Source organism: Toxorhynchites rutilus, chromosome 1 (assembly GCF_029784135.1).
Source record: "Toxorhynchites rutilus septentrionalis strain SRP chromosome 1, ASM2978413v1, whole genome shotgun sequence".
NCBI lineage: Eukaryota > Metazoa > Arthropoda > Insecta > Diptera > Culicidae > Toxorhynchites > Toxorhynchites rutilus.
Genome location: NC_073744.1, coordinates 150,708,903 through 150,997,260, shown reverse-complemented (window position 1 = coordinate 150,997,260; position 288,358 = coordinate 150,708,903). Strand labels below are relative to the sequence as shown.

At 38.2% G+C, this 288,358-nt stretch overlaps 5 protein-coding genes, 1 long non-coding RNA gene, 1 other non-coding gene and 1 pseudogene across 20 annotated transcripts; 4 read left to right on the top strand and 4 right to left on the bottom strand.

The window, feature by feature from the left end:
* Nucleotides 1–45,509: 45,509 nt before the first annotated feature.
* LOC129761514 (uncharacterized) lies at nt 45,510–51,173 on the bottom strand. The gene is made up of 3 exons (XM_055759239.1): nt 50,981–51,173; nt 45,957–46,481; nt 45,510–45,895 (listed from the first exon to the last, which is right to left on the bottom strand). Exons 1-3 carry the CDS (start codon nt 51,171–51,173, stop codon nt 45,510–45,512), a joined length of 1,104 nt encoding a protein of 367 aa, XP_055615214.1.
* An 11,408-nt stretch (nt 51,174–62,581) lies between these two features.
* Nucleotides 62,582–62,700, top strand: LOC129763698 (U4 spliceosomal RNA; annotated as a pseudogene).
* Nucleotides 62,701–62,959: 259 nt separating this feature from the next.
* Nucleotides 62,960–123,983, bottom strand: LOC129777635 (uncharacterized). Of its 5 annotated transcripts, none has more exons than XM_055784024.1 (6): nt 122,923–123,983; nt 70,560–70,731; nt 70,090–70,360; nt 64,504–65,141; nt 63,923–64,388; nt 62,960–63,865 (listed from the first exon to the last, which is right to left on the bottom strand). In XM_055784024.1, the coding sequence occupies exons 2-6, from the start codon at nt 70,641–70,643 to the stop codon at nt 63,519–63,521; spliced, it is 1,806 nt and encodes a 601-aa protein (XP_055639999.1). In that variant the 5' UTR covers nt 70,644–70,731; nt 122,923–123,983; the 3' UTR covers nt 62,960–63,518. The 5 variants fall into 5 exon arrangements, with proteins under 5 accessions (XP_055639999.1, XP_055640008.1, XP_055639991.1 ...); XM_055784033.1 differs by lacking the exon at nt 122,923–123,983 and adding an exon at nt 89,814–90,615; XM_055784016.1 differs by lacking the exon at nt 122,923–123,983 and adding an exon at nt 89,832–90,615.
* Nucleotides 112,863–136,315, top strand: LOC129777621 (uncharacterized). Of its 2 annotated transcripts, none has more exons than XM_055784007.1 (7): nt 112,863–113,056; nt 113,373–113,713; nt 113,773–113,899; nt 113,959–114,102; nt 114,168–115,262; nt 115,351–115,542; nt 135,719–136,315. In XM_055784007.1, exons 2-7 carry the CDS (start codon nt 113,546–113,548, stop codon nt 135,898–135,900), a joined length of 1,908 nt encoding a protein of 635 aa, XP_055639982.1. In that variant the 5' UTR covers nt 112,863–113,056; nt 113,373–113,545; the 3' UTR covers nt 135,901–136,315. The 2 variants fall into 2 exon arrangements, with proteins under 2 accessions (XP_055639982.1, XP_055639974.1); XM_055783999.1 differs by having other exon boundaries at nt 113,361–113,713.
* On the top strand, nt 135,569–135,640 carry Trnap-agg (transfer RNA proline (anticodon AGG)). Its single transcript has one exon. It is a non-coding gene; the product is annotated as a tRNA-Pro (tRNA).
* Nucleotides 135,922–137,904, bottom strand: LOC129777656 (adenosylhomocysteinase). Its single transcript, XM_055784061.1, has 4 exons — nt 137,651–137,904; nt 137,372–137,562; nt 136,369–137,124; nt 135,922–136,315 (listed from the first exon to the last, which is right to left on the bottom strand). Exons 1-4 carry the CDS (start codon nt 137,673–137,675, stop codon nt 135,989–135,991), a joined length of 1,299 nt encoding a protein of 432 aa, XP_055640036.1. The 5' UTR covers nt 137,676–137,904; the 3' UTR covers nt 135,922–135,988.
* A 5,589-nt stretch (nt 137,905–143,493) lies between these two features.
* Nucleotides 143,494–282,209, top strand: LOC129762577 (neuroglian). 8 transcript variants are annotated; one of them, XR_008740667.1, is made up of 11 exons: nt 143,494–143,644; nt 144,209–144,496; nt 204,790–205,088; nt 211,810–211,936; nt 257,737–258,746; nt 258,821–260,621; nt 260,695–261,026; nt 261,087–261,297; nt 275,785–275,885; nt 276,332–277,047; nt 280,353–280,490. XR_008740667.1 is itself a non-coding variant. In XM_055761005.1 (10 exons), exons 3-10 carry the CDS (start codon nt 205,010–205,012, stop codon nt 280,481–280,483), a joined length of 3,792 nt encoding a protein of 1,263 aa, XP_055616980.1. In that variant the 5' UTR covers nt 143,494–143,644; nt 144,209–144,496; nt 204,790–205,009; the 3' UTR covers nt 280,484–282,209. The 8 variants fall into 8 exon arrangements, 5 of the variants coding, with proteins under 5 accessions (XP_055616980.1, XP_055616976.1, XP_055616978.1 ...); XR_008740666.1 differs by having other exon boundaries at nt 275,767–275,885; XR_008740668.1 differs by lacking the exon at nt 275,785–275,885.
* Nucleotides 169,449–176,579, bottom strand: LOC129762579 (uncharacterized). Of its 2 annotated transcripts, none has more exons than XR_008740670.1 (3): nt 170,372–176,579; nt 170,150–170,320; nt 169,449–170,095 (listed from the first exon to the last, which is right to left on the bottom strand). It is a non-coding gene; the product is annotated as an uncharacterized LOC129762579 (long non-coding RNA). The 2 variants fall into 2 exon arrangements; XR_008740669.1 differs by having other exon boundaries at nt 170,150–170,317.
* Nucleotides 282,210–288,358: the final 6,149 nt, after the last annotated feature.

Here is a 288,358-nt window from a genome sequence, read left to right as displayed (position 1 = left end):
AAAGAAAGTGCACATACAAATGCACGCGTAAACATCACCGATCAACGATCAATGGTCAAAGTCAACTTCAAAGTCAAAGTCATCTTCAACACGCAAACATAAATGCCCTTGCACTGGTATGTGCACGGATGCATACAAAGAGTTTATCAAAAGTTTCTGATAGCAAAATCAAATGCGTTTCCCCTGTAGTGAGCGCCACTCGATGAACCAGGATTGTGCTAGCCATTGATGGCGAGCGCCAGAGTGGTCGGTTTAAGACCACCCCGACTTTTCCCAAATAAAAAAGTACCGTGTATTACAGGTAACAGGTAGAATCAATTTATATAGCTTATTTTGATGAACATACCATAAACAATTAAAATTGCCTTGTTTCGCAATGTTTCACAATCTAAAAGAACATAGAACTCATTTTGCACACAGGTCGAATATATTTCTTCTCTATTTTTGAAGGAATGAAAACGTAAAATGGTGCTAAAACGATAGAATGAATGACACCTTTCATTTGACACTTTTGAAAATTCAGTAGGAAGCACCGTTCCTGAGATACAAAGGATGGTAGGTTCAGGACCCCCGTTTTCGTTAGGACCACTTTCCCCTATAGGATGGACTTTTGGAAGGGGAAGGGGAGATCTCAGATGAAAGTAAGAAGTATTCAGAATAATAAAAAAAACATAAAAAATAGTATATCGCTTGCTACAATACGGTGAAATTCTTATCTAATACAACTTATTGATTGTGTGACGTGACAACGCTTCGTGGAGACTGTTTATTCGCACAGAGCGCGTTGTCACGTCACAAAATGCATGCCGTCAAAATGCATGTTCTTGCGAGTATTTTGAAAAACTGAGTATACAGGAATCTACGTTTATCTTTCAAATCATAGAACAAAGTTTATTTGTATGTTTTGGAACGGGACTGAAAATACAACAATAATGTTCAAAAGTCGGAACCCGCAAAAAGACAGATGTTGTCACGTCACAAATATATTCAATTGGCAACAAGCGAATTCAACTGCAAAATATTCTACAACTGAAGATTATTGTAGGAAATTTTTCTCAATTTCACCTTAAAATCGTTTACCATTTGGAAATCGTGTGATTTATACATAAAAACGAGAAAAAAAACTGTTTTTAGTGAGTCAAACCGTTGTCACGTCACGCTGGAATGGGTCAATAGTAATACGACTCAATAAGTACTACGTCTAAAAATAAAAGTTTCCCTATTAACATTTTATCTGTCAAGAAAATGAAAAAAACTATCTTGAAATTCAAATTAATTCGAAATAATTCTGGGAATATGGTAATTATATCCTGAGTATCTCCCGAAAAAATGAAAAAAAACCAATGTGTACCTTGAAGCATGCACAAGCGCACTTGACACCACAGATTTCCGCCCATTGAACCGAGCGAATGGAATAAAAATCATTACACGCTCAATAAATTCCCATGTCCCGTGAATTCCATTCTGCTCCGGGAGGGGACGTTCCAACGCCCAGCTGCGTATGATCGATGAACGGCCAGTCAGTCAGTCAGTCATTCGGGTTAGAGAAGGAGGCGCCAAATAGTTGCACGTTCGAATCGAACAGGTACCGATGACCCATTTCCAGAAGGGTGCGAACGTAAAACAAACACTCGAATCGATCAGCGCCGGAATCGGCCGCAGTCCGCTGAAATGCACCTATAAATGATGTTTTCTCGTGTTCATCTCGGGTTTTAGAAAACAAAAAAGAATATGATAGGGACTCTCGGCTTAGGTGGTGACTTCTCTGAAGTGCTGAAAAAAGGCGATCCTTTATTTTATTGCTCGCCTATAGCCTGGAAGGGCTATAAATTACGCGAATCCCAACGGGATTCCAATCCGCTCCGGAGCGTTTCGGACCGTACGACCCGCTGGGATCCCATACTGCGGTTCGCCGGAAGACAAATTGATTTCTAATGGGATTCACTTAATTACGCTCAATATTTGATCAGACAACACTGATAACAGGTGAATACGGGATTTCTCAGCGGTAAACCCGATGGCAATAACTGAAAAATGACGATCTGGTGAAATTAATTAATTTGATTTTCGTTTTTATCTCTTTCTTGGCTTCGTTTGCTTACGGCGTAACAAATCTCACAAGCCTGTTCTGTTTTTTTTTCTTGTTTTTTGATCAGCCGAAAATCTCAAGCGGCAGAAGTGATGACGGAGAATTTTGCCAATTCATTACAACCTTGTTCAAAAGCCGGAAAAAAGCGCTGGAATGTGATGACGAATTTACCTGTTTGATCTTTACCGCTTTTTGCTACTATCTCTCTGTGGTGCACAGTAGTTACCGGACGAACAAAGAGACACTTTGCGAATTGGGAAGAATGTTCTGATTTATTTCCAGCGCTTGCGATTTGTCCATGTTCCACCTACTTATCTGCATCCTTTCATTTGCCCATTCGGCGAATGCTGAACTCAAAGCGGACTCTGCAAAGGATCTGAAGTTGCCGAAATTTTCACACTGCATTCATAATATTGACTTACTGACCAGACCCTCCACCCACGGGTCACCCAGCAGTGGTCATTGTGCGGATGCTTCAGTGCGCAGGGTGAGCTTTTGGTGCAGCAAAAAAAAGAGCAAACCAAAATTAATTGAATAATGAAGGCATCTTTCGCCACTACCTTATCCGCCGTAACCAATCCGAGCCGCATTTTGCGGTCGTTCATTCATAAAAATGAGGTAGAGAAACTCGGTGTGAGTACCCACACAATATCTCAAGTCGACATGAGATATTCCAAGAGGTGAGCTTACTACTAGCTGGACATAATTTATCGTTTGCATAATTGTTTTGCAGCGTTGGTTAATCGCCACCAGAGTCCGAAAATCTGCATCTCGTTCCATTCAGTGTAATTTATCAAATCGTAACAACGATTATTAATCTTCTTCTCGATCGCAATGCGCTCTGAGGAAGTTCGTTGTGGAGTGTGGATTTGAATGTACGATGTACGAGGCTTCTCATTACTCGTATTTAATAAAGTACAGTATTTGATGATTGTCCGGACTATTTCTGCTCAAATAACACACCATCTATATATATATATAAATCTCATGTCACGGTGTTTGTTACCGAACTCCTCCGAAACGGCTCGACCGATTTTGATGAAATTATACTCAAAATACTTGGTAGGTATGAGAATAGGTTGTAAACTATATATGATACCGGTAGGATACCGATAACCATACATTTAATACCGAATAGGGTGGCTCTATGCAGAAAAAAAGATCTGGATATTTTTTTTTCAAAAATTTGACTTCATACCATACATATAACCTTAAATTTTGACCCCAATTCCCTATTTTTAATTGCGATTTTATTGATTTTGTGTCAAAAATATTCTAATAACTTAACCGTTGTTCGTTTTTTCAACAGAACGAATTTATTTAAGTTGTTCAATGACTGATGGCGTAACGCCCGCTTCATTGAACATCCATCTACAAATACACAAGTAACATCAATTCATCTAAAGCAGCGAGCATCTCCGACGAGCTGGAAGCCTTTTTGAATGAGCACAATGAGTCATCGAAATTCTTCAATTCACATTCGCTCGAATTACAAAATGACAATCACGCTATTGCCATCAACCCTGATAAAACATCAGCTGGAGAGCACGTGTGTAGATCCAAAGCACAAGCGCTGCTGGAATCATGATAGCACGGTGACACGAGAAATTTAATGCGAAGAAAAAGCAATAATCTGGAATTCATCGTTGACAGACACCGTTCATACGACCCTCGCTATGTTCTTCTTCAATGGCACTAACATTCCCAAGGTTTGCCTTCTCAACGTAGTACTACTTGCGTCATTTTTATCAGTAAATAGTTGAGATTTCTATGACGAACAATACGCTTTGAATGTATTCTGGAGTGGCAAGCTCAAGAATACGCGTGACTACAGTGCAAGTCAGAAAGGTTTCTTTAACGAAAAATCTCTTGCATAAACATTAGAACAACGAGACCCAATCACAGATACTTAATTCATTATGAACATCATTTCTCATTTTGCTTTAATATTTATGAACATGCGACGAAACAAACAGAGGGCGCGCTCGAAGGATTTTTATGTTTATCATATGGTGATTTGACATGGTCAAGAAACGCCAATTCAAGATATCGTAAGCTGTGCCAACAATTTATGGTCGACATATACGCGAAGGTAGAGATTGAACGACTGCAATTCTTACTACACAATCAACAAAAGCGGTGCGAGGAATAATACATTCACTTGCGAGACACTATCATGAGCAACGCCGACACAACTTTAGTTATAACCTGGCCAAAGCGCAATGCATTGTCATGACATTGCGCGTTTGTTCAAACACAAAATGTAGTTCGATCGTATTCGTCCCCACATATTGTTGGTTGTATTCTGTTGAATGGAAAAAGCGCAATTTTGCATTCTGTTCAAGCTCAAGTCCAATCGAATTGAGCAAACCTTGCCACGCAATTCGACGTAAACAACATTGGTCTCCATGTTCCATTTCTATGAAGCAAGAATAGTAATGGTTTTTCGGGTGGAATAAACACGCAAAATTTAGCATTCAAACACATTCAAAACAAATTTAGCATCCAAACGAAATCGAATAATAATTTTCATTCAAATTTCAACAACTTAGAATTATTTCCGGAATTATGCCGATCAGATAGAGAGTAAATTGAACCACAAATACGGATGACTTATTTTGACCATTGTTTCGCGACAAGGCAAACGAATTTAAGAGTGTAAAAGTCGATTTCGATCAAATTGTAAAATCCGATCACTCATATGCATAATGAATATTGAGTTCTACAAATCGGTGAAGAGTAATAAAAACATCCATGAATAAAGGAAGCAATATGGCTGTGTTTCAAACTTAGATTACCGATGTGAATACTCCTTGATTGAATGACAACGATAAAATAACGCGATTCCAAACAGGCCGATTAATCAGCTCCATTGAAGTTAGCTGGCGTATCGCTGTTTTCAAATTTATGAACGAGACCAAGCTGTTATAAACTAAGCCATGTTGAAAATCACATGCACGTATTTTCTAACAAGGAGACAGCAATAAATATTGATTTTATATATTTCATTTTTTCTACTTTACGACAAATTGATATTACTTTTTTCAGTTGACGTTTAACTTTTAAGAGATCAAACATGTCAGTTACGTTAATAAAATACACCAAGAAACATCATATAACCTTTCGTTCAAATCATTTAATTCGTTTTTTTATCGGTCACATTCGATTTATTTATTTTTTTATTAATCCGTTTATTTTTACAGGCTCAGTTACATAAGTTTAATGGAGCCAAACTCTTAACTATATTTCAACTAGCATATATCAACGTGTTGTTTCCTTAATTCTATGGCTAATGAAATAGGAAACCGATTACTCGCGGTCGACTCGAGTTTAGAAGGGTGACACATTTTCATTAGGAAAAGGATGGGATGTAAGGAGATGTGTGTTTACACTCGCACTCACATTCACATTCACATTCTCATTCTCATTCACACTGACACTTCACACTCAATTCTTAAAACTATCCTTACATCTAATATGTATTTACAATTTAACTTATTCTAATGTTAGTAGGAAGGGAACCGATAGCTCGCGAAGGACGAAAAGGAGGGGAAAAGGATGTATGAACAATCACACTCGAAGATCGATAGCTTTAAGGAAAACATATATTTGGGACATGTAATCAAGGTCTAACCGAGCCAACACATCTCTCACTGGCACATTGGACTGCTTTCCTCCAGCCCGAAGGGAGTTTTCTAAATTCGATCTGGCGACAAGATACAACTCGCACGACCAAACAACGTGTTCGATGTCGTGGTAACCATGGCCACAACCGCAGAGATTGCTGTCGACAAGATTAAAACGAAAAAGCAGCGCGTCTAACGAACAGTGATTGGACATAAGTCGGGAGAAGGTGCGAATAAAGTCCCGACTCAAGTCCAGACTTTTGAACCACGGATTGAGGCTAACCTTAGGGATAATTGAGTGGAGCCACCGGCCCAATTCATCTTCGTTCCATTTGCGTTGCCAGTTAACGATGGTATTTTTACGAACTAAAGAATAAAATTCATTGAAGGCGATTTGACGCTGATAATTTTCGCCTTCAATTGCACCTACCTTTGCTAATGAGTCAGCCCTCTCATTACCCGAAATTGAGCAATGTAAAGGGACCCAGACAAAGGTAATGACATTACAGCGTCTGGATAAAGCACTCAAAATTTCTCGTATTCTCTCAAGGAAGTACGGCGAGTGCTTTTCCGGCCTCACTGAACGGATAGCTTCGACAGAGCTAAGACTATCCATTACAATGTAATAGTGTTCAACAGGTCGTGAGGCGACGCTGTCCAGCGCCCAGCGTATCGCTGCCAATTCAGCAATATACACTGAGCAAGGATTCTTTACACGACCACGCTATCCATATAGCTGCCAGCGCTATTACAAGGATTCTGAAGACTGTGTGAGGTGCTAAAAAATTCGTTGAACACTCCGAATCCTGTGGACTCATTCATAGAGGACCCATCAGTAAAGTACATATTATCACAATTGACACGCCCATACTTTGCTTCGAAAATCGTAGGAACGATCCCCGATCGATGATAATCTGGAATTCCATGGATACCCTGCTTCATGGACAGATCAAAATGTACAGAGGAATTGATGTAGTCAGGAAAACAAACACGGTTGGGAATATACGAAGAAGGATCAACCTGCATGGAGACGAATTCATGATATGAGCTCATGAATCCAGAATGAAAATTTAGCTCGATCAGCTGCTCAAAATTTCCGATCACCAATGGGTTCATAACCTTACACCGGATGAGGAACCGAAGAGATAATAAATTGAAGCGATCTTTTAGTGGGAGTAGGCCTGCCAAAACCTCGAGACTCATGATATGCGTTGAGGGCATACATCCCAACGCGATACGGAGACAAAGATACTGAATTCGCTCGAGTTTAATGAGGTGTGTTTTGGCAGCTGAATGAAAACAGAAACTGCCATACTCCATCACTGAGAGAATAGTTGTTCGATACAACATTATAAGATCTTCGGGATGGGCTCCCCACCAGGTGCCGGTAATTGTACGGAGAAAGTTTATTGTTTGTTGACATTTTTTACTCAGATACCTAATATGGGCCCCCCAAGTACATTTGGAGTCGAACCAAACCCCAAGATACTTGAATGACATAGCATGAGTGATCGGTTTACCCAAAAGTTGAAGCTTTGGTTTTTGCTGGTCTATGCTTCCTAGAAAAAACCACCATCTCTGTTTTCTCCGTGGAGAATTCGATCCCTAACCCAATGGCCCAGGTTGAAAAAAGACGGGTCGTTTTGTCGTTATGTCGTTATGTCGGGGACATAACCGGAGTGAAGTAGGACTATACAAAGGGGACAGCTTTTGTTAAATATATATTTTAAATATATTGTTTTATTTTCTTCTCTACGTGAATACCTACCTATCTACCTGAAAATGGATTAGTTTACTGTTTACTCTTTATGAATATGTTGATGGTTCTGAAAAGAACCTTTGGTGTTGTGTTTTTGTTATCACTCGATATTTCCATCTTATGTTCGATATGTTCGGTTAAACCTTCCTGTTTAGCTATTGTGTTTGCCACTCGCCACAGCTTTCACAATTGGAAAATTTCTTCCCATCCAGCTTGTGACATGTTGTTCAGTAAATTACATTTAATGCGACGTGCCGGAGAAACACTTTGCCACTCACTGAAACTAATTGTTGCCTTGATGAGCGCCGAACCGAAGCTGCTCTGTTCTTGATGCGGGTTTTCTGATTGTCGTGAGCAGCTATGCAAACCAACTCGAGCACTCTGACGGCCGAAACTCTATAATCGCTGTTAGGTATACTGGTGCTCCGGCACCAATCCGTTCGGCCTAGTTACCCTTGCGGAGCAATCAGTGAATGCGACCAACAGGGAACTGGAGACCTGCACGGTTCGAGTGAGACTTTGCCTTTTCCTTAACTTGTCCTCCTTTGTTACGTCCACGATGCCGATACCGTACAACCACACGGGTTTACGGTTTGAAAGAAAATAAGATATTTTTTTGGGGTCCGCGTGTTTTATACTCTAGCGGTACACACTCACAGGATAGAGACAAATCGGCAGACTCAGCCAAAGGGGCGAGTCTAACGAGACGAACGAATGAGCGTTAAAAGGCAGCGATGGCAAAAATATACATTATGAAAATTAGAGGCGAATGAACTGCAAAGTTTAAAGCCTCTTAAAAACTAAGAAAGAAAGAAGAAATATACATCCATTACGATTTGTTCGCTCGTTGGATTCACATGCAGGCTAAAAAGTGTCCTTTCAGGATCACAAAATTATCTTCAACCTAAAGAGAGAAACACTGTTTTGTTATCACTCGATATCCCCATCTTGTTCGGCTAAACCTTCCTGTTTAGCGATTGCGTTTGCCACTCGCCACAGCTTTCACAGTTAGAAAATTTCTTCCCATCCAGCTTTGTGACATGTTGTACAGTAAATTACATTCAATGCGACGTGCCGAAGCGCCACTCAGTGTCGCATTGGAGGCGATTTTAACCTGTAATTGAACATTTGCGATGACAGTGGTACAGTGTCGACTTTCAATGTGGGGTCATAATTTGGATCTCTATGTTTATAAAAATGTCCAACTAAATAAGTCGCATTACATGTCCGTCCAATTAGCTAAATGTCGAACTAATTGTAAATTACTGTACTTTCAATCTGGAAACAATTTAAGAATTGGTGAAAATTGAATAATCAGGAAAGTCCCTAACTATCAATAAGCTCAGAACAACTGCCAAATTCACATACTCATCATATCCTGGCAAACAAATTATGAAAAAATCAATTTGTGTTTTATTATTATTTTGGATAATGTTTTAGAAAACATTGAACTGTATTTCCTAAACTCTTTTTTGGAAGGTTTAATGGCCCTGAACAGCGCCTTGTTTTATGGAATGGTTCCAATTTAGAAAACTTAGTACTCGTGGTTTTGAAAAAAACCATTTCGATAAATTTGTATAAAGAACAAACTTTTTTCTTCTGCTACCTGATGCCGTTTTGCGATTGCCTTTGCCACTCGCCACTCGCTGCAACTGCCTGTTGTCTTGATGTCCAACGAACCGAATGTGTTCTGTTCCGAATGCGGGTTTTCTTATCGTCGCGAGCAGCTTTGCCAGCTAACTCGATCACTTCGGCGGCCGAAACTATATAACGCCGGCTAGGTGGACTGGTGCACTGGTACTAACGCGCTCGGCCTAGCTACCCTTGCGGGGAACTCCAGATCAACACGGTTCGAGCGGGATTTTGCCTTTCCCTTCACTTTTCCTCCTTTACCATGTCCAGACATGGCTGCTTGGGTTGGTTTGTTGAAGTGTTGTGATGCGAACCGATGTGGTGTACGGTTTGAATGAGAATGATCGTTACGGAAGGAAGGAAGGTATTGTATTATAGAGACTTTAAACTTTTGCAGTTCATTCGTCTCTAGCCTTGAGAAAGACCCTTTGAAAACTCTACTCTACTCTACTCCAGCGCTACCATCTCCGCCCTCTTGCCTTGAGAAAGGCACTCGATCCCTCGCCGTCCAGCTCGTCCAGCAACGATGTTGTCCAGTCGGTGTCCACACAAAGAATGATCGTTACGGCAGCGGAGCGGGGATTTTTAAGCTGACTGGCTGGCTCGAGAATTACGCATGTGTGAGACTGCGACCAATGTTTCGTTCATTTTTTTCTTTTTCCTTTCCAATCGTGCTTCATTCTATTTCGCTGCTGCTCTGGTTGCCCGTTTTGGTCGGTACGATTTGAGGAGCACAAAATGGACCAATCAAAAATGGGCACATAGTGCATTTTGACAATGCTTGATATTTCACAATTATTCAATTATTTATCTCAAGAAAAATGAAATGTTATTCGTTATGATAGATGCGTAGATATATTTCCTATCAATTGATGCAAAAACCTTTGCGATCTATTGAGAAATACTCTAGTTATAAGTGTTTCAAATCTTGCATTTTTTCCTACTTGTTCAGTGCCTAGATTTCCATTTCACCCCCTATATCTTCCGGTTAGACGTAGTCCTACGTCAAAATAACCAGCTACTTCTATTAAACCAGGCAAACCATAGGCCCTTTCAAGTCATAAAGGTTTGGGTAATTATAAAAAATCGATGTGACTCGATCATTGACAGTAACGGCGGATCGTTTGGCTGAAGGAAGCCTCAATATTGATAGCTCAAGAATTGGGACAATTTAGTTCTTTAGTCTTGAAAAAGACCTTTGGATATACAACATTTGGAAAAATAAATATACATTGGAGCACTACTAAACGCTACTGGATTTAGCCGCGATGTTAAACAGTTATTGGTGGGAAATGGAATGATAATACGGTATTGATACAGTATGCTTTTACATCTTTGTTCGTATGCTAGTAAACTAGTTTATGGAACTGCTGCCCATCTTCCGAGCTGCCGATCGCGAACTGAAATGATGAACGAGCTCATTGAACGCGAGCCGAAGTGATGAATGAGTTAAGGGGGTATGTAGAGACACGAATTTCGGACGTTTTTTCGAACTCCGTAAAAATAAAACAAAGAATATTTTTACTATCCATTATAACATTATTCGTTTATCTATCTTTCAACAATAAAACAAAAATAGGACGGAAAAAAAATATTCATAATTAGAATAGTTACATGCTGGTGAAGTGAGGGTGTTCAAAAAAAAGTTGTGCCATGGCGTACACGATTCCAGTCCTTCTGGTTATCTGAAACAAAAAAATCGAACAGATTCTGAATCAGTAAAGATGTCGCTATGGCATGAACCTCGGACAAGTCAAAAACATGGGTTTTAACAAAATGGCGGCCGTTTGAAAACAAAAATGCTGTTTAAAACGTTTTTTTTTGCGTTTACCGATTTTTTAAAAATAGTAAAATTAAAAAGTTATAATTTTTTATTGATTCATGCGATAGAGAGATGTATGCAGATTATTTTCATATAAATTTGACATAAATCGGTTCAGTAGAACTTGAGATATCGTGTACGCCAGTTAGAAAAAAAACTAGTTCCGAGAGAAACGCGTTTAAAGTTCATTGTGATGGCCGTAACAGGTTAGATACCACATCACTAAGATGGCTCTAACTAGGTAAATAATAGGATTTTCGATAAGTCCTTTCTAGAGTATATTCTTGAATGCCTAAACTACAGAAATATGGTAAAAAAAAAATTTCGATTTTTTCAGATTTCTAGACTAGAATACCCCCTTAATCGAATGAAAAAATATTGTTTTTATCTCATTATTTGAAGTAGCTGAAATGCAAACTCAGAGTGTCGTCTTGAATTGGGTTTTTAATAGAAATCATTCTTTCCAAAAAGGAATACAAATCGTTGTGAACGTCTGTGACCGAATAACAAAAATCGCTTAATGGCCAGCTAATATCTCGAATTAAAGACACAACGTCGTCAGAGTCGTCCGACGTCTTCGCATTCGACCACCCAAGTTCTAAGCAAATAAATTTAGCTCGAGAAGGGACTTGACCCACGACGACGAAAACAAAAAATATAATTACACGATTAAATTGTTGAGTCAGATGATATAGTTGAGACATGCTTCGGAAATGTTGGATCCCCTGTGAATCAAATCATCTCAAATTAATATATTGAACTAAATTGTGAGTGCCGCTTCTTTTTTCAGTTTCCTTCTTGCTCTGATTCCATGTTCAAAAGCACTTGTTCTTACATATTTCAAATAAAGCACTGCAATTTTTCACCTTGTCTGAGACTTTCAAAACACCCCCAGAAGTGAGTTCTTCCGTCCGAGGGTAGTAAAAATGATTGAACCATACAGGAAATAACCCCATCTACTTGCTTTCCCCTCCCCAGCAACGACAGCGAGAGCAATGCATTCGCATGGAGGTAAAACACAAATAAAGCTAACCATTCTGTTTTCCGCGGGGGCTGCTGCGGTGGACCACTTTTCATTTAAACTCTGTAATTATATCGTACCACTCGCACCACCGATACCGACTGCCAGCCTGCCAGCCCCAGCCAACCAACCAGTCCCGGCCTGACGCTTCGGACCCGTTTTCTCACGGTGTACATCTTCTCCAGGGCCTGGTTCATTTTTTGCCCTTTTTAGGCAGCCACGCGAAAGGACCACTCCGCGATATCGGTAAGTCACGATCTCGGTGGATCCGAAGGCACCACCGAAACGGAGCCGAAGAAGATCAGAATCGCAGGGCACATAAATTACGAACGAATAACCAAACAAATTAAGATGGTGGTGCGAAGGGAGGTTCTCCCGCTGGAACGAGGGTTATGAGAGGTGCCGTGGATGGACTGAAGAAATGAGATGAGACGGAGCACACATATATATCTCGATCCGGAGGCGACAGGTTGGTATACACGCATATATCACCCCAATGGTCGGAACAGAACCGGTGGTGGCGCGGGCGGAACACCCGCAAGGTGTCTGAGCGCGTTCCATCACACGCGAATCGAATTACTTTTCCCGATTTGGAGCTGACGGACGCGACCAGTGCTTCGGGTTCTCAGCTATCCGTTGAGTGTCAGTTGGTGAAAAATGTCCCAAGTCATGGTCATATAAGGCAATCGGAGGCGCAAACGAAGACATAATTGAGACGATGGACACTTTAAATGTAGAACTGTTTACGATATATCAATCTGTCAGCAGAAAAGGAGACGAAGCGCCAGCACTGTTTCTTATCAAATAGATCACTTCCCGAGTCTCTGGAACAAGCTGATCTTCTTGGGTCCAAACGATGCCGCCGTTGTGATACCTCCCCTCGGGGCTAGAGGATAGCTTTTGGTTATGTTCGGCTGCTCTGTTTTGCATACAGCTTCTCCCGCCACTCGCACAGATCTGGTAGGTGGGAAATGAGGATTCATCATCGCCTTGTTTGGTGTTTAGATGTGCCACGGAGCCGCCAAGGGAACGCCCCGTTTTGATGCCGCCGTGTCTTGCTAAGGCGCGCGAGGAATCTGTGCGGATCGGCTCAAATTTGACGGTTCGGAAGATGATGGCTGAGGCAATATCGAAACATGCGAGAGATCCGGGGGGAAACCGCCGGATTGAGTCACCGGATACGTATATCATTTTTCGATCTCCACTTTTGAATCGTACTCACTCCCGGAGCCAGAGGTATATTTTACATGGAAGTGAATTGAAATTAATTCAGATTTATTTCACTTGCGTCGGTTACGATTGCTGGAGGCGAGCTCGTATCATACGAGCATCATTCTTTCGCTAAACTAACACAAGCACACTTGTAGGAGGATTCGTGGGATCGACAATCTTCGGAAGACGAGACGAGGTACCGCATAACCACTGCAGGGATATTTTTTGTGCGTCGAACAATAATGCTTCTCTCGTATTCTCGCAGCTTCTTCTGCTCCAATGGTCACTTCCTTTCTGCAATCTCGTTTTTTTTCGAATTTGTGCGCAAGCAGACCAGACTCCCCCAACATTGGCATTGACCGTGGTGGAAAGCTTTTCAAGTTTATGATGTGAAGCTGCCGGGAGAGCAATAATACCCGAGACTATTACGAAGGTGAAGTACTTCTAATGAAGTGTTCTTCGCAATTGTTTATGCTTCCTTTTGCGGTCCCGTGTTGCAAGTGGCGTGCACTGTTTTTGTTATGGGGATTCGAGCGAAACGTTTTGGAGGAAGCTGTTTGAACAACGGAATACTTGTCTTATTTCGGATTGCGAATACAAAAATATTGTTATTTCTGTGCCGGTTGTTGATCTCCGTGATTGATCTTACCAACGAAATTTCACAAAAAAAACTCAACTGAATGGCAATTGAGAATAGCAATCCGTTCTAATTCAACCAGTTTCGGTGATTCGATCATTAAATAGTCAATATCGATGCCGGTAATGTTCTTACACCAGAATTTACTATTTAGTATATTTTTGACATCCTTATATTGTGAATTTACTTGCCTGTTGGATTCTGATGTCATTTCAGCTACCTGTTTAAATCGTCGCCTTTTTCGTGGTTAAATTCATGGAAAACCCATACGGATCACCCCTTCAACTTTGTTCAAATGTCAAAAAGCAAGTTAAAAACAAGCCATAAATAAATTAACTGGTTAATTATGGTGTTCTGAAAAAAAGGTTCGATATATAATTTTACGGTTGGACTACATTTTTTTTCCAAAATATATATTTTTATAAAGGCTCATATGGCGTTAACCTCACGGGGCCGGGAGTTCAATATAATTTTTCTTATTATCTATGTTAGTAATATGTAACCGATTACTCGCGGTTGGCTCGAGGTTAGTATTACAAGTGTTTTCGTAATTGGGATGTTGCTGTCTCCAATGTTCTGTACGTGTGCCCGACACGGGATACTTCCTATTGGGATGCAGCTGACCATTAATCAGCAACGCCCCCCTAGTCTGTACCTCATATCTAGCGTGGTGCGTGAAAAATTTCTCTATTGAAAGAAAAATTTTAACGCTTTCGCGTGAGTTCTGTTACAATACTAAAAAATTTATTCAAAAGTTTCACAATATATACATGGTTCCTTAAACTAAGATTGACGAGGAACATCTCCTCTCTCTCTCTTGAAAACCGATAACATATCGGTTTCGTTTAGATCATCTACCTTCCTTGTCCCTTCTTCTAGCGTATGGTAACGTGCAGTCTGAGACGGCTGCACTACCCTAAGAAAATACCTTAAGTTTATAGCACCTCGTCGGTGCGCCTATCTTATTCTTGGATTTCCCCTTTCCATCCTTCGCTCTAAATAACATCCTTTTATTTTATTACACCCTGCTGGTGTATCTGGCTGAGCGCAGCTAGGGATGGAAAAGGGTAATAAAAATGCATCCTAAATGATGCATGCATTAAATTGTTTACCGGACGCTATTTAAATATTCGTCCATTCTGAATTTATGACCGGCAATAATTTCGAACTACAAGCGTTTTCTAGCCTAACAAAACACTTGAGCTCTTACATCTTTTAATTGCCTTACATTGGTCCTTTCTAAACGTTTCTATACCTCGCTTGGAGGTCTTTTCTAAATATAATCTCAAATATTGCTTATCTTATGGATCTGTAACTCGATCCGCGATAAGCCTCAGCTGTCCGTAACATTCCGGACTCCGTAAATCTACTACATAGATTTACCAAATTCTTCAGTATTATCATTCTTTTCTACATTTTAATTTAAATTTTTGATAGTCGTTCTACATGTTCTAAATCATATACATTTGCTTGAACATATTTCCATCTGTAGCTGTATCGCTTTATTCTGTGTTTTATTGTGTGATTTGATTTCACTCACATTATTATCTTTTCCTTACACTTACACTTACAAGTTTATACTAGAAAACATAACTTATTATTTGTTTTATTAATAATAGTATTTTTTGTTTCATTTTTATTCTGCATACAGTTATGCAAACTAATCGTAAACATTCGTAAATTTCGAATAATTGCTCTCACTAGTAATTTGATATAACCGTTAATTATATAAACTAACTTCAAGTTTCTTTTTGGAAAATTATTCATTGAGGTTCAGTGTTATATAATATTTTCCATTAAAGGAAATGCAAATTACATTTTCTTTTCTCTTATAAGATTTTCTTTCATCAAACACAACGTTCCATTTTAATGCTAAGTTATCTCGTTGCCAAGAAAGGAATCTTGAATCCAACATCCCTTTGCTAGTTGTCTTGTTACATTGCTGATATTGTTTTTCTCAAAACATCCTTTTGAAATAATTAGTCAATGTGCTAATCTTTTGGTAGTACAATTACCGTTCCTTCAGCAAGTATTAACATTAAAGTTTGTCTCTGAATACTAAATCCAATTTTAAAGCCTCAGTTCTCATGTAACTGTTCCGACTAATCATATAATACGACTGATCGTAGCTCACATAAACTTTTTCAAGTCGTTTTCTTTATGCATGCAACTCATGCTCTCATAGTGTGATATACTTTGAAATACATTTAAAAATTTCATTCAATTTTTTTTCCTGTTACTTGTATTCAAATAACTCATAATGTCATCTACATTGTATAGTTAACCATCTCCAATCTTTCCCTCAGTTAAGACTGGAAGCTATGCTTTTAATATTCATTTGAATAATGCATTGATCATATTCTCAGCAACTCACATGCTGAGCTTCGCAAACCACTTGTTTAAAAAATCTTTCTTCAGCATCTCACATGCTGTATTTCATCAACCGACTTACTGGTGATGTTGTTACTCTCAGCAATCCACTTGCTGAGTTTTAAGCAATTCACTTGCTTAAAAAAGAAACTTTTGGTTTTGACCCCTTCAGCAAATCACTTGCTGAAGGTTAAGCAATCCTCTTGCTAACAAATCAGTCTTCCAAATTCTTCATAGCTGTATTTTTAATTTTTTCTACCATCAACTAATTTACAGTTGATATCGCTCCTTTCAGCAATTCACTTACTGAGCTTTGAGCCAATCATTCGTATAGAAACTGGCTTCAGCATATCACTTGCTGCGCCATAATTTTTTCTTTAGTGGTCAATGTATATTTTTCAGCAGAATACTTGCTATACTTTTAACCCATCAGAGTAATGTTTTGAGCATTCCAAATGCTTGACGCTTGACCAGACAGTCTCTTCTTTTTTGCTCTAATTGATATTTTGGACCTTACAAGTTATCATTTTATTGGGTCCATTTTATAACGAAACAATTGTATCTTAAATTGTATTAAAGTCTTTCAGCAGCTCACTTGCTGAACTTCAAGCAAATCATTTGCCTAAAAATATTTTCTAATTAATTCAGTTAACAGTTTTGTTAAATTTCCATTTTAAGATTTTCGTCTTTATATTTTATCAAGCTTAAGATTTTCTATACTTTATATAGATATAAAGAATATCAACATATTACAAACGTTGAAAAACAAACTTTCCAACCTCTATATTAGAGAGTTTATAGTTTTGATCTACGGTAATAATTTCCCTATCTGGGCCATAATTTTGCAAATTGCGGAAACATATAATGAAAGAATCCGAACTCATATCTTGCGCTAACTCAAGATGTATTGCTCTCGTTGTCATACAGGTAAATAGACGCCCCTAATACTTAGGAAACAGTCTTCTAAAGATTTGAAAGTTATTCAGAGCCATAATTTTTCAATTATAAGTAGTCCTATTTTATACGAATCTATGGCTTTTAACTATAACGATCGCATTATTTTATATGTGTTGCCCTATGACTAAATATTGTCAACATGTCACAAATTTTGCAAAATAGAATATTCATCATATTTCGTTAATGATGGTACAATAGTGTAACTCGCGGTTACAGAGTGGAAGTCGTTTTTGATACGACGTCGAGGATACTGGTAATCTGGGGTACAGTATTTATCGAGATTTCCAATACTATAATTATCGACTGAATATGATTTTCTATTGTGGGAATTATTTCTCCTTGGAAGAAATGAAGATTCATTTATAAACAATTCCTTTGGTGTTATTTCTGGCGCTACCTTCCTCGGAGGCTCAATAACACAAATCTCTATATTTGTTGAGTTTTCAAATTGTATGTTAGCATCTTGTGATGAATCATCCATCTTGATGATAACACTTTTGGTTTTACATTGGCTCCCAATTTTTGGGATGAACTTTGCACTTCTAAGGAATTTTTTAAAACCTTCACGCCAGGCTTTCGTCTTCAAATAAAATTTTGCTAATATTTTTGTTCTATTTCTGAGGACTACTTCCTCTACTGCTACAGGTGGTTCTATTTCTTCAAACCGTTTTTCAGTTGGGTATTTTATTTTCTGTTCAACAATCAGTGTTGCAACAGAATTCTTAATTAATCCAGTAGCTGGCCTTTCCCATTCTGGATCTTGAAGGTTGATAGATAGTTTTTCTATCTTAAAATTTTTAGCGTTTCCATTATTGGAATCCGCTATTTCTTTATTTGCAGATATCTCATCCGCCCTGACTTCATGCATCACGCATGGTTTTTTCTTTTCCGCCATAATTCCTCTTTCTGTGGAGGTTTTCGTATTTTCTTCTATCACAGCCCATACATCTGTGATGATACCCGTTTTGCCTATTGCGGGCAAACTATTCTCATAATCAGATTCGCGTTTTGCGACTGATATGGTTTTAAATGGCTCTTTCCTCACTGGGAATGAGCAGCCATCTTCACCGCTCTGAGGACTAACATCTCCTAGTTTTTCATTCATTTCAACTTGTATCACTTCAAGTTTGTCTTCATCATCTGAATCTTCTGACTCAGATGAATTGTCATTTTTCCTCCTCATATACCTAGCCAACTTAGGGTTCCACGGAGGAGGTGCAATTAATCTGGTTACTTTAGATGATTCAAATACTTTGTCATCTGAATCATTACCTTTCCTCCTGCAATCAACTAGATCAGGATTCCAAGGAGGAGGCATTTTTAATTGATGGCATTCCTCTGAGTTTCTAAACTCAGATTCAGAATTGCCATTTACTCGCCTATGCAATTCACTAATTACCCTAAATGGAGGCGGCTTGGTTGGCATATCCTCCTTATAATAATTTCCCCACCCACTAGGATATATGCTAGTAGCGAGTATTCCTATTAAGTCACTTATTCGCACTTTCTTCGAATAATTATATTCTAGATCTGTGCATTTGACACAGATCCACCGATCACCCGTTAGAGGGGCTTGCTTTAGATTAGTGCAACTCAAGTGGAACCATCGCTCACACTCGCAACAATAAATCATCTGTTCCTCATCAGACTCGTGACATAGGTGACAGTGACCCTTCACATTACGTGTGAAGTATTTAGTGGTAATCATCTTGTATGTGTTTTCCATATTCCTACTAATTTTATTGTTTATATTTTAATGTTGGCTCACTTGACCGTACGAATTTATTCCTTTATCATTTCTTTGCTCTCTTGGCCCCTATTTTAAAAACTCCCATGGTTGCTATCGCAACCCCTATAATTCTTAATATAGATTAATTCTATACCTGTTTTTCGATTAACTCATCTGGTGCTGGGATACTACTGCTGCTGCTGGTGCCGACTGGTTCTTGAGTGGTCCAAACCTTCTGGCTCGGATTGTTCTTGTCACTTCTGATAGTGCCAATGCTGGTGCTGCTGCATCTAATGCCACCGCTTGCTTCTGGTTCCGCTGGTTGACAGTTCCTGGTATCTCTAGCGATGGTCTCTCCGATTGTGCCGAGGATACTGCTGCTACCTCTTGCTTCTAACTCCACGACCACGTGCTGCTGCGGCAGTTGGTCATATTTATAATAACTGCCTTCTGGTACTTGAATTAACATATATTTATGTGTGTATATAGCATCCACTGCTTTAGTAAAGTTCGCGAAACGAATACACTCTTTAGGCATCCACTGCCTTAGGAAAGTTCGCGAAAAGAATACACTCTTTAGGCATCCACTGCCTTAGGAAAGTTCGCGAAAATAATACACTCTTTAGGCATCCACTGCCTTAGGAAAGTTCGCGAAAATAATACACTCTTTAGGCATCCACTGCCTTTAGGAAAGTTCGCGAAAATAATACACTCTTTAGGCATCCACTGCCTTAGGAAAGTTCGTGAAAATAATACACTCTTTAGGCATCCACTGCCTTAGGAAAATTCGCGAAAATAATAAACTCTTTAGGCATCCACTGCCTTAGGAAAATTCGCGAAACGAATACACTTTTTAGGCATCCACTGCCTTTTGATAAAATTCACGAAAGAAATGCACTTTTTAGGCATCCACTGCCTTTGAGAATTCACAAATTCACACTTCTCGCATTCACTGCTGAGAAGATTTCACGAACATCACCTCTGGCATCCACTGCCGAGAAGAGTTCGCAAATTAACACATTTTGTACTTAAATAAAAGGAAAAACTTGCTCCTCTCTGGAGCCACCATGAAAAATTTCTCTATTGAAAGAAAAATTTTAACGCTTTCGCGTGAGTTCTGTTACAATACTAAAAAATTTATTCAAAAGTTTCACAATATATACATGGTTCCTTAAACTAAGATTGACGAGGAACATCTCCTCTCTCTCTCTTGAAAACCGATAACATATCGGTTTCGTTTAGATCATCTACCTTCCTTGTCCCTTCTTCTAGCGTATGGTAACGTGCAGTCTGAGACGGCTGCACTACCCTAAGAAAATACCTTAAGTTTATAGCACCTCGTCGGTGCGCCTATCTTATTCTTGGATTTCCCCTTTCCATCCTTCGCTCTAAATAACATCCTTTTATTTTATTACACCCTGCTGGTGTATCTGGCTGAGCGCAGCTAGGGATGGAAAAGGGTAATAAAAATGCATCCTAAATGATGCATGCATTAAATTGTTTACCGGACGCTATTTAAATATTCGTCCATTCTGAATTTATGACCGGCAATAATTTCGAACTACAAGCGTTTTCTAGCCTAACAAAACACTTGAGCTCTTACATCTTTTAATTGCCTTACATTGGTCCTTTCTAAACGTTTCTATACCTCGCTTGGAGGTCTTTTCTAAATATAATCTCAAATATTGCTTATCTTATGGATCTGTAACTCGATCCGCGATAAGCCTCAGCTGTCCGTAACAGTGCGTCTTTCTCGACTCGAGGAATCCAGGATAGAATGGTCAATGGCGCAATAATCAGTTCGTGTAGAGTTGTCATGAGCGGTACAACCTTTGGCTCTTGTTGAATGATCAGTGGACTGCACAACCTTTGGCCCATGTGTCTGTAAAGAGTGTGTGTATGTATTGCCGCGACTAAAGGGTGTGTCACATCAAATTGCATCACGGAAAAAACGCTGTAGAAATTTAATTTTTAGGAATTATATCTTCAGCTTTCGCTTATAATCAGATAAGAGTGTATAGATCACGTTGACCATGCTTCACTGTCAATTTTTCGTAAATTTGGAAAAATGTCGTCGAACGAAAAAGAGCGTCGTGAATTAATCCTGTGCACTCATTTCGAAAATCCGGTGTTGTCACATCGGGACATCGGTAAGATGCTGGGAATCGTCCAATCCACGGTCAGCAGAGTACTAAAACGATACTTCGAGAACCTAACCATCGTCCGGAAGGTGAAGAACGGCAAAAATGGATGCTCCGTCAGTGAAAAAGATCACAAGCGCGTAGTTAAGCAGTTTAGACCCGAGAAGTTCGGTCCGGGATGTCGCCAATAAGCTGAATTTGTCAAGTTCATTCGTCCAGCGGACCAAGCAGCGGGAGAGCCTGCGTACATACAAGGTTCAGAAGGCTCCTAACCGCGACGAAAGGCAAAACATGGTGGGGAAGACGCGAGCCCGGAAGCTGTACACCAAAATGCTGACGAAGCCGCATTGCCTGGTAATGGACGACGAAACCTACGTCAAAACATACTTTCGTCAGTTGCCGGGCCTGTTGTTCTTCTCCGCAGAGGACAAATTCTGCGTTCCGGAGGAGATTCGCAAGCAGAAACTATCCAAGTTTGCCAAAAAGTACATGGTGTGGCAAGCGATCTGCTCTTGCGGAAAGCGGAGCGCCCCCTTCGTGATGACCGGCACGGTAAACGGGCAGGTTTACCTTAAGGAGTGCCTACAGAAGCGCTTACTACCACTATTGAAGCAGCACGAGGGCCCGACCATCTTCTGGCCGGATTTCGCTTCGTGCCACTATTCAAAGGACGTGTTGGAGTGGTACGAAGCCAACGGGGTCACCTTCGTGCCAAAGGAAATGAACCCGCCCAACGCGCCGGAGCTTCGCCCAATAGAGAAATATTGGGCGATTATGAAGCAGGCTCTCCGGAAGAACCCAAAAGTTGTCAAATCGGAGGCGGACTTCAAGAGAAAATGGATTTCTGTTCAAAAAAAACTACAACCTGACGTTGTACAGAACCTTATGGACGGGGTAAAGAGGAAGGTGCGAGCATACGGGCTTGGGCTCGAAGTATGAATAAAAAGAAAATCGATCGGTCTACTGGGCGAATTTCTACAGCGTTTTTTCCGTGATGCAATTTGATGTGACACACCCTTTAAGTAAAAGTTTATCGATCGGATAGGAGGGATATGAAACGGGGACACAACGAAGGAAACATCATTAAACGTTGACATCGGCGTTTCTGAGGAACAGGTATAGATGAAGCAGAAGATCAGGATCACGGCTACCTAAGATATCCCGGACGGGGATATCCGATTGTCTGCCTTGTGCTCTTAGTTGGACTACAATAGTTTTCCTGTATTTTTTTGTAATAATAAATATTTATAGCTTTCCAGAAGGCGGATGACATTCCGAACAAATTTTTTGGTGAGGGTGCTGGTTTTCGTAATTTGAAGCTCCTGGAATCAGGTCATGATAGTGACGGCTATGAAAATACAGAGAGAAACAATATAGTAAGAAAATATAACAAATCACTACCATCTAACTTTCATTCTAAGGAAACCAGTGATACAAAGACTCTATCGTTTTTTCAGGATTTGAGTGAAGATCCAGCTGCAAATTGTGGATCCAAAGAAGATTTTACATTCGTTCATTTCGTACACAACATTTATCGAACCCGATGTACAAAAGAGATGGGATGTGAGATGGACAATGGAGCAGACTGCGGATATGACCGATATCATACATCCAAAAGAATGAACACAGAAAGACTAAGAAGCTATACACATTAAACGATTTGAGAATAAATACCAAGTTGTTATCAAAATGGCGTGAAAGTTAACATTCCGTTGAGCGTACATCACATACATTGTGGAAAATAGTGAGCAAAAAAAACTGTATTCCGAACAAAAAGCAAAAGCAGGAGTGCCAGCCACTCAGGAAATTTCCAATTGCATCAAACAGTTGAGAGCAATATACTCGCACTGCATTGCGTTATACGCTTCGTGGGAAAAGTGGACGAATTACATCCTTGTGCAACCGGGAGATATCTATTCAAAGTTAATGATGGAAGCTCCGCCGGATCAATACTTTCTCCTGTTCCGAGCTGTGTCACGCTCGGAAGAAAACTCACTTCAAGCGACATATCATAGTCTACAATTGGTTTATTATATTACCGAGAGTATTTTGTCATCTAACGATATTTTGTATGAACGGACTGACTCCCTCGTTATGAAAGCTTCGTTTGTTTATGCACAGATACAAGAACTCAAAGTGAGAAATTTCGGTTCATTGTTGGATCCAATGAATTCTTTGGTGCCGCAAAAAAAAAGAATTCAGAATTTAAGATCGAAATTACTGATGCCAACGATAATAACCCCTAATTTTAGTACTAATTTTCTTGCACGGATTTATTCGATGAATAAAATAAAGAGAACATTTATCGATTCTTGATTTCCGGCCAAATTCTCCTTTAAACATTAACTTCTGTCCTATAATTCATATATTGGGTATCCTCGGTTTCACATGATTTCTCTATTTGCAATGGCAACTTCGCCAAGAAGCAAGAGCTGATGAAGATCCCATTGAAAACAGCTCAACTCATAATTTTTATTTTGATGTCAACTCGACGTATCTGCATAGTTTCTATCCAAGAGTTTCGAAGTCATTCCATATGCGTGTAGTATAGAACCAGGTTCATCAGTCAGGTTCGTTTGTCTACATCATGCTTTCGGAAAGTCGTTTGCTACGTCTTATTATTCCTCCTTATTCATGACCTGTTCCAGTAACTAATTGTTGATTTGTACTTCGCGTAAATCGTGATAATCCCAGGAAGTAGTAGCCTTACGAACAATGATATTATGTGTTTATATTAGCCCGACGATGCTGAACGTTTTAAGAATTGAATTTTGCATGCTGTTATCATTCATTTAAATCTCACGAAAACACGATAGTATGATTTGTCACATATGACATATTTATCTGTCAAAAGCAAACGCGACTATTTTTACGACCGTTCCAAACGCGACTATTTCGAACCGTCGTGTCCAGTGAGGGTATAGACGCACAATACATTACATCAAATGAGCTTGAAAGTTTTATATAATTTGTTTAAACCCATACTGGTAAAGAATTTACTCACTTTGCAATAAGACACCCAAAAAAGTTGCAGTTCCAAATGAAATCGTCCAAAAAATACAGATTTTAAAAACATGTATTTTTGATTCGAATGATAGTTTGTATTCCGTTTGGGTTGTAGGAAATATGGATTTTCCACAGCAATTGGGAATTTTTTGACTAAAGTGTAACTTTTGAAAAGGGCGTATCGATTTTAGTAGGAGAAATCTTTGATAATTGATATCTAAAAAACTATGAGTCGTACCGAAATAGTGTCTTTGAAAGAGTTATAGCGTATTGATGTCTAAACACGAAAATACGCTGAGAAAAAAAATTATTACTCTTTTTTTTATTTACAAAAAAATACTTTCATTTGCAATATCCAAAATACATATTTTTTAATTTTTTTTCTATTTTTTCATATAAAATAGAAGTCATGCAGAAAATTTAAAAAATTGATCCAAGATGGTAAAACTATTTTTGACGAACTTTGTGGATCATCGTTTTTTTATGAATTTCCGAAACTTCGAATTTTCGTATGTTAACAATCATATTTAGCCACAAATTATGATTTCTGATGTGAGTTAAAACAAAAAACCTCATTATAAATCTCCTTCTAAATGTAGCCATTCTCGAGGTATTTTAAGAAATATTTTTAATTTGTTGTATTTCCTATAGTAAATATTCCCTTTTAATATGTTTGTCGTGTTATACCATCACGTTCATGAAATTGTATGAATTTGCTTATAATTTCCTGAAGTCAGGTATCTCTAAGCTACCTCTGTACAGGTATATAAAGTCAGGAACCTTTAAGGTACCTCTATAATGTATATAAAGTTACTCATATTCAAACATCCTTCATCAATCGAACAATCTTCCTTATAGAGTGAATAACAGTATACCACAATGGACTACAAAAATTTGTTTTCGTGTTGTAGACCGTTTCCGAAAAACGGCAAGAAATGTTCATCTGAAAAACGTTTCTTAACCGTGTCAATGATTGAGAAACTTAAGTCAATGGGATGCAATATCCTTTTAGATACATCTTTAAAAATTTGCGGATCATGTCGTTTATCTGTATACTCTTCCAAACCAAAGCAGTGTAATACTGAGGAGCAGATCAGTACAGCAGTAGGAAATACTTTAGAAGAAGTACCATCAATAGTTTCAGTCGTTTCTGCATCTTCGCAAGATTCCCAAAACAGCAATATACCAGAGTATTCCCGAGCGTACAACATTGAGCTATTCAACAAGGGAATCGCCGGTATTACCGTTTCACCAATAATGACGAAAAGACTTGGACAGGCTAGTTACCCCGAACAAAAATTCAAAGAAATTTCTAAAGGTATTAAAAGAAATCTATTTTCCTTTTCACATGAAGAAGACGAAGAGTCGAACTTTAAACAAAAGGCAAAAGAGTTCGATGAGATTATCAATCAGCTCAAAGAGAAATTTGGCCACACAGAGACAACAAGATCAGAAAAAGTTAGAATTTTAACAGTTTTGCCTAAGTTTTGGTCCGTGCAAAAAATGGAAGAAGAATTTGGCGTTAATTAATATATGGCAATTCAAGCCAAAAAACTGACAAATGAAAAAGGTGTATTGTCGACACCACATAGCAAATATGGATCAAGTTTAAGTGAAGATGTTAAAAATCATGTTTCGGAATTTAATAATGACGACGATATCAGTCGATCATTACCTGGAGAAAGAGACTATGTTTCTGTACCCAAAGCTGGGAAGCGTCAACACATCCAAAAAAGGTTATTAATAACATCATTACGGGAAACTTTCAACAGATTTAAGGAACTTAATCCAAATTGCAAAATTGAATTTAGCTCTTTTGCATCAATGCGTCCGCATTGATTGCATTGCAAATTGCTGAGTAGTCCAGGAAATCATAACGTTTGTGTTTGTACATTCCATGAAAATGTAAATCTTATGCTTCATAGTCTCAAAAAATATTCCTTTAACATTGAATGCAAAGAATATATGGAAAAAATACTATGTAACATATCAAATAGATCAAAATACTGTTACCTTCGTGAATGTATAAAATGCCCAACAATGGACGAGTTTGGAAACTGGTATCTAGATTAGCTTCAGGAACGCAATTTAATTGAAATCACTTATGCACAATGGATTTCTACTGATCGAAGCGACATAGAAACTCTTGTAAAACCGGTGGAAGAATTTGTATCGTATTTTGGCGCAAAAATAGAAAAATTACTTACTCATGATTACATTAAAACACAACAGACTTAACGATATAAAAGCTAATTTGCAAGAAAATGAGGTTGTTGTGATTTGCTATTTTTCCGAAAATTATTCATTTGTGCTTCAAGATGAAGTTCAAAGTCATCACTGGAACAATGATCAAGCAACAATCCATCCATTCGATGTTTATTATAGAGATGAAAAAGGTTCTCTGGCAAATTTAAGCTTTGAAGTTATGTCTGAAGTTTTAAGTCATGACACAATAGCTGTGCATGTATTTATTTCTAAATTGGTAACATTTTTGAAACAACAAATGCAGGTAAAAAGAATAAAATTCATGTCGGATAGTGCTGCATCCCAGTATAAAAATAGGAAAAATTTTGCGAGTTTATGTCAGTTCAAATCGAAATACGACATTGACGCTGAATGGCATTTTGTTGCAACTTCACACGGCAAAGGACCTTGTGATGCAATTGGTGATACATTAAAACGGATGGCAACAAGAGCTAGTTTGGCTAGGCAGCATGAACATCCGATTACGGGTGCAAAAACGTTATTTGACTGGGCTAGCAAGCGAAAAGAAGACTATCATACAAAATTGTCATTTTCATATATGTCACAAGCAGAATATAATCAGGGTGTGGAAGAGTTGAGTAGCATGTATGATAACACCAAACAAATTCCAGGTACCCAAAAGTATAATTCTTTTGTACCTGTATACGAGAATGAAACAGCAGCAAAGTTGTACTCTAACGACAATGCAGCAAGTTATCATAATGTGTATAGAAATATAAGAAAATAATGAAAAAATTAAATTATATACAACAAAATTGTTAGTTGATAAAAATAAATGTTGATAAAAAATAAATGCTAAGAATTCTAGTATTATTATTAATATCTCTTAAACTCCGATAAATATAGGAATTATTTGACCAAATTGTAGAGAATTATATTTTTTTTCTTTTTATAAATGTTGTGTTCTGTTGGCGCAACATGTATAACATGTTAGAAGTTTGTATTAAGATAAAACAAAAACATTTTGACGTAGAACTACGTCTTTCAGGAAGGGTGCATAATCAGAAAACAGGTCACGTTTTTATGAAATAAAGTTAACGATAATAACTACTTTCACTGTGAACGAATTCTCATGATTTACATACCAATCGAATCGGAAATTCTTTAAGATTTGTTTGATATGCTATACATTACAATTCGCTAATCTCCAAACGGTTTCAATTCAGAAAAACTGTAAGAACCTTTTTCCCATACATTTATTCTGCGGATTGGTGTGCTAATCCTACCCATATTTCGAATGCTTATAACTCTAACATTTCTTAACCGATCGGAAAAATGTTTGCATCAATTGATAGGAAATACGCGTCTATCGCAATTAATTAAATATTATTTTCCATGAGATGAACAATTGAATAACTGTAAAATGTCAAGCGTTATTTCAACGCCTTAACTGTCAAGTTTTGATTGGCCCGATTTACGGTTTCCCCAACACAGACTTCAAAATCGATATACCTGAGGAAATACGCTCTGCGAATATACATGCAAGTCGGGGGTATTTTTGTTTCCACCAAGCTGTGTTTCCCTAACACAGACTTCTAAATCAATGTGCCTGGGGGAATCCGCTTTGTAAAAAGATGTAAGTCGGGGGTATTTTTTGCCCACTGAATTGTGTTTCCCTAACACGAACTTCAAAATTAATGTACCTGCAAATATACATGCAAGTCGGTGTATAATTGCAGGAAGGGGTAATTGCCCCTTCATCTTTGATGATTGATAATTAATAAATAATCATTGCACCGCAAATCGAAGTTCAGTTTTGTTAACTCCAGTAAATTATGTACAAGGATGTGATGAAGTACCGTATTCTATAGTCAAATCAATTTATTCGATACCGATATTGAGGGGATTACAAAAAAACACATACACCTTTTTGAATTTATATTGTTCATAATGTAGTGTGTTCTCCAAGTCAAGCCATTCAGCCATTTTTTTACCGGCGGCCAAATTGGATTTTTCAAGATGATGGAATACACAGTATTATAATGACAGCAGAGATAAAGGTTTGTTCCAAATTTCAGATCAATAAATCAAAAGGAACGGGGTCAAATTTATACAAACATACATACAAACAGGTCAAGTTGAATGAAACCGTTTGAAAAAGTAATTGGCTATTTTGTTACAGCGGCCATCTTGGATTTGAATTTTCCATAAATAGTTGTGATCTACTGGTCAAGCCCCTTCACTTGATACCTATTTTTGACGTAGGACTACGTCTAACCGGAAGATATAGGGGGTGAAATGGAAATCTAGGCACTGAACAAGTAGGAAAAAATGCAAGATTTGGAACGCTTATAACTCGAGCATTTCTCAATAGATCGCAATGGTTTTGGCATCAATTGATAGGAAATATATCTACGCATCTATCATAATGAATAACATTTCATTTTTCTTGAGATAAATAATTGAATAATTGTGAAATATCAAGCATTGTCCAAATGCACTATGTGCCCATTTTTGATTGGTCCATTTTGAGCTCCTCAAATCGTACCGACCAAAACGGGCAACCAGAGCAGCAGCGAAATAGAATGAAGCACGATTGGAAAGGAAAAAGAAAAAAATGAACGAAACATTGGTCGCAGTCTCACACATGCGTAATTCTCGAGCCAGCCAGTCAGCTTAAAAATCCCCGCTCCGCTGCCGTAACGATCATTCTCATTCAAACCGTACACCACATCGGTTCGCATCAAAACACTTCAACAAACCAACCCAAGCAGCCATGTCTGGCAAAGGAGGAAAAGTGAAGGGAAAGGCAAAATCCCGCCCGAACCGTGTTGATCTGGAGTTCCCCGCAAGGGTAGCTAGGCCGAGCGCGTTAGTACCAGTGCACCAGTCCACCTAGCCGGCGTTATATAGTTTCGGCCGTCGAAGTGATCGAGTTGGCTGGTAAAGCTGCTCGTGACGATAAGAAAACCCGCATTCAGAACAGAACACATTCGGTTCGGTGGACATCAAGACAACAACAGGCAGTTGCAGCGAGTGGCAAACGCAATCGCAAAACTGCAGCTGGTAGCAGAAGAAAAAAGTTTGTTCTTTGGTGGCAAATCCAGAATAAGGCGGCATCGAGGGCGTTCGAAATGGTTTTTTTTTCAAAACCACGAGTATTAAGTTTTCTAAAATTCCGTAAAACACGGCGCTTATCAGGGCCATTAAACCTTTCAAAAAAGAGTTTACGAAATACAGTTCAATGCTTTCTAAAATAATATCCAAAATAATAATAAAACACAAATTGATTTTTTCATAATTTGTTTGCCAGTATATGATGAGTATATGAATTTGGCAGTTGTTCTGAGCTTATTTATGGTTGGGGACTTTCCCGATTATTCAATATTCATTAATTTTTAAATTGCTTCTAGATTGAAAGTACAGTAATTTACATTTAGCTCGACATTCAGCTAATTGGACGGACCTGTAATGCGACATATTTAGTTGGACATTTTTGTAAACATAAAGTTCGAGGTCCAAATTATGACCCCACATCGAAAGTCGACACTGTACCACTGTCATCGCAAATGTTCAATTACAGGTTAAAATCGCCTCCAATGCGACACTGAGTGGTGTTTCGGCACGTCGAATTAAATGTAATTTACTGTACAACATGTCACAAGGTTTAGCCGAACAAGATGGGGATATCGAGTGATAACAAAACAATAAACTCTTTAGATTAAAGATAATTTTGTGATCCTGAAAAGGACCCTTTTTAGCCTGCATGTGAATCCAACGAGCGAACAAATCGTAATGAATGTATTTTTTTGCCATCGCTGCCTTTTCTTCTTCTTCTTTTTGGCTTTAAGAGGGTTTAAACTTTTCAGTTCATTCGCCTCTATCGCTGCCTTTTAACGCTCTTTCGTTCGTCTCGTTGGACTCGCCCCTTTGGCTTAGTCTGCTGATTTGTCTCTATCCTGTGAGTGTGTACCGCTAGAGTACAAAAGGCGCGGATCCGCTGAAAAATATATCATTCTCTTTCAAACCGTAAATCAGTGTGGTTGTGTGGCATCGTTTCACATCACATAGCATCAACGGATTGGTGCCGGAGCACCAGTATACCTAATAGCGGTTATAGAATTTCGGCCGCCGGAGTGCTCGAGTTGGCTTGCAAAGCTGCTCACAACAATAAAAAAAACCCGCAAAACCGAACAGAACAGAGCACATTCGGTTCGGTGGCAACAACTAGTTTCAGCGAGTGGCAAACGCAATCGCAAAACGGAAGCAGGTAGAAGAAGGAAAAAGTTTTTTTATACTTTGGTGGCAAAACCAGCCACCGTAAAACATGGCGCTTTTCAGGGCCATTAAACCTTTCAAAGAAGAGTTATTGAAAGTTTTTCACAATACCAATGCATTCTAAAGAGACATAATATGACATATAATATAAACTGATTTATTTTGTTTATCTTGTTCTTGAAGTTATTGGTGGTTGGGGTCTTTTAAATTGATCATTCAGTTTTCACAAACCCATGCATGGTTTCCGAATTAAAAATGGCTTCAAATTGCAACACATTGTATGCAGGATGGCATTAACGAATTTTCTCGGTAGCAAGAACTGCTTTCTTTGGTTGATAACTGATGTTGAAAAATGAATGACGTTACATCTGCATTGTATAGAAAAATAACTAAGGAGCAACATGATGAGCTATGTATTTCCTTATTCTTCTTTCTTTGTTTCTAAGAGGCTTTGAACTTTGCAGTTCATTCGCCTCTATGTATTTCCTGCTGCTCTGTTCTTATTTTAAAGGGCTTTAATCCGAAGGTCATTCGTCCATGTATTTACTGTTGGTTTTTCAGAACGCTTATAGCTCGTTTATTTCTCGACAGATCGTAGAGTTCGTCTCCAAAACCTCAGTTCTTTTTCATTTTTATTTACTTTGTTTGCGGAAACTACAAATCTTACAATTCATTCGTCTCCGAAACACGGAAACAGTTTAAGGTACGGTAATGTGCTCAATAGTGAAATATATGATAGTGAATGAGCTGATGACCACCTATGCATCCCCTATCACAGCCATCATTTTGATTGTACGATATGTGCATACGTCGAAAGATGCCCGGCGTTGAACATTTAATAAGTACAAAGCCTTCGGAAAAAAATCAAGAATTAACTATAAGACAGCGAGAAAAAATTGAGAAAGTTTGTAAAAGAAAAACGCAAAAACACAACACCAAAGGTTCTTTTCAGAATCCCCAACATGTTCATGAAGAGTAAACAGTAAACTAATCCATTTTTCAGGTAGATAGGTAGGTATTCACGTAGCAGAAGAAAATAAAACAATATATGTAAAATATATATTTAGCAAAAGCTGTCCCCTTTGTATAGTCCTACGTCACTCCGGTTATGTCCCCGACATTACCCACCCGTCTTTTTATCTCCCATCTGTTTTTATTTTTATTAGGCTCATTTAGCAATTCAGCTGTAACAGAGCCGAATTTATCGTGTACATTTTTTCTTATGTTGTATATTGCACAGCAGCCATTTTAGACGTAAGAGTATTCCTATCTTATCGATACACATTTTTATATATTACACAATAGCCATTTAGGCCAAAGAGTATTCCTATTCTATCGATACACACCACATGTCGCTTTTTTCGGTGTAAGAATATTCCTATTGTTCGAATGTTCACAGTTTGACTATATACACAGCGGGACTGTTGATCTGAGACTTTCATTGTTGTGTTACAAATAGCATCAGTTGAGGGCCCCGAGTTATTAGCTCATGATTGTTCGCTTAGTAGCGGACACGCAACCAATTAGGCTACGAAGACTACCCATTTTGATGGGGTTTATTTTGAGAAAATATGTAATCCTCCATTTTGTGGTGGCAGCCAGTTTTGATTTGCTTTTTTTTTAAATAACTGTGTTCTACTAGTCAATCCCTTTCAATTGATACCCATATTGATGGTGTTTTCAGAAAACATGTATTCCACCATTTTGTGGTGGCGGCCATTTTGGATTTGCATTCCTCATGAATAATTATGTTCTACTAGTCAAGCCCTTTCATTTGATATTGATTGGGTTTTGAGAAAATGTGTAATCCACCATTTTGTGTTTTCTAAAATCATGAAATACGCAGTTTTATAATGACTGTAGAAATGAAGGTGTGTTCCAGATTTCAGATCAATCGGTCAACAGGGAGGGGTTCAAATAGGGTATCGAGTCCGGTACGAACAAGAAAAAGAGGAGTCTAGCGAACGGGTGGTTGGACCCGGTGGAGCAAGACTTGGCAACAACCGGTGCGGCCGGGAGTTGGAGAACTGCAGCCATGGATCGTGTTTATTGGCGAAAAGTTGTGAATTTAATCTAATCTCTCAATGAGATGTTGAATCATTGTAAATAAATAAAAATGTTGATTTTATCGGTTCATTTAAATGGAAGTCGGAGTCGGAGTCGGTAGAATTTTTCCGACTCTTACTCCGACTCCTAATACAATGAAATTCCTTCCGACTCCGACTCCTCGACTCGTACTCCGACTCCATAGCCCTGGTTTGAACGTCTGTTCACGTATTCTAGGGTAGTTGAAAAGTTTTTTTTAATCTAAGCGATTAATTCGCATAGAAATTACATTGAGTTTTTGGGGCAAAGCGGTCAGTGGTGGATAACGACATAGAATGTTCTGTTTACTAAAGCTGAGATACCTTACCACATTCTGCTCTTGAAGGGGCTCTTTTGGTGCCTTTGACCCTGGAAAAATATGCCACACCAGCTAAATCAAGCCTCATTTTTACTGCGCTTTCGCATGCATGAGAAAATTTGAATTACATCCCTAGGTGAATGGACCATGTTTATTTTATACAGTTCAATTAGGGTAAATGATCTTGGTTTGTCCAATTTGGGGTGTTTTTACGCAACTAGTAAATGCAAATCGATTTTTCTTCATGAAAATCACACATAATCGATACGAGTTTGGGTTTGTTGAAAAGCCCCAAGTCTCTAGTTGCTAATACTACCATAAGGTGTTGAAATTATTCAAATTTTTATGTTTTTTAACGATTTTCCTTAAAGAAGAATTACGATCATGGTTTGCCCAAAAAAAATGATCATGGTTTGTCCGGTTTTTGAAAACTCCATTTTTGAATGAAAACATTTGAAATCACAATTAGATGTTGCATTTATCATTGCTTGAGTTTACTGTCATCATATTGATTCATTCATAATTTAGGCTTTCTTCAGAATATTGCCTTTTCTTGGGCATTTTAGAAGTGTTCACCTCAACACAATCAACACAGAAAAACCATACTTCTGCTATGCGCGAAGCACACCATAAACAAACATAAACAAACTGCAGCGCGCCAAGCGGTTGCCATAGAAATCATGTGGACAAAACAACATTATTGAATTGGACAACTTATGATCAGAATTGAGTTCATCAAAATGCGTTAATTTAATGGTTTAGCTATGTAAATCCGATACAAATGGTGAGCAAGCATGATGTTTACAATATTTATAAGTGTTGTAATCCAGAAAAGGTCTGAATACGTGCCAAATAATCATCTGGTGATCGATTAAAAGTTAGCTCGAATGAGGGGCGCATTGACACAAATAGAAGGTGTATTTTATAATCCTTTAAGACATGTGATTTCGTAAAAATATACTATCAAACTACTATAAATCATGTAAAAGGCAATTTCATTTATATGTTTCGAAACATTCGAAGGCCTTATTTGACACAGGAGCGCTGAATTAGAGCATTCAAAAAAGTGGGCAAACCATGATCATATTTTCGACTGGACAAACCAAGATCATTTACCCTATGATTAGAATAAGTTTGGACAAAAAAATTAATCGCAGAAGATCTTTAAGAAACTAAACGCCTCGCACAAAGGCTTTGTGTCGCGTTTCAGAATGTGCCGGAACAAGAAAGGAGGAGCATCTTGAAGAACGAACGCAAAGTTAAGGAGACCATTAATCAGCTGAAACACCACAAAACCTGGTGGTAAGGATGGCTTCGCAGCGAGGCACTTCAAGGGAGGCCCAGCGAAATTTATACAGTGTATGCAACGGTTGATAGTCAGGATCTGGCACACAGAACAGCTACCGGAGAAGCGGAAAGAAGGGCCGAACACGGTAATCGACGGCGACTAGCTCGAGATAGCCGAGGAATTGATCCACCTTGGCTCGTTGATAACGACAGACGACAACAGCAGCCGTGAAATTCGAAGACATATCTCTAAGATAAGATCCAACAAACTCCGATACCGTACGAAGTGTAGCATACACAAATTCCTGATTCGCTCGGTTGTCCTCTATGGGCACGAAGCATGGACTACTCATGAAGGACTCAAAAGCACTTGGTGTTTAAGAACGCTCGCGAACCCAGCATCCAGAAAGTCGCCAAGGTCGAACAAGTGCGATGGGCAGCGCATGTTGTAAGATTGCCGGATAGCAGCCGTACAAAGATGCTGTTCGCATAAAAAAAGAAAAAGCAAGAAAAAGAATAGTCCAGCGAGCGAGATGGTTGGACCTGGTGGAGCAGGACTTGCCAAGAATCGGTGCGGCCCGGAGTTGGAGAAATGCAGTTATGGACTGGGTTTATTAGGGAAACAATGTTGTGAATTCGATCCAATCTCTTCATGGGATTAGCATCATTATAAAAAAAAAAAGATTTAGAGGTTCGAGGGGTACACTCACGTACACTGGACTCTATCTTTACGCGGCTTTGTTTCAGCTGATTTTATTTTACGCGATTCTTTTGAAATTACGCGATTTTTTATACGAGATTTTCTTGAAAATACGCGTCATTTTTATTTGTGCGCACGCATCAGTCACGTAAAAAAAATCGAGGGGTTGTATCCGAGACACGACCGCTTAGAACGTAGGACTACGCAATCGTTTTTTTTTTAATTTGTTGATTTATTATTTCGGATATCATTTGCGAATACGTCGAAATTTCATAAATAACTTTTTAGCTAAAAGTTTCGGGACCCTGAAAAGGTTTAATGGCTCGCGTGGTTTTGTAGAATCATTTCGAGAAGCAACGAACTAATGGGTCATATGTCGCAATTTGTTTCTTTATATAAATGCACGCATTGTACTGAGCCGTGCATCGCTATTCAACAAGCATCAAACACGCATCTAATAGATGCACACAGTAGCAGCGATAAAAATGAAACATCGCGAGAATGACCGTTCCTGAAAAATCGTTTCTCGACTCTCGGTCAAAACCGTCAACAAAGCTTGTTGCAGGGGGAGGGGGAACATAAAATACAAAACGAGCAGAATAAGCGACCTTTGTTGTCTTGGGCACAGAAAGATTCCGAGAATTTTCCTCAGAGGAGATGCAATACTTATACGCTAGCGACAGCTTACTTACTATGCAAGGGTGGAGTTTATTTCGCAAATATTCTCTTCTCGCTATCCCCCTTCGTTGTTTCTATTCTAGCGGCTGCATAAGTTGCCCGTTATTAACAGCTCTGTTCGGGAAAGTACACAAATGGACAGAACAAATGTATGGGGAATTGGGAGTGTTTCCCATTTTCATCAATTTAAACCATATACAGACTGTGGGATTGTAATGTATCTTAGAAAATTTCTCATTCGATTGGTATGCAAATCGTTGAAATCCGTTCGCAGCAAAAATAGTTATTAACTTTAACTTTATTTCATAGAAACGTGACCTGTTTCCTGATTTGGCACCCTTAATGTAAGACGTAGTCCTACGTCAAAAAAAATTCAGTCTATACTAATTTGTGATGTCTTAGCTAATCGCGATCCTAAGCTATTGTTTCCCATATATGTCTTCCTTAGAGGTACTAACCTTATAATTTAGCCTGATGCACTTCCTCTATAAAGAGCAGAACTAGGTACCCGTTGGTTCCGTGTTCTTCAAGCAACTTCAACACTTACAACTTCTTCGAAGGACACCAATTCATATACCAAACGGCAATTCTTTGTCGTAGCACACCTCGATACAGAGGGTTTCCTCTCCTTGTATCGAGCTGTGTGTTTATGTGTTTGAAATCAGCATTAGGCATGAACGATATCCGTTCGTTGTGTTATGCTAGCTCACTCGCATCTGTGTTTTCATTCTATTCTATTTTTGGTTTCCGCCTCTAGCCCTGAGAAGGGCCCTTGTGGATAGAAACTCTATTCCCTACTTCTCCTTCACCCGACAAGAAAACAATCCTCTCCCGCTCGACGCTCTGCGGCAACCATGTTGCTTCGATGACCAACAAACGAGAAGTGGTGTGGCTTCAGGTCAGGTCAGGTTTTGTATTATAGAGACTTAAAACTTCTTCAGTTCATTCGTCTCTAGCCTTGAGAGAGGCCCTTGGAAAACTTTACCCTACTCCTGCACTACACCTCCACCCTCATTGCATTGAGAAAGGCACTCGATCCCTCGTCGTCCAGCTCGTCCAGCAACGATGTTGTCCAGTCGGTGTCCACACAAAGAATGATTTGTCTGGCTTCAAATCGCGGATGGCTTATTTAAACCAAATATGTTGAAAACGGACATAAACGTATGTATCTGTTGCTCGTTATTGATAGCTCTGTTCGGGAATGCACACAAATCGACAGAACAAATGTATGGATAAATGAGAATGCTTCCAGTTTCCATTAATTTAAACTGTTTAGGCATTAGTGGATTGTACTGTATAGTATATCAAACGAATCTTAGAAAATTTCCGATTCCATTGGTATTCAAAGTATCAGAATTTGTTCGCTATGAAAATAGTTATTAACGTTAACTTTATTTCGCAAAAACGTGACCTGTTTTCTGATTTGACACCCTTCCTGGAAGACGTAGTTCTACGTCAAAAAAAGTTCCGAATAGAGTCAAAAAGTTCGGGATAGAGTGAGGACGGCGGATGAACAATGCTGTGTGGAATTTCTCTCATCCAATGTGCTCGCAAAACACAATATTAATATATTGAAAACGTTTCATTACGACCCATGGAATCGAGGGCTGTCTGTTTACTTATTGACTAAAAATAAGCGTCCTAACTAAAGATAACACAAGAAAATGCATTTTCTGGCTCCAACAGACCTAACATCGTACGTTACTTATTATGAATGGGCGGGATCGGTTTGCAGTTTGCAGGACCGAAAACGAATTACAAACAATAATACATTTTAATCAGGACGAAATGGGAATGGTTCAAATGTTGCCTGGCTTGGGCTTCTGGCCAAGTTGCCACTCGCACGGGAAGAGTATCTGGGTCCTCCATTTATCATACTCGCGGTAAGTGCTCTTACTCGGCACCACGAGCAAGTGCAGAACGTGTGCTCCGTGGTGTGTGCCACAGAGTGAGTGGTCCACCATCACCATCACCACGGGTGGGCAGGCAGGATCCAATTTTCGCGTGATCACGGCTGATGGAATTTTCGTTCCACTCCGGAACGGGGGGCGTGCGCGTATGAAATGGCGCCTGATTGCAGGTTAAGAGTGGGGTTAATAGCACAAGAATGGAATCATTTTTGATATATTTGTTCGCGGGTTCAAAAGTGGGGCCTAATTGTTTTGTTTTTGTTGAACTAACGAACGCTGGGGTTGGTATGCGGCAATAATTGTTTTACATCGGTAGGTTAATTGAATAATGAATCTTACCGTGTTAAATTTCAATCGGGTGTTGGAATCTTTCATGGTAATTCGATAGGCTTGCTTCTATCTACTCCAATTAAGAGCCGGAAATTACCGACTCGTTCAATTGGTCTTCCAAGAAAAAAAAAGAGTTACATTTAACCAATTTGGGTTGAGCTCGTTTAACACCTTTGAAAGAATGAATGTCTCGCGGAAGGATAATAACAGTGCTTTGGGTTATAATTTATTACGTTAAATGACATAGTCAAGCATTGGTAAACAATAATCTCCTCTCATCTAAGCGTCTGAGGGTTTTTTTTTGGTTCGCTTCGGTATCATTATACGCTATTTGCGGTGAATTTGGGCGGGAAGAGTGGTCACGCTCTTATAAAACAATCGGAACATGAACATTTCGCTACATAGGTTGGACATCAGCGTATGATTAAATATCATTTTTGTAGTAGTTCTTCTCAACAAAAAATGAATCCTTGGCAAAGTTGGCAAAATTGAAAACGATTGTCAGATTCTATACAACACAGATAGCCACCAAGTATTTAACCATTGCAGTAAATCGTAAATTTGCATTTCAGCTGCTTATTGCATTAAATTAGCATTTTGCATGTCTATTCTCAACAGAAAATATTCTTTCTAATTTAAAAATCATAATCTTCGTTTTGGCCAACAAGAAAATTCTCCGAAAAGGCGAGGTTTGGAACAGATCAATCCATTTTTTTTAAGATTCTTCATTGTAATATTTGGACTGTCTTAAAAAGCAATTTTTGTCACCGAGTCTTCAATTGTACAATCCACTTAAAATGACGACAGTCACATAAATTAAATCCCATTCATCTCAGCTCCGAAGTGTAATTGATTTCAGCACAAAGTGGCTGATGAGACAATCTCCTGAATTTCAAGAACAAAAACAATCTATAAACAATGGCCCTGAAGCATTGTCATAATATGCGGGTATTTGTGTTGCTATTGACAGCTTTTAGGATCACATTTGCTTGATTGATGCCATTTTTCTGCGCAAACAATCATGCGATCGACAGACAACTCATAAATTCTAACCTCAAAATCTTTGTCTTTTTTGCACTGTTTGTTTTTTATCCTGGCGGAAGGAACCGGCAGATGATCGCTTTTATTATCATCCTTAAAAGAGATCGCTTCTCGCCCAAATACCCAACCAAAACAAACACGGCAAAAATCCAATTTATGGAAATGAAATGTGTTCGTTTATGCTCTACTACATATTAAAAACAATTACGGATCAATAATCCGCATAAATAATACATAACCTACATTTTCCTTTCGGGGCCCATTCTTTTTGTTCTGCCACTTTTGCTTAGACCTTCCCTTTGAGCCGCCCGTCTTTTCCGAAGCCCTTCCTTCCTTCCTGCGACCACAAAACCAACCAACGAAGAAAATCGGTATATCTGGACGAGGGCTACGCCTAGAGAAACAAAGAAGCAAATCATCAAAACACCTGGCCCCAGCTGGACACAACGCTGGCATTCAGAAAAAAAACCTCAAAAATATATGGGTATGTATAAATTGGCCCAATCGTTCGATGATGGGTCGGTCGGCTGTTCGTTACCGATTGGGATCCGATCTGCTGGCTCATTACCCGCATCTCGAGATGAGACGAGGTGTTTTGGGACACGCGTCCGCAGATCGATCGAGGTCAAGGCTGGACGCCACATTTGTGGTTTGGACAGATCACCTGTGGTGACACTTTTTTCCACCTTTCCCCGCATTGGTAATCCGTAAGGTGCGTTTATGCGTATTTATGTGAAAATGGTAAAACAATTCGTGTCTGCCGCTTGCTGGTCGCCAGATTAATTTGCGATTCCTGCTCGAGGTCTGCTCGCCTGCGGTTGTCTATCAAATCGATCATTGTGTTTTCGTTCTCTTGTAAGTATATAATCCCTTTAGCTGCTCAACATGGAGCATAGCAAGTGGCAGAAAGCTATATGCTGAAGCGGACTTCCCCACTGTAAAAAGCATTATGTGGCCTAATGCGATCGCTTTTACCCCACCATTTAGGTAATACTACTGGCCACGAGCCAAACAGGCAGGTGTGGTTTAAATATTTCGGAACCCTTTCTTTGTGTTTTTGTGTTTTCTCTTCGTCGGAAGTGAATGAGGACGTAGGGGAGAACTGTACAAAATGCACCAGCGGGGTAAGATGGTCCATGCCAATAATTTCCTAAAATACTCGCACCTGTGGCTTTAAATGATGAATTTCTTTATTTTTATTTCATAAAACCAGTTTTTCTACAGTTCTTTTTTGAAAAAATGCATCATAATAACTAAAATACATAAAAAATGAAGAATTACCTGTGGCACTGTCTAGCATGTAATTATTCATTATTTTTATATAAGCTTATATAGTAAACTGACTTGCAAATTATGATGAAAGATTGGTTTCTCTATTTCTCACACTTATGGACTTTCTAGTAACTATGAGTAGGGGAGAACTGTACAGAACGCACCAGTTAAGCATAAAAACAATTTGTAGCGCTATTCACCTTTGTTTAAAGAAGCTAAACGTTTACCATGCTTGTGGGATCTATTTGATGTACGTTTATGACGAAGTTTGTCCTTAAATACTCGATTTAAATGATATTTTTGAAAAAAAATAAAACTCCTCCAAAACATACCGTGGGGTAAAACGCCCAAGTTCGTTGCCAAAATGCACCATAACGAAGGTGTAAAACGAATCAAAACAAAAGGGTACAATGCATCCAATACTCTGGACAGCACACATCAAATAAAATTTTTTCAAGGTTTGCTCGTTTGTTCGAGTGAACCATTCTAGATCAAATTTTATTTTTTCAAGAATGACAAAACAATCAACGAACTTCAACCAAAATTCCCTGAATATCATTGTTTTTTGGAGCCCAACGATGATAGTAGGATCAAATTTTAATCCCTAGCTAATTTTCTCGGGTGCCAGTAGAACAAGAACCAGAATACAATTTCATCTCCTCTCATTTTCAAGGTCATAAATCTGGTGATCTATATTGGACTGTTATTTCCAGCGGAATTGAAAGGACAAGTTTAAACTAATCACGACAAACAAATAATCTTTATTCGAACGATGTTCACACTTTGAATAATTAAACACGAATGAAAAATGGTGTTGTCCACCGTTTTGCTTCCTCTTCACACAGGGCTGCCACCCGTTCAACCAACAATACCAACATGACAGCACGAAGAGCCAAGGTGTATCGAGAAATAGGTGGCACAGTAGTTGCAATCACAACACTCCTCCTCAACGTTTAGTGCCACCATTTGATGACAGGCCCAACATACTTGAGAACCTACGTTGCTTCGTTGTTCCCAAAGGCTTGGTAAGCACGTCCGCTACCATGTGCTCAGTTGGACAGTACTCCAACTTGAGGAGACCCTGCTCACACAGCTGCTTAACGAAACGCTCTCTTGTCTCAATGTGTTTAGACCGACGGTTGATCTTTTCGGAGTTCACGAAACTTATACAGCTCTGGTTGTCTTCCATGACCGTTATGGGATCATCAACGGGTGCCCCCATCTCCTTCATTAACCCTTGCAGCCAGATCAACTCTTGCATAGCCTCGCTGAGAGCTACATACTCTGACTCCATGGAAGACAAAGTAACACACGTCTGTTTACGACTGGCCCATGAAACAACCGCACCAGCATAGAAGAACGCATATCCGGTTGTTGATTTCCTCGTCATCGCGTCGCTTGCCCAATCAGCGTCAACAAAGCCCATCAGTCCACCTCCAGTTCCATTGTAAACTAATTTCCAATGCTTTGTTGCTTTCAAATAGCGAACCACTCGCTTTGCCGCAACCCAACAAGCCTCTGTCGGAGCACTCACTTTACGGCCAAGTATCGCTGTACTAACAGCTATGTCCGGTCTCGCACACACCGCGGCATACAGAAGACCACCAACGAGACTTCTGTATTTGGTTTCGTCATTGAAAACAGCGCTTCTATCTTCCACTTTCAAAAAACCTTCGTCCATTGGCGTCTTAGCAACTTTTGCGTCCTTCAAACCAAACTTGTCTATCAGTTTATCAATATAGCCTTCGAGGCTCACACTGTAGTCACCGTTCTGTCGTTCAATTTCTAGACCAAGAAAATAACTCAAATGTCCCAGATCAGTGACCTCAAAATGCTTCTTCAACGATTGGTACACTGCGTTGATTTTGTTCTCATCTTCACAAGCAACAGCTATATCGTCCACGTACACCAACAGGAAAACTCTCTTACCATCTTCCAACTTCTGGTACAGACACGGATCAGCACTACTCTGCTGGAAACCCATATTCACCAAAACACTTTGCAGTTTTTGATTCCAGCAACGCGCGGACTGTTTGAGCCCGTAGATGCTCTTTTTCAAGCGACAAACCAAGTGCTCCTTGCCTTTTACCTCGTATCCAGGTGGTTGCCGCATAAACAAATCTTGCTCGAGCTCTCCATATAAGTAGGCCGTTTTTATGTCGAAGTGCTTGAGTGTCATTTTATTCTTGGCAGCCACAGAAAGCAACACGCGAAGAGTTGTGTGGCTTGTAACGGGAGCGAAAACTTGGTCATAATCTTCACCAAATCTCTGCGAATAACCTTGAGCCACCAGACGCGCCTTATGTTTGATCACCAGACCAGCTGAGTTCCGCTTCAATTTGAAGACCCAGCGGCAACCAACTACTTTCCGTCCGGCAGGTAATTCCACCAACTCCCAGGTTCCATTTTCCGCGTGAGATCTCAACTCACTCGACATTGCTGCTCTCCATTTAGCATTTTCTTCACAGCTTAACGCTTCCTTCAGATTCCCGGGTTCAACTTCCCTTTGCATAGTACCCGTTGCGTATGCCTCCTCAATCAATCGGACAGGCGCAATTCCCTTGCTCGGACGTGACGATCTACGAGCTGTTTCATTCATGGGAAAACCTCGAAACGACGGCTCATCATCGGTCGCACTATCGTAATTCGACTCATCAAGATCGGGTTCACTTCCATTAGAATTATTAGTACCGGCATCGCTTACATCTGCGTTTGCTTCATCTGGATATGGAGTAGGCTCAAGTGACACCACTACTACTCCTCCTGTCTTCGAAAGCTCCTTCTCGGAAATATCATCATCACGTTGTTCCAAAAACTTTGCGTCTCTGCTTATAGTTATTCCTTTCGTTTCCAGGTTCACGAAGCGATAGGCCTTCTGCCCCTCGGCGTAACCAACGAACACTAGTTTATCGGCCTTTTTATCAAGCTTCCGACGCTTCTCTTTTGGAACATGCACATAGGCTTCCGATCCAAACACACGAAGATATCCGTACGAAGGTTTCTTCCTATACCACAGCTCGTACGGTGTAGATTCCACTGAAGATGTAGGCAAGCGATTCTGCAGATAGTTCGCAGTCGAAATCGCCTCCCCCCAGAACAGCTTATCCATTTGCGAATCTGCCAACAAACACCGCATCATCTCAACAAGGTACCGATTTTTGCGCTCAGCTACCCCATTTTGCTGTGGGGAATACGGTGCAGTTCGTTGGTGCACGATTCCACGATCCGTCAAATATTGTAGGAGAGACTGACTGCCAAACTCTCCACCGCCATCCGATCGTATTACTTTCGGATAACGTCCAAACTGGGTATGCATCAGTGCACAATATTCTCGAATCTTATCTTCAGCCTCCGACTTCTTTTGAAGCAGGTAGATGACTGTATAGCGACTGTAATCATCCACCATAGTCATGAAGAATCGACTACCACGCACTGTGGACACCTCCATCGGACCTCCCAAATCGGTGTGCACCAAATCCCCAACGGCGGTAGCCCTCGACGATGACACTTTCGGAAACGATTCACGGCTCAACTTGCCTTCACAACAGGGACCGCAAACAGATTTCACGTCGCATCGATCCACTTTCAAACCGTGTCCCAAATCGTTCCGAACAATCTTTAACAATGCCTCCGTATCACGGTGCCCAAGACGACGATGCCACAGATGTATACACGAAGCTCTGTGATTAAAATCTGCTAACTTGGCTTGCTCTTGAAACTGCGTCAGATGATATAGGCCGCCCTTACGTTGGCCTACCAGAAGCACATTTTCGCCTTTCAGGACTCTGCACTCGTTCTTCTCAAACAAAACCTGAAACCCCAAATCGGTAATTCTACTTACAGAAAGCAGGTTTGTTGCTAGCGATGGTACGTGGTACACGTTGTCCAGCGAAACGTTCATCCGGCCACCCTTTCCGTTCACGGACACAAGTTTGCTGCTACCTACGCCAAGTGACTTAATGCACTGACCGTCAGCCAGCGAGATTCCTGTCTGTTTCGATTTGTCCAGGTTCTTCAGGAGAGACGCGTCGTTTGTCATGTGGGAAGTAGCACCTGAGTCGAAATACCACAACCCAGCGTCTTCAGCTTTCCCAACAAACAAACACAGATCCACTGTTTCTTCAGCCTCTACGGCCACGTTCGCCTTTTCACCAGGCCTTTCTTTCCTGTCCGCTATCAATTTTCTGCAGTCCCGCCGAAAATGGCCTTCTTTCCCACAGTAATGACAAACTTTTTCTTTCTTGCCATTTTTCTTGTCACTTTTAAATCGATTGTCACTAGCACCACTGGACACCAATGCTTTCTCCGATTTCACACTATCTTGTGCTCGACGTCGACCTTCATCCAAAAGTTTCCCTTTAACGAAGTCAACCGTAAGGTCCACATCAGGCCTACTCTCCAGTGCCACTATCAAACCGTCATACGATTTAGGCAAGCTGGATAGCATCAAGGCCACAAACGATGGATCCTTCATCTCTTCACCAAGTGCAATCAAACGAAGCCGCAATGACGTGAGCTGTTTCAGGTGTTCTCCAATGTCACCAGCCTCCGGCAACCGGGTAGCAAACATCTGGCGCATGATGTGGATTTTGCTCGAAAGAGATGACCGCTCATGGTAACCTTTGAGGGCATCCCACATCTCCTTCGACGTATGTGTCTGCATCACGTGAATTAACTGGCTATCGTCCAGTGCCAGACCAATCAGCGCCCTCGCCTTCTCGTCGTTCGCAAACCACGTAGCATCAGCGTTCTCGGGTTTTGGATCGGACACAACTTTGAGCACTTTCTCACGTGATAACAGAAGCTGCATCTTAAACTTCCAAATGGTGTAGTTCTGGTCACTCAGCTTCTCAATTGAAACGTGTGTTTCCGCCATCTTGCTTTCGACCCGCACGGACACGTTCACTCTTGACACGCAATCTCACGATAAACACTTTTTCGCGACGAAGAACTGCAAAACTTGAACCTTTCCACAATCAACTGGGCCCATAACCTATTGGACTGTTATTTCCAGCGGAATTGAAAGGACAAGTTTAAACTAATCACGACAAACAAATAATCTTTATTCGAACGATGTTCACACTTTGAATAATTAAACACGAATGAAAAATGGTGTTGTCCACCGTTTTGCTTCCTCTTCACACAGGGCTGCCACCCGTTCAACCAACAATACCAACATGACAGCACGAAGAGCCAAGGTGTATCGAGAAATAGGTGGCACAGTAGTTGCAATCACAACAATCTACAAAGCGCCAAAAACTCTTACTTTCAAAGCAAAATAAGTATCGAGAGTTACGCCATATCAAATAGTTTATTTAATGTAATAATCAGTTTTTATCTTTTGGTGACGTCAAATTCAAATTCTTCTTTCTAATTCATGTATGCATGTATTTCAGGGTAAAATTAAACACAGGTGCTGCAAGTTACGATGTTTGATCCAGTGCAAGTCTCATGGAACCAAATATCACAACGAAGACACTTCTCCCATCCATTTCCATTTCCGGTTGATCTGAACAAATCTCCACAAGAGAAGCACAAAATATCACTCACAACATCAGCTGTTGGTTTCTTACGACTTCTCTTTTTAATGTTCTTGATGGTCTGTGTAGCGCTTGCTGTTTTCAAATGCTTCCGATATTTAATCGACGTTAGCTCTTCTGCACAGACCTTCCGTTTTGGAGCTCGTTTACCAGGATTCTTCGATTTGTTCAATCTGACCTTCGGTACTGCTGAAGCTGGATCTTTGGCAATGCTAACTACTTCGTTTGACTGGGAATTGTTGGTCGTTTCTACAAAGACAGCATATTAAAGTCAAATTCAGTAGATAAATATTTTTAAGAGATGCTATACCTGGTTTGGTTGGCAGCGTTGGTTGATCACCTACGATCATCTCAATGACTTCTCCATTTTCACCAACTTGAAAATAAAGATTGGGGTCCAGTTCAAACACTCCTTCGAGAGATAAATGACCTGTTGTATCGCATCCAACAACCTCTGGGATAATGGATATTTCTCCTTCCGCGGGATTCATTGACTGGATAAGAGAGCAGTCGATGGTGGCTAATTCAGACTGCAGAGGTTCACTGTAATTAACAGTAGCTGCATTAACCTGAAGTGGTTGATCATAGTTTACGACAACCACTGTGACCTGCAGTGGCTCATCGTAGGTGGTAGTGACTGTTTCAGCTTGCAGTGACTCGTAGGCTGACCTAGCAACTCCACTTGGTTCCGTTCTCGTTTGATCGTCTTCGCAGGATATATTCAGCTGAGGGCTTTCAGTATCAGTACATTCATAGGATATCAAATTGGTCGAATCAGTCTCGTCCTGTGATCTAATTCCATCTTGCACACCATTAGCAGCGACAAAATCATCTTCTGAGAATTTTTTATCATCATATGGACAAATGCCGGTAGCACGAAATCCGCTTACAGCATTTTAATTGTAGCGGCTCCAACAAAAGCTTCCTTCACCAAACCTGACACATTCTTGTCTTGTTGTCTATTGCCCGAGAATAATATTTCTTCAAGGGACCCATCACAGCTCCATCTAATGGTTGTAGCTTATGAGGCTGATTCTGATGCGCGAATGAGAAGTGACAGCTCGCAAAAACTGTCTCACTCAATTTCCGAAGGCGACTGTGGTGAGATTTTTAGCTTGAATGAACTCTCATGAACACTCACTCAATTCTCGTGGGCGATTGCAATGGAAAAACATGCCATTTTGTGACTTTTGAAGTCGTATCCTCATTTGTTATCGACTAGTACCAGTAATGGTAGCCAAAAATAGGATTAAGCGTTTCCAATGGACTTGAACGATCTCTAATCATTCGCCGTTCCAAACGGGCAATCACTACTTCAGATTCAAAGATGTAGTCATCTACATTGTGAGAATTTTCGGACAAAAATAGGCAATTTCGAATGCAATCCATTTAAACTGTGCATTTTGAAATAATTTATATTTATTATTAACATGTAGTCAGTTTAAGTATTTGGTATGCTATTACTAATGACAAGAATATACATCTTCTGCAGCCGTTATAACGCGGTACAACATTAAATTGAAAGTTTACAATAGTTGACCCTAACTGATACGAGAAACTCAATTCAGCATACCGTTTCCTTTCTCCAAAAACACAAATCAGACTTTCAAAAATTACGAAAAGCTACATAAGTAGTTAAAAACCGTATATGTTTAATCAACTTCTTCCATGTGTGAGGCATCCTCGGTGTCATCCATTAGTGGAGGAGCATCTCCATCAGTAGTTGCGGATGGAGTATCATCTGTGCTTATCCATTTCAAGACCCAGCTTGACCATAAGGTAGATGCGAGATGCGTGCTCACTGGGCTCATCCAGTGAGAATCCAAACGATAACAGCGCAGTTTCGGACAGTGGAATTACAAGATCCTTGACAGCTTTGTCATTTTTATCGGCTCATTGTCTGTGAACAAAATTTAGCTTTTAAATTTATTTGAATGAGATAATAAATATATCTTACCTTGATGACTTTTATGTGAGGCGACAATAAAATTAATGTTCACTGTAATGTTATAAAGAATATTCAATCTTCCGATAAACTTTTAGCAATAATTACGCTAAAATCAGCACCGGACACTAAGTCAAAAAACAAATGAGGAATCAAAACACGGATACGAAATCAAAACAATTGAAATAACATACACTCATATTAATGCAAAGGGACTATGCAAAAACAGATTTGAAAATATATTTTTATTTGTTTTCTTATCCCAGTGATATTATTTTTCATCAATTATAATAAGAGGAAAACATTTATAAAGATGAACGAAATTATTTCCTGTACATATTTGTAACAAGGAATGAAAATTTTTAAAATAAAAGAAATATATATTCATGAAACACATTGAATACATAGAGCCTTTGCAAAAAACACAAGCTTTGACATATATTTCAATGAACACTGCACCATTTGTAATTCATTGAGTATTTTACTCCAAAATGAACCTCTCACGTCAGGGCAATCGCCTTCGGCGATACGGTGACCTAAGTCATGTGACTTTGAGGAGTTCATTGCAGTCACATTCCATTCGCGCAGGAGAATCAGCCCCTATGTGAAGAGTGTGGTGGTATTGAGATGACTTTAACGTGAGACTCACTTTCTCGTTCAAGGAAACTTATGTTTTTAGTATGACTAGTGTGTCCGTCTAGGATCAATAATACAGGGCATTTAGCTGTTGGTTTTACAAATTTCAGAAAGTGTTCTAACCATAAACAGCAGGTGCAAGAGTTGCTCCATCCGCTGGGATGACACATAAACAAGAAGTTTTCGGGAGCTCCAATTTTCAGGTATTCATTCATTCTGGCTCGGGGAAACACAAAAGCTGGAGGTACAAAGGTGCCGGATGCGGACATAGCCATAATTACCGTAGTGTTTGTACCCTTTTCACCAGATGAAACGCCTGCTACTTGACGCTGTCCTTTTTTAGTGAATACTCTCCATGATTTGTTCTGAACTTAGAAATACAAGTTACAAGTTGATTTTTTTTTGCAATTTCCTTGTAAAAAATAATCATACTGTACTGAAACCGGTTTCGTCGACATTCCATATCTGCTCCGGGGAGTAATTACACTCAGTATACATTTTCCGTAGAAGTTGGAAGAAAGAGTCGACCGCTTCCGTATTGAAGCCTTTTATACGAGCTAGCGATGTGTTTTCCGCCTTTCGTAGTCTGAGTTCCGGATGCCTTCCAAGAAATGATCGCAGCCAATCTAGTCCAGCTGATTTTTCCTCCCGATTGAAAGGAGTTTTTCAGCCTTTTGGTACGCTACTTTTCGGATGTCTCGAAGTGTGAGCCCAAATCCATAGTTAGACATTTGTACGATATGATTCACAAGATCCTCTTCCTGTTTTTCGGTGACAATTGTCTTGAACCGGTCCATCCGACAAAGTTCCAGTCTTCCAGTTTCGGTTTGTTTGTCCAAATATCGGAGTAATGTTCTTTTAGGTACGGCATGCAGCTTGGCTGCAGCAGATATCGACACGCCTAATTTGACTGCATTAATAGCCGCTCTCAAGCCTGATTTCGTCCACGACTGCCGCGTAGTCTTCCGCATGTAATTTCTTCCCATTTTCTAATTTCAATTGATTTCGTAAACGAAAATAAATGAATCACTGGCAATAACAACTTGACGGCACCTCAACACGAAACCACAGTGGGATAGAATAATAATACATGGCTATTATTTTATTCAGATCTAACAAAACAAGATGAACAAAATCGTAATTGTATTTTTGCAGAAGCATTTATACTCTTAACTTTAGAATTTAGAAAGGGAAACAATAATGTTTCTTCTTTTATTCGGTTACGAAATTCCTTGAAATGATTGATAAAAAATTTGTCCTACTTAAACATTACTGAAACCCACTACACAAGCAATGAAAACAAACCAACAGCTGGAAGCAATGACTATATATGAGGTGGAGTAGTAGATAGAGTATATTTGTGTTGGTGAACAAAATATGGTGTCGTCATTATTTGCATACAATATAGATTGTATATGCATTTTCAATGAAATGTTGCTCAATTGTAAACTGTTTTCACAAATCACATACAACCACATTATGAGCTTTGAAAATATCGTCATGCTATTGCAAAAATCATTAAAATTTGTTGGTTTTATATGAAGGTGAGAGAGTGAAAAAGACACAAAAAATATCACCTTTATTCTTTTTCTCCGACATGATTCTTCAAATATCCACTGCACACTGCCACATTATACTCATATTTAGCCGGAACTCCAAAAAATATTTGTTTTTATTTGATTAAAAAACTTACTGAAAATATAAAAAAATTGTCGTCACGATGTGTCACACGTCACACTACGCTCGCAAACTCTACCATCTGCTCCACCTATAAATCTTGCTCATGGAACTAGAAGCTTCCTTGTTTTTGATATCTCGATGGGTTTCGTGTCTTGACTAAATTGTGAAAAAGGCAAAAGCAGAAACAATTAATGCTTCATGTCGAATTTTATTATATTTTATATCAGTTTATGTTTTTATTTGACTTGTATTTTATGTTGACTTGAAAAATACGCGCAATAAAGGTTTAATATATCAAATGAGCTGATTTACAAATACGCCGTTTTAAGATAGCTTTCCAGTAATCTTTTACTATGCTTCATAGTGCATTCTACCCCAATTTCAATGCTGATCACTTTTAGGTAAAATGTATAGAAAATTAGTGAAATAAATTTAAGTACCTATTTATCATGGGTTGTTTGTATTGGAAGCTCTTTTTCTCTTGAGTTGGTTCAATTGAAGCTATTCGGATGACAAATAACAAATCGAAACAACGTTCTGATCCACTGAAGTAATCAAACTTGCTATAAATTTATCAAAAAGATCATCCGAAGAAGGGATAGATAATTTTTCAATCTATTTTATTTATTTATTTATTTATGTTAACACCGTCTTCTATTAGTACAGACTGAATTATTTACTTATAGACTAGATGTAATTGTTAATTCTATTTTCAAAGGCATTTTTCGTCAAGTTGAAGTTTGTCCTATGGAGTGGAACCGATAGTAGAGATGAATTCCTCAAGCGTCGATTAGGAATATTTAGAAAAACCTGAGCTAGAAGCTCAGGGCAGTCGATATTTCCTTGCAGTACATAAAAAATGAACAATCTTTGTATTGTTGTACGCCTGGCAGATAGTGTATCCAGTCCTATGAGCTTGCATCGGTCGACATAAGGGGGGAGATTCAGTGGGTCGTTCCATGGTAGCTGTCTCAGTGCAAAACGGATAAACCTTTTCTGCACTCATTCAATCCTCAGGATGTGAACTACGTAGAAGGGAGACCAGACAGGAGCAGCGTACTCAAGAATACTACGGATCAACGAACAGTACATGATTTTCAGAACATGGATATCGCTGAACTCGTACGCGTGGCGGCGTATGAAACCCAGTACTGAAAAAGCTTTGGCAGTCATCATGCCGACGTGGTCATTGAATCTCAGTTTTGAGTCTATCGTGACTCCAAGATCGTAGATGGCCGTTGTGCGATCCAACATCGACAATTCCATTTTATATTGGAAGACTATGGGGCTATTAGAGCGACCGAATGATATAGTCTTACATTTTCCTTCATTGACTCGCATTCCATTATCACAGCACCACTCTAGCATTGAATTAATGTCTTCTCGAAGAACTACGCAGTCCAACGAAGATGAAATCATCCGGTATATTTTAAGATCATCGGCAAAAGAGAGCTTGAGCGATGAAAGCAGTGAATACAAATCGTTCATGAATATGTTGAACAGCAGTGGACCCAGAACGCTTCCTTGCGGCACTCCGGACGTGATATAAAAGCTGCGGGATTTAGCTGCATTGACGACGACATGTGCTGTGCGACCACAAAGGTATGATGAAATCCACTCCGTTATCCAGTCAGGGAAGCCCATACATTTCATTTTCTCCGTTACTAGGAAGTGTGGGACTGTGTCAAAAGCTTTCGCGAAGTCGACATACACCGCATTAGCTTGCCGTCTCTCTTCTATCTCACGTGATACTGACGTAGGTGACGTAGCACATTAAATTCGACGTGGTTGAACGGTGCCTCATAAACCCATGTTGCCCATTGAAAATTATTGGAGATGCCACATTGTATAAAACATTGTGCATTGGCCGTTCAAATACCTTGCTTAGGCAGCACAGCATAGATATACCACGATAATTTGTCACCTGATTGCAGTTTCCCGATTTGTGTATAGGAACAACGAAAGCAGTTTTCCAAGCCATTGGAAATGTTTTCTCCTGAAGCGATTTGTTGAAGAGGCGAGCAATAGGGTTCGCTGTGGAGCATTTTTGTAGTAACAGGGATGGTATGCCATCTGTACCACATCCTTTTTTGATGTCAAGATCGTCCATGGCGTTTGCAACATCATCAACGGGTAGATAGACATCTTCGAAGATAACATTGCGTGGAATGCGAGTTGAATTTTTCCGACTCTTCACTATGGGTTTTGCTTAACACTGGCCTGGATCTTGGACAGATAGTTATCGTAGGTTGGATTTTAGTACTGACTTGTAATGAGTTTCAATATCACGGAGATTTACGCGGTTGCTCTCGGTTTTTGATCGGAAGAAACGACGACGGGCCTTTCTTAAGACGTTACGTAGATGCCGAAATTCTGAGGTCTACCAGGGTTTGTTGGAGTTGTGAATTGCTCGTCTTTTGCGTTGACATTGTCTTCAAGCACTGAAAAAGGCTTGTCAGAAAAATTTAGAAACTAATCTGTCCAGAGATCCGGTTTGCAATAAGATGTCCCAGTCAATGTCATCCAATACCACTTAGAGCCGCCCCAAATCGCAAGAGTGAAAGTCAAAACGAAGTTCGTTATCTACCGTTCTTTGTTCCACAAGAACATCCCTTCTCTCATCGAAAAGCACGACAACAGGTGCATGATGATTGTCGACGGGCAGTATTTGGTGCAGTCGGCTCTATAATATCGAGCTGCCCTGGGTGACTTACGAATATGAGGCCAAGAAGTCTACCGTTCACATTCGAATAGCGATGCAACTGCTGTAATCCGATGGTAAACATAGTTTCAATAAGAACCTGCTCGTGCTCAGTAGAAACATTCGAGGGAATAAGTCCGTTTATATATTCATCCAATTGTCACCGTGAATGTGGGAGGTTGAAGTCACTTAAGAGACAATGATGTCCACTGCAGAAGCACGGTCAGCAATTTGTTGAACTGCTTGCTCAAAATTTTCACAATTTGACAATAAAACTACTCCACTATTGAGGTGAGATTTGACTGCAATGAATACACCTCCGCCACAAGAGTGTTGACTGGATTGGGCGCTACGATCACGATAAATTTTATATTCGGGTGATATTTCGGCATTATCGATATCTGCACGCAGCCATGTTTCTGTGAAGACAAGCACTTCATAATCACAACTAGAAAGCAGCAATCGCAGCTGCTACATTTCATTCTCTGACCATCTTTTTGTAGATGTTATAGTTTTTAAATTAAGATTTTTGGAAAAAAAAGTTGAAAAAACTCAAAATTTAAAAACACCTATTTAGAAACATGTCAAACGTGAGTTTACACACAAAAATGTAACGACCAAAACTTTTTTTTTCATGAGTCAAAAATGGAATATATGTCTTCGAAAAAAGTTAATATTTTAACATGATCTAGAATTTTTGATTGTGGATTACACTATATTGCTATCTTGAATTTAAACAAAATTAGGATAAGTTGTATTTTTTTCAAACAAAACATGAAAAAGTTGTTTTTCGGAAAACTTTATCCCTGTAAAAGTGCCCATCTTCCGATGTATGGACGACTTATTGGAAATTGTAAGGGCAATTCATATATTTTTATATATATATTTAGATGAGGTAGAATTCGTAAACACATTCGAATATGGACACGAAGAACTCAACAGTATTTGTTTTTTTTTCATATCGATGTTCAAAAAAGTGCACAAAATACATTAAAGCCATTCCCACGCTTTTTGACGTAGAACTACGTCTTTCATTAAGGGTGCCAAATGAAAAATCAAGTCACGTTTTTATGAAATAAAGTTAACGTTAATAACTATTTTTGCCGCGAACGAATTTTGACGATTTACATACCAAATGAATCGGAAATTCCCTAAGATTTGTTTTATATGCTATACATTATAATCCCATGGTGTATAAATGGTTGAAATTCATGAAAACTGTAAATGTTTCCATTTTCCCATACATTTGTTCTGTCCATTTGTGTTCTTACCCGAACAGAGCTGTCAATAACAAGCAACGAAGGGGAAATCGTAAGACTTAAATTCTCCGTGAACAAAGGAAAAGAAGAAGAAGGAAAGGGAATTTTTGCATAGAGTATAAACAGTGGATCTCGCTGAGGCAAACTTTCATTCTTCGTGAGGACAACGACTGAACAACATCGTGAGAGACGAATGAACTAAAGAAGTTTAAAGTCTCACGTGTCCTAGTTTCGGATTGATCTGTGGACGCGACCAAATTACTGACTCGCTGATGTCTCTGGCATTGCAATAATTGCATCAAGTTGACGCCATTATATTAAGGTTCTAAGCTACACAATTGTGTGGGGAATCATCAAACTAGGCTATCGTTAGCTCACCAAGAAAGTAAATGTTCTTGAATTTTGTCTGTGATTTAGTTTCGCATGACGGTAGCAAAACTCTCTCCACAAAAGATGAAAGCTAAGCTGATCCAGACCAAAAAGCTTCTGTTGAGAAGAGCGCAAAACGGAGATAAGTGTGTGCATATTTAATTGCTTCAAGCCATCGATATATGGATAATTTTGTGTGTGTGTACGTGCGTGCGTTTTAATGTATTGCGCTGTTGCGGGTGAACATGCCAATCCGAACGTGGCGATAAGGAGGGGAGATAGCGGGAGGGAAATATTTGCGCTAGGGTATTAGGTATGAATCACTGCTGAGGCAAATATTCAGCCTTTTTCCAAGCAGTTGACATTGTTTGTTTTCTGCCATCATAAAGGTTTCGTTGTTTCCTTTAACATTGTATCAATGCATTGAACTGACGCTATGGTAAAGCAGGTGTTAAGGTTTTGCATCAAAAAATTATTTGGGAATACCAAGTTATTCAATAAGTTATAATAAGTTATAAATTTATTTGGGTTCGCGTGTCAGTTGCAAAACTCCCTTCAACTAGCATTGCATTTGCGCTAATCTTGATCATAATGAAGCAGTGCTACTCTTTTCGAAGCTGTTGAGATTAACAGGAATATTTTTTTAACGTGTGACTACGTCTAACCGGAAGATATGGGGGAGAAAATTAAAACCTAAACACAGAACATGCTGGAAAAAATTAAAGATTCCGAATGCTTATAACTCGAACATTTCTTACTGGATCGGAAAAATGTTTGCATCAATTGATAGGGAATACTTTTACGCTCCTATCGCAATTAATAAAATGTTGTTTTTCATTAGATAAACAATTGAATAACTGTAAAATGTTCTTCTTCTTCTTGGATGGCACTAACGTTCCCAGTGGAACTTTTGCCGTCTCAACGTAGGTATTACATGCGTCATTTTAGTTAGTAGTACTCAGTTGAGATTTCTATGCCAAAAACACGCCTTGAATGTATTCTAGAGTGGCAAGTTCTAGAATACGCGTGACCACAGTGCAAGTCGGAAGAAAATTCTTTGACGAAAAATCTCCCGGCCAGAACGGGAATCGAACCCGAACCCCCGGCATGATAATGTGTGACGCTAACCACTCGGCCACGGGAGCACGCACTGTAAAATGTTAAGCGTTATCTAAATGCCCTAACTGCCTCGTTTTGATTGGCCCGATTTACGGTTTCCCCAACACAGTCATCATAACCATGCAGCCTTGAGGAAATCGGCATCGCAAATACAAATGTGTTCCCTAACACATTTCGGTGTTAGGTTCCCTAACACAGACTTCAAAACCAAGCAGCGTTGGAGAAATCGTCATTGCAATACATGTAAGTCGGGGGCATTTTTGTTCCGACTGAAATATGTTTCCATGAAGCGTGGAGATATTTGCATTGCAAATTCATTCAAGTCGGGGGCATTTTTGTTCTGACTGACATGCGTTTACCTAATACAGACTTTTAACAAAGGTGTCATCATACCAAACGTATCTATCACAATTCATGAATTGACCTTACATGGCATTATACAATCTTTTTACTCACAAAGCAAATATATTGGATTCAATTGAATTCGGAAATTATTTCATTCAATCAAAAATTTAATCAATACAAACAAATGATTGCTAAGCTAAGGTGGTCCCACGTCAAACTTGCGGTTATATAACCCACCCATTTTTCGTTTAGATAGTCACCAGGAAAGTACATGTCGTTCTGGAATTTTGTATGTGATTTGGTTTCGCTTACCAGTAGCAAAACTTTCTCCACTAAGGATGATAATTGCGCTTATCTCGAGCATTGTTCTGAGAGAATGAATCATCAAACAATAATCGTCAAATTCTACAAGAAAAAAAAATCAGGGAGACCAAATTGGTAGAATGGTTATATCTAAAATTTCGTAGCATTATAAAATAATATTCGCAGTTATAAACAAGCGACTTGAATTGAACTACAGCGTAGTTCTACGTCAACAATGCGGTCGTGTCTTGTACAAAACCTTCTATATTTTTTTCTATTTATTTAATTATGCATTTTTGACCACAAGTCTGAATAGCTTGGGTCACCATAGATATAAACCTAAATCTACTAAATCTACAACTACAACTCTACAACTAAATATATTATGAATAAGAATATTATTTTGTCCAACGTTGCCATGATGTCCGGAACTTTGTTTGCAGAGGGTTGTAATAACTTTATAGCCAGGTGATTTATATTAATTATCCTATGGTACTAAGTACTAATTACACCCAAACTAGCGTTGGCAGTAAACATTACATCTTTGGCAGAAAAGATGCCATTTCCTGTGCCTGAGAGTCAAATGCGCAAATAATGAGCTATTTGAAAAGCTTAAAAATGGTTTGTATGTATGCGAGCAGACATCTCTTTCTGTTTTCTTTTCTCTTTTCATTCGGGATTGTGCAAAAAAAAGTCCATACGACGTCAATGGGGATCGAGATCGAACCAAGGCCGGCTGGAATGCAAAGTTACTTTACACGACCACGCTATCCATATAGTGCTATTATAAAGGAGCGTGACAATGTTACACCTCATCATAAAATGAAGTTGGAAGGTGTTTTCTAAGACGATAAAGAAGAACATGAACGAGAATATATCTTTCTCTGTCTGGGCCGTGTATTTGGCAAACTATACGAAAAGCTTTAATATGCTTTCATTTAAATGTGTCTCCTGTTTCGCTCCCTCATATTGGCTCTAGCATATATATTATACAAATGATATACATGTATTGGGGAGTGGAACATTTTATGTTATCTTTCAGCTCATTTAATGTAACAAATCGGGATGCCCGAACATGGGCTAAAAATTAACTTTGGGTGTAATCGCCTGGGAAGTTCGTGTAGTTGCTGTAGAAAATTGATCTCATCTGGTGCTAAGCTCTGCTTATTTATAGGGAAGGGAATGGAGAACAGACAAATGGATTCAATGGTTTGAAGCGGGCAAAATAAAAACATAATTATTTCTAAGAAACATATATATGGGTAACATAATAATAAGATCGCGACTACTTAAGCTATCATGATCTGTTTTGTGTGAGTATATCCTTTCAAAACTCAAATTCAAATAAGCACCAGTTAAATTCTTTAATTGCATTTTTGCACATTACCAAACATGCTCATGATACCCTGGCCCTCAAATAACATACATTGTTAGTAGCAAGAGCGACACGATAAAAAATGGAATTGAGCACGAATTGATTGGACAACAACCTAAACATCAATCTTATAAAATCTCTATCAACGTTTAACCTTTTGAGTCAGGCTCTCACCAAATCTTTGTTGAGAATAGAGTAAAACCCTCTAAGATCATCTCCAAGATCATTCTAAGATCATATTTCCATTGAGCAACTGATAGTTGCCTATTCTCGGCAAATGAAGAATAGTTCATAATACGCATCGACTAACATTGTGAGCTAACGCCCGAATTGTAGGCAAAAGAATTGCTTGTTGCCAGTTCAGACCAAAAGATCACATCCTCTTTCCCTTGTACTTCTTGATAAAGGCGATAATTTTTGGCCGAAAATCGACTTTCTGGGACATAGCCTGGGTGGTCAAAAAAACAAAACTTTGAGTGCCTTGGGGAACCCCTAAATCACGTCCGATTGAGCTGAAATTTTGCACAGGTCATTTTTTGGGCCAATACACAAAATGCACATGGTCGGTTGGAGGCAATTTGGAGTGGTGGTAACATCAATTGCTCTCACGCAGAGATCACAAGTTCAATTCTCACTCCCGACATTCTTCCAAAAATGGAAGTCAAAGTGACGAACCAGCCGAAATGTGTTGAAAGTCACTATAATAGAGAAAAAAAAATACATGGTCGGTTTATTAAATTCGATAATTTTTTTCCATACCTTCCCAAAAGGTCAATTTTCGGCCAAAAAAATTTTTGACGTAGGACTACGTCTTTCATTTCTATGATAAACACTTCATTCGAAAGATAAAATGTCTACGCGTTATATATTTGTTACTTTTTGATCCAAAAACTTGTTTCAATAGTCTTAAAATTGCTTTCAAAACAGGCTGTTGAAATCACCAATCGGTATATAAGCGAGCGCCGCTCGGAAATCCACTCAGTTATAATTGAACAGCGATTGGGGCATGTTGTCGCTGTTGTGGTGAAGCTCTTCGTATACCATGAAAGCGCGGATGAACGGTGTCACCAAGAGCCTGTGCACCTTAGGCCAGAAGGGAATCTATCAGGAGGAGAGTGATGCCACAAACGGTTCCCCAGGAAGAGATCGGAGCAGCCGCCACACACACAAACGCGCGCGGAACTCTTCGTTTGGATGCCATTCAGCATCAAGAAAATTCCGGAAAGACTCAATCGTTGCTGAAAAATAATCTGCTAGTTCCCCTGGGAACTGAAAAATACATTCATGCGAAAGAGTTCATTTTAATGTTTTCTATCCATGTAACACTGCGACCAAATATTGTTCAATTAAGTGCTATTAACAGGTGGTTATTGAGTTAACATTAACCACTGGTGGGCTTCGAGTATCAAGGAAAATCTGGAAAAATCTAATCGTTGCTGAAAATAATCTGCCAATTCCCTGGGCATTGAAAAATGCATTCATGCGAAAGAGTTTATTTTAATGTTTTCTATCCACATAGTACTCCTGCGATCGAATACAATTGGTTTTGTGATTAATCAATCAAATGTAATTAATTAGCAGGAAAGCTTCTGAAGATTATTCTCCCCCCTCGGTAGGATATTTTCGTATCGAATACAGTTTGCGCGCGCAATGGAAAATGTTTCGCATCGCGAAAATCATAGAATTTTCAATCAATAATTGCTCAGTCGCCGAAAGTTTCAAACTAAGAGTTCATTCGTCTCTAGTTTGCCTTCCAAATTGCCATCGTAAACCACACCTTCTTTCGATTCAATCACGGACAGAAAGCATACTTAAGCGATATTCTGGTGGTGATCGCATTCATTTTTCGTGAGGACATCGACAAGACAACATCGTTACTGAACGAGCTGACCGAACTGAACGAACTGAACGGGCTGGATGAGCTGGACGGCGAGGGATCAAGGGATTTATTATATCGCCTGACCTGATCTAAATGCGTTTGTTTGGGACTGTGACGGAGCGCAGAAAAGCCGATCCATCAGAAAGAGAAGACGACCGAGAGAATACCAGCATCGAAAATTGGTTCCGCTTGAGACATCGAAGCAACCGCCATACACACATACACGCGCGCAACTCTGATGGTTATCGAGAAGAATCTAGAAAGAAGTGATCGTTGCTGCAAAATAATATGCCAGTTCCCCTTGGAATTGCAAATTACATTCAAGCGAAAGAGTGTATTTTAACGTTTTCTATCCATATAATACTGCGACCAAATACAATTGGTTTTGTGATTTTTCAATCAAGTGCAATTAACGCTGCTGCAAAATAATCCGCCAGTTCCCCTTGGCATTGAAAATAACATGCAAGCTAAAGAGTTTATTTTAATGTTTTCTAACCAGATAACACTGCGACCAAATACATTTAGTTCTGTGATTTTTCAATCAAGTGTAATTAGCAGGAAAGCTTCTGAAGATTATTATTTCGTGTCCAATATTAGATGCATAAAACCTTGTACCTCCAACGTAACGCTCTCGTATTCGAAGTCCCCCAAATATTCAGTTATTCATTCATACAAAATGGATTCAGATTCAACTTCAAACAAATGATCACTAAATCAACTATAGTCCTACGTCACCATTGCGGTTATATCATAGATATAACCCACTTCCTGTTTTTTTCCATATGGCACCAGATCTCGACGTTTCATGCATTTTAAAGTCATTTAGCATCGAAAAAAAACAAGATTCTACAAATTTCCTTTACTCCCCCCTTGGAAGATTTTCGAGGATCGAAAAATCAAAACTTTGAGTGCTTCGAGGCACCCCTAAATCATGTCCGATTGAGCTGAAACTTTGCACAGGTCGTTTTTTTGGGCCAAGAAACAAAATGGACATGGTCGGTTTTTGAAATTCGATGATGAAATTTTTTCCATACATATCCATTGCCACCCTTTTGGCCACTCCCAAGCGCCATCTAGTTTGATCTTTGTGCAATTTCGTTTGATTCAGGTCAATCACGGAGAGCAACTACGAAGTGTACAGTCTACCCAAGCTCAAGCTTACTCATATTAATACAATGTGAGCATAGATCATACTCCAGTTACCATGACTATCTAGCACTTATTGATTTACATTCGATCGACATTGTTGGCAGTGAAAAAAATAATACTAAAACTAATGCTAAAACATCCTGAATTAGCCATTAATAAATCGTATTTTTTTGTAATTTGAAACCGCGCGTACATATGCTTTTAACAACAATTACCTCATAACATGCAAAGGTCGAAAATGCGTTGCATTTCGATCCGTCCACTGGAAAGAATTCCCAAGTCGATTAGCTTAAATTTGACGTATTTATTTCTAATGTGCATTTGAAGCTCCTGAACACCTCTCATTTTGTTGGGGTATGCATATGCAATGGATCCTTTATTTTGATTTTGACGTTTACTCAGTTCTCAAAATGGCGTCCAAGCAAGGGGAACAACTTGAAAATTCAGGTTTGCCCAGAAATTCTCGATGGGACACAGCTGGGGGCCGTTCAGAGGGTTAGCGAACTTCGAAACAACATCTATCTTCCAGCTGCCCATCTCCTCCAGCGACTTCATCACGTAATGGACAGAGGCCAGGTCCGATCAAAACAGCTCGCCCGGATAATATTTTTGGATGAAGAAGGCAACTGCCGAAAATTTTCCCGTTCACCGCGTCTCCCGAACAGAAGAAGAGCGGCTTTGACTTTCCCTTTCGCTGATGATTAACCACAGAAGCACCTTCTTTGGGAACCTGGTGTGGGAGATGTACTTCACGTCGGAACTTACCTTCTTGGTGGGTAACGCAAAGTAGCTGGTTCCCTGCCAGTCGTTGCCATCCAGACGGCCAGGACCAGTCTTCCTTCAATGATGTCATTCTTTTCAAGGAGTGTAAGAATATTAAATATACCGGATCGGGGTATCCGACGAGACTCAAAATACATGACAATGTGCACTATTTTCGCAATGGGATGGAACTCCCAGTACGCAAAAGCCATGGAGCGCAGTTCTTCTACTGTTTTTGCCATAACTTCCGCAGTTCACTTATAGGGCTGTCAAATTTTGTTTGAACACTCATAACATACTATGATTGACGTTGCACAAATGTTGTTAAATGTTGTTAAATGTTGTTGTCACCAGGTGTTAAGATGAACGCAAGAAGATTGGTAAAATTTGCTAATTTTTTTCATGTATAACGTAAAATCCATTTAAAGATAGGATTGAGACTCTAGAATAAGATAGTCCTTAAAATTATTCCCTTGAAATATACGATAAGTGGCAAATAAATGAATTATGAGTGAACGAAACTGTTTACCAATAACTAAAAAGATTTTTGTTTTAACGTAGAACTACGTCTTTCCTTAAGGGTGCCAAATCAGAAAACAGGTCACGTTTTTATGAAATAAAGTTAACGTTAATAACTATTTTTGCCGCGATCGGATTTAAACGATTTACACACCAAATGAATCGGAAATTCCCTAAGATTAGTTTCTTATGCTACATATTTCAATCCCTGGTGTGTAAATGGTTTAAATTGATGAAAACTAGAAGCATTTCCATTTTTCCATACATTTCGTTCTGCTCATTTGTGAGCTTCCCTACCCATGCCGTCAATATCGAGCAATTTATCGGCGATCAACGAAGGGGAATGATTTACAGTCACCGTGAACAAAGAAAAGAAGAACAAGAAGAACGAAGCGGAATATTTGTCTAGAACATAAATATTGGATCTCAATGAGGCTAATTTTCCGTACCGTTCTAGATACGAAGCAATAACCATCGCTTGTTCTTCCTTTGCGTTTTGCGTCATCACATGTCTTCGTTACGGATTGAGTTGTGGACGCGACCAAATTACTCACCCGCTGATGACTCTGACATTGCAATCGTTACATCAAACTGACGCCATTCCATAAAGGTTCTGAACTACACAATTGTGTGGGGAATCATCAAACTAAGCTATCATCGGCTCACCAAGAAAATAATTGTTCATGAATTTGGTGTGTCATTTGGTTTCGCATGACAGTAGCTCCACCAAGGATGACAGCTAAGCTAATCGAGACCGGAAGTATTAATAGAAAGGGCTTCTGTTGAGAAAAGCGCAAAGCGCAGATAAGTGTGTGCGTGTAAAATAATATCCGAAGTTATTAACATCGACTTGAACAAAATAACAGCGTAGTTCTACCTTAACAAAGTGGTCGTAGCTTTGCGCAGTGGCGATATCGTAACCAATGAGGTACATCCGAGGTGCGACTATTGCTAGTTGAAAAAAAGTGGTCGTGTCCTGGACACAACCTCCTATATTTTTTTTTCAATCTGAATCTCCTTCCGAACAGACAGAAACTCGAACAATGTTGAGATCAAAGAAATCTAAACAATAGGTCGTAACCGATCATCTAAAGAAGCGCAAATCACATAATAATGAATTATTTGATGCTCGTTTTGTAGTTCAAGCATTCATTCAAATCCAATCTCTTTTTCCATCAAGATAAGTCCAAAACTATGTATAAAATATTGAACATTAAAAAAAAGCTTTTACCGAAGCTGTCATCACTTTACAATAAGAATGTGAATTGATCATCTAGATCACGGCAAGTTTATTCACCTATCAAGTATTGTCTTATAATGGTACGAACTGTTTTCGTACAAGAACTTTCGAGATTACGAATGAATCTCTTGAATTGAACTTCGTTACGAGTCGTTAGTGTCAGCATTGCTACGTTATGCCATTAAAGATAATCACTCTCACATTTAATGGATGCTTACAAACAAATGACATGTTCGTGGCATCTAACTGTTCACTACCCGGTTGAAATCGCGTTGCGTTGGACTCTAGCTTCACTAATACTGTAAATACTCGCGTAATCGTCTAAAATCTTAGAGTATAAGTACTTCAGATGAACTCACACTCATGCGTCAATACTTATTGTCGATTCATTCGTTTAAAATATAGATATCGCAGTCTCATGCTTACACGACCAGATTTACTACCTACAAGAATTTGTTACTACTTATCCACTCTTTTCGTCACCTTACACAAGTTAGCAAGAATCGCTAAAACGATCGACTCCTTGTCACATACTGTGAAAATACTTCTAAAAAATGACCCTACTTTTGGTCGTTCAACCCGAACAAGTCTCTACGCCGCAACGCTCGGATTCGCTTCGACCACTTTCTTAGTCTGCAGACGTTTCACAAGGAACTCAATCAACCAGGCGAAGACACACAGAAAAATACAAACCGACTGCGTGTGGATACATATCGGGAAACTGTCGGTCCAGTCCCGGATCGCCCCAATTAGTGGTCCAAACGCGATCACGAACACACCCTTCCCCACCATGTGCCACCCGAAAGCGGCCGGCAGTTTCTCCAGCGATGAGTACTCCGAGACGCACAACGTGAAGTTGGCCAGTGCGACCCCACGGAAGAAGCCCGTGATGGACAGCCACACCATCAGTTCCGTGTAACCTGTTTGCTCGGCGACAACTGGAAAATAAGAGTTATACTCAATGACAAAAGGCAGTACTCGACAGGATAACTCACTTGATCTTGTAATCGCCACGAACACCAGCGATGTCATAAAGATGAACCGCTTCCTGATTTTTAGTTTATCTCCTATCGGTGGTATAATAATACGAGCCGCAATATCGGTCAGCGCCGAAACGGACAGGAAAAACGCAACCTCACGTTTGTTGAATCCCAAACTTGACAGAAAAAATGGAGTAACCATTTTAAAGTTCATTTCGGCCACATAGAAGATGGACAGCCCGAATAGGATATTCAGATATATCATATCCTTCAACAGTCCAACGTCCATCAGAGCGGTAAACCGATGCAGGAAGCTAACCTTCGGTTTAATCATCTCCAAACCGAGCTCCGATTTCACCGTTTCGATTCGTTTTGGTACACGCGGCACGCGTGCAAATGAATTCATCGTTGAAACACCCACGTGAGTGTTCACTCGTCGTATAATCTGATAATCGACTTCCTCTGCGTCGGCATCACCCGTCTGGAAAGAAAAGAAAAGATTGTAAAAGCTGGTTATCGGAACTTTCAAGCTCACAGCGACCTCTAGCTGTGAAACAGGCAAGCTCTACAAGCTTTCCAATTTTCAACACACTTACATCGACGTGAATATGCATACAACTCCCACTGCCGGTGAAATCCATGGTCGACAACTGTGAAACCACCGACTCGCGTCTCTTCCTCAGCGCCAGTCCCATACTGGCGGTGGATGTGATTCTGGGAAAGGATGGCCTCGTTCTCATCCCCATTCCTCCTGGCCCGTACTGTATACTCGCGCTGGAGGTAATCCGCGGAAAAACTGGCCGCCCGGTGGGCAATCCGTTCGGTTGTGGTGAGGGAGCATTTTCGGACAGTTTACGATCCCTTCGAGGAAACAGCAGTGTTTTAATCTCCGGCAGGCTATCGTTGTCCCCATCATCCTCCTGCTCCAGTATGATTCCCATCTGGGGTCCACCAACCTCCACCATTTCGATGTCCACCTCTTCCTCCTTCAGGTGCCACTTGATGGGTTGCAGGAGGGTCGCACCAACGGCTGCGTGCAACGCCAGTCCACTGAGTAAGAGGACAGCTCCCCGGAAGTCGTACGTTTCCAACAGAAAACGCACCAACTGGGGCATTATGAGCATCCCGAGAGCCGTTCCGGCCATCGAGAGGCCAACCGCTTGGCCGCGCTTTCGCGAAAAGTAGTGATTGAGTGCTACGAAGGCGGCTGACGTCGCCAAGCCGACACCGATGCCTGTGGGGTGGATGGTCAATACATGAATCGTTGTGATTGATTAATTTTCAACATTTATTCAATGTTGCTAACTAGAAGAGCTCGAATATAAATAGTGTTTGAGCTGAATAGACTATACTTAAAACATTACGCATCACATCAGACGAGAAAGATGAATATAAAAGAAAATGCTATTTTCTAAAACAAAATTGACGCACGTTTATATGACAGTTAAACGTAAACCTGTTTTGTTTATTTGCAAAAATGAGTACAGGCAACCCTTTTTTTTTTGTGCGGTAGATAGGGACCGCATAAAAAAAGTTTCCCCTAGAAAATAACTCAAATCCACGCCGTTCACCGTTCAATTCCCTTTTGTTCCCCTGCTTTGCGACGGGACAGTTTGCCTTTTCGGTTGCGCCTGGCTGTTTTGTGCTTTTAGTTACATGTCGAAACGTGTTGCTGTTAGAAATCATGTCATGCAAACACTTAAAACAACTTAGAGAATTTTATGGGAGGAAGGGAATGATTTCAGAAGTGGATAATTGAGACGCAAATATGCTTTTTTCGCACTGAAATGCATATAAACCATAGAAAAAAAACTAAATGGACGATAACTTCGTCAAATATGCTTCTTTTCATATGCCGCACAAAAAAAATGCACAAAAAAAACGCACAAACAACGTACAAAAAAAATTCGCACAAAAAAAAACCGCACAAGAACTTTTTATTTTTACTGTTTTACTTTTTTTTTGTTTTACTGTAATGAAAAAATATTAAAAAATTTCAGTTCAGATACATTAGGGCCATCAGAAACCGAAAGGATAGTCTTCCAATGAGATGATCCTACTAAATATCCCACTCGAACTATATGGAAAACTGTTGAATCTCAGCCTGATTGCCAGATTGCTCTTCTTTCGAGGCAAATTTTGACAAGTCCCATATTGTCTAGTGGTTAGGATATCCAGCTCTCTCCCGGAAGGCCCGGGTTCGATTCCCGATATGCGAATATTTTTAGAGCATCTTCGTAGTTAAATAGTTGCAAGTCCACACTGACTAGAACAAATTAATGCGATTTTTTTCATCTCAGGAGCAGGCCCTCCATGAATTGATCTTCAAATTAGACTCCAAAAAATCTGGAAATTCCGAACACAAAAAACATTTATTTTATGAGAAAAGATTTTCAAAATTTCACTGAATTTTGTGTATAGAGGAGGCATTCGTTGTCAGATTGAGTTCATTTCCTTACATCATAATGTCAACTTCGTGTCAGTTGATATCTTGGAAATCTTTTGGAGAACGTCTGATCACCGACAAAAAAAAAACCTGAAAGAATCAGGAAAACGACAGGAACTGATCTTACAACTTCTTTCGAATCAGTTTTAAAATCAGCTGCCATCGTTTTCTTCACTCTTGGCTCGTTTTTTATTGGAACACCAAGGTGTCATCATGGACGAAACAAAAATAACAGAAGCCAATGAAACCCGACCAATACATCAGAGCTAAGGACAATTGAGGAATGCTGATCGATTTTGAACGGCAAATCGAAGAAGAGAGGCTGGAGGAGACGGGAACGAGAAAGAGGAAGATTTTTTCGTGGCCATTCTTTATATTAAAACGACTTTTTAATTTGAACTATTTTTTGATTTGAAATTTTAATCTTTTGATTTGATTTGAGTATTAAAAATACGCGTTACAATTGATTTATTGGAGAAAAGGTTTGGCGTACGAACAATTTCGCGTATTGGATCCGTGAATTGATCTCCAAAACCATGCTTTTCCACAGCTTTGCACTATTATGTCTTTCGAGTGGTATAATTTTAAAAGTTGATTCAATGGTGGTTGTATTTTGGTAAGTAAGTCACCACCGAAATGATGTTAGAAACGAACGAAACAGAAGAATTCGTTTGTGGAAAATTGTGAATAATTCAAGTAATGGTAATACGGATATTTTGAGAAGAACTTTGGTTATAAGGTTTGATTCAGTTAGAATCCAGAATCACTTTTCATTCTATAGCAGAGGTCGCAGTAGGCGTATTAGAAATCTTTTGATAGCAAATTATTTGGAAAACTTTACGTTGATCCGTTTTGTTTTGAAAATGTTTTGCAGCATGGAAGCCGAGAGAAGAAATTGATTTTGGGGCATTCACACTAAATCTGGCGTGGTCTGATACTGAAATCGCGAAATCGCTGAAAGTGGCTAAATCGAAACTATCTTAATGTCCGTGCCTACAAGCAAACAAACAGGACACTGAAATAAAATCTAACAGCCTGAAGAAAAAATTGTACAAGGTTTTGACGGTGTACGAACGATACGGGCTGGAGCATCCAGGTCTGAAATTCTACAAGACCACTGCCAGAGGGAACGTCTTCAACAAATTTCAGTTTACGCTGATAAATTTACAAGGAAGTTTTTTTGGCAAGGAATTTGCAGCTGTGTGCAGAAAACCAAGGTTCCCTTCACAAACAAGAAAATGTTCTCGAAAATATGTAGGGGAGAGTATCTGCAGAAACGTCTCCTTCCGTTTGTTAAGATTCACAAAGATCCGGTGAAGTTTTAACTAGATTTGGCAAACTGTCACTACAGTCGAGAGTTGCTCCAGTGGTACCTTGACAATGGGGTCGATTACGTTGAAAATGACCTAAATCCTCCCAATAACTAACAATTCCGCCCAATCGAACAAATATTGGACAATTGTGAAGCTGAAATTTTGAAACAGTTCCTAGAGGCGAATGAACTGCAAAGTTTAAAGCCTCTTAAAAACAAAGAAAGAAGAAGAAACAGTGCTGGAGTGACTTGGAATGCTGCTGACATGAAGAGATCATGGAATAAAATTACCGTTGAGGTTGACCAACAGAGAGTTCAAACATTGATGGAGGGTATCCGAAAGGCACGAAAATTTATCAAAACTGTAACAGATTTATGTTTCCTAAATGTAAAAATAACAAGCAATTATCTGCATTTTGATATAAATACATGTTTTGTACCCCGAGATACAAATGGTTTTGTGATTCCGGATCTATACTGATCAAGCTATATATTTGGAAACTCATATTTTCCCAAAATTTTAATGCAGCTTCTTGCAGTTCGATGTACTGTTTTACGAATTATTCGGTCAAATGTTTCCCAAACAGTTTCAAATGTTCCACAAAAAGTGTTTTCCATTTTTTTACTGAAATTAAAACAGACCGAAAAGTAGAACAGTGAGTTGTAGTGATGCGGATAAAACGATCGTATAGTGAAGGTGAAACGGACAGGTTATTAATATTAGGCTGTCAAAAAAGTCCTGCGGTATTTTTTTTGAATTTACATTTGTTCATAAAATTAGTTGAAATCATCTGTTTTAAGTCAAATATGCGCCGTTTTGTTCGATGACTTGTTCCCAACGAGATGCCAACTTCATAATACCCCTGTTATAGAAGCTCGCTTCCTTATTGGCAAAAAAACTCGGATAGCCATTTTTCACAGGCCTCTTTTGTGGCTAACTTCTGACTACCTAGCTCGTTCGCCATGGACAAAAACAGGTGGTAGTCACTTGGTGAAAGGTCCGGACTATACGGCGGATGCAAAAGAACCTCCCATCCGAGCTCCCGGAGCTTCTGGCGCGTCACCAAAGAAGTGTGTGGCCTGCCGTTGTCCTGATGGAAGACAATGCGGCCTCTGTTTATCAAAGATGGCCACTTCTTCATGAGTGCTACCTTCAAGCGGTCCAGTTGTTGGCAGTACAGGTCCGAATTGAGCGTTTGGCCTTAGGGAAGCAGCTCATTATAGATTATTCCTTGACAATCCCACCAAACACACAGCAGAACCTTCCTGGCCGTTAATGAGGGCTTGGCCACCGTCTGATCCGCTTCAGCGAGCTTCGACCACGACCGTTTGCGCTTCACGTTGTCGTAAGTGACCCACTTTTCATCGCCAGTCACCATCCGCTTCAGAAACGGGTCGATTTTGTTGCGATTCAGCAGCGATTCACATGCGTCGATACGGTCAAAGATGTTTTTTGCGTCAACGTGTGTGGCACCTGTACATCGAGCTTCTTTGTGAATCCAAGCTTCTTCAAATGGTTAATAACGGTTTGATGACTTATCCCCAGCTCTTGGCCGATGCTACGGCTGCTACTATGCCGGTCTTTCTCGGCTAATTCAGCGATTTTGTCGCAATTTTCGACGACAGGCCTTCCGGGGCGTGGCGCATCTTCGACGACCTCTACACCAGAACGAAAACGTTGAAACCATCGTTGTGCGGTGGAAATGGAAACTGTATCGGGTCCATAAACTGCACAAATTTTATTGGCAGCTTGAGATGCATTTTTGCCTTTGTCATAGTAGTACTGTAAAATATGTCGGATTTTCTCTTTATTTTGCTCCATATTTGCGACACTATAACTCACGACTTAACCAAACAAAACACTGTCAAGGACTATATTATAGCGCGCAAAAATACCTTTCCAACAAGCTATAGTATGACTCGATACAATGAATACAACTAGAACTACGCGCTTACAACGACACCTCGCGGAAATACCGCAGGACTTTTTTGACAGCCTAATATATGAATTTCATTACCTGTCCGACTTAATCCCAATGTTTGATCTTGTCGGAAACACTTTTTTGGGAAACGTTTGACGAATTTGGAAAGCAATACATGGAATAGCAATAAACTTGAATACTATTTGAAAACATAAATTTCCAACGATACAATTGAAGATCCTCTTAAAATGTTTGTTTCACCCTCAGTTTCTCTATGTCCCTGCGTCTGAATGAGAGAAACCTGAATCGAAACCACACTCTGCTGTATTCTTTGTAAAATAATCTCTCCCTAAGAGATCGTTATTTGATAGTACTGTTGAATTTAACAAAAGTTCCAGACATGCTAATCTCTACATCTCGAAACTATAATTTCATAATCACAGGAATTCATTCATAGAAAGATAAGATAAAAACTGGCAACTATCTTAAAAAGCACACCTACCGTTGATCACGCTGTAAGTAACCAGGATGTGGGTCATGCTGGTGGCGGGTGAGGTAAGCGCGAGCCCTATCCAGCAAAGCAGTGCGCCAGCGATAGCCACCTTCCGGTAGGAGAACTCCTTCAGCAGCGGTCCAACGAACAGCCCGGAGAAGTTCATCATCACATCCAGCGCGCTGATGATGATGGCGGCCCCCGTAGTTCCCACTTGCAAATCGCTCAGCAGATCACCGAACAGCAACCCAAACGAAGGCTCAATAGAACGCGTGGCCAACTGCGCGCGATAGCGAAGTGAAGAAAGGGGAAAAACAAAATCGAAAGAAAAAAAAACAATAGGAAAATTGTGAAGCGTGTATAGAGCCACAAGCAAATTGAGTGAGTGTAGTAAACAAACGAAATTAAACACAGTGGAAACAAGTTCTCAATCAGAAGAATAGAAATAGGAAAACGGATAGAATCACAGCCATACTTACGTTCACCACGCTGACTCCGAAGGTGGCCACCCATCCCCAGCCACCATCCGGGGCGACTTTTTTTGCCGCCCTCAGCTTCTCCATCGCTAGCTGAAGTGGGAAATGGTGAACGGCTTGGAGAGAGACCGGTCCTCAAACGAACGTTGTCACTACTAGTGTCCCCTTGAATGGTCTGAAAAACAATGAGAAGAAAGAGAACAGGATTATTAGAAATGTTAGCAATTGCATTGAATCAGATATTCCTCCTGAGCATTGACAGTGGGGACGGCATTCGATAGTACCTTGGATGGACATCTATAATTCTATGTTCGTCATCAAACCACCACCAGGCATACTCTCTGACAGAGTCGATAATCAAATGGCCAATTTAGAAAATTTCAGTTCACTGATCCAGCGCACAAATAACACCCGATCCAATTAGCACTTCCATGTGTTGTGTCCTATTTTGATACACAACTTCCAACGCGCTTGTTGTCAAGCCCCGAACAACGGGTCACTTAACAAATCCAAATCAAGCGCGCAAACAATTTGCCCGACAACAATCGAATGCATAAACAACTCGACTTCTAAATTTTGTGTTAATTTGCGGTTCACCGCGACATAAGCCGCCATCGAGCGCACTTGTTCTGATCAAATTTCGCCAAGTTGACAATTTTTGACGTGCGGTTTTCCACTCCTCGGGAAGACATCTTCGGCGCTGAGATACCCAAGGTGTCACCCGAGCATTCGTTGACGTAGCTCATAAGACCGATAAACAACAAACACTTTGTTGAGTCATGGCGTCACGGCTATCCGGCTATCGGCTAATTCATCGCCGCAAATGGCAATTGAGTTCGATATCGGTCTATCTCTCACGCGCTATTCAAGTGTCAACCCGAAGGTTTTGTTTCAATAAACAAACCGTTGCGGGAGCAGTAATTCGAAACAAGATTGGTCCCACGATGACTATCATAACAAGGCTGGTATGCGAAAATTACTGCACTGATAACACATTAAGATTGTGAATGAGAATGTGAATGTGAATGTGAGTGCGAGTGTAAACACACATCTCCTTACATCCCATCCTTTTCCTAATGAAAATGTGTCACCCTTCTAAACTCGAGTCGACCGCGAGTAATCGGTTTCCTATTTCATTAACCATAGAATTAAGGAAACAACATGTTGATATATGCTAGTTGAAATATAGTTAAGAGTTTGGCTCCTTTAAGCTTATGTAACTGAGCCTGTAAAAATAATCGGATTAATAAAAATAAAAAAAAAACACACTAAGAGTTTGAAGCACGAGATGACCCTCACGACGAAGATGGGTGGTGGATGATAATCGCACAGTAAAATCTTATGATTATAGGTTAAAAATTGCATCGGCACTTGTCGGCAGTAGTGGAAAAGTTTATCGTCTCGTCAAGGCGTTACGGGATAATTAAATCGTCCACTTTAGATGCGGTCAAGCCGAACGTGATGAACGTGCCACTATCTGGGTGCAGTTTCGATCGTGATATCTTGCATTTCGAACGGAGTTGTGTTATCGTTTGAATTAAGGCGACTGTCGGATGATGCTTGGGGAATAAATTGTGCCGAAGACATGTTAAGTTAGGCTTACTTTAAAAAAATACAAACGTACACCCAAAATTAATTTTTAGCACATCCTGATGTATTACATTGAATGAACTTAAAAATAACAGAAAATGTGCAACTTTCCCATACTGGTACAGCAGTTGTATAATATATTTATATGCCATAGCAATATAAGAGCAATATAAGAGAGTTAAACAAGAGACACATTGCAAATAAGCACTCATTAAACCTATTCACATACTTTACCACATACACGGCCCAGACCGAAATGGATATAGGTTCACGCTTATGCTCTCCTTTTTACTCTTATAGAACACTTTCCAACATCATTTCAAAATGTGGTGTAATATTCTTACGCAATCATCTAACAGCACCAGTAGTTATGTGGATAGCGTAGTCGTGTAAAACAACTTTGCATTCTAACCTGACTTGGTTCGATCCCTGCTTGGCATCGTTTGGCTTTTTTTTTTGGGAACAATCCCAAGCAGACGTTCAATCTGAGAGAAAGAGAGGTCTGCTCCTATACATACAAACATTTTAAAACTTTTAGTAAAAAGTGCTTTTATTTGTTCATTTACCCTCCAGCACAGGAAAAAGCATTTTTTCTGTCGAAGATGATATGTTTTTGTCAACGCTAGTGTGGATATGTTTACAAACAAACAGCTAGAGTGTGTATGACATGAGACATTGCATCATTCGCCACTACGCAACAAAAAACAAAAACCAATATCAAAGTGAGTTAGGCGGTTTTAAAAAATTATACGGTTCATCGTTTAAGCGACACTGGCGACCTGATGTTGTATAAGATTTTCTAGTACAATAAAAAAAAAATTAATATTCGTGCGAAAAATATCATGCTGAACTGTCGGAAGTTTTGTATGATTCGGCTAAATGGAATGAAGTGGCAGCTTATCCACTTTATCAAGGATAAGAACACATCAATGGCTGTACAGGACACTTTAACCCATCCATGGGTGATGTAACGCTGGTGTAAATAAGCGAGCTGAAACGTCACTAGAGCCATGGCACCGTGACTTGCAATCATACTGTCAAAAACGAACCACATGTCAATTCCAACTAATTGATTTAAGCAGTGCAAGCGTCGAAAAACATTTCATCGTAAAAAATATTATTTTTGCTGCAAACCTGGACTAGAGATTTAAATATTATTTCAGATTTTTGACGTAGGACTACTACATAATACAAATTTCGGCAAAGAAACCGAAATGTTCTACAATTTTTTCCATCCTCCATTTTTCGGGAAAAGACCATTCGAAAAATTGCCCAAAACCTGCATTTTTTCGCATTTGAAAACGCACCGCGAATTAAAAGTCACTTTAATTAGTTAAAATACGGTTTTCTTTAACGCATTAATTTTACATTCCGCGGCGAAAAAACACAAGAAAATGAAAGTCTCTAAGGAAAAACCTGAATACATCTACCTATGGTGAGATGTTATCTTCCTTGGTTTTATATAATTTTGCGTGCCCGGAAAATATTTCCTCAGAAAATAACTGCAATAGAGACAACTGCTCTGAAAAATTGTCCGCCTTGCGCCCATGATGTTTTACCCGCGCAACAATATTTCTAGACTACAAAACTTTATCTGAGTGATTGTTTCTGCTGCAGTTTTTTTTTGTGGCGATTTATTCCTTACCCATACCAATACGAGCAATCAATGTTGATGCGAGCCACAATGTCTATATACCTATCACTGCGAATCAGACTCGATGAGATGATACAGCGCGTCGATTTTCATGCCGTCTGGTGAAAAGTTTTTAGGAATTATATCTTCAGCTTTCGCTTATAATCAGATAAGAGTGTATAGATCACGTTGGCCATGCTTCACTGTCAATTTTTCGTAAATTTGGAAAAATGTCGTCGAACGAAAAAGAGCGTCGTGAATTAATCCTGCGCACTCATTTCGAGAATCCGGAGTTGTCACATCGGGACATCGGTAAGATGCTGGGAATCGTCCAATCCACGGTCAGCAGAGTACTAAAACGATACTTCGAGAACTTAACCATCGACCGGAAGGTGAAGAACGGCAAAAATGGATGCTCCGTCAGTGAAAAAGATCACAAGCGCGTAGTTAAGCAGTTTAGACGTGATCCGAGAAGTTCGGTCCGGGATGTCGCCAATAAGCTGAATTTGTCAAGTTCATTCGTCCAGCGGACCAAGCAGCGGGAGGGCCTGCGTACATACAAGGTTCAGAAGGCTCCTAACCGCGACGAAAGGCAAAACATGGTAGGGAAGACGCGAGCCCGGAAGCTGTACACCGAAATGCTGACGAAGCCGCATTGCCTGGTAATGGACGACGAAACCTACGTCAAAGCGGACTTTCGTCAGCTGCCGGGCCTGTTGTTCTTCTCCGCAGAGGACTAATTCAGCGTTCCGGAGGAGATTCGCAAGCAGAAACTATCCAGGTTTGCCAAAAAGTACATGGTGTGGCAAGCGATCTGCTCTTGCGGAAAGCGGAGCGCCCCCTTCGTGATGACCGGCACGGTAAACGGGCAGGTTTACCTTAAGGAGTGCCTACAGAAGCGCTTACTACCACTATTGAAGCAGCACGAGAGCCCGACCATCTTCTGGCCGGATCTCGCTTCGTGCCACTATTCAAAGGGCGTATTGGAGTGGTACGAAGCCAACGGGGTCACCTTCGTGCCAAAGGAAATGAACCCGCCCAACGCGCCGGAGCTTCGCCCAATAGGGAAATATTGGGCGATTATGAAGCAGGCCCTCCGGAAGAACCAAAAAGTTGTCAAATCGGAGGCGGACTTCAAGAGAAAATGGATTTCTGTTTAAAAAAAACTATAACCTGACGTTGTACAGAACCTTATGGACGGGGTAAAGAGGAAGGTGCGAGCATACGGGCTTGGGCTCGAAGTATGAATAAAAAGAAAATGCCAAAAGTTGTTTAATAGTTTTTATTTTACTGTCTAAAATTTTCAAAAGGATCGGTCTACTGGGCGAATTTTTACAGCGTTTTTTCCGTGATGCAATTTGATGTGACACACCCTTTAGTTCAGTGGCGTCGAGTGAAGATTTCGCACCCGGGGTGCATGAGTTGACTTGCAATAGCAAATCCATTTTACCATGTCAACCAGCTTTCATTTGATTCCTATGAGGAACGTAGGACCTTTCAATACAAAGGTATTTTTCATGAGTTTGTGTGTGTATGCAAATGTGAGAAAACTATGGTTACGAATCGTTCATTCCGAGGGTACGCATAGCTTTTCATACTTCTGGTACATGTATGATCAGCGAATCTATTATTCTCGTAAGAGCAAAAATGAATTATTAAACAACCATCTTCAACTGCTCCTACAAAAACCACACAAACCATCGGCCCATCAGAGCCAGCAGAATATTCTACTAAAGTGTTATTTTCAAAATGTTCATGCGCTCCAAAAAATATACGAATTGATTAACGAACAAATTGAATAAAAGAATTTCGAATTTCTACGCCAACAATGTCATGTCCTGGACACAATCCCCTATGTATGTTATACTTTTACAGCCATTCCATGCCAAACCGATATAGTGTTTCTCAGATTGTCGTCAAAAGTGGTAGTATTTTTTTTATTTTTTGTTAGGGTGACCATTTCCATTTTATGGTGGTCCGAAAAATCAATTTTTTCGCATTTTTGCCAAAAATGACTTTTTAAAAATTTTTATAACTTTTGAACCACCATACCAATTCAGATGTACAATATATTAAATTAAAGCCTATTAGCTGGTCTTTTTTGAAAAAAATACTACAGTTGCAGAAAATTTGAATTGTTTTCGTTATTATTGATTGTATTTGTTTTTTAAAGTTTTCATGGTCTCGAGACCAAAGGCGCTATATTTTTTTATATTTTTTCTGGAAATGAGAATTTTTCACATAGCACATCTCGAAACCAGGGAGGCGATTTTTTCATTTTTGAGTTATTATTTTCCAAAGTTAACCGATGGTCCGAAAAATCAGTTTTTCCCATTTGTTCCACCACAAAAAATCATAACTTTTGATCTACTGGACCGATTCAGATGATCGACATATCAAATTGAAGCCAATAAGCTAGTCTTGTTTGAAAAAATATTACACCCTGAATAGAAATGGATTTTGTTTTCGTGATTATTGATTATATTTGTTTTCTATAGCTTAATCGTTTGGAGACCAAGAGCGCCGTATTTTTTTATATTATTTCCTGAAAGCTGAGGTTTTTTCACATAATACAGGGTTTTCCATTTCGGGCTTCCAAAAGTATACAGCCCTGCGCTGACAACCGTTTGACATAGCTGTCAACCAAAGCGTCATATCGTTAGTTGAATGTCTGCCATTTTACAATATGGATCGTTTCAGCATCGCACAGCGTGTTAATTTTGTTAAATTATACTATAAAAATGATGAAAAACTGACAAATGTTTTTCGAGCATTACGGACGAATTTTGGTCGTCATGGACGGCCTACAGAACACACAATCGCTAATGTAGTGCGTAAATTCGAACAAACTGGATCCGTAGCGGATATTGTGAAACCTGTGCATCATCATAATGTGCGTTCGGTCGAAAATATTGTTGCTGTTGCTGCCAGTGTGGAGGATGACCCGAATGTTTCGATTCCACGACGTGCTCAGCAATTGAGCTTGTCAAACACATCATTGTGGCGAATTTTGCATTTGGACTTGCACCTACATCCATATAAAGTCCAACTGGTACAAAAATTAAAGCGTGGTGACCATGGAATGCGTCGGGCATACGTCGATTGGGTGAACGAACAACAGCAGCAAAATGCTGAATTTTCGCATCAAATTTTCTTCAGCGATGAGGCACATTTCGAGCTGGGTGGCTATGTGAACACCCAAAATTTCCGTATATGGGATTCAGAAAATCCACACGTGATTGTTGAGAGGCCATTGCATCCGCCAAAAGTCACTGTTTGGTGCGCATTATGGTCTGGTGGAGTCATCGGGCCGTATTTCTTTGAAAATGAGGACGGCGAGACGGTAACTGTGAATGGTGAGCGCTATGGCCGCATGTTAACCGATTTTTTTTTGCCACAAATTGAAGATATGGATACGGATGACATGTGGTTTCAGCAGGACGGCGCCACGTGCCACACAACACGGCCGAACATGGCCATATTGCGAACGAAATTTGAGGGACGCATAATTTCGCGTTTTGGTGATGCCAATTGGCCGTCCAGATCATGCGATTTGAACCCGCTGGACTTTTTTTGTGGGGTTATGCGAAAGACCGTGTCTATGCCAACTCTCCGCAAACTCTTGAACATTTGAAAGACAACATTCGTGAAGCTATGACCGAGATACCGCCCCATATGTGCCGAAAAGTCACCGAAAATTACCTGTTCCGGATCAAGGTGTGCGAGGAAGCCCTAGGTGGACATTTGAATGATGTTGTATTTCACACATAATGGCATAAACCAAACTTTAATTTGAAATAAAAGTTTAATCGATATTCGAATTCTAAGTGTGTTTTATTTCAATTTACTTTCGGAATTTAAAGTTGGAAAACCCTGTACATCCGAATACCAGCGAGGTGTCATTTTTCGTTTTTAAGTTATGATTTTTCAAAGTTAACATGTTTTCAGTTTTCCTTCAATATTTCTATGCGACTAGACTGGATGTATGTGACTATAATCCAATTAGTTGGCAAGTGTGTTATTTTTTCAAAAAGATAGTAGGCTTTAATTTGACATATCGATCATCTGAATCGGTCCAGTAGTTCAAAAGTAATAATTTTTTGAAAAAAGTCATTTTTGGGAAAAAAGGGAAAAATGATTTTTTAAATCATCGGGTAACTTTGAAAAATCATAACTCAAAAACGAATAAAACGCCTCCTTGGTTTCGAGATATGTTATGTGAAAAATCATTTCCATAAAAAAATATAAAAAAATATAGCGCCCTTGGTCCCGAGACCATGAAAACTATAAAAAACAAATACAATCAATAAAAACAAAGCCAAAACCTAAAATAGTATTTTCCCACGAATGACTAAGAATGACTAGCTTATAAGCTTTAATTTGATATGTCGATCGGTTCAGTAGTTCACAAGTTATCAATTTTTGAAAAATGACATTTTTGGAAAAAAGTGGAAAAGTCGATATTCCGGATCACCCTAAAATGAAAATGGGCACCCTAACAAAAAAAATAAAAAAATACGGGTCTAATATTTTGCGATAAAGAACGAAACTACCACTTTTAACGAAAATCTGAGAACGACTATATATGTTTGACATGGAATGGCTGTATAACAATAAAATTTCTATTTCAATAATCATAAATCATTGATTACTATATTATGAGCGTTCGGAAACAACTAATGTGAACCAATCCTAACAGCACGAAAAAAATCATTTCATTAGCAAAAAGCACGCTTCCCATTATGACAACCGCAAATAAAAATTGGCAAATAAATTAACAAGGCTATGAATAGCAGTCAGAACGGACAGAAGGAATACACCACAGGCTGTCATAAATATTGGCGACTCGCAATCTTGTACATGTTCTCAAACACTTTAGCCATGAATGATGACTGGCAGAGTCCATAAAACGTCACGTCTGGTGTAGTCCAGTGACGATAATTATGATTATGATGAAATCCTCGCAATATTTCAAACTGGGCAATTTGAAGGAAAATCAAGGAACCAATTAAAAAAAAGCAAATAAAAAATATTGAATCTTGAGTAAAACATTGAATTTCGGAACTGCTTAATCTATTAAAAGGGGTTCAACAAGAGACGGTTTTCCCGAAAAAAGAAGAGAAAAAATGTGAAAATTCTAATATATTGGTTAGGGAAAACCAATCTATTATTTTTTCGGTAGCTGGCTGTAGTGATCGATATCTTCCGTAATATCGATCATATAATTTCAAGTTTAGGCTCGTTGTAATGGTGACATTTCACACTGAGAAAAAATCTTTTGCTGTTTTTTTGTTTGTTCCATTCAGTTGTGAGTAACAGGGTGTTAACAATGGGGAAGTCAACAAAGAGAAAATTCGGTACATTTTATACTTTTTTCTTTCATAAAAGCGAAAATGCAAGCCAGGTCGCTGAAATTGTGAATAGTGTTTATGGTGTCGATGCAGTAACAGAAAAATACATGCAAATACGGGGGCTATAACCCATAGAAGGCAGACCTTCACTGCCTCTTAATCGAATGGTATGCCCTATAAAAGGTTTACCTAACCTCTTCACGTTCCAGTAGCGTTACACTCCTGCTTGATCAAATATCTATTGGAATTGATACAAGCACTGCGATCTCGTGTTATCGATCACTCAAGTTCAGTCCTTGATAGAGTAAAACAATTTTGTAACATTTACCCGAAGGATAGTTACCCAAACGACGGCAACCGAAAAACATTCACTCGAATTCCAATCACCGGAATGTAACAAATACCCAAATGCGACAGGTACCCAAATAGGCAGCGTTTACCCAAATGTAATATTTACAGCTATATTCTATAAGAAGGTATTTTTTATTTTCATATTTGATTCTGATGAGCGCTATTAAAATGATCACAGTCAGTATGCAAAAACTCGTATAGTGCGTGGGTAGAGTACACCCATACTAGCGTTGCTAGAAAGCATTTCATTTTCGGAAGAAACCATGTCTTTTCATGCCTTGTAGCGTCAAATGCGCAAATAAGTCATCTGTCCCCCAACGCTTTCAAATGTTTGTATGTATGGAAGCAGACATCCCTTTCTTTTTTCTTTTTTCATCTTTTTTTGGAATTGCGCAAAAAAAAGTCCAAACGATGTCAACGGGGATCGAACCAAGGCCGACTGGAATCCAAGACTGTTTTACACGACCACGCTATCCACATAGCTAACGATGCTGTTGCGGAGAAGCGTGATAATATTACATCTCATTACAAATTGAAGTTGGAAAGTGTTTTCTAATTTTATTCGTATTAATCTTATATTGCCGTACCATATCTATCTATCTATCTATATATATAATAAGTGATGTCTGTCTGTCTGTCTGATTCTTATAGACTCGGAAACTACTGAACCGATCGACATGAAAATTGGTATGTAGGGGTTTTTGGGGCCGGGGAAGGTTTTCGTGATATTTTGAGACCTCTCCCCCCTCTCTTAGGGGGGGGCTGCCATACAAATGAAACACAAATTTCTGCATTACTCGGAAATTAACCAAGCAAACAAAACCAAAGTTGGCATGTGAAAGTTTTAGGGTGCAATAAATGTTTCTATGATGGTTAGACAGTCCTTCCCCCACTCAAAGGGGGGGCTGCCATACAAATGAAACACAAATTTCTGCATTACTCGAGAATTAATCAAGCAAATGAAACCAAATTTGGCATGTGGAGGTTTTAGGATGCAATAAATGTTTCTATGGTGATAAGATACTCCTTCCCCCTCTCTTAGAGGAGGCTGCCATACAAATGAAACACAATTTTTTGCATTACTCGGAAATTAATCAATCAAACGAAACCAAAGTTGGCATGTGAAAGTTTTAGGGTGCAATAAATGTTTCTATGATGGTTAGACAGTCCTTCCCCCACTCAAAGGGGAGGCTGCCATACAAATGAAACACAAATTTCTGCATTACTCGAGAATTAATCAAGCAAATGAAACCAAATTTGGCATGTGGAGGTTTTAGGATGCAATAAATGTTTCTATGGTGTTAAGATACTCCTTCCCCCTCTCTTAGAGGGGGCTGCCGTACAAATGAAACACAAATTTTTGCATTACCCGAGAATTAACCAAGCAAATTAAACCAAATTAGGCATATGGAAACTTTAGGGTGCAATGAATGTTTCTATGGTGGTTAGATACCCCTCCCCCCTCTCTTAGGGGTGGCTGCCATACAAATAAAACACAAATGTCTCCATTACTCGAGAATTAATCAAGTAAATGGGCGGGACGAAGTTTGCCGGGTTAGCTAGTATATTATACAAATGCTTACCAGTATTTGTGAGTCATTGCATTTTCTGTTATTTTTACGCTCATTCAATGTAATAAATCGGGATGGCAAAAAATGAGATAAAAATCTATTTTTGGTGTAGAAACGATGAAAAGCGGCGTTGCGTACTATATTTTTCAATGTTATGAAAAAGTGGTATAGTTTCACTTTCATATTTAATTTTTATAATAAAGAGGGACTTATAAATTCGATCATTAAAATTATCCAGTCATTTGGATGTGGGTGGGCCAAGTACATACGCAGAATAAAGCTGTCAATTTCAAGCAGTCGCCCTAAAATTCAAAGAAAGAGATATTGAAATGTGTTAAAAAAGAAAAAAAGAGAAATACAGATAATGCGTTGGAAGGAGAAAAACCAACAGTATTATAAAACAATGGGATTCTAGAGAATTTACGAAAAACAAGGTCAGTTGAATACGAATTATCTGGATAGAAAATTTATCCGAATGAGAAAGGAAGAAATATTCGGAAAAAGATTTCAATTTTGTTAATAATCCTGATAACAAATTAAAATCCCTAGCAGACAGAGAAGTTCATTTGTCAAAGAAGGAATAATTTCTTGTAATTATTGAATCAAGAAAATTACGTTTGATAAATCCAAATCAAATGTTTAGAACAAATAAAACGCGAAAGGACAGCGCATGTATATAAAGGAAAAAATTCTATAAAATGTCGGGGATAGGGTACCGAGGCAACCCTAAACCTTCAAGGTGACGCAAGTCGACTCGGCAGCCGGAAGCGATGACTTCACACACGCAAACATGTGTTCCATCGATTGCCCGATTGATTTGAAACATGCGAGACGATTATTCTGTCAGGTTCGACTGAGCGTTTTCCTACGGAAAAATAAACTTGATAATAAAAATTGCACTGCGGTGGTATCAATACGTATATACCATTTTTTCTTACCAATTCTTTTCACATTTTCAAGACATTTTTGCTTTATATTTTTATGTTAAAATTATCTGCTGAATTTTTGAAAAAAAATATTCTACAGCCCGTGTTCATTTTCGAATGATCTCCTAGCCTTAAAGAGCAATACGAGAAATAAAAAAGATAACATGTTAATTGATCGGTGTTAAGTGAGATCAGACTACGTGACATTTTTATGATTTAAAGAAAAATGAACTTGAAGATTAGTGCTATAAGGGGTTTTTAAGGGGCGATTTTTAAAATTGTGCGACCTGGTCCCCTCTGACTTAACACCCACCAATTGTGTCTACACTAATTTCGAAAAATTAATCAGCGAAGTCTCACGCATCCTTTTTAAGTTTTCTCATTACAGTTTTACTTCATATTTTCGTTGCTCTCTCATGATGTTTTGATTTAATCTTATTTATCATCAGGAGATTCGACCAAACATATAACCTAGTTTGTCTGATTTTTTCCTCCTTCATTCGGATAAACGTTACATTCGGTTAAATGTTGCATTCGGGTGAATGTCATTTGGGTATATGTGTTTCGGGTAAACGTGTTTTAGGTGAATATTACACAACCATAATGACTTCTGCATATACAAGGATTCTTATATTTTCGGGAATTATTGCAAAAATACAGTGATTATTATCACGAACAGAATCGGTGAGATAACCGAGCGTTGAGGAATATAATTTTCCTTGATTTCAACTGATGTTTTGATTTCATCTAGTGTTGTTTTGTAGGCCCTTATTTTGCTTTTAATTAATCTAATGAAAAGCGAATTATCTGAGATGAAGCATCTTTTTGGACTCTAAGAAGGTTGTTACCCAATGTCATGGAAAAAAGGTAATGAAGATGGTCGAGTTTCGAGCGACATAGCATACGCTGCATAACTATTTCGCAAAAAGTGACGTCAGTCGTTGTGTCCACTGGATATGAGGCTAATGTGATAGCGTGAAGTGAATATTTGTGAAATCACGTCGAAAAAGACGGATAAAAGTGATATTTCCATGTGCCTTTTTCACTCCCCCACGTTCATAGAAACAAACGAAGTTTCATTATTTTACCATTATGAAGTTGATGTTTCGAAGGCTCTCAGTATCGGTGTGTATGTTGTGAACTAAGCAAACGACTGCTCTCTGGACCTTTTTACCACATGAATAATCGAAATAAGCCACGATATAATTGTCATCTGTTAAAAAACAACCAGTTGAAAGATTTAATGATAATTTTGGCTCAAATTATCATGCAACCGTAAGTACTTTCAATATTGTTCTGTTTCTTCCATATACATTCCAAATTGAATGCAAATAATTACGACACGATATTTGGCTTGCCAATACAGATACACTTCGCCTACTGCTCCACCTCTATATATTACCTCATACCCATCGATAAACGGCCTTTTCCAGGAGCACCCCTACGCAGCTTAGAAGAGTGATGGGTTGTGAGTTATCTAGAAGATGCTGATTCCTGTTAGGTTTCTGGAGTGAAACAAGATCGTTCAAATGGCAGTCGGAAGGGCACGATCTGGGTTATAAGGTAGTTGAACCAAAATTTCCCATCCGCTATTTTTCAAATAGTTTTTTACTCAATCAGCAACACGAGGCCGAGCGTTGTTGTGATCGAATATTATCGGCACTTGTCTGGTCGCATAATTTGGACGTTTTCCAGCAATAACTCGCTTTGAACGGATCAATTGTTGCCTGTAGAAATCCCCATTGGTCGTTTGACCTGGTTTTGGCAGCAGTGGATCACATTCTTTTTGATCCCACCAAATACAGAGCATTTCGCACCGTTTTCGATCCATTTTTTCGTTCCCGGTATCCTGCGGCTTTGAGTCGTTTAGAAATAGCTTATCGATTAATTTCCTATGATTCTGAATGCTGCGTTTGGCTCTAATTTTGATCGAGTAATGTCTCTAACTATTCTTTTTCAAACTTTTTCGGTTAACACCTTCGTCACCCAGAGCGGGGCCCAAATTCAACTGTCGGTGCGCTAGAGAAATAAGTGGGCGACGATAATAATGAATTCGAGTTCGATTCAGGACTACTTCCTGTCGAATCCGAATGAAATCAACCGACTGCTGATTAGAAAACCTATAAAAATAAGTTTTCAGTCAATTATACAGTGTTGGAAATGATAATAAAAATTGAAATTCAACCGAACGTACTTGCTTTATATAGTATATTCAATGGCGATGAATAATTACAATTTTATTGGATAATAGGGAATATTCTGTTCAATCGATTGCGAAGGTTCTGTGAATATATCATACTGAGAACATATGTCACATTTGTAGGAAAATAATCGTCATAAACTATATCACATTTGGCAACTCCGATTTTTCACGTAATTCATTTTCATCGCTTTGCGTTTGCTAGTTGAAAAGCTAAAAGAAGAAGCAAGTTGCAAGTTTTTTTTCCTGAGAATGAGAATAATAATTGCGCAACGCGGATAAGCGCCTATTTATTCCAAAAAAACAATATGTCTATTATGTTACATTTTTCATAAATAACTCTGTTCTACTAGTCAAGCCCTTTCATTTGATACCCATATTGATGGGGTTTTGATAAAATATGTAGTCCGCCATATTGTAGCGGCCGCCATCTTGGATTTTCAAGATCATAGAATACGCAGTTTTATAACGACAGGAGAAATAAAGGCGTGCTCCAAATTTCAGATCAATCGGTCAACAGGAAGGAGGTTAAATTTCTATTGATGTGGGACAACCCTGCAGATAAACATACAAACATATTTACAGCAGGTAATGCTAAATAAACCGTTTAAAAGTATAGTATAAAAACTATATTTTTATGTTTTTGATTTTTTTTATTGTTCTTCATAACCCATATTTACATTTAAGTGCCCGTTCTATCAAATTCCGTTTAAAAATCCAATTCAAATTGAACGAGAAAAGTGTCACTCACATCTGGGTGACGGGGCGATCAAGGTGTTAACCCGGACGTTTATTACCTCTGGCACTAAAATCATCCCTTTTAAATCGTCCAAACCATTCCCTACAAAATCTATCCGATGGTGCAGAGTCACCATAAACTTTCACAAGTATACGGAGCACTTTAGCTGCACTTGTCTTCCAATGGAAACAGCAAAATCAAAACATCCCGCAAATGGTGCTTACTTGCAACGAAACTCGACATTTTCAACACAGTAAAAATTGAACATCTGCAAATACAAGTCTTTGTCAATATTTGGTTGCATACCCAATAATTTGGTGAAATGAAACTTTCAATTGAAAGCAGCGAGTATTCTTCCGTATGCCAATTAAAACTCTCTAGCCATGACAATGAATATAACCCATTCGAGTAGTTTCAATCGTCAATAAAAGCTTATGCTTCCCAAAGTGAAAGGAAACGACTGTGTAAATTACCAAAACAAAAGAATCGATGTTTCAGTATGCGTAGTGAATGTATTCAGTATATCACTTCACCCCGATAGATTACAATGAAGCAATCGAAAATGTATCCAACTGAAGTGAGAGAAGCAAGTTAAAAAAACTATCTTCATCTCATAGCTTCGAAATAACAAGCTCTGCTAGTATCTATGACCTACTGAGGCTAAATTCTAGGTTCTCAATGATTTTTGTTGTAGGGGAGAGGTGGGCACATTCGGACACTTTTTTTCTCCTTGATTTTTCATATTTTTGTAAACTTAAAAAAATCCTGAATTTATCCTGGTTGTCATTGGGACATCAATGTATCACATGAGCGTGTTAGAGGTGTGCGTTGATGCGATTACGAATGGTTTATTCGAATTTTTGAAAATTGCCTTTTTATCCGAATGTGCCCCATGTGTGGGGCAGTTTCGGACAGTCCCGGGGCACTTTCGGACAACGAAAAAAAAATTATAATTTAATTTTTATCAACAATTACTTCCGTTTCCTCTTATTCCCAGCCTTATTTCCAGTCTGAAAGCTATGCTATGAGAGTCAGTAAAAATTCGTGATTTTGCTCTCTTCCGTTTCCGAGTGGTGATTTTCCGCGGTGAAGTTTTTGGAAAAGGTCCAACCTTTTCCGGAGACAAAGTTGCCAAAGTTAAATCTATCTGTGCTGTAGACGCAATGTTTTGCAGCATTGTTGTATTACCCGATGAGTCAGTTGCTACCTCCGCTCCAGTAGGTGAAATCATTTGAGCATTCAAAATCGTTGTCCGAAAAAACCTTTCTTGAGCATGGATAGCAACCTGTCATTTTGAATCTAGCTAGGATATTACTCAGATTGAAAGAAGCATTATAAGCCGATGCAACTATACCTGAAAGGTCGTGTATAGAAATAGTTTTTCCAGGATGGTTGAGTAGCCAATCGTTCCGGGAAACTGAGAGCTTTTGCTTGAAAAGGCCCATAACTGAAACATCCAGCGGTTGTGAGCGATTTGTGACATAAGGTGGAAAAGATACATGAATTGTGCAATTTTCTTGGCAATATTTAATTGTTTCCAAAGTGCAATGACTTTTTGATTGATTTTTGATTTTTTGAAATTGATTTGTTTACGTTGCTTCTTGCTACTTTTTTAAAATGTTCCAGAAAATTGAGAAACAGTTTTCCCGTTATGCAACCGTTAGTTGGGAAATTATCAAAAACAATGGACCCATTTGGACCACCTGTCAGCTAGAATCATGAAAACGTTCTATTCGAATCTAGTTCGATAGCTCTTTCCATCTTATCTTCGTGAGGCGAACCAGCCCAGGAGGCTGAAAGCCTCTCAAATAAAGAATGAAAAAAAAATCTTATCTTCGTTGATGCTGGTTCTATCGGTTTTTTTTGTAGTTTCTAACCATCATTAAGTCTGAGAATCAGACTAAATTGATGTTTGTTAGTAAACAACAATCAGACACAAATTTTATGAGGTATTAAACAGTGTCCGAATGTGCCCCACCACCATCCGAAAACAAAACATAATTTTATCTAATAAATAGACCTTTATTTCCCCGTTGTTTGCACGTTTTTTTTCATTTCTGAGGTGGTGTACTTAAATTTCTAAATCGTTCACAAAGAAATTACAGAGATACTTACAACTTCAAGCTCAAAAGTTTCGAAACGTGTATGAAAAAGGGCACTGTGTTGTTTTCGTAAGTAATAAACGACCAGGAGATGTCAAACCATATGACAGCTGTTGGTGGAAGAGCTGTTAACTTAATTATATTTTTAATTTCGTTGAAAATTGTACCACCTAATTTTTACAAGCGTTGTCCGAAGCTGCCCCCGTCCGAAACTGCCCCCCTTTCCCCTACTTATGACAGCACACATCTATTTACGATAAAAACAATGACAAAACAATGAACCATGAACTCCATTACAAGCGTTCGAAAGCAAAAGAATAATAAATTAGCAAAGCTATTAAAAGCGGTCGGACGGACAGAAGGAAACTGCAGTCATAAATGTCGACGATTCGAGAGTTTCCACTTGTTCTTAAACACATAATTCGACACTGTGACAGACGGATCTTTTGGAAGGTCTTGTCTAGTTAGGTTCGATGAGAATATTTATGATCATGATGACGATTTGTAGCACTGCATGAGATTGAATTGGTCAATTATAATATTGTGAAAAGCCACATTTAAATTTAAATTGGTTTGATTCCAGATATACACTATATATCATAATTATAAAATCAAGAAACTTTTGGAGATACAGGTCGGACTCGATTATATACAGACTCGATTATATGTGATTCGATTGTATACAATTTTGGACTCGATTATATATAGTTTGGAAAAACATATTTTTTTATATTTCAAATATGGCTTATTTCATGAAGAAATGTAACCTTTCAACGTTAAGGTGAAGTTTAGGTGGCTATTACATGTACAGTGGGGTAAAAATCGTGATTTTTGAAAATTTTGCTTGAATTTTCACCAGGAATTGTTTATATCGATATTGCAGCCAAATTAAGAAAGATAGAAGTTCTGCTTCAAAGATCAAATTGTAGAGCGGTTGAAGAACTTCAATTTAAATGTTAGAAACAATCTAGTTTAATATAAATTTTTATGATAAAATTAATAATAACACATTAAAAATTATTAACTTTTAAGTATTTCACTTCCAAAATGTTATTAAAATCCACTAATTTAGTTGTTCCACTACTATATCCTGTACTGAATTTTCTCATCTTTCAAATGAAAGCATCAGATTCGTCTTCCGTAGCTTACTTTTTAATGTAGAGCCAGTTTGAGGCAACAGAGTCCGAAACAAAAAAAAAAGTTCTATAAGTCTTCGAAAATGTCCATGTTACATAACTACGTGCCTGGTGCTGTTCAATATCCATAATGGAAGCATCGATTATGCTTTCCAATGAATAAAGAAAAACAGTCGGAAAACACCCACGATAGCCTACACTCACGAACATGCTGTCATGAATGTCACCAATTCCAACATTTGACTTTGACTTTGAAAAACCGAGTTGCAATGAAAGTTGATCATGGCCGGCAGCAAAAAAAAAGCCAATAACGATACGTTGAACAAACACATTTCACTCCGTTCATTCATATCGTTGGTCTCACTTTTTGGACAAAAGCTATTTCGAATGTCAATGACCAATTCACGAATTCTTTATGACGCAATTTCCCATCGGCCGTCACTTCCTACGCGCGTACATATGTTCGTGCGTTCCTTGGTTGGGGGGGAGGCTATGCACGCAAATGTTTTTTTATGAGTTCCGCTCCGCGCGCTGCAGCAACAGGCAGCCGGACGATGCTTTTGTGTACCTACAAAGACTTTATGGCCGCTAAAATGAACGCGCCAAATAGGAAATCAGCGGCAGCGAATTTTCCTTCGCTATGATTCAAGCCGCACGAAAGCGTGACGAGAGACGTTTTGGCAGGCGACCAAAGAAAACTTTTTGAGGTGTGCCACTGCCAGTTGGCTTTAATAATTTGTTGACGACGCGGATCGTGGCTCGAGCCAAAACATCTTGGCCCGGGGAATAGACACAACATAGCCTGGGTTGAACAGGGTGTATTTCTGGCTACTGATTACGTTTTCTTTATGTCCACCGGCAGAACGGGATTATGTTTCAGCCGGTTCAAAGTGTTGACAGGAAAAAATCACTTTCATTTGATAGGCAAACAAAAATTCAGTGTTCTGTTTGGATTGTATACGGTTCTAGGTACTGGGGAATATTTGATCTGATCGGTTTTGTCGTTCGAATCACTTTTATGTCGCTGGTAGACTCGTTGTTTACCATGTTGCTCATGGAACGACAAAAGTTAATTAATAACAACATATAATATATCCACTTCAAATTTTAATATATGTCGAACTGCAAAGGACATCAGGTTCGGACCAGGTTCTAGCCGGATGATCCTTTGTGGAAGAAATTTCATTCGACTTGCACTGATAAGCGCGTATTCTCGAACTTTTTTACCAATAAAAATGACGCAAATTATACTGCATTGAGAAGGAGAGTTTTCTTCTATGAACGTTATGCAATACGGAAATTCATACAAACCGAAGAATACACATGCTTAAATTGATGATAACCGACAAAATAAACGAATAGTTTGCTCCAAATTTCGAATCTGTTTTGGTTTGTGAAATCAATCACGGATAAATGTGACGATGGATTGTCACAAGGATGAGAAACAATGAAATGCAATCAACCTTGAACATTTTTTCTACCCAAATAGAAAAGAAAATATAACACCAAACGACGCAATTAAATGGAAATAAGACCTTGGCCGTAATTGGCTTCCAGTGACAGATAAGACACCTAAATAGGCACTTGAAATTATCTTGAAATTTGTATCGCTTAGAAATTCTTCTATTCAAATGACATGTGGCATTTGCGTGACTTACTGGTTGTGTGCAACGTACCTTTCGACTCAGAAAACCGTTACACCATGTGTTGAGAACAGCTCCTACTAAGATCTTGTAAACGGTCAGCAAAACTTCTAAATTTTTCACTTAGTTGCTGCCACTAAATTCTACTCCAAATACAACTTCTTGATGCAGTTTACAACGCACACAATCTATCCGGTCTGATTCTTCGGAACATCCTCTTCGCAATCGCACTCCACACGAAATAACCGATTCTCGTGAAGTTCATAATCAGATCACAAACAATTCAACATCCGGCTCGGTGTCCAACATTTCATCACTATCACAAACAGCCCACCGGTCGCCACAAACCGTATCCAAATGATGAGCGTGATCAGTAATCGAAAAAATACGCGCCACTGTCCATAATGCCACTTCGTAGTATTGATTTTCCACCTCCGAATGTGTGTTTCGGTAATGTTTGTCAATCAAGATTTGTGTGCCACAAGCTCGCCTTATCGGGAACCTCCTCCTCACTCACGGGAAGCAACGCAGAACAACAAACACCACCCAATTCGAGCGCAAATGGCGCAAACAGAGCAAATCCAAGGCCGCCAACTGGGTCAATTCCTGTTCGTCAATTCACTGCAATCCACCACTATCTAGATCGCACGCATTTATGAATGAAACCCGGAACGGAAGGTGGAAGTAAACTCGGTTCGCACTTTTAGCGCCATCCCCACAAAAGCGTTATCCTCCGTGAGCGAACGAACGAACGAGCGAGCAAAAACACTTCCATCCATTGTAGGCGTTACGAGCCGACTGAGGATGACACGATCCACCGAGCGGCACAAACTAATTCACGGAAGGCTGCTGCTCCCGACGGGGAGCGCACACCCGAAAGGGAGCGCACGCCGCCGCCACCCGACGGGAAGCATTTGCCTTTTGCCAAAAAATAATGATTGAACACGCTAGGGTAGGTGTGAACGGGGGAAGATGTGTTTACATAATCTAATTCCAACGTTACAGAGATAGATTGGTTACTAGCGCAAATTTTTGGCAAACGTTCGTCAATGAGAATATCAAACGAATGAAAATATTTTAAATGTGAATTTCAACGTGGATGTTCCACATTTTTGGTCAAATAGACTGTTTCGTTGCATGCAGGATATTTGATTGAGACTGAGTTTAACAAGAAAAATGCATCGAATTTTATCTTAACAGTCATTTGAATGTCTCAAAAATATCATTTTCTGTTCAGACCCGAGCAGTTATTGAACTATCTCGATATGAAAATTGTGTACCGAAACAATGAAAATTGGCAGGATGTAATTGGGTTGCACCAAAAAGTAATTGCCGATTTTTTCATTAAAAATTAAATACAATTTGTTGTACATAGAATAAACGCTTAAAGATGGGATGTGTATCATTTTAAAGCTGATTCTCTCAAGTTTTGGAATATTTTTCAAGCAAATTTTTATTCTGATGTGTGTAGAAATGTAGTGGAAAACAATATCTGAATGAAATAAAAAAAAACGATTTCTTTCTGTTTTTTCAAAGATTTCGTGAACTAACATAATTTTTTGCCAACTAATTCAAAAGTGAGTCCAATTAACCTTATCAATCAGCTTTTATTTGATGCCTATAACGTTCCTATAGGACCATTCAAAACAGAGGTATTGTTGTTTGAATGAATCAATAAATCAATCATCGCAAATCGACAGGCAGTCTTGAAAACTCCAATAAATTCTGTGTAAGGATGATTTGTTACATTGACGAAAAAATCATTTTTTGCATCGATTTCAAAAAAGTTTGCTATCGAATTAGTTGGTAAAAAAATGTGTTAGTGTTGTTGAAATAGCTTTAAAATTGCTTTCAAAACAGGTTATTAGAATCACACGAATCTGTATATAAGCGGGTACCCGCTCGGAAATCCACTCAGTTATGATGTACGATCACTGGAATATATGTATTTCCCTAACACAGACCTCAAAACCAATGAGCCGGAGGAAATCGGCATTACAAAATAGATGCAAATAATATAAAAAAATAAAATAAGTAAAAAAAACTTTTTAAGTTAAACGGTTCCTTTGTGATTAAACAGAATAATACTACAGATAATGTACTAAAAGCTAGAAAATAATTAGGCAAGTAGCAGTTAGCAGTTTCTTCATTAGTCAAGGACATTGATAAGACTAAAATAAAATTGCGGGGCATATGATGAAACCATTGAATGCGGATAATGGAAATCCAACGTGCCCCACGATTTTATTTTAGTCTCATCAATGTCCTTGGGGTTCTGAGAAAACACGTAATCCGCCATTTTGGATTTGCATTTTTCACAAATAACTGTATTCTACTAGTCAAACCCTTTCATTTGATACCCAAGTTGATATGATTTCGAAAAAAACATATATGGCGCCATTTTGTGGTGGCGGCCATTTTGGATTTGCATTTTTCATAAACAACTGTATTCTAATAATCAAGCCCTTCCATTTGATACCCATATTGATGGGATTTTGGAAAACCCCATATTCACCCCCGTTTTCCAGAAAATATGTAATCCGTCATTTTGTAGAGGCCGCCATCTTAAATTTTCAAGTTTATGAAATACACAGTTTTATAGTGACTGCAGAGATCAATCGGTCAACATGAAGGGGGTCAAATTTGTAGTAATGTGGGATAGCGCTACAGACATGTTACAAACACACAAACAGGACAAGCTAAATAAAACCGTTTAAAAATGTGCAAATTTTCATATTTTATGTTAGAACTAAACATTCCATGAAAAATCAGGTTTCATAATGGTTTTATCAAAGAAAACATCCAGTAACGACTTTTTCAACTTTCACAAACAATCAATCATATAATCACGATAAGACGTATAGGCAATAGGCCAAACGATGAATTGAAAGCAACGCAAAAACAGGTTTTCTATTTCAAGATCTTATGTTTACCTAGTTCATGAATCGCCTCAACCTCCTCCAGATTTTGACGTAGGACTACGTCCAACCTTTCAATATAGGGGCCCATTTCAATATTTCGGTGTGAAAAAGTGTTCAGTTTTTGAACGCTAATACCACCTTAATTGAATGGATTTTGGTTCCAAATACACACATTGATAGGAAATATCCTCAGCCATTTTTCATATGCTACACATTACGGTTTTTCAGCTCATATAAAGTTCAAATTGATGAAAAAGAAAGAATTCCCTACTTTCCCATACATTTTGTCTGCGCTCCCGCAGCAAACAGCTATTCATTACAAGCAACCACGGGTACGAGCGAAACGTATGGACAAAGTGAAGGAGGGAGACAAAAAAAAAGAGATTATAAATAAATATAGGCGGTCGCTACAACGTTAACTATATGGCTATAAAAAGTGAGAGACAGGAGTTTCATTGGGATGTGGAGCAGGAGAGCGAATCGAAGTGTGTTAAAAGCGGTGGAAGCGTCGCGCCGGGTGAATGAGTGGCTAATAGCGCTCGATTTGATAGAATGCCGGAGTTTTTAAACGGTTTTATTTAGCTGTGACATATTTGTATGTTTGTATGTAACATCTTTGTCTATGGCGCGGTACCACATTAATTGAAATATGACCCCTTTCCTGTTGAGCGGTTGATCTGAAATTTGGAACACACCTTTATCTCTGCAGTCATTATAAAACTGCGTATTTCATGATCTTGAAAATCCTATATGGCGACCGCTACAAAATGGCGGATTACATATTTTCTCAAAGCCCCATCAATATGGGTATCCAATGAAAGGGATTGATTAGTAGAACACAGTTATTTATGAAAAATGCAAATCCAAAATGGCCGCCACCACAAAATGGCGGATTACATATCTTCTCTAAGCCCCATCAATATGGGTATCAAATGAAGGACTTGACTAGTAGAACACAGTTATTCATGAGGAGTTCAAAGCCCAATTATATCACGATACCAGACGGTAAATTCCTATTACGATATGCTTGCCATCAACTGTGTGTTCGTTGCCGGCTGAACAATAACTCCTACAACATTTGCACCGCACGACATTTGCACGACAAATTTCGATTTTTTCGTATTTGAATCTAAACGTTTGAGTGTTTGCTGAGTGCTGAGGTTTTACTTTATCCTTTGATTTTTTTTTCTGTAATTTTGTACATGAAAAACTGCTCATTCTGGGATCTGTGCTCCATGATATTCGAATAATGGACACCCCTTGGTGTAGTACTACGTCTCTCCGGTTATGTCCCCGACATTACCCACCCGTCTTTTTTGTGATAAACATGAAGTACAGTAACGTCTTGATTATATCACGCTCAAAAAAATTTTCGCGTTCTATAATGGAAACGTGATATACTCGAAACAGGTTGTTCCGTCCCAACGGAAGAAAAAAACCCCGATCATATGCCACGCCTACGAACGTCGTATGCCACGCCACCAACGGAGTAAATTGATAACAACGCAATTTGCGCTCGCTATAAAAGCGAGGTACGCTGCCCGAAAACCATCACTTTTACATCGAACACCGCGACGACAACATCACAGAAAACCAGCAACACCAAACGAAGAAGAAGCAGCCTAACACCGATGAAACAAGAGTTGTAGAGATAGAAAGAAATATACGTATTAGAGTAGAAGTTTTCTGCCATTCTCAAGGCTTCCGATCCAGTAAATCAACCCACATCCGATAACGATCCCCGACGAGAGCTCCACTCGTTCAGCCAATTGGTCCCGAGCTCAGAAGTTCCCGAATATACAGTCCACCGCAACCTAGTCTTTGTTTCCAGACCGAACACAGGTTTTTCGCAATAAAAAATCTGTGTTTTCTTATCCAATATGTATAATTTAAACACTTTTTTCCCTGTGACATGCAAAATATGTAGAAAAACATTTATTACATTATTTATCGCATGAGCTGTAATACAATATATTATTACACAATGCAACATAACATATCGAGATTATTGTTACAAAGCTTTTCTCATAGCAATTTCTCGTATACCCAATTTTCATTCCTTTTTTCGATAACGCGTTTTAAACGGTTAACAAAATTCTTCATGCACAACTCTAACACTACGACTTCGATGCTGTTGAAAATCAGAGTTTCATTGAGGCTTCGGTTGCTCAAGTAATACGATTTCACTAAAAATACACGTTCTTGTAAATTGTACATCTTGACACGAAAAACCATCCGATCAGACTGAACGAGTGGCCGAATATTATCGTCCCGAAGTGGGAAATGCAGTGTTACCATCGACGGAGCGAAAAAAAAACGAAGGGTTCTATCCGAGACACGACCGGTTAAGACGTAGGACTACGCAATCTTTTTTTTTTTTTAATTTGTTGGTTTATCATTTCGGATACTATTTGCGAGTACGTCGAAATTTCATAAATAACTCTTTAGTAAAAAGTTCCGGGATCCCCGAAAAAGTTCAATGGCTTGCGTGGTTTTGTAGAATCATTTCAATAAGTGACAATTTTTTCTTGCCTTTGCGAGAACAATACACTAATTGGTCATATGTCACAATTTGTTTCTTTATGTCTGCATTGCACTGAGTATTTAACGAGAAGCATCTTCCGGGCATCGCCATTCAACAAGCATCATCACACCTCTAACAGATGCACACAGTTGCAGTGATAAAAATGAAACATCGCGAGAATGACCGTTTATTAAAAATCGTTTCTCAGCTCTCGGTCAAAACCGTCAACAAAGCTTGGAGCTTGTTGCATCAGAACAGAGCCGATGCGCACGAGAGCAAATACGAATGGCAACTAAAAGTATCGAAGGTTTGCTATTCAAATGTACAGGAAATGAACATGTTCTAAGTTCCGCGCAACGAAAACAAGCAACACACACAAAGCCAAACACTGATGGCTAGAAGCGACCTATAATCATTTGCACTCTTCTCTTTTTTTGCCTGCTTTACCATGGCTCGGATGGTTGTGTTAGTTGCAAATGCCAGATGCACTTCAAGTGAAATATTCGCTAGCGTTCACAGCTCTAGGGGAAACATAAAACACAAAACGAGCAGAATAAGCGACCTTTGTTATTGCGGGCACAGAAAGAGAATTTTCCTCAGAGGAGATGCAATACTTAAAGTCTGCTTCATTTAATATTGGAACAAATTCTTTTGCTCATTGTGGCGCTCCTAGTGGACGGATTTGGAAACTTTTTTCACCCACGTGTCGGGAAATTCATTACCTTTCACCATGTATTTATGTCATAACACCAAACGATAGCATTTTGTAAACAACCGCCATGAAAGCCGAACGGAGAGATAAAATTGTGCACAGTTTTCTTGAAAATCCATTGTTGTCGGCATCTAAGCTAGCTAAACAGCTTAAAATGCCCAGAAATACCGTATGGCGTGTTATCAAGCAGTACAAGGAAACATTGACGACGGCTTCGAAGCGTCGGAGTGGAACTGTCGACCGGAAACTGCGTGGGAAAGTCATCAAGGCCGTCAAGAGGAATCCCAATCTTTCAGACCGCGATTTGGCCAATAAGTTCCAGGCCGCTCACAGTACGGTGCGACGAATTCGTCTCCGGGAAGGAATAAGGTCATTCCGAGCCAGCAAACAGCCAAATCGGACGCTGAAGCAGAACAATGTGGCCAGAATCCGTGCTCGAAAGCTGTACGACCAAGTGCTGACCAAGTTGGACGGATGTATTCTGATGGACGATGAGACCTACGTGAAGGCGGACTTTGGGCAAATCCCAGGTCAAAAATTTTATTTGGCGACGGCTCGGGGTATGTACCTGCAAAATTTAAGTTCGTGTTTGCGGATAAATTCGCCCGCAAGTACATGATTTGGCAGGGGATATGCAGTTGTGAACAGAAAACCAAAGTCTTTCTCACTGACAAGACAATGACATCAGAAGTCTACAAAAAAGAGTGCCTACAGAAACGGATTCTGCCGTTTATTCGTGCCCACGACCGTCCAGTAATGTTTTTGCCGGACCTCGCAAGCTGCCATTACAGCAAAACGGTTATGGAATGGTACGCAACGAACGGGGTCAGCGTAATACCGAAGGACCTCAACCCCCCAAACTGCCCCCAGTTCCGGCCGATAGAGAAATACTGGGCAATCACGAAGCGGAGGCTTAAGGCAAAGGGAAAACTTGTTAGGAACATGACTCAAATGAAGAACTGGTGGAATCAAATCGCCAAAACGGTGGACGAAAAGGGTGTGCGCCGCCTAATGTGCCGTATTACGGGAAAAGTACGAGAATTTCTTCGAAACAGCAATGAATAATTTTTTTAATTTTTTTTATGAAAGAGTAAAGAAAATGCTACATTTGTATGAAAAACAAATTATGAATTCGTTAATAAATGACTGAACTACACGCAATTGTTTGTGTTCCAATATTAAATGAAGCAGACTATATACGCTAGCGACAGCTTACTTACTATGCAAGGGTGGAGTTTACTTCGCAAATCCCCCTTGCTTGTTTCTATTCTAGCGGCTGCATAAGTTCCCCGTTATTGGCAGCTCTGTTCGGGAAAGCACACAAATGGACAGAACAAATGTATGGAGAAATGGAAATGCTTCTAATCTCCATCAATTTAAACCATATACAGACTATGGGATTGTAATGTATAGCATACCAAACAAATCTTTAAAAATTTCCGATTCGATTGGTATGCAAATCGTTAAAATCCGTTCGCAGCGGAAATAGTTATTAACTTTAACATTATTTCATAAAAACGTGACCTGTTTTCTGATTTGGCACCCTTAATGTAAGACGTAGTCCTACGTCAAAATTTTTTATAAGGAGCTATTCAATTTTTTTGCGTGAGCGTTTAATCTGAAAGACCCTATATCATTCAAATTGTTACGAGCGTAAACAGAATTGATTAACGTTTGTCAACATTTTACCATTGGTCCAAACGAAAACCCTCAAATATTTGGATACACAAAAATGACATTCGACTGGAAACATAAAAAACCACTCGAATATTTAAATATTAGCTCCACCCTAACGCCGAATGCGTGTTGTACACACGATAAAGAAAAACGAAGTGCAAAGCAGAAAACATTCGCGCCGAACAGAACATATGATCACCTATACAAACGAATCGAACGCGGCGCTCTTTTCCTAACCCGATGTTTATTCCTGTTATCTAATATGTATCCCAACTCCACATGGAAAAGGCGATAAAACACTCAATCAAACGGCAGGAATGACATTCTGTTACACAAATACGAATCAGACGGAAACCAATCGCTCGGAGGAGGGCTGACAGTAAATTAATTGGAGCTTCAAATTGATTTTTGTCCCATTTTTTCTGTTCTAGGATGCCCTTGGTTGAAAATTTGCATTTGAAGCTGAACGCGTGGGAGGGTTCGCTTTGATCAGTGGAACCAATGCGATTTGTTATTTCTTACAATGCGAAGGAACGAACGTGACCGACATGCATATTAGGTTCATGTAACACATCTGTTACAATTGTTTCACACAATTTTCATTCCAGTTCGTAATTATTTATAGCTATCCCGTCCCTAGTCGTGATGATGTCATTTCAGTTGGAAATGTTTGCTGTCTTCAGGTCTCTATTGCATGTGGATGGGTGCGTCTGAATAAATAAAAAGTTCATCATGTCCGAACAGAACTTTTCATCGGAGGGTTTGAGAAGTAATTACCGCTTTCGGAGTTCCCCGTTGAAGTGCTAAAAACAACAAATCCGTTAAATTCATGAGTACACATCCGTTTCATGGTTCAAATTGACGTAACACACACGCATTGGGGTTTAAAGTATTTTCGTCTATGTAACACTAACAGTGGAAAGTAGCAACATTGGAAAACTCGGAAACAAATATGGGGCGCTAAAGCGAAAAATTAAATTCAAATTCGCACCACCCACGCGAATTTACAGTCGGAAATGTCAAACAGTGTTAGGGTAAGTTGCTCAATTGTTACCTAGGGTGGTAAGTGTTATCCAACTTTATTTCCCAAATCATTGAAGGCACCGACTAATATTGGTACATTTACCCTACGGCATGGGTTTATTTACTCTTTCGTTCGCTTCTTTTCTCTTTGCTTACAATCAGACTGTGAGTCTCTTTGTGACGCTACTTTCGCGCATGAAAACAACCAGCTGGCAAGCTGCCAGCAAGCCATAAACCGGTTTTGCTCATTTCCCGAACCGTGATTGTGTACCCCATTCTTTTGCGTTGGCCGCCATACCTTGACCTTAGTCACGCCGGTGCAACTCTACCGGACCGTGATCAGCAGCAACAGCCGAGGTATGATGTGTCCAGAAAAGGTACTTGATTATCATCAATGCATTGTTAATGCGGTTATTCCCTTGGAACGGGCTGTTCAATCAGCTGTTCAATTGCAAAAAGAAGGAACACACTCGGATGGCTATTTTAAGCTCACGAAGCACAACGCGACGACGACGACTGTCGGTTTCAATAATTACGCGACTTATGACTCACAACGAGGCGTCTCGCCTGGTGCACTTTACATATAGACGATACGATTGTTGTAAATATAAACACTCTCATTGCATCTGTTTCTCGGCTCGCTATTTACATAAACGGATCGGGACACGTGTCCAGCGGAAGGTCCACCGACGAGCGCACCGGCGCACAGCTTTCTGTGCATTGGTTGAGTGGTTAAAGCAAAGCTGTCAATTTTTTATTATAGTTTCGCTAGTTTTGACAGTACTATACATACCAATGCAAAGGGTGCCAATGCAAATGGTCATCTCGAATTTCAAAAAGTTACCTCATAAAAACACCCTATGTCAAATATTAGTTCAATCGGACATAAGGGAGAGTGGCGCAAAGCGGTCAAACCCAAGGGGGGAGTAAAGGAAATCGGGGTTTTCGAAAAAAAAATTCTGATTACAAATGTCTTAAAATTGCATGAAACGTCGAGATCTAGTGTCATCTCGAAAAAAAAAAATTGTTAAACATCGACACTCTGGGACTTTTTTTTCGAAATTCGAAACGAAACGTATGGTTTTGGGTACCAATAAAAATAGTTATCTCAATTTTTCATTCGGAACATTCTGCGAAATGTTGATTTGCACGATAATATTCTTTTTGCGAAATATTAGCTCATTCGAACTTCATTTATTAGTGTCACAGACGTAAAAATTTAAGTTTTTTTTTTTTGAAAATCGAAAGATCACCGAAAATCGGGGTTTTCAAAAAAAAGTTATTAATGCTAAATGTCTTAAAATTGCATTACTCGTCGAGATTTACTGTTATCACGAAAAAAAAAAGTTCCAGAGTGCCGATTTTCGACAATTTCTTATTTTTTCAAGATGACACTAGATCTCGACATTTCATGCAATTTTAAGACATTTGGCATCAAAAAAATTTCTTCGAAAACCCCGATTTCCTTTACTCCCCTCTTGGGTGATTTTTCGATGTTCAAAAAACTCAAACTTTGACCGCTTTGCGCCACTCTCCCTTAAGTCTGATTGAGCTGATATTTAGCATAGGGTGTTTTTTGAGGTGGTGAACATTTTGTATAGGATAACTCTTTGAAATTTTAGGGTTGATTTTTTCCCATACATTCATTGGCACCCTAAAGTATAGCTTCAACATGTCATGAGATATAGACAATTTGTTTATTACTCTTGCCTGCAAATATTACTCTATTAGTTTCTGGAGTATTACAATCCAGATAAAACTAAAAGGTGATCCAAAAACATTAATGACGCTTTAATGGCAAGCAGTTCTGTTCCACCGATAGGGTAAAGTTTACCGACCGCACCAGGGTGGGCGCACATGCTCGCTAAAGCTTGGTCAGACTTACCAAAGAATCGTCTCCTATGTTTCAAACTAAACAGGCAATCGGTGGAACACAGGTTTGCTTGCAAGAGACCATCGCTTTCGAGGGTGGGTTGGCGGCGACTTGGGGACGCCTCGATTCCTGATCCTGGTTATATTAGGACCTTGGCCCCATCACATTGACTTCAGAATAAATTCAAATAGTTCAAAATTATTTCAATACTTCAAAAGTAAATTTAAAAAAAAAATAAAGGAGTTTGTGTCCAAGACACGACCGCATTGTTGACGTAGAACTACGCTGTAGTTTAATTTAAGTCGCTTGTTTATAACTGCGAATATTATTTTATAATGCTACGAAATATTAGAAATAACCATTCTGCCAGTTTGGTCGCCCTGAAATATTTTTTTTGTGGACTCATTTGACGATTTTTGTTTGATGATTCATTCTTGTCCTCGCAGAACAATACATGCCCAAGATAAGCGCAGTTATCATCCTTAGTAGAAAAAGTTTGGCTACTAACAAGCGAAAACAATACAAAACATACAATATTCCAGAACTACATTTACTATTACTTGGTGACTAAATAAACGAAATAAACTCTTTTGTTTTAATCTCAACAACCTCGAAACGAGTAGCGCTGCTTCATTATGATCAAGATTAGCGCAAATGCAATCCTAGTTGAAGGAAGTTTTGCAACTGGAACGCGAACCCAAATAAATTAATATCTTATTATAACTTATTGAATAATTTGGTATTCCCCAAATAATTTTTTGGTGCACAACCGTCAGTTCAATGCATTGATGCAATGTCAAAGGCATCAACGAAGTCTTTATGATGACGGAAAACAAACAATGTCAACTGCTTGGAAAAAGGCTGAATATTTGCCTCAGCAGAAATTCATTTCTAATACCCTATCGCAAATATTTCCCTCTCGCTATATCCCCTCATTGTCGCCACGTACGGAATGACATGTTCACCCGCAACAGAGCAATACGTTAAAACGCACGAACGTACGCACACAAATATCCATATATCGATGGCTTGAAGCAATTAAATATACACACACTTATCTCAGTTTTGTGCTCTTCTCAACAGAAGCCCTTTTTGTTAATATTGCCGGTCTAGATCAGCTTAGCTGTCATCCTTTGTGGAGAGAGTTTCGCTACCGTCATGCGAAACCTATCACTGATAAAATTCCAGAAAATTTATTTTCATGGTGAGCTGACGATAGTCTAGCTTGATGATTCCCCACACGATTGGGTAGCTCAGAACCCTAATGTAATGGCGCCAGTTTGATGCAATGATTGCAATGCTAGAGACATCAGTGAGTCAGTAATTTGGTCGCGTCCACAGCTCAGTCCGAAACTAAGACATGTGAGACTTGAAACTCCTTCAGTTCTTTACTTTACTTCTTCCTCGTATTACTCCTCCACTCCCATTGCCTTGAGAAAGGCATTCGATCCCTCACCATCTAGCTCACCCAGCAACAATGTTGTTCAGTCGGTGTACTCACGAAGAATGAAAGTTTGCCTCGATAGATCTACTGGTTATACTCTAGGCAAAAATACCCCTTCGTTGTTCTCCTTTTCCCTTGTTCATGGAGACATAAAATCTTACGATTTCCCCTTCGTTGCTCGTCGATAAGTTGCCCGTTATTGACAGCTCTTTTCGGGAAAGCACACAAATGGACAGATCAAATGTATGAGAAAATGGAAACGCTTATAGTTTTCATGCATTTTAACCATTTACACACCATGGGATTGTAATGTATAGCATATCAAACAAATTTTAGGGAATTTCCGATTTGTTTGGTATGTGAATCGCAAAAATCCGTTCGCGGCAAAAATAGTTATTAACGTTAACTTTATTTCATAAAAACGTGACCTGTTTTCTGATTTGACACCCTTAATGAAAGACGTAGTTCTACGTCAAAAATGGCGTGTGACATTTATACCCATGCAGTCTTTCCAGTACATATGCAGTAGGCTTTTGTGACATTACGCTTTTTTCTCTGCGGCTATTTCCGTTACGCTAATTTCCATTACAATTTTTGTTCCGGTTACGTCTAGCTGAGATACCAGTGGAATAAAGCATATTTGCCTAGCCGAAGACGTCCGCATTCAACTTGCGAATAAATCTTGTTTGTTTCGTTTAAATGTTTAATGTTTTAATAAATCTTTCCACCTTCGCTACGAATTTTGATGATTTGCATGTCAATGAAATCGAAAAAAATTTCCAACATTTGTTTGATATGCTCTACATTACGATTTCTTAGTCAGATAACATTTTAAAAATTAACGCAAATTGGAATCATTCCCATTTCATTCTACGGACAACGTGGAGAGAGGAATCTTGCCATTTAAGCTCCGCTCGTTTCCAATAAATATGTCATTTGCTATTTCAAATCACAGTTTCGATCAAGCTAGCAGACAGCATTTTTTCCTAATGTTGATATCACACAGAGGTTTCACTCGATACAAGTATAGAAGAATGAAAGATATCGCAAACAGCGGTTTTGTTCGGTGGAGGCACCGTGTCAATGTGCTTCGGTATTTTTGCAAATTATTCTCCATAATCACGAAGCATCAACCTACAAACTGATTGTTTCCTTAAAACAACGAAAAACATGTGTTTATGGAGTTATACAAGAATATTGCTTTTGAGAAAAGCATTGAAACATTTAGGCAGAATGAAATTCGGGCTCCCCACTCTGGAAGATCTTGAACGGTAAAATATTTACTTCTTCGCCACGGTTTACGTCCATTGCGTAACCGAAATACAAATCGAACGAAAATGAGTATAAACTTCTTTCGAAATATCAATGATGTTTTCACAACCTTCAACCTTAGCCTCCGAATAAAAATTCGTGTCACGAAACTTGGCCGCAAAACGAAAAGCCGTATAAGGAATCAGTTATTCTAATACAAACTCATACAAATTCATTTTGATCGGTTAGAAAATATGTAACATGGATTATCAATTAGAATGCATTTCACATTTTCATTCCATTTAAATCAAAAATACATCCCTAACAAGTACATTAGTATGGGAAAAAATCAACCCTAAAATTTCGAAAAGTTACCCTATACAAAATGTGCACCACCTCGAAAAAACACCCTATGCCAAATATCGGCTCAATCGGACTTAAGGTAGAGTGGCGCAAAGCGGTCAAGGTTTGAGTTTTTTGAAAACCGAAAAATCAACCAAGGGGGAATAAAGGAAATCTGGTTTTTCGAAAACCAATCTATTGAAGTTTGCAAAACGGTGTCTCCGAAAACATGCGGAGGTATTCCACATTCCACGTTTCTCAAATCTTAACTCGTAGTTCAAAAACTTTAAAAGTTCTAATGTTGATGCGCGGAACGTAAAATATGGACAGCCACTGAATGTTTTCGGAGACGCCGTTTTGCTTTATTGGACCATCGTCTTGATCAAACTCAACTCGCCGAACAATTGAATGTTCACCAACCAACCATTTCCCGACGAATTCAAGTGGTGGGGAAATCTTGAAGGTTGGAACAAGAGTCCCACCGACAGACAACAAGAGCTCATGAAAAGCATGTTGGGTGTTTTCTGGGATCAGCGAACCCGAATCTGGTACGACCTTTTGAAAAGCCGGTGAAAATGTTAAAAATGAACGTTACCGAGAAGAATTGATCGGCTTAAACCGTGCATTGCTCCCAAAACGATCGGAACATCATAAAAATAAAAAATCATCAGAAAAAGAAAAAAAAAAGAAATGTTCTGTTCACCGAAAAAGACCGTCTAGGGCTACAGTTTAGCTACTCGATAGGGATCAACTACAGTATGCGGCTTGTTAACCAAAATAGGCTTCCTTCAATTCCCATATTTCTATTTCCATCGATTAAATAAAAATCGGGGTTTTCATTAAAGAAAAAGCTGAATCATAATTGGGCCTGATTCTCGAATACACTTCACAGTGGAAACGAAATAAACGGCACGCCATTGAACTACATTTTACGAGTTAGTGAAGTGTCGAAGATAATAATGAGTTTTCAGGCAGAATGAGCACTTTTCAAAGAAAAATCATTAATGAAAATTAACTTCACTGATGTTCAATGTGATTGGAAAACATTGTTTTCTTCTTGTGGTATAGTAATATCATACAAAAATTGTATCTGAAGATAATTTTATATTATAATGATGAGTTAGTGGGAAACTAATTTCGTATCCAGATGTCGACACCGTACCGTTGTCATCGCGGATACATTTCATTTCGTTTCCACCGTGAAGTGTATTCGAGAATCAGGCCCACTGTCTCCAAACCATGTAAACTACAAATAACAAATACACTCAATAATTACGAAATAAAAATCCACTTTTTTGCGAATTGTGTATTTTATTCAAAGAAGACTATCTTATTGTCTTCAATTTGATATGCCATTCATCTGAATCGATTGTGCCATTCAACCGAATACACCCGGCAACGCGTGGGACTAAACACATCTAATGTTGTGGGAAGCTCATGAGGAATTTCATTTTTTGTTCCAAAAAAGTTGCTGTAATGTCATGACAATGCATTGTGCTTTACTTTGGCAGTAGCAAAGGCTGTATCGGCGTTACTCATGACAGCGCCTCGCGGGTGAATGTATTCTTCCTCATGCTGCTTCTGTTCTTCTGTCGTTCGAATCGTAGACGTTCGCTCTCTACCTTCAGGTACATTTTGATCATTAATTGTTGACACAGTTCACGACATCGTAGAAAGACGTTTTCCTGATTCTTTTTTTTTTTGTAGCTTTACTTAACGCGCCTTCGCCACCGGCCTCTCTTGGTTGACCTGCTACAATTTTGCATGTGTAACCATAACGAAAACTTCGAATATCATCTGGGATACATGAGATGTGAATAATGGAGTTTGACACATTACACATTTACACATTAGTTAGTTGTCTAGTTAAGTGGTATTAGTAGATTAAATATCTATTATATATATCTAATCCTATTATTACGGCTAAGTATAAAAAATATGCGCCGTTTTGTTCGCAAACTTGTTGTCATTTAGAAGGCAACTTCATTATCCCCCCCTTATAAACCCCCCCCCCCCCCCTTCTTATTTGCAAAAAAAAATATTGACAATATACGACATTTCTTTTCCCCCAACCCAATAAATTACGGTTCCCTAGCCCACGAATGATTTAAATCAACGAAAATTGGTAGAATACACAATTTCCTATCGTGTAACAACGAGGTATAATATCTTAATATCACTGCTAATCAGATGAGCGTAAATCGGATGCTCGAAATACAAATGCAGTTCTACAGACAATGTGAATATAGACAATATTACAATCTGAGCTATTGCTTTCGCCTTCACCGCCTCAACACAATAGATTCGGTTCGGATTTTCTGTTGCCGTTCTGCGTCCTCTTGGATGTTTCGTTCTGCGTTGGAGATGTAATTTGGCTAAGAGATACTGTAAAACTACCTAGATATTCAAGAAGCTCGGTATTTCAGTTCAGTGCTCTAGACAACGAGCAATCATCAGTACATTTTTTTTTCCAAAATATATATTTTTATAAAGGCTCATATGGCGTTAGCCTCACGGGGCCGGGAGTTCAACACAATTTTTCTTATTATCTATGTTAGTAATATGTAACCGATTACTCGCAGTTGGCTCGAGGTTAGTATTACAAGTGTTTTCGTAATTGGGATGTTGCTGTCTCCAATGCTCTGTACGTGTGCCCGACACGGGATACTTCCTATTGGCATGCAGCTGACCATTAATCAGCAACGCCCCCCTAGTATGTACCTCATATCTAGCGTGGTGCGTCTTTCTCGACTCGAGGAATCCATCATCATCAGTACATGTTAATGCTTAAAAATAATTTGTCAACCTACTCAAATTGCTTCGCGAAACATTCGTGCTCCTCACTCAGTCAAAGCATTCATTTATCCGTCATTGTAATTGCTTTAAAATATCAGTATAAATGAGTTTTATTTTTAAATGTCTTCTATGTTTGTTCTCGTAGTTTCGAAGTTCTATGTTAACGATGTGGTCGAATATTGTTCATCACTATTCTTTTTTTTATTTTTTTTGCGGTCTGCGACATCATGATTAACACGTGTTTGTGGCCCCTATGAACAAATGTTGAGTACCGCTGCTTTAGAACGATCTGGGGGTTTTTGTCAAAAAAATTTCTTCTGACTTGCACTGTGGTCACAATATACTCTCTAGCGTTAAGCTAGATCGGTACCTTCGTGTTGATTCAGTGAACCGTTAGAAGTCACGAGTTTTAAATTTAAACAACATATTGTAGAACTTGTCACTCAAAATACATTCAACATACATTGACATACAAATCTCAACAAATCTCAACTAAGTACTAATTGGGGTTATGCTACTTCGCAGTTATTCAATGATGTTCGATGTTAGCTAATGTAGATAATGCCCTCTCAAATACGAGTTTTGCCTGTAAAACCACGAGTTGTTATGAATTGTGCTGTACTTTCCAGTAAACTGAATATTTGCCACATTAAGATTCAAAGTTTGTGTGCTCGCCATTTGAGTAAATTTAGTGAATTGAAAATGATGCTTATTGATAGTAAGTTGGATATAGTTTGTATTTCCGAAACATGGCTCTCTGATAGCGTGTCCGATGACGTGATTGCTATTGAAGGTTTTAACCTGATCAGGAATGACAGAATTTACAGCCAAGGTGGTGGACTCTATTTACTATAAAAAATATTTGCTGTGCAAAGTTTTGTCTCATTCTGATTTCTCTGATGGTGTAGAAAATGTAAATCGCACTGAATTTATGTTTCTCGATGTTCAAATGAATAATAATAAATTTCTTCTTGGTACTATTTACAACCCTCCCATAAACGACAGCTCTGAAATATTATTTACTTGGTACTTTATCTCTAAATTATACAAATATTGTTGTAGTTGGAGATTTTAATACTGATTTGAGATCTTCTTCACCTTTAGCGATGAGATTAGATAGCAATTTGAATTCTTTAGGTATAGCATGTGTCAATTTCGAGCCTACTCATTACATTACATCCCGGAGGATGCTCGTTGATTGATCTAATGTTAACCAATAGAACGGAATTCATCTTAAGTTTCAATCAGGTATCAGCTCCCGGTTTTTCTAAACATGACATTATTTTTGCATCGTTGGATTTCAATCGTACTGACACTACAAATCAATTTCAATGTTATAGAGATTATAATAATGTTGATTTGATCGGTCTAGGCCGTGCTACAGAATTTATCGATTGGTCTTCATTGTACAGCATTTCTGACCCTGATATTGCCTTGGATTTTCTAAATCAAAGATTCATTGAACTTTATGATTCATTTGTATTCAGTTACTATTAAAGTCTCAAGGCCAAAGAAAAATTTATGGTTCAACAATGCAATCCAAAATGCCATGGTCGAAAGAAATATTGCGTATCGCTTATGGATTACCACCAGAGATCCTTTGAATTTCATTCAATACAAGCGTTTACGTAACAAAGTAACACAGCTGATTCACGTTGCAAAGATGAATTATATTTCATCTCGATTGAATGGATCCAGTTCTAGTAGGGATTTGTGGAATAAGTTAAAAATATACAAGTTACAAAGTCTGTCAAAAATAATGATCAGTTTGGATATTCGTGTGATACAATCAACGAATATTTTGGTTCTAATTTTATTTCGGATAATACTACTTTACCAGTTGCTCCTAGAAATGAAAACGGTTTCAAATTTTCCCATATATCTGATAATGAAGTAATTACTGCTATAACTTCTATTAAATCCAATGCCATTGGATTGGATGGAATTCCGCTTAGGTTTATTAAAATGATTTTGCCATTAGTTTCCCAACACATTTGTTTCATAATGAATTTATGCATAAAATTTTCGAAGTTTCCTCAAACATGGAAATGTGCTAAGATCATACCGATAAAAGACGGGTGGGTAATGTCGGGGACATAACCGGAGTGACGTAGGACTATACAAAGGGGACAGCTTTTGTTAAATATATATTTAAATATATTGTTTTATTTTCTTCTCCTACGTGAATACCTACCTATCTACCTGAAAAATGGATTAGTTTACTGTTTACTCTTTATGAATATGTTGATGGTTCTGAAAAGAACCTTCGGTGTTGTGTTTTTGTTATCACTCGATATTCCCATCTTGTTCGGTTAAACCTTCCTGTTTTGCTATTGCGTTTGCCACTCGCCACAGCTTTCACAGTTGGAAAATTTCTTCCCATCCAGCTTGTGACATGTTACATTTAATGCGACGTGCCGGAGAAACACTTTGCCACTCACTGAAACTAATTGTTGCCTTGATGAGCGCCGAACCGAAGCTGCTCTGTTCTTGATGCGGGTTTTCTGATTGTCGTGAGCAGCTTTGCAAGCCAACTCGAGCACTCCGACGGCCGAAACTCTATAATCGCTGTTAGGTATACTGGTGCTCCGGCACCAATTCGTTCGGCCTAGTTACCCTTGCGGAGCAATCAGTGAATGCGACCAACAGAGAACTGGAAACCTGCACGGTTCGAGTGAGACTTTAACTTTCCCTTAACTTGTCTTCCTTTGTTACGTCCACGATGCCGTACAACCACACGGATTTACGGTTTGAAAGAAAATAAGATATTTTTTTGGGGTCCGCGTGTTTTATACTCTAACGGTACACACTCACAGGATAGAGACAAATCGGTAGACTCAGCCAGAGGGGCGAGTCCAACGAGACGAACGAATGAGCGTTAAAAGGGAGCGATGGCAAAAAAATACATTCATTACGATTTGTTCGCTTGTTGGATTCACATGCAGGCTAAAAAGGGTCCTTTTCAGGATCGCAAAATTATCTTCAATCTAAAGAGTTTATTGTTTTGTTATCACTCGTTATCCCCATCTTGTTCGGCTAAACCTTCCTGTTTAGCGATTTGTTGCCACTCGCCACAGCTTTCACAGTTGGAAAATTTCTTCCCATCCAGCTTTGTGACATGTTGTACAGTAAATTACATTCAATGCGACGTGCCGAAGCGCCACTCAGTGTCGCATTGGAGGCGATTTTAACCTGTAATTGAACATTTGCGATGACAGTGGTACAGTGTTGACTTTCAATGTCATAATTTGGATCTCTATGTTTACAAAAATGTCCAACTAAATAAGTCGCATTACATGTCCATCCAATTAGCTAAATGTCGAACTAATTGTAAATTACTGTACTTTCAATCTGGAAACAATTCAAGAATTGGTGAAAATTGAATAATCAGGAAAGTCCCCAACTATCAATAAGCTCAGAACAACTGCCAAATTCACATACTCATCAGATCCTGGCAAACAAATTATGAAAAAATCAATTTGTGTTTTATTATTATTTTGGATAATGTTTTAGAAAGCATTGAACTGTATTTCCTAAACTCTTTTTTGGAAGGTTGATTGCCCTGAAAAGCGCCTTGTTTTATGGAATGGTTCTAATTTAGAAAACTTAGTACTCGTGGTTTTTAAAAAAACCATTTCGAACGCCCTCGATGCCGCCTTGTTCTGGATTTGCCACCAAAGCAGTTTGTATAAAGAACAAACTTTTTTCTTCTGCTACCTGATGCCGTTTTGCGATTGCCTTTGCCACTCGCCACTCGCTGCAACTGCCTGTTGTCTTGATGTCCAACGAACCGAATGTGTTCTGTTCCGAATGCGGGTTTTCTTATCGTCGCGAGCAGCTTTGCCAGCTAACTCGATCACTTCGGCGGCCGAAACTATATAACGCCGGCTAGGTGGACTGGTGCACTGGTACTAACGCGCTCGGCCTAGCTACCCTTGCGGGGAACTCCAGATCAACACGGTTCGAGCGGGATTTTGCCTTTCCCTTCACTTTTCCTCCTTTACCATGTCCAGACATGGCTGCTTGGGTTGGTTTGTTGATGTGTTGTGATGCGAACCGATGTGGTGTACGGTTTGGATGAGAATGATCGTTACGGCAGCGGAGCGGGGATTTTTAAGCTGACTGGCTGGCTCGAGAATTACGCATGTGTGAGACTGCGACCAATGTTTCGTTCATTTTTTTCTTTTTCCTTTCCAATCGTGCTTCATTCTATTTCGCTGCTGCTCTGGTTGCCCGTTTTGGTCGTTACGATTTGAGGAGCACAAAATGGACCAATCAAAAATGGGCACATAGTGCATTTTGACAATGATTGATATTTCACAATTATTCAATTATTTATCTCAAGAAAAATGAAATGTTATTCGTTATGATAGATGCGTAGATATATTTCCTATCAATTGATGCAAAAACCTTTGCGATATATTGAGAAATGCTCGAGTTATAAGCGTTCCAAATCTTGCATTTTTTCCTACTTGTTCAGTGCCTAGATTTCCATTTCACCCCCTATATCTTCCGGTTAGACGTAGACCTACGTCAAAAAAGAAACAAAACAATCTAAACTTGGACAACTTGCGTCCTATTAGCATTCTGTGTAGTTTGTCAAAGGTATTGGAAAAAATTCTTAAAAATCAAATTCATGAGTACATAAACTCTTCTAATTTACTCAGTGAATTTCAATCTGGTTTCCGATCAGGTCATAGTACAACCACAGTTCTTCTCAAAATACATGATGATAATAGTAGAACCGTTGATAATAAAGGTGTCGCAATTCTTTTACTCGTAGATTTTTCTAAAGTATTTGACCGCGTGTCACATAACAAGTTATTGATAAAATTGTCCGAGCAGTTCTGTTTTTCAAGTAATTCGGTTCGTCTTGTACAATCGTACTTATCTAACAGATCTCAAATTGTTTCGATAAATGAAAAAAAAATCTAATTCAGTGCATATAGTATCTGGTGTGCCTCAGGGCTCCATTCTAGGCCCTTTACTATTTTCACTATATATAAATGATCTTACAACTATTTTGAAAGCGTGCCAAATTCATATGTTTGCTGACGATGTCCAAATATATCTACGCTCTATTAATCTGTCTATTGAAGTGATGGTTAACATTCTAAATGATGATTTAAGAAGAGTTCACATTTGGTCTTGTCGAAACCTTCTTCCTGGAGGCGATCTGGCGTAGTTGTAACATCCATGCCTCTCACGCTAAGGGTCACGAGTTCAATTCTCACTCCCGACATTCTTCCAAAAATGGAAGTAGAAGTGACGAACCAGCCAAATGAGTTGAAAGTCACTATAATACAGATAAAAAAAAAACCTTCTTCCTGTTAACATTGAGAAAACTAAGACGATGCTCATATCTCGAAAATCGAAGTCGTTTTCCATTTCCGCATATTCTCCTTGGTCGGAATGTAATCGAATATGTTGACCATTGTACCAATCTTGGTTTTATTATTACATCTGATCTTGATCCTGATAGACAAGTATACTTTATGTGTTCAAAAATATACAACGTACTTCGACATCTTTGGCTAACATCTAACATGATGAGAACTGAAGTTAAAATAAATCTTTTCAAATCGCTAGTATTACCTCATTTCTTATATGGCGCAGAGTTTATACTGAATGCTTCAGTCAGAGCTTAGTTTATTTGAAGAAAACAATGGAGAGCGTCGTATAAACGGTGTGTCGAGGATGACCTCAAGATTATTGTCTCTTCTTCCAATCACAATTTCTCGCGTCGTTGTGCAGTTGCCTACCATGATTCCACGTCTCCAACAACAATGCGAATTAGATCTACACACGCGCTCTCCAGCTTGTGTTTTATCAGGATTAATGACAATAGCGTGCTTTTCAGTTTACAATCCGAGCGTGTGTGATTTGAAGAATTTCAATAATTCATTGTGCTCATTCAATAAGACTTCCAGCTCGCTGACGATGCAGCTGGCGTTGGACGAATGGAGCTTACTCGCGCATGTGTGAATGAAAGTTCGACGAAACGGACGTAACACCATTTGTTGACGAGGGTAAGAGGTTGAATATTTGGGATAATATGTATTTTTTGAAACCAAATTCCAATTTAACAAAAATAGTAATATTCAGAAAAATTGTTTTTTGTCTGCATAGGGATGCATAGGATTATTGCTTTTAAATATACAGTAATGGTAGTATGAAATATAGTTTACGACCTATTCACATGCCAATTATTTTTTTTGTGTATAATTCAATTAAAATCGGTCAAGCCATTTCAGAAAAGTTCGATCACGAACATTGAGACACGAGATTTTTATTATTATTCTCATTTACTCTTCCACAGCCAATTACTTCAATATCAGGGTTTCTTCCCAACCACGTGTCGCCTATAACATGCGTCTCTAGCTCACGTCCGTAGTTGATACATTAGATGTTGTAACCATGTGGTGACTTTGACCAGGCCGATACCAGACCAGACACTGCACGTGGTGCAAGGTGCAGTATTCATGCACACCTATAGACGAATGACGTTGAGTGGATGCTTCATCATCGACCGATGCCATCGCCACCCCCATATATTACAAAATATCACAACTTCTGATAGTCTGATGAGCTTGCTCAGTTTGCCATAGGCTTGGAATCGATGCGGAAGTCTATACATTTGCCCCTATCACGACGCTTTTCTCGCCACAGGTGTATCTGCGGAGAATAATTGGAAGGTAATTATTCGGTTCTAGTTGCGCCCAACTGTCAATTACTTGTCATTGAGGTTTTGAATTCAAATGGAAAATTTTTCCGGTCGTGGAATGCGCGCTGAAAACCCATTAATGCATAAACGCGTTCGAGCGGTTGCGGTTGTGCTGCACTCGCTATTTTGCTGAATTGTTTATAGCATAAGTCGTAGACAAACAGCACTAAGATAACAGCGGTGCTAAAAACCGAACCATTATTGATTACCAGATGACAACCAATCTAGTTTATTTTTATATTCCATATTCGAATTGTTTGATTAAAAAACGTAAGCGCGCCTATCAGGCTCTCAATGGAATCTCCGATCTGTGATAGTAGGGAATGAACAGCGGAACGCGTTGTGAACACCTGGCGCGTATTAGAACAACATAAACATCGTCCGCGGAAACACCCCATGCCTCGAACTGAGCTGAGGTTGACAGAACACGTGGCAACAGAGCGGTGGAGCTTCAAGTGCAATGGATAAACAAAATGAGCCATCCACGGTGGGAACGAAACGTGCCACTGCCAAGGACAAACCCGTGGCGACAGTGACCACCAAGTGCAAAGCGAAAGCTGGCGATGAGTTTATTCCGCCAGATGGCGGCTGGGGATGGGTAATTGTGCTCGCCGCCGGATGTTCAAATGTAAGTAGAGCCAATCGAAGCGATGCAGTTCCGAAGCTTATCTTGCACCTTTTTTCCAGTTGTGTACGTTTCCAGTCATACAGCAATTCGGTTTGCTATTTCGCGAACGAATGAACCAACTTGGAATAAATTCCTCGGAAATAACAACACTCATCAACACGAACTCGGCACTGTTGTCGATTGTTGGTAAATTGAAGAATGAGTTCAGACGCACACATCGATATGCTTACAACGTGTTATTTCAGGCCTCGCGAATGGTCCGATGTTCCGACGATTCACTTACCGTCAGATTGCCTTCTTCGGGTCTTCCCTAGTAGCCCTCGCGCTATGCCTAACTTCTATGGCGAACTCTTTTACCATGTACTTGATCTTGTATTCCATATTGTACGGTAAGCTGACCTCCCATGTAGTTGGCCTAACAACTTCCCGCTAATGCCCCATCGTCCAATTACAGGGTCTGGGGTCGGCATAACCGCATCGGCGAACTCCCTCGCCCTCAACACATACTTCCGGGAGAAGCGCCGACACGCGACTGGTTTCTCCTGGACTGTAACCGCCCTCGGACCCATCATTGCGCCGCATATCATAACCTACCTTCTTCCGCGGTTCGACGTCAGTGGCACCGTACTCATTTTCGCAGGCTTCGCAATGAATGCCGTTGCTTGCTCGTTACTATTGCAGCCCGTTGAATGGCATGCGAAGTCCGCAAACCCAACGATCACGAACGAGGCCGACGTGGAACCCACCTCCCTGTGTCAGTACTGCCAGTCGCATCCCCTCCGAAAGGATCACAGTGCACTGTCGAGTCAGTACCTGTACAATGCGGACAACAATTGCGCTACCGGGTACGAGATTATCGATCCGGGAACTCCAATGCTCTCGAGAGCCAACGATGGCTGGTACTCGAGCAATGCCGCTCGCTCCCACTACGGCTCCCGAATGAACCTCACCAGTGCGAGTCGACTGACGTCAACGCGACCATCGTACGCCAATCTGGCGGAATCCTCCAAACGGGCGCTGGATGAGGAAGCTCCGACAACTCCATTGGCTGATCGTGGCGCCACCGGTGGCTTCTGCCGCCGGGGACGATCGAATACCTTCAATCGTGAAAAGGAGCTCCTCAAGATGGCCTCTTCCAAACTGGAACAAATAGTGGACCCCGAGATCACCTGTTGTCGATGTACCTGTACTGAAACAGAACCCAAGATTCCACCGGATGAAGAAATCCAGGAGAATCCGACAGGATTCAGCTTCCTCCAGAAGATCGTAATCTTTTTTGACTTGGATCTGCTGAAGGACTACATCTATGTGAACATAATGGTCGGAATAACTTTGGCGAACTTTGCGGAGCTGAATTTCTCCATCCTGACACCCTTCGTTCTGGGTGACTTCGGGCTGAGTAAGGAGCAAATAGCGCTCGCCATGTCGCTGCTCGGAGCGATGGACATCTTGAGCCGATTCGCTATTCCTTTCCTTGCCGGAATGATCGGGTGGGAAAATAGGACGTTTTTCCTGTTTGGCGTGATGAACATGGCGCTGGGACGAGTTGGTACGAATTGATCGCTTTGCGATCGCGATCGATTATTCAATCCACATGATTTTTTTACGCATCACAACTGTTTTTTTTTCGCACACAGTTCTCGCTCACTTCCATTCGTACCCGGCGGTGCTAGCGACCGCGTGTTGGATCGGGTTGAACAAGGGTCTCCGCACGGTGTTCATGGCACTGGCGATACCGTCACACGTTCCGCTCGAGCGGCTACCGGGAGCGACCGGCATTCAGCTGTTGTTTTCGGGTGTTTTCTGCCTGGTTGTGGGACCAATTGTCGGTAAGTGGTGCAACATTTTGCAGCGCAATGATAGTTCACGCTTGATTGGGTTTTGTATGGAGTGTGGTTTTTGATACATAGGAGTTCGCAGATCATGCCGGTCAATTACACATGTTAATGATGGGTGGCATGGCAAAGAACTTTTGCACAAATGTTTGTGCCAATTCTTTATTGCGAATACAGTGATCACAGATGGGAAACAGTCAAATCATATGACTAAATCAATCGAAAACATCATTGATATTTCAGTGAAAAAGTATGTTCACATTATTCTCGATGTTTTATGCATTTATTAATAAATGTTTCAACCAAGGGGAGTCTTCAACTATCTTTTTTCGATCACACCATGAGCCGCATGAGTGACCATGATTTCAGAAGCTCTGTTCCTATCGATCTCTCGCTTCGATCTCCTTGATATACATAAATTGATGACAAGAACTAATCAAACGCGAGAATGCCACCGGTAGCGTGACCTCCAACAGACTGGCCTGACTCACATTAACGACGAATAAGAAGTGAGACGAGGAATAGTACGGAAAAGCAATCTTGCCGCCGATCACATGACATGATATGACCGTAAGTTCTCTAAGTCAGAAGTGGCACCTAATAATATTCGCTGCCCGAAGCCCACAATCGAACTCGTTGATCTGAACGTTCAGAACAACGAAGTCCGAGTTTGAGATCCCTATACTCATCGAATATTCACAGTCTCCAGCAGAAATATGGACATACAGTACTGGAATACATTCTGTTAGTTCTAAAAATGTAATCAAAAGGAAGACGAATTCAAAGCAGTTATCGAGATTTTATTTTTCCAGGATCATAAATGCATGTCATCCTACAAAATGAGAAGAAAGCAGTATCGTTAAAATTTGGTTTGTTCTTCAAAATTATGAAATATATTTATCCTTTATTTGATCAAGAATTGACCACAGATTTTCGATCGGGTTCAGATCGGGTGGTTGTGGCGGCCAATCCATCAACTTCACAGGAGATTGACGGAAGTAGGACATCGTTTTGTGTGCCGTATGCTTTGGATCGTTGTCTTGCTGAAAGATTCAATCCTTCGGAAAACCGATATTCCGTGGTCTTCGAATTGTGCATACGGATATCGATGTACTTGTCAGCAGTGTTGCCACATTTTAATCTGTACCAAATTTCGTCCAAAAATATTTTATTTACTTACTACAAATACTTCATTTACATTTGCAAGTCCTTCGTGTGTTTCATTGCATACTTTCATGAATTAAAATTAAAAAAAAACGCTCCAAGCGATACTGCGGCGTAAAAGTCGTCATGTACCTTAATGTTGGTTTGTTCAAATGCAAGAAATTTCACACGCGAAAAAAATCTGTACCAATTTGTACCTTTTGACGAAAATCTGTACTCTGTACCATACAGAATCTGTACCAAAAATAACGGAAAAATCTGTAACTTTCCAGATAAATCTGTACGTGTGGCAACACTGCTTTTCAGCATTAAGTTACCATCGATCTGAACCAGGTTTCCAACATCGGACAAAGCAAAACACCCCCGGACAATGACGTTGCGTGCCTGGTGCCTGGGGAAATTGACATTGCAAATACATGCAATTGGGGGTACTTTTGTTCCCATCGAAATGTGTTTCTGCCATCAAAACCAAGGTGCCTTACATTACATGGCGTTTGTTCAAATTATTTCCTTACGAAGCAAATATGTTGAATACAATTAAATTCTAAAATTGTTTCATTCAATCAATAATTTAATCAATACAAACAAATGATTGCTAAGCCCACGTCAACCTTGCGGTTATATAATAGATATAACCCACCCATTTTTCATTAATCAAAACACTTCCCTTCTGTTTCAATAAACTTCTACATCCATTCGATAACGATTCAAATGCGCATTCGAACTCATTTTAAGGAACGAATAAGCCATATGACCAATTTCATGCCAACTCGACTGGCCATTGGCAACATGGTGTAAAGAAATTGGTCATTTAAGCAACTTTGCATACTTGAAAACTTCAAAAAAGATTTAGACTACTTTTTAAAAAGGCCAAAATTTTGTTCTTTATTTTCTTACAAAAATTTATAACTCAAAAACTATAATATCCACAAAATTCTGATCAAAGGATGAAATGTAGGAAATTGTTTAAATATTCTTAAAAAAATGCCAAATTTTTTTTTTAATAATATAACACTGATTTTTTTTTATTTTCAAAACTAAAATTTATTTTAGTATTTTTGTAAAATTTTATAATAGAATAACTCGAGAACTAATCAAGCAAATGGAATCAAACTTGGCATATAGAGGTTTTTGGGGGCAAGAAACATTTCTAAGGTGGTTCGACACTCCTCTCCCCTCTCTGAGGGGAGGCTATCATACAAATGAAACACAAATTTATGCATAACTCGAGAACTCATCACGCAAATGGAGCCAAATTTGCGATGTGAGGATTTTTGGGTACGAGAAATGTTTCAATGAAAATTCAGAAAATTCAAGACGCATAAGTTCCACAATTACATAGTGACACGCGTTGTTAGTCCATTTGATGTTTGCGCAAACGAAATCGATCTTTGTTTCTAGAGTTTTGCTCTTATCCATGACGAGTTTTGGTAGAAGTACTAGAAATTTTATAGTAAAAGGTAAATTCAACGCGGTCGATTAGAAGATCAATCAATGAACAGTTCTGCGATTGAACCCATGAACGTGCGCATAGTAAGAAAACGTGAATGTGATAACAAAAAATAAATTCTTTGCCGGGTCAGTTAGTTTATACATAAAAATGTTAAAAATTAAACATTAATAGTAACTTTTCAAAGAAAAAACTTTTTCCCTGTAAAAGTACCCATCTTCCACTGTATGGATGACTTGTTGAAAATTGGAATGACTATGCACATCTATTTTTTCAGAATTAAGAAATAACAATTTTTGGATCATCGATTAACTTTGAAAAATCACAACTCTAGAACGAAAGAAAACGCCTTTCTGATTTAAGGATATATTATGTAAAAAACAGACGGGTGGGTAATGTCGGGGACATAAACGGAAAGACGTAGGACTGCACCAAAGGGTGCCCATTATTCGAATATCATGGAGCACAGATCCCAGAATGCGCGGCTTTTCATGTACAAAATTACAGAAAAAAATCAAAGGATAAAATCAAACCTCACGAACACACAGTTGATGGCAAGCATATAGTAATAGGAATTTACCGTCTGGTATCGTGATATAATAAGGCTTTGCACTCCTCATGAATAACTGTGTTCTACTAATCAAGTCCTTCATTTGATACCCATATTGATGTGGTTTAGAGAAAATATGTAATCCGCCATTTTGTGGTGGCGGCCATTTTGGATTTGCATTTTTCATAAATAACTGTGTTCTACTAGTCAATCCCTTTCATTTGATACCCATATTGATGGGGCTTTGAGAAAATATGTAATCCGCCATTTTGTAGCGGTCGCCATCTTGGATTCTCAAGATCATGAAATACGCAGTTTCATAATGACTGCAGAGATAAAGGTGTGTTCCCATTTTCAGATCAACCGGTCAACAGGAACGGGGTGAAATTTCAATTGAGGGGCTCAGAATGCAAGGGGTGTAAGTGACTTGATCGATTTCTCTTCATCAACATTTTATTTAGTTAATAACTCAACTGCAAAAACGTTCCAACTTAAGTTTGCTATAGAATCCGACAGATAAGATTCTGACCTATCTTCCACATTGTTAAATACAGCTGGGAATGTATTTGCAGCTAAGGTATGACCAAAAGAGAGAGTCGATGTTGAGAAATCGATCAAATCACTTACACCCCTTTCATTCTAAGCCCCTCAATTAAAGTGGTACCGCGCCATAGACAAAGATGTTACATACAAATATGTCACAGCTAAATACACCCGTTTAAATATTCCAGCATTCTATCAAATCGAGCGCTATTAGCCACTCATTCACCCGGCGCGACGCTTCCACCGCTTCTAACACACTTCGATAGGCTCTCCTGCTCCACATCCCATTGAAACTCCTGTCTTTGTCATTCTTGCGGTATCGTACCGCATACATCCCCGGCAAATGCAGCGATATCTCTTTTGTTGACAATCAATTTCAAGATATCGTCCATCCTGCTTGGCGTCCGATGATAGAATGTGGCCAAGCCCCACCATCGCTCACTTTATATAGCCATATAGTTAACGTTGTAGCGACCGCCTATATTTATTTATAATCTCTTTTTTGTCTCCCTCCTTCACCTTGTCCATACGTTTCGCTCGTACCCGTGGTTGCTTGTAATGAACAGCTGTTTGCTGAGGGAGCGTAGACAAAATGTATGGGAAAGTAGGGAATTTTTTCTTCCAATTTTTCATCAATTTGAACTTTATATGAGCTGAAAACCCGTAATGTCTAGCATATAAACAATTGCTGAGGATATTTCCTATCAATGTGTGTATTTATGAATTTTGTTTTTTGAGTTATGAATTTTGACGTAGTCCTACGTCAAAATTCATAACTCAAAAGCAAAAACCCCCCTCTCCAATTTTTTTGTATGTTATAATTACAAATATAAAACCTTTTTTTTTGCAAGTGTAATGTTTTTCTGAGGAAGACTAGCTAATTGGCTTTAATTTTATATGTCGATCATCTAAATCGGTAGAGCAGTTCAAATGTTATGATTTTATCAAAAAAGTCATTTTTCGATAAAAGAGGAATAGGTTGATTTTTCGGACAACCCTAAAATGGAAATGGTCACCCTACAGAAAAAATTAAAAATACGGATCTAATGTTTTGCGATAAAGAACAAAACTACCACTTCTACCACTACAGCAAAAATCTTAGAACCACTATATCGGCAAACGAGAAACATTTTTTTCGGATTCGATGAATCGATTGTTATTCCTATAGGCAGTGCCACAAACTATCAAAATTTATTCACGAACGGAGGGATTAACTTTTCCCCAGTGTCGGATGAATTCTCTTCTGTTGAAACTCAGCATCATATCTGTCATAATGAGTATAACACAAGAGTCGAGACGCGTAAACTTTGCCTAGTATATTAAATGAAAACAGCATAAATGAATTTCGAAATGCCTGCATTCCGGCACTTTCCCTACTGTCAATAATTTCAGATGATTATCACGAAAGTCAAATTGATCTTCATCGCGTGCAGTGAATTTTTATTTAGAACGTGTTTTATTTCTATATTTAGAAAAAAAAAAAAGGACCGGAATAGGCAACATTATGGGTTTCGTTGACTGTTGATAGTTGTGCGGCTGTAAGCGGTTGAGGGGCCACAATAGCATCGGAATACGATATTTATATTACGATTGCCATCGATTGCCTTTGAAGCCATTTCACCCAATACACATATCGTAGGGGTTTCCTGCCATTGCTGGTCATCCAGAGCCAGTATCATTAATTAGAAACAAACTTAGGTTCATTTTCCGTTCGTCTATTATTTTCACCTATTAACCCATATGATTGGGGGTGTATGTCGTTTCCGGACAATCGGGAGTAGATTCATAAAACATAGTCAAAGAGTTATACTATACATTTCAATGCCGAAGTCGCCAAAAACAAGAATTTTATGCTGTGATTAATCGATTTCACTCTCAATTAGTTGACGTTGAATTTAATGCTTTGATTCTCACACGCAGTGATCTTCAATTTCGACATTTCGAATATCATGACGGAAATGAAGATGCAATTGAAAATGAACTTCATGGCATGTTGATGTTGATGTTCATCCCATTCATGTTCATTGATAGTGTTGTTTCATATTTATCGACTCTCGCTTGAGCAGTCAATACAAGGTAGGCTGAAATTCGCTGTATTTGAATGTCGTGAACGTGGATATTTTCGGCACTGCCTATAGGGACGGTTTGTTGTGTACATTTTTCAACAAACCCGGATAATATTGAGTTCTCATGTTTCTGCTGTTGGAATATTTACGGTTCACGTTGCCCTCCGATGCGTCCCAAGCGACAAAACCACACAAGCCATGGACCGTTTTCGCGGCCATGATTTTTACTAGGGGAATGTAGGGAAAACGGACACTCATGTATCATTGATAAATTACGTTTTTATTCTAAATTTGAAGGGTGTACAAACTTGCAATACAGTGTATCAATACTTTTGACACTAACTGTGTGCACCTAGCTGGTCTTCTATAAAAATTGTGAATAAAAACATAAAAAATTATCTTCAATGAACAGTTTGATGTAAAAATGAGGTTCTTATCGTTAACAAGTAATTGTTTGGGTATTTCTCGTTGCGTTGTTGTGTTTTAGCATCACTTTCCACCCTTTTTTTATCAAATCGGCGGGAATTTTTCTCGATTTTACTCCAGAAATATTGATATTAAAAAAACTAATCAAGTCGGGAAGGACGAACATGTTGTTTTGAAAACAATTTGTTATCCCCTCCGGAAGTCATGAACGAACCAGCGGATGGAAGAAACTGTTAAGAGAAGGTTCCAAGCTGCGCTAATTTCCTCAAAAATTCTAATTTTTCATCACAGCTAGGACCACTTCCGACAGTTTTCAGTTAGCAGCAGGAACAAGAAAACTCAAATTGAAGTGACAGAATCGTTGTAAATATCGACATCTCCTCGACCTAAAGAGAAAATTCTATGGAAAGTCCTGGTGGGAGTCTAAAAATTGGCTTTCGAACTGACGGAAAAAGACAGACTGCAGCATTTGTTCAATAAACCAACTAAGATGTCTGGAAAAGTCTGACTTATCGATTTTTAAAATGTAATCCGAATCTGTCGTTACGGATGCCGGGAGCTATTTTGAACATTAAAAAATGAGAGTTACAAGGCCCTTCTAGGTGATTTCAATTAAGCCTTTTTGTTCAATCATTTGTAAGGCCTATTTGAAGATCTCAAAAACATGTTGAGTACATCAACTTGAATTTCAAAATATAACTTTTCAGTTAGTTTTCATCTTTCTCCTCAAGTGTCCGTCTTTCCCGACTTTTCCTCCTATTTTCAAAGATGCCGCACACATTAATTTAGCAAAATTTTTCAATTCAAGAAAACAATCAGCTTTTACTTAAGGTGTCCGTTTTTACCACCCCTCCCTTACCTAAACGAAACACAAAACCAAGTGATCAATAAAATAATTTTGTAATCCTACATCAACAAAGCGGTCGTGTCTTGAAACCACCCTCCATAGTTTCTGCTAAACAGATGATCCTAAAATGAATTGGGGCAGCCACGAATAACAAATTCAACGGCTTTTTAATGTAAGCTGTAGTCAATTGAACGCATCAATTGATAATAATCAAAGCATAGAACCAAAAACAAGATCGTTGGCTTGAAACGCCGATTTATCATTCTACACCCATATTTCACAATTCCGCCCCAGAATTGCAATAAATAACGAATGTAAAAATACTTACATAGAATTGCACACTCCCACCTTCTTGCGCCAACACAAACGAACCAAAACACGAACAGATGATTGAACGGTTGTTCGAATATTAATGTTGCTCCATTATTAAAAATAGAGCCTTCCCAGCAACGATCGCGTTCCGATGACGAATGAATCCTTCGTCTGAAAGATATGCACTTTGAACACTGACACTCCTTAGGTTAGGTCATTACACCGATGTGATTAATGGCCAATGTACACACCGGCAAGCGGAAGGCACAGAAAATTTCCACTAAAAACCACACTCTTCACTAACACTACTTCCCGCAAAACGTTTCTTTTTTTTTGTTAACAATCACTTTTGCGTATGACTCCTCCAAACGAAAGTCAAACACTGAGCTCTTCGAAGCCACAATCCGAAGTTTGGATATGCTCAGCAACAAAAGAATCAACAGCAGCAAAGTGTAGCATAAACGAGGTTGCATCAATTACAATTGCCCGCTTGTCTCTCTCTCTTTACTATTTGCTGGGCGGAGGATAACATTCTCTCGGTTCCGAAGGGAGAGAATAGAATAGAGAGAACTGTGCACGTGCTGCGGCCTGCACTCACGCAACTGATTTCGATTTTCCTGCCTCCGGACACTCTCTGCTCGTTGCGGTGACTTCTTTCTCCCTAATACTCCCATTTCTCTGTGTTTTGTATGAACAGTTTTTCTGTGTTTCCATGTTTATCTATTTGTTCGTTCGTCTCGACGCTCGAGGAAATGTATTTTTTGTTATTGTTATTAAACGGTTTGCTTCATTTTGGCGTCTTCTCTGCTTCGCATCACATTTTGAACTCTTCTTTGTTGGAGATTTCGTTTCGCTGTTGAACTTCGGACCAACTTGTTTTGATTTGATGCTTTTACTTTGTTGTGCACGCGGTTACTTCGTGATCAGTTGATGATGATGGGCCATCGTTGGGAGGTTTTGGAGAAAGAGTTTGAGCAAAGGTCAGTTCGACATAAAAAAAAACAAACAACTCCGGGAGGAACTCAGTCGTGACTGGAAGATTCGTGAACTTAATAACCAAACCAAGCCATACTTCGAATCGAAAACTGATTAAGAACCAGGATTCGCTAGACGACTAGCCAGTTCTCCATTCCATGGCGACAGCACGAGACGCGGTACTTCACACTGAATGACCTGACCCGTTTTCGTCTCTTTATGGCCCCCTGCTTTATGAGCGTTTAATTTAGCCACTTGTCTTTGTTATTGTCTGGGATCGATATACTACCAAGTGGAAATTTTTCTCAATGTAAATAGTCACCACAATTTTACCAGTCCGTTAGGATAAAGAGGTACAGAAACCCCCTGCATGTCATAGATAATTAATCAAATTAAATGCGCCAAAAACGTTTCATCACAGAATGTTAACATACAGCCATTCCATGCCAAACCGATACAGTGGTTCTCAGATTTTCGTCAAAGGTGCTAATTTTGTGCTTTATCGCAAACCATTAGATCCGTATTTCAAAAGGGTTCCCATTTCCATTTTAGGATGGTCCAAAAAATCAATTTTTCCCCTTTTTTCCAAAAATGATTTTTTTCAACAATTCACAATTTTTGAACTACAGAACCGATTCGGATGGTCGACATATCAAAATAAAGCCAATTAGCTGGATTTTTCGGTCCATCGGTTAACTTTCAAAAATAATAACTAAAAAACGAAAAAAGAACGTCTCGAGATATTTTATGTAAAAAAAATCCGCAGCTTTCAAGGAAAAATATAAAAATATATAGCGTCCCTAGTCCGGAGACCATGAAAACTATAAAAACAAATACAATCAATTATAACGAAAACAAAACTCAAATGTTCTGCATCTGCAGTATTTTTCCAGAAAAGATCGGTTTTATTTTAAAAACATCGTACATCTAAATCGGTACAGTGGTTCAAAAGTTATGAATTTAAAAAAAGTCATTTTTGGGAAAAAGTGAAAAAGTTGATTATTTCGGACCACCCTAAAATGGAAAAGGGCACCCTAATGAAAAAAATAAAAAAATACGGGTCTATTGTTTTGCTATAAAGAACAAAACTATAACTTTTGACGAAAATCTGAGAACCACTATATAGGTTTAGCATGGAATAGCTGTATATAAAAAGACGGGTGGGTAATGTCGGGGACATAACCGGAGTGACGTAGGACTATACAAAGGGGACAGCTTTTGTTAAATATATATTTTAAATATATTGTTTTATTTTCTCTCCTACGTGAATACCTACCTATCTACCTGAAAAATGGATTAGTTTACTGTTTACTCTTTATGAACATGTTGGTGGTTCTGAAAAGAACCTTTGGCGTTGTGTTTTTGTTATCACTCGATATTCCCATCTTGTTCGGTTAAACCTTCCTGTTTAGCTATTGCGTTTGCCACTCGCCACAGCTTTCACAGTTGGAAAATTTCTTCCCATCCAGCTTGAACATGTTGTTCAGTAAATTACATTTAATGCGACGTGCCGGAGAAACACTTTGCCACTCACTGAAACTAATTGTTGCCTTGATGAGCGCCGAACCGAAGCTGCTCTGTTCTTGATGCGGGTTTTCTGATTGTCGTGAGCAGCTTTGCAAGCCAACTCGAGCACTCCGACGGCCGAAACTCTATAATCGCTGTTAGGTATATTGGTGCTCCGGCACCAATCCGTTCGGCCTAGTTACCCTTGCGGAGCAATCAGTGGATGCGACCAACAGGGAACTGGAGACCTGCACGGCTCGAGTGAGACTTTGCCTTTCCCTTAACTTGTCCTCCTTTGTTACGTCCACGATGCCGATGCCGTACAACCGCAAGGGTTTACGGTTTGAAAGAAAATAAGATATTTTTTTGGGGTCCGCGTGTTTTATACTCTAGCGGTACACACTCACAGGATAGAGACAAATCGGCAGACTCAGCCAGAGGGGCGAGTCCAACGAGACGAACGAATGAGCGTTAAATGGGAGCGATGGCAAAAAATTACATTCATTACGATTTGTTCGCTCGTTGGATTCACATGCAGGATAAAAAGTATCCTTTTCAGGATCACAAAATTATCTTCAATCTAAAGAGTTTATTGTTATCGAGTTATCGTTGGATTCACATGCAGGATAAAAAGTGTCCTTTTCAGGATCACAAAATTATCTTCAATCTAAAGAGTTTATTGTTTTGTTATCACTCGATATCCCCATCTTGTTCGGCTAAACCTTTCTGTTTAGCGATTGCGTTTGCCACTCGCCACAGCTTTCAGATGGAAAATTTCATCCCATCCAGCTTTGTGACATGTTGTACAGTAAATTACATTCAATGCGACGTGTCGAAGCGTCACTCAGTGTCGGATTGGAGGCGATATTAACCTGTAATTTAACATTTGCGATGACAGTGGTACAGTGTCGACTTTCAATGTGGGGTAATAATTTGGATCTCTATGTTTACAAAAATGTCCAACTAAATAAGTCGCATTACATGTCCGTCCAATTAGCTAAATGTCGAACTAATTGTAAATTACTGTACTTTCAATCTGGAAACAATTTAAGAATTGGTGAAAATTGAATAATCAGGAAAGTCCCCAACTATCAATAAGCTCAGAACAACTGCCAAATTCACATACTCATCAGATCCTGGCAAACAAATTATGAAAAAATCAATTTGTGTTTTATTATTATTTTGGATAATGTTTTAGAAAGCATTGAACTGTATTTCGTAAACTCTTTTTTGGAAGGTTTAATGGCCCTGAAAAGCGCCTTGTTTTATGGAATGGTTCCAATTTAGAAAACTTAGTACTCGTGGTTTTGAAAAAAACCATTTCGAATGCCCTCGATGCCGCCTTGTTCTGGATTTGCCACCAAAGCAGTTTGTATAAAGAACAAACTTTTTTCTTCTGCTACCTGATGCCGTTTTGCGATTGCGTTTGCCACTCGCCACTCGCTGCAACTGCCTGTTGTCTTGATGTCCACCGAACCGAATGTGTTCTGTTCTGAATGCGGGTTTTCTTATCGTCGCGAGCATCTTTGCCAGCTAACTCGATCACTTCGGCGGCCGAAACTATATTACGCCGGCTAGGTGGACTGGTGCACTGGTACTAACGCGCTCGGCCTAGCTACCCTTGCGGGGAACTCCAGATCAACACGATTCGAGCGGGATTTTGCCTTTCCCTTCACTTTTCCTCCTTTACCATGTCCAGACATGGCTGCTTGGGTTGGTTTGTTGATGTGTTGTGATTCGAACCGATGTGGTGTACGGTTTGAATGAGAATTATCGTTACGGAAGGAAGGAAGGAAGGTATTGTATTATAGAGACTTCAAACTTTTGCAGTTCATTCGTCTCTAGCCTTGAGAAAGGCCCTTTGAAAACTCTACTCTATTTACTCTAGCGCTACCACCTCCACCCTCTTGCCTTGAGAAAGGCACTCGATCCCTCGCCGTCCAGCTCGTCCAGCAACGATGTTGTCCAGTCGATGTCCACACAAAGAATGATCGTTACGGCAGCTGAGCGGGGATTTTTAAGCTGACTGGCTGGCTCGAGAATTACGCATGTGTGAGACTGCGACCAATTTTTCGTTGATTTTTTTTCTTTTTCTTTTCCAATCGGACTTCATTCTATTTCGCTGCTGCTCTGGTTGCCCGTTTTGGTCGGTACGATTTGAGGAGCACAAAATGGACCAATCAAAAATGGGCACATAGTGCATTTTGACAATGCTTGATATTTCACAATTATTCAATTATTTATCTCAAGAAAAATGAAATGTTATTCGTTATGATAGATGCGTAGATATATTTCCTATCAATTGATGCAAAAACCTTTGCAATCTATTGAGAAATGCTCGAGTTATAAGCGTTCCAAATCTTGCATTTTTTCCTACTTGTTCAGTGCCTAGATTTCCATTTCACCTCCTATATCTTCCGGTTAGACGTAGTCCTACGTCAAAATGGATTTTTGTCTGTCTTTCTGATTCTTATGGACTCGGAAATTACTGAACCGATCGACGTGAAGAAATTTGTATGTAGGGGTTTTTAGGGCCGGGGAAGCTGCTATAAATCTTGAAAATCTGCATTACTCTAGAACTAAATCAGCAAACGGAACCAAATTTGGCATGTGAAGGATTTAGGGGGCAATAATTGTTTCTATGGTGTTTTGACAATCCTTCCCTCTCTATACAGGGAGGGGGCTGAATAACTCGTGAATGTTTGAAGGTATTGATAACAAAGAATAAATTTTGGGCTGTATGAAGTTTGCCCAAATTTATTTTCAGTTAACCCTTCTGTACTCGCGTGCAAAATCATAACACGTATACTCGCGCACGGTGTCACAGACCGAAAATTGAACTTCTCTGTAATGTTGCTATTGTGTATTTTTCAGGCTTTATTGGCATTTATTTGAAGAAGAGGGTATGATTGAATGAAAAGACTCCGAAAAATATGTTTTCTTAGTCTTTATTATGTTTTAATAGCCATCTAATTCAGCCTCCTCAAAATTACTCTATTTTGATACTCCAACACAAATTACGAAATTCGAATTTTTCAGTGATTTTTTTTTTTATCTCATTTATTTATTTATTAGGCTCATTAGCATTTTAGCTGTAATAGAGCCGAGTTTTAATCGTGTACATGTACATATGTTTATGTTTCTATAAATTGTAAATTACACAGTAGTTAGTAGTAGCCATTTAGGCGTTAAGAATTCTGTTCCATTACATTATGGTAAATCACACAGTAGTAGCCATTTAGGCATAAGGGTATTCTTTCTGTTCTTCCATTGTTCAGCAGACCGGACAGCGAAGACAGTTGATATTGATCATTGTTGAGTTATTTATAGAACAGCAGCCCGATGTGTCTTGCAGAGCAGAGCATTGTTTGGATGAATCGATCTCATTTCGACCGTGGATCGATTTCCATCGCTGATGATGGTTGCGTGGACGTAGTTATTCTATAACAACACAAAGATGGTCAATTGAGGACCCTGAGTTTGAATTTTCAGTGATAATAATTAAAAGTAAGCAACTGAATATAATTCATGGAAGTATAAAAAGCTATAAAATAACATAAAAACGTATTAATTGATTGTGGTTTCATTGGAGTAAGAATCAGAATATAGCATAACTGCATGCTCGAAACAAACTTATTTTTTACATTTCATGCAGTTGTTGCGTGTTTTTCGGGTCTTTTAACGAAGAGAAGAATGTATAACGACCTTCTAGATAATTACCAAACGATAGATGGTTCTGGAATATAAAGTTTGCATATTTCGAATATTTTTTGTCTTTGTTTTCTTGGTAAACTAAGAATTAATGCCTTATTTAGATGGGGCATAAAAATATGATATAAAAAGATTTCTAGTAACTTCCTTTTCTTTTTCTTGTTTTTATGACGATACTGTCCATTATTAAAAAATATCCCCGAAACTGTAACTGTTAAAAATTATCATAAGCTACCGATTAGTTTATAGTTTACTGTTTACAATTCTTCCACAATTGAAATTCTTTCACAAATGTGTATATGTATGACCATTATATTCAGCGAATACCTATACGAAAGTCAAACATATATTTTGCATTTGAACGTATGAATCTAACAACGAATATATCGACGAATATTTAATATATGGATCCGTTCAATCCAGTTACAAAAGGGACTGAAATCAAATAAGAATAGTCCTGTAATGATCTTATGCATTATATTCAACAAATATTCCACGCCACTAACATTATTCTATTCATTTCATTCAACAAATTCTAAAATATGAAAAAAGGCACTTGTCTAAAAAAGTTACTCCTATACTCGCGTCGGTGTGTCAGACCGAAAGTGTTGAAGAAGTGGCACACATCCCCTTTGTACCAACACATGCGATACGCTAAACGATGACGAACGACGAATAACGAAGCTAGAAAGAATCGCAAAGTCGTAGTGTTGATATTTTCTGAGAAATGAACGAATTATTGATTCCTCGGTCTGACAGACCAATGCGCGAGTATAGGAGTGTTAAGGCAGTATTCTAGTCTAGAAATTTGAAAAGGATCTACTTTTTTTCCTTCATATTTCTGTAGTTTAGGCATTCAAGAATATACCCTAGAAAGGACTTATCGAAAATCCCATTATTTACCGAGTTAGAGCCATTTTTGTTATCCGGTATCTAACCTGGTACAGCCAAAACAATGAACTTCGAACGCGTTTTTCTCGAAACTAGCTTTTTCAAACTGAAGTACACGATATCTCGAGTTCTACTGAACCGATTCATGGCAAATTCATATGAATACAATCTGTATGTTTCTCAAGCGTTTCTCAAAAACAATGACAGTTTTTAATTTTTTTTTTAAATCGGGAAACATAGAAATAAAACCTTTTAAACCGCAGTTTGTTTTTCAAACGGCCGCCATTTTTTAAAAAAAATATGTTTTTGACTTGTCCGAGGTTCATGTGATGGAGGCATCTTTTTTTCTGTATTTTAGTGACTTTCAACACATTTGGCTGGTTCGTCACATTGCTTCCATTTTTGGAAGAATGTCGCGAGTGGGAATTGAACTCGTGACCTTTATAGGAGTGCGTTTTATCACATTCAAATCAATTCCCACTTTCGAACAAAGATCAATTTTGTTAGCGCAAACATCGAATGAACTAACAACGCTTGTCCATATGTTATCGTAGAACATATGGAAATTTTTTCGAATTTTCCCATTTTCCTTAAGAGATTTCCGAAAATTATCAATTGTCATGTTTGGTTGAAATATGTCTAATATTTTTATGTGGTCTCCTCTCCATTCCAGAGGAGAGAGGAATGTCATATCATCATAGAAACATTTCTCGTACCCAAAAAAACGTACCCAATTTGGCTCCATTTGCTTGATTAGTTCTCGAGTTGAGTTTGTGTTTCATTAGTATGGCAGCCCCTTCCTCTTAGAGCGAGGCTACATGTGTCAAACCACCATAGAATCATTTATTGCCCCTTAAAACCTCATTATGTCAAATTTGGTGCATTTGTTTGATTAGTTCTCGAGTTATGTAGAAATGTGTGTTCTATATGTATGGCAGCCCTCCCTTTGAGAAGGGAGTGTTTATCCACCATAGAAACATGTATTGCATCCTAAAACCTTCACATGCCAAATTTGGTTTCTTTTGCTTGATTAATTCTCGAGTTATGCAGAAATTTGTGTTTCATTTGTATGGCAGCACAAGAATAGAATAACATATATGCAAATGCTGGAAAAACTAAGAACCCATAGGGCTTTCGAATACGTTCAAATTCTTGTTGAATATGCTGCCGTTCTACACATAGTTGTCCCATATTCCAAAATCAGCAACTGAGAAAAACGTACTCAAAGTGTTCTAGCATATTTGTCTATCAGAAGCTTTAAGCGTTTCGGTTTAGCAATACACTGGGTTTTTTAAAAGCAGAGAACTATTGTTTAATGGAATGTGAAAAGATTCCCTCTTTTGAATCAGCCAATCTTGGTTACGGGTTAAAAATTCATGGTGGGACAGTTATGAATAGAATATCAACATGGGACAATTGACAATTCTCGCGTAACTTTTAAAAAGGTCCAATGTAACATTTTCGTCAACTCAAGAAAAACGGAGTTGAAGACCCGAACATTATTTCGCGAATTGTCTTAAAAGCTATCAATCTTTATCGCTGCTTTCGCCACTAGCTGTCAAGAATAACTCCATAAAACCAATTGTAACTATTGTTCCGTGATTTGAGATTAAAGTTGAAGCCTCGGAGCGAAAAATGTTACATTGGACGTTTTGACTGCCCGCGTTTGCACATTGGACGTATTACGTTGCACGATTAGAATTTGAAACTAACTAATGAACAACAATCCAAATATCAGCGTTTCGTTCTAAAGACAGATTATTATTGTTATCACTCGTTGAATTGCTCTGAAATCGATAACAACACCTGCAAGAAACAAATACTCAAAACGACCGAAATACGACTTCGTGCTGTTTTGACTGCTTTGTTACTTCGGACGTTTCGGGCGTCGGAGGAAAGTGGCGTCCGAAGTAACAGCCGGGTGCTTCAAATCCGAATCTGTACATTGGATATTTTTTTTATCAGCGATAAAAAGATGAAGAAGATAGATACGTGAACGATTGTTTTTGTAATGCATTCAATGATTGAAAACTAATAGTGTGCATCTATTAACTCGATTTGTTTACATTTGTTACATAGGACCTTTTCAAAAGTTACGCGAGAATTGATGTTGTTTTTTTTAAACTGGGAACAAACTATTTCTTTTTTGTGTTTTTCCGGAATACTAGGCATAAAAACATCGTTTTATAAAGAAAAGTGAAAATTGTCAAAAAGTAACATGGGACAACTATGCGTAGAACGGCATTATGCCGCTTCGAAAAAATCATAGACGACTCGCAACATATTTTAGAAGTGGTTTCACGAGTCTTTAGTACCGAATATTCGAAAATTTTCCAGTAGAGTGGGAATCGAACCAAAGGCCGTTCTCCTTCTTGACAATTGTAAGACCTATCATTTCCAACATGAGCTGATTTCGGATGACGGCTTCTACCGACAAACGTGACCCCTTTATTACTGCCCATGGACCAACATTCAACAAACAAGATACCGAGACAAATGATATCATGAAATCGCCAATGAGTCTGACTTTAAGCAATGGATTAAGAAAATCAACCTTAAAGACGTTTTTTTTTTTGGCTGCATGAAGCATGGATAGATGTCTCCGAAGCAGTGATTCAACGATCTTGGAAAAAAAATATAGGCTGGATAGTTGGAACTGCTGCACGAAAACGACGTTCCTTTGCGTATTTTGTTCAATTCCCAGATGGACACAGTTGAAACAACGGAATACCCAGAGGATGAATTTTGCGTTGATGAATACTCAGACGCGAGAATTATCGCTCTGGTACTGAATAAGGACAACAAAGACTGCGACGGCATAGAGGAAGATAGATATGACGAACATTTCTTGGATAAACAAGGAGACGAAGATTCGTTTTTGGTGGACATCGTACTTTCAGATCCAGCATTGACCCGAACTCACCAAGTCGCTCAAGGACTGGCCCGGATAATCGAATGGGCTGAGGACAAACACTTCGAGATAGCGGATATGTTGCACCTCGGAAAGATTCGTAAAGCTGCGCTGCAGATGTGCTGGGATGAATAAACTCGTGACGAAACATTTCCGAATACAATGTTGCTTATCATGAATTGAGCCACCCGGGAGTATTCGGAACGCAACCGGAACAGGTCCACATCTGGCCTATGACGCCCTAGACACTAGATATGGCCACCAATGGGCTAGTTTTTGAGTCCCGAGTATTTAAAGGTATCACATGATGGGCATAGTACGGTTCTAAGCACTGCTTTGATCATACCCATGATATTACTGGAACATGTTCCGGCCATATTCCGGAACCAGTTGACCGATTCCAGCCATTTATATTGACAACATAATGGATCATATTATCTTTCTTTTGTTGAGCTTAAATTGGTTGAATGACGAGAACACTAAAAAACAGGATTGAGGTAAAACCGTTCGTTTTTGACAAATGTTCCCAAATCGAACGGGGTCTGTATACTATTAAAATTCATATCAGTTTTAGTTTGTGTACAAAATTAAATTCGTTTATTTTTTGCTTTCCGTGTATTAAGAAAATGCACACTATACAATGTCCCATGGTAATTAGGTTTCATATGCAATTGTGTGGATAGTCACAAAATTCAACTGAGCTGAAGAGCTGTTCCAAATGAGCAGCTCAATTGTATGAGCTGAACAGTTCTGAGCCGCTAACCATGATGAGCTGATTTGCCCATCTCTAGCACAAAGACAGACAGAAATCCATTTACAGTGGAACCCCTTATTCGCAAGCGAGTTCCATAGTAAATATTAGGCTGTCAAAAAAGTCCTGCGGTATTTCCGCGAGGTGTCGTTGTAAGCGCGTAGTTCTAGTTGTATTCATTGTATCGAGTCATACTATAGCTTGTTGGAAAGGTATTTTTGCGCGCTATAATATAGTCCTTGACAGTGTTTTGTTTGATTAAGTTGTTCGTGAGTTATAATGTCGCAAATATGGAGCAAAATAAAGAGAAAATCCGACATATTTTACAGTACTACTATGACAAAGGCAAAAATGCATCTAAAGCTGCCAATAAAATTTGTGCAGTTTATGGACCCGATACAGTTTCCATTTCCACCGCACAAAGATGGTTTCAACGTTTTCGTTCTGGTGTAGAGATCGTCGAAGATGCGCCACGCTCCGGAAGGCCTGTCGTCGAAAATTGCGACAAAATTGCTGAATTAGCCGAGAAAGACCGGCATAGTAGCAGCCGTAGCATCGGCCAAGAGCTGGGGATAAGTCATCAAACCGTTATTAACCATTTTAAGAAGCTTGGATTCACAAAGAAGCTCGATGTATGGGTTCCACACACGTTGACGCAAAAAAACATCTTTGACCGTATCGACGCATGTGAATCGCTACTGAATCGCAACAAAATCGACCCGTTTCTGAAGCGGATGGTGACTGGCGATGAAAAGTGAGTCACTTACGACAACGTGAAGCGCAAACGGTCGTGGTCGAAGCCCGCTAAAGCGGCTCAGACGGTGGCCAAGCCCTCATTAACGGCCAGGAAGGTTCTGCTGTGTGTTTGGTGGGATTGTCAAGGAATAATCTATTATGTGCTGCTTCCCTATGGGCAATCGCTCAATTCGGACCTCTATTGCCAACAATTCGGACCTCTATTGCCAACAACCGCTTGAAGGTAGCACTCATGAAGAAAAAGCCATCTTTGATAAACAGAGGCCGCATTGCCTTCCATCCGCGCCACACACTTTCTTGGTGACGCGCCAGAAGCTCCGGGAGCTCGGATGGGAGGTTCTTTTGCATCCGCCGTATAGTCCGGACCTTGCACCAAGTGACTACCACCTGTTTTTGTCCATGGCGAACGAGCTAGGTAGTCAGAAGTTAGCCACAAAAGAGGCCTGTGAAAATTGGCTATCCGAGTTTTTTGCCAATAAGGAAGCGAGCTTCTATAACAGGGGTATTATGAAGTTGGCATCTCGTTGGGAACAAGTCATCGAACAAAACGGCGCATATTTGACTTAAAACAGATGATTGTAACTAATTTTATGAACAAATGAAAATTCAAAAAAAATACCGCAGGACTTTTTAGACAGCCTAATATATAGGCTTTCCTGGAATTTGTCAGTCAGGGATAGGCTCATGCACTTTTGTTTTGGTCATGGCTTTCACATTATTTGACCACTGGTGTAAAGGACCCTATAGATGGATAGTTTGATGATTTCTGTATTGACAAAACATAGTTTTCATGCTGAAATATCTTTATTTCGTGTTTGAAACTCATTTTTAGTCCTTTATAGCGTTATCCGCGATTTTCGTTATTCGCGGTGAGCTAGCCTGACTATTCCGTGGATAATCGAGGTTCTACTGTGTGTATATATATATATATATATATATATATATATATATATATATATATATATATATATATAGATACATAGGTGTCCATCTTTCCCGACCTTCCCCTACGGGTGCTTCTCAAAAATTTTAAAATTAGATAAATAAATAACAAAATAGCGAAACATGCAATAAGCTTGAGTACTCTGGTGTGATTGTTCTGGAAACAATGAACAATCATTGGATAAACCGAATCGAAAGTTAATAAAGTAGTATTCAACGGGCTCGTTGGTCTAGGGGTATGATTTTCGCTTAGGGTGCGAGAGGTCCCGGGTTCAAATCCCGGACGAGCCCACACTCCGAAAATTTTTTGAATGGTGGGCTTCAAAACTGAAGTTTTTAATAATCTCTCGTTTATTATATCTTCAATAGGATTAATTCGGGATCACACCAATTACACCGTTACACTTCATTGCCTGAACATTGCGACCTATCTAACGGCGTTAAGCTGGGGTCTGGAGAGATTCTGCGCCGGTTCGAAGCGTACCCAAGAGGAAGAACGGAACAGTCAAGAGCAGAAGCAGTTACTAACCCAGAAGCCCCTCATCAAATAGTATTTTACTTAGTAAAAGTAGTTATATCGTTGGCGTAAAATATGTTTATTAGGTTCCCAATAAAATGTATCACTCAATAGCACACGTTTTAGTACCGGTAGTGATCCGGTTTGTACGGTCCCTCGACTGGCAGATTGAGGTAATCCGACTGTTTCTGTGTCAGCTTGGTCAGCTTAACGCCAAGCTTGTCGAGATGCAGCGCTGCCACCTCCTCATCCAGCCTCTTCGGTAGCACGTGAACGCCAACCTTGTAGTCCTCCGGTTTGGTCCACAACTCGATCTGAGCCAAAGTCTGGTTGGTGAAGGAGTTCGACATCACGAAGCTAGAATGACCGGTGGCACAGCCCAAATTTACGAGGCGCCCCTCGGCCAGCAGAATAACGTGATTACCGCTCGGCAGCAGATAGCGATCCACCTGTGGATGGTCCGTATGAAAAAGGGTTTTACTGTATAAAAGTAAAGGCTTACCTGTGGCTTGATATTGACCTTCTCCTTGGCATTTTGCTCAAGCCAGGCAACATTGACTTCACAATCAAAATGCCCAATATTGCACACAATCGAATCGTCCTTCATATTCATAAAGTGTTCCCCCATAATGATGTCGGTGCAGCCGGTAGTGGTCACAAAGATTTGCGCCTCCTTGCTAGCTTCCTCCATCGTTGTAACCTCGTACCCTTCCATCGCAGCCTGGAGCGCGTTTATCGGGTCAATTTCCGTAACCAGCACTCGGCCACCGAATCCCTTCAAGGCCTGGGCGCAACCCTTGCCAACATCGCCGTATCCCGCAACGACGCAAACTTTCCCCGCAATCATAACATCCGTCGCCCGCTTGATCCCATCCAGCAACGATTCCCGACATCCGTAGAGGTTATCGAACTTACTCTTGGTGACGGAATCGTTCACATTAATCGCCGGAACGCCCAGCTTGCCCTCCTTCATCATTTTGTACAGATTGTGCACTCCGGTTGTGGTCTCTTCGCTGACGCCCCGAATCCCGGGCAAATACTGCGGATACTCGGTGTGCACGAGATTGGTCAGATCGCCACCATCGTCCAGAATCATGTTCAGGGGCTGACCGTCCGGGAAGACCAGCGTCTGCCGAATGCACCACAGATACTCCTCATCAGTTTCGCCCTTCCATGCGTACACGGGAACACCGGCCTTCGCGATGGCAGCCGCCGCGTGGTCCTGCGTACTGAAAATGTTACAGCTGCTCCATTGGACCTGCAAGGGAAACCCGAGTTCAATTAACTCCGTTCAACTCTTCTTCTTTCAACCGACTCAAAAAAAAAACAAATCATTATCTGCGGAAGAATGATGAGCAAATTTTCAGACGTAGTTACCCCCTCGCGGACAAGGTCGAGGTTATCACCGTGCTCTTATCACCACTTTCGTTAGCCGTTATTGTTATTCAAATTCCAGCTCAGCCCGACGATGACGCTTTTACTGAAATTGCGCAAACAAAACCTACCTCCGCTCCCAGCTCGACTAGCGTTTCAATGAGTACCGCCGTCTGGATGGTCATATGCAGACATCCGGCGATTTTGGCGCCCTTCAGAATCTTCTGCGCGCCATATTTCTGCCGGCAGGCCATCAACCCGGGCATCTCGTTTTCGGCGAGCATGATTTCTTTGCGACCGAAGTCGGCCAGACTGATGTCAGCTATGAGAACAAGAAAACGAGTTGTTAGCAGCGAAACCGATTTCCGGTTCCACACAGAAAACGGAGCAAAAACCTAAAAATAACCTACCAACTTTGTACTGTGGCTTCGACATGCTGTTTCGCTGTTTCCTGTGTCGGTCACACAATCTAGTCTGCCGGTGATGGAAATGGATTGGCCTGAGGCTGAGCGATTGAAACTTTGATAAGTCGCAGCTACGGGAGAAGCCCAACAGCAGCGCACTTGGATCGGGAGTAACGAAACCAACGAGTGTGTACCTCTTGCAGAGAACGGCTATTTAAAACAAAAATGTGCCGTTGCCGGCTGACAACTGGTGGAATGTACTAAAAATGTGGAATCGCTTGTCAAATGAAATTAGTACAAATCACGTTGACGGCGGAATGATGGCGACATCTGGATACGACCAAGACGGGTCTATGGTACTAGGTGAGGCCGTTTCGTGTTTTGCACTATCAATTACGCTTCCAGCTGGTTACAATGTATCACAAAATTGAACAGGATTTCACAAACAAAACAAAAAAAAAATCAGGCCGAGATTAGTCGGCCCCAATGAGGTACATATAGAGGTGGAGCAGTAGGCGAAGTGTATCTGTATTGGCAAGCCAAATATCGTGTCGTCATTATTTGCATTCTATATTGAATGTATATGGAAGAAACAAAACAATGTTGAAAGTACTTACGGTTGCATGATAATTTGAGCCAAAATTCTCATGAAATCATTCAACTGGTTGTTTTTTAACAGATGACAATTATATCGTGGCTTATTTCGATTATTCATGTGGTAAAAAGGTCCAGAGAGCAGTCGTATGGTTAGTTCTCGAAAGCAGTAATATTTTCGGTGAAATTTTGATTAATTGGCGATTATTATCTCACAACATACACACCGACACTGAGAGCCTTCGAAACATCAACTTCATAACGGTAAAATAATGAAACTTCGTTCGTTTCTATGAACGTGGGGGAGTGAAAATGGCACATGGAAATATCACTTTTATCCGTTTTTTTTCGACGTCATTTCACAATTATTCACTTCAAGCTATCACATTAGCCTCATATTCAGCGGGAGCTCTACAAAAATGTACGTTTTTAATTGATAAATTTCTTCCTGAAAATAGCAGTTTTACATGGAATGCGGTGGGCAATCAAAGATAAACACAACGACTGACGTCACTATTTGCGAAATAGTTATGGCAGCGCATGCTATGTCGCTCGAAACTCGACCATCTTCATTACCTTTTTTCCAGAACATTGAGTCGGCCCTAAGCCAGTTTTAAATTACTAAAATTTGTATGAAAATTTTTTCTTGGCGTTATTTACCTACTAGAAGTACGTTGTTCTTACCCTAATTTCTGTGAATTTTCAGATATTCTCACCAAAACTTATCATTATAATATAAAATCAACTTTAAACACAATTTTTATATGATATTTTTCCACTACACTTAGAAAAATCCTCGGTCGAAAACTACCAAATACATTTGGTAATGCAAAATCAGTAGAATGTACAATTTTTTTGTACATATTGTCAACAAACCCGCATCCCTACCAGAGATTAGTATATTTTACTCGATAAAATTAGTAAGCTTGGATATTGTCATATCTGAAAACTGGTGAGAAAAGCGCGTATTAACCATTTTCATTGTTCCCATAAGGCAATACGGAGGTATAATAAGGATATAATTCTGATACGTGCATTTTCGGCGAGAAAATGTAGCCGATTTTGGGCTTCCGAATCATGGTTCTGCTTGACATATGTGTTTATTAATACGGTCGAAAATGACTATAGATTGGTAGTATTTACCAAAAAATTCGTTATATTTACTAATTATTTCTCTCAGTGTACTTGCAAGCGAAAGTGATTTTCATTTACATAGAGTACTAATTTGATTTCGGAAAAATTATTTTCATTCATAACTTTAATTTTAAAAGTATGTTCATTTCTTCTGCAAACCGATATTGTCATGCCTACCCCCCATTTCGTAAAACGAAGCTCAATGCCATCAACGCAGATTTTATCTGTGGTAGTATTCGATTCTTAAAGTGCGTACGACGTACGACGTTAACGTCACGTACACGTACCGTCACGTAACGTAACGCGAATTATTCTCCCATGCAATTCTTGTGAAGACATTCACATACACCGGCAGCGTCACAAACCGTCAGCCAACGTTCATCGGTGACGACCAGCAACATTTGTCGAAAAGAATAATTGACGGTGACGTTGAGATTAATTTGTTTTGATTTGATAGCTGTCATTAAATTTCGAAGTCATTGTTTTCGTTTTCAAACGAACATTTGCACATGTAATTCGATTATTTCTAGTCTTCCGTCTGAGTTATTTTTTACAAACGCGATAAAATGGATGACGAGAGATTAATTGAGGGGCTTAGAATGCAAAGGGCGTAAGTGACTTGATCGATTTCTCTTCATCAACTTTTTCTTTAGTTAATAACTCAATTGCAAAAACATTCCAATTTAAGTTTGCTATAGAATCTGATAGGTGAGGTTCTGACCTATCTTCCACATTGTCAAATACAGCTGGGAATGTATTTGGGGCTAAGCTATGACCAAAAGAGAGAGTCGATGTAGAGAAATCGATCAAATCACTTACACCCCTTTCATTCTAAGCCCCTCAATTGAAATGGTGCGACAATAAGCCGTATGAATAAAAACAAAATTCACCTTTACTCTACTTCATTCGATCAGTCGAGTAGTGAGATTAAGTTTTTACTACGTTTGGTATGAATAAAAGAAACAACAAAGTATTTACTTTTAGAAAATGGATGTTTAGCTGATTTCGTATGAATAAAACAGCATTCATCAAGTATTTACTTCGTTATTATCAAGTATGCTCATGTGCATACTTTGGATCTGAAAACACTATCATTCGTTTTGATGTCATATCCGATTTATGTTTAATGCTGCTATCTTGCGCTTGAAGTTAAACAAGTTAACGATCCGCATTGATGACATTGAGCTTCGTTTACTAGTTCAGGGGAGCGTAAAAAAATTGATTGATTTTCAGGCGGAATGAACACGTTTTTAAAATTTAAATTATGAATGAAACATAACCTTTCCGTACCAATTTGGCATTCTGTTTAAATGAAAAACACTTTTGTTTGCAGGTGGTGAAAAAATCTTGTACGATATTGTTTTTGAAGACAACTTTATATTATAATGAAAAGTTTCAGTTTAAAAAAAACGTTTTAAAACGAAACCTAAACAATCAGTTGATAGATGTTTGACAAAGTAAAAACTATGTTCGAATTCGAAAATCAAATTAGTAAAGTAAACTTTTATTCATACGGATTCAAGTGAATACTGGGAAAGTTTACTTTACTTGGAAACGGGCAGAATAAGTAAATACTTTGTTTTATTCATACGACCTAATAGGTTCCTCGAGTTCCAAATTTATTTATATAGAAATAATTATTCATATTTTTTATTGTTTACAATAAATTTAAAAAAATATTGGTTTTCATTAGAATTGAAAAGAAAATATTACGATTCTATACCCGATCAAAATATCATTGAGCCGACGTTGGACTGACAAATGACCCCGTGTTGAACAAATTACACATATGTTTATGGTATATGTTAAACCAACTGCTTATAGTGGGTCAGACTGGCCGATTTGACATTTGTTTACCATTGTTATTGTGTAATATGTACGAATAATTCGTATTGCAAAAAAAATTATAGTAGGTTGTGTCCAAGATACGACCGCATTGTTGACGTAGAACTACGCTGTTATTTTATATAAATCGCTTGTTTATACCTTCGGATATTATTCTATAATGCTGTGAAATTTTCGAAACAACTGCTTAGTAGAATAATCTTTGAAGCGGTTTTTCATTGTAGAATCAGTTGACGATAATTGATTAATAATTCATTCTTGCCCTCGCAAAACAATACACTAGCTGATCGTATGTCGCAATTTATTTCATGTCAATGCATTGAAAGTTTACCTCGAACGCTATTCCGGTGGCCTTTTTCGCAATTGACATAGACTCGGCTACAGTAGATTATATACATGTTACACCAGCACCATTATTCCACATCTCATAACTACATCAATATATCTTTGGCACCGAATGGAAACAACGATGACAACACTTGCAAGTATCGAATATCATGCTACATGTTATTTAGTATTGCCTCAAAGCAATCGCACCTCTAGGCATCGTTCGTACAACGTAAACCAAGCGCCAAATGGTATGCTTACAGAACCATACATTGGTGGCTTGAAGCTACTAGGAATACAAATACTTCTCATCATTTTGCGCTATTCTCAAAAGAAACGCTTTTGTTAATATTACTGGCCTCAAAAAAAAGTTGCATTACTTTCTCATGCTCGAGAGAAGCGCAGCTGTCACACTTAGTGGGGGAATTTTTGCTACTGGTAAGCGAAACCTAATCACATACAAAACTCCAGAACGACATTTACTTTCTTGGAGACTAAACAAGCGAAATAAACTATTTTTGTTAATATCAATAACCTTGAAAACAGTAGCAATGCTTCATTATGATCAATATTAGCGCAAATGCAATCCTAGTTGAAGGTAGTTTGGCGACTGGCACGCGAACCTAAATAACTTATAACATTCCAGTAAGACATTCAAGATGTTGGTATTCCTCAAATATTTTTTAGAGCATAACCTTAACGCCTGCTTCGTCATAACGTCAGTTTAATGTATTGATGTATTCTCAAAGGCACCAAAGAAGCCGTTCACATTTTCGACCGACGCGCCGAAATCGCCTATTTTGCTGTTGTTCAATGCGGTGTCACACTCGCCAAGGCTCGGTTCAGTGCGAGCGCTTTTCATTACACCAACATCGCGTGCATTATTAGATGACGCTTGCCTCGAAATTTCATTACTCCTGGCAATGCGTTCGTTTTTTGCAGGGCTAGAGCCTGCCTCCCTCTTCTTCTTGCTCATCACACACTACGCGAAACGTCCAATTTATGACGCGGGAAGAAAAACACACGATACGAATAAAGAATAAGGAACAGAAAAAGCAAACGACGATATCCAAGTTGGATTACCACTGGTGGGGTCCAATCTTAGATCGAAGTGCAGCGAAAGCAAATTGAACTGCAAATTGAATTGCTCAACAGTCCGATGCCGAATGAAATTTTGCCTCAGCGAGATCCACTGTTTATACTCAAGGCAAATATTCCCCTTCATTCTTCTACTTTTCCTTTGTTCACAGCGACTTCTAATCCTACCTAATCCTATTTCCCCTTCGTTGGTCGTCGATAAGTTGCTCGTTATTGGCAGCTATGTTCGGGAAAGCACACAAATGGACAGAACAAATGTATGAAAAAATGAAAACGCTTAAATTTTTCATGAATTTTAACCATTTACAAACCAGGGGATTCTAATGTATAGCATATTAAACAAATCTTATGGAATTCCCGATTCGTTTAGTATGAAAATCCATAAAATCCGTTCGCGGCAAAAATAGTTATTAACGTTAACTTTAGTTCATAAAAACGTGACCTGTTTTCTGATTTGGCACCCTTAATGAAAGACGTAGTTCTACGTCAAAATTACTAATCATTGGTAATATTTACCAAAAAATTCGTTATATATACCAATTTTTTGGGTCAGTGTATTTATCTTATCTTGATATTTTTAATTGTACAATTTCTGGGAACCTTAGAATATCGATTTCCAACTGTCATTATAGTGTTTACGTTGTCATGAAAATTCAACACCAGCAAACACAATTCAAGCAAATCGATATTTTTTCTTGTTTACGCTCCGTCTCTTTCGACTCGGCAGGGAAAATAATATTCGAATACGATTTTCATCCGCGCATCCATTTGTGTAATAAACGGTTGGTCGCACGCATACACACGTCGTCACGCCGCTGTAAAACACGCAAAAGATAAACGGGTGTGCATGAGCTGCCACCAAAGTGACACCAATACTGCGGGAGCGAGCATAATACATAAGAACTACCGTTCTGCTGCTTTGCTCGATCGTCACTTCGATTCATTCGCTAGTGAAAAGTATGGCCAAACGAACGTGAAAAGTGCCCGTGTCGGATTTCGCTGGTTGGTCATTTTTTTCTGTCTGTCTCTGTCTGAACATTGACCATCGTTGGTTAAAGTTGCATTTTCAACGGAAGAGAAGTTAGAATTTACTACGCGGCACGACATTAATTGCTTCGAAGTGAATGTATTTCAGTTTTGTTGGAAGCGCCGCACCCAGTATTGTGCAAATGAGTTGAGATCGGTGTGTGCGAGTGTTGGAGCCTCATCGTGAGGGGGGGGGGGGGGGTTGGGAATCGACGGAATTTGACTTTAGCTTAGAGAGACCCAACCGACACAGCAGAAGACCCGTTATTCCTAAAAAACAAGTAACACACGCCTCTGCTGCTGTGCTGCAGTCTGGGAACAGTTCCGCGGCATGTGGTCGAATTCGGGGGCGAATTGAAAAGCTAAAGTTTGCGAAAAGTTTGGCTCGAGTTGAAATATTAGGAAGTGGAAAAACAGCGGAAAATGTGCATTTTTTGTTTATTGAATTTAGATTAGACTTTCTTTTTGGAGTGTAATTATCGGTCGCCCGAGCGGCTACCGTGGCGTTTATCCATACTGTTATTGTATCTTTTATTTCAGTGGTATTTTAGTGTGATGACATCATTTTGACCCCCGCCCAAATAATCTGCAGCTGGGCAGAGAAGAGAAGAGAAACGCTCCGCGGCGCCGTGTTGTGTATGCGACGGCGATCCGAGAGAAGAAGAAAAAAGAAAAATAAAAGCGAAAGGAGTGTGTATGTGTGCGTGCGTGTGTCGGGATGTTTAGTAGTAAATTTTGCGGAAAAACATAATTTCGATCAATCGAATTTTGGACCCGAAAACTGAGACCGGAAAGGGAAACCGATACGCGTCGTTCAGACCTAAAGAGGTAAGTAACTTTGTTGAGAGGGGAACACTAATGACTTTGGCTCGAGAAAATCGATTTCGTTTGAGCAGAGGGAATTGGGGAAAAACTTCGGAACGGGCCTCTCTCTTGCTAATTACTTGGCTAAGGTCAACCCCTCGAGGTATTTAAAAAGGGCGAAACACCCACCGAGGACCTATGTATGCAAACTGCCACATTTAACGGAAACATAACCGCCCGGAGGAAAGGGCAGAAAAGCAGAGAAACCACATTATTCATCGATGGTTATCACGCATGGCTGGGAGAAATGGGGTTCAACGTTGGCACGCACGTATTTGCTGTTCGTGAGATCAATCATGTTTCACTTGTGCGATCCGTAGCTGTTTCGTTCGTTTTTCGATGACCAAATGTTGATCGATACGATAGATAGAAACTAGTTCTGTGCTTTTGTGCAAATGTGTAAAAAATATAGAAGGTATTTCACTCTATATCATCTTCTACTCGGTTGTACATTGACCTCATTGAGCCTTACTATAAATTTTAAGGTCTTTACCTACGATGGCGGATTCAGAATGATTCCAAAAGATTACCAGATTTTTTGACGTAGGATTACGTCTTTCGGGAACATATTGGGATACAAATTGAAAATCGAAAACCGAGCACATCGTGAAAATTGTCCAATTTCAAACGCTTATTGCTCAGTCATTTCAAGATGGATTGATGAATTTTTCGCGTCAATCGATTTCGGCACTCCATAACAATTTTTTATATTGAAGAAAATAATATATGTCATGAAACTAACTATCGAACAGTTGAAAAATCTCAACCCTTATCCTAACGGAAATACCCACTTCTAATTGGTCGAAATTGACGACACATGCGGCGGGTCCCTAACAGAGACATCAAAACCAAGCTGCCTGGGGGAAATCAACATTGCGAATACATGAAAGTAGGGGAAACTTTTGTTTCTACCGAGATGTGTTCCCTAACAGAGACATCAAAACCAAGGTGCCCAGGGGAAATCGGCATTGCAAATATATGTAAGTCGGGGGCATTTTTACATTGCAAGTAAGGTGAGTGACACGATTAATTCTAGCAAATAAAATTTAAATTTGGAACTTTAATGTTGGTTGTTTCGTAAAATTTAATATCCATGACCGATCGTATATTGTGAAAAATTTAGCACAAGTGTAAGTGTAAAATTGTATATGGTAGCAGTTGTGTTAAAAATGACTTGATCTATGAAACAATTTTTTCCTTTTTTTGACGTGGGACTACGTCTAACCGGAATATATGGAGGGTAAAATGAAAACCTAAACACAGAACATGCAGGAAAAAATGAAAGATTTCGAATGCTTATAGCTCGAACATTTCGTACTGGATAGGAGAGATGTTTGCATCACTTGATAGGGAATATTTCTACGCATCTATCGCAACTAACAAAATGTTGTTTTTCATTAGATAAACAATTGAATAACTGTAAAATATTAGGCGTTATCTAAACGCCCTAACTGCATCGTTTTGATTGGCCCGATTTACGGTTTCCCTATCACAGCCATCAAAACCAAGCAGCCTTGGGGAAATCGGCATTGCAAATACATGAAAGTAGGGGGACTTTTGTTCTCATCGAAAAATGTTCCCTAACAGAGACTTTAAAACCAAGCAGCGAAATCGGCATTGCAAACACACGAAAGAGCCTAGAGGCGAGTGAACTGAAAAGTTTAAACCCTCTTAAAGCCAAAAAGAAGAAAAAGAACACACTAAAGTAGGGGGAGCTTTTGTTCCCACCGAAATGTGTTCCCTAATAGAGATTTCTAAACCAAGGTGCCTGGAGAAATCGGTATTTCAAATTCATGCAAGTCGGGGGTATTTTTGTTCCGACTGGAATGTGTTTCCCTAACACAGACTTCAAATCCATGAAGCGTGGGGAAATCGGCATTGCGAATTCATACAAATCGGGGGTATTTTTGTTCCGATTGAAATGTGTTTCCCTAACACAGACTTCTAAACCGAGGTTTCTGGGGAAATCGGCTCTGCAAATAAATGCAAACTGTGAGTACTTCTGTCCTCGCTTGCCTTTGTGCAGAGTGGAATATGTCTGTCCTAACATGATCTTCTAAACTTAGGAACCTGGGAAAATCGTGCAGCCACTAGCAGCAGCGAATGAACTTCCCAGTTTCAAGCAAATTCGAGATTCGAGAAGTATGTACACTTTTGGGATGTAAACTTCAGAGGGAAATGTAAAATAAAATAATCGTTTGATAATTTTTTTTTGTCTTTATTGGAAACATTTTCAGCCTTAGGCTGGTTCATCAAACGTTTGATAATTCTTCCGTACATATATTTTGTTCTAGTCATCATACCAAACGTAAAAGGTCCGTCATTAAATTTACTTGTAACGAAGAACAATCAATCACAATAAATGAATTGACTTTACACGGCATTTGTTCATTTTTTCACTCACAGAGCAAATATATTGAACTCAATTGAATTTGGAAACTGTTTCATTCAATCAAGAATTTAATCAATACAAACGAATGATTGCTAAGCTAAGGTGGTTCCACGTGAACCTTGCGGTTAAATCATATATATATATATATATATATATATATATATATAACCCACTCATTTTTTTTTTAATAAAAACCAGATCGTGTTCCCGCTCGAGAACGGGTCGTTCGGTTTAAGCTGTCTGTTTTGTTGTGTTTATTTTCATCCAAGTAAAGTTTATACGGCGAGAAAATTTGGAAAAGTCGAGAAGTATTACAAAAACTGATTTCCCATATGCTTTACATATAGTATTTGGTTCAGTTAGTCCAATTAAAATTCGCATTGGGTTGAATAAACACTCAGAAAGTAAAAGTTGTAGAAGAAAATTTCCTTCCTCATTTCAAATATGTTTTCTCTATATTAAAGTAACATGTTTTTACTGATGAAAAAATTTGATAATTGTGTACGGTATTGGTAATTATCTTATATTACATTGCACAATGGTCCAGGAGTGCTCCCTTGGCCGAGTGGTTAGCGTCATAACTAACATGCCGGGTGTTCGGGTTCGATTCCCGTTCTGGTCGGGGGAATTTTTCGTCAAAGAAATTTCCTCCGACTTGCACTGTGATCACGCGTATTCTCTAGAGCTTGCCACTCAGAATGCATTCAAGGCGTGTTATTTGGCATAGAAATCTCAACTAAGTACTAATAAAAATGACGCAAGTAATACTACGTTGAGACGGCGAAGTTCCTCTAGGAACGTTAGTGCCATTGAAGAAGAAGAAGACAATTGTCCAGGAGATGTATTTAAGTGGAAATTAACATTTAGAGCTCGAAAGTTATTCTCTAGACAAAAAAAAAATGTGTTCGACCAAAATTGTCGATGAAATAAAAAATTTAACTTTCTTATCTTTATAGATAGAGGTAAACATAGTTCGACAATGTTGTAGTCCCAATTATTTGAAACATCTTTGTAGAATAAAGTTTTTTTTTTGATACGCACCATCCAACGACTGTTTACCATCTTTCTATCATCATCACGCGGTAAACACTGGTGGAGTGAACAAACAATATCTAACAACCAAACCAAACGGCCACCAAAACATTAGTTCAACGATGAAATTCTTCAAACATATCCAAAATCAACAGACAGCCCAACGGAATGCTACGTCAACTATGCCGTCGTGTCTCGTACACAACCCTCCTGTGACTTTTTAGGAACCCATTCTAGAATTTCAAGACAATTTGATGCGTTATTCCGAATTTACAATCTTCCACTTTTCAACTGTTTCAACATATCGACCAAACTACGACTAAGTTTGTATAATGATTAGATGACAGCAGTGGAACTCCATACAATTCACTGATTAAAAAGTGTCCACATTTTCATCGCTTGTTTACGTGAAGAATATATTTTTTTCAGGCACACTTGATTTGAGATTGTATGGATTTCTATCTGTCTTGACGCAAGGTCTTCAATGAAAAATGATAAGATGGGAAGGTTTATATAAACATGTTTAAAATAACATAAGTTTATTCAAATATTAATATTGCCCTTCTTTAACTATTCAGTGCAATTTTATCAAAATTTGAAAGAGAAATTAAAAAAGGAATGTTTTTTTCAATATTTTTCTGAGATCGTTATTAAAAATCCATGATTACATTTGCTCTATTATTTACCCCCTATTTCCTGCTTTTCGTTCTTTGACCTATTATTTTGACATTTCAAATTGCGACAAGATAAAAATGTGGTGTTAAAGAGCGAATTGTGGAAAATTAAGTGGCGAATTTTCTAAGCTTTATAATCAAAGTTTTCTGTAGTATTTAATTTCTGAGTTTGTTTGAATGACAGATTGAAGTTTATTCATAGAAGAATAAAATTTCATTTGATTTGTCGATTTTCGAAATCGACTCAATGGTTGAAAAGTTATGACGTTTTGGAAGAAATCTTACTTACATAGTCAGCAAAAGGCCCCAGTGGCATGTGCTGTACACAAAAGTCGTCTCCATTCACATGAATTTTATATTTTTTTCCAATTCTAAACTTTCAAACTTTTTTCCAGGATCAACATATCATATCTTCCTATAGAATTTATTTTATTTAATGGTTTTATTAAATTCAACACACCAAAGATTTCTCAGCTAATAATTCGCACTGCCAATCTTTCTTACTGTCGCTGTCGAACTGCTCTCCCCACTGTCTGCCCGTTCAAGGTATTCTCTCTTTATAAGGTACACATCATTTAATGGTTATTCAAGGTTCTATTATGCAGCTGTAGCAAGACCCTACACTTCCTATTAATCCGTGAACATGCCTAGTAGTAACAGAAAAAAACCAAACTCATGAACGACAAAAAGAGTCTTCGATTGTTTTTATATATTTTTTTAGAGTTTTAAAGTACACATTCGCTTACTGGCGTTTTTTTACTTGGAGTGCTTTTTAATTGGCGGTTCGCTAGTTAGAGCACGCGCCAATCAAAAAGCAATCATCCGTCATAATTGTATGTCAGTTTTACTCTGTTGTTCCAATGCAATTTTGCCATTTTGTCTTTGAATGTTAAACTCAAAAAATGAAGGCACGGTATAAAATTTTTAGTTTTGCAGTTAATTTGACAAATGTTTTCGTTTAACAATATATATATATATATATAAATATATAAACATATATAATGTGAATTATATCACATCCACTATTTAAGGAAGTTAATGATACAGGGAAACTTCGATATAACGTACCCTCGTTATAACGCACCCTCGATATAACGTACACATTTTCAAAGTCCAAAGGAATAATTTTTTGATTATTGTTTTTCTGAAAGAACAATTATCTATATTTTGATACTAAAGCGTGATTCGTACTTTTAACCAATCTCAAAGTACAACTGTTTTGTGATGATACCGGATTCTAAATGAATCAAATTTTGATCAACAGTATGAAGGGAATCTTCATGAGAAAGGTTGGTTTCGTGTTCTAGTTGAATTTATTCATTAACCTTACTCAAACAGCAACACAATAAAGTAATATAAGCTACATTTCTGAGTTATTTATTATGTTTCGATACAACGTACAATTTTGAAAGTAAAATGTACGTTATATCGAAGTTACCCTGTACTTATATTTTCTAGCACCAATCAAAATCCAGTAATCATAATTATTGTTATGGCCGCACTAAGGACATGAAAGACAACAAGAAAACGCGAACTTTGAAATTTGCAAACTATTGCAGTATTACTTCAGCTATTCCATGCTAATTCCATGCTTTTCAGATTTTCGTGCAAATTGGTAGCTTGTTTTCGTTATGGTAAAACATTGAACCTGTAATATTTTTTTTGGGTGCTTCGATTTTTTCACTTTTTCCCAAAAATGACCTTTAAAATTCATCACTTTTGAACCACTAAGCCGATTCAGATGATCGACACATCAAATTGAAGTTAATTAGCTAGTCTTTTTTGGGAAAATATCAAACTTTCAAGAAATCGTAAGAAATTTCGTAATTATTGGTTGTACTATTTTTTATAGTTTACATGGTTTCGGGACCAACGGCGCTATAATTTTCTATATTTTTTCTTCAAAAACTGAGGATTTTTTAACACATTTACATTTGTCACTCGAAATCAGATGTGTTCCTTTTTCTTTTTTGAGTTATAATTTTTTAAAGTTAACCGATAGTTCGAAATATTAATTTCTTCCCCTTTTCCTATTCTCAAAAATTCATAACATTTGAACTGCTAGACCGATTCAGATGATCGTTATATCATATTAAAGCCAATGAGCTAGAATTTTTTGGAAAAATATTGCGCTTGAGAAAAAAAATAATTTTGTTTTCGTGATTAATAATTGTATCTGTTTTTTATAGTTTACATGGTATCGGGGCCAAGGGCGCTATATTTTTTATATTTTTTCTTGAAATCTGAGGATTTTTTACTTAACACATTGAAACATCAGAGATGTGTTCTTTTTCGTTCTTGAGTTATGATTTTTCTAAGTTAACATGTTTTTAAGCTTCGTTCGATCATCCTACACGACTAGACTATATATATGCGAATATAATTCCCCTTTTTTACAAGAAATTATTGACTTCAATTAACTCTGTCGATTATCTGAATCGATTCAGTAGATCAAAAGTTATGAATTTCTGAAAAACGTCATTTTTGGAAAAAAGGAGAGCAATGATTATTTGAACCATCGGTTAAATTTGAAAAATCAATTCAACAACCAAGAAGAACACATTTTTGGATATGTTATCTAAAAAATCCTCAGCTTTCGAGAAAAAATATAAAAAAATATAGCGCCCTTGGACAATGAAAACTATAAAAAACAAATACGATCAATAATTAAAAAAACAAAATTATTTTCTTTTTTTGCTAGTGTAGTATTTTTTCAAAAAAAAGACTAGCTTACTGGCCAATTTGATATGTCGATCATCTGAATCGGTTTAGTAGTTCAAAAGATATGAATTTTTGAAAAAAGTTACTTTTGGAAAAAAAGGGGAAAAACTAGATTTTTCGAGCCACCCTAAAATGGAATGAGATCTAATATTTTGCGATAAGAAACAAAACTACCAATTTACACGAAAATCTGAGAACCACTATATCGGTTTGGCATGGAATATATATAACACTAAAAAATATAGTTTGGTGTTAATTTCCCCGGCAACTAAAAAGCTGATTACTAGAAACTAATTGATGTTAACGTTTCATTACCTTGTAAATTCTAGATATAATACCAAAAGAGGGTATTTTAAAAAATAAAAATGGGTTTTTACGGGGTGTGTTCGAGGCTGAAAAAAATAAAATCTATTCAGAAATCATATTTTTATGTTGTTTTTTAGGCGTAAATACATTATTTAGTCGTATAATTATTGTCTCATTCAATTCATTTCGATGAGAATGCTTTCAAATATTTCAACTGATGTTTTTACCACATTTTAATTTTTTCATTCAATGTCCAGTTTCTATGGAGAAGCTTCATTCATAAATTGCACATTTGTCATCATTGGTGGAATACGACCATAAATGTTGTTATGAATAGCACAGCAAGTTACGATTACAATACATATGGGTTTATTTTGATAATGCAAATATTAACGACATTATACATAAACCGATAAAAATGCATTATAATATTTGACCACAGCACTTTCAGCGTCTATATGTACATTTCATTCAATTTTCAGTTCGTAATTTCTATCCCATTCGCCGTGTTTATCATGATGATGCTAACATTAATAACATTATATACGAAACTCCCACCTCATATATGATGTATCCCACCGTTTTAGAGATATCTTGACATTATGTTCAATTTTTAGAGCGTAAACCACCTGTCAATTATTTCACTGTTTACATTTTCTTGCCACAAATCGTTGCCACTTTTTTCTCTCAAGTTCCACTTCTCTTCTCTGATTAGATCTTTATATCCACACTTAAAAAGAAAGTCTTCTCTGTGTCTGAATAACAAACTTTCCGTCTATACACATGTTGTCATTCCGATGGTTGCGCATGGCATGCCAATTTCGAACTGTTGTGGCCAGACACATCGACTCAATTGCAGGCGAATCTGTATAAATAAAAATGTAAGGCCAAATGTGTTGCTAGGAGCGAAACCCGAGGAAGGAATCGTCCGATTTGAGCCATCTTTATTTTGCTGTATTCGTCTGCCCATAGATCAATGTTATGGAGAGGAAAATCGGAAAATTTTCGGAAAACTCTGAAGGAAGATCGTAAAATTCGGGAAATTGATTTCCCATATGTTTTAAAATTACATCATGATAAGCGTTGTCGGTCCATTCGATGTTTGCGATATCGAAATTGATCTTTGTTTGCAAGTTGAAATGGATTTTCGGGTGAAATAATGCACTCCTATATCTTCTATCTTCTAAACTATGTCGGTGAAGATACCAATAAAAATATACCAATAACTTCTAATTACAACTGACATTTTTTGTAGTCGAAGGAATGACAATTTTTTCATTTGAATTAGAAGCACACCATCTTACAAGAGGTGGTGGAGTCTTGGAATTGACTCCTCTGGTCATGGAAACCATTTGTTATTTCAAGAAATTTACGAAAATGGACAAGTCCTAAGGCTAATATTTTTTGGAGGCGATGGAATGACAATTTTTTCATTTGAATTATAAGCAATGTCGGTGAAGATACCAATAAAAAGATACCAATATCTTCTAATTACAACTGACATTTTTTGTAGCCGATGGAATGACAGTTTTATCATTTGAATTAGAAGCACACCATCCTACGAGAATATTCTGAGGTGGTGGAGTCTTGGAATTGATCCATCTGGTCTTGGGAACCATTTGAAATTACAAGAAATTTTCGAAAATGGACAAGTCCTAAGGCTAATATTTTTTGGAGGCGATGAAATGACAATTTTTTCATTTGAATTAGAAACACATCATTCTACCAGAATATTCTGAGGTGGTGGAGTCTTGGAATTGACCTATCTGGACATAGGATTCATTTCAAATTTCAAGAAATTCACGAAAATGGTCAAGGCTCTCAAATTTTTTCGCAGATTGGATTTTTAGAATTTAATAAGATTTCACAATAAAATTTATAACAATATCTTTTAACAATATTTTCAAAAAAAGTAAAATGTTAATTTTGGCGCTCGTGTGTCTAATTCAATTTAAAAAAAAACAGTTGGTGGTATAGATCTCGGGCGTTGTGTTTTATAAATATTATCCCGAACATTGAGAACATTACTACTTTCGTATATTAGCACTAGTTTAAATCGTCTCCTACAATGATTCCCCAATAACACCCAGCCGCTCTAGTGCCGTTATGCTCTGCTCTGCGCTCTCGTTCATTCGCACTTGATCGCTTACTCTCTCTCGGTTGCTCCATCCATTATCTCGGCATGCCATCGGGGATAGATGGCTAGATACTGACTCTACAGATGGGTCTGAGCCTAGGAGCACGGACGGGATCTTAACATAGGACTGTGATTGTGTTTAGTAATTACATTTCAATTGAGCGACAAACTTAAGCTATCATAATCTGATATGCGTGAGTATACCCTTCCGAACCTCTGAATCAGCAGCCAGTTGAATTCTTTATTTGCATTCTTTACGTTACCAAACAACATGCTCGACATCATATTCTGAACCAATATTACATTAATTGTTGGTAGCAAGACCTACACGATAAAGACGTGAATTGAGCTTGAATTTATTGAACTTTGGGGATAATGGAGTAAAGCCTTCTTCCAAGTTCATCCCTCCATTGATTCTGCTAACTTATAAATGCCTGTTTGTCCAAAAAAAAGGAGAATAATTCATAATAAGCGTCGATTAACATTGTGAACTAACGCCCGAATGTAGACAAAAAGATTGCTCGTTGCATCAAGAAGCAAAGCGTGTGGTTAGTGCAATCGAAAAAACATACCCATTTTAATCTTGACACCGTTTAATTTTTTACTATTTACTATATTTTCTATTCGTGTTTCAAGCAAAAAATTGCTGGATAAATTTCCTGTCCAATGGTATACAACATATGACGCAATAACGATTTTGAATCATATGCGTTTGAAAACTCTTAATAATTCGTTACATTTTTCGTAGAGTCACCTCCTATATAGAAATCAAAGACATAGTCCTATGTCAAAATATCATTCCATTGGCTACAAAAAAAAGTTGCCATAGGACTTGATCATTTTCGTAAATTTCTTGAAATTCAAATGTAATCAGAATGTTCTCGTAGGATGGTGTGCATTTAATTCAAATGAAAAAAATGTCGTTCCATCGCCTTCAAAAAATATTAGCCCTAGGACTTGTCCATTTTCGTAAATTTCTTGAAATTTCAAATGGTTCCCTTGAACAGATGGGTCAATTCCAAGACTCCACCATCTCAGAATATTCTCGTTGGATGGTGTGCTTATAAATGTCGGTGAAGATACCAATTACAATTTTTTGTAGCCGATGGAATGTCAAATTTTTCATTTGAATTAGACGCACGCCATCCTATCTTGAAATTTCTTGAAATCTCAGAATAATCTCGTAATAATCTTTTTATTTGAATTAGAAGTACACCATCTTCTAATTCAAATAAAAAAAAACGGGTGGGTAATGTCGGGGACATAACCGGAGTGACGTAGGACTATACAATGGGGACAGCTTTTGTTAAATATATTTTAAATATATTGTTTTATTTTCTTCTCCTACGTGAATACCTACCTATCTACATGAAAAATGGATTAGTTTACTGTTTACTCTTTATGAATATGTTGATGGTTCTGAAAAAAACTTTTGGTGTTGTGTTTTTGTTATCACTCGATATTCCCATCTTGTTCGGTTAAACCTTCTTGTTTAGCTATTGCGTTTGCCACTCGCCACAGCTTTCACAGTTGGAAAATTTCTTCCCATCCAGCTTGTGACATGTTGTTCAGTAAATTACATTTAATGCGACGTGCCGGAGAAACACTTTGCCACTCACTGAAACTAATTGTTGCCTTGATGAGCGCCGAACCGAAGCTGCTCTGTTCTTGATGCGGGTTTTCTGATTGTCGTGAGCAGCTTTGCAAGCCAACTCGAGCACTCCGACACTCCGACTCCGACACTCCGACACTCCGAAACTCTATAATCGCTGTTAGGTATACTGGTGCTCCGGCACCAATCCGTTCGGCCTAGTTACCCTTGCGGAGCAATCAGTGAATGCGACCAACAGGGAACTGGAGACCTGCACGGTTCGAGTGAGACTTTTCCTTTCCCTTAACTTGTCCTCCTTTGTCACGTTCACGATGCCGATGCCGTACCACCACACGGGTTTACGGTTTGAAAGAAATAAGATATTTTTTTGGGGTCCGCGTGTTCTATACTCTAGCGGTACACACTCACAGGATACAGACAAATCGGCAGACTCAGCCAGAGGGGCGAGTCCAACGAGACGAATGAATGAGCGTTAAAAGGGAGCGATGGCAAAAAAATACATTCATTACGATTTGTTCGCTCGTTGGATTCACATGCAGGCTAAAAAGGGTCCTTTTCAGGATCACAAAATTATCTTCAATCTAAAGAGTTTATTGTTTTGTTATCACTCGATATCCCTATTTTGTTCGGCTAAACCTTTCTGTTTAGCGATTGCATTTGCTACTCGCTACAGCTTTCACAGTTGGAAAATTTCTTCCCATCCAGCTTGTGACATATTTTACAGTAAATTACATTCAATGGCACGTCGCATTACCACCACTAAGTATCGGATTGGAGGTAATTTTAACCTGTAATTGAACATTTGCGATGACAGTGGTACAGCGTCGACTGTGTCGAATTTGGACCCCGAACTCTATGTTTACAAAAATGTCCAACTAAATATGTCGCATTACAGGTCCGTCCAATTAGCTAAATGTCGAGATAAGTGTAAATTACTGTACTTTCAATCTAGAAGCAATTTAAGAATTGGTGAAAATCAATAAGCTCAGAACAACTGCCAAATTCACATACTCATCAGATCCTGGCAAACAAATTATTCAATTTGTGTTTTATTATTATTTTGGATAATGTTTTTGAAAGCATTGAACAGTATTTCCTAAACTCTTTTTTGGAAGGTTTAATGGCCCTGAAAAGCGCCTTGTTTTATGGAATGGTTCCAATTTAGAAAACTTAGTACTCGTGGTTTTGAAAAAAACCATTTCGAACGCCCTCGATGCCGCCTTGTCCTGGATTTGCCACCAAAGCAGTTTGTATAAAGAACAAACTTTTTTCTTCTGCTACCTGATGCCGTTTTGCGATTGCGTTTTTGCCACTCGCCACTCGCTGCAACTGCCTGTTGTCTTGATTGTCCACCGAACCGAATGTGTTCTGTTCCGAATGCGGGTTTTCTTATCGTCGCGAGCAGCTTTGCCAGCTAACTCGATCACTTCGGCGGCCGAAACTATATAACGCCGGCTAGGTGGACTGGTGCACTGGTACTAACGCGCTCGGCCTAGCTACCCTTGCGGGGAACTCCAGATCAACACGGTTCGAGCGGGATTTTGCCTTTCCCTTCACTTTTCCCCCTTTACCATGTCCAGACATGGCTGCTTGGGTTGGTTTGTTGATGTGTTGTGATGCGAACCGATGTGGTGTACGGTTTGAATGAGAATGATCGTTACGGAAGGAAGGAAGGAAGGTCTTGTATTATAGAGACTTTAAACTTTTGCAGTTCATTCGTCTCTAGCCTTGAGAAAGGCCCTTTGAAAACTCTACTCTACTCTATTACTCTACTCCAGCGCTACCACTTCCGCCCTCTTGCCTTGAGAAAGGCACTCGATTCCTCGCCGTCCAGCTCGTCCAGCAACGATGTTGTCCAGTCGGTGTCCACACAAAGAATGATCGTTACGGCAGCGGAGCGGGGATTTTTAAGCTGACTGGCTGGCTCGAGAATTACGCATGTGTGAGACTGCGACCAATGTTTCGTTCATTGTTTTCTTTTTCCTTTCCAATCGTGCTTCATTCTATTTCGCTACTGCTCTGGTTGCCCGTTTTGGTCGGTACGATTTGAGGAGCACAAAATGGACCAATCAAAAATGGGCACATAGTGCATTTTGACAATGCTTGATATTTCACAATTATTCAATTATTTATATCAAGTAAAATGAAATGTTATTCGTTATGATAGATGCGTAGATATATTTCCTATCAATTGATGCAAAAACCTTTGCGATCTATTGAGAAATGCTCGAGTTATAAGCGTTCCAAATCTTGCATTTTTTCCTACTTGTTCAGTGCCTAGATTTCCATTTCACCCCCTATATCTTCCGGTTAGACGTAGTCCTACGTCAAAAAGGTCCAAAAATAGTTATTGTTATTGGTTATTGGTAGTATTGGTATCTTGATATTGGTATCCTCATCGACATGACTAGTGATGTCTAAATTTTTCATTTATTCGATTATCGATTAATCGTTGGGACGTTTTTCAGTATTCGACTCATTGGAATAATTGTCTTTCAATATTCGATTAATCGAGCGAATATTTATTTCCTGTAAAATCACGTATCACGTTATCATTCTGGACGCGTGGTCTATCGGGTTGTCGATGTTAGATGGCTGGATAAAAAAAAAGTTGGATAAAAAAATTTATGCAGCCAAATTCTTAACCCAAAAATGCAATAACCTTGAGAAAGATCCCTTTTTTCATTAATCGCGATTACAGTGACAATTATTCGATGTATTCATAGTTTGATTTCAAATTATTCGATACAAAATTACTCGATTATATTTTCAGACATTCGATTATTTGAATTAATCGAGCGATTAACCGACGTCTCTAGACATGACCTGTTCAGTTGGTCAGTTCGTTTATCTTTATAATCCATAATACAAACATGTCCAGAATGAATCATTTTTGTTAAGAAGTAGGGGAAGTGGGGGCATAGTGGTTACCTTAAGGAATATGCCCATTTCTAGTTTCCACATACCGATTCCATTCCCGTTTCTCGAAGAATATTATAGTTCAACTCATTGTTCTTCAAGATAGCAAACGGCTTTAACTATAAACATTCAAAATAGTACACCTTTCATCGCGATAAAAAAATTATAGCAGGTTGTGTCCAAGATACGACCGCATTGTTGACGTAGAATTTCGCTGTTATTTTATATAAGTCGCTTGTTAATAACTTCGGATATTATTTTATAATGCTGTGAAATTTTAGAAATAACTGTTTAGTAGAATAGTTTGATCGTCCTAAATTTTTTTATTGTAGAATCAGTTGACGATAATTGATTGATGATTTATTCTTGCCCTCGCACAACAATACACTAGCTGATTGTATGTCGCAATTTGTTTCATGTCAATGCATTGAAAATTTACCTCGAACGCTATTCCGGTGACCTTTTTCGCAATTGATATAGACTCAGATACAGTCGATTCCCGCACTATTTTTACGCGAGGGTCATGAAACACGCATCTGCACACATGAATATCCATATTTCGATGGCTTGAAGCGACTAAATATACACACACTTATCTCCGTTCTGTCTCCTTTCTGTTAATATTGCCGGTCTAGATTAGCTTAGCTGTCATCCTTGGTGGAGAGAGTTTTGCTACCGCCACGCGAAACTAAATCACAGACCAAATTCCAGAATATTTATTTTGTAATGTAATGTAATGGCGTCAAATCGATGCAATGATTGCAATGCCAGAGACTTCAGCGAATGGATAACTTGGTCGAGTGTACAGCTCAACCCGAAACGAAGGCATGTTATGACACAAAACAAGGAAGAACAAGCGATGTTCATTGCTTTGAAAACAGAACGAGACTGAAAGTTTGCCTCAGCGAGATACACTGTTTACATTCTAGGCAAATATTCCCCTTCGTTCTTCTTCCTTTCCTTTGTTCACGGAGACTTTAAATCTTACGATTTCCCCTTCGTTGCTCGTCGATAAGTTGCTCGTTATTGACAGCTCTGTTCGGGAAAGCACACAAATCAGTAGAACAAATGTATGGGAAAATGGAAACGCTTATAGTTTTCATGAATTTTAACCATTTACACACCAGGGGATTGTGATGTATAGAGTATCAAACAAATCTTAGGGAATTTACTATTCGTTTGGTATGTAAATCGTCAAAATTCGTTCGCGGCAAAAATAGTTATTAACGTTCACTTTATTTCGTAAAAACGTGACCTGTTTTCTGATTTGGCAACCTTATTGAAAGACGTAGTTCTACGTCAAAAGGTGAAAAATCGAACATTTTTTTTGCTTGAAGGTAAAGTGGTCACCTAGTGGGGGCTAAGTGGTCACTCGCACATATCAAGCTAAATGGGACAGATTGAGGCGTTTTTTTCGTTTAAATTTGTTCAAATCATATTTGATATAGTAGGTACATGTATGAAATAAGCTTGGCCTATTCACCTATAGTTTCAATTTAAATTTTCTTATGCATACAGGAACGTAGTAAGAAACACATTACCATCTGCATAATGAAGCTTGGTTTAGTTGAAGTGGCATATTTATCCAGGATCAAAGCCACAAAAGGATCTTCTTCAAGAGCAGAATGTGATGCGGTATATCAGCTTTAGTAAACAGAACATTGTAAGTCGTTATTCACCTATGACCACTTTGTCCTCAAACATCAAAGTAATTTTTATGCTAATTAATCGCTGAGATTAAACAAAATATCTGTTCACCTCTCCTAGTATATGTGAACAGTCGTTCAAACTGATGATTTGTCCAATATATCAGATTAAATAAACTAAATTTCACGAGAAATTCCGTAGATACCAGGCGCACAGAACTACGACCGAATGGCTATCGAGGGAGCAATTTCTATTTTTATTTGTATTTTGACATGTGACTCAAAAGTCATTAAATTCTTCAAACATAAGGTGACTATCAATACGGCATCTATAGTCAATAGTTATACTACCAAATAAGCAGGTGACCTCTTTGCCCCCCCATGACCAATTTGCCCCCACTACCCCTAGCAATTTGTGGACGTTCAACACGGGGTTCATCTTCAAGGCTCGAATGGTCACGTTGCAATTTTTGCTCAATTGCGTATCATTTTTTTTAAAGGAACATCTTCACCGAACACAACAACTTCGTTATAAATTTCCATAGGTTTCCAAAAGTTTCAATGATTTGAAGATGAACATTTCTAAAATCAAAATAAATTTTGTTTTTTAATTTAAAAAAAAAACAATATTCGATAACTTGTGAACAATTTTATCCAACATCTTCGATTGTTTGCCACAACCCCAAAACAATTGCACAATTCAACTTTCACTAAATTTTTTTTTCATGTTAATCAACACAATAACTAATGAGAAACGTTTTTATAATTGTTCAAGCACTCGTGACTGAGTCGCTTCATATAATATACATGTTTCCGTTTTGAGCCCAACATCCGACGATTGGGACGATTTATTGGCAATAAACTATAATATAAGCCACGCGCTTGTTGAGTTTGGTGTTTTTGTTTGTTTGTTTTACTCTTGAAGCAGCATTATCCAGCTTTCATTGACCCTGAGATAGATTCCTCGAAAGGGAAATTTGCATCAAATATCGATTGATGATCATGAAATTATATATCTGGGTTGTAACTCTCGAAATAAAACCTAACTGGGATTAACATTTAAAGATGGTAATGCTTGTTCATATGTAATCAGTTGCGTTTGACGGGGAAACTTATCTTATTTTATTAACTTGCTCCAGACTTTGGGGAGGATGGCGAACATCGAAGATGTTCCGAATTTGATGCGGATATGCTAAAAACTGCGTTAGAAGGTTGTGTCTCGTACAAGACGAGCTATCTTTAATATGAAGTTCAGGCTTGCGCTAGGTTTAAACAGTTAGTTAGGTTCGTTTTGAAATAAATGTAACTTAATCGACATACTATCCAGCAAGCGCATTTGAAAGTTTCTCAGAAGCTGCTTCCTGGTTAAAGTCTGTGGGTTCTCTGTCAACCAGTGACATAATCAGGATACATGGAAGTTGTGTCTACGCCAAATTAGATTAGATCAATTAACTATAACTATGTGTTCAATTCGCAAGTTCTTGAAATCTTGATGATGTTCTCATCTGATTCCCTTATGAAGAATCGAGCTGGATGAGAATTATTGAAAATAAACACATATGGGTTTTTGGTACATAGTATAAAACTGGACCATTAATGCCTCACATAAGCGCTTCGATTCCTTTGCATGTCAGTCAAATTTCCAAGTTTTGTTTTCGATTGAGAATTAGACACAATGGGCCTTATTCCCGTATATTACACTTACGTTTCCACTACGCTTACATCTCACTCCACTTTTTTGCGTTTCCACCGATCGTGAAGTGTAAAAATGAACTTCGTGTAGAATGTGGAGTGGATACCAAAATGACCCTGTGTTCATTTCCGATGTCGTTTCTGATGGCGCGTTTACATTTGGGAGATCTATAGCTATAGATGGATTTATTCACACGAAAATAGATGTAAACTGGTGAGAATATATATGATACACTTCTTCGAGGTATATATAACCACAATGAATAGAATAAATTCAGGCATATGTAAACGCTGGTGAATTTCTCTTTGGTGAGAAATCACTAAAATTGGATGCAGTTCTTCTTCTTCTTCTTCAATGGCACTAACGTTCCTAGAGGAACTTCGCCGTCTCAACGTAGTATTACTTGCGTCATTGTTATTAGTACTTAGTTGAGATTTCTATGCCAAATAACACGCCTTGAATGCATTTTGAGTAGCAAGCTCTAGAATACGCGTGATCACAGTGCAAGTCGGAGGAAATTTCTTTGACGAAAAATTCCCCCGACCAGAACGGGAATCGAACCCGAACACCCGGCATGTTAGTTATGACGCTAACCACTCGGCCAAGGGAGCACATAATGCAGTTCTACTTCAGGTGAATAAATTACCAATCGTTTGTAAAATGAATGTCAGATGCAATACACATCCATACCAACGATTGATTCATTTTACTTCACGGTGTTAGTAACTTTTACGATTGTCATTACTGGCAACCGCGAAGAAAATAAATATATTAGCCTAATTACTGAGTTGTTAATTGAGTTGCAAGGCACTACTTTCCGATATTGACTTCATCACAGAAGAAGGTCGTATTAACTCAGATTCGGGATAGGCAAGTAATATTCGTGAAAATCAATTCAATTTATGTTCTTTAATTAATATTTATACATATTGGATAGCAATGATTTGTGCTCGTCTGCTGCGAGAGAATGCGAAGACATTACTTCAATAGTAAGGAATCTGGGTACTTCGATACACAAAAACGAGCCCTGTCGAGTCCTAGTTCTACCTGTTGGATTCGAGCAAGGACAGCTTCATAAACTTTTTGCAAACGATTGTGATCGGTGGTTCAATCAATTAGATGTTTTCCGGATTCGTCACGACGCAGGTTCCGTATCCCGCGCGTCAAGTCAATGTTGCAACGGGGCATAAAGCTAGCTTCACTTAATGCCATCTCGGTTTTGTCAGTTTCATGATATCTCCCGAATGTGTATGGCTGGGAAGTAATTACAAGCTGGCCCTGGGAGAGGGTAATGGTGAGAATTGAGTAGTCTGTCGTAGCTATTCATAGTAATAACTGTGTATTTTTTCCTAATTTGTAGCCATGGATCAGACCCAATCGAAGCAGGACCAGATGTCGATAGTTTAGATAGTTCAATAAATGAATAAAGATGCATACAAAAGCTCAATAAATTCATAACAATATATGCATAAAGGTAGGGTTAACATAACATGTTGTATATGTTAAACGAACGTTGAACCGACTGCTTATACTGGGTTATACTGGCCGATTTGACATCATATCGCGTAATATGTACGAAGAATTCGTATTGCAAACATTTATTAAATATTGGTAATATTTACCAAAAAGCTCGTCATATATACCAACTTTTCGGGAGAGTGTATGACTGTTCACACAAAAGAGAGCGTGAAGTGTAAATCAGAATAACATCGGTGGATGAACTCGGTGCATTGATAATGAATTCTACCAAATGTTTACAGTGGCGTGTATTCCGGAATAAGGTTGTACTCACTACACATTGTTTTCACGTGTAGTGTATTCGGGAATAAGGTCCAATATCTCACCCCGAGTACAGAGTAAGGTGTTGTGCCTGATTTCCGATTGATAACGGCCATGGGACCACCAGAACAAAATTGTTGGCAAAATCTCTCGCAAACACTAGTTTAAAAACTCGCATCTTTAAAGATAACCTGACGACGAAGCTTGTGATGGTATGTTCGTTCATTTCTCCGCCACTTGACTCATTCCCCCTCCTCGGCTATGCAGAAAACAGTAACAAACACTCAGCAGTGGTAAGAGGGCGGTGTGCGAGCAGTAAACACGTAAACACGTCGGTTAGTGCACCTACCTACCCTATCCCTTCCTCTTCATCGCCGGAAGCAATTAAAATGCACTTTTTCGTTATCATTTTGCCCGTCTCCAGTTCTTCGTGAACAAGAGCGCCTCTTAGCCGTTGGCATGGGAAAAGAAGGTTAAACTGTATTAAAATTCTCCTTCCGTTGCTTTTTTTCTCTCCCATCGCATTCGCCAGCGACCTGATTAAGGTTAAGACGCGATCGAATATTTCGATGTGAAATATATCAGTAAGCAGCGTGAGACAGATATTTCTTACCTACATTTTCTCCGGATGTCAACAGCAGCTGACTTTTATCATCACGCTATATTGCAGAACCCATCGAGCGCATGAACGCCAAGGGTAAATTTAATGTCTTGCCTATGCCAACGACTTTGGGGCGGCGTAAAACGGTAATCGCTGAACCATAGCTTGCAGCCGGGGGCAGCAGACTTGACGGGTGTTACGTTTTACAACAGAACACTCTGGACTGCTACGTTTGTGTGTCTACCAACTCTGATCATGTTCCCTCGTATAGGGCATGGTTATTGAGCGCATAAAACTTAATCGTCGGGGCCGAGTCCGCTGCCTGTATTATATTTTATTTTGTTCTGCAGATAAAGATCATCCTGTTCCAAGTGGGTTAAGGCTTCTTGAGTTGAAAGTACGAACAGTTCCTGTGCACTCCGTTATTGGTCAGTAAGATTTTACAGTGTAGGGAATGTTATCATTGTACTGGCTCTGGTGCTTTCATACTTTATGGAACTATAAATTATAAAAAATGTTACTAAGGGTGATTGAACGTTTAAGTGTCATACAACGAACATGGCCACCCGTGAACCCAACCCCACAAGAACACTAGTCGATTTGTGTTTGTATGTTTCATAATGAAATTTAAAATCAAATAATAATCTCGAACAATTATGATTACATACAACTCTAACCCTTGTTCAATACATGTGTACCACATTTGTCGATGTTCTGTTTTTTTTGCTATCTCGTAGGAGATTGGATACTGCTTGTTGATTAACGCTCAATTGCTGTACAACAAGACAAACAATTAAATGGTATGCAGCAAGACAATGTTCGAACACCCTAATGTTCGGTGTTGCGAAAGAGTTTAAACCTAATTCCAACTTCCATATATGTGGGTGAAGATACCAATAAAAAGATACCAATAACTTTTAATTACAACTGACATTTTTTGTAGCCGATGATAAGACAGTTTTATCATTTAAATTAGAAGCACACCATCCTACGAGAATATTCTGAGATGGTGGAGTGTTGGAATTGACCTATCTGGTCATGGGAACCATTTGAAATTTCAAGAAATTCACGAAAATGGACAAGTCCTAAGGCTAATATTTTTCGGAGGCGATAGAATGTCAATTTTATCATTTGAATTAGAAGCATACTATCCTCCGAGAATATTCTGAGATGGTGGAATGTTGGAATTGACCCATCTGGTCATGGGAACCATTTTAAATTTCAAGAAATTTACGATAATGGACAAGTCCTAAGGCTAATATTTTTCGGAGGCGATAGAATGTCAATTTTATCATTTGAATTAGAAGCATACCATCCTCCGAGAATATTCTGAGATGATGGAGTGTTGGAATTGACCCATCTGGTCATGGGAACCATTTTAAATTTCAAGAAATTTACGATAATGGACAAGTCCTAAGGCTAATATTTTTTGGAGGCGATAGAATGTCGATTTTATCATTTGAATTAGAAGCATACCATCCTACGAGAATATTCTGAGATGGTGGAGTGTTGGAATTGACCCATCTGGTCATGGGAACCATTTGAAATTTCAAGAAATTTACGATAATGGACAAGTCCTAAAGCTAATATTTTTTGGAGGCGATAGAATGTCGATTTTATCATTTGAATTAGAAGCATACCATCCTCCGAGAATATTCTGAGATGATGGAGTGTTGGAATTGACCCATCTGGTCATGGGAACCATTTTAAATTTCAAGAAATTTACGATAATGGACAAGTCCTAAGGCTAATATTTTTTGGAGGCGATAGAATGTCGATTTTATCATTTGAATTAGAAGCATACCATCCTACGAGAATATTCTGAGATGGTGGAGTGTTGGAATTGACCCATCTGATCATGGGAACCATTTTAAATTTCAAGAAATTTACGATAATGGACAAGTCCTAAGGCTAATATTTTTTGGAGGCGATAGAATGTCGATTTTATCATTTGAATTAGAAGCATACCATCCTACGAGAATATTCTGAGATGGTGAAGTGTTGGAATTGACCCATCTGATCATGGGAACCATTTTAAATTTCAAGAAATTTACGATAATGGACAAGTCCTAAGGCTAATATTTTTCGGAGGCGATAGAATGTCAATTTTATCATTTGAATTAGAAGCATACTATCCTCCGAGAATATTCTGAGATGGTGGAGTGTTGGAATTGACCCATCTGATCATGGGAACCATTTTAAATTTCAAGAAATTTACGATAATGGACAAGTCCTAAGGCTAATATTTTTTGGAGGCGATAGAATGTCGATTTTATCATTTGAATTAGAAGCATACCATCCTACGAGAATATTCTGAGATGGTGGAATGTTGGAATTGACCCATCTGGTCATGGGAACCATTTAAAATTTCAAGAAATTTACGATAATGGACAAGTCCTAAGGCTAATATTTTTTGGAGGCGATAGAATGTCAATTTTATCATTTGAATTAGAAGCATACTATCCTCCGAAAATATTTTGAGATGGTGGAGTGTTGGAATTGACCTATCTGATCATAGGAACCATTTAAAATTTAAAAAAAAATCCACGCGAATGGTTGAGGTTTATGGCAACTATTTTTTGTAGCCGATGGAATGACAATTTTTTCATTTTTGACTTAGACGACAGGATTCTATCTCGTTTCTGAAAGGACTCAAACTGGACAAATAAAAATACTTCAAGTTAAAAGGTAATATAAAAATTTATTGATGAGACTTAAAAATTATATCATTTTAATTTTCGAACATATTTCACATTGTTTTGTAGATGGAATTTTTAGCACCATATTTGGGGCGCATCTACTGCAACACCTCCGTCCACATGATTGACATGACAAAATTAGTGATTTCAAGCTGCTGCAGTATAAACAAATTTTTATTACTGCTGTATTTAGGAGTTTTATTTTGATTTGTTTCCTCTCAGAATCCATGTTTCCTAGCCCGGTCAACGGTTTCTTCAAAAGAAAGTTTTGTGCATATTTAGCTACATATACACCACAGTTGTAGTCGTCGTTTTGCTTGTCGTGCGCAATATTTTTCGAGCCGCTTTGCCAATTGGTTGAATCAAATGGTTGATTTTTAAGTCTCCGAATAGAGCTTACTGCCTTCAAAAATTCTTCTTGTACGTCCTTCAAATATGGGGATGCTGTTTCGAGAGGATCTAAATAAAAAGTTTCTCTATTCATAAAATCAGCAATGAAGAGAACCCAATGGTTCCCTCTTCCAACTTGCTTGGTGGGTGCTTGCCCAGCTCTAACATTCAAAGGAACCACCCATACTCCCGATGTATTGGTTAGAACTGGTAAAACATAATCTCGTTTCCTATCCAATACTTCTTTTAGTTGAGTTGTATCAAACAAGTTTCTCGACATGTAAGTTGATACCAATTTTACGCTTTCGACCTCACATTCTTTTATGGCCACTGCAATTATCGCATCTAAGGTTTCTCCATCCATATATGTATGTGCATCGAGCGTTTGAAGCATTTCTGAGCTTACAATCATACTACTTACTCCTATGCTCTCATATTCTGAAGGAAACTCACCGAAATACCATTTGGTGGTAACTGGAAATTCAAATCCTTTGTCAATGAATTGATGAATAGAGGACAGATTACAGGTAGTTTCTAAATCTTCTTCTAATGATCTTTTTCTGTTGTTATCACTATTTTCCTTTGAATCTGGGTGCTTCTGTGTTGATTGTTCAAGTTGTGTGTTTAAGCTGTTAGTTTCCTGCTTCTTTTTCTTCTTGAACAAGTGGGTTGAAGCATCTTTTTGAAAGTATGGACTATGCCATTCGTCCTCTATGTCTTCTACGTTTCCGACAAATCTGTCATATTCTGCGATTCTATCATCTTGACGTTTTTTAGCATTACTTATTCCTTTATCAGTAGCGTATATATCTTCAATGTCAAAGTCGGAAAAGTGGAACAGAGATTCAATATACGATTGTAGTTTTCGAAGAAAATGTGTTATTCTTTCGTAGAGCTGACCTTTCATAACATTGTGTTTCAATGTTCGGAAGAAGCTTTCAACCCTTGCGTTTGAAATAGTATCCGGATTCGAGTCAATTTGAGATACTATTATATTTGACCACAAACAAACCACAGGCATGTATTTTTTCAAGGCGACATCTTCCAAGAATCCTTTGAAATACAGTGTGTTCTGTGATCCTTGGCTGAGATCATCTATTTGTTTTAATGTTGTTTCAAATGTTTCTTTTAACAACGCATAAAAAGGCGATCCCAAGAAGATTTTGTCCTCATCTTTTTTTAGAATTTCTGGTTCACCGATGCCAGTATAATCAAATTTACCAGCGCTTTCTGAATCGAAGCTTGTTCTATCATTAATTTTTGCATCTAGTTCTTTTAGTGATGTCTCAAGCATTCGGTTCTCATTTGCAGATCCAAAAATGCATGTCATAATGATAAACAGATCGATTAAGTCCACTAAGTTTGTAGCACGTACAGCCAATCGCATACAGTCCATGAACTTATGTTTTATGTTGATTGGAGCAGATTTCAAGTCCTTAGAAACTACATTCATGAAATGACTGTAGCATAAATGAATGATAGTGAAATTGAGATTGAGTTCTCTTATGCAAACTTTATAACAATCTCGGATATACTCTGGTAGTGTATGGTGTTGATTATTAAGAGCCCGTATCAATCCACCAATCAGTGACCAGCTCCAATCAACACTAACAATTCTCGCTATTTTATTCAATTTATTCATAGAGCTGCCTGACTCGTACGAAGCACGAAATATATTCAACCAATTGTGGAAGTCTACTGTTTTTTGGCTTTCAGTCACAAAGGTTGTTACGGGTACACTAAAATTTGACCGGTAATTGTATGCGACCAAAACATATATTTGAACACGCTTCTCAGCTTTTGAATATCGTACAACCGATCCAGTACCATCCATGTAGAAAATAGGACTGTAAGTCTTGTTTTTTCTCAGCTCTTTGAACATTTTTGTATTAAAACAAATTACACCAAAGGGCTTTCTAAACACATTTTTGATATAAGATCCGTTATCCTCAGACATTTTTATCAAATCTTGAAAATCATCAATATCCCTGTTAAGCTTCGATTTAGCTTCACTGCTAATTTTTTTCAATACATTTTTGCTGACAATGTCTACCTTCTCGAATGGTTCCCTTTTTTTCTTTTCGTTGATCAACTTAGTTCGTAATTCAAGTGGTTTTTGGAGCTGCAGTTTTTTCATATTTATGTTTCTTTTTACTCCTTTGCAATATGCCGCTTTCAGGTTTTCCCCGTGTATCAGGGTCATAGCGACATTAACATAGACATCGACTTTATATATGTTATCACCATCCGTAACAGAAACAATTTTGAAACGATAAGATCTGCAGGTCTTGTGAGCGAAGACACCATAAAATAGCCAGCCAGATTTGTTGCAATTATGAGAATTTATATTGATTATACAATAGATATTGAATTCTTCATATTTGATTTTTAACAAATCTTCTAAGGCCACTATAAAAGGCCTTCTATGCTTTTGTTGCTTATATTTAGCATCGCCAACCTTGGTTTTGCTTTGCATTATATTATGTTGATCATAATGTTTACACATTTCAATGTTCTTCTTGTTGATGTAAAAAGAACACTCGTAAATTGAAGCACCACTATAAAGTCTTTTTGTGGCAGTTGCCCCACATTCCGCAACCTTGACATTGTATTTGATCCTGTTACTGTTGCCTTTTTCTTTTATCTCTTTTCGTAGGTTTTCAAAGTCCGTTGTATTGAACACAAGTTCAGTTACATCTACATCACTGCTATAAGTAGTATCTTGTGATTTGGTCGATCCTTCAAGATCATTGGTATCAAATGAAACAATCGAGTCTTGCATGTCGTTCGTTGATCTCTCTTGCATTTGACTTACTGATGTTTCAAAAATGCGACATTCAATTTCTGGAGCATTAAGTTCCATTCCTTTCTTACATACTTTTGCAGGAAACTCGACGGATAATGATTTTATTTCGACACGCGATAAATCTGTTCCTTTCAATAAAAATCCGAATGGAGGTTGCTGAAGAATAATACATATTAATACATGAATAATTAATTGGAAATGTCATCTTACTTCGTTATCTTTTCCCGTATTATCAACGCCGTCAAAAGTAGTACTTTGAGAGTCGGCCAATTCCTCGAAATCGTTTGTGTCAAATGATACAAATGATAATGTTCTTGTTTCGACACGTGAAGGAGATGAGTTTGTTTCGGACATATGATCTGTTTTATTTAATAAAAGCTGCTAAATAACAACTATTAATACATGAATTAATAAATAGAAATGTCATCTTACTTCATGAACTCCAACGCAGTCTTGTGGCAAGCAGGCACTTTCATTCTCAAAAGAACATTCTTTGAAATTATCGATCTATAAAAATTTGAAGTTACTGTATGGCGTGACTATTTCAAAGCAATTTGATATTTTACACTTACGTTATGACTTTCAGCGGCAATTGAATGTTCAATATTCTGCGGAAATGATTTCACATTGAAAATTTCAAAATAGTTTTATTAATTTCAGGAAGCTTATAACAATTATAAGGGTTCTCACCTTTCGTTCTGCACGATACTTCTTATATGTTGGATTACAAGCGAAGTTATTCCTAACTTTTTTTAAGTTAGGTGCGCATTTTTCGTTTAATCCCATTTCTACAAGAATTTCTTTCAGATTCTTAGAATTCAATTCGAATAGCTCATCCAACTCTTCTCTAGCGATCAAATCATTCGCTGCATCCCAACAATTCTGCAAAGTAATCTCAGGAGCAAACCGTTTTACGGATTTTCGATGTTTCATTAGAAGGCTTTTGATTACCTTCATACTAGGATAGTTCGTTTTATCTAATCCCATACGCTCCAAAATTACTTGCATGTTCTTAAAATTTAACTTGAAATCATATTCTAGGCACTTGGTTGAAATTAAACTGTTAACCGCTTCTAAACACATCTCTAAATTAATTTTATAAGAGGATGCCATCTTCACAGTACACATTTCTCAATCCTTATAGTACTCCGGTTGGAAAGGGTCTGACTAAATTTACTGTAGGAAAAAACGACACTAGTTTTCAAAGTCCAAATTTTCACTATAACTTTCTCTAATGGTTTCTAAATACACGTGGTGAATAAAAACTTATAAAGATGGATCATATGCTGCTCTGCTACTTTTATACTCCCTGAAATTGGTGGGGTGTTTGTCCTGTCGGCTTCGCTCGGTTAGCTCGGGTGATATTAGTTTGTTGTGTTGATACTGCTTTCATCTCACTTTCGCACGTCTCTCGGTGATGCGATTGAATGAAAAGGATAGAAATTGTTTCGGCTGGTGTACGGAAAATTAGTGTTCCAAACGAAATGGATCGTCGTGGAATGGATCATGTTCTGCTCTGGTGGGGTATTTGTCCTGTCGGCTTCGCTCGGATAGCTCGGGTGATATTCGTTTGTTGTGTTGATACTGCTTTCATCTCACTTTCGCACGTCTCTGGGTGATGCAATGGAATGACAGGTCATGTCGCAACACGTATGCGCTCGCTCCGCGTGGCGCAAACAGTAGATATTATCGTCTATTACTGCTATTAATCACCTAATATTATTCTATACACTAACTTAACGAACCAAAAAAATAAACACCCTTATTCTTGTTTTCGAACGAACACAAAACGTTCGAAAGAATGCCTCATTCGTATCCTTGGTTTCGTACGAAAGAAATCTATCCGTTCGAACATTCGAACATCGTTCGTTCGAACGAATTGCCCTATCCTCGTTTTCGTACGAAAGTGTTTTTTCATCGGTCAGTCAAACGACACTTTTGAGTAGCGAATCAGATGAAGCGTAGAAGAAAATTTAATCGATGTTTACGTTTTTGTGGTTTATTCAGACGCATAAAATACTCAAATTGATTTTCTCTAATGTTTATTTTAATTAGGGTGGGAAATTTCTATAGAAGCAGATAAAAAATATATAGACATGATTTCTTGATCTGTCGATATTTTCAATTTCGCTGCCGGAGAAAATCGTTTGGTCGTCGAGGATTAAATGAATTGCTGCTCGTTTGTGTTGAACAGGTGAACAATAATGGCTTGAGAGTTTTTAACCTGTCCTCAATTACCATCGCCAAGGTTCGAGCCATACAAATTAATAGTTTAGTTAAACGTTTTGTTTCTGAAAAAAATAATACGTGAAAATTGATGATAATTACTTAGTAGAATATCGACATGCTGAAATTTAAACTGCTTAGCCGGATGATTTTCAATTTTTATCCGTTGAATCCATTCCACGTACCGTGTTTCATCCCTTTTGATTATGAAATGATATTCCTGGTCGACATCTCTTCTTATAATAGGAAACAACGGAAATTATGTGACTGTTGGATTTCGCGTTATGATCATAGGCTTTAGTATCACTAACGCAAATTTCTCCATATTTTCATACCAATTCGTTCAACTTTTCAGACCCATTTATCATTGGGTTCTGGTGGAAACATTCAGAAGCTCTTTTAATAATACATTTAAAGAACATGTAGCAATAGTTTCTATTCATGTTTTTAAAAAGTGAACTCAGGGGTATGAATGCCACACAGAAAAAAGCGCAATTTTTATTATGAATTAATTTTGTCGTAATAAAATTTTTACTGAAGTCATAGATTAATACAAACTGAACCTACCTCAATTTCCATGCATTCGTCGGATTCCAGCTGTATTCCACTTTCAATATCATCACAACTCATCGCAATCGTTTCATTGCCGAACGAAAATTCGCCACGGCGCAACTCCGCCACCGAATATTTTCATTACGATTCGGCGCTAGAGTACGTGCTCCCGTGGCCGAGTGGTTAGCGTCCCACACTATCATGCCGGGGGTTCGGGTTCGATTCCCGTTCTGGTCGGGGGATTTTTCGTGAAAGAAAATTCTTCCGGCTTGCACTGTGGTCACGCGTATTCTAGAGCTTGCCCCTCCAGAGTACATTCAAGGCGTGTTATTCGGCATAGAAATCTCAACCAAGCACTACTAATAAAAATGACGCAAGTAATGCTGCGTTGAGAAGGCAAAAGTTTCACTGGAACGGTAGTGCCATCCAAGAAGAAGAAGAAGCTAGAGTACACAACTTCACTTTGGTGACTTAAGATAATAGCGCTGACTTAGTATTTTTTTTATTTTGCGCTTTTTTATGTCGAAATATTTTTCAGTGTTGATCTTAACGCCTACAGAAAATGTATAGCAGACCAGGAGACAGACACTTCTGTCGTCAAAAATTTCGGCGGTCGACGCCATATTTGAAAATGTCGACGCCGGTTTTTTTCAACAAGAAAAATGGGGCCAACGGCGACCGCCGCTAGCTTATTTTTCTAGTTGACTCGATCGGCTACGGATGTTTTTAGTTCATTCAAGTCTGTTCAGAAGATCGGGACTATCCTGTACCGCCTAGTATGGAAACGACCCCGTGTTAACACTAGATTTACCAGCTATTTATATATACCTATTTCTACCAGCACCAGTCAAAATGACTGGTGTATAAGAAAAAATGAATATTGTGGTTCCAGTCTGTACTATTACTTATCAAATGGCGAAAATAAGTTGAACAATATTAATTGTGATAGATAAATGGACTAATAGACATTGTCAAATAACAAAACACTTAATTGTTTACAGTTTGTTGCTCACAATAGATTTTGCAGTGTATACACTTTCTACATAGACTTTTTTTGCATTTATTGCAAATATTTGTAGTCTTATTGTTATTAAAATATTCTATTTGACACCATTTGCGTACAGAAACAGTGCCATTTGTAGTTGGTATATCAGCTTCGTGTGGTATTTGCCTTGAAGTCTGATATTCTGAAGCAAGTTCTTTTGCTAATTGAAACAGAAAGTCTTCTCGTGAGATATTTTCTCCTGTTATGTTTTGTTCAATATCCAGCTATTTCTTCCGGCTGAAACTAAATTATTGAAAAACAGTTGAAGTGGTCACCTTCTGGAACCTGATTTCCATTCGATCAGTGACATCGACGCCAAAATATGTCTGGTTGCCAATAGAAGCGCGTATCGTTCCAAGCAACGAAGTATTTTGAGATCTTAATTTTAACGCCAAAGGAATACTTGTAAAAAATATCAGTTTTACGCTCCTTCATGGTATACGGTTCAAGAAATTTCATTACGACAAATTTGCATAGGGGGATTGATGCATTTCGAGTCTCGCTTTTTCCTAAATAAGGAAAGCCATTTATCACATATTTCGTCTCTACATCAGACGCCAATTAGAATTTTATGCTAAATTTATGGGGTTTGTTTGGAAAATACTGAGTAAATCTGCATCTGGCCTCCGATGGAAAAAGTTGCTTATCCCCGGTAATATAAGTTCATCTCCTGTTTGAAGCTATTTCCTTCGTACGCCCCACGCGCGCACAATATTGCAAGAGATGCCTTCAATTTTTCTTGTGTAATTGTCCACTTTTTTCCAAAACTCGAGAGGCTTCTAACTCTGTACAAATTCGTATATGTTCCAAAATATGGTTATCAATCAGTAATTGGAACGCACTACTTAGATTCCCGTTCATAATATTTCTTTCAGCATGTGCTGTTGGACCGTGTACATCTTTGAAATTACTATGAACTAGTAATCTACCAGCAACACCTCCTTCTTCAATTCTCGTTCAAATAGTTCCGTCTAAAGCAATTTCAGTTTGCTGATTTGGTACGCTTGATTGGAATTTTTACGCAACCACTGTCGCTTGGCTCATCTATATTGTCATCATCAGGAATTTCCTCATCACTACTCTCGATAATAGCACTGTTATCATCACTTCCTTGAGAATCAATTTTTCTATCTAACAAATCATCGCCGCTGTCGTATAATTCACTTTCCACATCTGAACATTCCAGAGGTATGCTGGTTGCATTTTCTAAATATGCAGAACATTTTCAGGGGCTGACAATTGCTGTCAAAATATGTTGAAATTAAAACGCTCTCATACATTTCTTCATAGAAACATGCACCAGTCAGTTTGACTGGTACTGGTTTAAATGTCAATAACAAAAAAATATATTTGTTAGTAATAAATATTAAGTAACATTAAGTTTATAAAATGTTTTTTCTACTTATAGCTACAAAAGTCATAACATCATTTCGGAAAGCAAATGTAATATGTCGTAGGAATTTTAAATTGAAATTGCACGACCAGTCAAAATGACTGGTCTGGTAAATCTAGTGTTAAATAAGTTGCAAGTGGTTGCTCACGGAAGTTACGAAGGCTAAATTCGCGTTCAGTGGATTCAGTAGTAGATGTATATGTATGACAGAAGTGGAGAAAAAGGAATGAAAATGAACAATCGATCATTACCAGAAGTGATGACAACGCGGTTAGATCCAGGAAAAAATCAATACAGTTTTTTTTTATATAATTACGCCTAATTGATCTACTGATTGTAGGACGTATTCTATTCATTTAAAGTGAATACTCACGGGAAAAAGTATGGCGAAATAAGATTTAAATTAATAACAATTTGCAGAACAAGATATTTTTCTCTAGGCTCAATCTGAGAGGAGAACTTGAATTCCATTACTCAGTGGGTTAGGTATTACCTCTGACTACCAAGGAGTCGCAAAGAAAACCCTATTGTAAGATTTATATCACTTGAAAGCATACGTTTACTTATAATAAAAATACTTCAGCTTCAAGTCGTCTGAACGAGACTGATCTGAGGAGGTTTCTTATTCAGAAAATCGGAACAAAGTCGAATGATTAATATCACTCGATAATAGTCGATTTCAACTTTTTTTTCGTAAATTTAAGCCGGGAGTCTCGAGTCATGGTTAAGAAGTGTTCTCGATGCATCGATTTCGCGAACTGAAAATTAATATCGACTAGCATTTCCGAAAATACTAGACTATCCCATGTTGTAGGTTGCTCAACCGATCAAAAATTCGTTTCCTCATATATTTTCTCAAATATTCTTAATTTTTTAAGCACTTTTTTGTGAGAATATGATGAGATTTTACAATAAAACATGAAACAATATTTTGGAATGGGTTAATCACGTTTTGGAATCGGCGCCTATCCGGCTCGACTAAGAAAATCTAGAACTGGACTATAATATTGATCGGCTAAATTTTAGAGAAACTTAGTTTATTCGACCCAAAAAATTATTTTCTTTTTGAATATTTTTTCATTGACCGATGTAATATTTGGTCCAGAGATGTAAGCTGATTTACATTTAAGCCGCGATTCATTAGCCATCGAAGCAAATTAATTGGTCGACTTAAGCTGACTTTCTTGTTATGAACGATCAATTTTTGAAGCCGCCATTCAAATTCAAAAACGATTATTTTAGCAGTAGATGCCGGTTTGATGACTAATGGAAAGACTCGTGTGTCTAATTAAAATGAAAAAAATGTCATTCCATCGCCTCCAAAAAATATCAGCCTTAGGACTTGTCCATTTTTGTGAATTTCTTGAAATTTCAAATGGTTCCCATGACCAGATGAGTCAATTCCAACACTCCACCATCTCAAAATATTCTCATAGGATGGTATGCTTCTAATTCAAATGATAAAATTGACATTCTATCGCCTCCGAAAAATATTAGCCTTAGGACTTGTCCATTATCGTAAATTTCTTGAAATTTAAAATGGTTCCCATGACCAGATGGGTCAATTCCAACATTCCACCATCTCAGAATATTCTCGGAGGATAGTATGCTTCTAATTCAAATGATAAAATTGACATTCTATCGCCTCCGAAAAATATTAGCCTTAGGACTTGTCCATTATCGTAAATTTCTTGAAATTTAAAATGGTTCCCATGACCAGATGGGTCAATTCCATCACTCCACCATCTCAGAATATTCTCGTAGGATGGTATGCTTCTAATTCAAATGATAAAATCGAAATTCTATCGCCTCCAAAAAATATTAGCCTTAGGACTTGTTCATTGTCGTAAATTTCTTGAAATTTAAAATGGTTCCCATGACCAGATGGGTCAATTCCAACACTCCACCATCTCAGAATATTCTCGTAGGATGGTATGCTTCTAATTCAAATGATAAAATCGACATTCTATCGCCTCCAAAAAATATTAGCCTTAGGACTTGTCCATTATCGTAAATTTCTTGAAATTTAAAATGGTTCCCATGACCAGATGGGTCAATTCCAACACTCCACCATCTCAAAATATTCTCGGAGGATAGTATGCTTCTAATTCAAATGATAAAATTGACATTCTATCGCCTCCGAAAAATATTAGCCTTAGGACTTGTCCATTATCGTAAATTTCTTGAAATTTAAAATGGTTCCCATGACCAGATGGGTCAATTCCAACATTCCACCATCTCAGAATATTCTCGGAGGATAGTATGCTTCTAATTCAAATGATAAAATTGACATTCTATCGCCTCCGAAAAATATTAGCCTTAGGACTTGTCCATTTTCGTGAATTTCTTGAAATTTCAAATTATTCCCATGACCAGATGGGTCAATTCCAACACTCCACCATCTCAGAATATTCTCGGAGGATGGTGTGCTTCCAATTCAAATGATAAAATTGACATTCTATCGCCTCCGAAAAATATTAGCCTTAGGACTTGTCCATTATCGTAAATTTCTTGAAATTTCAAATGGTTCCCATGACCAGATGGGTCAATTCCAACATTCCACCATCTCAGAATATTCTCGGAGGATAGTATGCTTCTAATTCAAATGATAAAATTGACATTCTATCGCCTCCGAAAAATATTAGCCTTAGGACTTGTCCATTTTCGTGAATTTCTTGAAATTTCAAATTATTCCCATGACCAGATGGGTCAATTCCAACACTCCACCATCTCAGAATATTCTCGGAGGATGGTGTGCTTCCAATTCAAATGATAAAATTGACATTCTATCGCCTCCGAAAAATATTAGCCTTAGGACTTGTCCATTATCGTAAATTTCTTGAAATTTCAAATGGTTCCCATGACCAGATGGGTCAATTCCAACATTCCACCATCTCAGAATATTCTCGGAGGATAGTATGCTTCTAATTCAAATGATAAAATTGACATTCTATCGCCTCCGAAAAATATTAGCCTTAGGACTTGTCCATTTTCGTGAATTTCTTGAAATTTCAAATTATTCCCATGACCAGATGGGTCAATTCCAACACTCCACCATCTCAGAATATTCTCGGAGGATGGTGTGCTTCCAATTCAAATGATAAAATTGACATTCTATCGCCTCCGAAAAATATTAGCCTTAGGACTTGTCCATTATCGTAAATTTCTTGAAATTTCAAATGGTTCCCATGACCAGATGGGTCAATTCCAACATTCCACCATCTCAGAATATTCTCGGAGGATGGTATGCTTCTAATTCAAATGATAAAATTGACATTCTATCGCCTCCGAAAAATATTAGCCTTAGGACTTGTCCATTATCGTAAATTTCTTGAAATTTAAAATGGTTCCCATGACCAGATGGGTCAATTCCAACATTCCACCATCTCAGAATATTCTCGGAGGATGGTATGCTTCTAATTCAAATGATAAAATTGACATTCTATCGCCTCCGAAAAATATTAGCCTTAGGACTTGTCCATTATCGTAAATTTCTTGAAATTTAAAATGGTTCCCATGACCAGATGGGTCAATTCCAACATTCCACCATCTCAGAATATTCTCGGAGGATAGTATGCTTCTAATTCAAATGATAAAATTGACATTCTATCGCCTCCGAAAAATATTAGCCTTAGGACTTGTCCATTTTCGTGAATTTCTTGAAATTTCAAATGGTTCCCATGACCAGATAGGTCAATTCCAACACTCCACCATTTCAGAATATTCTCGTAGGATGGTGTGCTTCTAATTTAAATGATAAAACTGTCTTATCATCGGCTACAAAAAATGTCAGTTGTAATTAAAAGTTATTGGTATCTTTTTATTGGTATCTTCACCCACATCTTCCATATCCTCCAGAAATTGACTTTCAATCTTTTTTTTTCTATTTATCTCCTAAACCTATCTCAAATAAACAAAACAAGAACGAGAAGAATCAACGAAAAACGAGAGTGCAACAAATGCAATCGTTTGTTATTCAAATTCATCAGCATTTTTTCTGATACCTGATTCGATAAACACATTTTCCTCTTGAGTCACACATCTCCAGGTCCCCTCACTAACGGGTGTTAAATAAAAAATGAGAATTTTTTCAATCACATATAAAAAAAAATTTTTTTTTCATCGATTTCACAATTTTTTTATTAAGAACATAATGTATTTTCTTCAAAAAAATGTCAGTGAATGTTTGAGTAAGGGTCTGCTGTTCGACGCAACTTTGTCGCGATGCTCTCACAAGAACGTTGTACGGCACTTACGTCCATTTTCCGGATACAATTTCGGATTCTTGTAGTCAGTTGCTTCGTGTCCTTGGCCCTCCAATTGTTTTTATACACTAGGGCACTGAGTGAGCCAAATAAATCCTCTATTGGGCGGCACTGGGGCAAGTTTGTTGGGTTACGATCTTTCGGCACGAACGGTATTTTTTTCTCTTCAAGATACGCCAGCGTCTTCTTGGCGTAATGGGAAGACGCCTTGTCCGTCCAGAAGACGTACTTCCCATCCGCGTGATGCTCGTTCAGGAACGGCAGCAGGATTTTATCGAGGTACTCTTCTCGATAGATTTGTTGGTTGATTGCCAGACCGCTCGGCTTAAACCAAGGCTTTGAAATGCCCCGGTCGGAAATGGCGATGTACAACATAACCTTTTTTTCAAACTTGTGCTTGAACTTGTATTTCACTTCAGGCGGTGTGGATGACTTGTCGCTGGAGTAGTAATTATCATTTCCTGGAATATGCGTTTTGGACAGCGGAAAATAGCTTTCGTCGTCCAGAACGAAAGACGTCCCGCGGTATTTTTTGGTCATCCACCGACACTGTGATTTAACCGTCTCAATCTGCTCCTCCGTGTACTCCGGCGACCTCGTCTTCTTCCTGTAGACGATTCCTTCCATCTTGAGGGTCCGATGGATCAATACGTGGGAGCAGCCATATTTTCGACCGGTGTCACGCAGGCTGGTTGCGTCCTTGTTGTCAAACAGCTTCTTTAACGATGTCTTCCTCTGCTTCGTCATTATCGTCACCGGACGACCACTTCCGACCTTCCGCTCTACGTTCAGGGAACCCAGGATACGATATACCGTACTGACAGGTACATTTTCTTCCCTAAAACAGGAAGTGGGTTATATCTATGGTATAACCGCAAGGGTGACGTAGGACTATCGTTGATTTAGAGATCATTTGTTTGAAGTTGAATTTCAATCCATTCTGAATGAATGAATAAATGAATATTTGGGGGACTTCGAAAACGAGAGCGTTACGTTGGAGGCACAAGGTTTTATGCATCCAATATAGGATACGAAAAACCTTGTTCTGAAGAATAATTTTCAGAAGCTAACCTGCTAACTGTACTTGATTGACAAATCACAAACCCAAATGTATTATATGGATATTTTATGGATAGAAAACATTAAAATAAACTCTTTCGCTTGAATGTAATTTCCAATTCCAAGGGGAACTGGCAGATTATTTTCCAGCAACGATTAGATATTTCCACATTTTCCTCGATACTGGAAGCCCACCAGTGGTTAATACTAACTCGATAACCACCTGTTAATAGTACTTGATTGAAACATATTTGGTCACAGTGTTACATGGATAGAAAACATTCAAATAAACTCTTTCACATGAATGTATTTTTAAATTCCCAGAGGAACTGGCAGTTTATTTTCCAGAAATGATTAGATCTTTCCGGAATTTTCTCGATGCGAAGAATTCCGCGCGTGTATGTGTGTGTGTGGCGGCTGTTCCGAACTCTTCCCGGGAAACCGTTTGTGGCATCACTCTCCTCCTGATGGATTCTCTTCTGGCCTAAGGTGCACACACAGGCTCTTGGTGGCACCGTTCATCCGCGCTTTCATGATAAACAAAGAGCTTCACCACAACAGAGACAACATGCTCCAATCGTTGTTCAATTAGAACTGAGTGGATTTCCGAGCGGCGCTCGCTTATATACCGATTGGTGATTTCAATAGCCTGTTTTGAAAGCAATTTTAAGACTATTGAAACAAGTTTTTGGATCAAAAAGTAACAAGTGTAGAACGCGTAGACATTTTATCTTTCGAATGAAGTGTTTATCATACCATTTCGTTCAGTTGTTTAGGAGCTATTAACGCTCAAAATCTCGGTCTCCGGCGTAACGCTTTCGTTTTCGAAACTTTGATTTTACACCCCGGTATAGAAATGAAAGACGTAGTCCTACGTCAAAATGTGCCACCGTGAACTTTTTTCCTTGCTGGAAATGCGTTTCGTAGAACCGTACAATGCGTTCGCGGAGCACGTGCTGTTTCGACGCCATCTTTGCTTTGACTAAATTAAAACTAGCAAAACCAAACACGCCTACTGTTTCTAGGGAGCCCAACGATCAATTTTCTTGGAGAAAGAAAATTTTACGCTCTTTATTTGAGTTACTGAAAGGTATTGAAAAAATTCTCGTTTTTTTATTTAACACCCGTTATTTTTGTTTCATAAGCACGAAGTAGTAGAAAGTAGTAAGCGTTTATTCGCGAGCCATTTTTTTTGCAGTGCTGACCATCAACAGTATCATTTGACTGGGCTGAATGAAACGAGAGCGTTACGCTGGAGAAACAAGATTTGAAGCGTTAATACCACCTAAACAACTAAACGAAATTGTATGATAAAGACTTCATTCGGAAGATAAAATATCTACGAGTTAGATACTTGTTACTTATTGATCCAATAATTTGTTTCAATACCTTTAAAGTTGCTTTCAAAACAGGCTATTGAAACCACCAAAATCTATATAAAAGCGGTGCCCGCTCGGAAATCCACTCAGTTGTAATTGTACAACGATTGGAGCATGTTATCGCTGCTGTGGCGAAGCTAACTTCGTTCATCGCGAAAGTGCTGATAAACGGTTTCACCAAGAGCCTGTTTGTACAAACAAACCGCATTGGTGCGTCGGATTCGTTAAAGATTCCCCCTAAGGCCAAAAGGGAATCCACCGGGGAGAAGAATAGTCCCGTTAAAAAAATTCCCCCCGATGCCAAAAGGGAATCCACCGGGGACAAGAATGGTACCGCTAAGAAGGTGACCAAGAAAGCACCAGCATCGAAGAAGGTTTCCGCTTGAGAAGAATTGCTGGGCATTGAAGGCAACCGCCACATACATACACACGCGCAACTATCTTCGTTTGGTGGTCATCGAGTTAGCATCGATTGCCGGCGAGCGTCGAGCGTCGCGGAAGAAAACAGTCGCCAAGAAGAAATCGAAAAGATGTCATCGCTGCTGACGAGTTATCTGCCGCTGCTACCGGAGAGAAGAAAACAGTTAACGCGGTCGAAAAACTCAAGGTTACTGTTGTGACGAAGGTTAGCAACAAGAAAAAAGATCCTGCTACTGCCGGTATAGCTGTAGCGAAGAAAAAAAAGACAACTAAACCATCGGAAACCGTTACATGGAAGCTGAAAATACAGATGCCACAGAAAGCAGCAGAGTGGTTCTGAGTAAAAAGCACAGAACAAGGGATTTGGTTTTCAGCCAATCAAACCCAGTTTTTTTTAGGTCTTTGAATTACTTAGAAGCGGGAGAGTTTATTTTGTTTTCCATTTATAATATATTACTGCGATGATATACATTTTGTTTTGGGCAGACTTATCTCACTTCTTAAATAGGCGAACCTAGTCAGAATATTCACCTGTCCGGGGTGTTTTGTATTTCTACATTCTGTTTTTTTATTTTTGTTTTTTTTTTTCAATCAAGTGCGATCAACGTAAGATGATCATCCGTTTCGGCAATCAATTAGGGGTACAATGAATCTCACGAAAGACAATTCCCGCTCGACGCTCGCCAGCAAACGATGTTTATTTTAAAACATCCCAAACGGGAAGTGGGTGTTGTGAGGACGAATGAGCAAACGCAACATTTATGTAGACTGATTGGAAGCGACAGATATTTTCTCTATTGGAAAGGTATATAAATTATATCAGAGAGTTTGAAAGAGTTTGAGAATTAGTGACAAGCAATGAATTATGTATTATGTATGGGGCAAACATAAATTTTGCACCACTTTTGCGTGATTGCTGTTTTGCTGAATATATTGCCTTCGATACATACAAGTTGTTCGACGACTTTGTGCACAAAGCGAACGACAATTTGAGATGAAATTTCAAGCAGATACCCATAGTTATAGATTTTTGTGATTTCAATAATTTGTTTTTGTTGTCTAAAATTATAGAGACTTGAAACTTCTTCAGTTCATTCGATTTTTTGCTTTTGTTTGTTTTTTAAGGCATATAATTCGTAGACATTTTGTCTATGAACTGATAATGATATCACTTCGTTCAGTCGAGGCTCAAAACCTTATGTCTCCAACGTAACTCTCTCGTTTTCGAATTCCCCGAAATGTTCATTGATCCATTCATTGAGATTTGATTCAGATGCAACTTCAAACAAATGATCACTAAATCAACGATAGTACTACGTCAACCTTGCGGTTGTACTGCAATTTCGTCGAATATATCTGCTTGACAGATTTTCGATTCTTTTACAGCAAACGAATGGTGCTGAGATGAACTTCTTAAAAGAATATATGTATCTTTAATATTTACATATTCAAAATTATTTTTTGGATTTGTTATGGATTTCTGGTGGTGAGATCAGAGAGACCCTGAAAACCGATCATACTCTTAGGAAAATTTGAGACATTAACATGATATCAAAAATTCAAAAAGATTTGTCTTTTGGTTTTTGAGATTTAAAAGAGAACATAATTTAATGATAATACGAAAACTTTTGACATGTCCTGGAGAACCAACGATGCAAAAATATAATCAGCGCTAAGGTCTTTCTGATCTCAATATCCCAAAAACTATAGATTATCTTTGAAGATTTCATCTAAAGCGTTTAAGATACAGTTTAATATTTTTTAGAAAATTTCTCTAGCACGTGTACAAGTTTGAAACAAGGATTACAAGGATACGTCAATTGCATTAAAATGGAAAACTCTACTATATTCAAAATATGAGGGTCATTTGAAAAGTTCGTGTATAAGTAGAAACTAATAATTTTTTGGGGTAAACCTTTTTCATTATCCTACATAGTCCCTTTTTAGGCTCACACACTTCGTCTAATTCTGAAAAATAGCCTTTCCTTCTGCAATTTGAATAAAATCTTTTTCCCGTCAACCTTTTTTTCAACTACGCCTGCGAATGACGGACCTCTATAGTGGCATGCCCGAAAAAGTACCTGAAATTGTTGAGAACCAGAACAGATGGTTCAATGCTCCAAAGAGGGTGGTTGTAATAGCTGTTATCCTTGGTTATTATGCAAAGAAAGAAATGGATAAACTCCATATCACATTACTCACCACAGTGATTCCTGATTCTCATCTCCCCCCACTAACAACTATCCCTTCCTTGATAATCTCTAGGGAACCACGCTATAGAGGCGACCCTTCTGGTCTTCGGGCAGCGAATATCATACTAACATTCCTTCCCTTCCCCTGATGACTGTAAAGACGTGGCCGGCGTCGTTATCGAGTATTTGAAGCTCAGGTCAATCACGGAGAGCAACTACAGAGTGTACAGTCTCAAGCCCAAGCTTTCCTGCCAGGCATTTCTTCGAATTGGGGAATAAATAGTGTTCGAGGGAGCCAATTCTGGAGAATAGGGAGGATGTGAAACGAGTTGGAACCCTATCTGCTTTATTTTTCAAATGTGTTTCCTTAATCTATTATGCCGTATATGGTGGGCCATTATTATGCAACAAAATCACTTTGTGTTGCTTTGTTTGGTTTTGACGTAGGACCATGGCATCCATCGTCATCATCAAAATTTACTCGGCGAATAAAAAGTGCAATAAAATAAGCCAAGAAGAAGAAGAACTATGGCGTTCCAATAACCGGACCCAAACGGAAGCCGCATCCTTTTCTTTGAACTCAATTACATGAATTGATTCGAACTTCTCGCTGATAATTCGGCTATAAACCATGGTCCAAGGTCACATCCGTCCGAACGATGCCGATGTGAGACAGATGTGTGTTTTTTATTCGTATTCACGGCGCATTTGGGCCGCGTCTTTCCACGCCACCACCGCCGGGTTGTCATTTGATGCAGATGAAATAACGCGTAAATAAATTGCTTGCGTTCGTTCGCGCTGTTTCTTCGAGATTGTTTGCGAAGGAACACACATATTGTGTCCATTGGTTTTGCTTGCAGGATGTGTAAATGCAAATGGGTGGCACACAAAAGTCGGCAGTGGTTGTTGTTGTGTAGGCGCATATCGGGTGAACATATGATGATTATTTGAAGGATCAGACGAGTATAAGCGGATTACGTCTATTAATAAATTGGAGTAACCGTAGTTTACAGACGCTTGCTGCGCGCATTCGCACCCACTCGCTGAGGAGGAAGATGATTTGTTGTGTGACCAAAAGAGTGCCTCTGTGAATAACGACGGAGAGTTTGTGCTCATTTGGGTGCATGTAATGTGATCTAATCGAGGTTAGGAGTGTTATTTGGGTGGATTTATGGCGAAGCTAAGCTGTTGAAAGTGAGGAGGAAGGGGAAACGAATAGCTCACATTTCATGGTCCGTATGGTTTTCGTGACAAATGTGAGCTTTGATTGCACAAAACCAATGAACGAAAGGAGATGAAAATCCAATCATAGTTGAAGCAATTTTTTTCTCATTCACGTAACACGATTCATGTCGCTCAGGTTTAGCGAAAGTAAGATAGCAAGGAAATGATATGATTGAAGCGATGTAAAAAATAAATTACAAATCACTCACGAGCATTTACGTGAGAGGAGGATATTATTTCGGATTGAAACACATACCCATCTATATATGCTCACGACGGTCCATATTTATATTTGTTTGCTTCTTCTCGTTGAACTACAATTTAACCCTATTTAAGCACGGGGAATCGACGAAAGCTGCTAGTGACGGCTACGGCGGTATGTTGTGTTCGCTATGCTGTATACGGGTACGATCACGAACGACCCGTAAACGACGAGAGGGCACAGAAGGCATCTCAAACCACCTCAACATCAATTCCGTGTGGATGCGAGGGCGTGCCATCTGTCTGGCTCTGCAGAGTAACGACTGGTGTGTGCGTGTGTTTATGCTCGCTGCCGATGAATGCATAAAAAAAAAGATAGTTGAATTCGTCTAAACCGGACGACATATAGCGGTTGGAAACATAAATCTTAATTACAAATAGCGGGACGGGATGAAACTTCTCTTATCTGGGAGGATTTCGAGGGATTCTTATTTTGGATGGGATAATTGCTACCGCAATTACCATCAGCTCACTTTTTAAAACTAGATGACCCGTGAAGCGACCGAGTTCAGGGAACTGTGAAGTGAACGTGTTAATTGAGCTATAAATTTACATAATTATGGGCTGCTGCTGTCCACGCAGTGCACTCAATTGACACTGTCAACGGGTAATTCGTATTACTTGATTCTGGAATTGTTGTGTTACGCCGTTCTTCAGGGGGTTAATCCCGTTAATCGTGTGCTGAATAATAGTCAGCTAACCAGTACGAACGAACACGTGGCAGTTTTGTTGTGTTTGTAGCAACTTGTTCGTTTTGCGCGAGATGACGCCCATTGATGCATTCCCATGTTCCCCATCGATGTTTATGCACTTTGTCATATCTGTTATTTTTTATTGTGAAATATCGTGTGTAGCGCAGCACGCACGCTTCCACCATCAAAGTCTATATAACGACTCCGGGGATAATAAAATTTCCAATGCTTTCCCGTCTCATTCGTGTGCATTTGTTTTTATGTGGAAATTGACCTGTTGTTTGTAGGGCAGGCTGTAAAACACTTAAATTATTTATTACTGATGTTGACTCGAGTCCTTCTTTCAGGAATATTCACTATTGGGGAAAATTTAAGATCACATTTGCTCGTTCCACGGTTTCGTTTCCTCGGGCGAGATTCTTCAGTAGAGTTCTCTTCATTTTGTAACGTAATACTATTAATTATTCAGGTTGGGACTCACTTATTCCCCGTTCACATCTGTTAATAATAATGTTAATAATCCAAGAAAGCAGGTTTTGAAATTGATGTTAAAATACATTACCCCTACCCAATAAGATTTTTTTTAACTTCATAACAATTTGTATTCTGTCCAAGATTGTATCGTGACGTGGCGTGACCTTTATCCCATTTTAGGCCAAGCGTTCGAAAAATCGAACAGCAACTTAGATATTTTTTCTTGGCTTTGGAAATCTACCATATGGTAAGGTTTTGGCATCAAATGATAGCTCAGTTTATTAGCTATCATTTGCATCAATTGCATTAAATTTTGTATAACTTTATTGGACAACAAATTCGGTTGAAAGCAACTATGTGCGGAAAGTATAGGTTATGTGCATAACCTAACAAAAATAAAACATAATAAAATGTAAAAATATGTAAACTTTTCTACAGTATTACTTTGATTAAAGAACACACATTGTGATGTAGGAAAAAACCATTGGATTGAACCTTCTACAGGATCAAAAATGTAGGTTTTGGCCAATGTTTTTGTTTACCGATTTTTCGTTTTTTTTTATCATTTTCCGGAAAACGGAAGGACGGAAAAAAATAATTCATGAAGATTTGGGTTTCTGTAACACCAATAATCAAAATTACACCAATGGCGTTCGTTAAAAAAATAATTTTTACAGCTTGATCGTTAATGGGTTAACACTATCACTGATGGAGAAACGTGTATTTTGACGTGGGACTACGTCCAACCGGAGTATGCATGGGGATGAAATGAAAACCTAAACACAGAACATGCAGGAAAAACGAAAGATTTCGATTGCTCTCAACCCGAATATTTCTTAATAGATCGGAAAGATGTTTGCATCGCTTGATAGAAAATATTTCTACACATCTATCACAATGAACAAAATGTTATTTTTTCATCAGGTTTCCCCAACACAGACTTCAAAATCAATGTACCTGGGTAAATTCGCTTTGCAAATACATTCAAGTCGTGATATTTTTGTTCAAACCGAAATCTGGTTCCGTAATACTAATTTCAAAATGAAGGTGGCTGGGAAAATCCGCTTTGCAATGAATGCAAGTTGAGGATCAATAATTTACTCAATACAAACAAATGCTTACTAAGCCAACGATAGTCTCACGTCAACCTTGCGGTTATGTCATAGATATAACCCACCCATTTTTTGACGTAGAGTTACGTCTTTCGGGAACATATGGGGGTACAAATTGGAAATCTAAAATCGAGTACATCGTGAAAATTGTCCAATTTCAAACGCTTATTGCTCAGTCATTTAATGATGGATTGATGAGATATTTGCGTCAATCAATTTCGGCACTTCATAACAATTTTTTACATTGAATAAAATAATATATGTCATGAAACTAACTATCGAACAATTCAAAATTCTCAATCTTTGTCCTAACGGAAATACCCACTTCTGATTGGTCGAAATTCACGACACATGCGGTGGCCCATGTACTTACAATTATTGGTCAGTTGTTTCCTGATGGATTCACGAGATTTTAGCATCAATCGATCTGAGCACTCCATAAAAATTCATCACAATGGATAAAATAATATATCATATGAAACTAACTATCAAACAATCGAAAAATCTCCAAACGGAAATACCTCGTTCTGATTGGTCGAAATTGAAGATACGTAGAAATTGGCATTGCTAATACATCAAAATAACGGGGAACTTTTGCTCCCACCGAAGTGTGTTCCCTAACAGAGACATTAAAACCAAGCTGCCTGGGGGAAATCGGCATTGTTAACACATGAAAGTAGGGGGAGCTTTTATTTCCACCGACATGTATTCCCTAACAAAGATTTCAAATTCAAGGTACCTGGGGGAAATCAGCATATAAATATCCTCGTGGTCGATAGTTTAACAAACGACGCGCACAAAAGGATAGTGCTCTATGTAACTTGCGTGGACATTGCTGATTGCATACGTGCTGACGAATAAGTTGGGAGCGATGAACGAGTGTTTTATTTTCGTTCCAATAAGAATCTTTCGATGGACTGATTGAACAATGATGTTCAAAAGAACTGAATATATGTTTGATAGAATATAAATAGAATTTAAATTTGGAACTTTCATGATGGTTACTTCGTGAAATTTCATATCAATGACCGATCATGCATTGTAAAACTTTTAGCACAAGTGTAAGTGTAAAATTGTATATGGTAGCGGTTGTGTTAAAATGATTTGAAATATGAAACTTTTTTTCTCCCAAGGAAAGTTCATGCGACGAGAAAAATTGGGAAAATTAAGAAGTTTCGTGTTCCGTTGCGCTTAAAGCAAAAATAAAAATGGGTTGAAAAAAACAGTAAAGTAAAAATTATGAATGAAATTATCTTTTCCATTTCACATATATTTTCTCTACAATCAAGTAACACTTTTTTTCTGGTGAGGAAAATTGATAATTGTGTTCGATAATGATAATTATCTTATATTACATTGATGAGTTCTTTTTTTTATTTTATTCATAGGGGAAGTGGGGGCGTAGTGGTCACCCTAAGGAATATGCCCATTTCCAGCGCCCACATACCGATTTAATTCTCGTTTCTCGAAGAATATTCTAGTTCAACTTATTGTTCTTCAAGATAGCAAACGGCTTTTACTATAAAAATTCTAAATAGTACACTTTTCATCATTAGAAAAAAAATGTGAAAAATCGAACTTTATTTTTGCTTGGAGGTAAATTGTACACCGAGTGGGGGCAAAGTGGTCACCCGTCCATATCAAGCTAAATGGGATATATTTATGCGTTTTTTTCGTCCAAATTTGTTCAAATCATATTTGTTATAGAAGGTACATCCATAAAATAAGCTTGGCCTATTCACCTAGAGTCTCAATTTAAATTTTCTCTTGCATACGAAAGCGTAGTAAGAAACACATAACGTTCCGCATAATGAAGCTTGGTTTAGTTGGAGTGGCATATTTATCCAGGGTCAAAGCCACAAAAGGATCTTCTTCAAGAGCAGAATGTGATGAGGTATATCAGCTTTAGTAAACAGAACATTGTAAGTTGTTATTCACCTATGACCACTTTGCCCCCAAACATGAAAATAATATCTATGCTAATTAATCGCTGAGATTAAACAAACTATCTGTTCACCTCAAACATAAGGTGACTATCAATACGACATCTAAAGTCGATAGTTATACTACCAAACAAGCAGGTGACCACTTTGCCCCTCATGACCAAATATTCAAAACAACAGATATCCTAACGGAATCCTACGTCAACTATGCGGTCGTGTCTCGGACACAACCCTCCTGTGACTTTTTTTTGACTAATTTTGATTCGAATTTTCCAAAACTATCTGTACTTATTCCTTCTTAAACATTTTTAGACAATTTTTGACGTAGTACTACGTCTTCAATTCTATATATTGGGGGGAGGGGGGAGGTCACTCTCCGAAAAATGTAACGAAACATTAGGAGATTCTAACGATATATGTTATAATAATGTATACATGAGATATATACAGTGGAAATCGTAAAACAAGTGAGCAATCTAACGAATAAAAGAGGTATGTTTTGCGAGAGAATTCAAAGGTGAATCATGTATTACGCATTCTTTCTTTCAGCTTGGCTCCCGTGAATGTCGTATGAAACATTAAATTGTGTGCAACATTTCATTCTATCAAACAAATTAGACATCCAGTCAATATGTAGGAATAAAAGTGATGTAGATGGTGAAGTAGGTTAGTAAGATGGTTGCACAGTATGTGTGACGTGAAATATAGTCTGTTAAAAATAAGTTAAAAGAGTTAAAATATCCGATTTCCGAATAATGAAAAGAATTCCATAAAAAAAACAATTGTTTCGAACAATTACAGTCCTACGTCAAACTTTCGTCTGTGCTCCTAGGCTCAACTCTTTTATTTTTTTTACTAGCTGACCCGGCAAACTTCGTCTCGCCCAAAAATTGTTTTTCGTTATCAATACCTTCAAATAATCACGTTTTCTTACTAAGCGCAAGTTCATGAGTTTAATCGCAGAGCTGTTCATTGATTGATCGACCCCGTCGAAATTACCTCTTACTGAAAAAATCCTAATACTTCTACCAAAACACATCATTATAATATCAGATTGTTTTCAGACACAATTCTCGTTCAAGATTTTTCAATTACTTGCAAATAACATGTTTCTCCGTTAAATGGAATAAATGTTTGATACAGAAAATATGATAGAATAAAGACAGACCCCTATCCTCTTCTCTCCTTAGAGAGGGAGGAGGAGTGTCCATTCACCATAGGAACTTTTCGTGCCCCTACAATCTTCATACACACAATTTTGCTCCATTTGCTTGATTAATTTTCGAGTTATGCAGAAATTTGTTTTTCATTTGTATGCCAGACATTCAGATTTTCGCCAAAAGTGGTAATTTTCTTATTTATCTTAAAACATTAGACCCGTATTTCTTTATTTTTTCATTAGGGTGCCCATTTCCATTTTAGGGTGGTCCGAAATAACTGTTTTAGTTACTTTTTTTTTCCAAAAATGACTTTTTTCTGAAAATTCATCATTTTTGTGAACCACTGAACCGGTTTAGACGATCGATATATCAAATTGAAGCCAATGAGTTAGACTTAGATATTAAACTTGCAAAAGAACTGGATTTTATTTTCGTAATTATTGATTGTAATCGTTTTTTATTGTTTTCATTGCCTTGGACTATACGCTATATTTTTTAGATGAGATTTTTTTGTATAACATATGTCGATATCAGAGATGCTATTACTTCGTTTTGAGATATGATTTTTCAAAAAACTGGGACGTTTTTACGTAAACAATAATAATTCAGGGAAATACGTATTTCCGTTATCGAGATAAATGAAAAAATTAAGTCATGTGTTTTATTTATTAAAAATATATCACAATATAGAGAATTTCTCGTTGAACTTCTGATGTTATGTAAAAAGTCTCAGCTTTCTAAAAATTGTTTAGTAATTGTTCAGGATTATCCGCACCGCAGATAATCGAGGTTCCACTGTAGTTTGCAAATTTCCCCAAGAAACTCATTCAAGTATATTTTTCTGAAAAATGGTAAAAATAAAAATATGGAAAAGGCTAGGATTTCATTGGTTTCGACTTCTAAGGAACAAAAAAAACTATTTTTTGAAGGTTTCGTCTTATAAGGCAGATCGCATTCGAAATGTATTCAAATGAAGTCTACTAAAGCACCTCTCATTTGCACTTGGGAAAACGTAAATCGGTTAAGCGATTCAAAAGCTAAAAGTTCGAAAAATGAGTAACACTCAAGCGAGTTATCTATTTTAACAATATATCGCAATATGTTTCGTTTTTGTCAATACACACTGCATAGCAAATGTCCTTTTTCTTCGAGAAGCTGAACACGCTGTGACCAAAGGCAAATAAACATACACGAACACTCGTCACCTGACGGTATGTAAGGGTACATATTTTCAGTTTAAAATTGCACTGCGGTGTGTTTTCTCCTTCATTCACAACACAGATTCGACCCTCTCAGACTCGTGTCGTGCATATCAAAAAAATTTGAGAGAATTTGGTATGAAAATCACCAAAATCAATTCACAGCAAAAATGATTACTAACGTTGAAAATATTTCATTAAAACGTTCTGATTTGGCACCCATTTCCAGTGTTTGAATTTCGATACAAATCGAATGATACACAATGTGTCATGCAAGTAACCTCTCACGAATATATAACCAAATATGAGAGGATCATTCAGATACTTGTATGAATGACAGTAATCACTTGTGTTACACTAAATGATTAAATCAAGAGAGGAACGAAGACTGTTGTTTGCATATTCAAGCTGCATCAAACATCGCACACCATTTTCGAAGCCTGCATACAAGTTTGAATCGCATATATCGTCCCGTTCTACTATAGCGAAACCCACTGCACAGACAAGTGCAAAGCAATAAATGATACAAGGAAAATTACGTCATCATATATATATATATATATATATATATATATATATATATATATATATATATATGTATATTTCAAGGGACAGCAGCGTTAAAAATGGAAAATATAATTTGACTACCCTTCCCTTAGCCTCTATCGAGCTAAATAATCATATAGTTTGCATTCTCTGAGACTTAAAAATCAGGATCTGCTACATTAGCTGAAAATGAATCATTCGCTTCGCGTAGTCCGTACGATCATGTTGTTTCATGATGCATGGAGAGGTTCGATATGTATATATTAGAGACAAAGAAGAAAATGAACTTTCTGCATCGGAAGCATACATGATGGTTTTGCTTGCGTGCTGGTGTATCATGAAGTGCGAACCGATGCAGAGCAGCAATTCCAAATGAAATCGACAAATGACAAAACATGAGTATTTTTGATTCGAATGAAAGTGTGTATTCCGTTTGGGTTAGAGGAAATATGAGTTTTCCACAGCAATTGGGATTTTTTTGATTCAAGCGTAACTTTTGAAAAGGGCGTATCGATTTGAGTAAGAGAAATTTTTGATAATTTGTATCTCAAAAACTATGAGTCGTACCGAAATAGTGTCTTAGAAAGGGTTATAGAGTATTGATAGTTGAATATGAAAAAAAAGTACACTGAGAAAAAACATTAGTACTCTTTTTTTTATTTACAAAATAAAAATTCAATTTGCAATATCCATAATACATATATTATTTTTTAAATTTTTTCATACAAAATAGAAGTCATGCAAAAAATTAAAAAAATGGGCCCAAGATGGTAAAACTATTTTTGACAAACTTTGTGGAACATCTAATTTTTAGGAATTTTTTGAAACTTCGAATTTTTGTATGTTAACAATCATTTTTAGCCACAAATTATGAATCCTGATGTGATTTAAAACAAAAAAAAGGTTATTATCAATCTCCTTCTAAATGCAACCATTCTCGAGATATTTAAAAAAATGTTTCTAACATACAAAAACTCGAAGTTTTGAAAATTCCTAAAAATTCGATGTTCCACAAAGTTCGTCAAAAACAGTTTTACCATCTTGGGCCCATTTTTTAAATTTTATACATGACTTCTATTTTGTATCTAAAATTGAAAAAAAAGGAAAAATATTTTGTAAATAAAAAAAAAGAGTACTAATTTTTTTTTCTCAGTGTATATTTTTTTCATATTCAACCATCAATACTCTATAACTCTTTCTAAGAGACTTTTTCGATACGACTCATAGTTTTTGAGATATAAATTATCAAAGATTTCTCTTACTCAAATCGATACGCTCTTTTCAAAAGTTACGCTTGAGTCAAAAAATTCCCAATTGTTGTGGAAAACTCATATTTCCTCCAACCCAAACGGAATACACACTTTCATTGGAATCAAAAATACATGTTTTTAAAATCTGCATTTTTAGGACGATTTCATTTGGAATTGCTGAGAGTTGTCTCGTTCTATTTTGTGTCGTGATTTGCAGCACGTAACAACAGAAGAATGTCGCTAGGGGAAATGATTACTGTATGATCATATTTGAACGAACGAAAGCAATTTTTTCAGTGAATGGGTCATTTGGCAAACACTGCCCATTTCCACTAAGGTTTCCGTTTGGTTAGAAATATGGTATGGTAATTAGCCATTTTTTAACCATTTCGCAGAACTCAAGATAGAAAGATTGTACTTGCTGCTATTATTGAAGCGAAAAAGATCATCTGTTCATCTAATTGGAGATTTTAAATTTGTTTCACCTGCTCCGTATCCAATTTAGCATAGATTTTAACTGTTCAACCTGTCGAGGCGTCATCATCGAGTCGAACAGTTGCGTCGAGAGGAAACAGCAGTTTCAGGTAGTTTCACATGGGGTAAAAAAAATCGTACGGGTTTTTTTTTTCGGGGTCAATTGATCAGTTTATGCTCCATCATTCAAGGCACATCACATGCGAGAAATTCAATTGATCTAGATATTCATCACTGGCGCTACTTCAACGATAGAGATCACTCACAATCACACGCTCGCGTTCACGGCTATCAATCTCGTAACCTGCACGATTGAAATTAATCATTCCGCCACACACGTGATGATCCTGGGCCAGCCGAGGCGACATAGAAAGTGAAATTTGAGCGCCGAACTAATCACATCTGTCATCGCGTCACCCAACAAAACCAAACGACCGGAGAGCGAACGTGTTTCGTTTCAAAAATAAATCATGACAGAATCCTGCTGCCTTTCACGGTGAAACCTCCGCGCCACGACGATGGTGGTGGTCATGTTTTGTTGGCTGTACAACACACCACAGTCATTACACGCGATGATGATTTCATCTCGCGCTTTTGCGGTGATCTCTGTGCAGTGTTTCTTGGATAGAGAGGTCGACCATTCATCATCACCTCCTCACCCGTCGGCCAAACTCAACCAGAGCTCAAGAACTTTTTTTTTGCAGCTCAACACATGCAACGGATATCTCCCATCACTCGAACGCAGCGGGATGCTGGTGTTTTGCTGTCCTTGGAGAGCATCGGTGGTTTGTTAGCGTGAAATTTTCGGGGGAAAGGAAGCTGAACTTGAGCTTCAAAATATTTTGTTTAACGCGCAGTGGAGAACAAATCGATATGACATCGGCACCGACGAAACAACGAGTGTAAAACTTCTGAGCTGCCGAGACTGATCGACTACTCTATCCGCGCGCCGCGTTGGATATGAATATTTATAGAAAATTCCACCAGATGTAACGTTCTCACACACAGATTTCTCGGTCGCCCGGCAATCAAATAGTGGTCAAGGGCGGGTTGGACAAACATCCCGCGCGAACGCTTCCAATGATTTCATCAACAACCGACAAACCGGTGGTGGTTTCTCATCGGCAGGCGGCATTCTTTGGGCGTCAATTTGTTGGAATGACGTAATTGTGTAATCGTAAACTGGAACACCGATCTATATTTCTCCTTCGGATATTAACAGTCCTCGGTTTTATAGAACCTTTCGGATATTGTAAATATTTGCACTGGCCGATGCTCAAGAAAATTCATTACAGCACAGGCGAAGAAGCACTCATGAATATTTCAGAAGCGTGCGTTCCAAATGTTCGGTGCGGGGATGACGGCAATTTGATTCAGCGCGGGAGGGTTGATGAATTATGCGGACAAGGGATGAAACGAGCGACAAAAGCACTTTGTGCTCGAATTTATGTACACAAGCAGAAAGCCCCACAACAGATGTAGGAGGCAGATGGAAGGCAAGAGTTGTAAAGCAGGAGAATTACCGCACTTCAAGGAGCGATTTCAACCTGTTTTCATGCTGAAGATATTAGTCATCATTGTATTCCGATTGGTGTGAGAGAGCGTTGATTGTTAATTGTGCAGCAGTTTTCTGCACAAACGATCCGTTTGCGAAATAGATTCTAGATGGTGACTCCGGTAGTCCCACAAGCGACCTACTGTTTCTCTCTTACTCATACGATTTTCATCGGAAGCACGTAGTCACCGTTAATAAGAAAGGCACTTTATGGAAACAAAGGACAGACAGCTTTTGAGTTTATGTTATGTTTACAATGCTTTCGAGTGAAGTTGATACCGCCCCACAAAGACGAATTCCGTAACATTCCGTCGAAATATTGAACAACATCCTCACCAGCAGTTACATACAAATGAAAAATCGATACGAATGCATTAGCTACCCCCGCCCGAAGAGTGAGTGTGCAATCTAGCTCGATTGAGTCATACCAAATAATAGCTTTTCGCACAGCTTTAGCATTCCTTCCTTCCGACGACGACAGGCTCCCGTCCATCTTGTGGTCTGCAATCGATGAACGATGATTCTCACGTTCACGTTGCTGTTTGTGATGTTGTACCGAACGAGTTTATCATTAGGTCACCATCCGCACACTTCAACACCGGTTTATGAGTGTATATATCGATCGAGCAAGACAGCTTATTGGAATGGGATAAAACGAACACTTCCAATTTGTCGTTGAGCAAGCTCTCATCTCGATGCCAGGATGTCATCTGTGATTGGAATATGTTGCATTTATTATTGATCGCTTAGCTCAATCTTAACAATCTTAACTCAAGCTTGATTGGTTCATCAGCAGTTCGCATTTTATACACAATATTAGTGGGCCTTGAATTTTGATTTTCGACGTGGATATATTGATCCATCGGTATGATACATCATGACTCCATAAGTTTCCGAACAGACACATGAAGTGAATGAACGAAACAATAAGACCCCAAGCAGGAGGAAATTAAAAAAATTCTCCAACCACCAACTTGAATCATATATCTGCGGTCAGTACTTGTAGCTTGTAAGGCAACCCTTTTTGAATTTGCGAAAGATCGGAGAAACGCACGACGAAATAATCAGACATGGAAAGTTAGTTCAGGTTCAACTGATTGAGAAACGAATACTGTTTTCTTCCTGATGTAAGTTATTTATCAAGGTACCGAATGGTACAAAATTTGGATAATAACGAGACCGTTGGTTTTTGCCAAATCGTAGGAGATTGCTGTAAAACTGAAAAACGGTTGAATTTTTCAATGTAGAAATGCTGGTAGAGTGGTTTCCCTCTCAAACTGTTTCATAACATAGAAATGTTTTTTAGTACGAAAAACACACGATTTGAGACTTATTCTAGCAAGCCTTGCAATTGAATCTGTTTCAATAAGTAATGGACTTATTGTTTTGTCCGTCACTGTCGATGACCCCACATGAGCAAACCTTCAGTGTGTTAATAGAAATGCTAGCTAGAAATCACAAGCAAAAATCAATTTTACTCATTGTTGTATATCGCAAACAAAATTGGCTTTCGTGTGTCAGGCAATAGAACCACCGACAAGAGTATCGCTCTTACGCCTCAATTTGCATTCGTGCAGACCGCAGAGTGTTACAAGCAACACCGATCCAGTGAGAAACGACACCTCTCTCGTTTTAGTTCTCCTTCGTTCTCCGCTCGCAAGTGTCGAATGATGAAGCTTTTAATTTTTAATGTATCATTCATATCATTCAAGTGTGCGGTTCAAAGCTGTCTGCAGTAAATAGTCGATAGACTATCCGTTTTTAGGTTCAGTTCGGATATACAATCAACAGGCTTCTTTCCTCGTTTCGTTTACTCACTTGATGCAATAAAAGTGAGTACTCTTATTCTGTTCAAGTATCTGAATTATTCACTCATTTTCGGTTATAAATTCGTGAATAGTATAATATAGCATGAAACATCTCCCAAATAAAACTCCCAGTCGTCAGAATTGGATTTCCATACAGAATACTCGATTATGAACGGATCGACGGACTTATTGGTTTAGAGAAATTCTATCAGCTACTCCTCAGGTTACCCTAAAATAACTCTCAGTCGCCACAATTAAGGTTAAATAAACACTACGCAGGATTGTTCTTAGTCACCCGAAAGTCGCGACTACTATGGGCTCCAACAATCCTTACTAAGTAAGTAAGTAAGGATTGTTGGAGCCCATAGTAGTCGCGACTTCCGGTGACCAGGTGTCTTCAAACTTCACAAAGAAGTTCGAAGATGAACATCACTCATCACTCGATTAGGATTCTCAAACAGACCTTGCACAATCATTGTGAGCAACTCGACAAGTTTTTTCTAAACGATTCAAAATGGCAGGACACATCCAAAAGCAAGGAAATTAAGTTCCTACGAATTCAAGACGAAAGATGTCGAACGGCGATTTGGCAAGTTCGAAATGTGGTTTGAACGGCTCAATAGGAAGTATTTCTTGCATCGAATCTTACGGGGACGAAAAATGGATTCACTACAACAAAGCGCTAAAGATCACATGTGAAGCCCGGTCAACCAGGAATATTAAAGCCGAAGCCGAATATCCACGGTTCCAAAGTAATGTTCTGTATTTGGTGGGATCAAAATTGTGTGATCCAATTTGAGCTGCTAAAACTCAGTCGAACGATCAAAAGAAATTTCCACAGGAAACAATTGATCCTTTTGAAGCGAGCTGTTGCTCTATTGCTTTTTCATATTCAAACTTTGAAGTTTGTGGTTTTGAGGGTTTACCCTTAATTTTATTCAAAACATACATATTAAACTTGAATATTTTTATTTCTATCCACCAAATTAACCCTTTGCGGTCGGAATTATTTGCCCTTGAAATCGATGCTCTTATCTTTCTACGTTATAAATATTTAGTTTATACCGAGTACCGTTACCTATTGTTCATAGAAACTAAGTATACATTCATGAATAAGTTCACTAGACACTAACATTCGTTTAAAAAAATGTATACTATTACATCGTTGTATTCAGTATATATCCTTGCTGTGGTTGCTGAGAGCAGACAAACGACCGCAAAGCTCTCTAACCGCTCTACAATTTGTTCTTTGACATCCAACTTCTATCTTTTTTAATTTCGCTGCAATATCATTTTAGACAATACCTGGCGAATCTTCAATTAAAATCTACCAAATTAACGATTTTTACTTCACTGTATTCGTAATAACCAATTAACTTTCTCTTTAACGTTTACACATTTCATTTTCTCTTGAAATAAGTCATATTTGAAATACAAAAAAATTTTTTTTTTCGAACTGTATATAATCGAGTCTAAAATTGTACCACTTTATCCTATTTATTAATCTCTTTAATTTATAGTAGTGAAGGATAATAGATCTGTACTGCAGTCTGAAGAACTAAATAGCCTTAGGATCAATGCACTAAATATACACTAGCGGAAGAAGCTGACCGTAACATAATCTCTCGATAGTAAAATAATTGTTACCTCTAAGTTTCTTGAGCTTTGGCTCTTCGATAACAACTAACAACTGCCGTAAAATTCGAAGCCAGAAGTGGTCGGCGTTTGAAGCAGGTACATTTTGACGTAGAACTACGTCTAAGTCTTAATTTGACGAGAATTAGTAGCATTTCTATTTTCCATTAATTTGCTCTGCCCATTTGTGTGCAAACCTACATGTAACATCAATAACGAGCCGCCTATGCATCGGCGAGGGACTATTTTTACATACCATTGCGAATCAGTCGCACGCAAACGATCACTCGAAATGCAAATGCAGAGAACAAACACTGCAACATGTGTGAACACTGTGGAGAGCGGAAAAATTGCAATGTAAGCGCCCCGGCCAATGGCAACTCTTTGAATCGTCCAGAGCGTAAGAGCAGATCATTTACGATTTCAATGCCGATTGTGAAATTCATTGAGAAACTTAAAATAATAACGAATCTTTCTCAAAGGTTTGAAAAAGTTTAAAAGTGGTAATGGTGATGTCAGGAACGAGGAACGTGGAAAACCATCAAAAGTGTCTGAAGACGCCGAACTACAAACTTTATTTCACGAACCTCAACAACATTTCGCAAACAATTAAATGTTGACCGATCAACCTTTTTCCATCGTTTAAGAGCCATGAAAATGACCCTGAAGGTTGGAATATAGCTTCCACATGATTTGTTACCGAAAATAATTAATCGAATTGGTTCGTGCCCTGCTATAAAAAATGACCGGAATTCAGTAAACGCAACACAAGGTGGTTTTTCTTGATTAAAATGTCCCGTCACTTCAGACAAGACTCCGGCCAGGGAAACTTTATATGTTTTGAGTTTCTACAGAAAATCCATCGTTATGGATATAATCGAGTTAGTATAATAACACTCGTTGGGAATGTATCCTTTCAAGAATGAGCTTGTTCGTTTGGAAAATAATGATATCACTTCATACCAAATTTAACAAAATTTCTGCATAAATCTGTGCGAAGAGTTGAAATTATTAAACATTATGTTGAAGTACCATTACTTCAGCTATTCGCGTATACTCATCGTAGGAAAATGAACCTCTTTGAACTTTTCAAAGCCATTAGTATAGGTATCAAAACGAGCCTTCCCCGGCTCACTTTCAATCCAATTTGGTCTTTTGGAAGGCGTGCAAACAACAACGCACTTCGTCTGTTACTTTGAGCAAGTCTTCTTCTTCCCATACCATTCATGAAAACAACAAACGTACCTGGAGGAGAAATGAATAATTCACCCCTCGCTCCCCCGCTACGCGACAGCTCCATCGTTCCTCCGGCTTCCTTTGTGCCACTTTTTTTAGGCTAGAACTGCTGCTACGATCGCTCCAGGGAGGGAAAACACCAAAACAGCGTAGCGTTGCGCTGCGCTCGGCAGTTTGCTTTGCAAATTAAATGAATATTCCATTACCGAGAGTTTCAAGCAGAAGCAAATCCATTCCGTTGCAGCCAACTTTAGCCGCCGCCCCACTCGAGTAACGCCATTGTGTCCGCTCGAACATCCTCTTCCGGTCTGCTGCGAAATTTGTGCGCTTTGCCATTTCGCCCCTCCGAGAACGGGGCACACGAAATATGTCTAGCCGCCGTATTCTGATCCTGCCTCGGCTCGTATCCGTCGTCGTCAGCGGCGGCGCCAATGAGGCTAATATCAAATTTGACCGAGTTCGGGGAGGAATGAATCAGAATGTGCCAACCGCCGCAGGGGGTGTACAAAAAAAAACGCGGGGATCCGCCGTCCAACTTGGAATCGAATTTATGGGATAAAAATGACGAAGGTAAAACTCACTCTCCCCATCCATCCATCGCCATCGGCTAGGCCCGCAGGATTAAGTTAGCATAGAGCAAACCCTCCCGAAAAAAGTGAGTCATGAAAAGGATGGTGGTAGGTGGAGGTGGTGCTAACTTCAATTTCGTAACAGCTGTAAGCCAAACCCTGATGCTGATGATGACGACGATGACGAATGTATTTGAGTGGGTGACGTCGTTCTGATGGCGGGGGTGTGGCGCTAAATGTCAATCAAATTATTCCGGTGGAAATAGGAAAATGTTGACTTATACAAATTATGTTTTTTATATCTGACGGCACTTCATAAAATGGATGGTTTGAGTAATTGTCGTGCAAAGGGCCTTTGTGCGGAAACACGAAATGAAGAATGATTGTAAACATTAATGAAACATATTATATTTTTTTGAACGCTAGAATCTACTTTCGAGATTAAGATGAAATTCTCAGCGAAGCAGGAAAATATCGTCGTCATGTTCCAGAGAATTCTCGAAGAAGTGATTATATTGCTTATAACGCGTTCAAACCAGTCATATCTATGTATAGTGTTGACTTACACCTAAACCTCTTAAATTATTCAATTTTGAATTTTTTTTAATTAATTTTAGGAATTTATGAATCCTTGTATCTTTGAATCTTTGAATCCATGTCTCATTGATTTTTTGAGTCTTTGAACTTTTGAATCTTTATGCCTTTGAATCTTTGAGTCCTTGAATTTTTGAATCTATGAATCTATGAATCTATGAATCTATGAATCTATGAATCTATGAATCTATGAATCTATGAATCTATGAATCTATGAATCTATGAATCTATGAATCTATGAATCTATGAATCTATGAATCTATGAATCTATGAATCGTTGAATCTTTGAATCTTTGAATTTTTGAATCTTTGAATCTGTGAATCTATGAATCTATGTATCAATGCATCTTTGAATCGTTGAATCTTTGAATCTATGAATCTATGAATCTATGAATCAATGGATCTTTGGATCGTTGAATCTTTGTATCTTTGAGTCCTTGAATCTTTGAATCTTTGAATCTTTGAATCTTTGAATCTATGAATCTATGAATCTATGAATCAATGGATCTTTGGATCTTTGAGTCCTTGAATCTTTGAATCCTTGAATCTTTGAATCTTTGAATCTTTGAATCTTTGAATCTTTGAATCTTTGGATCTTTGAATCTTTGAGTCTTTGAATCTTTGAATCTTTGAATCTATGAATCTATGAATCAATGGATCTTTGAATCTTTGAGTCCTTGAATCTTTGAATCCTTGAATCCTTGAATCTTTGAATCTTTGAATCTCTGAATCTTTGATTCTTTGAATCTCCGAGTCTTTGTGTCTTTGAATCTCCTGGAATCTTTGAATCATTGAATCTATGCATCTTTGAATTTTTGAATCATTGAATCTATGCATCTTTGAATTTTTGAATCTTTGAAGCTTTGAATTTTTGAATTTTTGAATCTTTGAATTTTTGAAGCTTTGAATTTTTGAATCTTTGAATTTTTGAATCTTTCAATTTTTGAGTCTTTGAATCTTAGAATATTTGAATCTTTGAATCTCCTGGAATCTTTGAATCTTTGAATCTTTGAATCTCCTGGAATCTTTGGATCTTTGAATCTTTGAATCTCCGAGTCTTTGTGTCTTTGAATCTCCTGGAATCTTTGAATCATTGAATCTTTGAATCTTTGAATCTTTGAATCTTTGAATCTTTGAATTTTTGAATTTTTGAATCTTTGAATCTTTGAATCTTTGAATCTTTGAATCTTTGAATCTTTGAATCTTTGAATCTTTGAATCTTTGAATCTTTGAACCTTTGAATCTTTGAATCTTTGAATCCTTGAATCTTTGAATCTTTGAATCTTGGTATCTTGGAATCTTGGAATCTTGGAATCTTGGAATCTTGGAATCTTGGAATCTTTGAATGTTTGAATTTTTGAATCTTTGAATCTCTGAATCTTTGAAACTTAAAATCTTTGAATTTTTAAATCTCTGAATTTTTGAATCTTTGAATCTCCGAGTCTTTGTGTCTTTAAATCTCCTGGAATTTTTGAATCATTGAATCTTTGAACCTTTGAATCTTTGAATCCATGCTCCTATAAATCTGTGAATCTTTGAATTTTTTCTTTGAGTATTTGAATAATTTTTAATATTTCGGTATTATACAATGTTACTATGTTCTGATTTTAGAATTTTCAGGAGAAGAATCATAATACAGAAAACAGAACTTCAAAAGCTCGTGCCAAAAAACATTACTACACACTTTAAACCGCCCGAAAATCTCTCCTGAATAATTTGAAAATAATTAGTCTTGGTGTGCGCAGCGAAGTGTTAAAACCATCCCAAGCCGTGTAATTAACCGTACGCTTGCCGCTGTTTTTATTTTTTAAATTAACCGTTGCACGTCCGATCTTCGCCGGCGGCCGGCCGACCACCGAGCCGCGAAAGTAAACAACGAAAACGACAATGAAAAGAAATAAAATGTGAATATTTTATAGACTCAATTGGATACCACCACAAAAGTTGCGCTCGGGAAGTCCGCCCCTAAACGCCGTCATCCAGCGCGTTCGCGTTGGCTCTCGATCCAGCGCGTTCGCTTTGGCTCTCGAGTCCACAAATACGACGAAGGAGACTCCAATTCGTAACTTCTCGTGGAGATCGTGTTTTTTTTGCGTTTCTTTCTGTGCGATCATTTGCAAGGGGGATCTGGGGACAAAGACAAATAAATAACCGCGTGATCTCATTCTTTTTATGTTCGATTTAGCTTTCTGGAAGAGACGTTGACGATGGATTCACGTTTGACAGTGTGAATTTGTTTGTAAGGTTGTGAATTGTCATCGATGTCGACCACAATATTCCTAGCTCTTTGAAGTGATTCAACAAATTTCGCTGTAAATACTTATATGAAACATTTCCGGTCAACTGTCATTTGCTTCCAAGAAATTGCAAAACACGCTTCCTGCACCAATAACAACACACAAATTTCATCTCATTCCAAATACTTGATCAGAGAGAGAGAAAGGGACGGTGGAGGTGCCTTGTCAAGTTCATTGCTACACACTCAACCAATTCGGACGGGACACAACTCATTATCCAACAATAGTAATTAAGATTTATTTATATCCCATTCACTCATTGTTGCTTCATTTCTCTCTTCTATTTTCAGCGCGCGCTTCAACTTGACGGGAGGAACGGCGGACATCGAGCAATTTTGTTTCTGTTGTGTTGTTCCACGCTAGAGAAAGAAGGAGAAAAGAGCCTCAAAGTGACAGAAGTGTCTGTCATCCGTTAGTAGTGTGTGGGGTAGCGGTAGTGTGATAGTGGATAGTATTGGTATAGATAAAGTGTGCTTGGTCAGAACGGCTGGAAAGTAGAGCGTAAACAACATGTGGACAATTACCGGTAGCAGGTTCGCCCTGCTAATGATGGCGGCAGCCCTCAATGTGCTCGTCGTGCAGAGTCTCAGTGAGTATTAGTCGTGGTTAATTGATACTTTTATTGGATTTGGGTAGCCCAAATTACGTTGAAACTACCGAGTGTGGCTTCCACAGCGTGGATTATAATTTCTTTGCGATTAGATTGGTGGTAAATTTTGAGTAGTAAATTGTATTTTGTGTTTTGGGAAGTCAGTCAGTCGAGCGTTGTAGCGCCATCATAACACAATGAAATGATCATGGTACAACCACCATTCAAAACGGTTTTGGACTGCTTTGAAGTGCTTGCGTCATTGTTGCGTCTACCGATATTTTTGACCGGGTATTCAAATCTTTTCGCGTAACTGGAACGTGTTCTCAGTGGTATTCTGAAATCGTCTGTACATGACGATCTCGATCTCGGGATCAAAATCCACATGAGTACCCCATTTGGAATATAGTCGAAGTTCTCTTCCTATAGTGACATCGCACTAGAGGGAACTGTCGCTATGAAAAAATATAGTCATAACAAATGCAATTGGTTTCTAACAAATTCGAAACAGAAACATTAAATAGGCATTTTCTGCTCATTCCGCCCTCTGAATCTTTTTTCTTCAAATCAAGATATGTAGTAAAACTATTCGATAAATTTTGTTTCGTGAGTAAAGCAGCATCATTGTCTGGAGAGCACCTTTCAGCTGGTTTTGAGAGGGTTTGTCTACAGTGTAACAGTGTAAATTGCTTCGTCAGGCCCTGAATGAGTATCAACAACAATGGTACTAAATGGATGACTGACCATGGAATATCCGGATTATGTCATCCTCAGACGAAATTGCTCCATCATATAATTTATCGCAATTGGTAATATCTGGTGGACCTCACATCATCGGAGTATCCGCAATCGACTGCGAAAAGCAACAAAAAGAAAACAATTTCCCCACAACAAAAACTCCACGCGCAGAACAGAACCGCATGACAGAATAAAAATACAAAAACTTGCAGTTCGATAGTTTACGCAACTGCCCTATGATCAGAGAGTACCGGGGATTTTTAAATAAATAAATAGAGTTAAATTTCAGGTAAATTTATTTTATCCTTTTCGAAATATGATCCATCTGAAGCAACATACATGTGCCAACGCTTGACCTAGCCCTCCATGCATCCCTGGTAGGCCGACGAAGGCATGGCCTTCAGTTCCCTCGTCGCATTCTCTTTAATCTCCTCGATCGATTGAAATCTCTTTCCACGAAGTGGCAACTTCAATTTGGGGAACAAAAGAAAAAGTCGCACGGGGCCATATCAGGTGAACACGGTGTTTGTTCGATGGTATTTACTTGATGTTTGGTCAAATAATTCAGTACAATTCAGGCTCGATGCGATGACGCGTTGCTATCATGCAAAATCTAAGAATTGTCGGCCCACATATCCGGCCTTTTGCGATGTACAGGCATACACTAATGATCGGATGGCACTAAAACAGATGTGCGTCTTAAGGTCGTACCAACATAAGAAAAAAAATAAACCGGTTCGCGCATGCACGGTAAGTTTGAATAAAAAATTCGCGGTACTTTCTGATCATAGGGTATTAACAGCCATTCCATGCCAAACCGATATACTGGTTCTCAGATTTTCGTGAAAAGTGGTAATTTTGTTCTTTATCGCTTTACCGTTCTTTACATTAGACCCGTATTTTTCTATTTATACATTAGGGTGACCTTTTCCATTCTAGGGTGGTTCAAAAAATCAACCTTTTCCCCTTTTTTCCAAAAATAACTTTTTTTCAAACGAAACCCATTCACTACTGTTGGCGCCCAAAAATATCGTAGCAAACCTATTCAACACGATGGCGATGGACCAATAATTTAATTTTTTTTATGGCATTTTTAATTTTTGAATAGTGAGTTTGCAAGAAAATATAATTATTTTTAATGTAATATACGCGTATGTAATATACGCGTATAATATTTCCGATTGATTGATGAGATCATCTTTGCGATCTGTCTAGAAAAGATAGAGTTATATGCCATCAAAACCCTCATTATTTCATTACATGTAAAATGTTTAGATTCTCATCTAACAGACATTCCATGCCAAACCGATGTATAGGTTTTCAGATTTTCGTTAAAAGCGGTAGTTTTGTTCCTTTTCGCAAAATATTAGATCCGTATTTTTTAACCCCACATTAATAGAAATGTTGACCTGTTGACCGATTGATCTGAAATTTGGAACACACCTTTATCTCTGTAAACACTATAAAACTGTGTAGTTCATGATCCTAAGAATCCAAGACCGGTACAAAATGGCGGACTAAATATTTTCTCAAAACACCATTAATATGAGTATTACATGAAAGGGCTTGACTGGTAGAACACAGTTGTTCATGAAAAATGCGTATCCAAGATGGTGGCTACTACAAAATGACGGACTACATATTCTCTCAAAACCCCATTAATATGGGTATCAAACGATAGTACTTGACTAGTAGAACACAGATTTTTCATGAGAAATATAAATCTAAGATAGTGATCTTATTTTGTATCTTATTTTGTGTGCCAAAAATTTAAAAAAAAATTATCTTTTGTGTATCTTATTTTGTAAAAAACAGGAAAAAGTTTATACAAAATGGCGATAAATATATTTTTTCCCAAAACCCCATCAATATGGGTATCAAATGAAAGGAATTGACTAGTAGAACGCAATCATTCATTAGAGAAGCAGACTCAAAATGGCCACCTTTACAAAACGGCAACAAATATACTGTTTTGAAAAACACCATCAATATGAGTATCAAATGAAGGGGATTGACCAGTAGAACACAGTTATTTATGAAAAAATGCAAATTTAAAATGGCCACCACCACAAAATGGTGATACAGGGAAACTTCGATATAACGTACCCTCGTTATAACGTACCCTCGATATAACGTACCCTCGTTATAACGTCACTCGATATAACGTACATTTTACCTCGATATAACGTACACATTTTCAAAGAGTAAAGGAAAAAAAATTTCAATATTTGAACAATGAATTATTTGTATTGTGATGCTAAAACAAGTTTTGTACCTTCAATCAATCCCGAAATACAGCTAGTTTTGTGATTCCGGATTCTAAATGAATCAAGCTTTAATCAACAGTACGAAGGGAAATATCATGAGAAAAGCTGGCTTCGTCTTCTGATTGAAGTTATTCATTAACTTGACTAAAACAGCAACCTAATAATGTAATATAGACTACGTTTGTGAGTACTATATTATGCTTCGATTTAACGTACAATTCGATACAACGTACAATTTTGAAAGTAAATTGTACGTTATATCGAAGTTTACCTGTATATAGTTTTCTCAAAGCCCAGTTATTATGGGTATCAAATGAAAAGGCTTGAATAGTAGATCACATAACTTGAAAACTCCAAACCCAAGATGGCATCAATCACAACAAAGATTAATCTAATGTCATGAGGCTCAATCAACTGCGTTAGCATTGCCTAGGACATGATTTCCAAGGCTAAGTTGAACCCAAAAATCATTGAATGCATCGTTTCTATGATGAGTCATGGGTTTATAAATACGACACGTAACCCAAGTATCAGGCGAAACGGGTCAAATCATTGCCAGGAGAGCTAATAGTCCCCAGTAGGGAAAACGTTGATGGTTTTCATAGACTATAAGGTGTTGTGTTCAACGGATCTTCCCTAGAAGATAAGACAGACCATTTTTGCAATTAAAATGCATCCCTTCCCGGGAATAGTCTGAGTTGCTGATTTGCGCTAGCAAAGTGTTAACGATGTATGCTATTTGGGCATTACAAGAGGTTTTCGTAAGTGTATTTTTTATCCTATCTGTTAATTTGTATAGGCTCATTAGGGTTTTAGTTGTAACAAAGCTGGATATAATCTTGTACATGTTTATGGTATCTTTAAATTGTAAATTACACAGTAGCCATTTAGGCGTGAGAGTATTCTTTATGTTCTTTCATTGTTCAGTAGAACGAATAGCGGAGACAGTTGATATGATCTTTGTTGTGTTATTAATAGCACAACAGCCCGATGTTTTTTCTTATTGGAGGCAGAGCTTACATATGAATGGAGAGAGGTCAGAACTAGTGTTGCCACATGTACAGATTTATCTGGAAATATACATATTTTTTGGTTATTTTGGTTAGTTTCTGCACAGTATAGATTACATATTATTAATTGCTCTGGAAGGGAATCACAATTTTAGAAACCGAACATGATCAATTCAGGGCCATATAAGTATGGTGAAAAGTTATTCGACTGTGCTCCACAGCAGGATACAGGATACACATGCTCCACGAAAGTATATCTAGATACCAGCGGAAGAAAGCATGTTGGCCTAGCCGGAGCCGTCCTCATTTAACACGAATAAATTGTTAATAGTTGGAGTCACATTGTAGACAACTTTTACTTTTACATAAAAAAAACATGCTATAAAATGTCATATTGTTAAAAGATTCGTAAGATCATTCGAAACATAAATGAGGAAATATAGTATTAAAATAATATTTTTATATTTTTAATGTTATGATTAGTATATATTAGGTTGGGGAAAAGTAATCCAAACATCTATTTTTAATATGCTTCGGTTTGTCCGATTTAGGTCAAATATGCACCGTTTTGTTGTAAAATCTGTTGCAATTCTAACGGCAGCATCATAATGTCTCTATCATAGAGGTCTTGGTCCTTATTGACGAAAAACTCTAGCAATACATTTTTTACAATCTTCTCTCGATCCTAACTTCTTAGAAGTGCAGGTTTTGGCCAATGTTCGATTCTTAGAATAGTTATTTCTTGGAAAAAGGATAATGGAAAAAAATAAACATTTGGGTTTGTTGGCGCCAATGATCAAAATTACATCAGTGACTTCCGCAAAAAATGTTTTATATGTCGTTAATGAGTTTTTTTTTTATCCCATTTATTTATTTATGGCTCATTAGCATTTCAGCTGTAACAGAGCCGAATTTTAATCGTGTACATGTCACATGGTTATCATATCTATAATTAGCACATTACACAGTTGCCGTTCGCCAGTATTCCTTCTTTTACCATTACATATGGTACATTCACACAGTAGCCATTTAGGCGTAAGAGTATTCTGTCTGTTCTTCCATTATCCAGTTGGACCACCGGACAGCGGAGACAGTTGATTGATCATTGTTGAGTTATTTATAGAACAGCAGCCCGATGTGTCTTGCAGAGCAGAGCAGTTGTATGGATGAATCGATCTTATTTCGACCGTGGATCGATCTCCATCGCTGATGATTGTTGCGTGGACGAAGCTATTCTGTAACAACACAAAGATGGTCAATGAGGGTCCTGAGTTTTGAACTCACGATCGATCGCTTACTAAGCGAACGCGCAACCAATGTGGCTACGGAGACCCCCTGTTAATGAGTTAAAGCCATACATTTTTCTCAAAGTTTGTTTTCTTTCTGTGGATGTAATATGAGAAATGTTCAACGATTAAACCGTTCAACTTTGTTCAACACAAATAAATGACGATTTCGTATAGAACTCAAAAATGGCGATTTGGATTTTTGAGTTGGAATCATAATTACGAATGAAATTAACTTTTTCATATCAATTATGTAATAGAGCAGCACGTATTGAAATGATCTTGAACGAAAATTGTGTGATAATGATAATGATATAATAATGATGGAGGCGATCTGGCGTAGTGGTAACATCCATACCTCTCACGCAGAGATCACGAGTTCAATTCTCACTCCCGACATTCTTCCAACAATGGAAGTAAAAGTGACGAACCAACCGATATGTGTTGAAAGTCACTATAATAGAGAAAAAAAAAAAATATATATATATATATATATATATATATATATATATATATATATATATATATATATATATATATATATATATATATATATATATATATATATATATATATATATATATATATATATAAATATATATATAATAATGATGAAGTTGTAGCGAGAATACTAGGAAATTTATAGAAGAATAGCTAAGTAAGCGTCCGAATTAAGTCTTCAAATGTGATGATTTAGTATTACTTTTGGACCCGCAAATCTGGTAGAGAGAAAATTGTTTTAAAATACGGATAAATTATTTTGACGTTTGTTGTGCGCTAAGGCAAGGTTGACACATTTGTACAAGTCGATTGGATTTGAGCCGTACAGATTGCAGAAAAAAATTCAAGCTTGATCGAATCGTGAAATCCGATCGAGTTTTAATTCCGATCGTATATAGGTTGTCTTCCAAGACCTTGCTGGTTCATCCGTATAAACGAGAGGCTTCAATTAATCTCACAAAACGTAGTCTAAGTGTGCGAAATCACATGATCTAGGCTATCAATTAATGTGTACAAAACGAGAGATTAATTGGTCATCAAACTCCTCTAGAGCGTCGGTAATACAATTAATATAATATTTATTGAACTTTACTACTAATAATGTATGAAGTTTTCGTTTCCACTAATTATTCACAAACCAAAAACCGTCTATTCATTCATCTTACTTTAAGAAACCAAACCATATGGCATTGCTCCCATAGATAAATAATTTTTTATTGGTTTGATGCAATTTCGTTTCGAACGGTTTTCCACCCAATTGAGTCCTTGAAATCGATTCTTGCACAACCCAGATCGGTTACTTTTCGCGTGCATCATTAGCTACTGTGCTGCTGCTTTTTAATGAGATTTTAATTACCATACCGCACCACGTCTAACTGTGTCTCTTTTTTTGTTATTTTATTCATTCTCTCGCAAACAGTCCATTCACCTCCCCGCATCATCAAGCAGCCCCCGACGGACGAAATGCTGTTCCAGGTGGCCCAGTCCGGCGAGAACGACAAACCCTTCATTATCGAGTGCGAGGCGGAAGGCGAACCGACACCAAGGTAAGCAGCAGCAACAGCGGTTTCGGGTGGGGGCATCCATTTTTTCCTTACGCTGATGATTCCATCGAATCCTGCATGAGCGCGCGCTGGCTCTTATGGGCGATAATTAAATCGAATCCTGCGTCATCCGCTCGGCAGACGGGGCAGAGCGGTTGCTGCTGACTCAGTAATTGCAAACTCGTTGAAAGTTTCATGCTCTCTAATGCTCGAGCTGTGTATCGAGTCGTCGCAAAGTCGTGGGCAAATTTAATTTCGTTTCATAGATCCCAGCGGCTTTCCGATCCATTATGTCGCCTGGAATAGGGAAGGGGAGGGGGAAGGGTACCAGTTATGATCGAATTTTAATTTAATTAAAATGGGACTCCTTCCGCTGAAGGGCGTGCGAGACACATTTCACACTCTTTTCAGACAATAGTGGTGTTGAAAAATCAGGGGATGTAATCAAGGATTATGAATTTATCTCATAATGTGGCCCTGTGACAATTTTGTCACGAGGGAACAACATTTGCATCGTTGTTCGTGAGAAAGTGTACTAAAAGAGATTCGTTTGAGCTTACTTGGAAATTTTTCAAACAACATGATAAGCTTGCACACCGAAAATCGATTTTAGTTTCCCAGCAACGAGACTGTCTGTGCGATATGCGAACAATGAATTGGGAGAGCGGAAAAAAATCATCATAGACGAACTGTCTGTCTGCATATCTCGGGCGTTTTTTTTGCGTTCATTCTATGATGTAGTTTCGACTTGAAAACGATGAAAAACTATTTTTTCCGTATTCACCACCACCCGATTCAGTAGGGTTCAGCGCTTCGACGGTTTTTGCTCTATGCTGCTGATGAAAGAAAGCAGAGAATAGTGGCGGTACCGACAATTCGACCCAAAGTGAATTGAAGCATTCCATTACGTTTGATGTGATCTTTTCATTCGGTCTGTTTGTTCGTACATCCTTTATCGAGAATTACAGGATATTGCGCTCACTGAACACAAAGTGTTCGAATGCTTGTCCGATTTGAGCATTTCATTCACTAGAATAATTTGATATCGAAAGAAAAAAGTTTCGAGAAAAACGGAGATGTTCAGAGCACCGAACGAGAGATTCTGCGGGAGTTCAAAAGTTTAATGATCGCTGCATTCAATTAATCTTTCATTGATTTACTGCCATTTCTCTTTCCCCCCCGATATATCAATTCACATGAACATCTATATAAGTAGTTTTATATAACCTGACCTGGCGAACTTCATCCCGCCTAAAATTTATTTTTTGATATGAATACTTTCAAACAGTCACGCTTCTTACTAAGCAAACGTTCGTGGGTCCAATCGCAGAACTCTTCGTCGATTGATTATCCTTTGGCGCAATTAAAAAAATATTTCCAGATACAATCCTCGTTCAAGATTCTTCAATCACTGGCAAATAACATGTTTCTCCGTTACATGGAATGCATGTTTGTTACAGAAAATGTAATAAAATAAAGACAGCTCAAATCGGACGATTCCTTTCTCGAGTTTTGCGCTTACCAACACATTCGGCGATCCATTTTTATTTATATAGATAGAAGATATAGGAGTGCGTTTTTTCACCTGAAAATCGATTATATATATTTATTTTTCCCTTTTTTCTAAAATGATTTTTGTGAAAAATTCGTAACATTTGAACTACTGTACCGATTATCAGACATATCTAACAAAACATACATACATCAAATTAAAGCCATTAAAACGCTATTTTTTCTATATATTTTTTTTTGAAAACATGTTATTTAAATTACATATACAAAAATCAGATATGTGATTTCTTTCGTTTCTGCGTTAAGATTTTTCTAAGTTAACCGATGGTCCGAAAAATCTTTGAACTTTATAACTTTTGAACTACTGAACCGATTTGGATAATCGACATTGTTGGCCTACCCTATTAGGCCTACGCGCTCACCTCTGAGCTTTAATAATATTGCCAATCAACAACAACGCGTCCTTGTGGTCAGCACAGGCACTGTGGAGTGTGCGCTTCAGCGTATTATCAATTTGAGTGAGTAAAACCTAATAGGATAAAACCAAAACCGAGCAAACAGAAAACAAAAGTCCAAAGTTGAAGAGCGAAGAGTTCATCGATTGCGTTTTGTGATAAAATAGGTTAATCTTAAAATCTAGTCAGCGGTAAATTATGCTTAATCTAATGTCTTATGGATAACTAATCTAGAAATTACTTACAACTACAGAATTCGCCTATGATTAGTCCTGCTATCTGCGAGTCCAATATTATTGGTGACCGATGAGAAATATAATATGGCTTACATAGAAAATTATACATATTTAACATATACTTATTACTAGATCCTACCACTAGAACACTGATATCGTAGAATTGAAAATTGTAATTATTAAAGGGAACTAAACGTGAGTAATCTAATTGTAAACCAGACGATTAGGAAATTATGGTAGATGAGCAATGCCCAATAAGCCCAATAGTTTCACAAATTTATATTCTAACACTATATAAATTTATTGAACTATTGGTAGATTGAAATTATACTTATACAGCCATTCCATGTCAAACCGATAGAGTAGTTCTCAGATTTTCGTAAAAAGTGGTAGTTTCGTTCTTTATCGCAAACTATTAGACCCGTTTTTTTTTTGTTAGGGTGATCATTTTTATTTTAGGGTGATTCGAAATATCGACCCCTTTTTTTCCAAAAATGACATTTTTCAAAAATTTATAACTTGTGAACTACCGAACCGATTTAGACGGTCGATATATCAAATTAAAGCCAATTAGCTAGACATCGTTAAAAATACTATGCTTGCAAAATTATTGGGTTTTGGTTTTGTCATTATTGATTTTTTTTTATAGTTTTCATGCTCTCGGGGTGCAAGGGTGCAATATTTTTTTATGGAAAGCTCAGGATTTTTCACATAACATATCTCGAAACCAGGGAGACATTAATTTTTGTTTTTGAGTTATGATTCTTCAAAGTTACCCGATGCTCCAAAAACCATTTTTCACTTTTCCCGAAAATGATTTTTTTTATTTTGAACTACTGGACCGATTCAGATGATTGACATATCAAATTAAAGCCTACTAGCTACCTTTTGTGAAAAAATAACACACTTGCCAATCAATTGGATATAGCCACATACATCCAGTCTAGTCGCATAGAAATATCGAGCGAAAACTGAATACGTGTTAACTTTGAAAAATCATAACTTTAAAACGAAAAATAACACCTCGCTGGTATTTGGATATATTATGTGAAAAAACCAGCTTTCAGGAAAAAATATAAAAATATATAGCACCATTGGTCCCGAAACGATGTAAGCTATAAAAAACAAATATAATCAATAATAACGAAAACAAAATCCATTTTTAATCAGAGTGTAATATTTTTTCAGACAATAGTAGCTCATTGGCTTTTATTTGATATGTCGATCATCTGAATCGATTTAGTACATTTTTTTTATCCCATTTATTTATTTAGGGCTCATTAGCAATCTAGCTGTAACAGAGCCGAATTTTAATCGTGTACATGTCACATGGTTATCATATCTATAATTAGCACATTACACAGTTGCCGTTCGCCAGTATTCCTTCTATACCATTACATATGGTACATTCACACAGTAGCCATTTAGGCGTAGGAGTATTCTTTCTGTTCTTCCATTATCCAGTTGGACCACCGGACAGCGGAGACAGTTGATTGATCATTGTTGAGTTATTTATAGAACAGCAGCCCGATGTGTCTTGTAGAGCAGAGCAGTTGTATGGATGAATCGATCTTATTTCGACCGTGGATCGATCTCCATCGCTGATGAAATGTTGCGTGGACGTAGCTATTCTGTAACAACACAAAGATGGTCAATGAGGGCCCTGAGTTTTGAACTCACGATCGATCGCTTACTAAGCGAACGCGCAACCAATGTGGCTACGAAGACCCCCGATTTAGTAGATCAAAAGTTATGATTTTTTTGTAGTGGAACAAATGGGAAAAAATGATGTTTCGGACCATCGGTTAACTTTGAAAAATCATAACTCAAAAACGAAAAAAAACGCCTCCCTGGTTTCGAGATATATTATGTGGAAAATCCGCAGATTTCCAGAAAAAAATATAAAAAAATATAGCGCCTTTGGTCCCGAGACCATGAAAGCTTTAAAAAACCAACACAATCAATAATAACGAAAACAGAATTAAAATTTTCTGCAACTGTAGTATTTTTCCAAAAAAAACAGCTGATTGGCTTTAATTTAATATGTCCAATGCCTGAATTGGTCCAGTGGTTCGAAAGTTATGAATTTTTGAAAAAAAGTTTTTGGCAAAAATGCGAAAAAATTGGTTTTCGTACCACCCTAAAATGGGAATGGTCACCCTAACAAAAAAATAAAAAAATACGGGTCTAATAATTTGCGATAAAGAACAAAACTACCACTTTTGACGAAAATCTGAGAACCACTATATCGGTTTGGCATATGGAATGGCTGTATATAAACATAATCATGTAATGGAAATAACTATTTATATTTGCTTCCAATTATGTCTTCCAACAGGAAAATTATATTCTCTCTCTTTTTTTTTATTAAAAAAATAAATTACGGATCAAAGTGTTTTTCTTTATTATTCATTTCCGTATTGGAGAATCATAATTTTGGAATCCCGTTGAATTAATTTCAACAGACATATCAAATTGAAGCCAATAAGTTGGTTTTTTTTGAAAAAATATAATTGCCCCGAAATTGGATTCTAGTCGCATAAATCTAGTCTAGTCGCATAGAAATATTGGATGAAGACTGAAAACAAGGTAACTTTGAAAAATCATAACTCAAAAACGATATTAAACATTTTTTAAAAAAGGTATTTACTTTTTTGACAAAACTTGAGTTATATCTGTGATATAACCGCAAGGTGGGGTAGGACTAACGTTTGAATGGCGATCATTCGTTTGAAGTTGAATCTGAATCAATTCTCAATGATGTTCTGTTCATGTTTTTACTTTAACTAGAAGGTCATTCGTTCCTTAATTCTCAATTAATGAATGATTGAATGTTTTGAAGGAAAGCTGAAAGTTTTTCTTGTTGATGTGTGAGTGGATGAGTAAAAAAATGTGATTATTTATACAGGGAAACACATAAAATTCAACTCTTTTGAACTTGTTGGTGATCCTGAATAGAAACGAGGGGCCTTGATATTGCATCTTTGTTCGAGAACACATATTTCGTTCATCTGCTATTGGAATTTCCCCAGGCGCTTTGGTTTTAAATCCGTGTTTGGGAACACATATTCCGTTCACTAAAAAGGGAAGCGAGTAAAAAAAAATATTCACAGATTGCATGTATATGCTTACGATTTTCCCCAAGCGATTTGATTTTACGTCCGTGTTCGGGAACACATTCCGATCTCCACAAAAGCAATCATCGTCAATGAGTTAGACTGTTATGGTTTCGATAGTTTGCATCCAAAGCCATTTTCGAGCTGTTGACACAACTTTCTGGATCAATAAGTAACAAGCATATATAATTTCGTTCAGTTGGTTAGTAGGTATGTACGCTCAAAATATTGTTGCTCAGACGTAACGCTCTCGTTTTCAAAACCTTGAACTTACACCTCAGTATAGAAATGAAAAACGTAGTCCTACGTCAACAAAGTACGGGTCTATATATTATACTTCTTGTCTTGTTTTTTTTCGCAAAAATTAGACACGTATTTTTTATTTTTTCGTTAGGGTGACCATTTCCGTTTTGGGGTGGTCCGTAAAATCATTTTTTTCCACTTTTTTTTTTTCCTAAAATGGCTTTTTTCAAAAAATCATAACTTTCGAACTACTATACCGATTTATATGATCGACATATCAAATAAAAGAACTAGTCTTCTTTGGAAAAATACTACAGCTGCAGAAAACTTTAAGTTTTTTTACAAAACATGTCCAAAAATCAGAGAAGTGTTTTTGTTTTCGTTTTCAAGCTATACTTTTTCAAATTTAACCGATGGTCCCAAAACATATGTTTCCCTTTTCTACTTCTGAAATACTAGACCGATTCAGGTGATCGATATTTCAAATAAAAGCCAATGAGATAATCTTCATTGAAAAAATGTTACACTTGCAAAAAAAATGGATTTCGTTTGAATAATTATTGATTTATTTTGTTTTTTATAGTTTTCATTCATTTCATTTCATTTCATTTCATTTCGTTTTTGAGTTATGATTTTTCAAAGTTTGGATGTTTCGGTTGCGATAGCTTAATGGTTAGAAAATAAAAACATGGGAAATCATTTTTTTGCTAGCGTCATAATTTTTGAAACAAGAATAGCTCATTGGCTTCAATTCGAGATGTCGATCTTCTGAACCAGTGGTTCAAAAATTACGAATTTTCGAAAAAAGCCATTTTTGGAAAAAAAGAGGAAATTTAGTTTTTTCGGACATCGGTTAATTTTGAAAGACCATAACATAGAAACGAAGAAAATATATCTCTGATTTTCGGATATGTGATGTTAAAAAAACTTCAAGGAAAAATATAAAAAAATATAGCGCCCCTGGTCCGAGACCATGAAAACCATAGAAGACGAATACAATCAATTATAACGAAAATAAAATTCAAGGTTTCTGCAACTGTAGTATTTTTTTCGAAAAAGACCATCCAATTAATATGATTGATATCGATATTGTTATTGATTTATATTGATATGTCGATCATTTGAATCGGTACAGTAGTTCGAAAGTTATTAATTTTTGGAAAAAGTTATTTTTGGAAACAAGGAAGAAAACATTGAGTTTTCGGACCACCCTAAAATGGAAATGGCCACCCTAATAAAAAAATAAAATACCAAAATCTGCGAACCACTATATCGATTTGGCGTGGAATGGCTGTATATTAGGGTGCAAATGAATGTATGGGAAAAAATCGACCCTAAAATTTCAAAAAATATCCTATACAAAATGTTTACCACCTCGAAATAACAACCTATGCCAAATATCAGCTCAATCGGACCAATGGGGAGAGTGGCGCAAAGCGGTGAAAGTTTTAGTTTTTTGAAAATCGAAAAATCAACCAAGGAGAGGGAGTAAAGGAAATCGGGGTTTTCGAAAAAAATATTGATGCCAAATGTCTTAAAATTGCTTGAAACGTCGAGATCCAATGTGATCTCGAAATTTTTTTTTGGTCAAAAGTCGACACTCTGAGACTGTGACTTTTTTTCGGTGTACGAGACGAAACATATGGTTTCAAGTGCCAATATAAGTAATTATCTCGATTTTTCATTCAGAACATGTTGCGAAATGTTGATTTGCACGATAATATACCCTATGCAAAATATTAGCTCATTCGAACTTCATTTATTAGTGTTGCAGACGTTAAAATTTGAGTTTCTTGAAAACCGAAAAATCATCGGAAAACGGGGGTTTTAAAACTTTTGACGTAGGATTACGTCTTTCGGGAACATATTGGGGTACAAATTGAAAATCGAGAATCGAGCACATCGCGAAAATTGTCCAATTTCAAACGCTTATTGCTCAGTCATTTCATGATGGATTGATGAAGTTTTTGCGTCAATCGATTTCGGCACTCCATAACAATTTTTTATATTGAATAAAATAATATATATCATTAAACTTACTATCAAACAATTGAAAAATCTCAACCCCTATCCTAACGGAAATACCCACTTCTGATTTGTCGAAATTGACGACACATGCGGCGGTTCCCTAATAGAGACATCAAAACCAAGCTGCCTAGGGGAAATCGGCATTGCAAATACATGAAAGTAGGGGGAGCTTTTGCTCCCGCCGAGATGTGTTCCCAAACAGAGACATCAAAACCAAGCTGCCTGATGGAAATCGGCATTGCAAATACATGAAAGTCGGGGGCATTTTTATATTGCAAGTAAGGTGAGTGATACGAATAATTCTAGCAAATAAAATTTAAATTTGGAACTTTAATGTTGGTTGCTTCGCGAAACTCCATATCAATGTCCGATCGTGTATTGTGAAAAATTTAGCACAAGGGTAGGTGTAAAATTGTAAACGATAGCCGTTGTGTTAACCCTTTCCCGTACAACATAGAGTCTCACTACATATAGTACATATAGTATTAGGTGTACATATAGTATTGGGTATTGTTAGTCCAATTCAAATTCGCGTTGGGTTGAATAAACAATCAGAAAGTAAAAATTATAAAAGAAAATTACCTTTCCCATTTCAAATATATTTTCGCTATATTAAAGTAACATGTTTTTACTGATAAGAAAAATTGATAATTGTGTTCGGTATTAATAATTATCTTATATTACATTGGTGATTTTTTTTTCTTTATTTCATCAATACATATCACAAGAGGCATCTCGTCTAGGATTATAGAGGGCGGTTCTCATCATATCTCGTTCCACTTCGGTATCCTTTATCTGATACGCACCATCCAACGACTGTTTATCATCCTTCTGTCATCATCACCCGTTAAACACTGGTGGAATGAACAAATACCCAACAACCAAACAAAACGGCCCTTTTCAGGTCCACCTAATCATTATCAAAAAGTTTAACGATGTAATTATTCAAAATCAACAGATAACCTAACGGAATCCTACGTCAATTATGCGGTCGTGTCTCGGACACAACCCTCCTGTGACTTTTTTTGATGCCAAAATACTTAACATTGCATGGCACATCGAGATTTACAGTTATCTAAAAAAAATTTTTTTGTTAAAAATCGAGTTTTTCGACGGAAAAACGACATTTATTTTTTTTAATAATTTTTTTTTCGAGATAGCAGTAAATCTCGACGAGTAATGAAATTTTAAGACATTTGGCATTAACAATTTTTTTTTGAAAACTCCGATTTTCGGTGATCTTTCGTTTTTTGAAAAAACACAATTTTTTACGTCTGTGACACTAATAAATGAAGTTCGAATGAGCTTATATTTTGCCTAGGGTATATTATCGTGCAAATCAACATTTCGCAGCAAGTTCCGAATAAAAAATCGAGATAACTATTTTTATTGGTACCCAAAAGTCCCAGAGTGTCGATTTCTGACCAAAAAAAATTTCGGGATGACACTAGATCTCGACGTTTCATGCAATGTTAAGACATTTGGCATCAATTTTTTTTTTCGAAAATCCCGATTTCCTTTACTCCCCCCTTGGGTGATTTTTCGATTTTCAAGAAACTCAAACTTTGACCGCTTTGCGCCACTCTCCCTTAAGTCCAATTGGGCTAATATTTATTTACTAATAATATTTGGCATAGGTAGTTTTTTCGAGGCGAACATTTTTTATGGGGTAAGTTTTTGAAATTAGAGATGACAATTTTCATTGGCCCCCTACTGTATATATACAAATTTCATGGTTCCCGAAAATTTGGTAGGCATGAGCATATATCTAAACTATATATGATACCGCTATGATACCAATTACCATACATTTAAAACCGATTAGGGTAGAAAATTAGGTAAAAAAATATATTACTTTTGTATTTTTTTTAAATTCGACATAAAAAAATACATATTACCTCTGATACCCTATTTTTGATCCTGATTTTAGTATTTTTGTATAAACAATATCCAAATAGTTTAACTGTCGTTCGTTTTTGTACAGAACGAATTTGTTTACGTTTTAAAATGACTTTCATCCACAAATGTGTCAGTAACACCATTTTTGTTAGCATTTTTGTTGTTAAACAATTCAAGCATTGCAGTCGAAAATTATATACTCATTCAGGAAAGTTTACTTCCAGGTTAAATAGACTCGAAAAACATTCGAAAACGACCAAAAGTTGAGAATTTTCAGTAATTTTTATTTTTGAATCGCTGTATCTCAGAAACGGTAGCATTTAGAAAAACTTTGCCGCACACCTTTTTGACAGCCAATTATGCGTACCTTCATAAAATCGTGTCTTAAAACAATTATAAGAAACATTTCAACAATTTTCAAATATCCAAAATTGTCTATTATGTTTTTTTCCGATTCGGCGCACCGGGCAATTTGCAACATAAAAAATAAAAAGAAATCAAAAATACCTTTTTTAACAGTGCATACTTTCTCCATAAGGCTCCAATACCAAATCCAAAACAAGTCATTCGGACCAACCGTTTCTGAGCTTTATTTTTCTGAAATTATTCAAGCAATTTTTGTTTAGGTCATTATCAAATGTAAGGTTAGAGTCTAAATAGAAAACCGATGATGCGAATTGTCCTTTTTGGTCATTAAGAATGTGTCTGCAAAACTTGAACCAAACACAAAAATACAAAAATAATAAACGTCATTTGCGTTGGAAAAGTCCTACAATAATTTGGTATCGAACATTTATGGAAGTTTAAAAACAAATCAGAGATGCTCAGGGAACCGATCGAGAGAATCTGCCTGAGAATTGTTCAAAAGTTTAGTGTTTCGCTGAATTCAATGAATCTGTCATTGATTTACTGCCATTTCTCTTTCTCCCTCGATGTTTCAATGTTCATGAACAGCTGCTCGGTTACTTAACCTGCGTCGGAAGGGTAGTTTTGAATGATTTTGTGTCTGCTATTTTGACAGACGGTGCATTGAAACACCATGAAAATCACCAATTTGCGTGCCCAGTCACCGAACCGGAACCGCAAGAGTCCAATGAATTGTTAATCTCCTGCAATTCATTCGTTCAGCCCATGAATACCGCATCGGGTCCCTGAATCGATCGATAACTGGTTGGCATATGGTCAACGTCTTTCATCTCTCGCCTACAATTTTCATCCACAGAAAGAACGTGTGAAAAGTCGTTAGACACATTTTGCTGCACACAACACTTTATGACACCGAGAATGTTCATCAGAGCAGAGCCGGAGCATGGGGGGAAACCTGACGTTGAAATGCACGGATCTTTGCTCTGCTACCATGACCCCGGTTTCACTCGGAAGAAATTTTCATTATTTTGTACCACCGATGTTGAATTTCATGTTTTCACCGAATTACCATTGCAGAACGAGACATGCCAGCTGCTATGAAAAACAAACGCATTGTGGATTTTGTTGTGTCTGTTTTATTTAATTTTAGCCAGCTTTGCTTGTTGTGAGCACCCTCCGGAAGAAATCATCTGTCGATCGAGTCGGCAAAAAGGCTTCCGAGTGTAAAAATAGAGGTGAAGAGCCCCTGGGTGCTTCAGCCATTTCAATGCATATGATAGAGTGGCAGTGCTTCTTTCAGTACAAGTGATGGGGTTCATCAAATGTAGACATCGCCAACGCCATTTTCTGGTGAATGAATATTTTGCCAATATGCTGCAATCAATGCAGCTATTGTTATATTGGTTGGTTGGGCTCTCGCCGCTATCAGGTGCGTTTTGATGCGGCTTTTTGCAGCCAATGCGCAGATGTGACACGCATAATTTTATAGATGAATTCATCCCAGTGTCGTGTGCTGAAAGATCATTTGATTACGACTAACAATCATCATCATGAGCGCGATAACCGGCGTTTTCCAATATGGATATTTTCGTCGGGTCATTGGTTTCATATTTTATTATTTCATTCATAGGTAGATTCGAAACAGAGGGGGGTGGGATACTTTTTTAAAAACGGCGGTTTGATAAAAGCTGTTACCTATTGAACACTGCTGTATCATTTCATGCTCCCACTGACAGGTTTGACACGCTGAAAATTGCAATTGTTGCTCATTAAGCGTGTAATACAATATTCTTCTACCGCTTGTTGGGAATTGGTAATGTTTTATGAAAAATATGTGTATGATGATAGGCTATATGTTTGTTTGGCTGGGAAATTAGCTCCGACTGCTTTCAGACCGCAGACCTTGGAGGCGATAAAAATGTTTGTTGACTTTCAATTTTGCAGTTCCTCTAATTTGTGCAGCGAATCATAAATCGTTTCAAAGGAACAGTAATTGATAATGTGAATTAAAATACAAATGATGAAGGTAATAGCAAAAATAAAGTGGTGGCATTGCTAGCGTACATATAATATTAGATTGAATGTTTCAAGTGTTCCATTTTAAGGTTCTACTTCTAAACTTTGATTATTTTAAATTCTAATTGATGTTTTTCGCCATATTCTGATTCATCTCTAAACTTAAAAATTCATCCGCCTATGGTCATGAAAATACCAATTTGACAATAAGAAACAACTCTCACATAGCCTTGAAGAAGGCTATTTAAGAATTGTGGAATCTTAGCTTTGAGGAAGCTGTTTACTGGTTGCTGGTGACTTGCTTGTAGTTGACATTTCCATTTGTGGATGGACAGATAAAATATATTCTATTTAGTGTCAATATACGCTCTGCATTAAGTGTGCATTGTGCATGTCAGAACATGCATTCCGAAGCGAATGATTTTGGTGCAAAGAATCAGCATGGAAGCAGAGCAACAACGGGCGGAATTTGTGCCTTACAAGTTATTTTCAACGAACGAGCGACAAATAATAAGTGTAATACGAGCTCGAAAAAAGTATGCAGCATCATTTGTCAATACTTAGTTGAGATTTCTTAAGCCAAATAACACGCCTTAAATGTAAGCCGAGGGACAAGCTCTAGAATACGCGTGACCACAGAGCAAGTCGAAGGAAATTTCAATAACGAAAAATCCCGCGGCCAGAACGGGAATCCAACCCGAACACCCAACATGATTCTAAATTTGCTAAAATTTGGGTAAGAACATTCAACAAGCTTTTGTGTTGTTTGCCCGAATCTACGTTTGTCCGGATTTTTTGCTCGTGGTACGTCGTTTTATCGTATTTCTCGGATTTTTTTTCGTTTGTCCGTATTTTTTTCATTCTTTGGCTCGATTTTTAGTGAACGGATTTTTGTCCAATTTTTTGTTTCGTTTATCCGGATATTTAAAATTTTTTTTTCGTTTATCCGATTTTCTTTCATTTTTCATTTCATTTGGTGGTTTTTTCATTTGTAGTTTTTTCGATTTTTTGCGTTTGCCCGATTTTTTTTCTCGCTTGTCTCGATTTTCTTTTCGTGTGTTGGATTTCTTTTCGTTTGTCATAATTTTTCATTTGTGCGGCTTTTTGATTCGAACAATTTTTCGTTTGTTCGATTTTTTCCATTTGCACGGATTTTTTAACGTTTGTTCCTTTTTTTGTGTATATCTAATTCTTTTCCTATTGGTCCGAGTTTATTTTTCGTTTTCCGAGTGTTTTTTTGCGCGTGTTCGAATTTTCCATTTAACCAGATTGTTTGTTTTTTAGTTTGTAATGATGTTTGTGTAGTTTTTTTATTCGAGTTGTCCGGATATTTAAAATAGTTTTTTCATTGGTTCGATCTATTTTTGGTTTGCTCGAATTCTGTTTTGGTCCGGTTTTTTTTCAATTTTCTCGTATTTTTTCCTTTCTATCGTCAGATTTTTTTTTCTGTTTTTTTCCCATTCTATTGTCAGATTTTTTTCTGTATTATTTTTACATTCTGTTTTTTCCGTTTTATGTCATTTTTTTCTGTGTTTTTCCACGTTCGTCTTAATTTCCTGTTTTTTTTTAAATTTTAAACGATGTTCTTTTGTTTGTCCGAATTTGTTTCCGTTTGTTCGGATTTTTTCTTTCTTTTTTTGGTCTGGGAATGCCATGCAGTTACAAAACTCAGAAGGGACATATCGCTCATTCGATGTTTGCCAATCCTCGAATCATCTTTAGAGAAGTTGCTGAGAACCTAAACATATCAATTGACTCGTGAAATTCGATTTTCACCAATAATGGGCATAATACAAAAATTCGTATCAAAATTGCTCAGTTTCGAGCGAAAACAGCATTGCATTCACTCTGCTAAGAAGTTGTCGGACTCTGTCCTTGACGATCTGAATAGGAATAGGCAAAAATCGTGGACGAGCTAAAACACATGCAAGCAAAGCAGCTGTTTGAAATTAACTGAACATTCAAAATGGTCCAACTTGTCAGCATTGAAGAATGACATAAATACCAACATAATATGATACTTTATGACTTCGTATTATTGAAATTTCAACGTAAATACGCATGTGCGAAACGAAGAATTCATGAAAAGCATACAGATTGGACTCAGAAAAATTTCTTTGAGGGTAAAATTTTGTTTTTTTTGTGCAGATTGATCGAATACATAGAAATGACAGTCATTTTTTCGTTTGTCCGATTTTTTTATTTTGCTAGGATTATTTTTAGGACTGTTTAGGTTCACTCGGATTTTTTATACGCTTTTTCGATTTTTTTCCTCTGTTCAGATTTTTCCGTTCGTTCGAACTAGTATTTTCGTTCACCAATTTTTTTTTTCGTATGCCTGAGTTTTTTTTCCGTTTTTACAAATTTGTTTTTGCATAGCTGAGTTTCTTTTCGTTTGTGCAAATGTCCGATTTTTTTCGTTTGTCCAGATTCTTTTTATGTGTTCGGATTTTTTTGTTGTTTGAATTTGTGTTCGGTTTATTTTCGGCTACATTATTCGGTTTCGACGAACCGGGCTAAAACCCAAATGGTGAACAAAAATTATTAACAGTATGTTTGTCATGTCCAGTAGTATTAGTAATATTTAGGTAATTATATATAAATATGATATATAAATGCATGTATACATGTATGTGTGTTTAAGAGATGTACGGTTTTTGAGCATCCAGTGTGATGTCCCTTTCACATTGTATTCCGGTTAGCCTTCCAAACCCAGCGGCGCATTTTGAAACTGGCCCGGTCGAATTCAGATAATGTAAAAATAAAATCTTGTCAGGTTTTTTAGCGTTTCTGGATTTTTTTTTCGTTCGTTTTTTATTCGTTTGTCTGGATTTTACTTAGGTTTTTTTTTCGAGCGTCTTTTGTTCCACGTGTCCGTTTTTTCATGTACAACTTTTAAATATACATTTTCAAAACAAATAACTCAAATAATATGCTATTTACTTATCTCTTTTTTTGGCTTTTTCGAAGTTCGGTAGCGACAATAATAAATGTTGATATGATAAAAAAAAAAACGTTCAAAAGGAGGGAACGCGTTTTAGTATTGAAATAAGGGCTGATGCAGAATCATCAACCTTTTTTTCAAAAAGTCGTAACTCTAAAATACGATATACTGCGATGTTGTTGAGAAATAAAAAAAGAAAGAGAGAAAATAACATTTCAAATACACTGTTAAAAATCATATTCAAAAATTCAATTTAATATTACAAACTTTTATACATTTGAAGTTTTTTTTTATATCTTTATTACAAAGCACTATATAGATAGCATATATAGATAGCATAATAGAGGTATAAATTCGAATTTTGATCTAGCGATCAAAAAAAATTAAAAAATCTAAGCATCAGGTATTTTTTAAGGTTTTGAGAGGTACATGTTTCGAACTAACCGGACAATCAGTAGAAAACAGGTTTGCATCAGGTTTGAATCGGAAAATTTGGGTGACATTCTCCTGTTGCAAAAAAAATCTTTCAAAGGTTATGTTAATTTTGTCAATTCGGAAAATGCATCCGAGGAATAATGAGTCTGTAAACTACCCTATGAAGGCATTGTCGAAATTTGGAACCTCTAGAAAGTTTAAGGTAATGAAAGATTTCAACGTTTTCATGGATTTCGGATATTTTCCCGTGTTTGCACCTAATTTTTTATTTGTTCAATATTTACAAACCATGAATCGATTTTCATCATTTTGGGATACACAATTTTCAAATACTAAATACAATGTTTGAGCAAGTTTTTGAACGGTACATTAAAATGTTGTTTCGTTCTAGGAAACTTTTCGGCATACATAACCTTTCCAACAAATGCGTCGAATGTGTATTTGACAGCTGAATTTTAGAGTCAAGATTTTTTTTTATAGATGCAAATGTTTACACCTTATGAAAAATGAGTCGTAATTCAAATTATTCATATAATGGTCATTTTGGGTAGCTGCGGTCTTATGTACAATTTTTAAATAATCAAAATGGATATTATGTGTTTTCGAGTCATCAGGTTAAAATCATATGAGTTTTTCGGAATTATTTCATATTTTGGCTCTATAGTTTCTTACTTAATATGTTTATGTAGAATTACTTTGTTCTAAAATAACTTCAAATTTGATAAAAAAATTATGGAAAAGTGTGTTTTAAAAGATTTAGTACAAGAATAGAGTTAATACAACTCATAAAAGTTTTTGTCTGTTTAATCAGGGCGACCATTTTGCGTATGATTTTGCGTGGGCTAATGCTATCACAGAACTTCAACCAAATATTCGATTTCCCACTTACTACACTTACTGCTTTTTCATTGCACACACATCCAGCTGGAACCAAAAAGACGCGCAAAAATGCTGATACTTCAAATCCTATTAATCTCTGAACTGCTACGAAAAATGGGAAAATATTTCCCCCTAGTTTTTCCTAGCGTGTTCAATTGTTTATTCATTCCCATCACGTTCCGCTCATATAACACTCGAATACAACTCTCTTTCCTGCTCTTCCGACCATTTGCTGCTTTTACACAAATTGATTGTTTACATTCTCTGGCATCCATCAATAATCGCATTTTTGGTTGTTTGGTGTTCACTTCGCTCGCCGGCAGACGCAAAAATATGAGGCAGCCATAGCGCAGACCCGATCTAATGCTGCTCCTCCTCCCCTTGTGGTGACGGTCGATCGGTTGTAGGTTCCCAATGTCCAAATGAGATGTGTCAAAAGAATACAATTTTCCGGTAACTGCCTGCCATGAATCGATATGGTATTTGTTTACCTTTCGGTCGTCATTACGAACGGACATGTAAGCATTTTGTCCATGTCTCTCCACCCTCTCAACATGGTACGGTGTAACGAATGGTGTTCCTTTGTTTGGTTGAATTTGACCAAAAACTCTGTCCCCTTCCTCTGGAAGAAGGAAGAGGAAGAGAAAGCAATGAATAAAATCTTAGTCAATGTTTGGAAGGAACCAACGCGCGATCCGACCCACCCGTATCGATTACCTTAAACCACCATCACGCATCGGGTTAGGGGTAATTAATTCCCGAAAAGGACAATCGAACACGCGCCGCCGTCTGGTCGAGAGAACCGGTTTTTGTGTGCGTTTGACGGGTTTTAGTGGTTTATTTTTGGGGGGTGGTGAATCAATGGATTTACACTGATGACGCAGCATGTGATCCAAACTGCATTGTGTTCGGACGGAAATATGTTGACACCTGGTGGACGACGTGTCAATGTCGTCCTGCCTTCTTCTAGTCCTCAATTTATTCTAGTCGGAATGGAGCCGGGAAACCATTGGCCATTAGGGCAGTGGTAACCGAATATGGGCTACCACCGAATCCATTTAGTGCAGACGCCATTGCTTGCGTTCACATCTCATTCTAATTTCACGCAACACAGATATCGGATGTCTGTCCCGGCAGACTGAAAAAACAAATCTTTCTTTCATTCAGCACTTTCATTCCGTTCGCTTTTGTTCGAAGTATATGGTATACCACTTAAGTGCTTCTGTCGATCATATTTCACCATAAACATCTCATTCCCATTCCATTTTGTTTCTGCTCGATTGTCGTTGCTATTTGTCTGAATGTTTTCTTGAGAGAAGCTTTTGCCCATTCCTTACTGCTGCAACTCGTGATTCCGTGGCTGTGAACCGTGACTCGCCGCAGGTCAGCTGTGGCAGGCGATAAACTGCGAATGCACACGGGGTACGTGCCCTCAATGACGGTTTTAAATATTGTTTTCTGGTTTGCCTGCCTTCCCTCTACTCAACAGCAGGAAGAAAGTGATTCGCGTAGATGTTATGACTCATTCAAACTATATGAAAAAAGGTTGCTGCACCGTGAATGGGCTGAATGGAAATATGAAAATTAGATGTAGGTCGGTCTTCACAGTCCGCATATATGGTGGTGATACGGGGTTCTTGTGGGTTCACACTTGTTCGACGCAGACGGCTATTTTAGGAATACGACTCTGGGACAGCTTCTACCGATAGAAAATGGCTTCTGTGTGGGTCGAACGGAGATCGTATCATCTCACTCGAGCTGAAGTCGGGCTCGCTGGTCGTGGTGGTATGGGCTGACGAGCGTTAGGGGATGACGGCTTGATGGAAATGTGTTAATGAGAGTACATTCGTTCTCCATTTACTTGAGAGCTTCGTTATCATGATATGGTTTCCTCAATTTGATATCCTTATTCGAGGAGTGGTGGGAAGCAGAGAGGATTTTTAATTTTAAAAATAGTTCATGCAGAGTTGAGTTGGAGGAACACATATTCTACTGACCCATCAATATTTTCAAGCAAAATTACTTATTTTTTATGTGTATCATTCCAATTGTTTGCTGGACAATATGTCTTAACCGTTGTTTACAATCCATCCACATTTGCGACCCCCTTCGATGGAAATTGAGTGCCCCGCGATCCCCTAAAATATAGCATGGATAAATTACGCTAGAGTGAGAACAAAAACAGTTCTTTCGAATAGCTTGTTTTCAGTTTTATTTAGAAATCTCATGTTTTATTCAATACGGATGTTGTACCTGCACTCAAAATATCTATTCCGTGATACGAGACTGCGTTTGCGACAATGGCAATCTCGTATCGTTTTTAAAATCCAGTTCGTTTCTTGCCTTGTTTTGATTTGAAGAAGATTAGAAAATCCGCTCTGGATGAGATACGTTGAAGCGAACGAAACAAATCGGTCCACCGGCTGGAAACCACTGCACAATGGTCCAGGAGATGCATTTAAGTGGAAATTAGCATTTAGAGCTCGACAGTTATTCTCTAGACAAAAACTGTCTTAGACAAAGTTGTTACTCATGATAGAGCGCTTGCTTTTATGTTGTCAAAAATAGGGTGACCAAAATTGTCGATGAAATAAAAAATCTAACTTTCTTATCTTTATAGACAGAGGTAAACATAGTTCGACAATGTTGTAGCTCAAATTATTTGAGACATCTTTGTATAACAAAGTTTTTCTCTATCTCTTGAAATAACCGATATTGCGCCTTTTTTCTAAGTTACGTTAGGGTCACCATGAAAAAAACAGTTTTTTTACTCTAACTTTTATGTTCCAAATTTTACATGCAAACTGTCTTCGAAAGACTTTTAGAGCTTACTAATACAAACATTTTTCGATGCAGAACTTGTCAATATCTCAACTTTACTCAAAGTTATTGATATTTCTTCCCAAAAAACACGCTCTTTTCATTTGTTTGTCGTTCTTTCTGGGGCAAACATTAAAAATGTTGACGGAATTCGAAAGAACAGACTTCACTCTATATAATATGTGATTTTCAAAACGATGTTATTTTTTGTGTTTGAGTAAATTAAAATTGAAATCATGAGTTTGTGGGTGCAAACGCATCAAGAACTTTGAGCAGGATTAAGATATTGACATGTTCTGCATCGCAAAATATTGATAAGCTCTAAAAGACGTACGAAGACCATTTTGATGTAGAATTTTAAATATAAAAGTTAGAGTAAAAAAACACGTTTTTTCATAGTTACCCTAATGCAACTCAGATAGAAGGTGCTAAAAACAACTTTGTGAGAGAAATTTATTGTCTAGACAAAAACTGTCTTAGACAAAGTAGTTACATATGATAGAGCGCTCATTTTTATGTTATCAAAAATAGGGCGACCAAAATTGTCGATGAAATGAAAAAAACTTTCTTATCTTTATAGATAGAGATAAACATAGTTCAACAATGTTGTAGCCCCAGTTATTTTAAACAACTTTGTAGAACAAATTTTTTTTCTATCTTTTAAAATAATCGATTTAACGCTTTTTTCTATGTTGCATTAGGATGACCATGAAAAAACGTGTTTTTTCTGGTTTAACTTTTATATTTCAAATTCTACATCAAAACTGTCTTCGTACGACTTTCAGAGCTTATCGATACCAACATTTTGCGATGCAGAACATGTTTATATCTTAATCCTACTCAAAGTTTTTGATTGTTTTTAACACTCATTTAAAAATTCATTATTTCAATTTAATTTACTCAAACACAAAAAATAACATAGTTTTGAAAATCACACATCATGTAGAGTGAAATATGCTCTTTCAAATGCCGCCAATAAACTTTGTTTACATTTGCCCCAGAAAAAATGACAAACAAAAGAAAAAGCACGTGTTTTTTGGGAAGAAATATCAATAACTTTGAGTAAAGTTGAGATATTGGCAAGTTCTGCATCGAAAAAGTTTGTATTAGTAAGCTCTAAAAGTCTTTCGAAGACAGTTTGCATGTAAAATTTGGAACATAAAAGTTAGAGTAAAAAACTGTTTTTTTCATGGTGACCCTAACGTAACTTAGAAAAAAGGCGCTATATCGGTTATTTCAAAAGATAGAGAAAAACTTTGTTCTACAAAGATGTCTCAAATAATTGGAGCTACAACATTGTCGAACTATTTTTACTTCTATCTATAAAGATAAGAAAGTTAGATTTTTTATTTCATCGACAATTTTGGTCACCCTATTTTTGACAACATAAAAGCTAGCGCTCTATCATGAGTAACAACTTTGTCTAAGACAGTTTTTGTCAAGAGAATAACTGTCTAGCTCTAAATGCTAATTTCCACATAGATGCATCTCCTGGACCATTTTGCACTGCTCTAAGATAATATTATATAGCAATACCAGGAATAAAGATTTGATCTATGAAATTGAAATATTCTTTAATTTCTGCTCTGATAAATTTTAAAATTATAAATTCGTGGCCATTAAATATAGACGGAATTGACCATGGATAGACAGTACACCTCGTAGTTACTCTCCGTGACTGACATGAACCAACAACTACATTTGCGAAATATTCCTACGTTGGGTATTTCTAAAACGACAATATAATTTTAACGTCCATATTCAGTGAATCCTGATTCTCGCTCCCCCCATTAACAACTATCCCTTCCTCGATTAACGCTAGGGAACCACGCTATAAAGGCGACCCCTCTGGCCTTCGGGCGGCGAATATCATACTAACATTCCTTCCCTTCCCCTGGTGACTGGAAGGACGTGGTCGGCGTCGTTATTGACTATTTAAAGCTCGATTAACCTAAACTTGCACAATGAGAATGGTTTGCTACTCCCAAGCGTTATTCTGCGTGTCCTTTATGCAATTTCGCTGGTTCAGGTCGATCACCGGGAGCAACTACGAAGTGTAATGTCTACCCAAAGTCAAGCTCAAGCTTAAGCTCAATATAATTTTAATGTTCATACACGGCGACGGAATAAATCTTTTGATTTTTGATATATTATTGGATCAATCTCAGTGCAACCTAGGAAGGCAACCAAGGCAACATTTCAGGAATAAACCGAAACGTCGATGTAATTCATAACTCGTCGCACGTAGAACTCTTTCATCTGTTGAATATTTCAGCATGCCGCAGCGGACGATATCTCTAGGCATCCTGAGAAGTCTATCGAAAGAACAATTCTGGAATGGTACCTTGATCAAAAAAAATCCCGGAATCACCACCGTGTGGCGCTCTTAGTCACCCGTTGTTATTTTTCATTTCTTTTGTAGATTGGCACATCTGTCATTGACATTCTATAAAATTTGTAGTGTGATAGTTTTACATTTCTAAAAGTTACGCTGTATTGAGTTCATCTGCTATTGTGCGTGCCTCGATTTTGTACAATTTGGTAAATTTGCAAAATCAATCGTTATTTGTGAACGTTCGGCTAAAAATGAAACGAATACCAATCAGCAACCACTGAATTCACCTGATTTGGCTCTCTGCAATTTTTCTTATTCGAACGACTTAGCACGATTCAGCACCCGAGATGAGATAATGAAAAATAGAAGATGGCCATGCCGAAAATCGGATATGATAAATGTTTCGAGGATTGGATCAAGCGCAGAGAAAGTACGTTGCAGTTGATGGGGAATACTTTGAAGAGGATAAACATTTATTAACACGTTGAGTGCCACGGTTTTATATCGAATGGATGGACATTTTCAGACGTATTAGGACCATCGTTTCTTATCGTAGTGGAAGGTATTTCTGTTCGTAAGGGAATGCTTATGAGCTTATATGCTTATATTATTTACGTTTATTATCATATTTTCTACTGTCAGTCACTGGTGACTGACGCGGCCTGAACGCAAAATTCAGTGTCAGTCACTGGTGACTGACGTGGCAGTCAATGTGTTAAACATTTTTTTTAAATGAATTTGAATTAATATTTTCTGTTGTATGATACGATCTAAGCAGTTCCACGAACATCATACGTTTGAAGCTATGTATCCATTTCACATCGATACACCACGAGTGAAATTCGATGTTGTATGTTATGGCACAGCTCAATCGTCAGTTTTTTATGATCATATTGATGGAGTTTTGAAAAAAAATGTTTCGCCATTTCGTGGTGACGGCCATTTTGGATTTGCATTTCTCATGAGTAACTATGTTCTACTAGTCAAACTTTTCCATCCGATAGTCACATTGATGGGGTTTTGAGAAAATATGCAATCCGCCATTTTGTAGCGGCCGTCATCTTGAATTTTCAGGATTATGAAATACGCAATTTCAAAATGATAAAAATAAAAGTGTGTTCCAAATGTCAGATCAATCGGTCAACTGGATAACTCGTCGCACGTAGAACTCTTTCATCTGTTGAATATTTCAGCATGCCGCGGCGAACGATATCTCTAGGCATCCATATTTGTATTAATGTGGGACAGCGCTACAGACATACAAACATTCAAATTACAAACAGGTCAAACTAAATAAAACCGTTTAAAAAATTGTGCTTCTGTGGCCGAGTGTTTAGAGTCATATAGAGATTCGGGTTCTATTCGCTTTCTGCTTCAGTAGAAGAAGAAAAGTAGAAAGAATAATAAAGGGGAATCACATTTCTCTGAACTAATTCGTTTAAAAAAAACCATATAGTATAGCAAAAATAAAAAAGGGGAAAATACGAGAGGTATCCAGAAAGTACCAGATGTTTTTGGTTAGCGCGGCAGTGGACAGGACTAGAACCGCCATCTTGGTTTTAAAAGATTCCTACGCTCAGTACGCATCAAGTTGTGGGTATTTTGGTTGGCAATAAATTCAATCGCGTACTTTGTGAGGTATACGGAAATGGAATGATGATTGAAAACAGAGTAAGACAGTAGTGTGTTAATTTTGAAAATGACCAATGTTTACGACGATGGTCCAATCACTGAACGCACCTCACAAGAGGCAGAATTTCTATTGCAGCGCACGTTTTAACTGGTCACCGTGAGTAAAGTAAGAGAGATATGGACCTCCCACTGCGAAGGTTTGATGCGTAGGAATCTTTCGACACCAAGATGGCCGCATTAGCCTTGCCCACTGCCGTGTTATTCAAAAACGTTTGCTATTTTCTGGATAGATTTCGTATAAAATTGTAGTTTAAATAATTGTTCTCTATATCTGTTTGCAAGTTTGTTGAGTTGTTCTTCTTCTTCTTGAATGGCGTTAACGTTCCCTGGGAAACTTTTGCCGTCTCAACGTATGCATTAACTAGCGTCAATTATTAATACTTAGTTGGGATTTCTTAAGCCAAAAAACACGCCTTGAATACGCGTGACAACAGTGCAAGTCAAAGGAAATTTCTTTGACGAAAAATAGACGCTAACTACTCGGTCACGGGTGCACTAGTTGAGTCGTCTTGTCTCCAAAAATGGAATTGTGAAAAAATAGTGGTCCATTTCATAAACACTTTTGCTGTTGCTGAAGGAATACGAATAATTCCAGTAAACTGTATGAATGTGTTAAACCTGAATTCTAAATATCTCAGAACCGGATACTTATTGAATTTTAAAACTATGTGGGAATGACCTCTTGAATCATATTATATTACTCGAATACATTTATTCTTAAAATAGTTGAGATATGAAAAACTCGCTAAAAGTTTACCTCTAATTTTTTTTTTTTGACAAAGGATTGCGTTTTCCAGGGTCTAATTGGGAATAAAAATTGAAGAAATTAAGATCGGTCACGTCACAAATGTTATCCATTTCTAACTATTTATTATTATTGTATGTGTGATTCGGACACTCCCTAATAATCTATTGCAAAATACGAACTTAGAATATAGTTAAATTATAAATTGTTACAATGGCATTCAAATGACGATTGCTTCTGATTTCCGCATACATTTGTGCAGACCACTATGTGGTTTCCTAAACACGAACTAGAAAATCAGACGACTTACTATACAAGAAAACTAACGATACAAGCAAGCAAGAGGGCGCTCTTCCATTTAAGCGAGAGAATATACTTTTAATTTAAATGTTAGTCAAATATTCAAATCAACATCCATTAAATGTAAACTAATTCTACGTCAACTATGCGGTTGTGTCTCGGTCACAACCCTTCGCTTTTTTTCAGAAATTTTGCCATCCTGAAAAAGTGATAAAAATTTCGTCTAATCAAACTGTATACTTTTTTACATAACATTTAAAAAATTCAAACGGGTATGATATTCTGTTATTGAGATTTTTTTTCAAAAAAAAAACAGCTCGACTTTATATTTAAAAACAAATAGATCAATAACAGAAATACATACTCAAGTGAATTATGAATATGTTGTATAAAAAGGTTTCAATTTTGTGTGGATTTTTCCATTTTTATCGTTTCCAAATCATTCATTTTTTTCCACATAATCAAACAGACAATACGGACTGTTATGCGACGTTAATGTGATGCTTTTCGACAACACTTTAGGTGGAACTTGTTCGTAATTATTTGGGCGAAAACCAACTTTTTTTTTATTCACGCTAAGAAAGATTACATTCTCAGAGACGGAAGAATAATTTTAAAAAACCCTAAATGTCGACAGATTTGTAAACATGTCTCATCATCTTTCTACAATTGATCAGCATTACATATAATAAAATCTGCCTTGCGGTGGACCGATACTATTTTGAGAAACTATTGTGTAATCGGTTGACGAAGAGTTTGTTGATCTCTATGATTGTTTGACTCATGTTTATTGCATGCATTAAACATTTAAGTTATCCACCACAACCACCACCTCCGTAATCCATCGCCATTTGTCACCCCCCTTTAACGACGACAGCGAAGAGGAAAAAGGCTTCGCTTTCCACCCACACTCGGTCGTGGGTTTCTTCATTTATGCACCACTGCTGCTGCCGTTGCTGTCACTGCCACTGCAGCAGTTTGGATGACACATGAAACCGCACATATTCGGTGACGGAACTGGTCTGCAGCAGCATACGATGACGATCGGTTAGATATAACCAAACCAAACCGTATACACACATCAAATGAAACTTCAGCTAACAAGCGACAAAGAGAGAAAAAAACGATTTGATGGTGCACGACCTCTGGCTGCCGGCGCTATCATAGGGTCAACAAATGTCAAGAGTGGAAAGTAACAATCTCCTCCAACATATGCTGGAGGAAGCCAGCAGCGCCCACGCTTTCAAAGCTTTTTATTTGTCTACGACAGCACGAGGCGCCCTTTTCGCCGATTCAGTGGGAAAAGCGCCACGTGTAAGGGCTCGAACTGCAGAGCAGAGAGATGAATATTTCTCGGGGAGACTTGCTAAAATCGATAACATATTTTCCCCCGACGTCCCCTCTGCCTCCTCTGAGGCTGCAGAAAATTACCCTCATCGCTATGCTGTCACGGAGTAACGTTTTGGATGGGGGGAACGGAATGAATGGAATTCGTATTTTCGAACATTTGAACGATGAGTAAGCCATGCGCTGGTACTACCATCCCGATGGGGAGCTGCTCCTGATGTTTTTCTTTCTTCTTTTCCATTATTCCAGTAGGTCTCCCCCTCTGTGTTAGATCGATTCCGTAATTTCGTTCTTTTTGTCGGGCACGATGGGATAAGGTATGTGCCTTTGCTTTCTCCTATATCCTCGGTTTATGTATGTCCCCCCCCCCCAGGAAGTCCTGTTGTTGCGCCCTGGTACAGACAGGGGGAAATGATCCTTAGTGTACGATTTACTATAAAACCAGGGAAATATATGTGTGGCGGACAGAAGTAGATCAGCAACATGCAGCAGGTTGCTAGCAGAATACTTGCTCCGAGTGATGCTGCTATTGCGACGGCCAAAAGGTAGAAGCAATACGCAAAGCAGTAATTTATTTGCGATGTCTACTGCAAAATAAGTAATAGCGTTTATTATCTGGAAAAGTTTGGCAATATACCGTTGCGCAGTAAATAACGACTAAACAAGCTTTTTAATGTCCGTAATTATCACACAATTGAATTATGCATGTAATTGCTAGTAAGTCGCAGTATTTGGGGACAAATATTGTAATCAAAGATAGATCTGAGTGTCGTGGATTTCAAATTAAAAGAATTATAATCTATCAATTTCGATATTACATTCTCTGAATTTTAATAAATAAATTTGATTAATGAACAGAAAATGAAACATCACTCCAATTAGTTTCCGATATGAAATATAAGTGACATCACTTTTGACAAAGTAACGAAAGACCGTCTCTTTAATCCAAAACCTGCTAACTGTTGACAGATCCATATGATTTCTGTCCACAGTAATTTTATGAGAAAAATGATAAATTTGACTCCGATTCTGTCTGTATTTTTCTTGTTCATTTAAATATATTTTATTTGTTCATCATACCAGTAATTTGTTCGGGTTGATGGGATGTATAAATAGTTCTGAGATCGTAAATTACGGTGATTTATGTTGAAATTAATCAACCGAAGGAGCTCAGGACAATCGATGTTCGACATAATTTTTTTTTTCTTTATTATAGTGACTTTTTTTTCCATTTTTGGAAGAATGTCGGGAGTGAGAATTGATCTCGTGATCTCTGCGTGAGAGGTATGGATGTTACCACTACGCCAAATCGCCTCCACTCGACATAATCAAGTCCGAGGTAAATAGGGCCTTGGCAACGTTTCTGCGTGAAGCTAATGAGTCCAGTCCAATTAATTTGCAGCGATCCTCCTCGTATCTAGGGAGGTTTATTGGATCATTCCACGGTAATTTGCGCATAGCGAATCGAACGAATTTCTCCTGTATCGACTCAATTCGCTGAACATTATTCTGGTAATACGGTGACCAAACCAGGCATGCATATTCAAGGATCGAGCGTACCAATGAGCAATAGAGAGCCTTAATGAGCCTTAATGCAGTCTTCGTCCTTGAGTAAGAGATTGGGGTTCAGTTTAAAAGTAAAAAAAGAAAAAAAATGGGACACAGTCTATATTTTGTTACCATAGAGTTAATTGAAAAACCGTTCATATGCTGTAAAAATATTGGAAATCGGAAGAGCTGTTCGAAGAAATTTTTTTAGAATAATTCAGAATGATTCGCCGGTGACAGTATGAAAATAAAGGCGAAAAAATCTGCAAAAACACTAAACTTTCCAAAAAATATATAAACAGCTAGGGTCTCTCTTGGGAATCTTTCACTTTGATACGAGAGCCCTCTCTTTCTTGCTTATATCGTCAGTGACGACTCGTTATGTATCCCCAACATAATCCCGAAAACCATTAGTGCCTTTTTCGGAATTATATTGAGAATGAAAAATTCTTTATGTAAACTTTTGAAGCATTTCGCATATCTCAACTATTTCATGGAAACCCAACTCGTATAGGCCGATTGCAATGTTATCCTGTATTCGTAAATTGTTAGAGAAAATGATTCAACTTCGTTTGAACAAGTGGGTCGAAACGAACAATTTTCTGTCAAATACGCAGTTTGGCTTCCGCCGAGGTAAAGGGACAAATGTTTGTCTCGCGCTGCTATCTTCTGAAATCCAAATCGCATTTGCTCGCAAAGAACAAATGGCTTCCGTTTTTCTCGATATCAAAGGGGCATTTGATTCAGTTTCCATGGAAATCATGAAGCTTCTCATAACCGTGGACTTTTACCAATTCTCAATATTTTCCTGTACAATTTACTGTCAGAAAAGCACATGATTTTCTCTCATGGCAGCTCGAAATCTTCTCGTTACAGTTTTATAGGCCTACCACAAGGCTCCTGCCTAAGCCCCCTCTTGTACAGTTTTTACGTCAATGATATGGATGATTGTCTAACTAGAGACTGCACGCTGAGACAACTTGCAGACGATGGAGTTATTTCCATCACGGGTACTAATCCCGTCGTTCTGCAAAAGTCGTTGCAAGATACCCTGAACAATCTGTTCACGTGGACCCTCAAGCTGGGTATTGAATTCTCTACGGAGAAAACTGAAATGGTCGTTTTTTCTAGGAAGCACGAACCCGCCCAATTCCAGCTTCACCTATCCGGCAAAACGATCCAACACTCTATGTTTTTCAAATACCTTGGTGTATATTTTGATTCTAAGTGTACCTGGGGGAGACACATTGCGTATTTGAAACAGAAATGCCAGCAAAGAATCAATTTTCTCCAAACAATTACCGGAACATGGTGGGGTTCCCATCCAGGAGACCTCATTCAGTTGTACAAAACAACGATATTATCAGTGTTAGAATATGGCAGTTTTTGCTTCCGATCAGCTGCCAGGATTCATATTCTCAAGCTGGAGAGAATACAATATCGTTGCTTGCGTATAGCCATGGGGTGTTTGCATTCGACACATACGATGAGTCTCGAAGTTTTGGCAGGAGTACCCCCGCTTACTCTTCGGTTCACAGAATTATCCTACAGATTTCTCATCCGTTGCAAGATCATGAATCCATTGGTGATTGATAAATTCGAAAATCTACTCCAACTGACTCCTCAGTCATGTTTTATGTATTTATACCATGAGTACCTTACCCACGACGTGCACCCTTCACCAGGCATCTCCAACCAAGTTTGCTTCCCATACTTCTGCAATTCCTCTGTCACTTTTGATCTGTCCATGCGACAAAAAATCCATGGAATCCCAGATCACCTACGCTCCGATTCTATTCCGCCGATATTTTCGGCAGAATATGGGAAAGTTAGATCTGATAAAATGTTCTTTACTGACGGTTCATTTATAAACGGGTCCACTGGCTTCGGCATCTTCAATGAAAATTCCAGTGCCTCTTTCAAACTCAACGATTACGCATTAGGGATCATTGAAACATTGCCCATCGACCACTATTTTATTTTTTCAGACAGTCTCAGCTCAATAGAGGCAATCCGCTCAATGAAAGTTGATAAATGCTCATCTTATTTTCTAACAAGAATAAGACAACTATTGAGTGTTTTGGTCGAAAAATTATTCAAGATTACCTTAGCATGGGTTCCCTCTCATTGCTCGATTCCGGGGAATGAGAAAGCGGACTCGCTAGCTAAGGTGGGCGCTTTAGAAGGCACACTTTTTGAAAGGCAAATTGCTTATAATGAATTTTCCACATTCCTCGTCAGTATACGCTCGTAAGTTGGCAGCGCATGTGGAGTGGTGATGAGTTCGGTCGTTGGTTACACACGATTATCCCTAAGGTCTCGACGTGTGCATGGTTCAAGGGATTGAATGTAGGTCGTGATTTCATTCGCGTGATATCTCGGCTTATGTCCAATCACTACAACCTAAACGCGCATCTTTATCGCATTGGGCTCGCAGCAAACAATCTTTGTGATTGTGGAGATGGCTACCACGACATCGAGCATGTTGTCTGGTCGTGTATCCGGTTCCATGCTGCTCGCTCTCAGCGCTCTCTAGAGCACTGAGAGCACAAGGCATATAATCGGATATCCCCGTCCGGGATATCTTAGGTAGCCGTGATCCTGATCTTCTGCTTCATCTATACCTGTTCCTCAGAAACGCCGATGTCAACGTTTAATGATGTTTCCTTCGTTGTGTCCCCGTTTCATATCCCTCCTATCCGATCGATAAACTTTTACTTAGTCGCGGCAATACATACACACACTCTTTACAGATGCACGGGCCAAAGGTTGTGCAGTCCACTGATCATTCAACAAGAGCCAAAGGTTGTACCGCTCATGACAACTCTACACGAGCTGATGATTGCGCCGGTTATTGACCATTCTATCCTGAATTCCTCGAGTCGAGAAAGACGCACCACGCTAGATATGGGGTACAGACTAGGGGGGCGTTGCTGATTAATGGTCAGCTGCATCCCAATAGGAAGTATCCCGTGTCGGGAACACGTACAGAGCATCGAAGACTGCAACATACCAATTATGAGAACACTTTAATACTAACCTCGAGCCAACCGCGAGTAATCGGTTACATATTACTAACATAGTTGTAAGCAAACATTGTCGAAATATTGAACTCCCGGCCCCGTTAGGCTGACGCCATATGAGCCTTAATAAAAATATATATTTTGGATAAAAAATATTTCATGGATAAACGTAATGATGTAATATGATTCTAGAAGAAAATTTCGTTTACGAGATATTTCAAACTAAGTTTAACACATTCGAATGCTTTACACGAGTTCTTTGCGTTCCTCCAGCAACAGCAATAGGTTTTACGAAATGTGCTATTATTTCCCTAGAACTCTATTTTTGGCTTACTCTGCTTTCAGTAATTTTTCCACTCCTGTAGAGTAGTGCGGGGCAAAAGTGCGCATTGGCCTTTTTGAAGCGAACGAGCATAAAAAATCGACAACAGTACATTTGTTTGATACATTATTACACCTGCAGCTTACACATATAAATATGATACATTTCATGAAACTGATAAAAGTTATGAGTTTTGCGATGTTTTGATCTAATTTTTTCAATTTTGTGGATGACGATTTACTTACCCGAAATAACTGGAAAGTTCGAAACTACATCGTCAAGGAAACCTTCATTCTATAGTAGATGATAGTGCGTATTCGTTTTTGTGAAAAAGTTCAAGAGCTTTTTTAAAAATTCGATTAGTTCAAAAATTGCTTGTGGGGCAAAAGTTCGCACCAGCATTTTGCTCTAAAAAAAATTATAAAATGTTTCCAACCAAATTTTTACCGGGATCCACAAGAAGAAAACTGATTTGAAAAAATGCGCTCCAGAAATGCTGTTGGACCGACAGAGGCTTTGGGAGGGAGTCTTGAAGCGTCGGATTGCGGCAACAGCGCTCCAAGGCAATGCGTGGGAATCCTCAAAACCGAAATCCAAGATGAGGAAGGAAAATAAACAATTGCTTCAAAATAATTCAAAATGAATTTCAAATGAAAATTGTTATTTTCACCTTGCATTCAATTCAATACCGGTTAAGTTTCGTTTATGTTTATGTTTTCATAATGAACTTCAAAAAAAAAATGTTTTGTTTTTCAACAATGGGTTTCAAATAAATCCAGTGAAGGTAACTATGTATTTATAAACTTGTATAAAATCTATAAAAATAAAAATGATTCGGTGTCCGTTCCTCATGATTTAACTCAACCACCGAGCAACGGATTTAAACAGTCAGTATCAGGATTAATGCGTCTTAGTCTACATCAGGTTTATATGTCAAAAAAATAAATTATATACCGCGAGTATAGATTACGTACATAAAAATAATTTCTGGGGGAACTTGTTCGAAATGATTTATATCAATATATCAGTTGTGGGTGGGACGAAGTTCGCGGGGTCAGCTAGTTTGTTAATACAAAGAATTCTGTTTCAAATGTTAGACATTTTCAGGTATCTTATATTGTCAGTCTGCAACCTTCCAAAAATTTCCACGAGAAAGCGATGATCCGATTTGAGCCGTTTTTTTTTGTTGTATTCGTCTCTTCCCGTAGATCAGAGGAGAGGAAAATCGCAGAATTTTCGGAAAACTCTGAAAAATGGTTGGAAAATCCGGAAAATTTAATTCCCATATGATCTACAATTGCATCATGATAAGCGTTGTTAGTTCAATTTGATGTTTGCGCAAATGAAATTGATCTTTGTTCGACAGTGGAAATGGATTTTCAGGTGAAATAACGCCCTCCTATATCTTCTATCTATCTTGTATCTATATAAATAAAAATGGAAGAACAAAAAATGTGTTGGTAAGCGGAATACCCGAGGAAGAGATGATTCGATTTGAGCCGTCTTTATTTTATAATATTTTTTGTATCGAACATGTATTCCATGCAACGGAGAAACATGTTATTTGAAAGTGACTGAAGAATCTTGAACGACAATTGCGTCTGAAAATAATTTTATATTATGATGACGAATTTTGGTAGAAATACTAGAGAATTTATAGTAGGAGGAAATTGTAAAGGGTCAAAGGGTAATCTATCAATGGAGAGCTCTGCGATTGGGCCCATGAATGTTGGAAACAGCCTCAATTGTGTTCGCCGGTACGCTACCTACTATTTTCAGGCGACAAAACTGGGGGTGTACAAGACAGTCAGGGATTTTCGTGTAGATATGGCTTGACATTCTTCCGTTGTTCTGTATCTTGTTTTAAAAGTTATATAAATTGGAATCACGAAAAGTATGGGAATCAAGGTTTTCAAAAAATAATTTTTGGTGTCTGAAAATGGCATTAAATGTCGAGATCTACACTCAAACTAGCATTGGCAGAAATGATGCCATTTAGTGTGCTGGAGAGTCAATTGCGCAAATAATGAGCTGTTTTAAAAGCTTAAAAATGGTTTGTATGTGTGCGTGCAAACATCTCTTTCTGTTTTCTTTTCTCATTTCATTTGGGATTGTGTCAAAAAAAAAGTCCATACGACGTCAATGGGGATCGAACCAAGGCCGGCTGGAATGCAAAGCTATTTTAAACGTCCACGCTATCCACATGGCTAATGGTGCTTCAGCAGTTGTTCAGCAAATACGTTATAATATTGCACCTGATTATAAAATGAAGTTGGGAAGTATTTTCTTAGAGTAAAAAAGTTGCGCATGAAGTAGAACAATATCTATCTCGGTCTGGGCCGTGTATGTGGCAAAGTATGCGGAAAGCTTATTTGTCTTTTATTTCGCTCGCTCGTATTAATCCTATATTTCTGTACCATGTCTATTATGTCTCATTTAATTTCATAAATCCGGATGACAAAACATGAGCTAAAAATAAATTTTGGGTGTACTGTCATCTCGAATATTTTTTTTTGTTAAAAGATCGACACTCTGAGACTGGGATGACACTCTGGGAGTTTTTTTCGGTATACGAGGCAAAATGTATGGTTTTGGGTTTCAGTAAAAATAGTTATCTCGATTTTTCATTCGGAACTTGCTGCAGAATGTTGATTTACGCGATAAAATACCCAATGCAAAATATTGGCTCGATCGGACTTCACTTACTAGTGGCGAAGAAGTTAAAATTTGAGTTTTTTGAAAACCAAAAAAACACCGGAAATCACGGTTTTCATTTTTTTTTGTTTGATGCCATATGTCTTATAATTGCAAGAAAAGTCGATATTAACTTCATCTCAAAAAAACACTCGTTCGTTTTTCGATATGAAAAATAGATTTTTGAGAAAAACTTTTTTTTTAAGATAACTGTAAATCTCGACGTGTGATGCAATTTTAAGACATTTGTCATCGAAAAAAATTGTTTGAAAACCTCGATTACCGGTGATTATTCGGTTTTCAAAAAACTCAAATTTTAACGTCAGCGCCACTAGCAAATGCTGTCCGATTTGAGCTATTATATTTTGCACAGGGAATTTATCGCGTAAATCAACATTCCGCAACAAGTTCCGAATGAAAAATCGAGATAACTATTTTTACTGAAACCCAAAACCATACATTTTGTCTGCAGGGTCAGTGATAGTCATACATAACGGGATCATCACAAGTACGGGGCCTAGACGAAAATACGATTGGTAAAAAAGTTTTTTTTTTAAATCCAATTGTTTAGCGTGTTCTCAAAAATCCATACAATGTGCGTTTGAGGTGTGACATAATCAGGTAAATAGTGACCCTTCATATTCAATCTTCCTCGAGATTTTCGAAACCCTCGCCATCATCGTCTGGACCAACTTGAGATCCACTTGAGATCCAGGTCCACTTTGTTTCAGATACGCATTCAGATTCCCGATTCAAAATCAGCCTCCAAACTCACACTTTCATTTTTTTCAATTTTCAGCGTAAGGTCGATAATATGATGTGAATAATGGCAATGTCCGTATGATTTCCAAATGAATTCGTTGTTGACGTGCTAGTTTGGGATAATCGGTACATTCGGAAAATGAATTAGAAGTAAACATTTGAGCAGAAAAAGGTCTAGATCCGTTGTGCTATTGCATTTTTATTCCCTTTTCATTTCATTTGAATAAGGGAAATTATTCACAAGGTCTCATAGTTGCATTCCGAGATTATGCACGATAAATCCACCGTAAGCGTGCATCCCTTTTCGGGGTTATAAATGTCGTGCAAATATTTCAGTTCGTTTAGGAGCGTCACTTCCCCGTGAATTTGTCTTTCGTCATTAATATGCCATTGAACATGTCGGAATTGATCGGAAGTTTATTCGGTTCCCGTGGCCCAGAAAGGTTACCCCCATTGTCTTCCATAACAGTGCTTTGCTAACTGTCACTAAACGGTGTAACACGTCCGAATACTGAACTTTTCACACATCATCCATTGGGGAGCTTGTCGGCACACGTATGAGAGCGTCTTATGACGCAATCTATAGAATGCGAATCAGTTTTATCCATCGTTCCGTCGCTTCATGCGAGCTAAGTCATACTTTGCGTGTGCAATGTGTGTGATGTCACTCCAAGCATATGGCACAAGGTCTTGTGGACTGTGTTTGGTTCTGACTCTAGTGTTTGCAGAATGATGTCATCGTTGGAATCAAAGTTAACTTTTTCGATTTCAAATTCTTCGCCCCATCACCGTTCTCTGACCATCATTATTAATAGCTAGAGATGACGCGATTGTGATGAAGTTTGTGGCAGCTAAAAAGGTCACTTCTCGTTATGATGAAGATCGAGCTATATCACGTCACTGTTTTACTAATTCGCTAAATTCCTTCAAGTATTCTAGAGGTGGGGTCACTTTTGCCCTATTTTTTATGGGAATCATTAAACATACCTACAGCCGCCTAAACTCCATTAACTGTGGCGTAGAGGCAGGCACTAAATTTCAGCTATCGTTCATCGGCTTCTTTGGAAGCGGTCGACTGTTGAATCGATAAAATAGTGTATCCACCGAACGCAACCGGTGTGTTCCTTTGTCTGCAGGAAGTCACGACACTTGTGTAATCTGAGCGTGAAGATCTAAAAATGTTCGCAACACTTCCATATTGAGTCCAGGAGAATAAACGCAGCGACGACTTCATATACTTGTTTGCCTATTATTTGGGTCAAACCTGTGCAATTGTCTGGTGGATGGAAACCGCCATTAGGAGAGTTGGGCTATCTATATTGAATCTTTAATCAGGCGCGGTTCGCCCCAAAAAGGCTTCCGATTTAGGTGCAAAAAGCAGGGAACCTGTTCAATAATTTAGACTTCTAGGGTTTTACGTAAGCGGTTCTATGTTTGCCAAAGGGAGAAACAGGAGGGGGAAGGGATAGTTTCGAGCCGTTTTATTGCTCGTTAATATGATACAAAAACGATAAAAAGAAAGGGAACCGAAGAACCGTCATCGCAATTCGATTAAGGTTAGATAGTGAAAATTTGGCACGGGAAGAAACGGAAGGAGCGAACATGCAAATGTCTCGTCGTGACAGCTAGCCTGATGGTTTCGTTTTTGGAAAGCAAGCAATGTTGGGAAACATTGACGTGCTTCAGCAGCTCAATTGGGCGCAAACTGATATTTGATCGACGTAGAAATCTCAGAAACATTGTCCGAAGAAAATTCAGTTTTAACTGTATTTTAAATGTAAACAGAAAATTCGTTTTAAACTGTAATTGGGTTGCATTGAACAATGATTGAATTTGTTTATTACGAGAGAAAACGTTCAGAAAACGTATTTTCTGACCAAATTGGTGTTCACGGGAATCCTCAAGAATCATTAAAATAAACGTTCGACTATTTATATGTTGCTTAATATTTTGGATATTGGCTCATTTAAAGTCCAAATTCCTGGTAAAGATTTCTGTCTCAAGGTTCCTTTTTTAATACCGTAATCTGGATTTTAAATTTTGATTTGTTTCACATTCTATGTATTCTTAAGATTCAGATTCGGGATCGATATAAAAGAATCGATTCCAATGTCCAGATATTAAAATCCTTTTTTGAACTTCAGAATCCTTATATATACCAGAATAGCCTGAAATAATCTGAAATCTGAATTTTCGAGTATGAAATTCAAAGATTCAGATCTCAGATAAAAAAAGCGGTTCCAGATTCCAATTTTAGATTTAGATCTTGGATTTAAATTTATTAACTCAGGGCCCAATTTCGGGATTTAAGACTTTATTTCAGAATTAAACTTTATATCTATATTCAGATTTCAAATTTAGTTAACAAGGTTCTAATTTTAAAATTCATATTTCGAATTTGGGATTTATTTCAGATATTTTTGAGATTTAGATTAAAATTCAGATCCGGATGCAGGATTCAAGGTTCTGATTTCAAATTCAAGGTTCCAGGTTCGTATTCCTCCGATTTTCCGATTTTCAAATTCTATCTACGGATCGCTGTATCAGACTATAGATTTATCTCTACTTTTAGATTTGAGACCCAAACTCAGGACTTAGATTGAAAAGTTAGTTATTCAAATTGAGAATTCATAATTCTAGACATAGTCATTACTTCTACTCAAAGATTCGAAATTCCAGTTCAGATTCTAAGTTAAAATTTTAGATTCAGATTCTAAATTAAGACATAAGATTTCAACTGACTAACTCAGAAACCAATTTAAAGGTGCAAAGTTTAGGTTCAGACTTCAAATTCAAATCCAGATTTAGGATTACTGTTCTCTGATTTCATATACATATATTCTATATTCATATATTCGTACAGCCATTCCATGCCAAACCGATATAGTGGTTCTCAGATTTTCGTCAAAAGTGGTAGTTTTGTTCTTTATCGTAAATTATGAGACCCGTATTTTTTTAATTTTTTTTTTGTTAGGGTGACCATTTCCATTTTAGAGTGGTCCAAAAAACAATTTTTTTGCATTTTTGCCAAAAATGACTTTCTTCAAAAATTCATAACTTTTGAACTACTGGACCGATTCAGATGATCGACATATCAAATTAAAGCCAATCACCTGGTCTTTTTTGAAACAAATACTATACCTGCAGAAAATTTGAATTCTGCTCTCGTTATTATTGATTGTATTCGTTTTTTATTGTTTTCATAGTCTCGGGGCCAAAGGCGCTATAGTTTTTTATATTTTTTTCTGGAAAGCTGAAGATTTTTCACACAACATATCTCGAAACCAGGGAGGCGTTTTTTTTCGTTTTTAAGTTATGATTTTTCAAAGTTAGCCGATGGTCCAAAAAATGATTTTTTTTCCCATTTTTTCCACTACAAAAAATCATAACTGTTGATCTATGGATCTATGTAGTTCCAAAGTTATGAATTTTTGTTATGGCTTTTTGGCTTTTTTGGCAAAAATGCGAAAAAATGTTTTTTTTGGACCCTCCAAAAATGAAAATGGTCACCTACAAAAAATAAAAAAAAACGGGTCTCATAATTTGTGATAAAGAATTTCTAAATTTCTACCACAGATCCAACATTCTGATTGCAAATTCAAAAGTCCAGCTTCAGATTCCATCTACGGTTTTCAAATTTAATCTACGGATTTCGGTATCAGATTTAAAATTCATGTTACTGATTTCGGATTTGAGACCCACTTTCAAGAATCAGTTCCTGGGTCCGGATTTGAACTTCAGACTCAAAGGCTCAAAGATTCAGATTTCAAATCAAAGTTCTGATTTTTCATCCAATTTTCAGAAACAAGTTTCTTGGTGTTCTTGGTTACCTTTTCAGGTTTCCAAAAACATAACTCCGGCATCGCGATAGGGAGTTCTATAACAGTACACCCGACGATTACCGGAATTCTCTCGGTTACCTTCTCAGGTTTCCCAAAGTTAACTCTCTACTATCGCGATTGGACATCGATAAAAATGCGTGCGATGAATAATAGAATATATTGCCGGTCCACTTAATACCACAGGTTTTCTTTCTCAAGATACCTAAAGATAATCTCCCGCGTGTTATGATTTATAGGATTTTCTGACTTTCGTTTCGTCAAGTGGTCAATAGTTTGCGTATACATAATCACATCACTTACCACAGTGAATCCTGATTCATACCTCTTCCCACTAACAATTATCCCTCCCATGATATTCGCTAGGGAACCACGCTATAGAGGCGACCCTTCTGGCCTTCGGGCGGCGAATATCATACTAACATTCCTTCCCTTCCCCTGGTGACTGTAAGGACGTGACCGGCGTCGTTATTGACCATTTAAAGCTCGAATCACCGAAAATTGCACAACGAGAATGATTTGCTAGTCCCAAGCGTCATTCTGTGTGTTCTTTGTGCAATTTGGTAGGTTCAGGTCAATCACGGAGAGCAACTACGAATTGTACAGTCTACCCAAGCTCAAGCTCAAGCTCAAGCTGAATTCAGATTCCAGGTTCAGGGTTCTGATTAAAGATTAAGATTCCAGATTTAGCTACAAATTTCAGACTTGTAAATTGGCTTCCAGATTCAGATTTTTTATTTAGATTTCAGATCATAAACTGATCTCATTCAAAATTTTAGATTCAGATTCAGGTTTCCAAACAATGTTCTAGTTTCAGATCTCAGATTAGAAATCCGAATTCCCTAATTTCAATTCAAATTCCGAATTCAGATTTCAAAATAAGTTGAATATTATATTTTCAATTCGAATTTTAGATACTGATTCCCGAATTTCTATCGATCTTCCAACTTAGAGTTAGATTCTTAGATTTCGGATGCATTCAGTTTCTGATTCAAGAATCAGATTATCGAAAAATTGAGATTCGAATTACAAATTCAGATTCCAACTCGTGATAATAAATTTAGATCCCAGATTCGAATCCGGATTCAAATTTCATTTGAACTTTCACTTGAACAGTTTCAAGACTCAGATTCCAGATCACACTTTTCGACCCAAATGCAAGATTCAAAGACTTTAATTCCAAAATTTAAAAATCTCGCTTAAATTTTCCTCAAATTCTAAAATCAATTACGCAAAAATCTGACTTTAGCGTGAAATTCCAGCCTCAAGCATGAGATCTCCGTTTTGTATGATAGATTCTATTCTATATTCTTATATTCAGATTCAGAATGTGAAATCATACTCAAATTTTTGTTCAAGAGATAACAGCTTCAGACTTGAGAACCAGACTCGAGATTTAAGTTTCTGTTTTAAATCCAGATTCACATCCCAGATTCACCGTTTGAGTGCGGGGGAGCGCAATAGCGCTCTTCTTATTTTAAGTTAAACAATTTTAACGTAGATTTCGTCTTTCCGGAATATATTGGAGGTATAAAATGAAAAAAATCTAGATTCTATTACTTATTGCTCATCCATTTTTCGATGGATTTGAGGGATTTTCGCACCAATCCATCAGTTCATATAAATATACCCAAACTCATCCGCATTTTTAGCATATGCTCACAAAATTTGCCCTCATTGAAACGTTCAAAGATGTCCATTCCAAAATCACGGTTTAAAAATCAATTCAGATTCTGTTATCATTTCAAGTCTGCAAAGATTCAAGAGAGAGAGAGAATCTATTTTTGGGACTCAATTTTTGGGTTTGAAGGAAGATTCCATTTTCAGAACAATGATTCAATATTCAAGATTCTGAATTTCAAATTTCCTATTCTAGATTTGTAGTTTAGTTTCGTACTCCATATCTAGATTCCAGATTTAAAATCATATTAGGATCTGTTTTTAGTTTTAAATGCTTGAGATCCATATTTCTAGGTTTTGAATACAAGTTTAGAATTAGTGATTCATGATGGGGCTTCCAATTTAAGATCAACGCGTCTATCTTCTGGAGTCTGAATACCAAATTCCTATTTATTTTAGATTTGGGTTCAGGCTTAGAATACAGTTCATAATTGAAGATACAGATACAGATTCCAGAGATTTGAAATCTGATTCGATTTTAGTTTTAAGATACAACCTCCAGACATCTGAATCCTGTTTTCAAATTCAAAATTCAAGCTCAGATAAGGTTTTCATTCATAATAAGGCCTCCAATTTCAGTTCAGCGCGTCCATATTCTGGTTTATGAATAACAAATTGATTATTCATTTTAGATTTGGACTCAGACTTAGTAATGTAGTTCCGGACCGCAAATCAAAATTCTCAATTGCAGAATCTAGATGTTAGTTTTCGGTTGTTTTTATAGGTTGCCATGGCGTTTTGCAAAATGTTATACGGATTAGCGAATGAATCATGATATATCGTCGGTCTGATTTATAATGAAAGAATTTTCCCGGTATTGAACTGCACTGGATTTTCGATGAAGCTCTAGTTCTATACAGCAGTGCAAAAAGTGCTGCTGCCAAGAGTTTTTGTGCCGAAACGGTGTTCAAATTATCAATAAATCATTTCAATTTAACATGTCCTTTGCAGCTGCAAGTGAAAGTCTAAAAGTTTGAGCAAAGCAATTGTTACGATGTAAAACCGTAAATTTGGCCAGACTGATATGCTAAATCAGTCCTGAAAGTTGTGGTATAATGTTTATAACGTCGTTTTTTTTTAGCAGAGATTCCTCGGTTTGTCCCTTTTTTTGTCACCTTTTTGGGACCGGAGAAAGAATAGTTTTTTTTTTCTAAAGCATATGTAATATACTTTTTGACAGAGAAAAATCGAATGAATAACGCGTTGGAGTCAATTTATTTAGAATCTGTGCTGGGATTCCATGCGGATATGCTTGGCTATAAGAACGAATAAGACGATATTGAGTGTCAGTTCTACATACGCATCGTACAGATCAATATTGATTTTCCCGGCTTGCTAATGAGGATTAACCGAGTTTCCACCGCAAATAGCATGCCAAATACCGTAATAGTATATCCCTCCCGTATTCAATCCCGCGGTGGGGTTGAACTCAACAGGCGGGGTAAGAAAGCAGCTTATCGGCTTTTGTTCTTTCAACTATGTAATGTGTCTAAACATAATTAGCCATAATTGATGCGGTACTTTGATATGGCAATTCGGCATAACACAAAAGTTGGAAACCGTTATTTGCAAACGGCTAGAATTATTAAAACGAAGCAGCTAAAACTTCGGCTTGCAGCTGAGAATCATCGAAAACACGGACTAACAAAATGACCTCCCCGCGAATGAATTCTACTTCAATTTTCGAATGTTTGGTGACCGGATAGCAATTTCTCTTAATAATGACATCAATTGACATAGCAGTTATAAGAACAATAATAATTGTACCAACGCGGCCGCGTCGTTTCAGTAAGACGACCAAACCGACACAAAAAAAAAACGATAACGGAAAAATTGTCAACAATTTGATAATCTCCTTTATCAACGCTCAGCCATTCTTTCCATTTCAACAGACGTTCGGTGTTGGCAGAGAAGGAGAGTGGAGGATTTCATTCGGAATCGGCCCGAATTGAGACGTAAAACTTGGCAACGGAAACAACTGATGACAGCGGAACGTCATTATTTTCTCCACCGCCCTATTGCCCCTCATTCTCCTTTTTTTCTCGGATAACTCGGGAGTGCTCAAAAGACGATAATGCTAATGCGGGGAGAGTCGACCAATATAGCCATCGCCGCCGCCGCCGCCACGTGAGAGAAGGATTTTCCTTCCGAAAATAAAGAGGATTTAAGATTTATACGCGAGGATAAATTGCGATGCGACGCGAGTGGAGGAGAATCGAGCATGCGATAAGTTTATTGCGTGAGATAGAGGGTGAGGAGAGGTTTGGGAAATTGTTCATCGGCTGTTTGACGACGTACGACATATTAAATTGTGTTTGCGGGAATTAAATTATTAGTTAGCGAGCTCAGCAAGTTGTTAATTATTCAGCTCTGCATGATTAGGACCCTTCATGTCGGTTTAACTGGGGGGATTTGCAATGAAATTCTCGTTTAACACATAACGGAAGACTGGTGGAATATAGGAATTTTTATCGTTCGTTCTTCAAATATTTATCCAAAAACCACTTTTCTCATGTTTCGGACGTTTGAAGCCTCTTAAAAAAAGAACTGAATTGAACTAATGAGTTCGAGATGTTAAATTTTATGTAAGCCGAGCATTATTTCAAAGCAAAAATTTCCAGCTATTTCTTTGGTTGGAAGAAAAGTGCAGCTAAAGTAATCTACTTAAGCAACTATCGTAGAGGGAGGTCCCTATCTCTAATGTTTTGTCACTGAAATTAGTTGAAATGTCCACTGTACTAGAAAATCGCGCTTATCGTAGCAGTAACGCTTAATTTATTGACAGAAACAAAATTTAATACTCAACTCTTTAGTAGACATTTTCGAAGGCTCTGATGCGTGACAACAAACACTCTTGTGTGTTTTAAAAAAATCAATTCGAAAGCTTCAAAATCAACTATTAGTCTTATCAAGAGCTGTTCACTACTCGGTGGCTAGAGAGATAGGGGATAGACTCGATCGCATTATTGACGAGGGACTGTGAAATTAATTTATTCAGTTAATTTGTTCATTACTTCAGACATTGTTTCAGAATGCATAGAAACATTAGTATTTTAGTTTTTTTTAGTATTTTAGGCCTTTAGTATTCATTGCGAAACTTCATCTTCATCCGATCAGAGGCGATTTTGTTCTTACTACTATCCCATATTTCTAATTCACTTCAATACCTTTTTGACAACGCATAAAAACACTAACAATGTGTGCATCTGATGCCAACATTCACAAGCACTTTCCAACAGATGGCATTAAAAAACAATACATTTCATCGATTAGATTTGAATTTGCGAACCAAATCGCACCGCGATGTGCGCCATCCTTAATTTCGTGCCCGGAAAAAATCACAAAAGAAATGAGCCTAACCGAAATAACCTCAGAGAAAAAGCAAAATGACACAGAAGCTTACTAGAAATATGCTGACTGTGGAAAAAACCTCATGGGTATAAATTACCACACGGAAAAAAGCGCAATTTTCATTATGAACTAGCTGACCCGGTGAACCCTCCCGCCCAAATTGAAGTGAACGTTATTTGATTCCATCCCCGAATTATTCGTAAATTGATTTTCAAATTGGTCTTTTCAAGGTGGAAGCGAATGACATGTGTAGTTGACAGCCTCTATAATATAAAAAAAAATCAATAAATTCGCAATGGTTGTCGACAAATACGGTGCTGTGAAACAACGAACTCTATCTATGTTCTGAATATTCCCATTGTCCTTCAGTGTTTTCCGACAATTTTACGATTTTTCTCTCCGTAACATTGATCTACAGGCAGAGACAAGTACATAATAAAATAAAGCCGGCTCAAATCAGACCATTCCTTTCTCGGGGTTGGCGCTTACTAATACATTAAGCGATCGATTTGTATTTATATAGATAGATAGAAGATATTGGAGTACGTTATTTCACATGAAAATCCATTTCCATTTTCGAACAAAGATCAATTCCATTAGCGGAAATATCAAATTAACTGACAACGCTTGCCACGAATTAACTGTAAACTATGTGGAAAATCAATTTTCCCAATTTCCCTCGGCGTTTTCCGTTTTTTCCCTGCGTAACATTGATCTACGGGCAGAGACGAACATAACAGAATGAATCCGGCATAAATTGGATCATTCCTTCATCGGGTTTTGCGCTTACTAACAAATTTGGTGATCCATTTTCATTTTTATAGATTTATTTTTTCGTCTTGAAATTTATTCTGGGATCGATGTAATAAAGGTGAGGTCTCACCTAAAGAGGATCCGAGCCGACCCCAAGCCGCCGAATTGACACAATCTGAGTCGGTCGCCGACAGAAGCGGCGGTCTCTCGCAAGCAAACCTGTGTTCCACTGATTGTCCGATAATTTATAATGAAATATTGTAGCGAATTCTTTAGCAAGGCGTCAGCCTTTCACGAGCGTCAAAAGACATACGTTTTTCTATTGCATTACGTTTTCCCGGTTATTTTTTGTTTTGAAATGTATCATTCATTGCAATTCAAAGCTATTGTACCATGAACTGAAGAAATATTCACACTTATAGGTGCTTTGATTTGGACATTTATCTACTTTTGGATATGTGAGGTTAATAAGTACGATCATGCATGTGTTATATGATCGCCTTACTGTCGAAATGGCGTTCAGCGAATTGAAATTTGCCTTGGATCGATCTTTCAAATCTTCCAAATTACGAAGATCGCTGCAATTTTATTGGACTAGATTTACTGAGTCTACGTAGAGACGTCACTAGGGCGATATTCTTATCAGACCTGATCCTCTCGAATATCGACTGTTCTGATCTTCTCCAATTAACTAACTTTAAGCTTTCGCGGTCGGAATATTTTTACTTGAAAAAGCTGTGATGTATAGTATAACTCTGTGAGATTATATGCAGAATATGTATAACTTTGTGAGATCATGAAAGATGAACATGGTTTATGTCAACTTCTGATAAGTTTTTACTAAACAGTGTGTTTTAATGTATTATTTTCATATAAAAATATCTGTTACGGATGGATCACGGAATAACCCGTGTTTACTACACTTGATGGTTAAATACTTGGTCTGCCAAGAATCTAACAAGGCCTAACGATGGCTCGCCTTCGTCTCATCCACACCGAATTAAACGATCTCATTCGTGACATCCAAACAAATGAAGCGTACAAGTTTGCCCCCAAAACGCGCGGTCTTTAATGTGTTAAGTTAGATTTAAACATATCATTAGATTTAGCAAGTATGTCATTAGATTTAAGCACACTTGTTCAGTCCGGTTGATAACGAATAAACAATAATAAAACATTAGTTTTTTTTTCGAGTGGAATTTATACCCATGAGGTTTTTTCCGCGTCAGCATATTTCTAGCAGGTTTTTCTGAGGTTTTTCCGTTGGGCTCATTTCCATAGTAATATTTTCCGGGAATCTCCCATTCACGTCATACTACCGCTCCTCCAAATGATCAAGAACCTCGTATAAAGCAAATCCGCTCTGTGCTAGCTGGGGTGAGATTATGTAATAGAAATCACGAATAGCTTATTTTATATCAAATAACTTGCAAAAGGGTAGAGCTTAAGTTTCAATATATAGCCTCTCTACAGTGTACGTATAACGAACACTGTATTTGCATTTCGAGCGAATTATTTGCGCACGACTGATTGTCATTTGTACATAAGAATTGTATCTCGCTGCAAAATACGTTACTTTTCTTTCTGATTTAGTGACTAGTGCCGTCAATCCAGGTGTTCCGCCCGAGAAACGTACGGAAGGGGAAACGCATCCAATCGCAAGTACCATCCCTTCTCATTCGGCATGAAGCGAGGGTCATGTCAGTGAATTCGAATATTAAATGATGTACAAAGTGTAAATGGTAATCAACCACCATGTTTTCACTTCGCACTATTCAAACCCTTTCCAAAGCACATCCCAAAATGTTAGGCCTTTCACAGCACGGAGCGGAGCCACAGGGGCTCCCACCCGTCAAATAAAGCGTGAGGAACAGGAAGGTTCCTTCCACGCACCCGTTGCCTCCATGAGTGGAGCAACATATCAAAATACAGTCCACCCCACAGTTCCCAGCAGACGGAACACCAGACTTTGACATTGTTTTTGGTGGTCCGCCGCGCTAATCCATGATCTTTGGCGAATGATTCCTGTACTTTCAGGGGGGTTTTAGGGGGCAAGAAATGTTTCTATAGTGGTTCGATGCTCTCCCTCTCTGAGAGGGGTGCTGCCATACAAATGAAATTTCTGCTTAACTTATTTTCGCACAACATTAAATAAAAAAAAATTTCGACACCCTTCATGAATATATTTCAAAATGTTGTTTTCGTTTTCGTAGCGTTTTCGATCAAATTTTTGGTTTGGTTTATATAATCAAATTTCTCTGAATACCCGTGGACTGTGCTTTCCGATATTATTAGGTACCCTGCGTCTGGGTTGTATAGGTTAGTTTTTGAAATCATTGTCACGATTTAGTGCAATCATCAGTGACGAAAGGCCTACTATTTTGCATGTGGAAGGCCTGCTAAGGCGGAAAATATTGTACATCCAGCTCTAATTATGTTTCCTCGTCTCTAATTCACTTCCAGATACCGCTGGATCAAGAACGGCAAAAAGTTCGAGTGGCAAACGTACGACGATCGTATATCGCAGCAACCGGGTCGAGGTACGCTGGTGATAAAGACGCCCAGGGACGAAGATCTCGGTCAGTATCAGTGTTTTGCCGAAAACGAACACGGCACAGCCACGTCCAACTCGGTGTTCGTCCGCAAGGCCGAGCTGAACTCGTTCAAGGATGAGACCGCCAAAACGGTGGAGGTGGACGAAGGGATGGACTTCAAGATGCAGTGTCAACCTCCGGATGGTTGGCCACGACCGAACGTGTACTGGTTGATTCAGAATATGGACGGTGGCATCAGCTCGATCAACAACTCTCGAATGACCTTGGACCCGGAGGGTAACCTGTGGTTCTCGAACGTTACCCGTGCCGATCAGTCGGATGATTTTTATTACGCTTGTGCGGCTTCCTCTCTGTTCCGAAACGAGTACAAGATCGGTAATCGAGTGTTGTTACAAGTGAAGCAGAGTGGCATTTCTGCTACCCAGAACAAACGCGCTCCAGTGCGACAGTATGTGTCCCGTAAGAATGAAGTGGCACTGAGGGGCAAGAAACTCGAAATGTACTGTATCTACGGTGGAACACCACTGCCGCAGGTCGTGTGGACGAAGGATGGTCGACCGATTCAGTGGAACGATAAAATTCAGCAGAACAACTACGGAAAGTCACTCGTTATAAAGCACGCCACCTACGAAGATCAGGGAACCTACACTTGCGAATCATCCAATGGTGTTGGTAGCGCCGAGTCGTACTCTATCAAGCTGGAAATCCAAGCTGTGCCATACTTTACCGTCGAGCCAGAGATCGTGAATGCCGCCGAGGATGAAACCGCTGAGTTCCGGTGTGAGGCTACCGGTGTGCCGAAGCCCAACATCATCTGGATTCACAACGGCAAACCAATCGACCAGTCGCCGAGCAATCCACGTCGGGTTGTTAACAGTAACCGGATTCAGTTTACCAAACTGGAGAAGGGAGACACGGGTAAGGTTTCTAGGGTGTTTCGTTTGACAAACAGATGAATTCTCACGTACACTTCTGTTGTTGATCTTCCCCAGGTAATTACGGTTGTAACGCCACCAACTCGCTTGGCTACGTTTACAAGGATGTGTACCTGAATGTGTTGGCCCTGGCGCCGGAAATCACCGAACCACCAAGGTTGGAGTACACCGTCGATCGGCGTAATGTCACGATGACCTGTCGCGTGTTTGGAGCTCCCAAGCCAGAAATCAAGTGGATCCGAAACGGGCGCGAGCTGACCGGCGGTCGGTACCAAGTTATGGAGAGTGGTGATCTGTTCATTCGTGGAGTGGAGTTCTCCGACGCCGGAGAGTATACTTGCAATGCGGTGAATAAGTTGGGTGAAAAATCGGCCAGTGGAGAGTTGGTGGTGAAGGAGCACACCAAGATCATTGATGAACCGCAGGATTACGAGGTTGTGGCCGGTACACCGGCTACGTTCCGTTGTAATGCAGTGGCTGATTCCTCACTCGAGCTGGTGATTGAGTGGTTAACCAATGGCGAAACCATTGATTTCGAATCTCAACCACGATTCGTGATGAGCAATGATTACTCGTTAACTATTTCGAAGACCATCGAGTTGGATACTGGAGTTTATTCCTGTCTGGCGAGGACAGATCTCGATGAAGTCATGGCTAACGCTACACTCACCGTTTACGATAGACCTAATGCTCCGTCCTTAAAATCAATCGAATGCCATCAAACCGTAGCTACACTCACGTGGAAGCCGAATGGTGACAACCGGTCTCCAATTTTACACTACACCATCGAATTCAACACGTCGTTTGCACCCGACAGCTGGGAGATATCGTCGAAGGATGTTCCTGCCACGGACTTCACCTACAGCGTTGACATGAGTCCGTGGGCGAATTACACGTTCCGTGTGATTGCCATCAACAAAGTCGGACCTTCTCTGCCCTCGGGACACAGTGAAGTTTGCACAACCCAACCGAGTGTTCCGTTCAAAAATCCCGATAACGTCGAAGGCCAAGGAACGGAACCGAACAATCTAGTCATCAAGTGGATACCCATGTCCGAAATCGAACACAATGCACCCAGATTCCAGTATCGCGTCTACTGGCAGCTGGACACCGGAGTAGACAACTGGAACACGGAGGATATTTTTGACTGGCGGCAATCTGAGCTTGTGGTTCGCGATCAACCCACATTCCAGCGGTATCGCATCAAAGTCGTAGCTATCAACGAGCTCGGCGAAGCTAATGTTGCCCCACGGGAAGTTATCGGCTATTCGGGCGAGGATAAACCACTTGAGCCGCCAACCAATTTCACCCTGATCCAAGTGACCGCCCCGACCTCTGCGATATTGAGTTGGAATCCTGTTACGGAGCAAAGCGTCCGTGGTCACTTCAAGGGTTACAAAATCCAAACTTGGACCGAATCCGACGGGGAGGAAAATCTGCGTGAGGTACTGGTCACAGCCGACTCGAAGCAAGCCTTGATCACCGACTTCATCCCCGATTCCATCAATTTCGCCCGCATTTTGGCTTACAATGGACGCTTCAATGGGCCCGCTAGCACCACACTATCTTTCGATACGCCCGAGGGTGTACCGAACACGATCCAATCTCTGGAGGCCATACCGTTGGGTGCATCTTCCTTCCTGCTAGTCTGGAACAAACCGCTGCAGCCTAACGGTAAGCTGACCGGGTACAAAATCTACTACGAGGAGGTCAAGGGTACCTCGTTCGGAACCCGGATGGAACGCGAACCGCACATAAACGATCCCCGTGTGTCACGGGCGAAACTGGGCAAGCTGAAACCCAACACCAAGTACCGGGTGCACGTCGTGGGAACCACCAAAGCGGGAGAGGGACAAGAGTGAGTATCTGGGTTGTGATTTCACGTTTATTTCCAAGTTTAATTGTTCGGATTGTTCGTTTTTTTCCCGCAGCTACTACGTTGAACAGAAGACTGCCGCAGGAATTGCCGTCCAACCAGATCAGCCATACTTCGCCTGGGAACGGGAGCCCAATGATAACGGTCGTGCCGATATTCGGGTCATTTGGCAACCCAAGCTCGAAGGGAAACCCGGCTCGCATTTCTTCGTGAAGTACCGCGTGAAGGGTGAAAACCAGTGGCTGATGACCGAGCCAGTGCTGTACGAGACGCATCATACCATCCACGGACTCGAGCCGGACAGCAACTACGAGTTCCGAGTGGTTTCCGTTGATGGGGAGTATCAGTCTGAATCACTGTCGCAGGAGGTGGACACATTTGGAATTGGTAGGGATGCTTTTTTGTTTTCGTGTTTTCATGTAATCTGAAACTGTTGGAAATTTCCAGAGGGTCCGATCAAGGTTCCTAACGAGAACGTGGCGACCGCGGGTTGGTTCATTGGCATGATGCTTGCCATCGCCTTCCTGATTCTGCTGCTAATCATCATCTGTATCGTGAAGCGAAATCGGGGCGGCAAGTATGATGTGCACGACCGGGAGCTGGCGAACGGGCGAAACGATTACACTGAGGAGGGCGGTTTCCCCGAATATTCCCAACCGTAAGTAGCGTTTGTTTTTGTTTTGATATGCACGCATTCTCCTAACCCTTTTTTCACACGCTGTTGTAGCAGCATACATGTCGAATGCGCTGAGTCGTTCATTCTGATACTAACTAGAATAACAACAAGAAAAATAAACATGGTTTTACTCTGAGTAAGACAAAGATTGGAGGAGAATAAGATGCAGGTCGAATGTTGAACTTTGTTGCGCTTGGTGTGAATCAATGAGAATACTATTTGTTTCAATTTATTTTTGAGACTTTCAGCCTCCTGGGCTGGTTCGTCTCAGGAAAAACAGCCGAAACAGTGTCGCGACAATTAACAATAATACGATAAAAAAATCAAAGGAGTTTCCACACATTCAAACTTTTGAATTCTTCTCCCTGGTCGTTTGTCGAGGATTTCAGCTTACCCTCAGGCCACTGATGGGAAAACCGCACCATTCGAAGATGCCGTCAGTTCTTATTCAAGAATTTTTGATTTGATCACAAGTTTTTGTTTAAATTCAAAAATACAGGTCGACATCTTCTGGAAAAACAGAGCAGAGCAGCAGTTCGTTAAGGGTGATCGCCGTGCACATCACGACGTGTTCGACCAAATTGCGCACAGGTCGCAAAGGGGCGAAAGGGTTCCCTGTTGAAGTTGTGAAGTATGTTACAGTGGCCTGTTCTTAGTCTGGATAGGATTCGTTGCTCCCTCATTGCTTTCCCGTCTTCGAATCTGTTTATGGAGCCTTCGATTCTCCGTTTTTCCGCCCGACAATTTTGAAAGTGTTGGCGATCCAGAATCTGATACCGCCCAGCGGTATTTTACAAGTGAAAAGCTACCCATGGTGACCGATTCCGGCAAAACGGTCGGGTGCCTTGACGGCTTTGCCACGAACGTTTGCATTTATAAAATTAACTTTTTTCGGAAGGTGATAAAAAAAACTAAGACAGATTATTGAGTTTGATAAATTTTCCATGGAACGTAACTATATTAGCTTACTTGCAAAAAATGTTCTACGACCTTGCGAGCGGCATTCCGGCAGTTAACCAGAACATTCGCCATGGCGGACGAAAACATGCGTGTAGGCATGTTTTTGAGTTCTTTTTTTGTTTTATTTATCAATTCCTTCTCAGCTTTCGCGACAAAATTGTTGGAGTAGATCTTACGCTTCAGGTTTGCCCAGAAATTCTCGATGGGACGCAGTTGGGGGACGTTAGGCGCTCGCCGACTTGGGTACCACATCGATATTCAGTCGCTCCATCTCCTCTATCGATCGCTTCGAGTAATGGGCCGACGCCAGATCCGGTCAGAACACCGCGTTTCGCCCTTATGGTATTTCTTGATGAACGACGCAACTTCCGGCGGACACTTCGTACTATAAATTTCCCCGTTCACGACTAGTCCGGAGCTAAAGAAGAGCGGCTTTGACATTCCCTTCTCGCTGATTGTCAGCCACATCAGCACCTTCTTGGAGAACTTGGTGTGTGAAATAAACTTCACTTCGGAGCTCACTTTCTTCGTGGGGGAAGTAAAATACGAAGTGCCTTGACCATCTTATTTGGCCGCTATCGCTGCGTCATTGCCTGCAGCTCCGAGACCAATGGATGGGACTTCCGCTTTCTGACATGTATGTCCATGTTCGCTAGGTACTTTTTCACTGTTTGGACGGTTGCATCGACCTTCCGGCCAAGCGCACCCAGCTATGTAACCACTTCTCCCTCGATCTTCCCCTTCAGCATTCTTTGAAGCCTTTTGTCGCTCCTGGTCGACGGCCGTTCGGAATCGAGCTTCCTTTCGATGCTCTGATTGTTATCCAATAGTACCAAGATGTTGTAGATGCCGGAACGGGCGTATCTGGCGTCCACAAAGTGCCGCACGATGTCCGTTTTCGACGCGGCGGGGTACCGTTCTTTGAACGCGCGCACACTTCTGTACAAAGTAGCTTCACTGATTTCCTCATCGCGGTTAGAGTTCGACTGATAGAGCTGTCATTTTTCTTCTGCTGACTCATGGGTTGATATGATTGATGCTGCATGGGTAGTTTCGTCAGTGCGTGTGAAGCCGTGGTGCTGTTCAGCTGTTCATTTGAAAGTATCAGATGCTCGGCAGCGTGGCCGATCGACCGAGAAGAGGACTGAAGCGTAAGACTGACGGAAGCACGAACACGTCAATCACTCGGGAAGTGAAGAAAACCCATGAACGATTATTCGGGCGATTGAAGAAAGATTGAAAGCCTTAACCTACTTTTACGAAGTATTGACTGGAGTATCAAAAAGGGGGCGTTTTTTTGCGCAGATACCTCCTGATAGCCGTCATCGAAGAGGATAGTCAAGTCGGTAACTATGAGGATCGGTGTGTTTGATGGTATAGAGGTAGCTTCAAAGATTCTGGCAGCTTTGGCCGAGAACACCTGGCAGATGTCGACGAGTTTTTTGCTGGAAATTAGAGAGTTATTATGACCGCTTACCCCGAAGCCAACTTTTTGCATCCTGTTAGAGTCGTTCGTGTTTCATAGTTGTGATATTTTTTTGAGACAAGTTCGACATAGGTCTGCTTCGGAACTTACGGAGTACGTCCCAGCTCGGAAGTTTTTTCTGATTGTATTATCCACTTGGACCACCGGCAACCTCCAGTCGTTAGTCCCAAACCAAAGGTGTTTGTTTATCAGTGGAGGGTTGGAGTGTGTCACCTGCTGCAAGATTTCGTTCGTTAAAACAGTGCGATGGGTTTCCTTACTTCCGCTGGTTTTAGCGAGGAAGCTCGCATTTCTGAAGGCTATCACCGCGTCCATGAAAAATGTCAAAAGGAGGTAGCAGGCCAAAGATAACCCGCGGTGCATTGTTGTATATTGGTGATAGAGTTTTTAGGAGTTTATCTCTGGCCAGGTACGTCAATTCGAGACCGTAGGTTAGGTGGCTGTCGATGATGGCCTTGGCCACTCGTAAACGAATTGTTCGGTTATTACTCCGGTGAAGTTTAAAGATGCTTTTCAATAGGTTTAACCGGGTACCACAACTCCTCTTCACCTAGTCGAAATGGTGCTGGAAATTCAGGTTGTAGTCGACCACCACTCTCAGGATTCGCAACGTTCTACGGCGGAGAGTGCGGTCGTTGTAAATTTAGACTTCCGAATTGCAACCTTGGTGTTTGTGACTGCAGACCATCATGTGACCAATCTTTTGTGCCGAAAATCGAAAACCTCGTTCGACAGTCCATTCACCGATAGCTTTGGTGGCTACCAAAAGGATGTCGCCCGCATAGGTGGATACGAATATTCTCTTCGGTAGTACCCGGAACAGGCCGTTTATCGCTATCGGTAAGAGAGTGACGGCTAAGACGGAACCTTGAGATACACCAGTTTCTTCATGGAAGCGCCTGTAACTGGTGTTCGCAACTTGTACCTCGAAGGTCCGAATTGCCGCGAAGTTTTTCACAATGTACACCAGGTTGTCGTCTACCCCCCAGTCTGCCAGTGTTTTTAGCAGGGTTCAATATTTTCGAAGACGAAACATGAAAATCGACTCTCTTAGACGCTTCGCTTCGGCTAGGACTACTTCGGCATTCGCCGTCAGCATGACTTGAATTGACGAGCGTTAAAAGCGAGGATGACTGATGAACTACTCTAGCAAATGGTTATTCTAATTGACATGACAAATGAATACTTCTCATTCAGGTTGATCGAAATCGGATAATGGTCGCTTCCTTGTAAATCATTTAGTTTCAAAAGCCAATTATTTATGTTCTTCGATCACACCAAAGCCGCAATATTCATCATTCAGAATCTTGTTCTCCAAAATCACATTCTCATCATCACAAATCTCATCTAGTCTATAATACAGCATTTCCACGAACAACGCATCACTCAACAGGATAAGCAAGCCTCGATTCCCCTATTTCTTGATTCACACGCGTGTGTGTGTGCGTGAGAGTTTCTCCTTCCCTAACCTATCTGTATTTCCTTTGTAAAATAACGCAACCAAAACTTCACGATACCACGTAGAAGCGTTTGCTGGCCTACTAGATCTCATCCTGTAATTTATTCTCCACTGCCACACAATCTCTACACTATGACTTCGTTGCTCTCTCCAGTTTCTCGATTAGATTGTTCCGTAGAATAATGAATATAATCCTAATTTTGGCATCCTCCCTATCCCAGAGTGTGCTCCCGCCCTCCTATTCTTTAGAATCCCAACTCTAGCAAATTATATTGTTAAAGGGATCAGGCTATGGGTAAGCTTTGGTAATGGTCGAATCAACAGTCAGTAAAAAAGTACCGATAGCACACGCATGCATCAGTTTAAAGGCTAAGTATGGTAACTTTTGGTTTTTGGAGCGCCATTAACGTCCCCATTGGATCACTCAACGAACACACTTTCTGTTTCATCCGTTTCCCCATTTACCTAAATAGGCTATAAGTTTTAGTTAATTACCCGCTCCCAGTGTCTCCCAGTACCAGTCCGTTGTCCTTTTTCCCACACTCCCTGTACCGTAATCAATTAGTCGTTCACTACCGGACGTGTTCATTTCCCTGTGTCCCTTTGGTTCGTGTTGTTGACCCATCTGTTTTAAAGCCCTCCTTTTGCTCCCTTCCATTATCATGTAATATTGTTTGCATTCATAATCGGCTCATACATTTTTAAAACAAAAACGAGCGCGCGCCCACAGATATGGTATCGCATTTATTGGATGCTGTTCGCTGTTCAAAATTTGTACCTACATACTAACATAATTACCCAGTAATTCCGCTTTATGCTGCTGTTTTCGAAACCACCCCACCTCATCTGTCTCTCTGTGTCGCCACCACGTAGAATGCTTTCTAACAACCCCAGGTGTGGATGTTAACAATAATAGCAGTTGTAGTGTTGAAATGATGATAACCTGTAATGATGGTGTTTGTGGAGATCCCCTTCCGCGTGACCCTTTCTTGGTCTGATGTGGATTCGAATAACTGAAATTATGAGCCGTATTTTTTTTCTTTACATTTATTAACCGGTAATGGAGGAATACTGTCAAGTTATTGTATGAGTCATCCAACTACGTATACGCAATTGCCATTTTTCAACTGTTTGGAAGTTGTTCATAAAAGTGATTCAAATCGTCTGAGTAGTTGTTCTACACATGTCATACAGAATAGAACAGAATAATAAGCTTATCACCTCTTGAATGAACTAAATTGGCTAATGTCGTTTCAAATATTATTGGTAAATATTAAAAACAAACATGCATTTCCAACAAATTCTTTGGTTTTGATGATAATACCAAAATGACCGTCTACTTATTGTTCTTACAGTACACACTGTCGTGGGGGAAATAATTTCTGATTTTTTAAAAAAAATTTGACACCTTTGGCGCGAGATGTTGCTCGGCTTACCTGTCATTTGCACTTGAGACATCTACCACAGCAGTGGAACTCCATACAATTCACTGACTAAAAAGTGTCCACATTTTCATCGCTTGTTTACGGGAAGAACATATTTTTTTCAGGCACACTTGATTTGAGAGTGTATGGATTTCTAGCTGTCTTGACGCAAGGTCTTTAATGAAGAATGAGAAGATGGGAAGGTTTATATAAACATGTTTATAATTACATAAGTTTATTCAAATATTAATATTGCTCTTATTTAACTATTCAGTGCAATTTTATCAAAATTTGAAAGAGAAATTAAAAAAGCAATGTTTTTTTTCAATATTTTTCTGAAATGGTTATTAAAAATCCATGATTAATATTGCTTTATTATTTACCCTCCATTATTTGTTAATTTCTCCTGCTTTTCGTTCTTTGACCTATCATTTTAACAATTCAATTTGAGAGGTTTAAAATTGCGACAAGATAAAAATTTGGTGTGAAAGAGCGAATTGTGGAAAATTAAGTCGCAAATTCTCTAAGCGTTATAATTAAAGTTTTTCTGTAGTATTTAATTTTTGAGTTTGTGTGAATGACAGATTAAAGTTGATTCATAAAAGAATAAGATTTCATTTGATATGACGATTTTTGAAATGGACTCAATGGTTGTAAAGTTATGACGTTTTGTAAGAAATCTTACTTACTTAATCAGCAAGAGGCCCTAGTGGCATGTGCAAACCAACATATCATATCTTTCCGTTATCCGCAAACATGCCAAGCAGTAACTTAAAAAAAATAAACTCATAAACGACAAAAAGAGTCTTAGATTGTATATTTTTTATATATTTTTCACAGTTTTACAGTACCATTTGCTTGTTGGCGTTTTTTTAGTTGGCACTTTAATTGGCGGTTTACCAGTTGGAGCACGCGCCAATCAAAAAGCAATCATCTGTCATAATTGTATGTCAGTTTTACTATGTTGTTCCAATGCCATTTTTATCGAAGGGTCTTTGAACGTTAAACTCAAAAAAAAAATGAAGGTACAGTATAAAAGTATTTAGTTTTGCAGTTTGTTTGACAAATGTATTCGTTTGATAACATTTATTAATATATATATATACATATATAAAATGAATTATATCACATTCACTATTCAAGGAAGTTAATGATATTTTCTAGCATCAATCCAAATGCAGTAATTCTAATTATTATTATGGCCGCACTAAAAGACATGAAAAACAACAAGAAAAACGCGAACTTTGAAATTTGTGAACTATTGCAGTATTACTTCAGCCATTCCATGCCAAACTGATATATTGGTTTTCAGATTTTTCGAAAATTGGTAGCTTGTTTTCGTTATGGTAAAACATTGAACCTGTATTATTATTTTTTTGGGTGATTCGATTTTTTCACTTTTTCCCAAAATGGCTTTTATAGTTCGGAATATTAGTTTCTTCCCCTTTTTCCTATTTTCAAAAATTCATAACATTTGAACTGCTAGAGCGATTCAGATGATCGATACATCAAATTAAAGCCAAGAATTCAGAGTTGTTCGAGAAATAATAAAACGAAAAATAAATTTTGGAAAAATATTGCACCTGCGTCAAAATTATTTTTGTTTTCGTGATTAATAATTGTATCTGTTTTTATAAATAAAAAAAATATTTTTGCGCGTGTGAAATTATTGACCTAAATAACTATGTCGATTATATGAATCGATTCAGTAGATAATAGTTATGAATTTTTAAAAAACGTAATTTTTGGAAAAAAAAAGGAAAAATGACACATTTTTGGATATGTTATCTAAAAAATCCTCAGCTTTCGAGAAAAAGTATAAAAAACATAGCGCCCTTGAATGAAAACTATAAAGAACAATTACGATCAATAATCAAGAAAACAAAATTATTTTTTTGCAAGTATAGTATTTAAAAAAACTGGCTAACTGGCCAATTTGATATGTCAATCATCTGAATCGGTTTAGTAGTTCAAAAGATATGAATCTAAAAAAAAATATTTTTGGAAAAAAGGAGAAAACTAGATTTTTCGAACCACACTAAAATGGAATGGTATCTAATATTTAACGAAAAGAAACTAAACTACCAATTTACACGAAAATCTGAGAACCACTATGTCGGTTTGGCATGGAATCTATATATAATACTAAAAAAATATAGTTTGGTGTCAATTTCCCCTGCAACTAAAAAACTAAATTCTAGATACAATACCAACAGAGGGTATTTAAAAAAATAAAAATAGCTTTTTATGGGGTGTGTTCAAAACTGAAAAAAAAATATTCAGAAATCATATTTTTATGTTGTTTTTTAGGCGTACCGTCGTATCATTATTGTATCATTCAATTTATTCCGATGAGAATGCTTTAAAATATTTCAACTGATGCTCTTACCACATTTTAATTTTTTTTATTCAATGTTCAGTTTCTATGGCGAAGCTTCATTTGTAAATTACACATTTGTCATCATTGGTGGAATACGATCATAAATGATGTTATGAATAGCACAGCAAGTTATGATTACAATACATATGGATTTATTTTGATAATGCATTATACATAAACCGATAAAAATGCATTATAATATCTATCCACAGCGTTTTAGCGTCTATATGTATATTTTATTAAATTTCAGTTCGTAATTTCTATCCCATTCGCCGTGTTTATCATGATGATGCTAACATTAATAACATTATATACGAACCTCCCACCTTATATATGATGTCTCCCACCCTTTTAGAGACATCTTAACATTATGTTCAATTTTTAGAGCGTAAACTATCTGTTAATTTTTTCACTGTTTACATTTTCTTGCCACAAATCGTTGCCACTTTTTTCTCTCAAGTTCCACTTCTCTTCTCTGCATCTACACTTGGTCGCAGAAAAGCAAAAAGAAGCGTTTGAAACCTGTTGGTCTTACCTTAGTTGGTATTTATCTCGAATTAATTTCACTCAAGGTTTGAAAAAATTACTTATTTATTTCATCCCATAGAACGGTAATCGGTAATGAATTAGAGAGACTTTAAACTCTGAGAGTTCATTCGTCTCTATCCCATAGAACGGACAGAACTTATGCCTTATATTATTATTAAAAACATCCACCATAATTAATAATAAAAAAATTCCATGGAGTCATTTTTAATTTCACGACAAATCTTAGCAACATCAATTTCCATGAATGCGTGCCCAAAATTAGGGATATTTCTTTAAAAAAAACCAGAACATCATAATTATTTTAATAACCTAAATTTCGCTTCAAATATAAAGAATTAAATTATGTGTTTTTTTTATGTTAACACCATTTTGAAGCTTTACGAATTTTGAGACACTAATAATATAATAATTATTCTACAATGAAAGATTATTGTGCATAGGAAATCATGCATAAGTATTTGTCCTAACATTGCTGTTTCTAAGATAAGAATAATAAACAATCAGACAAAAGCCAAGCAATCGAGTAAATTAAAAAATCCTGTTTTAATAATAGGTTGGGGTTTCCCCATCATTCATTTTCACGCGGACTTCTAAGCTTTTTTTTATCATAGTTAGACAAATTTGAATAAGGTCAAATATGCATAGTTTTGGTCGATAGCTTGTCGCATTTTTTAAAGTAATTCCATTATGCATCGCTCATGGAAACCGTCGTCCCTATTGACAAAAAAAAACTGATATAGTCGATTTTCATATGTTTCTCTTGAGGAGACTTGTCCGAACTTTAAGGTTCTATTGACCAAAGCTAGTTGGCTTCCAGGCGATTGCTTTCATCAGACGGTTCAAATTTGTACATTACAAACTCGAATTGAGAGTGACTGTAGCTCATAGTGGATGGTTTTCTGACAATGCCATCAAACTCACAACAATTTTTTTCTGCCCGTCAATTCTGACCTGGTTACTGATTGCACCAGCTCACTGCTTTTCGACCTCGAACGTTAGTTACCCGCTTTTCGTCATCAATCACCATCCCGATTCGTAGATGAAAAATCCTCCCGTGAGGTTCTTCACGTTAACTCGTGTGGCACTCACACATCGATCTGCTTTTTGTCGGCGGTCGCTTTCAACGGCTTTCATTATTTTTTTCGACAATTGGGTGACCATCAAATTTCAAAATTACCGGATCGACTAAACCAAAATTGCGCGTCATTGACTGTTACAGCATCAGAACAATAAACTATGTTCATATTTATAATCGCCTGACATGCGTTTTCGGTCGTGTCATCGGATCAAAACTGCCAAATATGGTGTATGCTCTTCTGGTGCCCATTTCAGACTCGCGTTGAGCAACATTGAGTCAAACAATCAACAAACTGCTTTTTATGTTTCTAGCGCCACCTTGCATACCCAGAGCGCACTTCTACAATGTGAGATATCGTACACTACATCTATATGTTAGATATTTAAGAGATTTCTTTTTCTCCATTCTAATATAGAGCGCTACAACAAGCAGATGATGTAGTAGTAGTAGGATGATGTAGTTTAAATGTATAATTAAAAGTAATGCTATAAAATGGCAACTGATTAAGGAAATCAGTCAATATGGATAACCAAATCGGCAATTACTGTTGCGTAATATTGTATTGGCTTGTTAACCAAATATAGGCTTCAGCCTTGAGTAGGTAGTTTGAAAAATAAACATAGCAATGTCTCGTAATGTATAAAGTAATACATACATACGGATTTACTACATGGGCTGAAAAGTCTAGAGATTTTTAATGAAAACAATCGTTTTTGGGGCAAAGCTGTATTTATTCCTCAACATAGTTTCCTTCGAGAACAATACACTTGGTATAGCGAGTTTCCAACATTTCGATTCCCATTCTGTAGTACGAAAAGTCTAAGTCTTCGAAATATGCCTCAGTGTCACTCTGCAGACTGCCCATTGAACTCAAGTGTGGTAATGAATCCATGTTTCATCCAGTGTCACAAGACGTCGAAAAGGCCGCTCGATTGCGCTTCAACAAAGCCAAACCGGCTGTTGAATTATCAACACGCCGCTGTCTTTGGTCGACGGTGAGCAAACGCGGCACTCATCGCGCCGATAGCTTTTTTATATCCAAATGTCGTGCGAAATGTATCCCACTCGTTCTTTTGAATTGCTTATGGCCTAAGCTAACTCGCACAACTTCACTTTACGATCGATCAAAACGAGTTGATGCCTTCTAGAGCGAGGTGCATCTGCGATGCTTGTACGGCCCATTTTGAATTCACTAAACCACCGACAAACGGTTGCTCTAGAAGGAGCAGAAGTGGAATAACATTTCGTCAACCACTGCATTGTTCAGGAGTTTTTCCATCCAAAAACAATGTTTGATCAAAATACGATATTTCTTTTTTTCCATTTTCTAAGCGAATGCTCAGGTAGTGATACTTGAACAACTGTAGTTTGTGAACAAATACACGAAATGTCATGTCATGAATCTTGTACATTTTTAGTGGCGCCATCTGTTGAAAAATCCCGGAACTTTTCAACCCATGAAATAGTAAAGTATTCGGCGAAGCAAGAGAATCAGCTAGCTATTGCCCATGGTCCAATACGCTGAAAATTTTAATCGAACGCAGAGGCAAAAATCGAGAATAAAAAGCTTGAAAGGCTTGGTCGTAAGCTCCCGGGCTATTCAGTGACGATTGCGCGAAAATTGATAATGCAGTTGCAAACTAGCGAAAGAGATATTTTGATCCTCCTCAAACAGTGAAGATAAAACTACATATTTTGCGGAAATTGTTTGAGCTGTCTCTCAAAAAGAAAAACGATCAACGAGTTTGTGTTCAAAGACGAGTCCAAATTTGATCTCTTCGATTTTAACAACGTGTAACAAGTTAAATTCACGAGACTAAAATAAGACCGGTAAATATGGTGATGATGAATATATCTACAAAGGTTTGAACTGGACGATTTATCTTTAAGATGAAGAATGCGTACACACAAATTAGCGTTGGCAGAAAAAGCACTTTTACGTGTGCTGAAAAGTGAAATTAACAAATAAAAGCACCTGTTTTTAAAAGTGTTGAAGTGTTTGTATGTATGGGAGCACACCTCTCATTTTCTCAGACTGAACGTCAGCTTGGAATTGTGCCCAAAAAAAAAGCCTAAGCAATGCCACGCAGGGATCGAACCAAGGCCGGCTAGAATGAAAGGCTTTTTTACACGACGGCGCTATGCACATAACCACTAATGCTGTTGCACAAATCTGTGGAATATTATGTCACATTATAAAATTAAATTGAAGTATACAAGGAAAGTGTTCTCTAAAAGTAAAAAGGCTAGCACAAACGTGAACCGGTAACCTTTTCGCGACGGGGGCCATGTAGGTGGCAAAGTATGTGAATAGGGTTAATGCGTGTTCATTTGCAATGTGTCTCTTGTTGCGCTTTCTCATATTGCTCTTATATTGCTATGGCATATTATCCTCAAACTCGCCTCTCGCTTGAGTAGATGCTGTACCAGTATGAGGGGAAGCTTTTTTTTTGTTATATTTAAGCTCTAAATGTTTAAAATCAGGATGTCAAAAGATGTGCTAAAAATTATTGTTGGGTATAGTAGCAAGACGGTGATCCCAAGCACCCTTGTTAAATCGCCAAAAATGGTTCCAAGATTATTGAAATTTCAGCAATTCATGGACAAGGAGTTCGCCTCACATATGTCATGGTAATAGATACGACCGTTACTAATAGGCTATATTAATTATTCGGAATGTATGTATAACTCAAAATTATGAATCTGTGAATAACCAATTCCATGTTTTTTTATGTAGAATTATCAATACAGAATGTATACAATTGACTATAGAAAAAAAAAATCAAAATAGAACATAGAATTGAGAATTGATTTTATGCACAAGAGGCATGCCTCCTCAAACTGGGGGTATGGACCATAATGTTCCAAGCCTATGCACTGGAATCAGTACAAGCTCAATACCTATACTGGAGGAATGGCCCATAATGCATGAATAATTATACCTAATCTCGAATTTGTCTTTCATATAATTACACGGAGATACTGCATGACACCACATCTCACAAATATATGAACAATCGTTGCATCAATCCCAATATAGCGTTTCGTGTTTTGTCACGTTTTCTCTATGCCGATGGATTACGTGGTTTTGTAGAATCAGCTGAAGGTGGTTGATTGTTGATTCGTTCATGTCTCGTGAGAACAATACCGAGCTGGTAATAAGTCGCAATTTGTTTCCTTATGTCAGTGTATGCATTGCACTGAGTATTCGTCGCGTCCACAATCGCGGCGGTCCGTTTCACAATTGACACACAATCGGTCTTGGGCGAATAGATATTTGTTCCATCAGCACCATTATTCGATATTTCTTAATCACTTCAATCTAACTTTAGCAACGCATAAAAGAAAACAACAATTTGTTTGTGTGTGGAAAAATACATAAACACGAGTAAATGCGCTGTGTGTATTAGGAAAGATTGTTGTCTGCTCGCTAGCTGGTGCGAGATTGTGTATTTGAAATCGCGAATGGCTTATGTCTATCCAATAAGCTGAAAACGGGCGTAGTTTGAATTTCCTAGAGTTCCTAGAATATTGTCCGTAGATTTGACGCTCCATTCATATTTCGAGCGATCGATTCATGCGATTTACGCCTGATTTGTATTGTTATATAAAAATTCTGCTTCGCCAATTTATTAGTTGTTCGTTACTGACAGCACGGATAGGTAAATACAGAAATGCATAGAACGAATGTATGGAAAAATTGTAATGCTTCATTTGCTTTCATTTGATGCCATTTCAAGATCAGAGAATCGTAATATGACATATCATATTGCGTATCAAATGAAATAAAAAAAATATCTATAAAGCATATCAAACATAAAGAAATTTTTCAGTTGCGCACTTTTACTGAAAGACGTAGTCCTACGTCAAAAATAGATTCTATATAAAACACAAATTCTGTATAAAAGTTATTATTTTGAGGCCAACCATTTTGAACAATTTTGGATACGCTCTTAAAAAAATTATCTCATATAATTGAATATAGGTATTACGTGTAGCCATCTACATATGCGCAAAGTTCAAATGAGAAAAATGACGGCTTGTGGACGAATTTGCGTAAATTTGCGCTATACTTTCATGTTGGTGGGATATCAGTTTATTCAGCTCACACAGTTCTTCATCATATTTATTCTATAGCATTGATACCTCAATTAAAAAGTCATTGGAATCTGATGTGCTAGAAACACATTTATCTGTTCTGACAAACGTTGGAGCGGTTTTCTTAACTCCTATGAATCATTTCCAACAGTTCGGAATCGGAAATAGTCGGCAACAAGCCGAAAACTCGTATGAAAACAATTCAGTCCACTGTAGATTAGGAACTTTTAGCAAATTAACACAAACTGTAGTCATAACTTTTTAACACAAGCGGTAATGGTTCCAGTAATTGATATAGTTAACAAAACTACTCACACTTTCACACACTATGCTCCAGCAAAATTCCGTTATGGGATAATCTTATCACTTTCGGCAAAAAGCGGTGTACAAAATTAGTTTGCAAGGCAGTGTAGGAGAAAGAAAGGATTCTTTGAGATGTAAGAAAGTGTAATATAACAAACTCTTCCCACCAAGAAGAAAAAAGGGTCGCTTGGGCTCAATGTATATAACTTATTCCTCGACACCATGTGTGTTCTCGCGACATAAATGTTAACGTAATTAGTTCACGCTTTCTCGTTGATTCAGTTGTAAATACTTCTATTTTCATTGACCTCGAACGTAACGAAGGGTGCGGCTCCACAAACACAATTTGTCTTCTTCCGCCTCATTGTGACCACCACCTATATCACCTGCTCTGTTAACATACACACAAAATTCACCCAATTATTCGTCCACACACTCTGAACGGACGGAGTTACATCTTTCTTAAAGTTAGAACTGCTGAAACATTAAAAAAAATCACACTCCCCTTGCTTCTAATTAAAACTTAACCGCTAAGAAACAAAACAAAAAATGTCCAAAAAGTCAAAACAAAAAAAACCAAAAACGGACGAGCCCGGAGTAAATAGGGGGGAGACTCGCCACCGTTCGAAAAGGGAGGGACGGACGGTGGAGGTGGTTTGAAAGCAATGGCCAGGAGCGGCTCCGTCCGGACAAAGGATACAAAAAAGAGTTTAGTGTTTTACGTGATTACAGCTTGGACAATAAAAGCCAGGGCCGACAGTCAATGGGCTCGCAAAAAGTTGGACCAGAAAGTGATACAGATTCCATGGCGGAATATGGTGAAGGTGATACAGGTAATTGAATAACCACTCTATCTCTCTCTCATCCTCAAGTACTTCTTATATTTTAGTTTCGTAACGACGGTGGTGTTAACCACCGCGGAACACAATTTCATCCGCATCCTTACGTCCAATATCCGCACAGTCCCACACCTGCTTTGATTTTCCAATTTGTTTTTCTTTTCGTTGGTTCTCCTTCCCGAATCGCAGGACAGTGAGAAGCAGTTTTTTCGGCCTTCTGTCCCTAAAACTTTCACACTGTTTTTTCTGCCCTGTTTTTCAATTAAACCATTTTTGTTTATGCTTGACTAAACTTTAGTTATACTTGTAGGATTACATGAAAATTTGAAAATTATTTTCATTAAAATTGATTTCTCACAATATTTTCTTATGTTTTTCATTTTCTTTTCCGTTTTTTTTTGTTATATTTTTTTTTTCGTTTTGTTTTGCCCACATTATAGAAGGTATGAATGAGGACGGTTCCTTCATTGGACAGTACGGCCGAAAGGGCAAGAACGCGGACAGCAATTCACAAGCTTTTGCAACACTGGTTTAGTAGAAATAGAGTAGTAGCAGCAGCAGCAAGCAAACAAGCATGCAGGTGTTATAACAGTCGGATAGGTTATTTTTTTTTGTTTTTGATAAGTAAGGAAAACAATCAAACAGCGAGAAGAGCGAGAAGTAGCGTAATTTTTAAGGATGTTATTTTTTTTTTCCGGTACGGTATCGAACTATTTACCGTGCACACAAAATAATACTATGAGAAGGAAGCAAAGTGGAGAATACTTTAGTTTTATCATCTAAAGAAGGCGATGTGTCCTTATCGCAAAGCGGAGTTAGGATCCGATCGAAACGGAATTAATTACTAGCCAAGAAATGTTTAGCGTAATTTTTTGAGAATTTGTTCTTCTGTTGCTTATCATCTAGGAGCGAAAATCAAACGCGGAAAAGTTAGGTCAGGTTAGGTGCACAATGTAAATTGAAGAAAAAAACTAACGTTAGGATTGTTTTGCCTCTGAACGAATCAAACTGTTTCGGTCTAAGCTATTTTGAAGTATTATTTTGACGTTATGTGAATTTGCTGTTCGAGTACGCCAAACAACAGTTGAAGAAACATTTTATCGCCCGTCCAGCTTTAGAGTATGAAAAGCGGTTGATTTTTTGCGTTACAAAAAAGGTATTTATTCCAATTCTTACATTATTATTTTGTTGCTTCCTTGTGTAGTTATTTAGTTTAGATCTATGAGCAATACACAATCATTGAAATGAATAAGTACGATTTGGTGTTATAAAATTGATAAATATGATCGTTTGGAGCTATATATGATAAAAAATGTATCGGATTACCGAAAGGTTATCGGTAGACTTCGTTATAACTGCATGGATCGCAGGAATTGTGTCAAATCGTTTCCCTGTCCGGTCTTTCGTGAGAAGTAGGGTAGCATTGTCACTCTGAACATGACCTAAACTTCGGAACGCTTCACTTACCCAAACAAGTTTGTGAGCGACATGTAACAAGGCGCATTGCCAAGACTTCTCGTCACTCATGTGGTCATAGAACGTCACAACGACTACTACTATTCACACGACGTCATCCACGCCATCTTCGCTCTCTGACCTCCGATGTTTCATAGATCAGAAATCGCGTCGGAAAGTAGAACTAGCGATGGTCTCCCTTCCTGCGCTATTGAAATCGCTCTTGACGTCGATCGTTATCACAGCACATCATTGATTACCTCTCCGTTACTGTTCGAACGATCACCCGGCTTTTTCGACCACTACACGGATAACACTCACGGTTGGCTTCCGTTTTAGGAATCCAAACGGCGTACGTGATAAACTTCCGTGCGTTGAGATAACCTCTTCGAGATGATTCCCTCCCATGGTTTTCCGAGTTTATCCAGCAGACATATGAGTCTATACGAAGTTGGATCTCGCGGTGACTTCCATGGTTTCCTTAATGCCTGGTGATGTGACCATCGTCACATCGTCGTAACCCATGAGTTTACAAACAGAATTTGAAAGTGCTATCAGTTGAACTGCGGTAGTTATGGCGAAAACAGTAAAGCAACTGCGCTTCGTGGTTTGTGCGTACTGAGATCTCCATCCCGCTACGAAGAAAGTGGACATCGGTAAGTACTTTGAGCCTGCCGGATACACCTGTTCCAGTATCTAGAATATTCTTACATTCCTGGCAAATAATGAGAGCATTGAACGGGAGCCTAATTCCGGTCGTCCGACGGGGTAACGCTATCATAAACTGCAGGTTAAAGCGAAAACAGAAGATAAAGAAAGGCTCAGCCTTTCTTTGATAAATGGAATTTTTCCAGAGAAGCGGAACCTCGCGGTCGTCATGGACGGCAAGACGCATTTAAGACTAGATGACAACGAATTGCAAGGAATCAGCTACTTTACGTCCCCCAACGAAGAGGTATGTTCCGATGTGAAATACACCACACCAGTTCTCAAAGAAGATGCTTCTGTGGCTAAACATCAGCGAACAAGGATGACAAAGCCGGTCTTCTTTCGTTCGGGACTGGCGATGAACGGGGAGATTTACAGCGCAAAGTGTCTGCCGGAAGTTACCTCCTTCAGCCAAAAACAACATTCGGATGAGGATACGGTGTTGCGGACCTGGCTTCCGCCCATTACGCGAAAAATTCACTGGAGAAGATGAACCGCTTGAAGAAAGATGTTGTTTCGAAGTCTGCCAATCCTCCGAACGATCCCCAATTGCGTCTCATCGAGAATTTCTAAGTTGCATTAGGATGACCATGACAAAACGGGTTTTTTTGCTATAACTTTTACATTTGAAATTCTACATCAAAATTGTCTTCGTACGACTTTCAGAGCTTATCAAGACCTACATTTTGCGAAGCGGAACTTATCGATATCTTAATTCTATTCAAAGTTATTGATGGTTTTGACGTAGGACTACGTCTTTCATTTCTATACTGGGGTGTAAGTTCTTCTTCTTTCTTTGTTTTTAAGAGGCTTTAAACTTTGCAGTTCATTCGCCTCTATGGGTGTAAGTTCAATGTTTCGAAAACGAAAGCGTTACGCCGGAGAACGATATTTTGATCGTTAATAGCTCCTAAATAACTGAACGAAATGGTATGATAAACACCTCATTCGAAAGATAAAATGTCTACGCGTTGTATGCTTGTTACTTTTTGATCCAAAAACCTGTTTCAAAAGCATGTTGAATAGGTGGAATGCCACCTTTACGTCCCGCCGAATTTACGATGGGCGTCATCGTGCTAGTCAGAATGAATCTTTTTTGAATCCGTTCAATTCGTGAAACGTGGACAGCATGAAATGGAGCCCAAATTTGTGTTCCATATTCTAGAACACTACGAACCAACGAACAATGCAATGTTTTATGCGCATAAACGTCGTCGAACTGCGCAGTGTTGCGGTGTAAAAATCCAGACATGGCATTGGCTTTCGCGATCGACATGGATATATGTTCGTTGAATCATTGAATCGTTGAAACTGTCCAACATCAGTCCAGATCGTTTATAGAATCGACTCTTGTAAGCGTCATCTGGTCCATCGAATGTTCGAATCTGATCGGCGACTGACCACTGACGACTGAAAGTGATGACCTTGCATTTGGCTGTGTTTACATGCATACCGTTCAACTGAAACCACGTTATTAACCGAGCAATATCAGTTTGAAGTGCACAGCAATCTAGCATCGAGTTGATCGTACGGTATAACTTAAGATCATCAGCGTATAGCAACTTACAGGAGCTTAAGTGGTCACAAACGACGTTGATGAATAAAACGAAGATCAGAGGTCCCAAGAATTGTCACTGTTGATGGAGTTTTGGGTGCCATAAGTCTAGCGGAATATATTTCAACCAAACATGACAATTATCCAGGCAACTTCAAAAAAATAATATGATTGGCGACTTCCGGTGGTAGTGAGAGCTTGCCTGAGAGTTGGTAGTGTGAAGTGCTGCTAGAACGCTTAGATTAGGAATTTCCAGAAAGTGGACATAGTTAAGTACTTTGAGCCTGCCGGATACACCTGTTACAGTATCTAGAATATTCTTACATTCCTGGCAAATAATGAGAGCATTGAACGGGAGCCTAATTCCGGTCGTCCGGCGGCGGGAGCTCGTGTGTTAAGTAAAAAAGGGGTTATCGTGTAACCCATTCTTTTATATGACTTATCAGTTGCAAGCGTAGCAACATTCGCACCAGGTTCAGTATTCCATGATTTAACAAGGATTGCTGAAATGTCAAGAACGGAATTAGAAATTCAAACGTTAGAGTCCAAAGGAAGATCTAATTCAAAATCAAACCGCAAACTAAATCTTTGATTGTTTCTTTTGTTCAAACGTGTAAACTTAACAATTATATAGCTCAATACAAACGTTTGTCTATCAACACGCATTTCGTACTTGCTCAATCGTATATCTGAATAAAAATAAATATTAATGTTGATATTCATCAACCAATCATCCATTTCAGGAGGCCAATTCACCGAGGATGGTTCATTTATCGGCCAGTACGTGCCTGGAAAACCACCAGTCAGCGCCCAGTCAACCCCGCAGAATCCTTCACTACAGGGAGCCAACACGGGCATGGCCACCTATGTTTAAGTGAGTCCTGCAACCGATCACGTTGTTGCGTGCTGAAAGGAATCGTCGCTGCGTTTGCACACTCAGCATATTGTTCGCGTTCTATCAACAAAAACGCTGCTGATGTGTTTTGGTGGAGAAACGACGGCGGAGAAAAGCGGATTACATCACATAAATATTATTTTACGCATCCTTCGATTATTTTTTATATGAACTTTGTCAGACTTTTGATAACAGAATACAAAAACGTCATAGTATAAGTGTAATACAGGTTATTAACATGGATGTACATTTGAATCATTTTGGCGGATGTCACAAAAAAGTGATTGTGCTCACACAGCTGTAAACAAATAGGAAAAAGGATCACTGAAATGATCATACACATCAACTGCTACTTTCGTTCCACTTTAGGAAAACACACACTCAGTACAAATTATTACGCAGAAAAAAAACCGCAATCAAAGCGCTTAGTTAGTTTCCGCTTAGTCAGTCACTGCTACATTTTCGTTTGCTTTGCTGGACGAACGAGAAATCGAACCAAACACGTAAGCAGAGCTTAGTTTAGATTCCCGGCAACTGAAACGCTAGTAATCCGTCGCACCAACAAAAATCATTTCTCCAAATGCTTTAACGATACGGTAAAGCAACGTGTATTGCGATCCACCCATACGGAAGGTCCTCTCAAAGAGCTGGACCTATCGACTATCTGCTTAATTACATAGAAAAAAAGGAAGAAACACCATAGTTATAAACGCCTTCTTCGTCTTAGTCCGGCCCCACTTTAGGCTCTTATTTGTTTTATTAATATATTCGTGTTGTTTTAGTTAACTTATGTATGAAACGGAGGATACCGCTTGGATCCGGTTCAGAGCGCAACCATATTGCGACAACAGTTTTTTAAACTCGGTAGCTCTTTTTTTATTAAGACACGCAATCAAGATGACAAGTAATGGTATCCACTGAGCGGATCCGAAATTCGTCCAGTAAGCAAGAATCTCTCATTCAAATTAGTTGTAAACGCGTTGTTACAGCTGGTGTAAGACATTCATGATTGCCCTTTCTCTCCTCGTGTCCGGCAGCAGGAAAAAAAACGCGCAGGGAAGCGTACATCTTAAGTTGTTGTTAATTTTATACCCGATTATAAAATTAGTGAAACAAATTGAATTGAAGCATTTCCGACCGGTTGCAGACGGCTGGTGGAAGAAAGTGTGACTAGCACAAAATTTGTAGTAGAACAAACAAACCTTAACACACAAAAAACGACAACAGTAAGGGCAGCTTTGTGTAAGATTATTTGCGAATTGCCAGAGAAAACATGCAAACAAAACAAAAAGAAGTAGAAAAATAACACTCGAACTTTAGCTATAACTCATCCGTTATACTCAAATCGAACATCACACCTACACACACACACACAAACTATCACGCAGTGAATAAGTTACGAAAGTGGATTGATACTAACAGAGTAATGAAACAAAAAAAAAAGAAGGGAAACGAAAATTTTTCAAGATGTGGAACCAAGAGTGGTAAAGATGTATGTATATAAAGCGCAAGCATTGCTAATATTTCACTTTTGAAAATGCAAAACTACTGGATAAGATGATTACAAACAAACAAAACGAGAAACGAGTATGTTAGAATGCAATTCTTTTTTTAAATGGTAATTCCTTCTATTTAGTCTTAATTGTTTCGTAAGTGAAAGCTGAATGTTTACTTTTATTTGTAATAAAGAAATTCTTTACAAACATTTATGTTTTTAGGTTTTGTGTTCAAACTTGACTTCCGTTCTTATGTGTTTCTCTCAGCTGTTTTTGTTCGTTCTTTTTTCTGTTACTATGTTTGTGTTTTCTATGGGATATTCTGTTCTGTGCATGGATAGCTATTCATATTTTCTCTTCCAATTTAGAGGCGAATGAACTGCAAAGTTTAAAGCCTCTTAAAAACAAAGAATCAATCAATCTCTTCCAGTTCTTCTGATTCGGATTCTCTTTAAGTATTGTCAGGACATTGTTTTTATTTAATAGGGTCTGATCACGAATGCCCATTCACGGTGAAAACGGAATGAAGCGTATACAACGTTGTATAGTTATTTCAATATTTCGTGACAAAATGCTTATTTTTGATACGAGACTTACCTTTATGGCGCATAGAGTTAGATTAGTTATCTTCGAGAGTTTACGCAATCGATGATCAAGATTTTTGGGTTTGATTAAATGGTTGTTTCTTGTTGCGAACACTGCTGCCGTCTCTCATAAGCTCTCGATCCGGTTGAGATCGCGAAATTAAAGGAGTTAGTTCATCACTATGTAATTATTATCAAGCCACTCTTTGGTCACTGATGTTCGAGCATAGAGTCGTTGAGTCGTGAAAAGTATAAGTTGTAAGACTTTATTGTTTTCCAACATTATGCAGTATCCGCAAACAATCGTTTTATAAAATATTTCTATACCTACGAGAATTTTGATTCTGGTACTGATTTAAAATGAGGAGGAACTAGTAGTGCTGAACACGAAATAGCCCCTTGAATTCACATTCAACCGGATTTGCATTTCGTTCGAAACTGTTGTTTCGTTCGAGCTATATTTTCGTATTCCCTATTCCGAATGTTTTGCGCATTTGGATCGACTTATTTTAAACTGTTTGGAGTAAGTTTGAACAGAAGTTAGAATGTCAGAATAAGGAAAACAAACCTAGATAAAAGTTAATATCGTGTCGTGTTTATTTCAATCGTTTTCGATTGGAATAGACATCACTCGAACGAAAAAAATGGGTAGGTTATACATATGATATAACCGCAAGGTTGACGTGGGACTACCATTGTCCAGCATTTGTATTGTTTTGATTAAATTATCGATTGAATGAAACAATTTTCGAATTCAACATATTTGCTTTGTAAGTAAAAAGTTTGAACAGTTGCGTTAGATAAATTCATGCATTGTAATAGATTATGTTCTTCGTTACAAGTAAATTTGATGACCGTCCTTTTACGTTTGATATGATATGATGCCTAGGACTACCAAAATATGTGAACGGAATAAATGACAATTTTCCCAGGCTTCTTAGTTTAGAAGTTCGTTTTTGGGAAACATATTCCTGTCTGCACGAAGACAGCGAGTAAAAAAGTATTCGCAGTTTGCATATATTTACAGTGCGGATTCCCCCAGGCATCTTTGTTTTGAAATTCATCTTAAGGAAACACATTTCGGTGGGAACAGAATGACCCCCGATAAGGGTTGCCACAATAAAATCTGTGTTTTTGATCTCAAAAAAAAAAGTTTTTATCTGAGTTTTTCCTCAGAAAATCTGTTTTAATCCTTCGCGGTCGTTTGTCTGCTCTCAGCCACCACAGGAAAGAGGTATACATACTAATATTATAATTTATGTAACAATCTATCAGTTCACACTTTTCTAAACAAATTTGAATGTCTAGTGAATTCACGAACCAAAACGGTGCTACTTTGAATAATAGAGAACGGTACTCAGTATAAACAAAAGCTGTCATCCGTGCTCGAGAAACAATTAATGGAAAACTCCATTTATGTATGTAAAATTCCGACATTTCGGTTATTTGAAGCAATTAACTCTATCAGATAACCAAGCTCGGAAGCAGCTTCGAATTGTTTATTACTGTAGAAAATATGGTAGTTCAGTTTTTCCGAATTTTTCCTTTTCCTTCAAATTTTTCTCACCGTTATTTACTTTTTATTTACGGTCAAATAGGGATACAACAAATTAAAGACAGCTGAAATCGGACAATTTTTACTCGACTTTTACGATCAAAATTGGCGATTCATTTTCGTTTTCCACCGTAATAATGGATTTTCAAATCCATTATTATTTACAAAATGGCGAAACATGAATATAAGTGTCGTCAAAAATAATTACAATTGAAGAAATTAACTCCAATTGGACAAACTTATCATTGTAGAACAAGGGTATATTTTTTTGTCGATTTCACGTTTCATTGCAGTACATATGCGTAGCCCATTTTTTTCGAATTTTCCTTTTTTCAGTATTCTATCATTTCTAATTTGAGTGAAGACAGACCCAATGATGTATACGAATCAAATCTGATCAGCTGTTCTCTTGTGATGAGTTATACATCGGCATAGTTATTATGAATTTATCGATGTTGATGGTATCTACGCACAAAATTCGCATTCACTGTGCTTTAGTACAAAAAACATAAACAGTGTTATTTATTTATTGTGAAGCTTGCCGATGGCGCAGATTTTTGCATCTTTTCGCCTTAGATCGAACATGAGAAAGCAGTATTACACGCTACATATGAATGCCAAAATGACTCTCATTCAGACTGATTCGAATGCTATATGAATAAAATTGAGTGAGTTGGGAGAAAGAATTATTGAGATCAATCCATAACTAATATTGGATCGTTATTTTGAAAAATCTGTAAATCTGTATGAAAACCAAGGAAATCTGTAATCTGTATCCACAGATTCTTGCTTTCAAAAAGTCTGAAAATCGGTATAAATACAGATTATTCTGTAGATATGGTAAACCTGTCCCCGTCTTGCATGTATTCGCAAAGCGGATTTTAAAATCCGTGTTAGGGGAACACTACTAGGTGGGAACAAAAATACCCCCTACTTGTATGTATATTTGCAAAGTGGATTCTCACAGTACATTGATTTTGAAGTTTGTGTTGGGGAAAACGTAAATCAAAACATGGTAGTTAGGGCGTTTACGTAACGCTTGAAATTTTACAGTTATTCAATTGTTTATCTCATGGAAAAAAACATTTTATTAATTATAATAGACGCGTAGAAATATTTCCTATCAATTGATGCAACCATCTTTCCGATGTATTAAGAAATGTTCGAGTTATAAGCATTCGGAATCTTTAATTTTTTCCTACACGTTCTGTGTTTAGGTTTTCATTTCATCCCCATACACTCCGGTTAGACGTAGTCCCACGTCAACAAAAGAGATGGAAAACAAGAATGAGAGTGAATTAGAGTCGAACAAAATACATGAAAGAATTTGTCATGTAGATCGGAATGCAGAACCGACATGTGAATGTTACTTTTTCAATTATTGATTATGTTCTATTAATTATTACTTCTTATCAAAGAAAGATACAGTTTTTGATATACTGTAAGCATAGAGCAAAATAACTCTTTATTGAGGATCGGGCAAATGTTCGTGCAATATTGCATATTGGAATATTGCCTAGGAATGACTCAGTCACAGATTACGCAGAGCTTCTGTATTCTCTGGAACAACAACAGAGGTGAAAATGCATGAGCATTTTATCTAATCCTGGTTCAATATACACATTTTACTCACGAGTAATACAACTCTAGATTTACTCACTGTTTTCGATACATGAGAAGGAATGAACGCAGAGAACACTTACTCGCGAGTAAATACTCTATTCTTCCTGAAATGTACAACGATGATTCGGTCAAGCTGATTGGCCATTGAAATCGTTAAACAACGCAACGCTGATGTCAGATTTTACCTGTTGTGACAGATTATCGCGTACACGGTGTACACCAGGGGGCTGCTAAGCCATCATTTTTTCGTAGCCAGCTTAGAAAATCATTAGCATAAAAACCATAACCTAAAATTAGAAATGAAGTGCTCCGTGCGATTCTGCAGCAGTAATTTCGCCAAACGAAGATTCATCAAGTGCTTAGTCAAATCTCGTCTCTTTTCGGGCCGAGCGAGGAGCACGAATTTTATGTACGTGAAACAGCTTCCTTTGTGTTTCAGCTTCTTGAAGTCCTATTTTGTCAGCTGTGCGTGTAGAAAGCTTCCCAAGCGTTGCTCCTCTTGGAGAGCAAACGTTGAACTCGAAATAGAAGAATCACTCTACGTGCACACTCCTACAAAATAAAAGGTACACAGTTTATTTCTAAATAAAACTCAAAAGAAATGTGTCAAATTCAAGTGGACCAAATTTTGATTGTTCCACCCTTTAAAAAGCTTATCGCAAGTTGGAGCTTTACAGAATTTTACTCACGGGTAAAATTAAATTAATAAATTGTATAATGGATCAGAATGTTTACTTGAACACCCTGAAGAAAAATATGGAGCAAAGTGTCAACGTAGTGGAATTGAATCGAGGATTCAAGTTTTCCTAAGACCCAAAGCGCAAGGCACATAAATTTCGCACATTGTTACATTACAATTGCTCAAAAGTTTTGTTACCACAATTTCCAGACATTGGAAAACTATGGGAGTATCTTCACGTGAAATCAAACATGTGTGCATGATATAATTATATGTCATCCATAGTGACCCCGAGATACCCTCCTTCGTTGGTTCAGTTAAAGTTCCCAGCTGTATTGACAATGTGGAAGATAGGTCAGAACCTCATCTATCGGATTGTATAGCAAACTTAAATTGGAATGTTTTTGCAGTTGAGTTATTAACTAAATAAAAAGTTGATGAAGAGAAATCGATCAAGTCACTTACACCCCTTGCATTCTGAGCCCCTCATATATATGCTATAGCAATATGAGCGAGCGAAGCAAGAGACATTGCAAATAAGCACGCATCAAAGATTTTCGTATACTTTGCGGCCCAGACCGGAACAGACTGAAAAGGATATAGATTCACGTTTATGCTCTCCTTTTTACTTTTAGAAAACACATTCCAACTTCATTTAACAATGTGGTGTAATATTATTACGCATTTATGCAACAGCACCAGTGGCTGTGAGGATAGCGTGGTTGTTTAAAACAGCCTTGCATTCCAACCGGCCTTGGTTCGATCTCCGTATACATTGTTTGCTCTTTTTATTTTAAGTACAATCCCAAGCTGACGTTCAGTCTGAAAGAAAGAGATGTCTGCTCCCATACATGCAAACAAGCAAAAAAAGATGCTTTCATTTGTTCATTTCGCCCTCGAGCATGCGAAAAAGCATTTTTTCTGCCGAAGTTGAAACATTTTCTGTCAACGGTGTAGTACACACGCAAACAGTGTTGCTTGAAGGATGGAAGGATGGATGGAAGGACACCTATTCTTGTTGCACAGACTCGAATTTGCGTTTGATTATATGAACGGTCTGAGCCTCGGGATTGCATTGTGATTTCACGGTAGCCAGTCTCTATTAAGAGAGACTAATTTGATACTCCAAGATATCGAACGTTTTCTCAGCATGTATTGTCGGAAAACAAAAGCAGGATCGTTCATCCGCTAACTCGACCATCTACGACAATATACATCGGGCAATATAACCACGGGCGGATTAGCGAAACGCGATGATCTTGCAACTCAATTTCGCAGATAATCAGGGCTTTATTGTACTCCTTAAGAGATTCTTTAATATTTTCGTTCTCAGCGTCCATGGAGATTTCGCCTACCTGCGGTAAACAGATTTTGTTTGATATCTAATATACATTATGAATTGAAGAGTAGAATAATCGTCCCCTGGACTCGTCATTTAACGCCCTCTTCTTCTCCGAATATTTACTATTCCAACACAATAATCAGCTTGCAAAGACCGCGAGTTTATGAAATTTAATCTGTATAAGGTTTGTTCGTAGAGAGAATTTTAATGAAGGCTTCTACTAATTTCCATTGCATCGATCAGATGTCCTGCATTAACTTGATCAAGCTATGATTTTACAAATTATCGTTACATTGGTTTACCGTTATTATCGCCCTTTTGTTCACATTATACGCTAAGTATTGGCGCGCCTAGGAATCGAATGTACGAGAAAATACACACAGGGTCTTAGTCAAAATATTATCTTAACGAACTCTTTAAAGTATATTAACTTTTTCGCTTGCACAAACTCGAAACTGTATTATCTACGCGGCGATGGAAGAAAGCTTGTTTTTGTTGTCTCTTAACTAAGGAAAAGAAAAGCTTAATTTTCATTCGAACACAGTTCGAACGCGTTTTTCCCTTGTATAGAAAAG

What these genes read in the sequence shown, in the direction of transcription:
- LOC129777656 (XM_055784061.1), bottom strand. Translation starts at nt 137,675, where the DNA reads ATGTCGAAGCCACAGTACAAAGTTG. An exon ending in GAAGCCACAGTACAAAGTTG is followed by an intron (nt 137,563 to 137,650) that starts GTAGGTTATTTT and finishes TTGTTCTCATAG; the next exon opens with CTGACATCAGTCTGGCCGAC. An exon ending in AGGTCAATATCAAGCCACAG is followed by an intron (nt 136,316 to 136,368) that starts GTAAGCCTTTAC and finishes GACCATCCACAG; the next exon opens with GTGGATCGCTATCTGCTGCC.
- LOC129777635 (XM_055784024.1), bottom strand. Translation starts at nt 70,643, where the DNA reads ATGGAGAAGCTGAGGGCGGCAAAAAAAGTCGCCCCGGATGGTGGCTGG. An exon ending in TACTTACAGCGTGATCAACG is followed by an intron (nt 65,142 to 70,089) that starts GTAGGTGTGCTT and finishes TCCACCCCACAG; the next exon opens with GCATCGGTGTCGGCTTGGCG. An exon ending in CGTGGCGATTACAAGATCAA is followed by an intron (nt 63,866 to 63,922) that starts GTGAGTTATCCT and finishes CTTATTTTCCAG; the next exon opens with TTGTCGCCGAGCAAACAGGT.
- LOC129762577 (XM_055761001.1), top strand. Translation starts at nt 205,010, where the DNA reads ATGTGGACAATTACCGGTAGCAGGTTCGCCCTGCTAATGATGGCGGCA. An exon ending in GCTCGTCGTGCAGAGTCTCA is followed by an intron (nt 205,089 to 211,809) that starts GTGAGTATTAGT and finishes TCTCGCAAACAG; the next exon opens with TCCATTCACCTCCCCGCATC. An exon ending in ACTGGAGAAGGGAGACACGG is followed by an intron (nt 258,747 to 258,820) that starts GTAAGGTTTCTA and finishes GATCTTCCCCAG; the next exon opens with GTAATTACGGTTGTAACGCC.
- LOC129777621 (XM_055784007.1), top strand. Translation starts at nt 113,546, where the DNA reads ATGGATAAACAAAATGAGCCATCCACGGTGGGAACGAAACGTGCCACT. An exon ending in TCGCCGCCGGATGTTCAAAT is followed by an intron (nt 113,714 to 113,772) that starts GTAAGTAGAGCC and finishes CCTTTTTTCCAG; the next exon opens with TTGTGTACGTTTCCAGTCAT. An exon ending in GGCACTGTTGTCGATTGTTG is followed by an intron (nt 113,900 to 113,958) that starts GTAAATTGAAGA and finishes GTGTTATTTCAG; the next exon opens with GCCTCGCGAATGGTCCGATG.
- LOC129761514 (XM_055759239.1), bottom strand. Translation starts at nt 51,173, where the DNA reads ATGGAATTGTCGATGTTGGATCGCACAACGGCCATCTACGATCTTGGA. An exon ending in CATGTACTGTTCGTTGATCC is followed by an intron (nt 46,482 to 50,980) that starts GTAGTATTCTTG and finishes AAAAATTCTCAG; the next exon opens with AAGATGATTTTGTCGCTGCT. An exon ending in AACGCTGCCAACCAAACCAG is followed by an intron (nt 45,896 to 45,956) that starts GTATAGCATCTC and finishes CTGTCTTTGTAG; the next exon opens with AAACGACCAACAATTCCCAG.